The sequence below is a fragment of the Scyliorhinus torazame genome, unplaced genomic scaffold, assembly GCF_047496885.1.
Source record: "Scyliorhinus torazame isolate Kashiwa2021f unplaced genomic scaffold, sScyTor2.1 scaffold_51, whole genome shotgun sequence".
NCBI classification, from domain to species: Eukaryota; Metazoa; Chordata; class Chondrichthyes; order Carcharhiniformes; family Scyliorhinidae; genus Scyliorhinus; species Scyliorhinus torazame.
The window spans coordinates 3,826-292,183 of NW_027307778.1; the positions used below are offsets into that span (position 1 = coordinate 3,826).

The 288,358-nt window shown below is 46.5% G+C and overlaps 1 protein-coding gene and 1 long non-coding RNA gene across 3 annotated transcripts; one reads left to right on the forward strand and one right to left on the reverse strand.

Annotated features, from left to right (window-relative positions):
* The first annotated feature begins 1,054 nt into the window (after nucleotides 1-1,054).
* Nucleotides 1,055-121,696, forward strand: LOC140405555 (uncharacterized). Of its 2 annotated transcripts, none has more exons than XR_011938650.1 (3): nucleotides 1,055-1,314; nucleotides 111,705-111,790; nucleotides 121,467-121,696. It is a non-coding gene; the product is annotated as an uncharacterized lncRNA (long non-coding RNA). The 2 variants fall into 2 exon arrangements; XR_011938651.1 differs by lacking the exon at nucleotides 1,055-1,314 and adding an exon at nucleotides 1,387-2,236.
* On the reverse strand, nucleotides 96,933-229,681 carry LOC140405554 (ectonucleotide pyrophosphatase/phosphodiesterase family member 7-like). The gene is made up of 6 exons (XM_072494116.1): nucleotides 229,357-229,681; nucleotides 188,086-188,231; nucleotides 133,717-134,340; nucleotides 131,356-131,602; nucleotides 121,448-121,565; nucleotides 96,933-97,445 (listed from the first exon to the last, which is right to left on the reverse strand). Exons 1-6 carry the CDS (start codon nucleotides 229,598-229,600, stop codon nucleotides 97,382-97,384), a joined length of 1,443 nt encoding a protein of 480 aa, XP_072350217.1. The 5' UTR covers nucleotides 229,601-229,681; the 3' UTR covers nucleotides 96,933-97,381.
* Between the last annotated feature and the right edge of the window lie 58,677 nt (nucleotides 229,682-288,358).

The following is a 288,358-nucleotide window of genomic DNA, read 5'->3' on the forward strand; positions in this document are numbered from 1 at the left end:
CCCTCCCCACTCCCCCCCCCCTCCCCTCCCCTCTCTCACTCCCCCCCCCCTCCCCTCCCCTCCCTCCCTCACTCCCCCCCCCCTCCCCTCCCCTCTCTCACTCCCCCCCCCCCTCCCCTCCCCCTCCTCACTCCCCCCCCCTCCCCTCCCCTCTCTCACTCCCCCCCCCCTCCCCTCCCCTCTCTCACTCCCCCCCCCCTCCCCTCCCCTCTCTCACTCCCCCCCCCTCCCCTCCCCTCTCTCACTCCCCCCCCCCTCCCCTCCCCTCTCTCACTCCCCCCCCCCTCCCCTCCCCTCTCTCACTCCCCCCCCCTCCCCTCCCCTCTCTCACTCCCCCCCCCCTCCCCTCCCCTCTCTCACTCCCCCCCCCTCCCCTCCCCTCTCTCACTCCCCCCCCCCTCCCCTCCCCTCTCTCACTCCCCCCCCCCTCCCCTCTCTCACTCCTCCCCCCGTCCCTCTCTCACTCCTCCCCTCCCCCCCCTCCCCTCTCTCACTCCTCCCCTCCCCCCCCCCTCCCCTCCCCCCCCCCTCCCCTCTCTCACTCCTCCCCCCCCCTCCCCTCTCTCACTCCTCCCCCCCCCCTCCCCTCTCTCACTCCTCCCCCCCTCCCCTCTCTCACTCCTCCCCCCCCTCCCCTCTCTCACTCCTCCCCCCCCCTCCCCTCTCTCACTCCTCCCCCCCTCCCCTCTCTCACTCCTCCCCCCCTCCCCTCTCTCACTCCTCCCCCCCCTCCCCTCTCTCACTCCTCCCCCCCTCCCCTCTCTCACTCCTCCCCCCCCTCCCCCTCTCTCATCCTCCCCCCCCTCCCCTCTCTCACTCCTCCCCCCCTCCCCTCTCTCACTCCTCCCCTCCCCTCCCCTCTCTCACTCCTCCCCTCCCCTCCCTCTCTCACTCCTCCCCTCCCCTCCCCTCTCCTCACTCCTCCCCTCCCCTCCCCTCTCTCACTCCTCCCCTCCCCTCCCCTCTCTCACTCCTCCCCTCCCCTCCCCCCCCCCCCTCCCTCCCTCCCCTCCCCCCCCCCCCTCCCCTCCCCCCCCCCCTCTCTCACCGCCAGCGGCAGGCAGTCCATCCGCCTCATGGTGAAGAATGAGCGCTGGAAACTCAGCACAAAATCCTGCTCCTGCGGCCAAGCCCCCGAAACGCAGCTCATCCTGACCCCAACATCCGGGTCAGACCCCGCAAGGGTCACTTCCGGGTTAGGACCATTTCTTTGGAATTGTGGGTCACCCCTTCAAACAGGCTGAAATCCGGATGCGACTCAAACAGGGAGATTGCGATGGTAACAAATCCAGAGCGTACCGCAGGAGAGAGAAGGTGCTAACATTGAGCTTGGATGATTGTCCAGCTGGAGTTGGAGAGAATGGTATCACCATGGCAACCAATCCCGGCAAAAGGGAATGGCAGCAAGGTTGGGCCAGGAGGCCAGCGTGAACAAACAGTTCGAGTTGGTTTAAAAATCACCGGGACTGTCAGAATTCTCATTAAATTTGGGCAGGTTTAATTCAGTTGGCGAGGGCAACAGTGGGTTCAGTTCCCATACCAGCTGAGGTTTTTCATGAGCGGCATATTGGCACAGTGGTTACCACTATTGCCTCAAAGTGTCAGGGACCCAGGTGACTGGAGGTTGTACGTTCTTCCCATGTCTGCATTGCTTTCCTCCGGATTCCTTCCACAATCCAAATATATACAGGTCAGGTGGATTGGCCACTCTTTTGAGGTCCACCAACAAAATAGAAGAAAGGAAACAAACTTGGGGACAAAGCCAAAAAGGGCCGCTCCTGCCCAAACATAACAAAGATCAACGAAAACTTGAAAACATTAGATATGAGACGCCACCTGGGTGAGAAGGCACACCAGCACCTGGCCGCCCTCCATAAGCGGGAGACTCAGAACCTCCGCAGTGACCCAGTGCAGTCTCTTGTCCCAGAAGAACTCTACAAGCATTCTCTGGAGCTTTGTGACAAAGTAATGGGGAGGGGTCAAAGTGACCAGCCGTTACCACAACATGGAGGCTATCAGCTAGTTTATGATGAGAACTGGACCCCTGTAAGACAGCACTCGGAGCAGTCCTGTCCAGCGTCTCAAGCGAGTGGTGACCTTGGTCTCCAGCTCTTGCCAGTTAGCCGGCCATGATTCCTCAGACAAGCACTGATGGACTCCCAAATAGAGGAGGCTGGTCCTGCTCCAGGTGAAAGGCCTGAGCTCCTCTGGGACTCACCTGAGGGTGAAGGATCAGGTGAGGCTTAAAAAGGGCTGGGTTAGCCAGGTGTTTACACTCGGGTTTTGATAGTAGGGGCGTTCCTCGTGAATAAAAGAGAGGTTCCAAATGGAGAAAGTTGTGGCAGATCAGGGAGGTATGTAATAGTGGCAAGGGCATTGGAGGGTGTTGGTGGCGTTGGTAAGCATGTATGGTCCCAACTGGTATGGATGCAGGTGTGTGGTGCCATCCCCGACTTGGATTTACATTAATTGACAGTGGGTGGAGACTGGGACATGGTGCAGGAGCCAAAATTGGACAGTTCACGACCGCGATCACTTACCCAGATAGGGGGAGCGAAGGTGTTGACTGGGCTAATAGTGGAAATGGGAGGTGTGGACCCTTCGAGGTTCTTGCACCCGGGGGAGTGGGAGTATTTTTTCTTCTCTTCAGTTCATAAGGCCTATTTGCGGATAGATTTTTTTGTGGGGAAGTCACTGTTGGCTAGGATCAAGGTGTCAGAATATTCGGCAATTGAGATATCGGACCATGCACCACATTGGGTTGATATGGTGTTGGGGAAGGGAATATTCCAGAGGCGGGGGTGGAGATTGGATGTGGGGCTGTTGGGAGACCGAGGCTTTTGTAATAAGATTGGAAAAGTGATTGAGGAATATGTGCGGTTTAATTGTACGTGTGAGATCTCGTAGTATGGGAAGCTTTGAAGGCAGTGGTGAGGGGGGAGGTGATATCATTTAAGGCAAAAGTGGATAACGAGGAGAGGGTTGAGCGGCAAAGGTTAATAGATGAGATGTTGGAAGTAGAAGGGGATCAGGGGTTATGGGGAGAAGGCAGGAGAATAGAAGGGGATCAGGGGTTATGGGAGAAGGCAGGAGAATGGGGCTGAGAAAATATCAGCCATGGTTGACTGGCCGAACAGACTCGATAGCCCTGGTGGCCGAGTGGCCTAATTCTGCTTTTCATGGTCTTATGGACCGAAGATATGCAGAGGATGTGGATCCAACACTGTTGGAAAAGAGGAAGCAGTTGCCGATGAGTTTTGACCGGCTCGCCACAAGGAAGGTGGTGCGCAAATTGAGGCGGGCAAGGGGAGAGTATGGAGAGAAGGCATGCTGGGAGGCACCTTCGGAGGGATGCAGCGGGGAGGGAAATTGTTCAGGTTTGGGATGGGACAGGGAAAGTTGGTGGTGGCTCATGATGAGATTTAACAGTTTATGAGAGCTTGTATAGGTTGGAACCACCGGGGGAAGATCGGGGAATGCAGGAATTCCTGGATGGTTGGGAATATCCGAGGTTGGGGGAGGAGGATAGGACCACATTGGAGGGGGTGATAGGGGGGCAGGAGATAAAAGATGTGATTGGGAAGATGCAGCCGGGGAAGGTAGCAGGGTCGGGTAAGTTTCCGGTGCAGTACTATAAAGAATTTGGGGATAAGCTGGCGCCGCTGATGGTGGAGATGTTTGAGGAGGCGATAGGGACTTGGAGGCAGGCATCGATCTCCTTGTTGCTCAAGAAGGATAAGGATCTGACGGAATGTGGCTCGTATAGGCCCATATCACTCTTGAATGTAGATGCAAATGTGTTGGCGAATAGGTTGGAGGAGTGCCCCCCGCGGTGATACTGGTAGATTAGACGGGGTTTGCAAGAGGGAGACAGCTTTTTTCAAACATTCGGAGGATTCTGAATGTAGTTATGGCACCGACGGAGGGGAGGGAGACAGAGGTAGGAGTGGCGCTGGATGGCGGGAAGGCGTTTGACCGGATAGAGTAGAGGTATTTGATGGCGGTTTGGGATTGGGCTGCGATTTGTGGATTGGGTACAATTACTTTACAGGGAGCCGATGGCGAGTGTCTGCACGAATAATGTGAATTCTGAGTATTTTGCTGTACATCGAGGGGCCAGGCAGGGGTGTCCTATGTCCCCCTTATTGTTTGCACTTGCGATCGAGCCTTTGGCCATCGCGTTGAGAGTTTCGGGGGTGTGAAGGGGGATAGTGTGGCGGGAGGGTATCTTTGTACGCAAATGACTTGCTATTGTATGTGTCGGATCCAAGTACGTCGATGGGTGGTATATTGGAGCTGCTTCGAGTGTTTGGGTCTTTCTCGGGATATAAACTAAATTTGGACAAAGGTGAATATTTTGCGGTGTCCCAGTTGGGGGTGGGAGAGGCTGCCATTCCGTAGGGTGGTAACCCACTTTAGATACCTGGGGGTGCAGGTGGCACAAGATTGGGGGAAGCTCCGTAGATATAACATCACCAGTTTGGTGCGGAGGGTGAAAGCGGATTTGGCAAGATGGGATTGTCTTCCTCTATCGCTGGCAGGTTGGATGCAGGCAGTTAAGATGAATATATTGCCGCTGTTTTTGTTCATTTTTCAGTTTTATCAAAGACTTTTTTAGGGAAGCAGAAAAGATGATCTTTTTGCAGAGAGGACGGCAGTCTGGGTTGGGTCTCCCAAATTTATCGTATTATTCCTGGGCGACAAATGCTGAGAAGGTGCGGGGCTGGGTTAAAGGGGGGGGGGGGGGACTTCCAGTGGGTTAGAATGGAGGAGAGCCTATGCAAGGGGTCGGGGTTGAGAGCGTTAGCAACAGCACCGCTCCCGATGACCCCAGGGAAATACTCAGGGAGACCGTTGGAGTGGCGACCCTCAAGATCTGGAGGCAGCTGCGCCAGCACTTTAAGATGTGGGCGGGGCCAAGGGAAATGCCAATTCGAGGGGAGATGTTTAGGTATATGCAGGTATGAAATTGTGCCAGGAATGAGGTACAGAGCTTTCCATTTGCACCGGCCCCCACACTGTTGATACTGATGGCAGGAGGATTGGAGTGTTGACGATTTATGGGGTTATTCTGGGAGACGATAAGGTATCACTGAGGAAGTTGGAGGAGGGCATGGAGGAGAGGTTGTGGTGTGAGGTGCTAAGGAGGGTGAATGCATCAACCTCATGCGCGAGGTTGGGGCTGATACAGTTGAAGGTGGTTTGTCAGGCTTACCTCACAAGGACGAAGTTTAGCCGACTTTTTGAGGGCTGGAGGATGTTTGTGAACGCTGTGGGGAGGGGGAGTACCCGAAAATCACGTTTATATGTTTTGGTCCTACCCAAAACTGGAGGGTATTGGAGGGAGGTCTTTAGAGTAATCTCAAAGGTGGTGCACGTGAGACTCGAATCAGGTTCCCTAGAAGCCATATTCGGGGTGTCGGATCGGCCGCGGTTGGAGGCTGATGTCTTAGCCCTTGCCTCGCTGATTGCCCGAAGGTGGATTTTGTTGGGGTGGAGGTCGGCGTCTTGGCCCTGTGACTCTGCGTGGCGGGGGTACCTGCTGGAGTTCTTAACACTCGAGAAAGTAAAGTTGGAGTTGAGGGGGAGGGTGGAAGGGTTCTACAACTCATGGGCCTTGTTCATCATGCATTTTCATGAATTGGATGGCATCGAACATATGGGGGGGTTGGGGGATGGAATGTGTGAATTGATGATGATTCTTTTTCATTGGTGTTTTGTATTCAAAATGTTGGGAGCTGTTTGAGGGTGGGTGGGATGAGGGGATTGTTGGCTCGGGGATTGCCATTGTATTTGTTATTATTGTTAATTATTGTAAACATGTTGTTGTAAGCATGAATAATGTCAAAAAGGAAGAGAATAAAAATATATTTTTAAAAAATAATTCTATTAGCACTGGAACATGCCATTCGGCCCTCCAAGCCTGCGCCGATCACGTAGCCTATCTAGACCAACCGCCTGTATCCTATACCCCGTCTATTCAAGTATCTATCCAGATAAGTCTTAAAGGTCGCTAATGTATCTGCCTCAACCACTTCACTTGACAGTGCATTCCAGGCCACCACCACCCTCTGTGTAAAAAAAACTTCCCCCGCACATCTCCACTGAACCTACTCCCCCTCACCTTGAACTTGTCCCCCTTGGAATTGGCATTTCTGCCCTGGGGAAAAAACCTCCAACTGTTCACCCTTATACTTCTCATAATTTTATAAACTTCTATCAGGTCGCCCCTCCGCCTCCGTATTTCTAGGGAGAACAATCCCAATTTAATCAATCTCTCCTCATAGCTAATATCCTCAATACCAGGCAACATCCTGGTAAGCCTTTTCTGTACTCTCTCCAAAGCCTCCGCATCTTTCTGGTAGTGTGGTGACCAGAATTGGACACAGTATTCCAAATATCGCCTAACCAACGTTCTATCTAACTTTGACATAATTTGCGAGCTTTTATACACGATACCCCATCCGATGAAGGCAAGCATGCCATATGCTTTCTTTACCACCATTTCCACCAGTGCTGCCACTTTTAAGGACCTGCATGTCCAGATCTCTCTGTGTGTCATTGCTCCTGATGGTCCTGCTGTTTATTTTATAGCTCCCACCTGAATTGGATCTACCAAAATGCATCACCTCGCATTTGTTTGGGTTAAATTCCATCTGACATTTCCCCGTCCAATTTTGCAGCACATCTATATCCTGCTGTATTCTCTGGCTTAATCGGGAGATTGACTCCCTACTGATGGCCAGGTCTGAGGCGGCCTGCTGTGCTACTTTCTTTGGCATGTAATCTTCTACACGCTTGCTGATGAAGTCTGTGATGGTGGTGGCATATTCATTTAGGTTGGTCGCTGAGTTTTTAAATATGGATCAGTCTATGCATTCTAAGCAGTCACGGAGGAGCTCTTTATTGCCTTGGACCAACACTGCATGACCTTCTTAACTGGATTCTCCTGCTTAAGTTTCTGCTTGTATGCCGGGAGAAGGAGCACCGTCTTATGGTCTGATTTTTCCAAAGTGCGGTCGGGGGATGGATCTGTTGGCACCCATGATTTTTGTGTAGCAGTTGTCGCAGTGGTGTAGCACTGTTGAAAATTTAGCATGGCCAATCCACCTACCTTGCACATCTTTGGGTTGTGGAGGTGAGACCCATGCAGGCATGTGTAGAATTTGCAAACTCCATACTGACAGTGACCCGGAGCCGTGATCTAACCCGACTCCTCAGCATCATGAGGCAGCAGTGCTAAGCACTGTACTACCATGCCGTCCCCATCCTCTCTTCCTAACTTAAGTGTTCCATGTCAGGCAGCATCCTGGTGAATCACCTCAGCACCCCGTCCAGTGCAATCACATCCTTCCTATAATGAGGTGGTCAGAATTGCACACACTACGCCAGCTGTGGCCTCACCAAAGTTCTATACAACTCCAACATGAGCTCCCTGCTTTTGTAATCTATGCCTCGATTGATAAAGACATGTATCCCATATGTGTTTTCACCACTCTATTAACCTGCCCTGCTGTCCGAGATCTACAGACAAACATGCCAAGGTCACTTTGTCTCTTGGAACTTCCCAGTGTCATGCCAGTCATTGAACACTTCCTTGTCACATTACTCCTTCCAAAGTGTATCAACCTCACACTTTTCAGGATTAAATACCATCTGCCACTTTACTGCCCATTTGACCATCCCATCCATATCTATCTGTAACCCAAACTACTCAACCACACTGTAAACCACCCGGCCAATCTTTGTATCACCTATAAACTTACTGATCCTATGCCCCATATAGTCATCCATGTCATTTATATAAATGCCAAACATTAGGGGACCCAGTATAGATACCTGTGGTATGCCACTGGACACTGGCTTCCAGACACTAAGGCAGCCATTGGTCATCATCCTTTGTCCAAGATTGGCTGAGCCAATTTTGAATTCACCTTATCAAGTTACCCTGGATCCCATGTGCATTTGCCTTCTTTATAAGTCTCCCATGTGGGACATTGTCAAAGGTTTTGCGGAAATTCATGTAAACTTCATCAACTGCACAACCCTCCGCTACAGACCTGGTTACGTGCTCAAAAATTCAATCAAATGTTTTAGGCATGACCTCCCTCTATTCCTGATCAAACCTTGCCTCTAAATGGAGATAGATTCTCTCCTTCAGAATTTTCTCCAAGTTTCCCAACCACTGATGTGAGACTCACTGATAAGTACCCTAGCTTATCTCTACAACCTTTCTTAAATAGTGGAACCACATTAGTTGTTTTCCAGTCCTCTGGCACCTCCCCTGTGGCCAGAGAGGAATTAAATATTTGGGTCAGAGCCCCTGCAATCTCCTCCCACAGCAACTTGGGACACAATTCATCCGGACCTGGAGATTTGTCCATTTTTGAGCCTGCCAACACCTCCAATACATTATCACTCTCTATGACAATTTTCTCAAGAAGCTCACAATCTCTCCATGAGTTCCATACCTACCTCCTCATTCTCCTGGGAAAAGACAGATGTGAAGCATCCGTTCAACACCCTACTGGCTCCACCCACAGATTTCCCCGTAATGGGCCATACTTTTTACCTGGTGTGGCCATCTAAAATGGCCGCCCGCAAATGATAATGGGAATTGTGGTCAGATTGGGACACAGACGATACACAGCTCGTGTGTATTGTGCAAAGGAAACCAGACCGACAGAAATTTGACCTGCTAAAGGTCAATCACCGATCTCCCCAGGACAATGGGACTCAGATTGAAACATAACAATAGTAACAGACTCGGGGGCGCCTGTTCACCTTATTTGGATGTGCATACATGCCTTGGACAATAACAACCAGGACCCGCCCAGCTATCAAGGTACCGGTCCTAATTGGCCAGAATTGATTAGGGTGATCAAAACCCTATCGATTCATTGGATCCTGAGTTTGGACCACCCAAAAGAGCGCAAAAGATCAGAGGATAAAAGGAACTGCGTGACCAGCGCTCGCTCTCTTTTGGGACCGGCCTCTGCCCCACCAACTGCAGCATATCGACCAGCCAAGTTCAAGGACCCGGGATCGCTACCAGAAGGACGAACCTCAGCCCAGACGTACCTGACAACTTCCAGCCGCCAGATAAAGGCCTTATCTAACCTGCACAGAGCCGGTCACTTGAAAATTAAGTAAAGGTAATTTAAACTGTTAGGTATAATTTAATGCATAGTAGCGTGTAGATTATTAATTATAGAACCAATCCTATGTCTAATAAACAATAATTGAACTAATATACTGGTTGTGTGGTCATTTGTCCAATACACAAAACGTACTCAAGTCATCAGGTTATTAATAAAGATGGAGGTCCAACACTGGTTACCCTCTTCCCATTGATATACTTATAGAATAACTTGGGATTTTCCCTACTTTTACCAGCCAGAGCTTTCTCATATCCCCTCTTTGCTCTGCTAATTGCTTTCATAAACTCCATCCTGCACTACTTTACTCCACTATTGCCTCCGTTGATTTGCTCTGCTTGTACTTGCTAGAAGCCTCTCTTTTCCTTCTCATTGTAAATGTTTCTAGTCATCCATGATTCTCTGGGCTTGTTACTCCTTCCTATTATCCTAGTGGAAATATGTTGGGCTTATACCGTCCCCATTTATTTTTTTGAATGCCCCCCCCCCACGACTGCTCTTCTGTAGATTTCCTCACAAGTAACTCTTTCCAGCCTACCATGGCCAGATTCTGTCTTATTTTACTAAAATCCGCTCTCCCCCAATCCAAAGCCTTTTTAAAAAAACTTGTCTATTTGTTTGTCCATAACAAACTTAAATTGTACCACGTAGTGTTGAATTCTTTATTTCTATGTGAACCACAAGCTGTTTCTTATATTGACCAAATGCCCACACAACCAGTATATTAGTTCAAAGACAGTTTATTAACAAACACGACTTATTTCTATATGCAATGATTCACGCGGCTATGCACTAAACTCGACCTAATAACTAAGATGACTTTTACTTAACTTTGGGGTGACCGGTTCTGTGCGGGAGATAAGGCCTTTATCTGTGTCCACGTGGGTTGGTTGGAAGTCGTCAGGTTCGTCTCGGCTGGGCTCGTCCTTCAGGTAGCGATCGTGGGTCCTTGAACTTGGCCGGTTAGTCTGCTACTGTTGCAGTTCCTCGATTTGAGTTCTATTGTCCTGGGGGAAATGGTGATTGACTTTTAATGGGTGCAGGTTTTGGTCAGGTCTGGCTTCTTTGCACAATACACAGAGTCTGTGTCCAAGTTGACCACAATTCCCATGGTCCTTTGCAGGTGGCAGCTTTCCTCCAAGAAGACGCCCCCATTACTGAGAAACATTTTAGAATGCTGTTCTGCCAGCTCATGAGCCTGACAAATCATAACTGTTTATTCCAAAGACAGCTCCAATTCCCTTAGCAACGGTTCCCTCAGCTTATTTTAATTCACATCAAACACAATCTGGTCCCGAATCCTGTAAGATTCCACCGCAGAAAAATTACAGGGTTTAGCTTTTAAGTTTAAATCAATGATGAAATGATCTATGGACTACCCTGTCTTCTGTAAACGTGCTCTAAGCTCATAGCGTTCATAAAATTAATTCTTTCTGGGGGTGCTATGTGCATCAAATCTTCAAATTACTTTGTTAAAATGTTTTGCTATCTTCATTGTTTACCAATTTGAACGCATTAAATACAACAATTGCTTTAGGCCCTGCCACTGTTCGGAGCATCGCTACCTTGCATGAATCTGATTGATCTCCTAAAGTTACTGCAGTAAGAAACAGATTAAAGTTTAAACACACGTCAGTTGCTGTCCACATTACCATGAAATCTGAGACTCACTGGTGGCGTCAACGACTCCATGTAGTTAATTCTGGCAGTCTGCAAAATCTTCAAATCTCTGTGGATTTCATGGCAGTACTTTCTCAGTGTTTAATACCGTACAGCCATGGTACCATGTAATGTTCTTGTCGAATGGCCTGATTTATATTACAAGATCACTTGTAGCTAAAGCAAAAAACAATTTATTAACATTATCTGTGGGTTAACTATATACAAAACAACAGATGAATAACATAGTGACCATGACCACACAGTGACTGTTTCCCCAGAGTGACCATTACCACACAGTGGCTGTTTCCCCAGAGTGAACATTACCACACTGACCGTTTCCCCAGAGTGACCATTACCCCACAGTGACCATTACCACACAGTGACTGTTTCCCCAGAGTGACCATTACAACACAGTGACAGCTTCCCAGAGTGAACATTTTCCCAGAGCGACCATTACCATACAGTAACTGTTTCCCCAGAGTGACCATTACCACACAGTGGCTGTTTCCCCAGAGTGACTATTACCAATCAGTGGCTGTTTCCCCAGAGTGACCATTACCATACAGTAACTGTTTCCCCAGAGTGACCATTACCACACAGTGGCTGTTTCCCCAGAGTGACCATTACCACGCAGTGGCTGTTTCCCCAGAGTACCATTACCACACAGTGACTGTTTCCCTAGTGTGACCATTACCACGCAGTGACTGCTTCCCAGGGTGACCATTACCCCAGAGTGACCATTACAACACAGTGGCTGTTTCCCCAGAGTGATCATTACACACAGTGGTTGTTTCCCCAGAGTGACCATGACCACACAGTGGCTGTTTCCCCAGAGTGACCATTAACACACAGTGGCTGTTTCCCCAGAGTGAAAATTACCACACAGTGGCTGTTCCCCAGAGTGACCATTACCACACAGTGTCCATTTCCCCAGAGTGACCATTACCACACAGTGACCATTTCCCCAGAGTGACCATTACCACACAGTGACCATTTCCTCAGATTGACCATTACAACACAGTGGCTGTTTCCCAAGAGTGACTGTGCCCACACAGTGATTATTTCCCAAGAGTGACAATTACCACACAGTGACGATTTCCCCAAGTGACCATTACCACACAGTGACGATTTCCCCAAAGTAACCATTACCACACAGTGACTGCTTCCCAGAATGACCATTTCCCCAGTGTGACCATTACCACACAGCGGCTGTTTCCCCAGAGTGACCATTACCACACGGTGACTGTTTCCCCAGAGTGACCATTACCACACAGTGGCTGTTTCCCCAGAGTGACCATTTCCACACAGTGGCTGTTTCCCCAGAGTGACCATTACCACACAGTGGCTGTTTCCCCAGAGTACCATTACAACACAGTGACTGTTTCCGTAGAGTGACCATTACCACGCAGTGACTGCTTCCCAGAGTGAACATTTTCCCAGAGTGACCATTACACACAGTGGTTCTTTCACCAGAGTGGCCATTACCACACGGTGACAGTTTCCCCAGAGTGACCATTAACACACAGTGACTGCTTCCCAGAGTGAACATTTTCCCAGAGTGACCATTACCATACAGTAACTGTTTCCCCAGAGTGACCATTACCACACAGTGACCATTTCCCCAAGTGACCATTACCATAGAGTGACGAATTACCCAAAGTAACTATTACCACACAGTGACTGCTTCCCAGAGTGACCATTTTACCTGAGTGACCATTACCATACAGTAACTGTTTCCCCAGAGTGACCATTACCACATAGTGACTGTTTCCCCAGAGTGACCATTACCACACAGTGCCTGTTTCCCCAGAGTGACTATTACCACAAAGTGGCTGTTTCCCCAGAGTGACTATTACCACACAGTGGCTGTTTCCCCAGAGTGACCATTACAACACAGTGGTAGTTTCCCCAAAGTGACCATTACCACACGGTGACAGTTTCCCCAGAGTGACCATTAACACACAGTGACTGCTTCCCAGAGTGAACATTTTCCCAGAGTGACCATTACCATACAGTAACTGTTTCCCCAGAGTGACCATTACCACACAGTGACCATTTCCCCAAGTGACCATTACCATAGAGTGACGAATTACCCAAAGTAACTATTACCACACAGTGACTGCTTCCCAGAGTGACCATTTTACCTGAGTGACCATTACCATACAGTAACTGTTTCCCCAGAGTGACCATTACCACATAGTGATTGTTTCCCCAGAGTGACCATTACCACACAGTGCCTGTTTCCCCAGAGTGACTATTACCACAAAGTGGCTGTTTCCCCAGAGTGACTATTACCACACAGTGGTTGTTTCCCCAGAGTGACCATTACCACACAGTGGCTGTTTCCCCAGAGTGACCATTAACACACAGTGGCTGTTCCCCAGAGTGACCATTACCATACAGTGACCGTTACCCCCGAGTGACCATTACCACACAGTGACCATTTCCCCAAGTGACCATTACCACAGAGTGACTGCTTCCGAGGGTGACCATTTCCCCAGAGTACCATTACCACACAGTGACTGTTTCCCTAGTGTGACCATTACCACGCAGTGACTGCTTCCCAGAGTGACCATTACCCCAGAGTGACCATTACAACACAGTGGCTGTTTCCCCAGAGTGATCATTACACACAGTGGTTGTTTCCCCAGAGTGACCATTACCACACAGTGGCTGTTTCCCCAGAGTGACCATTAACACACAGTGGCTGTTTCCCCAGAGTGAAAATTACCACACAGTGGCTGTTCCCCAGAGTGACCATTACCACACAGTGTCCATTTCCCCAGAGTGACCATTACCACACAGTGACCATTACCACACAGTGACCATTTCCCCAGAGTGACCATTACCCTAGAGTGACCATTACCACACAGTGACCATTTCCTCAGATTGACCATTACAACACAGTGGCTGTTTCCCAAGAGTGACGGTGCCCACACAGTGATTATTTCCCAAGAGTGACAATTACCACACAGTGACGATTTCCCCAAGTGACCATTACCACACAGTGACGATTTCCCCAAAGTAACCATTACCACACAGTGACTGCTTCCCAGAATGACCATTTCCCCAGTGTGACCATTACCACACAGTGGCTGTTCCCCCAGAGTGACCATTACCACACGGTGACTGTTTTCCCAGAGTGACCATTACCACACAGTGGCTGTTTCCCCAGAGTGACCATTTCCACACAGTGGCTGTTTCCCCAGAGAGACCATTACCACACAGTGGCTGTTTCCCCAGAGTACCATTACAACACAGTGACTGTTTCCCTAGAGTGACCATTACCACGCAGTGACTGCTTCCCAGAGTGAACATTTTCCCAGAGTGACCATTGCACACAGTGGTTCTTTCACCAGAGTGGCCATTACTACACAGTGGCTGTTTCCCCAGAGTGGCCATTAACACACAGTGACTACTTCCCAGAATGACCATTTCCCCAGAGTGACCATTACCACAAAGTGACTGTTTCCCCAGAGTGACCATTACAACACAGTGGTAGTTTCCCCAAAGTGACCATTACCACACGGTGACAGTTTCCCCAGAGTGACCATTAACACACAGTGACTGCTTCCCAGAGTGAGCATTTTCCCAGAGTGACCATTACCATACAGTAACTGTTTCCCCAGAGTGACCATTACCACACAGTGACCATTTCCCCAAGTGACCATTACCACAGAGTGACGAATTACCCAAAGTAACTATTACCACACAGTGACTGCTTCCCAGAGTAACCATTTTACCTGAGTGACCATTACCATACAGTAACTGTTTCCCCAGAGTGACCATTACCACATAGTGACTGTTTCCCCAGAGTGACCATTACCACACAGTGCCTGTTTCCCCAGAGTGACTATTACCACAAAGTGGCTGTTTCCCCAGAGTGACTATAACCACACAGTGACTGTTTCATAGAACATAGAACATAGAACAATACAGCGCAGTACAGGCCCTTCGGCCCACGATGTTGCACCGAAACAAAAGCCATCCAACCTACACTATGCCATTATCATCCATATGTTTATCCAATAAACTTTTAAATGCCCTCAATGTTGGCGAGTTCACCACTGTAGCAGGTAGGGCATTCCACGGCCTCACTACTCTTTGCGTAAAGAACCTACCTCTGACCTCTGTCCTATATCTATTACCCCTCAGTTTAAAGTTATGTCCCCTCGTGCCAGCCATATCCATCCGCGGGAGAAGGCTCTCACTGTCCACCCTATCCAACCCCCTGATCATTTTGTATGCCTCTATTAAGTCTCCTCTTAACCTTCTTCTCTCCAACGAAAACAACCTCAAGTCCATCAGCCTTTCCTCATAAGATTTTCCCTCCATACCAGGCAACATCCTGGTAAATCTCCTCTGCACCCGCTCCAAAGCCTCCACGTCCTTCCTATAATGCGGTGACCAGAACTGTACGCAATACTCCAAATGCGGCCGTACCAGAGTTCTGTACAGCTGCAACATGACCTCCCGACTCCGGAACTCAATCCCTCTACCAATAAAGGCCAACACTCCATAGGCCTTCTTCACAACCCTATCAACCTGGGTGGCAACTTTCAGGGATCTATGTACATGGACACCTAGATCCCTCTGCTCATCCACACTTTCAAGAACTTTACCATTAGCCAAATATTCCGCATTCCTGTTATTCCTTCCAAAGTGAATCACCTCACACTTCTCTACATTAAACTCCATTTGCCACCTCTCGGCCCAGCTCTGCAGCTTATCTATATCCCTCTGTAATCTGCTACATCCTTCCACACTATCGACAACACCACCGACTTTAGTATCATCTGCAAATTTACTCACCCACCCTTCTGCACCTTCCTCTCGGTCATTAATAAAAATGACAAACAGCAACGGCCCCAGAACAGATCCTTGTGGTACTCCACTTGTGACTGTACTCCATTCTGAACATTTCCCATCACCAGAGAGACCATTTCTCCAGAGTGACCATTACAACACAGTGGCTGTTTCCACAGAGTGACCATTAACACACAGTGGCTGTTCCCCAGAGTAACCATTACCACACAGTGACCATTTCCCCAAGTGACCATTACCACACAGTTTCGATTCCCCAGAGTGACCATTAACACACAGTGACTGCTTCCCAGAGTGAACATTTTCCCAGAGTGACCATTACCATACAGTAACTGTTTCCCCAGAGTGACCATTACCACACAGTGGCTGTTTCACCAGAGTGACTATTACAACACAGTGGCTGTTTCCCCAGAGTGACTATTACCACACAGCGGCTGTTTCCCCAGAGTGACCATTACCACACGGTGACAGTTTCCCCAGAGTGACCATTAACACACAGTGACTGCTTGCCAGAGTGACCATTTCTCCAGAGTGACCATTACAACACAGTGGCTGTTTCCACAGAGTGACCATTAACACACAGTGGCTGCTCCCCAGAGTGACCATTACCATACAGTGACCATTTCCCCAAGTGACCATTACCACACTGCGGCTATTACCCAAGAGTGACTGTGCCCACACGGTGATTATTTCCCCAGAGTGACCATTACCACACAGTGACCATTTCCCCAAGTGACCATTACCACACAGTTTCGATTCCCCAGAGTGACCATTAACACACAGTGACTGCTTCCCAGAGTGAACATTTTCCCAGAGTGACCATTACCATACAGTAACTGTTTCCCCAGAGTGACCATTACCACACAGTGGCTGTTTCACCAGAGTGACTATTACCATACAGTGGTTGTTTCCCCAGAGTGACCATTACCTCACGGTGACAGTTTCCCCAGAGTGACCATTAACACACAGTGACTGCTTCACAGAGTGAACATTTTCCCAGAGTGACCATTGCACACAGTGATTGTTTCCCCAGAGTGACCATGACCACACAGTGGCTGTTTCCCCAGAGTGACCATTAACACACAGTGGCTGTTTCCCCAGAGTGACCATTACAGCACAGTGACTGCTTGCCAGAGTGACCAATTCTCCAGAGAGACCATTACCACACAGTGGCTGTTTCCACAGAGTGACCATTAACACACAGTGGCTGTTCCCCAGAGTGACCATTACCATACAGTGACCATTTCCCCAATTGACCATTACCACACTGCGGCTGTTTCCCAAGAGTGACTGTGCCCACACGGTGATTATTTCCCCAGAGTGACCATTACCCCAGAGTGACCATTACCACACAGTGACCATTTCCCCAGAGTGACCATTACCACACAGTGACCATTGCCACACAATGACTGTTTCCCCAGAGTGACCATTACCACACAGTGGCTGTTTCCCCAGAGTCACCATGACCACACAGTGACTTTCCCCAGAGTGACCAATACCACACAGTGACTTTCCCCAGAGTGACCATTACCACACAATGACCGTTTTCCCAGAGTGACCATTACCACACAGTGACCATTGCCACACAATGACTGTTTCCCCAGAGTGACCATTACCACACAGTGGCTGTTTCCCCAGAGTGACCATTACCACACAGTGGCTGTTTCCCCAGACTGACCATTACCACACAGTGGCTGTTTCCCCAGAGTACCATTACCACACAGTGACCATTTCCCCAGAGTGACCATTAACACACAGTGACTGCTTCCCAGAGTGAACATTTTCCCAGAGTGACCATTACCACACAGTGACCATTTCCCCAGAGTGACCATTACCCCAGTGTGACCATTACCACACAGTGACCATTTCCCCAGAGTGACCATTACAACACAGTGGCTGTTTGCCCAGAATGACCATGACCACACAGTGACTTTCCCCAGAGTGACCATTACCACACAGAGACTTTCCACAGAGTGACCATTACCACACAATGACCATTTCCCAGAGTGACCATTACCAAACAGTGACTATTGCCACACAGTGACTGTTTACCCAGAGTGACCATTACCGCACAGTGGCTGTTTCTGCAGAGTGACCATTATCACACAGTGGCTGTTTCCCCAGACTAACCATTACCACACAGTGGCTGTTTCCGCAGAGTACCATTACCACGCAGTGACTGCTTCACAGAGTGACCATTACCCTGGAGTGACCATTACAACACAGTGGCTGTTTCACCAGAGTGATCATTACACACAGTGGTTGTTTCCACAGAGTGACTATTACCACACAGTGGCTGTTTCCCCAGAGTGACCATTAACACACAGTGGCTGGTTCCCCAGAGTGACCATTACCACACAGTGGCTGTTCCCCAGAGTGACCATTACCATACAGTGACCATTTCCCCAGAGTGACCGTTACCACACAGTGTCCATTTCCCCAGAGTGACCATTACCACACAGTGACCATTTCCCCAGAGTGACCATTACCCCAGAGTGACCATTACCACACAGTGACCATTTCCCCAAAGTAACCATTACCACACAGTGACTGCTTCCCAGAATGACCATTTCCCCAGTGTGACCATTTCCACACAGTGGCTGTTCCCCCAGAGTGACCATTACCACATGGTGACTGTTTCCCCAGAGTGACCATTACCACACAGTGGCTGTTTCCCCAGAGTGACCATTTCCAACAGTGGCTGTTTCCCCAGAGTGACCATTAACTCACAGTGGCTGTTTCCCCAGAGTACCATTACAACACAGTGACTGTTTCCCTAGAGTGACCATTACCACGCAGTGACTGCTTCCCAGAGTGAACATTTTCCCAGAGTGACCATTACACACAGTGGTTCTTTCCCCAGAGTGGCCATTACTACACAGTGGCTGTTTCCCCAGAGTGACCATTAACACACAGTGGATGTTTCCCCAGAGTGACCATTACCACACAGTGACTGCTTGCCAGAGTGACCATTTCTCCAGAGTGACCATTATTACACAGTGGCTGTTCCCCAGAGTGACCATTACCATACAGTGGCCATTTCCCCAGAGTTACCATTACCACTCAGTGACCATTTCCCCAAGTGTCTCTTACCACAGAGTGACTGCTTCCCAGGGTGACCATTTCCCCAGAGTGACCATTACCACACTGCGGGTATTTCCCAAGAGTGACTGTGCCCACACAGTGACCATTTCCCCCAAGTGACCATTACCACAGAGTGACAATTTCACCAGAGTGACCATTAACACACAGTGACTGTTTCCCCAGAGTGACCACTACCACACAGTGGCTTTTTCCACAAAATGACCATTAACACACAGTGACTGCTTCCCCAGAGGGACCATTACCACACAGTGACTGTTTCCCCATTGTGGCCAGTACTACACCGTAACCATTTCCCCAGGGTGACCATTACCACACAGTGACTGTTTCCCCAGAGTGACCATTACCACACAGTGAGCATTTTCCCAGAGTGACCATTACCACACAGTGACCATTGCCCCAGAGTGACCATTACCACACAGTAACCATTTTCCCAGAGTGACCATTACCACACAGTGACTGTTTCACCAGAGTGACCTTTACCACACAGTGACTGTTTCCCCAGAGTGACCATTACCACACAGTGACTGTTTCCCCAGAGTGACCATTACCACACAGTGACTGTTTCCCCAGAGTGACCATTACCACACAGTGACCATTGCCCCAGAGTGACCATTACCACACAGTAACCATTTTCCCAGAGTGACCATTACCACACAGTGGCTGTTTCCCCAGAGTGACCATTAACACACAGTGGCTGTTCCCCAGAGTGACCATTACCATACACTGACCGTTTCCCTCGAGTGACCATTACCACACAGTGACCATTTCCCCAAGTGACCATTACCACAGAGTGACTGCTTCCGAGGGTGACCATTTCCCCAGAGTGACCATTACCAGACAGTGACCATTTCCCCAGAGTGACCATTACCCCAGAGTGACCATTACCACACTGACCATTTCCCCAGAGTGACCATTACAACACAGTGGCTGTTTCCCCAGAGTCACCATGACCACACAGTGACTTTCCCCAGAGTGACCATTACCACACAGTGACTTTCCCCAGAGTGACCATTACCACACAATGACCGTTTTCCCAGAGTGACCATTACCACACAGTGACCATTGCCACACAATGACTGTTTCCCCAGAGTGACCATTACCACACAGTGGCTGTTTCCCCAGAGTGACCATTACCACACAGTGGCTGTTTCCCCAGACTGACCATTACCACACAGTGGCTGTTTCCCCAGAGTACCATTACCACACAGTGACCATTTCCCCAGAGTGACCATTAACACACAGTGACTGCTTCCCAGAGTGAACATTTTCCCAGAGTGACCATTACCACACAGTGACCATTTCCCCAGAGTGACCATTACCCCCAGAGTGACCATTACCACACAGTGACCATTTCCCCAGAGTGACCATTACAACACAGTGGCTGTTTGCCCAGAATGACCATGACCACACAGTGACTTTCCCCAGAGTGACCATTACCACACTGACTTTCCACAGAGTGACCATTACCACACAATGACCATTTCCCCAAAGTAACCATTACCACACAGTGACTGCTTCCCAGAATGACCATTTCCCCAGTGTGACCATTACCACACAGTGGCTGTTCCCCCAGAGTGACCATTACCACATGGTGACTGTTTCCCCAGAGTGACCATTACCACACAGTGGCTGTTTCCCCAGAGTGAGCATTTCCACACAGTGGCTGTTTCCCCAGAGTGACCATTAACTCACAGTGGCTGTTTCCCCAGAGTACCATTACAACACAGTGACTGTTTCCCTAGAGTGACAATTACCACGCAGTGACTGCTTCCCAGAGTGAACATTTTCCCAGAGTGACCATTACACACAGTGGTTCTTTCCCCAGAGTGGCCATTACTACACAGTGGCTGTTTCCCCAGAGTGACCATTAACACACAGTGGATGTTTCCCCAGAGTGACCATTACCACACAGTGACTGCTTGCCAGAGTGACCATTTCTCCAGAGTGACCATTATTACACAGTGGCTGTTCCCCAGAGTGACCATTACCATAGAGTGGCCATTTCCCCAGAGTGACCATTACCACACAGTGACCATTTCCCCAAGTGTCTCTTACCACAGAGTGACTGCTTCCCAGGGTGACCATTTCCCCAGAGTGACCATTACCACACTGCGGGTATTTCCCAAGAGTGACTGTGCCCACACAGTGACCATTTCCCCCGAGTGACCATTACCATAGAGTGACGAATTACCCAAAGTAACTATTACCACACAGTGACTGCTTCCCAGAGTGACCATTTTACCTGAGTGACCATTACCATACAGTAACTGTTTCCCCAGAGTGACCATTACCACATAGTGATTGTTTCCCCAGAGTGACCATTACCACACAGTGCCTGTTTCCCCAGAGTGACTATTACCACAAAGTGGCTGTTTCCCCAGAGTGACTATTACCACACAGTGGTTGTTTCCCCAGAGTGACCATTACCACACAGTGGCTGTTTCCCCAGAGTGACCATTAACACACAGTGGCTGTTCCCCAGAGTGACCATTACCATACAGTGACCGTTACCCCCGAGTGACCATTACCACACAGTGACCATTTCCCCAAGTGACCATTACCACAGAGTGACTGCTTCCGAGGGTGACCATTTCCCCAGAGTACCATTACCACACAGTGACTGTTTCCCTAGTGTGACCATTACCACGCAGTGACTGCTTCCCAGAGTGACCATTACCCCAGAGTGACCATTACAACACAGTGGCTGTTTCCCCAGAGTGATCATTACACACAGTGGTTGTTTCCCCAGAGTGACCATTACCACACAGTGGCTGTTTCCCCAGAGTGACCATTAACACACAGTGGCTGTTTCCCCAGAGTGAAAATTACCACACAGTGGCTGTTCCCCAGAGTGACCATTACCACACAGTGTCCATTTCCCCAGAGTGACCATTACCACACAGTGACCATTACCACACAGTGACCATTTCCCCAGAGTGACCATTACCCTAGAGTGACCATTACCACACAGTGACCATTTCCTCAGATTGACCATTACAACACAGTGGCTGTTTCCCAAGAGTGACGGTGCCCACACAGTGATTATTTCCCAAGAGTGACAATTACCACACAGTGACGATTTCCCCAAGTGACCATTACCACACAGTGACGATTTCCCCAAAGTAACCATTACCACACAGTGACTGCTTCCCAGAATGACCATTTCCCCAGTGTGACCATTACCACACAGTGGCTGTTCCCCCAGAGTGACCATTACCACACGGTGACTGTTTTCCCAGAGTGACCATTACCACACAGTGGCTGTTTCCCCAGAGTGACCATTTCCACACAGTGGCTGTTTCCCCAGAGAGACCATTACCACACAGTGGCTGTTTCCCCAGAGTACCATTACAACACAGTGACTGTTTCCCTAGAGTGACCATTACCACGCAGTGACTGCTTCCCAGAGTGAACATTTTCCCAGAGTGACCATTGCACACAGTGGTTCTTTCACCAGAGTGGCCATTACTACACAGTGGCTGTTTCCCCAGAGTGGCCATTAACACACAGTGACTACTTCCCAGAATGACCATTTCCCCAGAGTGACCATTACCACAAAGTGACTGTTTCCCCAGAGTGACCATTACAACACAGTGGTAGTTTCCCCAAAGTGACCATTACCACACGGTGACAGTTTCCCCAGAGTGACCATTAACACACAGTGACTGCTTCCCAGAGTGAGCATTTTCCCAGAGTGACCATTACCATACAGTAACTGTTTCCCCAGAGTGACCATTACCACACAGTGACCATTTCCCCAAGTGACCATTACCACAGAGTGACGAATTACCCAAAGTAACTATTACCACACAGTGACTGCTTCCCAGAGTAACCATTTTACCTGAGTGACCATTACCATACAGTAACTGTTTCCCCAGAGTGACCATTACCACATAGTGACTGTTTCCCCAGAGTGACCATTACCACACAGTGCCTGTTTCCCCAGAGTGACTATTACCACAAAGTGGCTGTTTCCCCAGAGTGACTATAACCACACAGTGACTGTTTCATAGAACATAGAACATAGAACAATACAGCGCAGTACAGGCCCTTCGGCCCACGATGTTGCACCGAAACAAAAGCCATCCAACCTACACTATGCCATTATCATCCATATGTTTATCCAATAAACTTTTAAATGCCCTCAATGTTGGCGAGTTCACCACTGTAGCAGGTAGGGCATTCCACGGCCTCACTACTCTTTGCGTAAAGAACCTACCTCTGACCTCTGTCCTATATCTATTACCCCTCAGTTTAAAGTTATGTCCCCTCGTGCCAGCCATATCCATCCGCGGGAGAAGGCTCTCACTGTCCACCCTATCCAACCCCCTGATCATTTTGTATGCCTCTATTAAGTCTCCTCTTAACCTTCTTCTCTCCAACGAAAACAACCTCAAGTCCATCAGCCTTTCCTCATAAGATTTTCCCTCCATACCAGGCAACATCCTGGTAAATCTCCTCTGCACCCGCTCCAAAGCCTCCACGTCCTTCCTATAATGCGGTGACCAGAACTGTACGCAATACTCCAAATGCGGCCGTACCAGAGTTCTGTACAGCTGCAACATGACCTCCCGACTCCGGAACTCAATCCCTCTACCAATAAAGGCCAACACTCCATAGGCCTTCTTCACAACCCTATCAACCTGGGTGGCAACTTTCAGGGATCTATGTACATGGACACCTAGATCCCTCTGCTCATCCACACTTTCAAGAACTTTACCATTAGCCAAATATTCCGCATTCCTGTTATTCCTTCCAAAGTGAATCACCTCACACTTCTCTACATTAAACTCCATTTGCCACCTCTCGGCCCAGCTCTGCAGCTTATCTATATCCCTCTGTAATCTGCTACATCCTTCCACACTATCGACAACACCACCGACTTTAGTATCATCTGCAAATTTACTCACCCACCCTTCTGCACCTTCCTCTAGGTCATTAATAAAAATGACAAACAGCAACGGCCCCAGAACAGATCCTTGTGGTACTCCACTTGTGACTGTACTCCATTCTGAACATTTCCCATCACCAGAGTGACCATTTCTCCAGAGTGACCATTACAACACAGTGGCTGTTTCCACAGAGTGACCATTAACACACAGTGGCTGTTCCCCAGAGTAACCATTACCACACAGTGACCATTTCCCCAAGTGACCATTACCACACAGTTTCGATTCCCCAGAGTGACCATTAACACACAGTGACTGCTTCCCAGAGTGAACATTTTCCCAGAGTGACCATTACCATACAGTAACTGTTTCCCCAGAGTGACCATTACCACACAGTGGCTGTTTCACCAGAGTGACTATTACAACACAGTGGCTGTTTCCCCAGAGTGACTATTACCACACAGCGGCTGTTTCCCCAGAGTGACCATTACCACACGGTGACAGTTTCCCCAGAGTGACCATTAACACACAGTGACTGCTTGCCAGAGTGACCATTTCTCCAGAGTGACCATTACAACACAGTGGCTGTTTCCACAGAGTGACCATTAACACACAGTGGCTGCTCCCCAGAGTGACCATTACCATACAGTGACCATTTCCCCAAGTGACCATTACCACACTGCGGCTATTACCCAAGAGTGACTGTGCCCACACGGTGATTATTTCCCCAGAGTGACCATTACCACACAGTGACCATTTCCCCAAGTGACCATTACCACACAGTTTCGATTCCCCAGAGTGACCATTAACACACAGTGACTGCTTCCCAGAGTGAACATTTTCCCAGAGTGACCATTACCATACAGTAACTGTTTCCCCAGAGTGACCATTACCACACAGTGGCTGTTTCACCAGAGTGACTATTACCATACAGTGGTTGTTTCCCCAGAGTGACCATTACCTCACGGTGACAGTTTCCCCAGAGTGACCATTAACACACAGTGACTGCTTCACAGAGTGAACATTTTCCCAGAGTGACCATTGCACACAGTGATTGTTTCCCCAGAGTGACCATGACCACACAGTGGCTGTTTCCCCAGAGTGACCATTAACACACAGTGGCTGTTTCCCCAGAGTGACCATTACAGCACAGTGACTGCTTGCCAGAGTGACCAATTCTCCAGAGAGACCATTACCACACAGTGGCTGTTTCCACAGAGTGACCATTAACACACAGTGGCTGTTCCCCAGAGTGACCATTACCATACAGTGACCATTTCCCCAATTGACCATTACCACACTGCGGCTGTTTCCCAAGAGTGACTGTGCCCACACGGTGATTATTTCCCCAGAGTGACCATTACCCCAGAGTGACCATTACCACACAGTGACCATTTCCCCAGAGTGACCATTACCACACAGTGACCATTGCCACACAATGACTGTTTCCCCAGAGTGACCATTACCACACAGTGGCTGTTTCCCCAGAGTCACCATGACCACACAGTGACTTTCCCCAGAGTGACCAATACCACACAGTGACTTTCCCCAGAGTGACCATTACCACACAATGACCGTTTTCCCAGAGTGACCATTACCACACAGTGACCATTGCCACACAATGACTGTTTCCCCAGAGTGACCATTACCACACAGTGGCTGTTTCCCCAGAGTGACCATTACCACACAGTGGCTGTTTCCCCAGACTGACCATTACCACACAGTGGCTGTTTCCCCAGAGTACCATTACCACACAGTGACCATTTCCCCAGAGTGACCATTAACACACAGTGACTGCTTCCCAGAGTGAACATTTTCCCAGAGTGACCATTACCACACAGTGACCATTTCCCCAGAGTGACCATTACCCCAGTGTGACCATTACCACACAGTGACCATTTCCCCAGAGTGACCATTACAACACAGTGGCTGTTTGCCCAGAATGACCATGACCACACAGTGACTTTCCCCAGAGTGACCATTACCACACAGAGACTTTCCACAGAGTGACCATTACCACACAATGACCATTTCCCAGAGTGACCATTACCAAACAGTGACTATTGCCACACAGTGACTGTTTACCCAGAGTGACCATTACCGCACAGTGGCTGTTTCTGCAGAGTGACCATTATCACACAGTGGCTGTTTCCCCAGACTAACCATTACCACACAGTGGCTGTTTCCGCAGAGTACCATTACCACGCAGTGACTGCTTCACAGAGTGACCATTACCCTGGAGTGACCATTACAACACAGTGGCTGTTTCACCAGAGTGATCATTACACACAGTGGTTGTTTCCACAGAGTGACTATTACCACACAGTGGCTGTTTCCCCAGAGTGACCATTAACACACAGTGGCTGGTTCCCCAGAGTGACCATTACCACACAGTGGCTGTTCCCCAGAGTGACCATTACCATACAGTGACCATTTCCCCAGAGTGACCGTTACCACACAGTGTCCATTTCCCCAGAGTGACCATTACCACACAGTGACCATTTCCCCAGAGTGACCATTACCCCAGAGTGACCATTACCACACAGTGACCATTTCCCCAAAGTAACCATTACCACACAGTGACTGCTTCCCAGAATGACCATTTCCCCAGTGTGACCATTTCCACACAGTGGCTGTTCCCCCAGAGTGACCATTACCACATGGTGACTGTTTCCCCAGAGTGACCATTACCACACAGTGGCTGTTTCCCCAGAGTGACCATTTCCAACAGTGGCTGTTTCCCCAGAGTGACCATTAACTCACAGTGGCTGTTTCCCCAGAGTACCATTACAACACAGTGACTGTTTCCCTAGAGTGACCATTACCACGCAGTGACTGCTTCCCAGAGTGAACATTTTCCCAGAGTGACCATTACACACAGTGGTTCTTTCCCCAGAGTGGCCATTACTACACAGTGGCTGTTTCCCCAGAGTGACCATTAACACACAGTGGATGTTTCCCCAGAGTGACCATTACCACACAGTGACTGCTTGCCAGAGTGACCATTTCTCCAGAGTGACCATTATTACACAGTGGCTGTTCCCCAGAGTGACCATTACCATACAGTGGCCATTTCCCCAGAGTTACCATTACCACTCAGTGACCATTTCCCCAAGTGTCTCTTACCACAGAGTGACTGCTTCCCAGGGTGACCATTTCCCCAGAGTGACCATTACCACACTGCGGGTATTTCCCAAGAGTGACTGTGCCCACACAGTGACCATTTCCCCCAAGTGACCATTACCACAGAGTGACAATTTCACCAGAGTGACCATTAACACACAGTGACTGTTTCCCCAGAGTGACCACTACCACACAGTGGCTTTTTCCACAAAATGACCATTAACACACAGTGACTGCTTCCCCAGAGGGACCATTACCACACAGTGACTGTTTCCCCATTGTGGCCAGTACTACACCGTAACCATTTCCCCAGGGTGACCATTACCACACAGTGACTGTTTCCCCAGAGTGACCATTACCACACAGTGAGCATTTTCCCAGAGTGACCATTACCACACAGTGACCATTGCCCCAGAGTGACCATTACCACACAGTAACCATTTTCCCAGAGTGACCATTACCACACAGTGACTGTTTCACCAGAGTGACCTTTACCACACAGTGACTGTTTCCCCAGAGTGACCATTACCACACAGTGACTGTTTCCCCAGAGTGACCATTACCACACAGTGACTGTTTCCCCAGAGTGACCATTACCACACAGTGACCATTGCCCCAGAGTGACCATTACCACACAGTAACCATTTTCCCAGAGTGACCATTACCACACAGTGGCTGTTTCCCCAGAGTGACCATTAACACACAGTGGCTGTTCCCCAGAGTGACCATTACCATACACTGACCGTTTCCCTCGAGTGACCATTACCACACAGTGACCATTTCCCCAAGTGACCATTACCACAGAGTGACTGCTTCCGAGGGTGACCATTTCCCCAGAGTGACCATTACCAGACAGTGACCATTTCCCCAGAGTGACCATTACCCCAGAGTGACCATTACCACACTGACCATTTCCCCAGAGTGACCATTACAACACAGTGGCTGTTTCCCCAGAGTCACCATGACCACACAGTGACTTTCCCCAGAGTGACCATTACCACACAGTGACTTTCCCCAGAGTGACCATTACCACACAATGACCGTTTTCCCAGAGTGACCATTACCACACAGTGACCATTGCCACACAATGACTGTTTCCCCAGAGTGACCATTACCACACAGTGGCTGTTTCCCCAGAGTGACCATTACCACACAGTGGCTGTTTCCCCAGACTGACCATTACCACACAGTGGCTGTTTCCCCAGAGTACCATTACCACACAGTGACCATTTCCCCAGAGTGACCATTAACACACAGTGACTGCTTCCCAGAGTGAACATTTTCCCAGAGTGACCATTACCACACAGTGACCATTTCCCCAGAGTGACCATTACCCCCAGAGTGACCATTACCACACAGTGACCATTTCCCCAGAGTGACCATTACAACACAGTGGCTGTTTGCCCAGAATGACCATGACCACACAGTGACTTTCCCCAGAGTGACCATTACCACACTGACTTTCCACAGAGTGACCATTACCACACAATGACCATTTCCCCAAAGTAACCATTACCACACAGTGACTGCTTCCCAGAATGACCATTTCCCCAGTGTGACCATTACCACACAGTGGCTGTTCCCCCAGAGTGACCATTACCACATGGTGACTGTTTCCCCAGAGTGACCATTACCACACAGTGGCTGTTTCCCCAGAGTGAGCATTTCCACACAGTGGCTGTTTCCCCAGAGTGACCATTAACTCACAGTGGCTGTTTCCCCAGAGTACCATTACAACACAGTGACTGTTTCCCTAGAGTGACAATTACCACGCAGTGACTGCTTCCCAGAGTGAACATTTTCCCAGAGTGACCATTACACACAGTGGTTCTTTCCCCAGAGTGGCCATTACTACACAGTGGCTGTTTCCCCAGAGTGACCATTAACACACAGTGGATGTTTCCCCAGAGTGACCATTACCACACAGTGACTGCTTGCCAGAGTGACCATTTCTCCAGAGTGACCATTATTACACAGTGGCTGTTCCCCAGAGTGACCATTACCATAGAGTGGCCATTTCCCCAGAGTGACCATTACCACACAGTGACCATTTCCCCAAGTGTCTCTTACCACAGAGTGACTGCTTCCCAGGGTGACCATTTCCCCAGAGTGACCATTACCACACTGCGGGTATTTCCCAAGAGTGACTGTGCCCACACAGTGACCATTTCCCCCGAGTGACCATTACCACAGAGTGACAATTTCACCAGAGTGACCATTAACACACAGTGACTGTTTCCCCAGAGTGACCACTACCACACAGTGGCTTTTTCCACAAAATGACCATTAACACACAGTGACTGCTTCCCCAGAGGGACCATTACCACACAGTAACTGTTTCCCCATTGTGGCCAGTACTACACCGTAACCATTTCCCCAGGGTGACCATTACCACACAGTGACTGTTTCCCCAGGATGACCATTACCACACAGTGAGCATTTTCGCAGAGTGACCATTACCACACAGTGACTGTTTCACCAGAGTGACCATTACCACGCAGTGACTGTTTCCCCAGAGTGACCATTACCACACAGTGACTGTTTCCCCAGAGTGAACATTACCACACAGTGACTGTTTCCCCAGAGTGACCATTACCACACAGTGACTGTTTCCCCAGAGTGACCATTACCACGCAGTGACTGTTTCCCCAGAGTGACCATTACCACACAGTGACTGTTTCCCCAGAGTGACCATTGCCACACAGTGACTGTTTCCCCAGAGTGACCATTATCAGACAGTGACTGTTTCCCCAGAGTGACCAATAACATAGTGACTGTTTCCCCAGAGTGACCATTACCACACAGTGACAGTTTCCCCAGAGTGACCATTACCACGCAGTTGCTGTTTCCCCAGAGCGACCATTACCACACAATGGCTGTTTCCGAAAAGTGACCATTACCACACGGTGACTGTTTCTCCCGAGTGACCATTACCACACAGTGCCTGTTTCCCCAGAGCGACCATTACCACGCAATGGCTGTTTCCCAAAAGTGACCATTACCACACGGTGACTGTTTCTCCAGAGTGACCATTACTACACAGTGACTGTTTCTTCAGAGTGACCATTACCACAAAGTAACTGTTTCCCCAGAGTGACCATAACCACACAGTGACTGTTTCCCCAGAGTGTCCATTACCACACATTGACTTTATCCCCAGAGTGACCAATACCACACAGTGTCCATTTCCCCAGAGTGACCTTTACCACACAGTGGCTGTTTACCCAAAGTGACCATTACCACACAGCGGCTGTTTCCCCAGAGTGACCATTATCACACACTGACTGATTCCACAGAGTGACCATTTTCCCAGAGTGATCATTACCACGCAGTGGCTGTTACCTCAGAGTCAACATTACCACACACTGTTTGTTTCCCCAGAATGACCATTACCACACAGTGACTGCTTCCCAGAATGACCATTTTCCCCAGAGTGACCATTACCACACTGTGGCCGTATCCCCAGAGTGACCATTACCACAGAATTACAGCTTCCCAGAGTGACCATTATCACACAGTGCCTGTTTACCCAGAATGACAATTAGCACACAGTGGCTATTGCCCTAGAGTGACCATTACCACACAGTGGCTGTTTCCCCAGAGTGACCATTATCACACAGTGACTGCTTCCCCTAATGACCATTTTCCCAGAGTGACCGTTACCACACAGTGGCTGTTTCCCCAGAGTGACCATTACCACACAGTGGCTGTTTCCCCAGAGTGACCATTACCACACAGTGACAGTTTCCCCAGAGTGACCATTACCACACAGTGAGTGTTTCCCCAGAGTGACCATTACCACACAGTGGCTGTTTACTCAAAGTGATCATTACCACGCAGTTGCTGTTTCCCCAGAGCGACCATTACCACACAATGGCTGTTTCCTCAGAGTGACCATTACCACAAAGTAACTGTTTCCCCAGAGTGACCATAACCACACAGTGACTGTTTCCCCAGAGTGTCCATTACCACACATTGACTTCATCCCCAGAGTGACCAATACCACACAGTGTCCATTTCCCCAGAGTGACCTTTACCACACAGTGGCTGTTTACCCAAAGTGACCATTACCACACAGCGGCTGTTTCCCCAGAGTGACCATTATCACACACTGACTGATTCCACAGAGTGACCATTTTCCCAGAGTGATCATTACCACGCAGTGGCTGTTACCTCAGAGTCAACATTACCACACACTGTTTGTTTCCCCAGAATGACCATTACCACACAGTGACTGCTTCCCAGAATGACCATTTTCCCCAGAGTGACCATTACCACACTGTGGCCGTATCCCCAGAGTGACCATTACCACAGAATTACAGCTTCCCAGAGTGACCATTATCACACAGTGCCTGTTTACCCAGAATGACAATTAGCACACAGTGGCTATTGCCCTAGAGTGACCATTACCACACAGTGGCTGTTTCCCCAGAGTGACCATTATCACACAGTGACTGCTTCCCCTAATGACCATTTTCCCAGAGTGACCGTTACCACACAGTGGCTGTTTCCCCAGAGTGACCATTACCACACAGTGGCTGTTTCCCCAGAGTGACCATTACCACACAGTGACAGTATCCCCAGAGTGACCATTACCACACAGTGAGTGTTTCCCCAGAGTGACCATTACCACACAGTGGCTGTTTACTCAAAGTGATCATTACCACGCAGTTGCTGTTTCCCCAGAGCGACCATTACCACACAATGGCTGTTTCCGAAAAGTGACCATTATCACACGGTGACTGTTTCTCCCGAGTGACCATTACCACACAGTGCCTGCTTCCCCAGAGCGACCATTACCACGCAATGGCTGTTTCCCAAAAGTGACCATTACCACACGGTGAATGTTTCTCCAGAGTGACCATTACTACACAGTGACTGTTTCTTCAGAGTGACCATTACCACAAAGTAACTTTCCCCAGAGTGACCATAACCACACAGTGACTGTTTCCCCAGAGTGTCCATTACCACACATTGACTTTATCCCCAGAGTGACCAATACCACACAGTGTCCATTTCCCCAGAGTGACCTTTACCACACAGTGGCTGTTTACCCAAAGTGACCATTACCACACAGCGGCTGTTTCCCCAGAGTGACCATTATCACACACTGACTGATTCCACAGAGTGACCATTTTCCCAGAGTGATCATTACCACGCAGTGGCTGTTACCTCAGAGTCAACATTACCACACACTGTTTGTTTCCCCAGAATGACCATTACCACACAGTGACTGCTTCCCAGAATGACCATTTTCCCCAGAGTGACCATTACCACACTGTGGCCGTATCCCCAGAGTGACCATTACCACAGAATTACTGCTTCCCAGAGTGACCATTATCACACAGTGCCTGTTTACCCAGAATGACAATTAGCACACAGTGGCTATTGCCCTAGAGTGACCATTACCACACAGTGGCTGTTTCCCCAGAGTGACCATTATCACACAGTGACTGCTTCCCCTAATGACCATTTTCCCAAAGTGACCGTTACCACACAGTGGCTGTTTCCCCAGAGTGACCATTACCACACAGTGGCTGTTACCTCAGAGTGAACATTACCACACAGTGTTTGTTTCCCCGAATGACCATTACCACACAGTGACTGCTTCCCAGAATGACCATTTTCCCAGAGTGACCATTACCACAGAATAACTGCTTCCCAGAGTGACCATTACCACTCAGTGGCTGTTTCCCCAGAGTGACTGTGCCCACACAGTGACCATTTCCCCAGAGTGATCATTACCACACACTGACTGTTTCCGTAGAGTGACCATTACCACACAGTGACTGTTTCCCCAGAGTGACCATTACCACACAGTGACTGTTCCCCAGAGTGATCAATACCACACAGTATCCATTTCACCAGAGTGGCATTTACCACACAGTGGCTGTTTACCCAGAGTGACTATTACCACACAGTGTCCATTACCCCAGAGTGACCTTTACCACACAGTGGCTGTTTACCCAGAGTGACCATTACCACACTGTGGTGGTATCCCCAGAGTGACCATTACCACAGAATAACTGCTTCCCAGAGTGACCATTACCACTCAGTGGCTGTTTCCCCAGAGTAACTGTGCCCACACAGTGACCATTTCCCCAGAGTGATCATTACCACATAGTATCCATTTCACCAGAGTGACATTTACCACACAGTGGCTGTTTACCCAAAGTGATCATCACAACACAGTGATTGTTTCCACAGAGTGACCATTACCACAGTCACTATTTTCCCATAAGTGACCATTAACATACAGTGACCGTTTCCCCAGATGACCATTACCACACATTGACAGTTTCCCCTGAGTCCCATTACTCCACAGTGCCCGTTTCCCCAGAGTGACCATTACCACTCAGTGGCTGTTTCCCAAGAGTGACCATTACCGCACAGTGACAATTTCCCCAGATTGACCATTATCACACAGTGCCTGTTTACCCAGAATGACATTATCACACACTGACTGTTTGCCCAGAGTGACCATTACCACACAGTGACTGATTCCACAGAGTGACTATTTTCCAGAGTGACCATTACCACACAGTGGCTGTTTCCCCAGAGTGATCATTACCACACAGTGGCTGTTATCTCAGAGTGAACATTACCACACAGTGTTTGTTTCCCCAGAATGACCATTACCACACAGTGACTGCTTCCCAGAATGACCATTTTCCCAGAGTGACCATTACCGCACAGTGGCTGTCTCACCAGAGTGACCATTACAACTCAATGGCTGTTTCCCCAGAGTGACTGTGCCCACACAGTGGCTGTTTCCCCAGAGTGACCATTACCACACAGTGGCTGTTTCCCCAGAGTGATCAATACCACACAGTATCAATTTCACCAGAGTGACATTTACCACACAGTGCCTGTTTCCCCAGAGTGACCATTACCACACAGTGGCTGTTTCCCCAGAGTGACCTTTACCACACAGTGGCTGTTTAATCAAAGTGACCATTAACATACAGTGACTGTTTCCGCAGAGTGACCATTACCACACATTGACTTTATCCCCAGAGTGATCAATTCCACACAGTATCAATTTCACCAGAGTGACATTTACCACACAGTGGCTGTTTCCCCAGAGTGACCATTACCACACATTGACAGTTTCCGCTGAGTACCATTAGTACACAGTGCCTGTTTTCCCAGAGTGACCATTACCACACAGTGGCTGTTTCCCCAGAGTGACCATTACCACACTGACCGTTTCCCCAGAGTGACCATTACCCCACAGTGACCGTTACCACACAGTGACTGTTTCCCCAGAGTGACCATTACAACACAGTGACCATTTCCCCAAGTGACCAATACCACAGAGTGATGAATTACCCAAAGTAACAGTTACTGCTTCCCAGAGTGACCATTTTACCTGAGTGACCATTGCACACAGTGGTTGTTTCCCCAGAGTGACAGTTCCACACAGTGGCTGTTTCCCCAGAGTGACCATGAACACACACTGGCTGTTCCCCAGAGTGACCATTACAACATGGTGACAGTTTCCCCAGAGTGACCATTAACACACAGTGACTGCTTCCCAGAGTGAACATTTTCCCAGAGTGACCATAACCATACAGTAACTGTTTCCCCAGAATGACCATTACCACACAGTGGCTGTTTCCCCAGAGTGACTATTACCACACAGTGGCTGTTTCCCCAGAGTGACCATTACCACACGGTGACAGTTTCCCCAGTGTGACCATTAACACACAGTGACTGCTTCCCAGAGTGAACATTTTCCCAGAGTGACCATTGCACACAGTGGTTGTTTCCCCAGAGGGACCATTACCACACAGTCAGTGTTTCCCCAGAGTGACCATGACCACACAGTGGCTGTTTCCCCAGAGTGACCATTAACACACAGTGGCTGTTTCCCCAGAGTGACCATTACCACACAGTGACTGCTTGCCAGAGTGATCATTTCTCCAGAGTGACCATTACCACACAGTGGCTGTTTCCCCAGAGCGACCATTACCACGCAATGGCTGTTTCCCAAAAGTGACCATTACCACACGGTGACTGTTTCTCCAGAGTGACCATTACTACACAGTGACTGTTTCTTCAGAGTGACCATTACCACAAAGTAACTGTTTCCCCAGAGTGACCATAACCACACAGTGACTGTTTCCCCAGAGTGTCCATTACCACACATTGACTTTATCCCCAGAGTGACCAATACCACACAGTGTCCATTTCCCCAGAGTGACCTTTACCACACAGTGGCTGTTTACCCAAAGTGACCATTACCACACAGTGGCTGTTTCCCCAGAGTGACCATTATCACACAGTGACTGCTTCCCCTAATGACCATTTTCCCAAAGTGACCGTTACCACACAGTGGCTGTTTCCCCAGAGTGACCATTACCACACAGTGGCTGTTACCTCAGAGTGAACATTACCACACAGTGTTTGTTTCCCCGAATGACCATTACCACACAGTGACTGCTTCCCAGAATGACCATTTTCCCAGAGTGACCATTACCACAGAATAACTGCTTCCCAGAGTGACCATTACCACTCAGTGGCTGTTTCCCCAGAGTGACTGTGCCCACACAGTGACCATTTCCCCAGAGTGATCATTACCACACACTGACTGTTTCCGTAGAGTGACCATTACCACACAGTGACTGTTTCCCCAGAGTGACCATTACCACACAGTGACTGTTCCCCAGAGTGATCAATACCACACAGTATCCATTTCACCAGAGTGGCATTTACCACACAGTGGCTGTTTACCCAGAGTGACTATTACCACACAGTGTCCATTACCCCAGAGTGACCTTTACCACACAGTGGCTGTTTACCCAGAGTGACCATTACCACACTGTGGTGGTATCCCCAGAGTGACCATTACCACAGAATAACTGCTTCCCAGAGTGACCATTACCACTCAGTGGCTGTTTCCCCAGAGTAACTGTGCCCACACAGTGACCATTTCCCCAGAGTGATCATTACCACATAGTATCCATTTCACCAGAGTGACATTTACCACACAGTGGCTGTTTACCCAAAGTGATCATCACAACACAGTGATTGTTTCCACAGAGTGACCATTACCACAGTCACTATTTTCCCATAAGTGACCATTAACATACAGTGACCGTTTCCCCAGATGACCATTACCACACATTGACAGTTTCCCCTGAGTTCCATTACTACACAGTGCCCGTTTCCTCAGAGTGACCATTACCACTCAGTGGCTGTTTCCCAAGAGTGACCATTACCGCACAGTGACAATTTCCCCAGATTGACCATTATCACACAGTGCCTGTTTACCCAGAATGACATTATCACACACTGACTGTTTGCCCAGAGTGACCATTACCACACAGTGACTGATTCCACAGAGTGACTATTTTCCCAGAGTGACCATTACCACACAGTGGCTGTTTCCCCAGAGTGATCATTACCACACAGTGGCTGTTATCTCAGAGTGAACATTACCACACAGTGTTTGTTTCCCCAGAATGACCATTACCACACAGTGACTGCTTCCCAGAATGACCATTTTCCCAGAGTGACCATTACCGCACAGTGGCTGTCTCACCAGAGTGACCATTACAACTCAATGGCTGTTTCCCCAGAGTGACTGTGCCCACACAGTGGCTGTTTCCCCAGAGTGACCATTACCACACAGTGGCTGTTTCCCCAGAGTGATCAATACCACACAGTATCAATTTCACCAGAGTGACATTTACCACACAGTGCCTGTTTCCCCAGAGTGACCATTACCACACAGTGGCTGTTTCCCCAGAGTGACCTTTACCACACAGTGGCTGTTTAATCAAAGTGACCATTAACATAGAGTGACTGTTTCCGCAGAGTGACCATTACCACACATTGACTTCATCCCCAGAGTGATCAATACCACACAGTATCAATTTCACCAGAGTGACATTTACCACACAGTGGCTGTTTCCCCAGAGTGACCATTACCACACATTGACAGTTTCCGCTGAGTACCATTAGTACACAGTGCCTGTTTCCCCAGAGTGACCATTACCACACAGTGGCTGTTTCCCCAGAGTGACCATTACCACACTGACCATTTCCCCAGAGTGACCATTACCCCACAGTGACCGTTACCACACAGTGACTGTTTCCCCAGAGTGACCATTACAACACAGTGACCATTTCCCCAAGTGACCAATACCACAGAGTGATGAATTACCCAAAGTAACAGTTACTGCTTCCCAGAGTGACCATAACCATACAGTAACTGTTTCCCCAGAATGACCATTACCACACAGTGGCTGTTTCCCCAGAGTGACTATTACCACACAGTGGCTGTTTCCCCAGAGTGACCATTACCACACGGTGACAGTTTCCCCAGTGTGACCATTAACACACAGTGACTGCTTCCCAGAGTGAACATTTTCCCAGAGTGACCATTGCACACAGTGGTTGTTTCCCCAGAGGGACCATTACCACACAGTCAGTGTTTCCCCAGAGTGACCATGACCACACAGTGGCTGTTTCCCCAGAGTGACCATTAACACACAGTGGCTGTTTCCCCAGAGTGACCATTACCACACAGTGACTGCTTGCCAGAGTGATCATTTCTCCAGAGTGACCATTACCACACAGTGGCTGTTTCCACAGAGTGACCATTAACACACAGTGGCTGTTCCCCAGAGTGACCATTACCATACAGTGACCATTTCCCCAAGTGACCATTACCACACTGCGCCTGTTTCCCAAGAGTGACTGTGCCCACACGGTGATTATTTCCCCAGAGTGACCATTACCACACAGTTTTGATTTCCCCAGAGTGACCATTAACACACAGTGACTGCTTCCCAGAGTGAACATTTCCCCAGAGTGAACATTTCCCCAGAGTGACCATTATCACACAGTGACCATTTCCCCAGAGTGACCATTACCCCAGAGTGACCATTACCACACAGTGACTGTTTCCCCAGAGTGACCATGAACACACAGTGACTGCTTCCCAGAGTGAACATTTCCCCAGAGTGAACATTTCCCCAGAGTGACCATTACCACACAGTGACCATTTCCCCATAGTGACCATTACCCCAGAGTGACCATTAGCACACAGTGACTGTTTCCCCAGAGTGACCATTACAACACAGTGACTGCTTCCCAGAGTGACCATTTCCCCAGAGTGACCATTACAACACAGTGGCTATTGCCCCAGAGTGACCATGACCACACAGTGACTTTCCCCAGAGTGACCATTACCACACTGACCATTTCCCCAGAGTGACCATTACCCCACAGTGACCGTTACCACACAGTGACTGTTTCCCCAGAGTGACCATTACAACACAGTGACCATTTCCCCAAGTGACCAATACCACAGAGTGATGAATTACCCAAAGTAACAGTTACTGCTTCCCAGAGTGACCATTTTACCTGAGTGACCATTGCACACAGTGGTTGTTTCCCCAGAGTGACAGTTCCACACAGTGGCTGTTTCCCCAGAGTGACCATGAACACACACTGGCTGTTCCCCAGAGTGACCATTACAACACGGTGACAGTTTCCCCAGAGTGACCATTAACACACAGTGACTGCTTCCCAGAGTGAACATTTTCCCAGAGTGACCATAACCATACAGTAACTGTTTCCCCAGAATGACCATTACCACACAGTGGCTGTTTCCACAGAGTGACTATTACCACACAGTGGCTGTTTCCCCAGAGTGACCATTACCACACGGTGACAGTTTCCCCAGTGTGACCATTAACACACAGTGACTGCTTCCCAGAGTGAACATTTTCCCAGAGTGACCATTGCACACAGTGGTTGTTTCCCCAGAGGGACCATTACCACACAGTCAGTGTTTCCCCAGAGTGACCATGACCACACAGTGGCTGTTTCCCCAGAGTGACCATTAACACACAGTGGCTGTTTCCCCAGAGTGACCATTACCACACAGTGACTGCTTGCCAGAGTGATCATTTCTCCAGAGTGACCATTACCACACAGTGGCTGTTTCCACAGAGTGACCATTAACACACAGTGGCTGTTCCCCAGAGTGACCATTACCATACAGTGACCATTTCCCCAAGTGACCATTACCACACTGCGCCTGTTTCCCAAGAGTGACTGTGCCCACACGGTGATTATTTCCCCAGAGTGACCATTACCACACAGTTTTGATTTCCCCAGAGTGACCATTAACACACAGTGACTGCTTCCCAGAGTGAACATTTCCCCAGAGTGAACATTTCCCCAGAGTGACCATTACCACACAGTGACCATTTCCCCAGAGTGACCATTACCCCAGAGTGACCATTACCACACAGTGACTGTTTCCCCAGAGTGACCATGAACACACAGTGACTGCTTCCCAGAGTGAACATTTCCCCAGAGTGAACATTTCCCCAGAGTGACCATTACCACACAGTGACCATTTCCCCATAGTGACCATTACCCCAGAGTGACCATTAGCACACAGTGACTGTTTCCCCAGAGTGACCATTACAACACAGTGACTGCTTCCCAGAGTGACCATTTCCCCAGAGTGACCATTACAACACAGTGGCTATTGCCCCAGAGTGACCATGACCACACAGTGACTTTCCCCAGAGTGACCATTACCACACAGTGACTTTCCCCAGACTGACCATTACCACACAATGACAGTTTCCCCAGAGTGACCATTACCACACAGTGACCATTACCACACAGTGACTGTTTCCCCAGAGTGACCATTACCACACAGTGGCTGTTTCCCCAGAGTACCATTACCACACAGTGACTGTTTCCCTAGAGTGACCATTACAACACAGTGGCTGTTTCCCCAGAGTGACCATTACCCCAGACTGACCATTACAACACAGTGGCTGTTTCCCCAGAGTGATCATCACACACGGTGGTTGTTTCCCCAGAGTGACCATTACCACAGAGTGACTGCTTCCGAGGGTGACCATTTCCCCAGAGTGACCATTACCACACAGCGACCATTTCACCAAGTGACCATTACCACACAGTGACGATTTCCCCAAAGTACCCATTACCACACAGTGACTGCTTCCCAGAATGACCATTTCACCAGAGTGGCCATTACCACACAGTGACTGTTTCCTTAGAGTGACCATTACGACACAGTGGCTGTTTGCCCAGAGTGACCATGACCACACAGTGGCTGTTTCCCCAGAGTGACCATTACCACACGGTGACAGTTTCCCCAGAGTGACCATTATCACACAGTGACTGCTTCCCAGAGTGAACATTTTCCCGAGTGACCATTGCACACAGTGGTTGTTTCCCCAGAGTGACCATTACCACACAGTCAGTGTTTCCCCAGAGTGATCATGACCACACACAGTGGCTGTTTCCCCAGAGTGACCATTAACATACAGTGGCTGTTTCCCCTGAGTGACCATTACCACCCAGTGACTGCTTGCCAGAGTGACCATTACTCCAGAGTGACCATTACCACACAGTGGATGTTTCCACAGAGTGACCCTGACCACACAGTGACTTTCCCCAGAGTGACCATTACCACACAGTGACTGTTTCCCCAGAATGACCATTACAACACAGTGGCTGTTTGCCCAGTGTGACAATGACAGCACAGTGACTTTCCCCAGAGTGACCATTACCACACAGTGACTGTTTATCCAGAGTGACCATTACCACACAGTGACTGCTTCCCAGAGTGACTATTATCACACAGTGACTGTTTACCCAGAGTGACCATTACCACACAGTGAACATTTTCCCAAGTGACCATTACCACACAGTGACTTTCCCCAGAGTGACCATTACCACACAGTGACTATTTCCCCAGAGTAACCATTACCACACAGTGACCGTTTCCCCAGAGTGGCCATTACAACACAGTGACCGTTTCCCCAAGTGACCATTACCACAGAGTGATGAATTACCCAAAGTTACCATTACCGCACAGTTACTGCTTCCCAGTTGGAAAGGTGTCAATGTTATAAATATGTTTTGGTAATTGTGGATGTGTTCAGCAGATGGGTCGAGGCGTATCCGACTACCGATAATAAAGCTGCTACTGTGGTTAAAGTTTTGATGCGGGAAATCATTCCCCGATACGGTATACCAGCTCAGTTAAGTTCTGATAATGGGCCTCATTTTATTGGACAAATTAACAAGGAGTTTTGCTCCCAGTTGGGCATACGCCAGCAGTTACACTGTGCTTACAGACCGCAGGCGGCCGGGTTGGTTGAGAGACACAATCAGACCCTCAAAACTAAATTGGATAAATTAAGAGCAGACACGGGACTGACATGGCTTAAGTTGCTCCCCGTTGCCCTCTTCCAGCTGCGGGTTACACCTGCGGGACCGGCCCGGCTCTATCCTGCCGAGATTCTTTATGGCAGGCCTCTTAGAACTCCCTGGGGCCTGCATGCTTCCAGACTGGTTCAGTTTCACCATATGACTGAAGAGATGACCACCTATGTTCTAGCCCTCACGCAGGTGCTCAAGGAGCTCCATGGCCAGGTCCACGCGGCTCACCAGCCATCGCCCCCAGTACCTAGCTCATTTTCAGTCCAGCCCGGCAGTTATGTCATGGTCAAAAATTGGACTAGGAAGGGGTCGGAGCCGCGATGGGACGGGCCCTTCCAAGTTCTCCTTACCACCCCCACAGCAGTTAAAGTGGAGGGGCGAAGTGCTTGGGTCCACCTCCATCACTGTAAATTGGGTCCATCTCCACTACTGTCAAAGGTCGGTTACTAACCTGCCTCCCTTCTCTAGTGCCATTTTACAGGTGTGGAATATGATGTGGTGGCTACGCACCACCTGTGTGATCTACGGCCTCACCTCGCTTGGAGTGTTATGGGTGACGGACATGGAAAAGGGGAATATTATCTACATTTGTAACCCCAACCAATCTACAAGGACATTTCATTTATGCAAAGGTGATGTTCTTCGCTGCCCCCATATACGAGGACATGGTATCGACTCATGGAAGGTCGTCAAAGTTAAGGAGAATGCAGGACTCATGAAGCAATTCCACCGGTCCCGGCGTTGGGAAGGGAACATTATATGGACATTGCCATGTTTTTGGAGTACTTGTAAATTTGATTTTGGATGTGTTAAGATTGGTGCGATCAAGGTAACATCAGGCTGTCAGGAGAGCGTAGGAAGAGGCTGTGAGAGAGAGAGGGGGACTAGAGAGAGGACGGGGCGTGTGAGAAGGGAAGTAAAGCTAGAACGTAGGTGTAGCGCACAAAGACTCCGTGAGACGAATAGAGTGAAGTCAATGAGGCTTTATTAAGCGTGTCTGTTCCCCCGCAGCTCGATAGTAGAATGGCCTGCGGGGGAGGACTCCGGCTTCTTATACTCCGCCTTCAGGGCGGAGCTAGAGGTCAACGGCCAACCAGGACCCGGGATCTGTCAGCCAATGACATTAGGGCTTCCAGTCCCACATGACCCCCAATACATACTACCACATTCACCCCTTGTCAAAAATGAACCCGGCTTCGTATGGTGGTAAGGGTTTACAGGGCTGGTCCTGGGAGGAAAACATTCACATGGCAATACAGTATTGTACAATTTTGTCCTGTTTCAACTATTTACAGAAGGTATCGGGAGAAAAGCAAAATGTTCTTGTGAAAAGTCCATATATTGATTTAGATCGACGCCACGAGCCGGTCGGGCGGTCTGGTCGTCCGTGTCGATTGCCTCGACCCCGGTGGTGGTGGTGGTGCTTGTACCGGTGTTGTCGTCTCCGGGAGCCTTACGGTTTCAGCTTGGGCTTTATTCTTGGTCGGGCCTGAGGGGAGGGGAACCGATCCTCCTGGGAAGGGGGCGGTCGCGGGGTGCGGCGGTGGCAGGAAGGGGGCGGGTTGGGTGAATGGTGTCGGGGGGGTGTGTGTGTTGCCGGCGGGCGCCAGATCCCGCAGGGAGACCGTGTCCTGTCGGCCGTCGGGGTACTCCACGTAAGCGTACTGCGGGTTCGCGTGGAGGAGGTGAACCCTTTCGACCAACGGGTCCGCCTTATGTGCCCGCACATGCTTTCGGAGCAAGATGGGTCCTGGGGCCGCCAGCCAGGTCGGCAGCGACGTTCCAGAGGAGGACCTCCTAGGGAAAACAAGGAGACGCTCATGAGGCGTTTGATTAGTGCTCGTACATAATAGCGACCGGATGGAGTGGAGAGGAGGACCTCCTGCCACTGTGAAACTGGGAGGTCCCTGGACCGTAGGGCCAGTAGGACGGTCTTCCAGACCGTGCCGTTCTCCCTCTCTACTTGCCCGTTCCCCCGGGGGTTGTAGCTGGTCGTCCTGCTTGAGGCTATGCCCTTGCTGAGCAGGAACTGGCGCAGCTCGTCACTCATGAAAGTGGACCCCCTGTCGCTGTGGACGTATGCGGGGCAACCGAACAGTGTGAAGATGGTGTTCAGGGCTTTAATGACTGTGGCCGCGGTCATGTCAGAGCAGGGAATGGCGAATGGGAAGCGGGAGTATTCGTCCACCACATTAAGGAAGTATGTGTTGCGGTCGGTGGAGGGGAGGGGCCCTTTGAAATCGAGACTAAGGCGTTCAAAGGGGCGGGAAGCCTTAATCAGGTGCGCACCATCCGGCCTGAAAAAATGCGGTTTGCATTCCGCGCAGATGTGGCAGTCCCTTGTGACTGTACGGACCTCCTCTAAAGAGTATGGGAGATTGCGGGACTTGATAAAGTGGAAAAACCGAGTGACCCCCGGGTGGCAGAGGTCCTCGTGGAGGGTTTGGAGGCGGTTAATTTGTGCGTTGGCACATGTGCCGCTGGATAGGGCATCGGACGGCTCGTTCAGCTTTCCGGGACGATACAAAATCTCGTAGTTGAAGGTGGAGAGCTCGATCCTCCACCTTAAGATCTTGTATCGTCCCGGAAAGCTGAACGAGCCGTCCGATGCCCTCTCCCGCGGCACATGTGCCAACGCACAAATTAACCGCCTCCAAACCCTCCACGAGGACCTCTGCCATAAAGCCTCATCGACTTCACTCTATTCGTCTCACGGAGTCTTTGTGCGCTACAATTTATTAAGCGTGCCTAAAAAGGACTATGGAGCTCAGGATCATTCCAGAATTCCTGAGGATCAGCCCCCACGCAGTGAACGCGGCAGCAGCCTTCAAGCACTGGCAGACTTGTTTCGAGGCCTACCTCAGAACGGCCACCGGCCGGGTCACAGAAGACCAAAAACTACAGGTCCTGCACTCGAGGGTGAACACGGAGATTTTCTCCCTCATTGAAGACACGTAGGATTTCCAGACGGCGTTCGCAGCACTGAAAAGTCTCTATGTCCGCCCAGTTAACCAAATTTACGCTCGCTACCAGCTCGCGACGAGACGGCAAGGTCCCGGAGAATCGATGGACGAATTCTACTATCGAGCTGCGGGGGAACAGACACGCTTAATAAATTGTAGCGCACAAAGACTCCGTGAGACGAATAGAGTGAAGTCGATGAGGCTTTATTAAGCGTGTCTGTTCCCCCGCAGCTCGATAGTAGAATGGCCTGCGGGGGAGGACTCCGGCTTCTTATACTCCGCCTTCAGGGCGGAGCTAGAGGTCAACGGCCAACCAGGACCCGGGATCTGTCAGCCAATGACATTAGGGCTTCCAATCCCACATGACCCCCAATACATACTACCACAGTAGGTTATTAGGAGATACACTTAATTTAGTTAAAGGCCAAACTGAGGAAAACCCTGGTAGTATGAATCTCTTCTACCAGATTTACCACCGCTTGTATGGCCACAAGACGGGTTTTCTGCTACCCGAACCCTGCAGCGGTGTCTAGGTTATTTTCTGTTTCACCGCTTTGGGGAACTCCCCAAACGGTGGTTATTTGTCAGCGTTCCGAGCCACCGCCCGAGCAAGTCACTCTTCCTTACGATCCGGGTTCAGCACCACGGCTATTTGCCTTCCCCTTCCTCGGGATAATTCCCACTCACAGTATGATAGGCTGCAACGGTGGAGGGCGTATATACCTAGCCACTTCACTCGCAATATGCATTCCCGGTCGTACGAGAATTGTTTCAGCAGTGAAGGATACGGCTGTTTGCTGGTAGAGGTGGAAACGAATATAACATGTCTGTTCCCCACCTGTACGGACAGGAGGTGTCATATCACCCAGGCGTCTGGCCAATGCGTTTGTTACAACACCACTTGCGTTCCATTGAACGCCGGCCTCCAGCTCTTTTGTGGCTGGGCGAATGTCTCTCATACCACTGTTGGGACTAGGGCTTTCCGCATTGCTAGGCGGCCCGAATGGGCGTTTCAAAGCTGGATAAACTGGGCTACTGGGGGATCCTTACGCAACCGATATACTGATTGTGATGCTAGCCTGCACACGGAGCAAGGATACTACTTTTTATTTAATGGCACAGCGACCAATGTTTTGTCACCCCCATTTCCCCGCCAAATTGCTATTGGGACTCTAGTCCCTACCACAGTCCCCTGCCCTTCGGCGTGGATGCTGCATAATCAGTTAGCACACCGGGCAGTCTCAGCTGAATTTTGCGAGAACTGGAAAAAACCTCAGGTTCTCGCACCCAACCGGGGCCACTCAGCCAGGTGGAGGATTCTGAGCGTCTTGACACTGGGAGGTGTGGGGGGTTCCTTGGCTGTCAGCGATAGGAATTATTTTATTTATGGCCTTACCATCTTGGGAAATGAAACCTTGGGAGCCCTCGGGGCAATAACCAAGGAATTGTCTCAGCTGCGGTTGTTTGCAATGCAGAACCGGTATGCTCTTGACTATCTTCTGGCCCGTGAGGGTGGGGTATGCACCATAGTACAGGGCAAGTGTATCATGGGAGTTCAGGACTTGACCGCTAACATCACTAAATTTATACATACGGGATCACCTGGACGGAATGCAGGATCCTGGCTCTTGAGGTAACTGGGGATTTGGAGGTTGGAAGGACTGGTTGATAAATATGGCCATGTATTTAGTGGTGGCTATCGGCTGCATCTTTGTGGGCCTAGCCATCCTTAAATGTGTGATGGGTAGAATGCGGGGTGCACTGGAACAGATCAACGCCCCTAAAATCCTGGCTGTCAAAATCCATGAGGGTGCAGCAGATGAGGGGGGGCTACGCCAGGAATTGGAAATGCAGCGACGGATCCTTTTAGATGAGGGACCGTGGCTATGGATTGGATAGTTCGGTTATCATGGAATGATAAAAGGAGGGAATGACGAATGTGATATAAAATAGTTACTTTAGAGATATTAGTTACTGTAATGTAGAGATAGGCCAGTCTCATCCTGGTGAGTTCACAGACAAAGGATTTCAGACCGCATGGCAAAGCAAGGAACAGGTGTGTCCAGCTACGGAGGAGAAAAGGATGCTGGGTAATAGGGGCCAGAGGAAGGGATTGGAAGTGAGCCAAGTAGAGTGAATGGCTAGGTCAGGAGGGGTATAGGATGACCTATGGGAATCGTGTATGTGAAACTTGATGCCATTTGTGTTATTAGTAGAGATCTCTTTGTCCTACAGACTCACTTGATTCCAGAGGTGTACGAAGCAAGATGTGATTTGTACTTGCTGTGAATTGAGAAAGACTTGCAAGTCAAATAAAATAACTAATGCTGTACCTGCAAATCCATCTCGACTTTTATTGAGGCCAGACTGACGGGTAAAGAAATTTGGAATTTGTCATACTCATGGGGTTCCTCCCCTCCATTCCTTTTGGGAACCACATGATTCTTAAGTTTTGTCATTGCAACCTATTCTCCAGGCCGCCGACTTTTTGGTTTAGCCGCTTCTGGCTCCTAATCCAGCTTCGAGTGATATAATCCAGCCCCTTTGGTCCGTTGCGGCCTTCTTGAGGTCTCTTGCCGTTGTCTCTTTGGTCTCAAGCCACTGAACCATCTTGGCCATTGCGTCCCTCATGGAGGCCAGCGCTGCCTCCACTGCTGTCTCGACAACTGCCAGCAAGTTTCTCTTCAGCTCCTCCCTGTGTCTTCGGAGCTCAGAGGTGATGAAGCCCGTACGTTTGTCCATCAGTACCTCGGTCTGCGCTGAGATTCTGTGGAGTCGGCCCTTTCCGGTTCCGTGCTACCTTGTGCTACCTCGTGTGACTGCCGGCTATGAGGCAGAGGTTTCCCTCCCCTCGTCCTTGCTGGCCCTTTGACTAAGCGGCTGATTTTTACCCATTTTTATTCCCTCTGCGGTTTGCAGGAGTTTGGCTGGCGGGTGCCCGTCTGCTGGTGTTAAAAGGTGATAATCGCGAATTTTATGGGAGAGCCACCTTTCGTGCAACAGCTCAGCTCATGGCCACCATCCAAAGTCAATTTGCCAGCTTTCTGTCCATTCGCTCACTCAAACAATCCATATCCATCTGAAATCTCCTTATGTCCCCCTCACAACTTACTGTCCTACCTTTCTATATATAGTCTTCAAATTTAGCTACCATGCCGTTGCTCTCCACATCTAAATCGTTGAAATAAGTTGCAAAAAGATTTCCTTCCTCAAATGTGAAGACCAAACTGCACACAGTGCTCAGGATGACCATTACCACACAGTGACTGCTTCCCAGAATGACCATTTCCCCAGAGTGACCAATACCGCACAGTGGCTGTTTCACCAAAGTAACCATTAACATACAGTGACTGTTTCCCCAGAGTGACCATTCCCACACACTGACTGTTTCCCCAGAGTGACCATTACCACACACTGACTGTTTCCCCAGCGTGACCATTACCACAGTGGCTATTTCCCCAGAGTGACCATTGCCACACAATGGCTGTTGACTCAGAGTGACCATTTCCACACAGTGGCAGCTTCCCCAGAGTGACCATCACCACACAGTGGCTGTTTCCCCAGAGTGACCATTACCACAGAGTGACTGCTTCCCAGAGTGACCATTTCCTCAGAGTGACCATCACCACACAGTGGCTGTTTCCCCAGAGTGACCAATACCACACAGCGGCTCTTTCCCCAGAGTGACCATTACCACACAGCGTTTGTTTCCCCAGAGTGAACATTACCACACAGTGACTGCTTCCCAGAATGACCATTTCCCCAGAGTGACCATTACCTCACAGGGCCTTTGCCCACCGAGTGACCATTACCACATGCAGTGACTGCTTCCCAGAGTAACCATTACCACACAGTGACTGTTTCCCCAGAGTGACCATGACGACACAATGGCTGTTTCCCCAGAGTAACCATTACCACACAGTGACTGTTTCCCCAGAGTGACCATTACCACACAGTGACTGCTTCCCGGAGAGACCATTTCCCCAGAGTGACCATTACCACACAGTGACTGTTTCCCCACAGTGACCAATGCCACACAATGAACATTTCCCCACAGTGACCATTACCACACAGTGACCATTTCCCCAGAGTAACCATTACAACACAGTGACTGTTTCCCCAGAGTGACCATTACGACACAATGGCTGTTTCCCCAGAGTGACTATTACCACACAGTGACTGCTTCCCAGAGAGACCATTTCCCCAGAGTGACCATTACCACACAGTGACTGTTTCCCCACAGTGACCAATGCCACACAATGAACATTTCCCCACAGTGACCATTACCACACAGTGACCATTTCCCCAGAGTGACCATTACAACAGAGTGACCATTTCCCCAAAGCAACCATTAACGCACAGTGGGTGTTTCCCAGAGTCACCATTACCACACAGTGCCTGTTTCCCCAACATCACCATTACCACACAGTGGCTGTTTCTCCAGAGTGACCATTACCACACAATGACTGCTTCCCAGAGTGACCATTATCACACAGTGACTGCTTGCCAGAGTGACCATTACCGCACAGTGACTGTTTCCCCAGAGTGACCATTACCGCACAGTGACTGTATCCCCAGAGTGACCAGTACCACACAGTGTCCATTTCCCCAGAGTGACCTTTACCACACAGTGGCTGTTTACCCAAAGTGACCATTAACATATACTGACTGTTTCCCCAGAGTGACCATTATTACACATTGACTTTATCCCCAGAGTGACCATTATCACACAGTGCCTGTTTACCCAGCGTGACCATTACCACAGTGGCTATTTCCCCAGAGTGACCATTGCCACACAATGGCTGTTGACTCAGAGTGACCATTTCCACACAGTGGCAGCTTCCCCAGAGTGACCATCACCACACAGTGGCTGTTTCCCCAGAGTGACCATTACCACAGAGTGACTGCTTCCCAGAGTGACCATTTCCTCAGAGTGACTGCTTCCCAGAGTGACCATTTCCTCAGAGTGACCATCACCACACAGTGGCTGTTTCCCCAGAGTGACCAATACCACACAGTGGCTCTTTCCCCAGAGTGACCATTACCACACAGCGTTTGTTTCCCCAGAGTGACCATTACCACACAGTGACTGCTTCCCAGAATGACCATTTCCCCAGAGTGACCATTACCTCACAGGGCCTTTGCCCACCGAGTGACCATTACCACATGCAGTGACTGCTTCCCAGAGTAACCATTACCACACAGTGACTGTTTCCCCAGAGTGACCATGACGACACAATGGCTGTTTCCCCAGAGTAACCATTACCACACAGTGACTGTTTCCCCAGAGTGACCATTACCACACAGTGACTGCTTCCCGGAGAGACCATTTCCCCAGAGTGACCATTACCACACAGTGACTGTTTCCCCACAGTGACCAATGCCACACAATGAACATTTCCCCACAGTGACCATTACCACACAGTGACCATTTCCCCAGAGTAACCATTACAACACAGTGACTGTTTCCCCAGAGTGACCATTACGACACAATGGCTGTTTCCCCAGAGTGACTATTACCACACAGTGACTGCTTCCCAGAGAGACCATTTCCCCAGAGTGACCATTACCACACAGTGACTGTTTCCCCACAGTGACCAATGCCACACAATGAACATTTCACCACAGTGACCATTACCACACAGTGACCATTTCCCCAGAGTGACCATTACAACAGAGTGACCATTTCTCCAAAGCAACCATTACCACACAGTGGGTGTTTCCCCAGAGTCACCATTACCACACAGTGCCTGTTTCCCCAACGTCACCATTACCACACAGTGGCTGTTTCTCCAGAGTGACCATTACCACACAATGACTGCTTCCCAGAGTGACCATTATCACACAGTGACTGCTTGCCAGAGTGACCATTACCGCACAGTGACTGTTTCCCCAGAGTGACCATTACCGCACAGTGACTGTTTCCCCAGAGTGACCAGTACCACACAGTGTCCATTTCCCCAGAGTGACCTTTACCACACAGTGGCTGTTTACCCAAAGTGACCATTAACATATAGTGACTGTTTCCCCAGAGTGACCATTACTACACATTGACTTTATCCCCAGAGTGACCATTATCACACAGTGCCTGTTTACCCAGAATGACAATTACCATACAGTGGCTGTTGCCCTATAGTGACCATTACCACACAGTGGCTGTTTCCCCAGATTGACCATTACCACACAGTGACTGAGTCCACAGAGTGACCATATTCCCAGAGTGACCATTACCACACAGTGGCTGTTTCCCCAGAGTGACCATTACCACACAGTGACTGTTTCCCCAGAATGACCATTACCACACAGTGACTGTTTCCCCCGAGTGACCATTACCACACAGTGACTGATTCCACAGAGTGACCATATTCCCAGAGTGAACATTACCACACAGTGACTGCTTCCCAGAGTGACCATTTCCTCAGAGTGACCATCACCACACAGTGGCTGTTTCCCCAGAGTGACCAATACCACACAGTGGCTCTTACCCCAGGGTGACCATTACCACACAGCGTTTGTTTCCCCAGAGTGACCATTACCACACAGTGACTGCTTCCCAGAATGACCATTTCCCCAGAGTGACCATTACCTCACAGGGCCTTTGCCCACCGAGTGACCATTACCACACGCAGTGACTGCTTCCCAGAGTAACCATTACCACACAGTGACTGTTTCCCCAGAGTGACCATGACGACACAATGGCTGTTTCCCCAGAGTAACCATTACCACACAGTGACTGTTTCCCCAGAGTGACCATTACCACACAGTGACTGCTTCCCGGAGAGACCATTTCCCCAGAGTGACCATTACCACACAGTGACTGTTTCCCCACAGTGACCAATGCCACACAATGAACATTTCCCCACAGTGACCATTACCACACAGTGACCATTTCCCCAGAGTAACCATTACAACACAGTGACTGTTTCCCCAGAGTGACCATTACGACACAATGGCTGTTTCCCCAGAGTGACTATTACCACACAGTGACTGCTTCCCAGAGAGACCATTTCCCCAGAGTGACCATTACCACACAGTGACTGTTTCCCCACAGTGACCAATGCCACACAATGAACATTTCCCCACAGTGACCATTACCACACAGTGACCATTTCCCCAGAGTGACCATTACAACAGAGTGACCATTTCCCCAAAGCAACCATTACCACACAGCGGGTGTTTCCCCAGAGTCACCATTACCACACAGTGGCTGCTTCTCCAGAGTGACCATTACCACACAATGACTGCTTCCCAGAGTGACCATTATCACACAGTGACTGCTTGCCAGAGTGACCATTACCGCACAGTGACTGTTTCCCCAGAGTGACCATTACCGCACAGTGACTGTTTCCCCAGAGTGACCAGTACCACACAGTGTCCATTTCCCCAGAGTGACCTTTACCACACAGTGGCTGTTTACCCAAAGTGACCATTAACATATAGTGACTGTTTCCCCAGAGTGACCATTACTACACATTGACTTTATCCCCAGAGTGACCATTATCACACAGTGCCTGTTTACCCAGAATGACAATTACCATACAGTGGCTGTTGCCCTATAGTGACCATTACCACACAGTGGCTGTTTCCCCAGAGTGACCATTACCACACAGTGACTGATTCCACAGAGTGACCATATTCCCAGAGTGACCATTACCACACAGTGGCTGTTTCCCCAGAGTGACCATTACCACACAGTGACTGTTTCCCCAGAATGACCATTACCACACAGTGACTGTTTCCCCCGAGTGACCATTACCACACAGTGACTGATTCCACAGAGTGACCATATTCCCAGAGTGAACATTACCACACAGTGACTGCTTCCCAGAATGACCATTTTCCCAGAGTGACCATTACCTTAGAATAACTGCTTCCCAGAGTGACCATTTCCCCAGAGTGATCATTACCACACAGTGACAATTTCGCCAGTGTGACCATTAACACACAGTGACTGTTTCATCAGAGTGAACATTACCACACAGTTTTTGTTTCCCCAGAATGACCATTACCACACAGTGACTGCTTCCCAGAATGACCATTTTCCCAGAGTGACCATTACCGCACAGTGGCTGTATCCCCAGAGTGACCATTACCACAGAATAACTGCTTCCCAGAGTGACCATTACCACTCAGTGGCTGTTTCCCCAGAGTGACTGTGCCCACACAGTGACCATTTCCCCAGAGTGATCATTACCACACAGTGACAATTTTGCCAGTGTGACCATTAACACAGTGACTGTTTTCCCAGAGCGACCATTACCACTCAGTGGCTGTTTCCCCATAGTGACAATTAAAACACTGTGACTGATTCCACAGAGTGACCATTATCACACAGTGACTGTTTGCCCAGGGTGACCATTACCACACAGTGACTGATTCCACAGAGTGACCATTTTCCCAGAGTGACCATTACCACACAGTGACTGATTCCACAGAGTGACCATTTTCCCAGAGTGACCATTACCACACAGTGGCTGTTTCCCCAGAGTCACCATTACCACACAGTGGCTGTTCCCCCAGAGTGAACATTTCCACACAGTGACTGATTCCACAGAGTGACCATTTTCCCAGAGTGACCATTACCACACAATGACTGCTTCCCAGAGTGACCATTATCACACAGTGACTGCTTGCCAGAGTGACCATTACCGCACAGTGACTGTTTCCCCAGAGTGACCATTACCGCACAGTGACTGTATCCCCAGAGTGACCAGTACCACACAGTGTCCATTTCCCCAGAGTGACCTTTACCACACAGTGGCTGTTTACCCAAAGTGACCATTAACATATACTGACTGTTTCCCCAGAGTGACCATTATTACACATTGACTTTATCCCCAGAGTGACCATTATCACACAGTGCCTGTTTACCCAGCGTGACCATTACCACAGTGGCTATTTCCCCAGAGTGACCATTGCCACACAATGGCTGTTGACTCAGAGTGACCATTTCCACACAGTGGCAGCTTCCCCAGAGTGACCATCACCACACAGTGGCTGTTTCCCCAGAGTGACCATTACCACAGAGTGACTGCTTCCCAGAGTGACCATTTCCTCAGAGTGACTGCTTCCCAGAGTGACCATTTCCTCAGAGTGACCATCACCACACAGTGGCTGTTTCCCCAGAGTGACCAATACCACACAGTGGCTCTTTCCCCAGAGTGACCATTACCACACAGCATTTGTTTCCCCAGAGTGACCATTACCACACAGTGACTGCTTCCCAGAATGACCATTTCCCCAGAGTGACCATTACCTCACAGGGCCTTTGCCCACCGAGTGACCATTAACACATGCAGTGACTGCTTCCCAGAGTAACCATTACCACACAGTGACTGTTTCCCCAGAGTGACCATGACGACACAATGGCTGTTTCCCCAGAGTAACCATTACCACACAGTGACTGTTTCCCCAGAGTGACCATTACCACACAGTGACTGCTTCCCGGAGAGACCATTTCCCCAGAGTGACCATTACCACACAGTGACTGTTTCCCCACAGTGACCAATGCCACACAATGAACATTTCCCCACAGTGACCATTACCACACAGTGACCATTTCCCCAGAGTAACTATTACAACACAGTGACTGTTTCCCCAGAGTGACCATTACGACACAATGGCTGTTTCCCCAGAGTGACTATTACCACACAGTGACTGCTTCCCAGAGAGACCATTTCCCCAGAGTGACCATTACCACACAGTGACTGTTTCCCCACAGTGACCAATGCCACACAATGAACATTTCACCACAGTGACCATTACCACACAGTGACCATTTCCCCAGAGTGACCATTACAACAGAGTGACCATTTCCCCAAAGCAACCATTACCACACAGTGGGTGTTTCCCCAGAGTCACCATTACCACACAGTGCCTGTTTCCCCAACGTCACCATTACCACACAGTGGCTGTTTCTCCAGAGTGACCATTACCACACAATGACTGCTTCCCAGAGTGACCATTATCACACAGTGACTGCTTGCCAGAGTGACCATTACCGCACAGTGACTGTTTCCCCAGAGTGACCATTACCGCACAGTGACTGTTTCCCCAGAGTGACCAGTACCACACAGTGTCCATTTCCCCAGAGTGACCTTTACCACACAGTGGCTGTTTACCCAAAGTGACCATTAACATATAGTGACTGTTTCCCCAGAGTGACCATTACTACACATTGACTTTATCCCCAGAGTGACCATTATCACACAGTGCCTGTTTACCCAGAATGACAATTACCATACAGTGGCTGTTGCCCTATAGTGACCATTACCACACAGTGGCTGTTTCCCCAGAGTGACCATTACCACACAGTGACTGATTCCACAGAGTGACCATATTCCCAGAGTGACCATTACCACACAGTGGCTGTTTCCCCAGAGTGACCATTACCACACAGTGACTGTTTCCCCAGAATGACCATTACCACACAGTGACTGTTTCCCCCGAGTGACCATTACCACACAGTGACTGATTCCACAGAGTGACCATATTCCCAGAGTGAACATTACCACACAGTGACTGCTTCCCAGAATGACCATTTTCCCAGAGTGACCATTACCTTAGAATAACTGCTTCCCAGAGTGACCATTTCCCCAGAGTGATCATTACCACACAGTGACAATTTCGCCAGTGTGACCATTAACACACAGTGACTGTTTCATCAGAGTGAACATTACCACACAGTGTTTGTTTCCCCAGAATGACCATTACCACACAGTGACTGCTTCCCAGAATGACCATTTTCCCAGAGTGACCATTACCGCACAGTGGCTGTATCCCCAGAGTGACCATTACCACAGAATAACTGCTTCCCAGAGTGACCATTACCACTCAGTGGCTGTTTCCCCAGAGTGACTGTGCCCACACAGTGACCATTTCCCCAGAGTGATCATTACCACACAGTGACAATTTCCCAGTGTGACCATTAACACAGTGACTGTTTTCCCAGAGCGACCATTACCACTCAGTGGCTGTTTCCCCATAGTGACAATTAAAACACTGTGACTGATTCCACAGAGTGACCATTATCACACAGTGACTGTTTGCCCAGGGTGACCATTACCACACAGTGACTGATTCCACAGAGTGACCATTTTCCCAGAGTGACCATTACCACACAGTGACTGATTCCACAGAGTGACCATTTTCCCAGAGTGACCATTACCACACAGTGGCTGTTTCCCCAGAGTCACCATTACCACACAGTGTTTGTTTCCCCAGAATGACCATTACCACACAGTGACTGCTTCCCAGAATGACCATTTCCCCAGAGTGAACATTACCACTCAGTGGCTGTTTCCCCAGAGTGTCTGTGCCCACACAGTGACCATTTCCCCAGAGTGATCATCACCACACAGTGACAATTTCGCCAGTGTGACCATTAACACAGTGACTGTTTTCCCAGAGCGACCATTACCACTCAGTGGCTGTTTCCCCATAGTGACAATTAAAACACTGTGACTGATTCCACAGAGTGACCATTATCACACAGTGACTGTTTGCCCAGGGTGACCATTACCACACAGTGACTGATTCCACAGAGTGACCATTTTCCCAGAGTGACCATTACCACACAGTGACTGATTCCACAGAGTGACCATTTTCCCAGAGTGACCATTACCACACAGTGGCTGTTTCCCCAGAGTCACCATTACCACACAGTGGCTGTTCCCCCAGAGTGAACATTTCCACACAGTGGCTGATTCCCCAGAGTACTATTACCACACAGTGACTGTTTCCCCAGAGTGACCATTACCACACATTGACTGTTTACCCAGAGTGACCATTACCGCACAGTGACTGATTCCCCAGAGTGACCATTACCACACAGTGACTGTTTCCCCAGAGTGACCATTACCGCACAGTGACTGTTTCCCCAGAGTGACCAATACCACACAGTATCCATTTCACCAGAGTGACATTTACCACACAGTGGCTGTTTAACCCAAAGTGATCATTACAACACAGTGACTGTTTCCACAGAGTGACCATTACCACAGTTACTATTTTCCCAGCGTGACCACTATAACACATTGACAGTTTCCCCAGAGTGACCATTACCACACAGTGGCTGATTCCCCAGAGTACTATTACCACACAGTGACTCTTTCCCCAGAGTGACCATTACCACACATTGACTGTTTACCCAGAGTGACCATTACCGCACAGTGACTGATTCCCCAGAGTGACCATTACCACACAGTGACTGTTTCCCCAGAGTGACCATTACCGCACAGTGACTGTTTCCCCAGAGTGACCAATACCCCACAGTATCCATTTCACCAGAGTGACATTTACCACACAGTGGCTGTTTACCCAAAGTGATCATTACAACACAGTGACTGTTTCCACAGAGTGACCATTCCCACAGTCACTATTTTCCCAGCGTGACCACTATAACACAGTGGCGGTATCCCCAAAGTGACCATTAACATACAGTGACTGTTTCCCCAGAGTGACCATTACCACACATTGACAGTTTCCCCAGAGTGACCATTACCACACAGTGGCTGCTTCCCCAGAGTGACCATTACCACAGTGGCTATTTTCCCAGAGTCACCACTACCACACAGTGGCTGTTTCCCCTGAGTACCATTACCACAGAGCGCCTGTTTCCCCAGAGTGACCATTACCACTCAGTGACAATTTCCCCAGAGTTACATTACCACATAGTGGCTGTTTCCCCAGAGACCATTACCACACAATGGCTGTTTCTCCAGAGTGACCAATACCACACAATGGCTGTTTCTCCAGAGTGACCATTACCACACAGTGGCTGTTTCCCCAGAGACCATTTCCACACAATGGCTGTTTCTCCAGAGTGACCAATACCACACAATGGCTGTTTCTCCAGAGTGACCATTACCACACAGTGGCTGTTTCCCCAGAGTGACCATTACAACACAGTGACCATTTCCCCAACGCAACCATTACCGCACAGTGACTGTTTCCGCAGAGTGACCATTACCACACAGTGCCTGTTTCCCCACAGTGACCAATGCCACACAATGAACATTTCCCCACAGTGACCATTACCACACAGTGACCATTTCCCCAGAGTAACCGTTACCACACATTGACTGTTTTCCCAGAGCGACCATTAACACACAGTGCCTGTTTCCCCAGCGCCACCATTACCACACAGTGGCTGTTTCCTCAGAGTGACCATTACCACACAGTGGCTGTTTCCCCGAGTGACCATTACCACACGTTGACTTTCTCCACAGTGACCATTACTACACAGTGACTGTTTCCCAGACCATCCTTTTCCCCAAACTGACCATCACCACATATTGGCTCTTTGCCCACAGTGACTGTGCCCACACAGTGGCTGTTTCCCCAGATTGACCATTACCACACAGTGACTGTTTCCCCAGAATGACCATTACCACGTAGTGGCTGTTCCCCCGAGTGACCATGACCACACAGTGACAATTTCCCCTGAGTGACCATTACCATACAGTGACAATTTCGCTAGAGTGACCGTTAACACACGGTGGCCGTATCCCCAGAGTGACCATTAATGGTCACTCTGAGGATACGGCCACTGTGTGTTAATGGTAAGGTTCCCCACACTGAACCCTATGGAACACCACTTGAAACAATTTTTCAATTGCAAGGGCAGTCATCGACCAGTACCCTTTGTTTCCTGTCACAAAGCCAACATTTTATCCAGTTTGCCACATTGCCTTGTATCCCATGAGCTTTCACTTTCTTAACCAATCTGCTATGTGGGACGTTGTCAAACGTCTTGCTAACATCCATGTACACCACATCCACTGCACTACCTTCATCAACCCTTCTTGTCACTTCCTCCAAGAATTCAGTCAAATTTCTGTGAGGCAAGACCTTCCTTTAATAAATCCATGCTGAATACCCCTGACAGGTTCATGTCTTTCTATGTGACAGTTAACCCTATCTCTCAGGATTGATTGTACTAATTTGCCCACCACTGACATAAGACTAACTGGCCTATACTTGTTCAGCATTTCCTTTGATCCCTTTTTAAACAATGGTAACATGTTTGCATTTCTCTACTACTCCGGTACCTCCCCTGTGTCTAGTGAGGATTGGAAAATTATCCTCACAGCCTCTCCTCCTGACCTCCTTCAGTAGGCTCAGAGACAATCCATCTGGCACTGGCGACATATCAACTTTCAAGGATTTCAATCCTTCGAGTACTTCCTCTCTCTTTATGATTATCCCATCCAGTATCGAACATAGAACATTACAGCGCAGTACAGGCCCTTCAGCCCTCGATGTTGCGCCGACCTGTGAAACCACTCTAAAGACCATCTACACTATTCCCTTATCATCCATAGATTATCATAGAATTTACAGTGCAGAAGGAGGCCATTCAGCCCATCGAGTCTGCACCGGCTCTTGGAAAGAGCACCCTACCCAAGGTCAACACCTCCACCCCATCCCCATAACCCAGTAACCCCACCCAACACTAAGGGCAATTTTGGACACTAAGGGCAATTCATCATGGCCAATCTACCTAACCTGCACATCTTTGGACTGTGGGAGGAAACCGGAGCACCCGGAGGAAACCCACGCACACACGGGGAGGATGTGCAGACTCCGCACAGACAGTGACCCAAGCCGGAATCGAACCTGGGACCTGGAGCTGTGAAGCAATTGTGCTATCCACAATGCTACCCTGCTGCCCATATGTCTATCCAATGACCATTTGAATGCCCTTAGTGTTGGCGAGTCCGCTACTGTTGCAGGCAGGGCATTCCACGCCCTTACTACTCTCTGAGTAAAGAACCTACCTCTGACATCTGTCCTATATCTATCTCCCCTCAATTTAAAGCTACGTCCCCTCGTGCTAGACATCACCATCCGAGGAAAAAGGCTCTCACTATCCACCCTATCCAATCCTCTGATCACCTTGTATGCCTCAATTAAGTCACCTCTTAACCTTCTTCTCTCGAATGAAAACAGCCTCAAGTCCCTCAGCCTTGCCTCATAAGATCTTCCCTCCATACCAGGCAACATTCTGGTAAATCTCCTCTGCACCCTTTCCAATGCTTCCACATCCTTCCTATAATGTGGCGACCAGAATTGCACGCAATGCTCCAAATGCGGCCGCACCAGAGTTTTGTACAGCTGCAACATGACCTCATGGCTCCGAACTCAATCCCTCTGCCAATAATAGCTAACACACCATTCGCCTTCTTAACAACCCTCTCAACTTGGGTGGCAACTTTCAGGGATCTATGTACATGGACACCGAGATCTCTCTGCTCATCCATACTGCCAAGAATCTTACCATTAGCCCAGTACTCTGTCTTCCTGTTATTCCTTCCAAAATGAATCACCTCACACTTTTCTGCATTAAACTCAATTTGCCACCTCTCAGCCCAGCGCTGCAGCTCATCTATGTCCCTCTGTAACTTGTAACATCCTTCCACACTGTCCACAACTCCACCGACTTTAGTGTCATCTGCAAATTTACTCACCCATCCATCTACGCCCTCCTCCAGGTCATTTATAAAAATGACAACAAGCAGTGGCCCCAAAACAGATCCTTGTGGTACACCACCAGTAACTGGACTCCAGTCTGAACATTTCCCATCAACCACCACCCTTTGTCTTCTTCCAGCTAGCCAATTTCTGATCCAAGCTGCTAAATCACCCTGAATCACAGTGTTGTCCCTGGACTACTACATCTGCATCATAAGAACATAATAACTAGGAGCAGGAGTAGGCCATCTGGCCCCTCGAGTTTGCTCCGCCATTCAATGAGATCATGGCTGATCTTTTGTTGACTCAACTCCACTTTCCGGCCTGAACACCATAACCATTTATCCCTTGATTCTTTAAAAAACGATCTATCTTTATCTGAAAAACATTTAATGAAGGCACCTCAACTACTTCACTGGGCAAGGAATTCTATAGATTCACACCCCTTTGGGTGAAGAAGTTCCTCCTAAACTCAGTCCTAAATCTACTTCCACTTATTTTGAGGCTATGCCCCCTAGTTCTGTTTCACCCGCCAGTGGAAACAACCTGCCCGCATCTATCCTATCTATTCCCTTCATAATTTTATATGTTTCTATAAGATCCCCACCCATCCTTCTGAATTCCAATGAGTACAGTCCCAGTCTACTCAACCTCTCCTCGTAATCCAATCCCTTCAGCTCTGGAATTAACCTAGTGAATCTCCTCTGCACACCCTCCAGCCGCCAGTGCATCCATTCTCAGGTAAGGAGACCAAAACTGAACACAATACTCCAGGTGTGGCCTCACTAACACCTTATACAATTGCAGCATAACCTCCCTAGTCTTAAACTCCATACCTCTAGCAATGAAGGACAAAATTCCATTTGCCTTCTTAATCACCTGTTGCACCTGTAAACCAACTTTTTGCAACTCATGCACTAGCACACCCAGGTCTCTCTGCACAGCAGCACTTTTTAATATTTTATCATTTAAATAATAATCCCTTTTGCTGTTATTCCTACCCAAATGGATAACCTTACATTTGTCAACATTGTATTCAATCTGCCAGACCCTAGGCCATTCACTTAACCTATCCAAATCCCTCTGCAGACCTCCAATATCCTCTGCACTTTTTGCTTTCCCACTCATCTTGTTATTTGCAAACCTGGACACATTGCACTTGGTCCCCAACTCCAAATCATCGATGTAAATTGTGAACAATTGTGGGCCCAACACTGATCCCTGAGGGACACCACTAGCTACTGATTGCCAACCAGAGAAACACCCATTAACCCCCACTCTTTGCTTTCTATTCATTAACCAATCCTCTATCCATGCTACCACTTTACCCTTAATGCCATGCATCTTTATCTTATGCAGCAACCTTTTGTGTGACACCTTGTCAAAGGCTTTCTGGAAATCCAGATATACCACATCCGTTGGCTCCCCGTTATCTACCGCACTGGTAATGTTCTCAAAAATTTCCACTAAATTAGTTAGGCACAACCTGCCCTTTATGAACCCATGCTGCGTCTGCCCAATGGGACAATTTCCATCCAGATGCCTCGCTATTTCTGCCTTGATGATAGATTCCAGCATCTTCCCTACTACCAAAGTTAAGCTCACTGGCCTATAATTACCCGCTTTCTGCCTACCTCCTTTTTTAAACAGTGGTGTCACGTTTTCTAATTTCCAAACCACCGGGACCACCCCAGAGTCTAGTGAATTTTGGTAAATTATCACTAGTGCATTTGCAATTTCCCTAGCCATCTCTTTTAGCATTCTGGCATGCATTCCTTCAGGGCCAGGAGACTTGTCTACCTTTAGCCCCATAAGCTTGCCTATCACTACCTCCTTAGTGACAACAATCATCTCAAGGTCATCACCTGTCATAGCCTATTTCTATCAGTCACTGGCATGTTATTTGTGTCTTCCACTGCGAAGACCGACCCAAAAAACCTGTTCAGTTCCTCAGCCATTTCCTCGTCTCCCATTATTAAATCTCCCTTATCATCCTCTAAAGGACCAATATTTACCTTAGCCACTCTTTTTTGTTTCATATATTTGTAGAAACTTTTACTGTCTGATTTTAGATTCTGAGCAAGTTTACTCTCATAATCTATCTTACCATTACATACTGTTCTAGGAAACTATCGCGGATACATTCTATAAATTCCTCCTCAATGTAATTATGCTGTAATGTTCTGTGTTCAAGGCTGCCTTGACCGACTTGGTTAAACCAATCGACATATAAATTAAAATCCTCTATGATAACTGCTGTCCCATTTCTACATGCATCAGTTATTTCTTTGTTTATTGCCTGCCCCACCATAATGTTACTATTTGGTGGCCTATAGACTACTCCTGTCAGTGACTTTTTCACCTTACTATTCCTGATTTCCACCCAAATGGATTCAACCTTATCCTCCATAGCACCGATGTCATCCCTTACTATTGCCCGGATGTCATCCTTAAATAACAGAGCTACACCACCTCCCTTACCATCCACTCTGTCCTTCCGAATAGTTTGATACCCTCGGATATTTAACTCCCAGTCGTGACCATCCTTTAACCATGTTTCAGTAATGGCCACTAAATCATAGTCATTCACGATGATTTGCGCCATCAACTCATTTACCTTATTCCGAATACTACGAACATTCAGGTAAAGAACACTTATGCTGGCTTTTATACCTCCGTTTTGAATCTTAACACCTCGATCAGTAACCTTTCCTAAGTTATATTTCCTCTTAACTTTTCTCCTAATTTTCCTTGTCGTTGAACCCATATCTTCATGTAACAACCTGCCGCATCGCTTACCATTTATGTTTTTACTTCCCGTTTTATTCCTTTTAGTATTACTGGGCCTATTCACTGAGCTCCCCTCAGTCACTGTACCTTGTACTGTCGCCCTTTTTGATTTTTGACTATGGCTTCTCTGCCTTACACTTTCCCCCTTACTCCCTTTTGTTTCTGTCCCTGTTTTACTACCTTCCGACATCCTGCATCGGTTCCCATCCCCCTGCCACATTAATTTAAACCCTCCCCAACAGCTCTAGGAAACACCTGCCCAGGTGCAGACCGTCCGGTTTGTACTGGTCCCACCTCCCCCAGAACCGGCTCCAATGCCCCACGAATTTGAATCCCTCCCTCTTGCACCATCTCTCGAGCCACGCATTCATCCTATCTATCCTGAAATTCCTACTCTGACTAGCTCGTGGCACTGGTAGCAATCCAGAGATTACTGCCTTTGAGGTCCTACTTTTTAGTTTAACTCCTAACTCCCTGAATTCAGCTTGTAGGACCTCGTCCCATTTTTTACCTGTATCGTTGGCTCCTATGTGCACCATGACAGCTGGCTGTTCACCCCCCCCCCCCCCCCAGAATGTCCTGCAGCCGCTCCGAGATATCCTTGACCCTTGCACCAAGGAGGCAACATACCATCCTGGAGTCTCGATTGCGTCCGCAAAACCGCCTGTCTATTCACCTTACAATTGAGTCCCCTATCACTATAGCCCTGCCATTCTTCTTCCTGCCCTCCTGCGCAGCAGAGCCAGCCACAGTGCCATGAACCTGGCTGCTGCTGCCTTCCCCTGGTGAGCCATCTCCCTCAACAGTATCCAAAGCGATATATTTGTTTTGCAGGGAGATGACTGCAGGGGACACGTGCACTGCCTTCCTACTCTTGCTCTGTCTTTTGGTCTCCCATTTTCTATCTCCCTCAGTAACTTTCACCTGCGGTGTGACCAACTTGCTAAACGTGCTATCCACGACTTCCTCAGCATCGCGGATGCTCCAAAGTGAGTCCATCCGCAGCTCCAGAGTCGTGAGGTGGTCTAACAGGAGCTGCAACTGGACACACTTCTTGCACGTGATGGAGCCAGGGACAGTGGACGTGTCCCTGAGCTCCGACATCATCCTTTTCCTTTGTAAACATGGAGACAAAATATTCATTTAAAACCCTCCCCACTCTCTGCTCCATATTTCCCGTTTCGTCCCTAACTCCCCCGATCTCTCTCGCCGCCATCCTCTTCCGAAGTTGGTGGGCCAACTGCCGGCTCGCCTTTTCCCCATACTCATATTGTATCCCCTGTGCCTTCCTCCACTGTGCCTCTGCCTTTCCCGTGGTCAGCAGGTCAAACTCCGCCTGTAGTCTTCGTCTTTCTCTGTATAGCCCTTCGTCTGGGGCCTCCGCATATTTTTTATCCACCCTCAAAATGTCCCCCACTAATCTCTTTCTTTACCCTCATGTTTCTCCTTGTGGGCTCTGATGGAGATCAGCTCTCCTCTAACCACCGCCTTCAGCGCTTCCCATACTACCCTCACCTGGACCTCCCCATCGTCGTTGACCTCCAGGTATCACTCAATACACCCCCTCACCCTTCCGCAGACCCCCTCATCCGCCAGTAGTCCCATATCTAGTCGCCAGAGTGGGCGCTGCTCCCTATCCTCTCCTAGTTCCACATCCACCCAATGCGGGGCGTGGTCTGAAACGGCTATGGCCGAGTACTCCGTTCCTGCCACTTTCGGGATCAGTGCCCTTCCCAAAACGAAAAAGTCTATCCGGGAATATACCTTATGGACGTGGGAGAAGAAAGAGAACTCTTTAGCCATCGGCCTGGCGAATCTCCACGGATCCACTCCCCCCATTTGTTCCATAAATCCCTGAAGCACTTTGGCCGCTGCCAGCCTTCTCCCGGTCCTGGATCTGGACCGGTCTAGCCCTGGATCCAGCACTGTGTTAAAATCCCCCCCCCCCCCCCCATTACCAAATGTCCCACCTCCAGGTCCGGGATACGTCCCAGCATTCGCTTCATGAATCCCGCGTCATCCCAGTTCGGGGCATATACATTCACCAGCACAACCGCCTCACCCTGCAATCTGCCACTCACCATCACATATCTGCCCCCACTATCCACCACTATATTCTTAGCCTCGAATGATACACGTTTCCCCACCAATATTGCCACCCCTCTGTTTTTCGCGTCCAACCCTGAGTGGAATACCTGTCCCACCCATCCTTTTCTTAGTCTGACCTGATCCGCCACCTTCAGGTGTGTCTCCTGGAGCATGACTACGTCCGCCTTCAGTCTCTTTAAGTGTGCAAACACCCGTGCCCTCTTAATCGGCCCGTTTAAGCCTCTCACATTCCACGTGATCAGCCGGATTGGGGGGCCATTCACCCCCCCCCCCCTCGTCGACTAGCCATCCCCTTTTTTAGGCCATCTCCTCATCCAGGTCCCGCGCACCCGTCTGTCCCCCAGGCAGCGCCTTCCCGCCCCGATCACTTCATCTCTTACCAGCTCCCCCTTGCACTCAGCAGCAGCAACCCAGTTAATCCCCCCCCTCCCCGCTAGAGCCCCCTCTAGCTTGGTTACTCCCCCCATATTGCTTCCGGGAGTCAGCTAACTCTGGCTGACCTCGGCTTCCCCCGTTCACTCTTTGACCTCCCTGCGTGTGGGGCTCCCTTCCTTCCTGCGCCCGTTTTCACGCTATAATTTCCATAGCGCGGGAAAATACCCGCGCTTTCCTCTCGGCCCCGCCCCCTATGGCGCAGTTCCCTCATTCCCCTTCCCTGTCCCGTTTTCCACCGGCGCCCACATTTCTTCGTGTGTCCCCCATCGGGGGGAGAGAAATTCCCCGTCCAACATTGCTGTACAATAGCCCTCCCCTTTCCCCACTTTACATTCCTGAACCACCACCTCGCTGCTTCTCTCCAAACATCAAACTCTCAAATCTAGTCCAGTTTTTCTTCTTGGATGAATGTCCATGCCTCATCCGCCGTCTTGAAGTAGTGGTGCTTGCCCTGTGACCCACAATCACGCCGGCTGCAGCATCCCAAATTTTATTTTCTTCCTATGGAGCACCGCCTTGGCCCGGTTAAAGCTCGCCCTCCTTCTCTGCACGCCAGTCCTGATACACACGGATCACCGCATTCTCCCATTTGCTACTCCGTGCCTTCTTGGCCCAGCTCAGGACCATCTCTCTGTCCCTGTAGCGATGGAACTTCACCACTATTGCTCTTGGTGTTTCACCTGCCTTTGGTCTTCTCACGAGGACCCGGTACGCTCCCTCCACTTCCAGGGGGCCCGTTGGGGCCTCAGCTCCCATTAGCGTATGGAGCATCGTGCTCACATAAGCCCCAACATCAGCTCCTTCGGGGAGACCTAGAATCCGTAGGTTTTTCCTACTCGAGCTGTTCTCCAGGGCTTCCAGCCTTTCTATGCACCTCTTGTGTAGTGCCTCGTGTGTCTCCGTTTTTACCACCAGGCCCTGTATCTCATCTTCATTCTCAGCTGCCTTTGCCTTCACTCCACGGAGCTCCATCGCCTGGACCTTTTGTGTTTCCTTCAGTCCCTCGATTGCCAGTAGCATCGGCGCCAGCACCTCTTTCTTGAGCTCCTCCACACATCGTCGGAGAAATTCCTGCTGGTCCGGGCCCCATACCATCTGGGCTCCATCCGCCGCCATCTTGCTTCTCCCTTCTCTTCTCTGCCGCTGCTCCAAAGGATCCTTCGCAATCTGGCCACTACCGCTGCTCCTTTCCATATAGACCCGGGGGGACTCCTTCCTTCGTCACCCCACACTGGGTTAGGTCGGAAAAAAATTCCGTTGGGGCTCCCGATAAGAGCCCAAAAGTCCGTTAGAACGGGAGCTGCCGAAATGTGCGGCTTAGCAGTGCATCACCGCAACCGGAAGTCCATGCCCCCTGCTTCTTCTGAGACATGCTGGATCCTGGCACCAGGGAGGCAACATACCATCCAGGACTCTCTTTCACGTCTACAAAGTGCCTATCAGTGCCCCTGACTATAGTGTCCCCTGTAACTATTGCTCTTCTGTGCTTCGTCCCTCCCTGCTTAACTACAGAGCCAGATGTGGTGCCACTGCTCTGGCTGCTGCTGCTGTGTTCCCGTGATAGACCATCCCCTCCTCCCCCTCAGCAGTATCCAAAACGGTATACTTGTTAGAGAGGGGGACAGCCAAAGGAGATTCCTGCACTGACTGCCTGCCCTTTCTAGCAGTCACCCATCTATCTTCCTGCACCTTGGGTGTAACCATGTCTCTAAAACTCCCATCTATAATGCATTGCGCCACCTGCTGCGCCAATCGATCCATGCCGTCTGTGAGGAGCTGCAATTGGGCGTACTTCCTGCAGATGTAGTTATCTGGAATGCTTGGAAGTTTCACGAACCTCCCACATCTGTGAAGCATTTTACTTCTCCAACTTCCATTAATAAACTAGTTTAAAAATAAATACTTACTAAATTAAAATAGGTTAGAGTCAACTATATACTTCCTAGCACTAGGTTTCTACTATAAATAACTCACTTTATTCTTTAAGTCTGGTTCCCAACTGTTATCTGTTTCAGTTCTTTCAGTTACAGCCATTTATTCACAGTCCCTAATATCAGTTACTCACCAACCAATCAGCATCACGCTTTCCTGTGATTTCACTATTGATTTGTTTCCTAAATCCCAGTGTGGAGTTTGAACAGCTGAAGAGAGGGCAGGTCCCAGCTCTCTCCTCCCGAAGGTAAGAAGAGGATGATATTGAGAGGGAGGTGTCAGCGACACTCCAGCCGGTCGTAAGCCGAATGGAGGAGTCCCGGAGGCTACGGGCACAGGAGATGGCACTGGCAATGTGTGGCACCGAGGCCAGAGTGGCAACTGCAGTTGAGAGCCTGATGCACAACATCGGCACCATGAGAGGAGGTGTCCAAGGCATGGCCCAGTCGGTGACAGCCATGGCTGCGGCCTTGGTAGACTGTCCGACTTGCTGAAGTACCCAGTACCAAGTGGACCTTGATGAGATTCTGTGAGACTTGTCCCCGTCTCAGAAGGGAATGGCAGAGGCACTGTGGAATTTTCCCCAGCTGCAGATGGGCATTGCTGAGACACTGCAAAGCATGTCCCAATTACTGAGGAGCATCGCCGAGGGCATCAACACCATGGTGCAGACATTGGGGTGCTGGCAGGACCAGATGATTCAAGGGCAACCGGGGCTCAATCCAGCTGCACCTCCATCTCGAGGTGACCCCAGGACTCTGTGGGCACTGACCAGGAGCTGGGTGCCAACCCAGACCCGTCCTATGGAGTGGCGACGGTGGCCACCAGCTCCCCTAGGTTCCAGCCCGCTGATGATGCCGTGTCTTGCAGTTAGCTCCTGGATCAGGGTGGTACGGCTATGCATGACAGGCTTGACGGACCCTCTCCCCTGCTGCCTCTGGCTGGCCTTCTGGTTCCTCCCCGGGATCGTCCTCCATCCCCCGCTGGTCCGGCACCTCCTCATTGTCCTCGTCCTCCTCAGAGGTAGCCATATGTTCCTCCCTCCTCCACCTCCAGCACGTCAACCCACTGCTGTGCCAGGTTGTGTCGGACACAGCAGACCACCAGAAAGTGCACGATCCTCTGGGGGGGTGTACTGCAGGGCACCACTGGAGCGATTGGGTTATCAGAACCACATTCTGAGCAGACTGATGCACCGCTTAATGACAGACCAGGTGGCTGAATGGGCTTCATTGTACCGGGCCTCTGCATCGGTCACTGACCTCCATAATGCTGTCATTAGCCAGATCCTAAGCGGGTACCCCTTATCTCCCAAGAACAAACCAGCCATCCTGGGGTGGCCCTCGAAGAGGCTGGGGATGTCTGACAGCCCCAGGATGTAGCTGTCGTGCACACTCCATGGGAAACGCGCACACATGAGCATGACATGAAGGTGGTGGTCACACGCGAGCTGGATGTTGAGGGAGTGGATTGCCTTCTAGGTGACTTAGAGCACTTCCAGATGGCCAGGTGAATGCAAGGCAACATGGGTGCAGCCTATCAGCCCCCTGGACCTGGGGCATCCCATCGATAATGGAGAATCCTGCTGCTCGGGCATCCTGTTGGGATGCTCCATGTCAAAATTGATATAGTTCTCTGTCCGGGCAAAGAAGGCATCCGTCACCTGTCAGATGCATCTGTGGGCTGTGAGATGCCATACACGTCCCCGCTCAAGCCCTGGAATGATGATCTCGAGACGTAAACTTTCAGGGTTCTGGTGACCTTGCTGGATACCGAGAGCGGGTGTCCTCCTCCTGCATGTGGTGCCAAGTCCGTGAGGACACGGCACAGGTGCTGCACTGTCTGCTTGTTGAGGCGGAGGCTCCTGCGGGACGGTTCTCCGTCATTTTGAAAGACCAGCGATGCTTTACACCCTGGACCATCAAGGGCCTCCTCCTTTGGACCTCACCCTGGCCTAATGGGCAGCCGGGTCCTCAGGGTGTGAAGCGGGGCCCTTCACATGGGCCACCACCTCGGGTCTCTGTCGACGTTGCTGCTGCTGCCGATGTCTCTGGCGCCTGGCTGCCGGCCTGCAGGCAGCACCACTAGGGCAAGTTTCTCAGGGTCCAACATATTGTCCACATTGTTCAACATTTATAAAGAATGGGGACTTCCAGTAGCTCTCCTCCCAAACGAACCCAACAGAGGTAATTTAGCGAGAATTCCGGTTTAAAAACCCCACCAAAACCTACCCAAAGGCGAAAGAAGCATAAAAGGAACATGCCTGGAAATAATAAACTGAGGGGGCGGTTAGATATTAGGAGCAGAAGCGAAGAAAAAGGGCAGGAGCTGCGGGCGCGCAGACAGGAGGCCCCACGAGGCAAGACGGAGGTTCAGACGAACCATGAAGGGGAAAAGCTGGCGAACCGTCAAGCGGAGCAGGAACAGGAGGCGGCGACCTCCCCCCCCGCCCCCCCCCCGCACAGGGGGACGAATGGAGAAGCGTGTTGAAAAGGGAGCTAAACGCCATGAAGGAGGCGTTCAGGACAGAACTCTACAGTTCTGCCCTGAACTGGGCAGCACGGTAGCATCGTGGATAGCACAATTGCTTCACTGCTCCAGGGTCCCAGGTTCGATTCCGGCTTGGATCGCTGTCTGTGCGGAGTCTGCACATCCTCCCCGTGTCTGCGTGGGTTTCCTCCGGGTGCTCCGGTTTCCTCCCACAGTCCAAAGATGTGCAGGTTAGGTGGATTGGCCCTTAGTGTCCAAAATTGCCCTTAGTGTTGGGTGGGGTTACTGGGTTATGGGGTAAGGGTGGAGGTTCTGACCTTGGGTAGGGTGCTCTTTCCAAGAGCCGGTGCAGTCTCGATGGGCCGAATGGCCTCCTTCTGCACTGTAAATTCTATGATAATCTATGATGATGAAGGAGGTGATGTCAGAGGCAACGAACAAAATGCAGCAAACCATATAAGGCCGAGGAAGGATGGTGGAAGCGCAGGAGAAAACAATCCTGGAGTTGGAGACGGCCGCCTCGGACCAGAGCGACAGGATTGTAGCTCTGTAAACTGAGGTGAGAAGGTTGGTGACATCCCAGGGGAGCCTAAGAGGGAAAGTGGAGGACCAGGAAAACAGTTTCAGATGGCAGAACGTCAGAATAGTGGGTCTGCCAGAGGGGATGGAGGGCAGAGACCCAACATCACCCAAATGCTGGGCAAGCTAGTGGGGAGGGAGGGCTATTCAAACCCCCCAGAAATGGACAGGGCACACAGGTCGCTTCGACCCAGGCCAAAAGCCGGGGAGAAGTCCAGAGCGATTATCACAAAGCTGCACCGATTCCAGGACTGGAAGAAAATCTTAAGGTGGGCCCGTCAGACAAAATCGTGCTTGTGGGAAGTGAAGAAGATAAGGGGGTACCAAGACATTGGGTGGACCTGGCAAAAAACAGGGCCGAGTTCAACAGAGCAAAAGTGAGGTATGATTCGGGATGTTATTTCCAGCCAGACTCTGGGTAACATTCAAGGGAAAGGAGCTGTGTTTTAACACCCCAGCAGAGGCCGATGAGTTTGTTAAATCGAACAAATTGGGGGACGAACAATGGCAACAACAATGAAAGCTGCAGGGGCGGAAAAGAAAAGAATCGGAACAAAGAGTTTTCTGTTTTACGTGACTGTGCTGCCTCGTTTTCGGGCTCGTGTCTTCTCTCAATGTGATGAAGGGGAGCAGAGCAAGGGGAGCGAGAGTGAGAAAAGCAGGCAAAACAGAAACAAAGGGAAGGTTGAGGTAGAGAAACAGAATGGACACAGGCCTCAGCAGGCATGGAGAAGGGTGAGGAACCAGGATGGGTAAAGGGAGACCCTGGAGTGCAGGGACGCATCCACCTGGTGTACACATAGTAGGTGGCCATGTTGGGTGCCCCTGGACAAAGGGAAACCCCGGAGTGCTGGGGGCCGACCTCATGTTGAGAGCGGCGACCGTGGCCATTTTGGACGGCCCCCTAACAAAGGGAAACCCCGGAGTGCAGGAGCTCTTCCAGCAGGTAAGTATGGGTGATCCCGCAGGACCGGGGGGTTGAAAACCCCCCACCAGGTTTGTTACCTGGAATGTTAGGGGACTCAACAACCCAGTGAAAAGATCTAGAGTCTTCGCCCACCTAAAAAGCCGAAAAACAGACATAATCTCCCGACAAGAGACGCACCTGAGGGAGAAGGACTGACTGCTGGTAAGGAAGGGCTGGGTGGGACGGACGTACCAGCATGTTAAGGGGTGAGGGCAAGGGGCGTGGCAATACTGATCAACAAGAGGACGAGCTTTATGGAAACCAAAACAGTTACGGACCCAGGGGGACGGTACGTCATGGTCAGCGGTGTCCTGGAAGTGGCACCGGTTGTATTGGTAAACGTGCACGATCCCAACTGGGACGACACAGAATTCATAAAGAAGACCATGGTGGAAATCCCCAACATTGACACACACCGACTGATTATGGGGGGCGACTTTAACTGCGTGCAATACCCACTGACCGACCGATCAAACCCCAGAACAGGGAGAAAGACTGGCAGGGCTAGGGAACCGGGAGCTTTTATGGAGCAGATGGGTGCGGTGGACCCATGGAGGTTCCTGCACCTGGGAGAAAAGGAATTCTCATACTTTTCGCAAGTGCACAAGGTGCACACCCGTATCGACATCTTTGCAGTTGGGAAATCGGTGCTTCCAGGGATCACGGGAGCTGAATACTCCACAATCATTATCTCTGACCACGCTCCACACTACATGGATGGGAGGTTGTAGACAGGCCATGCCCAGCGCCCCACCTGGAGGCTGGACACGGATCGCCTGTCCGACAAGGCCTTCTGCCAAAAAACATCGCGGGCCATAGGCGACTACGTTAGGAACAACCAAAAGGGGGAGGTCTCACCCGCCACGTTTTGGGAGGCACTGAAGGCCGTGATTAGAGGAGAGATCATAGCCTACAAGGTAAACAGAGATAGGGAAGAGAGGGTGGCCAGGCAACATTCTGGAAGTCGACAGAAAATTCTCCGAGGCTCCGACCACAGAGCTGCTGGTGGAGAGGAAAAAGCTGCAAATGGACTTTAACCTGCTATCCACCAGAAAAGCAGTGTACCAACTCCGCCAGACACGGGGGAGCTTCTACGAACACGGAGACAAGGCTGGCGGCCTATTGGCTCACCAGCTGAGAAAGCAGGCAGCCACGAGGGAAATAGCGCAGGTAAAGGATAGCAGAGGCAGACTGGTGACAGAACTAAAGGAGGTCAATCGGGCATTTGAGACCTTCTACAACGGACTGTATGCCTCCGAGACCCCAATGGGGACGCAGGGATGAAACTGTTCCCAGATGGACTGGAACTACCAATTGTAGGGGAAGACAAAAGGGGAGAGCTGGAAGCACCAACAGATCTGGGAGAAATCAGTACTTGGAACTATGATGTTGTGGCCATTACAGAGACATGGATTTCATAGGGGCAGGAATGGTTGTTAGATGTTCCAGGGTTAAGATGTTTTAAGAAGACTAGGGAGGGAGGTAAAAGGAGGGGGCGTGGCACTGTTAATTAGGGAGTGCATCACAGCTGCAGAAAAGGAGGTAGTCAAGGAGGGTTTGTCTACTGAGTCAGTATGGATGGAAGTCAGAAACAAGAAAGGAGCAGTCACTTTATTGGGAGTTTTCTATAGACCCCCCAATAGCAGCAGAGAGATAGAGGAATAGATTGGGCCGCAGATCTTGGAAAGGTGCAGAAGTAGCAGAATTGTTGTGATGTAGTTTAGTCGGGCAGCATGGTCGGCACGGGCTTGGAGGGCCGAAGGGCCTGTTCCTGTGCTGTACATTTCTTTGTTCTTTGTTGTTTATGGGTGACTTCAACTTCCCGAATATTGACTGGAACCTCCTTAGTGCAAATGGTTTGGATGGAGCAGATTTTGTCAGGTGTGTAGAGGGAGGATTCCTGACTCAATATTAGATAGGCCGACTAGGGGGGAGGCCATATAGGATTTGGTGCTTGGCAACAAACCAGGCCAGGTGCCAGATGTCTCGGTGGGAGAGCATTTCAGTGACAGTGACCACAACTCCTTGACCTTTACCAGACTCATGGAGAGGGATAGGAACAGACAGTATGCAAAGGTATTTAATTGGGGGAGGGGAAATTATACTGCTATTAGACAGGAGCTGAGGAGCATAAAGTGGGAACAGTTGTTCTTGGGGAAATGCACAACAGTAATGTGGGGGTTGTTTAAGGAGCACTTGCTGCGAGTGCTGGATAATTTTGTCCCACTGAGACGAGGAAGGAATGGTAAGATGAAGGAGCCTTGGATGACAAGAGAAGTGGAGCTTCTAGTCAAGAGGAAGCTTACGTAAGGTTGAGGAAGCAAGGATCTGGCATGGCTCTAGAGGGTTACAAGATAGCCAGAAAGGAACTCAAAAATGGACTTAGGAGAGCTAGAAAGGGGCATGAAAAAGCCCTGGCGGGAAGGAAAACCCCAAGGCGTTCTGGCACATATGTGAGAAATAAGAGGATGATCAGAGTGAGAGTGGGGCCGATCAGGAATAGTGGATCAGAGATCAGGGATTGTGCCTAGAGTCTGAGAAGATAGGGGAGGCCCTAAATGAATATTTTGTTTCAGCATTCACTAGAGAGAGGGACCTTTTTGCTCAGGAGAACAGAGTGAACTAGATTAATAGACTCGAACAGGCTGATATTAGGAAGGAGGATGTGCTGGAAATTTTGGAATGCATCAGGATAGATCAGTCCCCTGGGCCTGATGGGATATACCCAAGGTTACTACGGGAAGCGAGGGAGGAGATTGCTGTGCCATTGGCGATGATCTTTGCGTCCTCACTCTCCATTGGAGTAGTACCTAGTACCGAATGATTGGAGGGAGGCGAATGTTATTCCCCTGTTCAAGAAAGGGAATAGGGAAATCCCTGGAAATTGCAGACCAGTCGGTCTTACATCTGTGGAGAGCAAAATACAGGAAAGGATTCTGAGAAATAGGATTTGTGATTATTTAGAAAAACTGTGTTCAGTCAGTCTTGTTATGGTCTAGGCATAGCATAAGCGGCTTCCTTGTGGTGCACTTGACAAAGGAAGGTTCAGACGTGGAGATAACTTCAACACGTTTATTAAACTATTTACACTTCTCCTACTCGGGTTCGCCACGACTGTTAATCCTTCTGTAGCTACTCAGACTGAATAACCAGTCTGCTACAATCCACGTGGTGGGTGTAATATTGAATCAACCCTGTGTCTCTACTCACTGACTGTCTCCACTGGAAAGAGGAAGATCATGTGTGTTGTGTCTTTTATATATGGGTTGGTGTAAAGCCCTCCTGTGGTCGTGTCATCTCTGTGTGTATCGTGAATGCCCATTGGTCGTGTCCTATCTAACTGTTCTATTGGTTGAGTGTCTGTGTGTCATGTCTCTGGTGCTCCCTCTAGTGTCTAGCTAGTCTACATGTATTTACATTAACCCCTTGTGTCTTTACAGTGATGCATATCACCACATCCCCCCTTTTTACATGTTACATAGTTTCTGTACACTTAAAGAAAATTGAACAAAAAACAGGTAGATAAGTTATGTTATGTACAAGTCATGAGAACAGTGATTAAACAATAAGTCCAAATCAAATGTGCGAGTCCAAAACCCTTCAATCATCATGGTCAAATGTCTCTCTTGGTGGGGTGGTGAGTTTGATGGTGGCATGTCCTTGTGAACGCCATCGGTGTCCCTGTGTATCAGGAACCAAGAAGTGGTCAAATCACTTCGCTGTCTGATTTGGAGTCTTTTTTTTTCGATGTTTGTGATGGTGATGTTGGATGGCATCTTGTAGCTGATAAGTCATTGAAGTTGAAGAGGTACCATCAACGGTATCATTCGAGGTCATGTATGTGCCATATGTGGAAGTTGGATAATACTGTGCATACTGGTTTTGGCCAAATGCTGTGTAGGAAGGGTAATCTTGATCAGAACTGTCAAATTGGAAACAAAATTGCAGCTCGCATAAATACCGGGTGATGGTGTGAAACTAGAACCTTGCATCTGATAGGAATATGCCATTTGGCCAGGCTGGGGTGCAGCAAATCCTGGGCTGTAACTAAGGCATCCAGTCTGCAGTGCAGATTGTGCTTGCGGTAATCCTCCTTCGGTCTTGATTCCATAAGTGGGCGATCCGTAGTGCTGGATTGTTTGAGAATATACTGCATAGACTGCTGGCTGCTGCATTCCTGAATACTGGGTTTGTCCAGCATAAGCTGTCATTGACTGCACTGCTGGTGTGGAAAGAATGTGTGAGTATGGCTTGGAAGGATATAGCTGTGGTGAATATTGGTGTATTCCTCTTGGACTGTAGCCACTACTTGTTATTACTGACCCAGTGTAATTGTCAAGTGATCCATCTGTCGTCGTCGTCACGCTGAGCGTGCCGTCACTGAGTTTGCGGCACTCCCAAAAGTCCGGCTTACGTGAATCAGAGTTGGCATTTGGTTGCTCTCCACCTGGAATCTGGTCTGTTTCACCTGAGTCAGTGTTGGTTTGTTGGTGCTCCCCGTCCGGAGTCTTAGCAGGTTCACTGGAGTCAGCTGAGATTTCTTGAAGCTCCACGTCTGGAGTTGGAACATGCATTGACTTGTGGAGAGGTTAGAGCGAATGAGGTTGGAATGTGGTGTCACCGGAGTCACCAGTGGTCTCACAGTTGGATTAAAGATAGTCAGCATGGATTTTTGAGGGGCAGGTCATGCCTCACAAGCCTCATTGAATTCTTTGAGGATGTGACGAGACATATTGATGAAGGTCGGGCAGTGGTTGTGGTGTATATGGATTTCAGTAAGGCTCCCCATGGTAGGCTCATTCGGAAAGTTAGGGGCCATGGGTTACAGGGAAATTGGCTGGATACAGAATTGGCTGGCCAAAAAAAGACAGTGAGTGGTAGTGGATGGAAAGTATTCCACCTGGAGGTCGGTGACCAGTGGTGTCTGCTCTTTGTGGTTTTTTTATACATGACTTGGATGAGGAAGTGGAAGGATGGATTAGAAAGTTTGCTGATGACACGAAGGTTGGTGGAGTTGTAGATCGTGTCGAGGGCTGTTGCAGATTACAACAGGACATTGACAGGATGCAGAGCTGGGCTGAGAAATGGCAGATGGCGTTCAACCTTGATAAATGTGAAGTGATTCATTTTGGAAGGTCGAATTTGAATGCTGAATACAGGGTTAAAGGCAGGATTCTTGGAAGTGTGGAGGAATAGAGGGATCTTGGGGTCGACGTACATAGATCCCTCAAAGTTGCCACCCAAGTTGATTGGGTGGTTAAGAAGGTGTGCTGGCTTTCATTAACAGGGAGATCGAGTTTAAGAGCTGCAAGGTTTTGCTGCAGCTTTATAATACCCTGGTTCGACCACACTTGGAATATTGTGTCCAGTTCTGGTCGCCTCATGATAGGAAGGATGTGGATGCTTTGGAGAGGGTGCAGAGGAGATTTACCAGGATGCTGCCTGGACTGGAGCGCATGTCTTATGAAGAAAGGTTGAGGGAGCTAGGGCTTTTCTCACTGGAGCGAAGAAGGAAGATAGGTGACTTGATAGAGGCGTACAAGGTGATGAGAGGCATGGATAGAGTGGATAGCCAGAGACTTTTCCCCAGGGCGGAAAGGGCTGTCACGAGGGGACATAGTTTTAAGGTGATTGGAGGAAGGTATAGGGGAGATGTCAGAGGTAGGTTCTTTACACAGAGAGTGGTGGGTGCAAGGAATGCACTGCCAGCGGAGGTGGTGGAGTCAGAGTCATTAGGGACATTTAAGCGACTCTTGGACAGGCACATGGACAGCAGTAAATTGAAGGGGTGTAGGTTAGGTTGATCTTCGATTCGGCTAAATGGTCGGCACAACATCGTGGGCTGAAGGGCCTGTACTGTTCTATGTTTGTAATTGATAACAAATTCTTGTTTTATATATGTTCGCTACATTCTTTTAATAAACCTTTTTAGATTAGGATAAATGGTCGGCACAACATCGTGGGCCAAAGGGCCTGTACTGTGCTGTACTGTTCTATGTTCTATGTTCTAAATCATGGCGAGCATCAGCTCCATGCAGATGGCGATGGCACAACGATGGGTTCCTGGCGGACTTCTACAAAAAATTTGCACCAGTCCTGGCCCCACACCTAAGGGACATGTTCACTGACTCTGTCCCCCATGCTAGTGCAGGCCACAATTTAACTGATACCCAAAAAAGATAAAGACCCAATGGAATGTGGATCATACAGACCCATTTCACTGTTGAACGTGGATGCGAAAATACTCACAAAGGTCCTGCCAAAAGGCTGTAGGGCTGCGTACCAGAGGTGGTCGCAGAGGACCAAACGGGCTTTGTCAAGGGTAGGCAGCTCACAGCGAACATCAGGCGACTGCTGAACGTGATAAGGAGCACCCCCCACCCCCCTCCCGCCCCCCGGGGAGGGAACATCAGAGGTGATCATCTTCCTGGACGCAGAAAAGGCCTTCGACAGAGTTGAATGGAATTACCTCCTCGAGGTACTGGAATGGTTTGGGCTAGGAGCAGGGTTCACTCCTGTACAACACTCCCAAAGTGAGCGTCTGAACTAACACCACCAGCTCTGAATACTTCCAGCTACAGAGAGGAACAAGACAGGGCTGCCCCCTGTTCGCACTAGCGATCGAACCCCTGGCGATAGCCCTGGGGGATGCGAAAAGCTGGAAGGGAATCCGGAGAGGAGTCAGTGAGCACAGAGTTTCACTCTATGCAGATGACCTGCTCCTCTATGTCTCAAAGCCACAGGAGGGACTGAAGGCAATACTGCAGATCCCGGGAGACTCTGGAACCTTCTCGGGCGACAAACGCAACCTGGGCAAAAGTGAGGCATTCCCAGTGAACCTAAATGGGGAGGGGCAGAGCTGGAGGGGCTCCCGTTTAAAACAGCCCAGAACAGATTCCGTTACCTGGGGATCCAGAGAGCCAGAGACTGGACATAGATCCACAAGTGGAACCTGACCAGCCTGGTGGAGGCAGTAAAAAAGGGCCTACAACGGCAGGGCTCACTCCCACTCTCCCTGGCGGAGAGAGTGCAGACGATCAAGGTAAACGTACTGCCGAGGTTCCTCTTCCAGTTTAGATCAATACCGATCTTCATCCCCAAGGCATTTTTCCAAAATGTAGATGTTCTAATCATGGCGTTTAATAATAATAATAATAATCACTTATTGTCACAAGTAGCCTTCAATGAAGTTACTGTGAAAAGCCCCTAGTCGCCACATTCCGGCGTCTGTCCGGGGGCGCCGGTACAGGAATTGAACCCGCGCTGCTGGCATTGTTCTGCATTACAAGTCAGCTGTTTAGCCCACTGTGCTAAACCAGCCACTTTGTGCACACAATATTCTAAATTAGGCCTAACTAAGGTCCTGTACAGGCAGGAGGCAGGCTGCATCCAGGGAAATTTTAACGGTATAAACGGAGAGGCGGGAGCTGCAAGGAGAGAACTGATTGGTAAGTAGTGGGCAAGTTTGCTAAGTCTTTACAAATTTATCACTTACAGTTTGGAAATATGTTTTGCAGTTTATAATCAGACTGAGGTAATAAGGAGAGATATTAAAAAGTTATTACAAAAATTACATTTAAAAACCAATTAAAAACGAATTAAATAAAATAGAGTTGGAGGGTCAAGTGAAGTGTTGTTCCTGCGTGATGTGGGAGGTGGTAGACCCCATTGTGATTCCCAATGACCACATCTGTAATAAGTTTTGGTTGTTTGAGGAACTCAGAGTTGATGAGCTGGATTCTGAGCTTCGGACGCTGTGACACATCAGGGAGGGTGAGAGGTTTCTGGACACTGCGTCTTAGAATAAGTAACTTAAATTCAGCCAATAGGATGGTGTGGCTGCGACTGAGGCAGGTAAAGGGATCCAGGAGGTAGGGTTGCAGGAGCCTCAGCCCTTATCCCTGATCAACAGGTTTGTGATTCTTGCTTCCTGTGTGGACTGGAAAGGGGACTGCGGGGATGCTGAGCAAAGTGGGGGGGGGGGGGGGGGGGGAGAGAGAGCAAAGAAATGTAGTCATAATTGGGGATCGTATAGTTAAGGGCATTGACTCTGTTCTCTGTGAGCAGGATCAATAATCCCGAAGGTTGTGTTTCCTGCCTAGTGCTTGGGTTCAAGATATCTCATCTGGACTGCAGTGGAACTTGGAGTGGGATGGTAAAGATCCAGTTGTCATGGTCCACATTGATACCAATGACATAGGTAGAACAAGGACAGAGTTTCTGCTAACAGCTAGGAGTTAAATTAAAAAGCAGAAACAAAAAGTTAATAATCTCTGGATTACTGCCTGTGCCATGAGCTAATTGGCACAGGGTCAATAAGATTAAGGAGGTAAATGCTTGGCTCAAAGATTGATGCGGGAGAAATGGGTTTGAATTCATGGTACATTGGCACCAATATGAGAGGATGAGTGGACATGTTCCGATGGGAACTGAATCATTCTGGGAGCAAAGTCCTGGTCAATCGCATTGCTAGGGCTGTAGATATGGCTTTAAACTAAATAGTGGGGGGGGGGGGGGGGGGGGGAGGGTTCAGTTTTCCGGATAATTAGAAAATCCAAGTTTGTGGAGAAGATAGAAGTACAGGTTAATGACGAGGACTTTAAACTACTTGAAAGGGCTGTGGGCTCAGGAGAGGTCAGTAAAGTTTCCAGAACATGTAATAGAACAGAGAGTATAGAAACCGGCAGGAATCTAACTTCAGACACAGCAAAAAAGGGGACAAATATGAGAACGGGGGTGGTCAATGCAGGGCTGAGGGTGTTTTACCTAAATGCGCGCAGCATACCAGATTGAAATTGGCTGGACGATATTGTGGGCATCACTGAGACGTGGCTGCAAGGGGATCAGGGCTGGGATCTAAATATACAAGGATATGTGTCCTATCGAAAGGACAAGCAGATGGGCAGAGGGTCGGGGTTGCATTGTTAGTAAGGAATGCACTTAGACTGATAGCAAGAAGCAATATAGGGTCGGAAGGTGTATAATCTGTGAAGTTGAGGAATCGCAAAGGAAAAAAGACTCTGATGGGAGTTATATACAGGCCCCCTAGCAGCAGTCAGGATGTTGGGCAGAAAATAAATCAGGAGATAGAAAGGCATTGAAGCAAGGCAATATCACAATAATCAGGGGGGACTTCAATATGCAGGTGGACTGAAATGAAATGAAAATCGCTTATTGTCACAAGTAGGCTTCAAATGAAGTTACTGTGAAAAGCCCCTAGTCGCCACATTCCGGCGCCTGTTCGGGGAGGCTGATACGGGAAAATCAGGTTGGTAGTGGATCCCAAGAAAAAGAATTTGTGGAATGTCGATGAGATTTTTTTTGAGCAGCATGCGGTAGAGCCCACTAGGGAACAGGCAATTCTGGATTTGGTGATGTGTAATGAGGCAGAGTTGATTCGGGACCTTAAGTGAAGGAACCCTTAGGGGGCAGTTACCACAGTATGATAGAATTTTTTTTTTTTTAATAAATATTTTATTGAAAATTTTTGGTCAACCAACACAGTACATTGTGCATCCTTTACACAACATTATAACAATACAGATAATAATGACCTTTTTTATATAAACAAAAAACAACAAATAAATAAATATTAAATAACAAAAATGAAAACTAGCCCTAATTGGCAACTGCCTTGTCACAGGCTATACCCCCCCCACCCACCCACCCCCCCATCCCTCCCCCCCCCCCCCCCCCAAGTCCTGGGCTGCTGCTGCTGCCTTCTTTTTTCCCCCATCTATCTTTCCGCAAGATATTCGACGAACGGTTGCCACCGCCTGGTGAACCCTTGAGCCGACCCCCTTAGGACGAACTTAATCCGCTCTAGCTTTATGAACCCCGCCATATCATTTATCCAGGTCTCCACCCCCGGGGGCTTGGCTTCTTTCCACATTAGCAATATCCTGCGCCGGGCTACTAGGGACGCAAAGGCCAAAACATCGGCCTCTCTCGCCTCCTGCACTCCCGGCTCTTGTGCAACCCCAAATATAGCCAACCCCCAGCTTGGTTCGACCCGGACTCCTACTACTTTTGAAAGCGCCTTTGTCACCCCCACCCAAAACCCCTGTAGTGCCGGGCATGACCAAAACATATGGGTATGATTCGCTGGGCTTCTCGAGCACCTCGCACACCTATCCTCCACCCCAAAAAATTTACTGAGCCGTGTTCCAGTCATATGTGCCCTGTGTAATACCTTAAACTGAATCAGGCTTAGCCTGGCGCACGAGGACGACGAGTTTACCCTGTTTAGGTCATCTGCCCACAGCCCCTCCTCGATCTCCTCCCCTAGCTCTTCTTCCCATTTCCCTTTTAGTTCGTCCACCATAGTCTCCCCTTCGTCCCTCATTTCCCTATATATATCCGACACCTTACCATCCCCCACCCATTTCTTTGAGATGACTCTGTCCTGCACCTCTTGTGTCGGGAGCTGCGGGAATTCCCTCACCTGTTGCCTCGCAAAAGCCCTCAATTGCATGTACCTGAATGCATTCCCTTGGGGCAACCCATATTTCTCGGTCAGCGCTCCCAGACTTGCGAACTTCCCGTCCACAAATAGATCTTTCAGTTGCGTTATTCCTGCTCTTTGCCACATTCCATATCCCCCATCCATTCCCCCCGCGGCAAACCTATGGTTGTTTCTTATCGGGGACCCCCCCAATGCTCCGGTCTTTCCCCTATGTCGTCTCCACTGTCCCCAAATCTTCAGTGTAGCTACCACCACCGGGCTCGTGGTGTAGTTCCTCGGTGAGAACGGCAATGGGGCTGTCACCATAGCCTGCAGGCTGGTCCCCCTACAGGACGCCCTCTCTAATCTCTTCCACGCCGCTCCCTCCTCCTCTCCCATCCACTTACTCACCATTGAAATATTAGCGGCCCAATAATACTCACTTAGGCTCGGTAATGCCAGCCCCCCCCTATCCCTACTACGCTGTAAGAATCCCTTCCTCACTCTCGGAGTCTTCCCGGCCCAAACAAATCCCATGATGCTCTTTTCTATCCTTTTAAAAAAAGCCTTCGTGATCACCACCGGGAGGCACTGAAACACAAAGAGGAATCTCGGGAGGACCACCATCTTAACCGCCTGCACCCTCCCTGCCATTGACAGTGCTACCATATCCCATCTCTTGAAATCTTCCTCCATCTGTTCCACCAACCGCGTTAAATTTAGCCTGTGCAATGTGCCCCAATTCTTAGCTATCTGGATCCCCAGGTAACAAAAGTCTCTTGTTACCTTCCTCAACGGTAGGTCTTCTATTTCTCTACTCTGCTCCCCTGGATGCACCACAAACAGCTCACTCTTCCCCATGTTCAATTTATACCCTGAAAAATCCCCAAACTCCCCAAGTATCCGCATTATTTCTGGCATCCCCTCCGCCGGATCCGCCACATATAGTAGCAGATCATCCGTATATAAAGATACCCGGTGTTCTTCTCCTCCCCTAAGTATTCCCCTCCATCTCTTGGAACCTCTCAGCGCTATCGCCAGGGGCTCAATCGCCAGTGCAAACAGTAATGGGGACAGAGGACATCCCTGCCTTGTCCCTCTATGGAGCCGAAAATATGCCGATCCCCGTCCATTCGTGACCACACTCGCCACTGGGGCCCTATACAACAGCTGCACCCATCTAACATACCCCTCTCCAAAACCAAATCTCCTCAACACCTCCCACAGATAATCCCATTCCACTCTATCAAATGCTTTCTCGGCATCCATCGCCACTACTATCTCCGTTTCACCCTCTGGTGGGGCCATCATCATTACCCCAAACAGCCTCCGTATATTCGTGTTCAGCTGTCTCCCCTTCACAAACCCAGTTTGGTCCTCGTGAACCACCCCCGGGACACATTCCTCTATTCTCATTGCCATTACCTTGGCCAGGACCTTGGCATCCACATTTAGGAGGGAAATTGGTCTGTAGGACCCGCATTGTAGCGGATCCTTTTCCTTCTTTAAGAGAAGCGATATCGTTGCTTCAGACATAGTCGGGGGCAGTTGTCCCCTTTCCTTTGCCTCGTTAAAGGTCCTCGTCAGTACCGGGGCGAGCAAGTCCAAATACTTTCTGTAAAATTCAACTGGGAATCCGTCCGGTCCCGGGGCCTTTCCCGTCTGCATGTTCCTAATTCCTTTCACCACTTCTTCTACCGTGATCTGTGCTCCCAGTCCCACCCTTTCCTGCTCTTCCACCTTGGGAATTTCCAGCCGATCCAAAAAATCCATCATTCTCTCCCTCCCATCCGGGGGTTGAGCTTCATACAATGTTTTATAAAATGTCTTGAACACTTCATTCACTCTCTCCGCCCCCCGCTCCATCTCTCCTTCCTCATCCCTCACTCCCCCTATTTCCCTCGCTGCTCCCCTTTTCCTCAATTGGTGTGCCAGCAATCTGCTCGCCTTCTCCCCATATTCATACTGTACACCCTGCGCCTTCCTCCATTGTGCCTCTGCAGTGCCTGTAGTCAGCAAGTCAAATTCCACATGCAGCCTTTGCCTTTCCCTGTACAGTCCCTCCTCCGGTGCTTCCGCATATTGTCTGTCCACCCTCAAAAGTTCTTGCAGCAACCGCTCCCGTTCCTTACTCTCCTGCTTCCCTTTATGTGCCCTTATTGATATCAGCTCCCCCCTAACCACCGCCTTCAACGCCTCCCAGACCACTCCCACCTGAACCTCCCCATTGTCATTGAGTTCCAAGTACTTTTCAATACATCCCCTCACCCTTAGGCACACCCCCTCATCCGCCATTAGTCCCATGTCCATTCTCCAGGGTGGGCGCCCTCCTGTTTCCTCCCCTATCTCCAAGTCTACCCAGTGTGGGGCATGATCCGAAATGGCTATAGCCGTATATTCCGTTCCCCTCACCTTCGGGATCAATGCCCTACCCAACACAAAAAAGTCTATGCGCGAATAGACTTTATGGACATAGGAGAAAAACGAGAACTCCTTACTCCTAGGTCTACTGAATCTCCACGGGTCCACACCTCCCATCTGCTCCATAAAATCCTTAAGCACCTTGGCTGCTGCCAGCCTCCTACCAGTCCTGGACTTCGACCTATCCAGCCTTGGTTCCAACACCGTGTTAAAGTCTCCCCCCATTATCAGCTTTCCCGTCTCTAGGTCCGGGATGCGTCCTAGCATTCGCCTCATAAAGTTGGCATCATCCCAGTTCGGGGCATACACGTTTACCAAAACCACCATCTCTCCCTGTAATTTGCCACTCACCATCACGTATCTGCCCCCGTTATCCACCACTATAGTCTTTGCCTCGAACATTACCCGCTTCCCCACTAATATAGCCACCCCCCTGTTTTTCGCATCCAGCCCCGAATGGAACACCTGCCCCACCCATCCTTTACGCAGCCTAACCTGGTCTATCAGTTTCAGGTGCGTTTCCTGTAACATAACCACATCTGCTTTAAGTTTCTTAAGGTGTGCGAGTACTCGTGCCCTCTTTATCGGCCCGTTGAGCCCTCTCATGTTCCACGTGATCAGCCGAGTTGGGGGGCTTCCCACCCCCCCCCCCCCTTGCCGGTTAGCCATCATCTTTTTCCAGCTTCTCACCCAGTTCCCACGCAGCTGTATCTCCCCCAGGCGGTGCCCCCCCGCCCATCCTCTCCCGTACCCACTCCCCCCTTTCCCCAGCAGCAGCAACCCAGTAATTCCCCCCTCCCACCCCCCACCCCCCCGCTAGACCCCCCGCTAGCGTAATTACTCCCCCCATGTTGCTCCCAGAGGTCAGCAAACTCTGGCTGACCTCGGCTTCCCCCCGTGACCACGGCTCGCACCGTGCGACGCCCCCTCCTTCCTGCTTCTCTATTCCCGCCATAATTATCATAGCGCGGGAACCAAGCCCGCGCCTCTCCCTCGGCCCCGCCTCCCATGGCCAACGCCCCATCTCCTCTCCCTCCCCACCTCCCCCCATCACCACCTGTGGGAGAAAGAAAAGTTACCATACCGCAGGATTAGAACATAAAACCCCTCTTCGCCCCCCCCATTCGCCCCACCACTTTGTCCAAACGTTCTTTTTCATAATCCACTCATTCCAGTTTTTCTTCTACAATAAAAGTCCACGCTTCATCCGCCGTCTCAAAGTAGTGGTGCCTCCCTTGATATGTGACCCACAGTCTTGCCGGTTGCAGCATTCCAAATTTTATCTTCCTTTTGTGAAGTACCGCCTTGGCCCGATTAAAGCTCGCCCTCCTTCTCGCCACCTCCGCACTCCAGTCTTGATAAACGCGGATCACCGCGTTCTCCCATTTACTGCACCGAGTTTTCTTCGCCCATCTAAGGACCATTTCTCTATCCTTAAAACGGAGGAATCTCACCACTATGGCTCTGGGAGTTTCTCCTGCTCTCGGTCCTCGCGCCATCACTCGGTATGCTCCCTCCACCTCCAACGGACCCGTCGGGGCCTCCGCTCCCATTAACGAATGCAGCATCGTGCTCACATATGCCCCGACGTCCGCCCCCTCCACACCTTCAGGAAGGCCAAGAATCCTCAGGTTGTTCCTCCTTGCGTTGTTTTCCAGTGCCTCCAACCTCTCCACACATCGTTTCTGGTGTGCCTCCTGTATCTCCGACTTCACCACCAGGCCCTGTATATCGTTCTCATTCTCGGCTGCTTTCGCCTTCACGACCCGAAGCTCCTGCTCCTGGGTCTTTTGTTCCTCCTTTAGCCCTACGATCGCCTGTAGTATCGGGGCCAACAACTCTTTCTTCATTTCCTTTTTTATCTCCTCCACGCAGCATTTCAAGAACTCTTGTTGTTCAGGGCCCCATATGAAACTGCCACCTTCCGACGCCATCTTGGTTTTTGCTTGCCTTCCTTGCCGTTGTTCCAAAGGATCCGCTGCAATCCGGCCACTTTCCTCTCCTTTTTCCATCCGTGTCCAGGGGGAACACCCTCCTGGTTTACCGCACGGTGTTTTTAGCCGTTAAAATTGCCGTTGGGGCTCCTATCAAGAGCCCAAAAGTCCGTTTCACAGGGAGCTGCCGAAACGTGCGACTCAGCTGGTCATCGCCGCACCCGGAAGTCCCAGTATGATAGAATTTAACCTGCAGTTTGAGAGGGAGAAGTATTACAATTGAATAAAGGTAACTACAAAAACATGAGGGAGGAGCTGGCCAGAGTTGATTGGAAAAAGGAGCCTAGCAGGGAAGACAGTGGAACAGTACATTAGGAATTTTGGGGTTTATTTGGGAGGCACAACAGAAATTCATCCCAAGGAGGAGGAAACATGCTAAGGGGTGGATGAGGCATCCTGACTGACGCGGGAAGTCAAGGACAGCATAAAAGCAAAAGAAAAAGCATACAAAGTGGCGAGTATTAGTGGGAAGCCTTTAAAAGCGAGCAGAGGACAACTAAAAAAGCAATCAGGGGCAGAAGATGAAATATGAGTGTAAGCTAGCTAGTAATATAAAAGAAGATCGCAAGAGATTTTTTTTAATACAGAAAAGGTAAATGATAGGCAAAAATAGTCATTGGACCACTGGAAAATAAGGCAGGGGAAGTAAAAAATAGGAAACAAAGAAATGGCAGAGGAAATGAATAGTTACTTTGCATCAGTCTTCACGGTGGAAGACACCAGTGGGATACCAGAACTTCAGGAGAATCAGGGGGCAGAGGTGAGTGTAGTGGCCAACACTAAGGAGAAAGTTCTGGGGAAACTGAAAGGTCTGAAGGTGGATAAATAATCTGGACCACATAGAACCCAGGGTTCTAAAAGAGATAGCTGAGGAGATTGGAGGCATTGGTGGTGATCCTTCAGGAATCACTGGAGGTAGGGACTGGAAAATGGCAAATGTAACACATCCCTGTTTAAGAAGGAGGGAGGCAGAAGATGAGAAATTATAGGCCGGTTAGCCTGACTTCGGTCATTGATCAGATTTTCGAATCCATTATTAAAGATGAGATCGTGGAGTACTTGGGAGTGCATGAAAAAATAGGACTGAGTCAGCATGGCTTCGTCAAAGGGAGGCCATGTCTGACAAATCTGTTAGAATTTTTTGAGGAGGTAACAAGGAAGTTGGACATAGGAGAACCAGTGATATATTTAGATTTCCAGAAGGCCTTTGAGGAGGCTGTTAAATAGGTTAAGAGCCCATGGTGTTCAGGGTAAGATCCTGGCATGGATAGAGGATTGGCTGACTGGCAGAAGGCAGAGAGTGGGGATAAAGGGGTCTTTTTCAGGATGGCATGCGGTGACTAGTGGTGCGCCTCAGGGGTCAGTGTTGGGACCACAACTTTTCACAATGTACATTAATGATCTGGACGAAGGAACTGAGGTCATTGTTGCTAAGTTTGCAATGATACAAAGCTATGTAGAGGGGCAGGTAGTATTGAGGAAGCAGGCGGGCTGCAGAAGGACTTGGACAGACTAGGAGATTGGGCAAAAAAGTGGCAGATGTGAAAAAGTGTGAGGTTATGCCCTTTGGAAGGGGAAATGGAGGCATAGTCTATTTTCTAAATGCGGAAATGCTTAGGAATTCAGAAGCACAAAGGGACTTGGGAGTCCTTGTTCAAGATTCTCTTAAGGTGGGGCAGCACAGTGGCGCAGTGGGTTAGCCCTGCTGCCTGACGACGTCGAGGTCCCAGGTTCGACTGTCCCAGGGTCACTGTCCGTATGGAGTTTGCACATTCTCCCCGTGTTTGCGTGGATTTCGCCCCCACAACCCAAAAAGATGTGCAGGGTAGGTGGATTGGCCACGCTAAATTGTCCCTTAATTGGAAAAAATGAATTGGGTACACTAAATAAAATTTAAAATTCTCTTAAAGTTAACGTGCAGGTTCAGTCTGCAGTTAGGAAGGCAAATGCAATGTTAGCATTCATGTCGAGATGTAATTCTGAGGCTATATAAGGCTCAGGAGAGACCCCATTTGGAGTATTGTGAGCAGTTTTGGGCCTCGTGTCTAAGGGAAGATGGGCTGGCCTTGGAAAGGGTCCAGAGGAGGTTTGCAAGAATGATCCCTAGAATGAAGAGCTTGTCATATGAGGAGCGGTTCAGGACCCTGGGTCTGTACCCGTTGGAGTTTAGAAGGGTGAGGGGGAGGGCAGCACGGTGGTACAGTGGTTAGCATTGCTGCATACGGCGCTGAGGACCCAGGTTCAAATCCCGGCCGTGGGTCACTGTCCGTGTGGAATTTGCACGTTCTCCCCGTGTCTGTGTGGGTTTCACACCCACAACACAAAGATGTGCAGGATAGGTGGATTGGCCATGCTAAATTGCCCCTTAATTGGAAAAAATAATTGGGTAGTCATAAAAAAAATGTTTTAAAGAAGGGTGAGGGGGATCTTATTGAAACTTACAGGATACTGAGAGGCCTAGATAGAGTGCACGTAGAGAGGATGTTTCCACTGGTAGGAAAAACTAGAACCTGAGGCCACAGCCTCAGACTGAAGGGACGATCCCTTAAAACAGATGAGGAGGAATCTCATCAGCCATAGGGTGGTGAATCTGTGGAACTCTTTGCCGCAGAAGGCTGTGGAGGACAAATCACTGGGTGCCTTTAAAACAGATAGATAGGTTCTTGATTAATAAGGGGATCAGGGGTTATGGGGAGAAGGCAGGAGAATGGGGATGAGAAAATATCAGCCATGATAGAATGGTGGAGCAGACTCGATGGGCTGAATTGTGAAGTAATGGGTTAAGAGACATTCCAATTAGTTGTCTCATTTATGTTAAGTATTCAATAATTGACACTGATATGTACAGAGGCTTCAGGTGACCTTTGTGTCAGATGATGTGAAGATAGAGTTTTGTGCAGAGGCTGTTAAAGTGAAATAAAGGTGTTTGTAAAAAGGAGCAGTACCTTTGACTCTTTATACAACAGCAGCTAAACATCTAACAAATGGTAGCAGAAGATGGTTGCTGTGCAAATGTAAAGGGTTGAAAGATACAACTTTTCCCGACCAAACCAAGAAGTGAGTGAGAAGAGAAAAAAAAAATATGGCTGAACCTAGGATAAAGATGGCCAGATATGACTACCCCCCCTTATTTTATTCATGACCAATGGAGAAGTGCAGTAGTTATGTGGACTAAGGTAACTGCCTTGGGAAAAATAAAACAAGGTATGGCATTGGCTCTTTCTCTACCTCATGACAGTAAAATCCGAAGCAAAGTGTTTTCTGAGCTGGAATTGGAAGAGTTAGACTCAGAAGAAGGTCTGGAGACTCTATTACGTTATGTGGATAAGATTTATAAAAAGGATGACTTGTTACATGCATATGTAGCCATCTGGAATGGCTACTTACAACAAGAAACATGGACATTCGCAAAGCCCAAAGGGAAATATGGCCAATGTAAGATTCAAGCAGGCACAGAGCCTGAATGTATAGAGCAGAGAATCCAGATAGCATCGAAAACACCAGCCGATTAGCATTTTAATGACCCATCTCCGTAAGACAAAGGACTGATACTCAGGTATCCGATACGATTCCAGACATTTCGGCGCCACTCCCCTTAGTAAGGAAGCATGAACAGCAAGGTCAATGCCCTCTTAGGACACGCCCAGCCATCAAGGCACCCACCCCTTTATTGGCTCAGATCGAAGGCAGTGATCGAGAACTGCCCAATTAATTGGGTCCAAACCTGAAGGACCGCCCAAAAGTGCGCAAAACCCCCCAAGGATAAAGAGAGACGCTGCCATGTGTTCGATCTCTTTTGGACCTGGCGCTCTGGCAAAGTCTATCTCCAACTGCAGCACCACGACCAGAAGCAAGTCCAAGTTCAACGCTCGCTACCAGAAGGATGAGTCTAGCTGAACCGCAGTTACTTCTCCAGACCCAGCAGATCCAGATTCGAACAAAGGCCACTGTTCCTCTGACCTAAGCCGGGTGCCTGAAGTTAAGTACATGTTGTCATAGTGTTAGGTGTAATTTAGCTCGTAGTGTTTATGTTGCATGTATAAGTTAATCTTGTGTGTAAATAAAGTATTATTGAACTTGAACTAACTAACTGGTTGTTGGGTCTTTGATCGATATCCGGTTGAACCTTGTGGTGGTATCATTTGATACCTGGCGACTCTGAAAGCAATACAATATCAATATCTAGACAAAAGAAGGGCGACCAAGAAGGACTGCCATATTTATGGAGTAAATATAGCAACATTATTGGCGACCTCTGATGGGACTCGACCCAGAAGTGATTTTGTCACTCTGAGAGAACCCACAAAACGTTTGAATTAGATCCCAATTGGAAAAGTGAAAGAAACCACAAGTGTAAAACCAGTATCAATCAAACCTCCAAGATTCGGAAGTGTGTAGTAATTTGCATGCGTACTAACAGGGATATAAGGTAAATTCGTTAGATTTTGTTGCGTAAAACTTTCGGGAGTTGTGTGAACCGGAAAATAGCTTAAGCCATACCCGCTGTTTGCATCATCGCTTTATTCCCCCCTGCCCCAAATTCACAGTAGAGATACAGAGATTACGGTAGAGATACAGAGATTACGGTAGGAAAAGACATAATCGTAGAAATGGCAATGAAGGCAATGGAACGCCATATGTACCCACAGCAACCCGAGGTCGCAGCAACCAATTGAGCAGAGCAGTGTCCCATATGGGAAGTGGAAATTAGGAAGTACCTAAAGGGGAAAGGATGGCCCCTATGGTCTGAGGTTTGTGCAAATGAAGAGACAGGTCCTGGTAGTATAGGACAAACTTGGTAGGATAAGCTGACCGAGATCCATAAAAAGAGTTTAGGTAAAGTTTGTAAGCCTATGGCAATCGTGTCCTGTTTGGCACAATTGCGAGGCACAGAGGAGGTCGTGAGGATGCTCCGCAGACAGCTTGTAGAGAAAGAGAAGAGTAGTGAGGGAAACGTTAGTGAATGCGAAAAAGTAAATGAGCAACTCTGAGAGCAGCTAGCAGCGAAGGACAAGGAGATGGCTGATGTCAAACGGGCACACCAATCTTGTCCAATGGGGCCTAACTAGTGCTTTATAAAGCTTCAGAAGTACATCCCTGCTTTTATATTCCAAGCCTCTTGAGATAAATTACAACATTGCATTTGCTTTCTTAATTACGGACTCAACCTGCAAGTTTACCTTCAGCGAATCCTGGACTAGAACTCCCAAGTCCCTTTGCACTTCAGCATTATGAATTTTGTCACCATTTAGAAAATAGTCCATGCCTCTATTCTTTTTTCCAAAGTGCAAGACCTCGCAATTGCCCACGTTGAATTTCATCAGCCATTTCTTGGACCACTCTCCTAAACTGTATAAATCTTTATGCAGCCTCCCCACCTCCTCAATACTACCTGCCCCTCCACCTATCTTTGTATCATCGGCAAACTTAGCCAGAATGCCCCCAGTCCTGTCATCTAGATCGTTAATATAGAAAGAGAACAGCTGTGGCCCCAACACTGAACCCTGCGGGACACCACTCGTCACCGGTTGCCATTCCGAAAAATAACCTTTTATCCCAACTCTCTGCCTTCTGCCTGACAGCCAATCATCAATCCATGTTAGTACCTTGCCTCGAATACCATGGGCCCTTATTTTACTCCGCAGTCTCCTGTGAGGCACCTTATCAAAGGCCTTTTGGAAGTCAAGATAGATAACATCCATTGGCTCTCCTTGGTCTAACCTATTTGTTTTCTCTTCAAAGAACTCTAACAGGTTTGTCAGGCATGACCTCCCCTTACTAAATCCATGCTGACTTATCCTAATCTGACCCTGCACTTCCAAGAATTTAGAAATCTCATCATTAACGATGGATTCTAGAATCTTGCCAACAACCGAGGTTAGGCTAATTGGCCTATAATTTTCCATCTTTTTTCTTGTTCCCTTCTTGAACAGGGGGGTTACAACAGCGATTTTCCAATCCTCTGGGACTTTCCCTGACTCCAGTGACTTTTGAAAGATCATAACTAACGCCTCCACTATTTCTTCAGCTATCTCCTTTAGAACTCTAGGATGTAGCCCATCTGGGCCCAGAGATTTATCAATTTTTAGACCTCTTAGTTTCTCTAGCACTTTCTCCTTTGTGTTGGCTACCATATTCAACTCTGCCCCCTGACTCTCCTGAATTGTTGGAATATTACTCATGTCTTCTACTGTGAAGACTGATGCAAAGTACTTATTTAGTTCCTCAGCTATTTCCTTGTCTCCCACCACGAGATTACCAGCGTCATTTTGGAACGGCCCAATGTCTACTTTTGTCTCCCGTTTGTTTTTAATGTATTTAAAGAAACTTTTACTATCATTCCTAATGTTACTGGCTCGCCTACCTTCATATTTGATCCTCTCTTTCCTTATTTCTCTCTTTGTTATCCTGTTTGTTTTTGTAGCCTTCCCAATCTTCTGACTTCCCACTACTCTTTGCCACATTATAGGCTTTCTCTTTTGCTTTGATGCATTCCCTGACTTCCTTTGTCAGCCATGGCTGCCTAATCCCCCTTCTGACAACCTTTCTTTTCTTTGGGATGAACCTCTGTACTGTGTCCTCAATTACTCCCAGAAACTCCTGCCATTGCTGTTCTACTGTCTTTCCCACTAGGCTCTGCTCCCAGTCGATTTTCGTCAGTTCCTCCCTCATGCCCCTGTAGGTACCTTTATTTAACTGCAACACCTTTACATCTGATTCTACCTTCTTTCTTTCAAATTGCAGACTGAATTCTACCATATTATGATCACTGCCTCCTAAGTGTTCCCTTACTTTAAGATCTTTTATCAAGTCTGGCTCATTACATAACACTAAGTCCAGAAAGGCCTGTTCCCTCGTGGGCTCCATCACAAGCTGTTCCAAAAAGCCCTCCTGTGAACATTCAATGAATTCCCTTTCTTTGGGTCCACTGGCAACATTATTTACCCAGTCCACCTGCATATTGAAGTCCCCATGATCACTGTGACCTTGCATTTCTGACATGCCCTTTCTATTTCATGGTGCATTTTGTGCCCCTGATCCTGACCCCTGTTAGGAGGCCTGTACCCATTATAGTTTTTTTGCCTTTGTGGTTCCTCAACTCTACCCACACAGACTCCACATCATCTGACCCTATGTCGTTTAGTGCTATTGATTTAATTTCATTCCTAATTAACAAGGCAACCCTGCCCCCTCTGCCCACCTCTCTGTCTTTTCGATAGGTTGTGAATCCCTGGATGTTTAAATGCCAGTCCTGAACCCCCTGCAACCACGTCTCTGTGATGCCTACCACATCATACCTGCCAGTCACAATCTGGGCCACAAGCTCATCTACCTTGTTCCGTACACTGCGCGCATTTAAATATAGCACCTTTAATTCTCTATTGACCGTCCCTTTTTGTTTACTTAGTGTGGTGGACCTTGGTTTACTGAGCCTTTCCATACACTGTGTCATATTTTGTGAGATGGGAACTCTCCTGAGCTCTGTCTTTTCGTGCTTTTTTGTATTCCTAAGCAGCTACGCTTCCCACTGATTACTTCACCTTTTGGTTCCCTGACTTTCCCTTCCCCCTCAATCTCTAGTTTAAAGTCCTATTGACCACCCTATTTACTCTTTTCGCCAGAACACTGGTCCCAGCTCGGTTCAGGTGGAGACCATCCCAAAGGTATCGGTCCCTCCTGTCTCAAAACTGATGCCAGTGTCCCATGAAAAGGAACCCCTCTTTCCCACACCAATCTTTCAGCCACGTGTTAACTTCCCTTATTCTTGCCTCCCTATGCCAATTTGCACGTGGCTCGGGCAGTAATCCAGAGATTATGACCCTTGAGGACCTGTTTTTTAATTTGAATCCTAGCTCTTTATAATCTCTAAACAGGTGCTCTTTCCTAGACTTGCCTATGTTGTTGGTACCGACATGGACCACAACAACTGGATCCTCCCCCTCCCTCTCCAGTATCCTTTCAAGCCGGTCAGAGATGCCCCGCTCCCTAGCACCGGGCAGGCAACATACCATGCGGGACTCTTTATCCTGCTCACAAAGGATACTATCTATCCCCCTGATAATAGAATCCTCTATAACTACAACTTGCCTATTTACTCCCTCCCCTTGAATGGCCTGCTGAACCATGGTGCCTTGGTCAGTTGACTCATCCTTCCTGCAGCCCTGTTCGCCATCCACACAGGGAGCAAGTGCCTCGTAGCTGTTGGACAGGGTCAAGGGCTGAGGCTCCTGAGTTCCTGACTGCTGGTTCCCTTTACCTGCCTGACTTGCAGTCACACCCTGCTGTCCCTGGCCACTGGCAGGACTACTTACTCTGACAGGTGTGACTGCCTCCTGAAACACAGTGTCCAGGTAAGTCTCCCCCTCCCGGATGTGCCTCAGTGTTTGAAGCTCAGACTCCAGCTCATCAACTCTGAGCCGGAGCTCTTCGAGCAGCCAACACTTGTGGTCGCTGCAGCTCGCAATGGGATCTGCCAGCTCCCACATCAAGCAGCTCAAGCACATCACCTGACCAGCCATCTCTAATTAATTAATTAGTTTAATTTAAATTTCCCCCGTGTCATTGACCTGAATACATTTCCTCAGCCGCTCACACACCCCTTCATCAGCCAAAAGTCCCACATCCAACCTCCAGTGCGGGCGCTGGTTACTGTCTTTACTAACCTGCAGGTCAACCCAGTGCGGAGCATGGTCTGAGATTGTAATCGCCGAGTACCCCGTGTCCACCACCCTAACCAACAAGGCCCTGCTCAAAATAAAGAAATCAATCCGGGAATACGCTTTATGCACGTGTGAGTAGAAGGAGAACTCCTTCACCCTCGGATGCCCAAATCTCCATGGATCCACCGCCCCCCCCCCCCACCCCCGCCCCCATCAGCTCCATGAACCCTCTTAGTTCCTTTGCCGTTACTGGCACCCTGCCCATTTTCGAGCTTGACCGGTCCAAGCCAGGGTCCATAACTGTGTTGAAGTCCCCTCCCATGACCAACCTGTGCAAGTCCAGGTCTGATATCTTCCCCAGCATCCTCTTTATAAACTCCACATCATCCCAATTTGGAGCATACACATTTACTAATACCACCTGCACTCCCTCTAGCTTCCCACTGATCATAATGTACCGACCTCCCACGTCCGAGACTATTCTACCCGCCTCAAACACCACACGCTTATTGATCAGGATCGCGACCCCTTTAGTCTTTGAATCTAGTCCCGAGTGAAAGACCTGACTGACCCAGCCTTTCCTCAGTCTAACCTGGTCCGTAACTCAAAGGTGCGTCTCCAGCAACATTACCACGTCCGCCTTCAATCTCCTAAGATGCGCGAACACACGTGCCCTTTTGACCGGCCCATTTAACCCTCAAACATTCCAGATGATCAGCCTAGTTGGGGGGCTCATTGCGCCCCCCCCACCCCCCGCTGATCAGCCTTCCCCTTTCTAAGGCCCGCCTCCAGCCCATGCTCCGTGCCTCCACCGGTCCATCCCCAGGCAGCCCCCAACCTCCTCTCTGTCCCTCAGCCCAAGTCCCTCCCTCGTCAGCAGAACTTTCACCCCCCTCCCCCCCTAGTAACAACACCCTGTAACCCAACCACTTTACTAAACCAAACATATGCACCCCCCGCCCCCCCCCCCCCACTGCACTTCTGAGAGCTAGCTCGCCCAGCTAGCTTGGTGGCCCCCATCCCCGGCGCCAGAGAGTCTCCCACCTATTGTTCCCTCCCCACCCTTCCCCCCGCTCAATCAAACTCCAACATCAAACAATCCCATACAATTGCCCAACAGAAAAAATCCAAGGTCAAAACAAGCACACCTCCATGCCCCAACAGTGCAAATGAAAACCTTAACTCACTCAGCTCTACCGCTGGTTCCACATCAATGCAAATGACTCACAAACAACTTCCATGAAACGCAAAACGAGAAGCCTTTTACTAAAACAGAAACAAAAGAAAAAACAAAAACATGAACGTTGCAGCCAAGTTCAAAAGCACATCACCTGCCTTTTCTTTTTCGCAAAATCCAACGCGTCCTCAGGCGACTCGAAGTAAAAGTGCTGATCCTCATATGTGACCCAGAGATGGGCTGGGTATAACAGACCAAACTTCACCTTTTCATAAAAAGGATCAACCTGATCTGGTTGAAGCCTGCTCTGCTCCTGGCCACCTCTACACTCAGGTCTGGTAAACCCGCAGGATGCTATTGTCCCATTTACAGCTCTGTGTCTGCTTGGCCCGCTGTAGAATGCGCTATTTATCCGAGAACCTGTGGAATCTCACCACCATTGCCCTCGGGGGGGTCTCCCATTCACGGCTTCCTCGCGAGTGCTCTGGGAGCCCTGTCCACCTCCAAGGGCCGGGAGAATGCCCCATCCCCCAGCAGCTTCACAAACATGTCTGCGATGTCTGCCCCAGCGTCCGTTCCTTCGGATCCCTCCGGGAGCCCGAAGATCCTTAGGTTCTGCCGGCGGGACCTATTTTCTAGGTCCTCCACCTTCTCCAGGAACTTCTTCTGCTGGTCCCTCAGCATCCCCACCACCAGCTCCACCACAGTCTGATGTTCCTCCTGCTCAGCCAGCGCCTTCTCCACCTTCTGGATCGCCTGATCCTGGGCGTCCAATCTGTGCTCCAACCGCTCAATTGACTCTTTTATTGGGTCCAAGCAGTCCCGTTTCTGCGTAGCAAAACCTTCCTGAATGACTTGCATCAGCTGCTCCATAGACTGCTGGGTCGACAAGCCAGAGGTACTAACCTCCGCCATGCTGTCTTCTGTTGCAGCTACAGCCCAAGCCTTCTCTATCTTTTTGTTTCTGCCCTTGCGAACACTTCTAGTCCTCCTCTCCATGCACCAAAGTGGGAATTCAAACGGAATGCATCCGTTTTACAATTCAAGTCCGGTAGAAAAACGGGGAAAAGGTCCAAAAGTCCGACCAGGGCGGGAGCCATCAAATGTGCGACTTACTCCTTCATAGCCGCCACCGGAAGTCCATTGAGTCACTCTGTTGACCCAGATATTCTACACTGCCGTCTTGTCTCAATGCATAAGACAGGCATTTGGAGTGTGTCGCTTGTTTCAGACAGGAGGGCACTATAATAGGCAAATTGGGATCCTGCGACGTGCATCGAACTTTAGGACCCAGATCACAATTTTGAAGTGCAAAGGAGTGAACCTCCTTCCCTTCCACACCCAACACCAGGCCTGTCACTCCAGATTCACATCAATGTGGTTGACTCTTAATTGCCCTCTGAATTTGCTGAGCAAGCCACTCAGCTCAAGGACAGTTAGGTTTGGGCAATTAATGCTGCGCTTGCCAGTGACTCCTGCATTCCAGGAAAGAATAAGGGAAAACACCTTGCCAATTTCACTTCCTTTATTTGTAAGTTTCTATCATTTCAAATAAGAAATCTTTGAGTCTTATATCCTCATAATTGTGCTCAGAATAATCAATTCTATTTCCTGTAACAAGCAACTACAGGTGTTATCTCAATCTCTGAATATCATTGATTGTTGTTCCAGCCTTAGGATAATAGCAGAATGAGGTTTTATCTTAGCATGCAGTTTGATCACATCAATTTATGCAAAGAAACATTTAATCAAATTGTCTCCTTTTTGAAAGCAAAAATTTTAGCACCATTCATTCTGGGGATGGACCCCTCTCAATGGGAACAATCAAACAAGAAAGATAAATTCCCCCAACTAACACAATGGCATTTCAAGATTGCTTTTACAAATGGATTTCAAACATTCTTTAAATATTTTTATAGCCGATAAATTAGCTGAAGTAATCTTTTCAGATGGACTTCAAAACGGTGTTGCTGAAGTTTCACATGCATTGGTGTGTCGGGCAGGATTTCCTTGTTTCGATCTGATAAATAAGAAACAAGTTAGATATTACGTTCCTCAAGCAAAAACATGCTTAGATCACATTAGTTCAGATAAAGTAAAAAACAACTTTTTAGTGGACAAAGTATAAGTTCCACTACATTATTTTCTCAATTCTGCATTGACTGTTTTTAATGAGTTTCAGTGGCTTTCTTGACATATTTTTGAAGTAGCTGCATCCCATTTTTAAAATAAAAGGCATAGTATCTAATTAACACTGACCATATATGGTGTGAGAAAAAACTGGAATGCACTGCCTGGAAGTGTGGTCGAGGCAGGTTCATTCGAGGCATTCAAGAGGGCATTGGATGATGATATGAATGTGCTAGGGTAGGGGGGAAAAGCAGAAGAATGACACTAAGGCAGAAAGCTCATTTGTACAGCCGGTGTAGACATAATGGGCCAAATGGCCTTCTTCTGCTCCATCACAATTGTGTGATTCTGTGACAACATTTATAGTTAACCGATAGTTAACTACTAAATATCTTGCAGATTATTAAGGACGTGATTCAGCAAACCGTGTGTGATGGGAATATTAGGTGAATGCACGCGAGCCCCAAATTGGGGGCTCCACCCAGCGCAATCTGGATCTTGCCCAGCTAAATAAGCCTAAAATATAATTTAAACACCTGGACGCTGAACTCATCCAGCTCCTGGGACTTAGTTTTAAGTCTGCTGAATCGCACCCTACTATTCGGTTTGAAAAAAAAGTATCAATACCTTTGGAATTCTCATCAGGCTAATCTTTTAATTATTTGATCTGTTGCTGATCAAAGCTGTTGCTTTGTCTCAGTTCTCAATTTTTGGCTTGTAACTATGACTTTATGAGTGCATTTTGAGTACACTTGACAATTTAGAACCTGAAAGTATAAACTGTTTCAACTTTGTGATTTCTAACTCATGAAGCCCAGATCTTCCACGGAGCGACAATCACCATGGGTTACCACTCTGTTTGAAAATAGATTCAATTCCACATTTATTGCTGGGTCCTCAAACCCCGGCGCCTCTAGACACATGGAGAATAATGTTTGCACTTTTAGAAAGGGAACACAACACTAGCATTTGCGGGGGAGGGGAGAGAGAAATAGGACATGTCTACTAACTGCCTTATGGTAAGCTCAAATTTCAGTGTGAATATATATATTTTTAAAATGTTTTTATTGGTTTTCACATTTTATGTTACGGTATGCTAAATTACAAGTTGTATAACCGCACATAATACATAGCAAAAACAACAAAGGAAAGATTAAAATTACAAAAGAGAAAAGCCAAAGAGAGAAAAAGAAAACAGAAACAAATAAAGATCATTATATACATTTACAAGTACTTCACTCCCCTCCCTCTGTGGCCGTGGTCCCCCTTTGGCCAATTTGCCTCTGTTGTACTCCCCTGTGTGACCCGAGCCTTTATTAACTGCCGTATTTTTGTTGTGCATTCTGTTTTTTTGTGTGCCCTTGGGCCGTCCCCTGCGGTTTAGTCACTTGTCCCTCACAATCTTTTTTGTGAGCCTTCGTGCCCCTTTCCCTTCTTTCTCCTCCCCCACCATTTCCTTTTCCTTATGTTCCGTGGCTTGTCCGTGTCTACCCCCTCCCTCCACGCTCTACTGGTTGCTGGTTACGAACAGGTCGTGGAACAAGTTGGTGACATCCTGTGGAAGCCCTCTTCTGATTCCCGGATGGAAAATTTTATCTTCTTCAGTTGGAGGAATTCTGACAGTTCGGATAGCCAATCTGCAGCTTTGGGTGGTGCTGCCGATGCCAGCTGAGCAGGATTCTTCAGCAGGCAATGTGGGATGCAAAGGTTAGGGCGTCGGCCTCCCTCCCCATTGAGAGTTCTGGCTGGTCTGAGACCCCGAAGAATGTCATATTTGGGCATAACTCCACCCTCCCCCAAAACATTGGTCATTGCCTCAAGGAAGGTTGTCCAGTACCCGACAAGTCTGGGGCATGCCCAGATCAAGTGGGTGTGGTTGGTGAGTCACCCTGGCACTGTTCACATTTGTCCTCCACCTCCGGGAAGAACCTGTTCATTTGGGTTCTGTGCACCACCTTTAGCTGCAATAGACTCAGCCTTGCGCATGTGGAGGTGAAGTTCACCCTGTGCAGTTCTTCGACCCAGAGTTCCCTCCCCTACTTCTATGCCTACTTCTTCCTCCCATTTTTCCCTTCTCTCATCCAGGGGGAGTGTACCTCCTCCAACAGTCGCTCGGCCATGTCCCCACAATCCCCCTTCCCTAGGTTACCTGCAACAGTTCCTCAACTAGCGAATGTCCTGGTATCTGGGGTATGTCACCATTTTCCTACGGAGGAAGTCTTTGGACCTGTATGTGTCTCAGTTTGTTCTTTGGGTGCTGGAACCTCTCCGTATGTTCCTCCAGCGTTGCTAGTCTGCAATCTGTGTACATGTCTCTAACCCTCATTGTCCCCTTGTCCTGTCTCCACCTTTTGAAGATGGCGTCCATTGTTGCGGGCGTCAACCTGTGGTTGTTACAGATGGTGGACATTTCAGTCAGGCCAAAGTGCTGCCTCATTTGAGACCACTTTCGGAGCGTGCCTCCTTTTGTACTTGGTCGGAGGGGATGGAAGTGCTGTCGTGACTAGGGCTCTGAGGGATGTCCCTATGTAGGAACTCACCTCCACCCTCACCCATTCTGCTCCCAGTTCCTTCACCGATCCCCTCATTTTCTGCTGTGGCTGCCCAGTGGTAGTAGGTTTGGGAAGGTCAGGCATCCATGTTTCTTCCCTTTGTAGGACCCTGTTTTGTTGGAATCTCGGGTTCTTCACCCCCTCCTCCTCCCCTCCTCACCCCCCCCCCCCCCACACGCACAAACACCATGGTTAGTTTGTCTACCGTGTTAGAACATAGAACATTGCAGCGCAGTACAGGCCCTTCGGCCCTCGATGTTGCGCCGACCTGTGAAACCACTCTAAAGCCCATCTACACTATTCCCTTATCGTCCATATGTCTATCCAATGACCATTTGAATGCCCTTAGTGTTGGCGAGTCCACTACTGTTGCAGGCAGGGCATTCCACGCCCTTACTGCTCTCTGAGTAAAGAACCTACCTCTGACATCTGTCTTACATCTATCTCCCCTCAATTTAAAGCTATGTCCCCTCGTTCGAGACATCACCATCCGAGGAAAAAGTCTCTTACTGTCCACCCTATCCAATCCTCTGATCATCTTGTATGCCTCAATTAAATCACCTCTTAACCTTCTTCTCTCTAACAAAAACAGCCTCAAGTCCCTCAGCCTTTCCTCATAAGATCTTCCCTCCATACCAGGCAACATTCTGGTAAATCTCCTCTGCACCCTTTCCAATGCTTCCATATCCTTCCGATAATGCGGTGAACAGAATTGCACGCAATACTCCAAATGCGGCCGCACCAGAGTTTTGTACAGCTGCAACATGACCTCATGGCTCCGAAACTCAATCCCTCTACCAATAAAAGCTAACACACCGTACACCTTCTTAACAACCCTCTCAACCTGGGTGGCAACTTTCAGGGATCCATGTACATGGACACCGAGATCTCTCTGCTCATCCACACTGCCAAGAATCTTACCATTAGCCCAGTACTCTGTCTTCCTGTTATTCCTTCCAAAATGAATCACCTCACACTTTTCTGCATTTAACTCCATTTGCTACCTCTCAGCCCAGCGCTGCAGCTTATCTATGTCCCTCTGTAACTTGTAACATCCTTCCGCACTGTCCACAACTCCACCGGCTTTAGTGTAATCTGCAAATTTACTCACCCATCCTTCTACTCCCTCCTCCAGGTCATTTATAAAAATGACAAAAAGCAGTGGCCCCAAAACAGATCCTTGTGGTACACCACTAGTAACTGGACTCCAGTCTGAACATTTCCCATGAACCACCACCCTTTGTCTTCTTCCAGCTAGCCAATTTCTGATCCAAACTGCTAAATCACCCTGAATCCCATGCCTCCGTATTTTCTGCAGTAGCCTACCGTGGGGAACCTTATCAAACGCTTTGCTGAAATCCATATACACCACATCAACTGCTTTACCCTCATCCACCTGTTTGGTCACCTTCTCAAAGAACTCAATAAGGTTTGTGAGGCACGACCTACCCTTCACAAAACCGTGTTGACTATCTCTAATCAAATTATTCCTTTCCAGATGATTATACCTCCTATCTCTTATAAACCTTTCCAAGATTTTGCCCACAACAGAAGTAAGGCTCACTGGTCTATAGTTACTGGGGTTGTTTCTACTCCCCTTCTTGAACAAGGGAACAACATTTGCTATCCTCCAGTCTTCTGGCACTATTCCTGTAGACAAAGATGACTTGAAGATCAAAGCCAAAGGCTTGGAGATGTAGATCGTGAGGGAACTGAGCAGGAAGAGGAACCTTAGCAGTATGTTCATTTTGCTCATCTGCACTCTCCCTGCCAGTGAGAGTGGGTGTGTGCCCCACCTCTGCAGATCCCTTTTGACTTCCTCCACCAGACTCGTCAGGTTCCATTTGTGGATCCGTTCCCAGTCATGGGCTGTTTGGATCCCCAGGTAGCGGAATTTGGTTTGGGCTTGTTTGAACGGTAGTCCCTCCAGTTCCGTCCCTTCTCCTTGTGGGTTCACCAGGAAGATTTCACTTTAGCTCAGGTTGGGTTTGCAGCTCAAGAAGCCTCTGAACTCCTTCAGGAGCTTCATGATCTCTTCCATGCTGGCTTTGGGGTTTGAGAGGTAGAGGATAAGGGGAGCATTTCGCGAACAGTGACCACAATTCAGTAAGTTTTAAAGTGCTGGTGGACAAGGATGAGAGTGGTCCTAGGGTGAATATGCTAAATTGGGGGAAGGCTAATTATAACAATATTGGGCAGGAACTGAAGAACCTATATATTGGGGACGGATGTTTGAAGGTAAATCAACATCTGATATGTGGGAGGCTTTCAAGTGTCAGTTGAAAGGAATTCAGGACCGACATGTTCCTGTGAGGAAGAAGGATAAATACGGCAAATTTCGGGAACCTTGGATAACGAGAGATATTGTAGGCCTCATCAAAAAGAAAAAGGAGGCATTTGTCAGGGCTAGAAGGCTGGGAAGAGACAAAGCCTGTGTGGAATATAAGGAAAGTAGGAAGGAACTTAAGCAAGGAGTCAAGAGAGCTAGAAGGGGTCACGAAAAGTCATTGGCAAATCGGGTTAAAGAAAGTCCCAAGGCTTTTTACACGTACATAAAAAGCAAGAGGGTAGCCAGGGAAAGGGTTGGCCCACTGAAGGGTAGGCAAGGGAATCTATGTGTAGAGCCAGAGGAAATGGGCGAGGTACTAAATGAATACTTTGCATCAGTATTCACCAAAGAGAAGGAATTGGTGGATATTGAGTCTGGAGAAGGGTGTGTAGATAGCCTGGGTCACATTGAGATCCAAAAAGACGAGGTGTTGGGCGTCTTGAAAAATATTAAAGTAGATAAGTCCCCAGGGCCTGATGGGATCTACCCCAGCATACTGAAGGAGGCTAGAGAGGAAATTGCTGAGGCCTTGACAGAAATCTTTGGATCCTCACTGTCTTCATGTGATGTCCCAGAGGACTGGTGAATAGCCAATGTTGTTCCTTTGTTTAAGAAGGTTAGCAAAGATAATCCGGTGAGCCTTATGTCAGTGGTAGGGAAATTACTGGAGAGAATTCTTCGAGACAGGATCTCCTCCCATTTGGAAGCAAATGGACGTATTAATGATAGGCAACATTGTTTTGTGAAGGGGAGATCGTGTCTCACTAACTTGATAGAGTTTTTCGAAGAGGTCACAAAGAAGATTGATGCAGGTAGGGCAGTGGATGTTGTCTGTATGGACTTCAGTAAGGCCTTTGACAAGGTCCCTCATGGTAGACTAATACAAAAGGTGAAGTCACATGGGATCAGGGGTGAGCTGGCAAGGTGGATACAGAACTGGCTAGGTCATAGAAGACAGAGAGTAGCAATGGAAAGGTGCTTTTCTAATTGGAGGGCTGTGACTAGTGGTGTTCTGCAGGGATCAGTGCTGGGACCTTTGCTGTTCGTAGTATATATAAATGATTTGGAGGAAAATGTAACTGGTCTGATTAGTAAGTTTGCAGACAACACAAACGTTGGTGGAATTGCGGATAGCGATTAGGACTGTCAGAGGATACAGCAGGATTTAGATCGTTTGGAGACTTGGGCGGAGAGAGGGCAGATGGAGTTTAATTCGGACAAATGTGAGGTAATGCATTTTGGAAGGTCTAATGCAGGTAGGGAATATACAGTAAATGGTAGAACCCTCAAGAGTATTGAAAGTCAGAGAGACGTAGGTGTACAGGTCCACAGGTCACTGAAAGGGGCAACACAGGTGGAGAAGGTAGTCAAGAAGGCATACGGCATGTTTGCCTTCATTGGCCGGGGCATTGAGTATAAGAATTGGCAAGTCATATTGCAGCTGTATAGAACCTTGGTTAGGCCACACTTGGAGTATAGTGTTCAATTCTGGTCGCCACACTACCAGAAGGATGTAGAGGCTTTAGAGAGGGTGCAGAAGAGATTTACCAGAATGTTGCCTGGTATGGAGGGCATTAGCTATGAGGAGCGGTTGAATAAACTCGGTTTGTTCTCACTGGAACGAAGGAGGTTGAGGGGCGACCTGATAGAGGTCTACAAAATTATGAGGGGCATAGACAGAGTGGATAGTCAGAGGCTTTTCCCCGGGGTAGAGGGGTCAATTACTAGGGGGCATAGGTTTAAGGTGAGAGGGGCAAGGTTTAGAGTAGATGTACGAGGCAAGTTTTTTACGCAGAGGGTTGTGGGTGCCTGGAGCTCGCTACCGGAGGAGGTGGTGGAAGCAGGGACGATAGTGACATTTAAGGGGCATCTTGACAAATACATAGGAATAGAGGGATACGGACCCAGGAAGTGTAGAAGATTGTAGTTTAGTCGGGCAGCATGGTCGGCACGGGCTTGGAGGGCCGAAGGGCCTGTTCCTGTGCTGTACATTTCTTTGTTCTTTGTTCTTTGTTAGCTGCCTTCCCTTGACAAAGTCCGTCTGGTCCTCCGTGACCACCTCTGGTACGCAGCTCTGGTACTCAGTCTAGCCAGGGTTTTGCCAGAATCTTTGCATCGACATTGAGTAGCGAGATGGGCTTGTAGGACCCGCACTGGGTTGGGTTTTTGTCCTTCTTGGGTATCAGCGATATTGAGGCTCGTGCTAGTGTTGGCAATAGGGAGCCCCTTACCTGTGAATCTGCGAGCATCTCCCGCAAGTGTGGGGTCAGTGCTGTCACAAATGTTTTGTAGACATCCCCCCAGATTCAATCTGGCTCTGATGTCTTCCCAGCCTGCAAGGAGTTAACTCTCCATGACCTCTTCCAATTCTAATGGTGGTGGTATGTATTAGGGGTCATGTGGGACTGTGAAGCCGTGATGCTATTGGCTGACAGATCCCGGGTTCTGGTTGGCTGCTGACTCCTGGCTCCGCCCTGAAGGCGGAGTATAAGAACCCGAGCTTCTCCCCGCCGCTTCATTCTGTTGCTGAACTGCAAGTCCCCACAAGTCTCGCTTAATAAAGCCTGAATCGACTTCATCACTTCTCGTCTCTCTCGTAAGTCATTGTGCGCTACAATTTATTAAGTGAGCTTAAAAGACTATGGAGCTCCGGATCGCCCCGGAATGCCTGCGGATCAGCCCCCACGCAGCGAACTCGGCAGCAGTATTTAAACACTGGCAAGCATGTTTTGAAGGCTACCTCCGAACGGCCCCCGGCCGGATCACAGAAGACCAGAAAATGCAGGTCCTGCATTCGAGGTTAGGCCCGGAAATTTACCCTCTCATAGAAGACGCAGAGGATTTCCCGACGGCGCTCGCATTACTGAAGGGCATCTACGTTCGGCCCGTAAACCAGGTCTGAACCAGCGCCACCAACTCGCAACGAGACGGCAAAGTCCCGGAGAATCGCTAGAAGAATTCTACGCCGCGCTGCTAATTTTGGGACGGGGCTGCAGCTGCCCGCCGGTGAACGCGATCGAACACACGGACATGCTAATTCGCGATGCTTTTGTGGCAGGTATGAACTCTCCCCAAATCCGCCAAAGACTTTTAGAAAGAGAGTCGCTAGGACTCTCAGAGGCACGGGCCCTTGCAGCTTCCCTAGATGTGGCCTCGCAAAACGCCCGCGCCTACGGCCCCGACCGCGCAGCAGCCCCTTGGGCTACGTGGACCCCCGTCGCGACAAACCCCCCCCTCGCAGGCTTGCGCGGTTAAAGCGCCAGACCATCCCAGGGGGACCCGCTGCTATTTCTGCGGGCAAGCGAAACACCCCCGGCAGCGCTGCCCGGCCCGCGCAGCTATTTGTAAAAGCTGCGGCAAGAAGGGCCATTACGCGGCAGTGTGCCGGTCCCGGGGGGTCGCCGCAATACCCGGAGAAGAACGAGCCCAGCATATCCCAAACGCTCCCCAGCGCCCCATGTGCGACCCGCGGGTGCCGCCATTTTGGGTCCCGGGCACCACGAGGGGAGGATGGGCGCCGCCATCTTGTGACCCCCCAGCCACGTGCGATTCATGGACGCCACCATCTTGGTTGACAACAAAGGACCCCAGCATCGACGGCTCCACGGGGTCCGCAGAAGACGCCGCGACACTACTACCACGACTGGCTTCGGTGACTCTGGATCAATCATGGCCCCGAACGCTCCAGACGACGACAACAACGGTGCTGATCAACGGACACGAGACAACATGCCTGATCGACTCCGGGAGCACTGAAAGTTTTATTCACCCAGACACGGTAAGACGCTGTTTTCTGACAATCCATCAAAGCACGCAAAAGATTTCACTAGCTGCAGGATCCCACTCCGTAGAGATCAAAGGGTTCTGCATCGCGAACCTAACAGTGCAAGGGAGGGAGTTTAAGAACTACAGGCTCTACGTCCTTCCCCAACTCTGCGCGCCCACATTACTGGGATTAGATTTCCAGTGTAACCTGCAGAGCCTAACATTTCAATTCGGCGGCCCAATACCCCCACTTACTATTTGCGGCCTCGCAACTCTCAAGGTTGAACCGCCGCCCTTGTTTGCAAACCTCACCCCGGATTGCAAACCCGTCGCCACTAGGAGCAGACGGTACAGCGCCCAGGACCGGATATTTATTCGGTCTGAAGTCCAGCGGTTGCTGAAGGAAGGCATAATCCAGGCCAGCAATAGTCCCTGGAGAGCCCAGGTGGTAGTAGTAAAGACCGGGGAGAAGCAAAGGATGGTCGTAGACTATAGTCAGACCATCAACAGGTACACGCAGCTAGATGCGTACCCTCTCCCCCGCATATCCGACATGGTAAATCGGATTGCCCAGTATAAGGTTTTCTCCACCGTGGACCTCAAGTCCGCCTACCACCAGCTCCCCATCCGCCCAGGTGACCGCAAGTACACAGCCTTCGAGGCAGACGGGCGTCTATACCACTTCCTAAGGGTCCCATTTGGTGTCACAAACGGGGTCTCGGTCTTCCAACGGGAGATGGACCGAATGGTTGACCAGCACGGGTTGCAGGCCACGTTCCCGTATCTCGACAACGTAACCATCAACGGCCATGATCAGCAGGACCACGACGCCAACCTCCAAAAATTGCTCCAGACCGCTAATGCCCTGAACCTCACATACAACGAGGAAAAGTGCGTTTTTAGCACAAACCGGTTGGCCATCCTGGGAAACGTAGTGTGCAATGGGATAATAGGCCCCGACCCCGAACGCATGCGCCCTCTTATGGAATTTCCCCTCCCCCACTGCTCCAAAGCCCTGAAACATTGCCTGGGTTTCTTTTCATATTACGCCCAGTGGGTCCCCCAGTATGCAGACAAGGCCCGCCCGCTAATACAGTCCACTACCTTCCCCCTGTCGACAGAGGCTCGCCAGGCCTTCAGCCGCATCAAAGCGGATATCGCAAAGGCCACGATGCGCGCCATCGACGAGTCCCTCCCCTTCCAGGTCGAGAGCGACGCATCCGACGTAGCTCTGGCGGCCACCCTTAACCAAGCAGGCAGACCCGTGGCCTTTTTCTCCCGGACCCTCCACGCCTCAGAAATCCGCCACTCCTCAGTGGAAAAGGAAGCCCAAGACATAGTGGAAGCTGTGCAACATTGGAGGCATTACCTGGCCGGCAGGAGATTCACTCTCCTCACCGACCAACGGTCGGTAGCCTTCATGTTTGATAATGCACAGCGGGGCAAAATTAAAAATGACAAGATCTTAAGGTGGAGGCTCGAGCTCTCCACCTTCAACTATGAGATCTTGTACCGTCCCGGAAAGCTGAACGAGCCGTCCGATGCCCTATCCCGCGGCACATGTGCCAACGCACAAATAGACCACCTCCAAGCCCTCCACGAGGACCTCTGCCATCTGGGGGTCACTCGATTCTACCATTTCGTTAAGTCCCGCAACCTCCCCTACTCTGTGGAGGAGGTCCGTACAGTCACCAGGAACTGCCACATCTGCGCAGAGTGCAAACCGCACTTTTTCAGGCCGGATAGAGCGCACCTGATCAAGGCTTCCCGCCCCTTTGAACGCCTCAGTTTGGATTTCAAAGGGCCCCTCCCCTCCACTGACCGCAACGCATACTTCCTGAACGTGGTGGACGAGTACTCTCGTTTCCCCTTCGCCATCCCCTGCCCCGATATGACAGCGGCCACAGTCATTAAAGCCCTTGGCACCATATTCACACTGTTCGGTTGCCCCGCGCAATGATATATACATCCATAGCGCCAGGGGGTCCTCCTTCATGAGTGACGAGCTGCGCCAGTTCCTGCTCAGCAAGGGCATAGCCTCGAGCAGGACGACCAGCTACAAACCCCGGGGGAACGGGCAAGTAGAGAGGGAGAACGGCACGGTCTGGAAGACTGTCCTGCTGGCCCTACGGTCCAGGGATCTCCCAGTTTCCCGGTGGCAGGAGGTACTCCCGGATGCTCTCCACTCCATCCGGTCGCTGCTGGTGACTAACCAAACGCCTCATGAGCGCCTCCTTGTCTTCCCCAGGAAGTCCTCCTCCGGAACGTCGCTGCCGACCTGGCTGGCGGCCCCAGGACCCATCTTGCTCCGGAAACATGTGCGGGCGCACAAATCGGACCCGTTGGTCGAGAGGGTTCACCTTCTCCACGCGAACCCGCAGTACGCCTACGTGGCGTACCCTGACGGCCGACAGGACACGGTCTCCCTGCGGGACCTGGCGCCCGCCGGCAACACACACACACACCCCCGACACCAACCATCCCCTCCCTGTCACCGGCGCACCCCGCGACCGCCCCCTTCCCGGGGGGATCGGTCCTCCTCCCGTGCCCGCCCGAGTGAAACAGGAACAAACACCGAAACACTCCTGGAGACGACAACGCCTGAACAAGCACCTGCACCACCACCGGGGCTGAGGCGATCGACGAGGAAGACCTGACCGCCCGCTCGACTCGTGGCATCCGCGTGACACCAAGAATGTTGTATTGTAACAAAAAAAAAATTTTTTTCTTGCTAATATTGTAAATAGTTTCACAAACTTGTACATAGGCCAGTGTAGGGCTAAAACTGTAGTAACATGTCCGAAATTCTCCTTCCAGAGCCAGCCTTGTAAACCCCTACCACCATGCGAACCACCACCCCGCCGGGTTCCTTTTTAACAAGGGGTGAATGTGGTGGTATGTATTAGGGGTCATGTGGGACTGTGAAGCCGTGATGCTATTGGCTGACAGATCCCGGGTCCTGGTTGGCTGCTGACTCCTGGCTCCGCCCTGAAGGCGGAGTATAAGAACCCGAACTTCTCCCCGCCGCTTCATTCTGTTGCTGAACTGCTGGGGACAAGTCTCACTTAATAAAGCCTGAATCGACTTCATCACTTCTCGTCTCTCTCGTAAGTCATTGTGCGCTACACAGGCCCCATCTCCTATCATGCCCCTGACTGGCATGTCCAGTTCATCGAGGAATTGCTTCATACCGAGACCCCCTTGGGGTCTCGGAGGTGTACAGTCCGTAGTAGAAGGTCTCAAGGGCCTCGTTGACCTTTTCTGGTGTGCGACTAGCCTGCCGCTGTTGTCCCTAACCAGCCCTATTTCCCTTGTGGCTGCCTGTTTTCTCAGCTAGTGAGCCAGCAGACGGCTGCCTTTATCTCCATGTTCATAAAAAGCCCCTGTGCCTGGTGGAGCTGGTGCATTGCTTTACTTGTGGAGAGCAGGTTAAAGTTAATTTGTAGTTTCTTCCTCTTGGCCAGTAACTCTATGGTCGTGGAGTACTACTGGTCCACCTGAGGACCTGAGGAAGGAGCAGCGCTCCGAAAGCTAGTGACATCGAAACAAACCTGTTGGACTTTAACCTGGTGCTGTAAGACTTCTTACTGTGCTCACCCCAGTCCAACGCCGGCATCTCCACATCATGTCCACCTAACAGTATGGAATCAACCAGTTGCTGCCTAGGTGGCCGATCTTCCCTATTTCTTGTATGGAATAATTTCTTGCCTTGGTTGCAATAATTCTTCCCCTTATCACTGCCTTCAGCACCTCCCAGAATGTGGAGGGTGACACCTCCCCTTTCTGGTTGTTGGCAACGTACCCATCTATGGCTTGTGATATCCGTTTGCAGAATGCCTTATCAGCCACGAGGGCCATGTCCAGCCACCATGGGGGGCATTGCACCCGGCCCATCTCCGGCCTCACATCCATGTGGTGTGGCACGTGGTCGGAGATTATGATTGTAGAGCACTCCGTTCCTACGACGCGTTGAAGCACCGCTTTTCCCACTATAAAATGCTGATGCTGGTGTAGACCCTGTGTACCTGAGAGAAGAAGGAGAACTCCTTCTTCCCTGGGCGTGTGAACCTCTGTGGGTTCACTGTCTTCATCTGTTCCATGAACACTCCCACTTCCTTTGCTTTGATCTTTTGTTGTTTGATTTTTTTCCCCCCGATTTGGGGTTTGACCTGTCTGTCCGTGGGTCCTATACACTGTCAAAGTTCGGCCACCCATGATGAGTCGGTGTGTGTCTATGTGGGAATTTCTGCCATGGGCTTTTTCATGAATTTCATATCGTCCCAGTATGCTTTGTTAAATTCTGCCCAGCGCTTGGTCAGGTCTGCACAATGTCCTAATACACCTGATGAGTCGGTGTGTGTCTATGTGGGAATTTCTGCCATGGGCTTTTTCATGAATTTCATATCGTCCCAGTACACTTTAACAAGGACCATTGGAGCCATTTCCAGGATGCCAGTCATCATGACGTACCGTTCCCCTTGGTCAGTAACCATCCTCGTCGCTGTAAATGCTGTCTTCTTATTGAGCAATATGGCCACCTTCCTTACCCTTGTCCAGTAGCATGAATGGTACCTCTGGCCCACCCAGCTGCTTCTTACCTGCAGTCGGTCCTTCTACCTCAGGTGGGTATCCTGGAGGAAGACGATGTACAGGACCTTAGTTAGGCCTCATTTGGAATATTGTGTACAATTCTGGTAGCCACACTACCAGAAGATTGTGAATGCTTTGGAGTGGGTTTACTTGCATGTTGACTAGCTGAGTGGTTTTCATGCTGTAAACCTCGAGAAATGATGGCAACAATAAAAGTGGCGCTGGTCACCCTGCCAACGGTACTGGGAAAGGCGACTAGAGACTCAGGAAGCAACGATCAGAGAGCTGGAGAAGGTCTCGACCAACCAGTGCGATCAGATTGCCATCCTGGAGTCAGAAATGGCAAGGTTGGTGGTGACGCAAGGGACACTAAAGGTGAAGGACGAGGATCAAGATAATCGGTTGCGCCGCCAGAACATCCGCATTGCGAGTCCGTCCACCCTTCCTCCTCCTGTGCCCTGCCGCTACCTTTCCCTCCTTTCTGAGACTTAACTCCAGAATTCTGCACTGTAAATTCTATGATAATCTATGATTCTATGATAATCTATGATAACTTATAAAGAGGTGGTTCAGTCCCACACAAATAGTCTCTCAGTGACTCGATACCCTGGGGTATCTTGTTCAATGCTGGTGGCGTTGTTGTCTTCCCAACCTGTGGTTGTGGAAGAACTCGTCTACATCTGCCAGTTCGATTAAATAATATTCCCTGCCATGGAACGTCACTCAGACCTTGGTGACAGCATTCTAAACCACATCTTGTTTTTATAAAGAGCTGCCTTGGCTTTGTTAAATTCTGCCCAGCGCTTGGTCAGGTCTGCACAATGTCCTAATACACCCGGATCGAGTGAGCCTCCCAGATGCAGGACCTTGTGCATCTCGCCCAATTTAATATCTTTTCCTGGTCTTGGTACAGGTGCAGCTTCGCAATGATGGCCGGTGGCTTTTCCCCAGGATTGGACTTTGGCTGGAGTGATCTGTCGGTTCTGTCTACTTCTGAAGGTATGGGGAAGCTTGCCCTTCCCACCGGTTTGCCTAGCATTTGGGTCACAGGGTTCTTGCCATTGTTCCCTCTAGTAGGCCCACAATGCGGAGGTTCTGGCGGCGCAATCAATTTTCTTGATCCTCATCCTTCACCTTTAGTGTCCATTGCGTCGCCACCAACCTTGCCATTTCTGACTCCAGGATGGCAATCTGATTGCACTGGTTGGTCGAGACCTTCTCCAGCGACTAGGGGCTTTTCACAGGAATTTCATTGCAGTGTTAATGTAAGCCTAACTTGTGACACTAATAAAGATTATTATTATCCAGCCTCCCCTCATAACTCAAACCATCAAGTCCCGGTAGCATCCTAGTAAATCTTTTCTGCACTCTTTCTAGTTTAATAATATCCTTTCTATAATAGGGTGACCAGAACTGTATTTAGTATTCCAAGTGTGGCCTGACTAATGTCTAGTACAACTTCAGCAACACGTCTAACTCCTGTATTCAATGTTCTGACCAATGAAACCAAGCATGCCGAATGCCTTCTTCATCATCCAGACCACCTGTGACTCCACTTTCAAGGAGCTATGAACCTGTACTCCTCGATCTCTGTTCTATAACTCCCCCCAACTCCCTACCATTAACTGAGTAGGTCCTGCCCCGATTCGATCGACCAAAATGCTCCACCTCACATTTGTCTCAATTAAACTCCATCCTCCATTTATCGGCCCACTTACCCAACTGATCAAGATCCCGTTGCAATCCTTGATAACTGTCTTCACTGTCCACTCTGTCAGGTCAGTCAGGGGGATAGTTAGGTGGTGGGGTGGTAGTCGGGTCGGCTGTTAATTGTTGGAGGGGTGTATCGAGGTTATTCATGAAGGCCCGTCTTGCATCTTTGACTTTGTCTATATATATCTTTCTGGAACATACCTCTTCATTCATCTGAGGAAGGAGCTGTGCTCCGAAAGCTAGTGTTTGAAAGAAACCTGTTGGACTTTAACCTGGTGTTGTAAGACGTCTTACTGTACTCTGCCACCAATCTTGTTGTCGCCTGCAAACTTACTAACCATGCCTCCTAAATTCTCATCCAAATCATTAATATAAATAACAAATAACAATGGACCAGCACAGATTCCTGAGGCACACAGCTGGTCACAGGCCTCCAGTTTGAAAAACAACCCTCAACAACCACCCTTTGTCTTCTGTCGTCAAGCCAATTTTGTATCCAATTCGCTGTCTCACCCTGGATACCATGAGATTTAACCTTATGCAACAACCTACCATGAGATACCTTGTCAACGGCCTTGTTGTCCATGTTGACAACTTCGACTGCACCGCCCTCTTGGTTGAAAACGCATGAGACATGGTCGGAGAATAGCCGGGGGGGGGTGGGGGGTGAACGGCGGACGCCGGATGCCGAATTCTCTGGCGCCGGTTTACAGGCGGGGATCGCGCCGCGCCAGTCGGGGTCCGTTGGCAGCGGCCCCCCCGGCAATTCTCCAGACCCTGATGAGCCGAGCGGCCACCCGTTTTCGGCCAGTCCCGCCGGCGTGAAATAGACATGCTCCACCACGGCGAGACATGGCTTGGAGGGCGGCTTGCGGAGTCCTCAGGGGGGTGCGGGGGGAATCCGGCCCCGGGGGGGGGGCCCCCATGGTGGCTTGGCCCGCGATCGGGGCCCACCGATCTGCAGGCGGGCCTGTGCCATGAGGGCATTCTTTGCCTCCGCGCCGGCCTCTGTAAGGCTCTGCCATAGCCGACGCGGAGAAGAAACCCCTGGCCATGCGCCAGAACACGCCGGCAGTCCTGCGCATGCGCCAACTCGCGCCGGCCCACTGCGGCTCTTCCTCTGGAGGATTCCGCAACTTCCGGGCCGCCCTTGGCGCCGGTACGGGCGTCCCCGCCAATTGAGGGAGAATCCCGCCCATGATTTTCCACTCACAAAGCCATTCTGAGTGTTCCTAATCAGTCCTTGCCTCTCTAAATGCCTGTAAGATCCTGTCTGTCAGAATACCTTCTGCAACTTACCCACCACAGACGTTAGGCATCTGTAGTTCTCAGGCTTTTCCCTGTGGCCCTTCTTAAAGCAATGCACAACATTTGCTACCCTCCAATGTGCAGGCACCTCACATGTGGTTGTCAATGATTCAAATATCTCTGCCAGGGGACTTGTAATTCCCTCCCTCGCCTCCCACAACGTCCTGGGATACATTTCATCAGATCCCGGAAATTTATCAACTTGATGCGCTTTAAGACTTCCAGCATCTCCTTCTCTGTAATATTTACACTCCTCAAGACATCACTATTTATTTCCCCAAGTTCCCTGACACCCATGCTTTTCTCAACAGTAAAATTTGATGAGAAATATTTATTTAAGATCTCACCCATCTCTTGTGGATCCACACATAGATGTCCTTGTAGATCCTTAGGAGGCCCTACTTTGATGGCATCCTTGAGCTCCTGGAGTTTCTGCATTAGGAACTCCCTCCATTCATTCATCCGCGGTATGAGCCCTGTGTGTGGTCATACGGTTCCTCCCAATCAGGTGTGACTGGGACTTGCCACCCCATGTGCTTTCCACCCCCTTGGTCCTTCTCGCAAGGCTCTTACTGCCTTTGCCATCTTTCTGGCCTGGAGTTGCTGCTGCTTGGCATGCCTTGTCTTGATGGTATTGGAGGAGGGTGAGGGGTCTTTCTCCCGGTTTCAGTGATCTATTTTGGGCTGAAAGCGCCTAAATCTCAGTTTCCAGGAGGAGAGCCACCTTTCATGCATCCGCTCAGAACATACCTGTCACCGGAAGTCCAGTGTGTATATTATGGGTAAGTGAATCACTGAGTGAATGGATCTGAGTAGGGTAGCAGGAGTAGGGTGGGTAATTGGATTCGGTCAGGTAGTCAGGTTGGGACATATTTAGGTCAGTCAGGGGGATAGTTAGGTGGTGGGGTGGTAGTCGGGTTGGCTGCTAATTGTTGGAGGGGTGTATCGAGGTTATTCATGAAGCCTGTCTTCTCAACCTTGCCCCTTGCCTGAGGTGTGGTAATCCTCAGGTTAGATCACCACCAGTAAAGGGAAAAACAACCGATGGTCATCTGGGACTATGATGACTTTACATAGAAAGGGGACTCAGGGAGTCAGTATGAGTGATTGGAGGAAGTCGATTCTGGAGTTAGACTCGGGTTTTTCTGTCTAACATTTCCTGGGTAAGTGTAAAAGCTGCGAGACTCAACGACTCGCCAGGTAAAAATTTACACATTTGCTTTTGAAGTTTCACTGTATACAAAAGAGCTCAAAGAATGCTCATTACTCCTTAAATCCCTGGGCATTGACTGGCCAGCGCTAAACTGCTATTTCAACTGCTCCGCAAGGTCTGCCCCATCTCCTTCCCCCTTCAAGTTATTTATTACCTTATTAATACACACAACTATTTACAATAATAGTCCATTAGAAAATGGTGGGGGGAACATAGTATAGTCACTCAAAATTTCAGTCTTTCAGGAGATTTCTAAACTCTCTGAGAACACCTCAGCTCTCTGGTTGGCTCTGCCTCAGTTGAGATAGCGATGCCTTGAGCAGCAGTTGGGTGGTTTGCAATTTCAGGAAGTGTGTTAGTGCAGACATCTGTTTCAGTTCCCATTGAGTCCTTTCTCTGGAGTAACCCCACTGAACTTGTCACTATTGGAGGGAATGCTCCTGAATTCCTGAATGATGTTCTAGATTACACACTGGAGTTCAGGTTTTTTTATGATCAAGCCAGGTGCATTCTGTTTGGTTCAGCACTTAATTTGGATACGGCCAAAACAGATAGAATCTCAGAATTTGCATCTTTCCAGAGGGTGATCTCCCCTCAACAATAGCATTTATCAAAATTTCTGGGTTGTTTACTCATTTTATTTTATTTTGTCTCCTGCTTTGCTCAGTGAGTTTCTGCTCTATCTGTTGTGCGCACTCAATTCTGCCCTCTCAATTTGTAAATCCTTGAGCAATACCTGATATACCTGGCCTACCTGCACTAACTCAAGTGCACCTTTTCCACACTCTCAATCGCATGAGTAATTTCCATGGCTTTCTCTTGGGGATAGCTCAGGGCATAAGATACTGCAAAAACTTGTGGTAAGCTTTTTTGGGAGACCTTTAAGGTTCAGGAAAATCTAAAATAAAAAAAGCTAAGATGAACTATGAACGGAAACAAGCAGAAAACATAAATACTCAAACCAAAAGCTTCTATCAGTATATAAAGAGGAAGAAAATAGCTAAAGTAAATGTTGGCCCTTTAGACGATGATACTGGTGAAGAAATAATGAGGTTATAGGGCTGGATTCGCCGATTTAGAGACAACGGGCGGGATTCTCCCCTACCCAGCGGGGCGGGGGGGTCCCGGCGTGATGGAGTGGCGGGAACCACTCTGGCGTCGGGCCGCCCCAAAAGGTGCGGACACCTTGAGGGGCTAGGCCCGCGCCGGAGTGGTTTCCGCTCCACCGGCTGGTGTGGAAGGACTTTGGCGCCACGCCAGACAGGGCCGAAAGGACTTCGCCGGCCTGCGTAAGTCCACGCATGCGCGAGAGCGTCAGCGGCTGCTGATGTCATCCCCGCGCATGCGCAGGGAAGGGGGTCCCTTCCGCCTCCGCCATGGTGAAGACCATGGCGAAGGCGGAAGAAATAGAGTGCCCCCACGGCACAGGCCCACCCGCGGGTCGGTGGGCCCCGATCGCAGGCCAGGCCACCCCCAGGACCCCGGAGCCCGCCCGCGCTGCCTGCTCCCGCCGGTAAGGTAGGTGGTTTAATCCACGCTGGCTGGAGAGGGTTGACAGCGGCGGGACTTCGGCCCATCGCGGGCCGGAGAATCGGCGGGGGGTGGGCCCGCCGACCGGCACGCGCGATTCCCGCCCCTGCCGAATCTCTGGTGGTGGAGAATTCAGGACACGGCGGGGGCGGGATTCACGCAAGCCCCCGGCGATTCTCCGACCCGGCGGGGGTCAGAGAATCCCGCCCAATGTCCTGACTCCGATGTGGGAATGGTAGCGTTTTACAACCAGAACATCAGCGCAAAACGGCCACCGTTCCTCCGTCTGGTGGGAGGCTAGCAGGCAGGCAGCGTAGAGCACCCGATTCTAGCTGCTGATACTACCAGAGAATTGGCAGATCCGTGGCCGCACATGCGCACGGCGGCGGCCTGCAGCAGCCGCGCTGTGCTATATGCGTCGGCGGGTGCGGACCTGGCCTGCCAAATAGTGCCCCCCCTTTGGCCAGGCTGTCCATCCCCGGACCACCCCGCACCAGTTCCCCCAGCCCCTGCCACAGCACCCCCTGCCCGCGGATCGGCTCTCCCCTGACTGTGGCGGCGCTGGACTCAGTCTGCAGCCGCCACGCTGAGTTCCCGAAAAAAAACATGAGAGACCCACGTCGTTGGGAACTCAGCCGGTTGGGGGCGGAACATCGGGGGGTGGGCCTCAGGCAACATCCTGAGGCCATCCATGCAGCATGCGGTGTTCTCCTAGAGTTCCCTGTTTTGGAGGGGGCGGAGCATCGCAAAAGCGGTGCTGCCCCCAATTTTGGCACCAACGTGGATTCTCCAGCTGATCGACGAACGCAATTTTGGTGTAGGAGACCGGAGAATCCCGCCCATGGTATTTCAAAACTTCCTGAATTCTGGAAAGGTCCCGGTGGATTGGACGCATGCTAATGTAATGCCGCTATTCACAAAGGGAGAGAGGCAAAGTGTAGGAAACTATAGACTGGTTAGCTTTACCTCTGTGGTGGGGAAGTTGCTGGAATCAATCATTAGAGATGACTGAACATTTGGAAAGTCAACGTTCAATCCATCTTTGTCAGCATGGTTTCATGAAGGGTAAGTCCTGATTGACAAACTTACTTGAGTTCTTTGAGGATGTAACCAGCAAGGTGACTAATGGACCCAGAAAGTGTTTGACAAGGTGCTGCACAAAAGACTGATCCAGAAGGTGAGATCGCAGGGGATTGGGGGTAGTGTATTAGATTGGATAGAAGATTGGCTGAGGGTTGGGATAAATGGGTCCTTGTCTGATGAACTGTAACCAGCGGGATGCCACAGGGGTCAGCCCTTGGACCTGAACTTTTTACAATCTATATAAATGATATACAAGCAGCAACAGGGTGTATCGTAGCAAAATTTGCGAATGATACTGAAATTGGTGGGAAAGCAGGCAGTGCAGAGGAGATAAAGAGTTTACAGAAAGATATAGATAGGCTAGGAGAACGGGCCAAAATTTGACAGGTGGAACTTAATGTGGATAAGTGAGGTTATCCATTTTAGCCAATAAAATAGAAAGGCAAATTATTATCTCAATCGAAAGCAAATTGAAATTTGTCTGGGTAGAGGGATCTGGGTGTCTTTGTTCATGAATCGTAGAAAGCCAGTATGTAGGTACAGCATGTAATTCAAAAGGCAAATGGAATTTTAGCATTTATTGCAAAAGGGGCTGCACGGTTGCACAGTGGTTATCACAGTTGCTTCACAATTCCAGGGTCTCAGGTTTGATTCCTGGCTTGGATCTGTGCGGAGTCCGCACGTTCTCCCCGTGTTTGCGTGCGTTTGCTCCGGGTCCTCCGGTTTCCTCCTACAGTCCAAAGATGTGCAGGTTAGGTGGATTGGCCATGCTAAATTGCCCTTAGTGCCCAAACAAAAAAGGTTAGGTTGGGTTATGGGGATAGGGTGGAGGTGTGGGGTCAGGGTGAAGGTATAGGCTTAGGTAGGGTGCTCTTTCCAAGGGCCGGTGCAGACTCGATAAGCCAAATGACCTCCTTTTGCACTGTAAATTCTATGATTCTATGACTGGAGTATAAAAGTAGAGAAGTGTTGCTGCAATTGTATATAGGGTGTTGGTGAGACCACATCTGGAGTGATGATTTCCTTATTTGAGGAAGGATGTGGTGGCATTGCAGGCAGTTCAAAGGAGGTTCACCATATTGATTTCGGGAATGAAAGGTTTGACATATGAGGAGAAATTGAACAGTTTGGGTTTATGCTCACTGGAGTTTAGAAGAATGAGAGTGGATCTGATCGAGGTGTATTAAATATTAAAAGGGATTGATGAAGTAAATGTAGACCAAACGTTCCCCCTTGTGGGGCAAAGTGGAGTTAGAAGTCACAGATATAGGCTGAGAGGTGGTAGATATAATGCTGAGATGAGGAGGAACTACTTCTTGCAGAGAGTGGTGAATTTGTGGAACATGCTGCCCCATAGTGCGGCAGAGTCTGAATCGTTAAATGGTTTCAAGGAGGAGATAGATATATTACTGATTTTTTTTAATGAGTCAAAGGGATGTGGGGAACAGGCAGGGAGGTGGATTTGAGATGAGGAAGAGATCACCCATGATCTGATTGAATGACAGAGCAGGCACGAAGGGCAGAATTTCCTATTGCTGTTCTGAAGTCCAATGTTCTTATGTCAAATCTTATTTTATGCTCAAAGCTTTTCCTGTACTTTAATGTTATTTACACCGCAAACGAATCTGTCTTGCAGCATGTCACTCAACAATGATCTAAATTTGAATAAATCTGCTGATTTTCTTAGTCCTTCCGTGCATGTCACAATCACCTCAACTGGAACTCTTACAGCAGTGTTAAACTTAAAACACTGCATGATGATAGATGGTCGGAGGTTGGAATAATCCTTTACCAATGTTACAAGGTCGTCAAAAAATTAGAATCAGGAATTTCTGGGAATGACAGGTTTCTAATGAGATTGTAGGATTGTGGTCCACATACTGTAAACAGAATGATGTTTGCTCATGCTCATTATCATTTCATTAGAGGTGAAGAAATAGCAAAGTCTTTCAATATACTGAATGATCATCAAAGAAAAGGACTTTGTGGAAGATGTTTCTTGGGTCGGGTGTGTGGATAGTTGACATCAAAAAGTGTTTTAAAAGATATTAAGGTAGATCAGTCTCCTGGGCCTGATGGGATTTACCCCGGAATACTGAGGGAAGCAAGGGAGGAAATTGCTGGGTCCTTGTATCCTCATTGGCTACAGGTGATGTCCCAGAATACTGGAGAATAGCTAATGTGGTACCGCTATTTAAGAAAGGTCACAGGGATAATCCAGGAAATTATAGGCCGGTGAGCCTCACATCGGTAGTAGTGACACATAGTGTTGAGGATTGTCAGAGGTTACAACAAGACATAGGTTGGAGACTTGGGCAGAGAAATGGCAAATGGAGTTTAGTCTGGACAAGTGTGAGATAATGCATTTTGGTAGGTCTAACATAAAGGGGAAATATACAGTAAATGGCAAAACTCTCAGGAATATAGAAAGTCAAAGAGATCTGGATGTACAGGAACACAGATCTTTGCAAGTGGCAACACAAGTGGACAAGGTAGTCAAGATAGCATACAAAATGCTTGCCTTCATTGGACGGGGCATTGAGTATAAAAACTGGCACGTCATGCTACAGTTGCATAGAACCTTGGTAGGGCCGCATTTGGAATATTGCGCACAATTCTGGTCGCCACACTAACAGAAGGATGTGGAGGCTTTGGAAAGGGTGCAGAGGAGGTTTACCAGGATGTTGCCTGATCTGGAGGGTGTTAGTTATGCAGAGAGGCTGAATAGACTTGGACTGTTTTCATTACAATGACGGAGGTTGAGGGGCGACCTGAAAGAGATCTACAAGATTATAAGGGGCATGGATAGAGTGGATGGGCAGACACTCTTTCCCAGGGTGGAGGGGTTAGTCCAGGGGGCATAGGTTTAAGGTTTGTGGGGGAAAGTTTAGAGGAGATGTGCATGGCAGGTTTTTTATGCAGAGTGCCTGGAATGCGTTGCCAGGGGAGGTTGTGGAAGCAGATACATTAACGGCGTTCAAAAGGAATCTCGACAAACACATGGATAGGATGGGTATAGAGGGTTACGGCACTAGGAAGTGCTGAGGGTTTTGGCCAAGGGTGGCATCATGATCGGTACAGGCTCGGAGGGCCGAAGGGACTGTTCTTTGAACCCAGTGTTTAGTCTCTGGGTCATTTTGAACTTTGAAGTCAGACCTTTCCCCCCTGATTCCAGGAGCTGATGACTGCAGTCCCGATTTACCTTGTTGCCAAATATTCCACAATACTTGGCAGGTGAAAGTTGACAAAATTTGTTTGTTTAGGTTTAATGACATGCAAATGAGGACAAACAATACCACCCTAATCCTTAACTCCCCGGGCGCGGACTGCAGGCTAAACGACTTCAATCACTGCTTCGCGAGTGTGGACGGGTGCTCTGCGAGTTAACCGATCAATTGTCACTCTGCAAGTTTGGACTCACGCTCTGCCGCTCCACGGGTTCTGCCGCGCCACCACGGTAACTGTGATTCAGGCAAGTCCCACAAAACTGTCTGAAGCTTCCGACTCTAGTTCAGAGTTGGAGATTTGAGGAGGGTCCGGCAGAGAAAGGCAAATGGTGGTCGGAAGTTCAAACTTCCCAGGTAATTCCCAAATCGGTGAGTGCACCTGGACATCTGTGGGACCCCAATGCATATCTTGGGTTATCTGGATCCTGATAATCTGGAGATTGAATGATCTGAGCCATAATTGTTTGCTGTCAGCGTTGGGGAGGGAACTATACCAGTCAATTGTTTTTCATTGCAGTGTTAATATAAGCCAATTTGTGACACTAATAAAGCTTATTATTATTATTATGAATGTTTTCTTACCTTTTATTTCTTTTAACAGCATAGTAAATCACAAGTATTATAGCTACTAAGACCAGGAATGTGAGGACGGCACTTAAAGCTATGACTGAAGAAGGATGATCTGATGTTCTGGGCTCCTCTGCAAGAAAATGATGCAAATGTAACTTGCTATTTCACATTCCTTTTTGTGTATTTACTGATAATAACAAACTTCAGCCACTTTAACTGAAATGTACGACTGCCATTAAAAAGCTACATCACTGTCCAATATATAGAGAGTAAATCAGTTCTTCAATTTGGACTTAGAACATAGAACATAGAACGATACAGCGCAGTACAGGCCCTTCGGCCCACGATGTTGCACCAAAACAAAAGCCATCTAACCTACACTTATCGCTCTCTCTCTCTCTGTGATATACACACAGATCTCTACTCACATTGTTCATGGCAAATTGAAACGTGATAGGCTCAACTTTCATTTTTGTGTCACAAAGAAGGAAACAGGAAATTTTCCAATGTCATATTCCCAGCCCCTACCCAGTAGAGCTGATCAGCGTGATTTTCACCTGAGTGGAGGAGCTTCTGATTGAAATCAGACGTGCTGACCCCCAGCTATCTTGGGAGTGCAAATGAGGTCGGCAAATGGAAGGTTCAGTGACCACATCTTGGGTTCTATAAAACATACCGCCCTTCTACATGACTGCTATATTGCATTTGCCTGCCTAACTGCCAAACGAACCTCCATGTCAATCTTAAGAGAACGTTTGTGCTTCTGATTTCCTATGCATTTCCCCATTTGGAAAACAGTTCTATGCTTCTATTCTTCCTGACAAAGTGCACAACATTCTCATCCAAACCATTGATATAGATAACAAACAGCAATGGGCCCAGCACTGACTCCTGAGGTATACCATTAGTCACAGGCCTCCAGGCTGGCAAGCATCCTTCCACCATTACCATCTGCTTCCTATCATCAAGCCAATTGTATATCCAATTTGCCAGCTGTCACTGGATTCCATGTGATCTAATCTTCCAGAGCAGCCAACCATGTGGAACTATACTGAAGTTCATATAGACTTTGGGTGGGATTCTCCGACCTCCCCGCCGGGCTGCAGAATCGCTGGGGGACGGCGTGAATCCCGCCCCCGCCAGCTGGCGAATTCTCCGGCGCCGGGGTTTTGGCGGGGGCAGGAATTGCGCCGGTCGCTGGTAGAGCACCACCCGACGCTTCTCCGGTCCGCGATGGGCCGAGCGGCTGCCCATTTTAGGCTGGTCCCGCCGGCGTAAATTAGACCTGGTACTTACCGGCGGGACCTGGCTCTGCAGGCGGCCTCTGGGGTCCTCGGGGGGATGCGGGGAGATCTGGCCCTCCGCCATGGCCGGAGCAGAGACGAACCCCCCGCTGCATGCGCTGGGATGACGCCAGCACACGCTGGTGCTCCCGCACATGCGTCAACACGCGCCGGCCAGCGGAGGCCCTTCGATGCCGGTTGGCGCGGCACCAAGCCCCTTCCACGTCGGTTGGCGCGGCGCCAACCCCGCCGGCACCGGCCTAGCCCCTGAAGGTGCGGAATCCTCACCTTCCGCACCTTCCGGGCGGCCCGACGCCGGAGTGGTTCACACCACCCCTCGGCGCCAGGACCGCCCGCCCCGCCGGGTAAGGGAGAATCCCGCCGTACATCTTCTACCTTGCCCACGTCAACCTTCCTGGTCACTTCATCAAAGAACTCGAACAAGTTTATAAGGCTTGATCTCCCATGCACAAAGAACAAAGAAATGTACAGCACAGGAACAGGCCCTTCGGCCCTCCAAGCCCGTGCCGACCATGCTGCCCGACTAAACTACAATCTTCTACACTTCCTGGGACGGTATCCCTCTATTCCCATCCTATTCATGTATTTGTCAAGATGCCCCTTAAATGTCACTATCGTCCCTGCTTCCACCACCTCCTCCGGTAGCGAGTTCCAGGCACCCACTACCCTCTGCGTAAAAAACTTGCCTCGTACATCTACTCTAAACCTTGCCCCTCTCACCTTAAACCTATGCCCCCTAGTAATTGACCCCTCTCATCAATCATCTTAGTGACCTCCTCGAAAAACTCTATCAAGTTAGTGAGACACAACCTCCCCTTCACAAAACCATGCTGCCTCTCACTAATACGTCCATTTGCTTCCAAATGGGAGTAGATCCTGTCTCGAAAAATTCTCTCCAGTAATTTCCCTACCACTGAAGTAAGGCTCACCGGCCTGTAGTTCCCTGGATTATCATTGCTACCCTTTTTAAACAGAGGAACAACATTGGCTATTCTCTAGTCCTCCGGGACATCACCTGAAGACAGTGAGGATCCAAAGATTTCTGTCAAGGCCTCAGCAATTTCCTCTCCAGCCTCCTTCAGTATTCTGGGGTAGATCCCATCAGGCCCTGGGGACTTATCTACCTTAATAATTTTTAAGTCACCCAACACCTCGTCTTTTGGGATCTCAATGTGACCCAGGCTATCTACACACCCTTCTCCAGACTCAACATGTACCAATTTCTTCTCTTTGGTGAATACTGATGCAAAGTATTCATTTAGTACCTCGCCCATTTCCTCTGGCTCCACACATAGTGCTGAGGGGAAAGGACTGAGGGGAAAGTGCTGAGGGGAGAGAGCTGAGGGGAGAGGGTTGAGGGGAAAGGGCTGAGAGTGCTGAGGGGAAGTCCTGAGGGGAGAGTGCTGAGGGGAGAGAGCTGAGGGGAAAGGGCTGAGGGGAGAGTGCTGAGGGGAGAGGGCTGAGGGGAGAGGGCTGAGGGGAGAGGGCTGAGGGGAGAGTGCTGAGGGGAGAGTGCTGAGGGGAGAGGGCTGAGGGGAGAGTGCTGAGGGGAGAGTGCTGAGGGGAAAGGGCTGAGGGAAGAGTGCTGAGGGGAGAGGGCTGAGGGGAGAGGGCTGAGGGGAAAGGGCTGTGGGGAGAGGGCTGAGGGGAGAGTGCTGAGGGGAAAGGGCTGAGGGGAGAGTGCTGAGGGGAAGTGCTAAGGGGAAAGGTCTGAGGGGAGAATGCTGAGGGGAAAGGGCTGAGGGGAGAGGGCTGAGGGGAAGGGAGCCAGGCAGGGGGGGATCTCACTTGGTGACACGCCCCCGAACCCGGCATTGGAAATCTCCCGGTCCTTGGGTGCACCAGCTATGCCCTGTGCCCTCTGCTCGTGCACGGTGAGGGGCCGGAAGTCAGGTTTGCCATCTCCTGTTTGGGCCCGCTCTCGTTGGTTCTGGGTGCTCTTCTCCTGGGGGGGAAGGGCACACAAGTAACAGCATTGTTAGGCGGTCCGATGCAGGCAGCGGCAGTTGGGTCTATGTTGGCATGGGTGCAAAGGGCAAACGGGCAACTGCATGGGTGGCTGCAGCCATGTGGGTCACAGCTGTGGTTGTACCATCCACAGGGGGAAGGGGTGGGGGGTAGAGGGGTTGGTGCCATGGGCACATTGCTGGGTACTCACCCTGGCTGCCCTGAGTAGGTCGTTCACCTTTTTGTGACACTGCTCGCCAGTCCTGGTTGTCACCGCGATGGCCGTGCCCACCTCCCTCCACAGACACCGGGCCACATTGGCTGGGACCCTCTGACCGGGTCCGGGGTACAGGCGCCCCTTCCTCTCCTCAAGGGCATCCAGGAGCGACTCCAAGTCGTGGTCCGTGAACCGGGGTGCTGCTCGTCGTGGCGCCATCTTGCTCCGTCAGCGGTCTGTGCGCTCACGTCGCCTTATGTGCGCCGCGGAACCGTGTCGATTGCGTGGCGCCGCGTCTCTGACGCTACTCTGAGGCCACATCCCCGCACTTCCTGCCGTGCCCGTACTAGCCCCCGTGTGGACCGGAGAATGGGGCCCCGAAATGACCGTTGATGCCGGCATGCAACACTCTCATTTTGAAGCCGGATGTCAACACTTCGCTGATGTATGGGAGAATCCCGCCCAGAGTTCCAATGAGACTATGGCCGGGATTCTCCAATCCCGCGACCAAGTTCTGACGCCGGCGTGAAAAGCGGCGTGAACCACTCCGGTGTCAACGATCCTCAATTGTCCAGTATGCTCCCCTTCCTAGGGGGCGAGGTCGGCGCCGGAGTGGTCCCCGCAACTCCAGCCAGCACGGCACGGCCGGTGCGACTTCGCGAACGAGTGGAATCATGACGGCCATAGCGCGCATACGATGGGTTCTCGTCTCCGCTCGGGCCCCCGGGCAATATGGCGGAGACCTACAGTGTCCCGGCGCGGAGGAACAAAGACCCCCACAGAACCAGCCCGCCCGCCAATCGGTAGGTCCCAATCGCGGGCCAGGCCACCGTGGAGGCCCCCCCTGGGATCGAAACCCCCGCCCCCCCCTCTCCAGGATGGCCCCCGCAGACACACCTTCCAGGTCCCGCTGTGTGGGACCTGAGTAACCCACGCCTACGGACTTATCGGAGAATCCTGCCCCCTTTGCAGCTTTGGCACCCTCGGTAGAAAACCATTTAAATCCAAAACCGCCTCTCAGCGTTCACCGATTCCGCTTACACACGTCCACTCAAACCCAAGATGAAACAAACAGCAACTTTTTGGAGTGTTTAAGGAAGCTGGCTGAGACTTGCAAGTTCGAGTCTACCCTGAGTGAATCCCATGACAACTGTTTTTTCTGCGGGAAAAGGGGCACCGCCACTCAGAGCGCAATTAAGATTGCTGTCTCCCGCGAGAGCACGGAGCTGGGAGCCCAAGAACATTGAGGGATGGTAATATTGAATCTGGGGCACTCTGGAAGATATCTCCAAGATCCAACCCGGGCGGAGGTTCGGGAGACCTGGCAGTGGGGGGCTGCCCAAAAGATGGCGACTGCTGGCACAGGGATGAATCCGCGGAGCAGGGGTACCCAGGGGTACCCAGAAAGATGCCTAGGCCCAAGGCCCAGTGGCCCGCGTGACAACCAGCCCACCTGCTGCCCCTCCAGATGGTTCTGCCCTCCTCGTGACAACCAGGACTGCTTTGAGGGCCCCTACAAACAGCGGCACTGTATTACAGCACACTTGGTCACCCCATTTCGAGTGTCCCTTGTGGTAAATAGTTACCCCATTGACATGGAGCTGGATACTGAAGTAGATGTGTCTGTGCTCAGCCACCGCATATTTGAGGGCATTCGCACCTGCCTCCACACATTGACGCCCTGAGACACCGAGGCCAGGTTGACCATCTACACCAGAGGCCCGTTGGCCATTGAGCCCAGGTATCCGTGACTGAAAGGCACCACTCCGCTAACCTACCATTGGTGATCGTCTGTGATGGGGGACTAAGTTTGCTGGGTTTGGACTGGCTGTGCTATTTTAAACTCGATTGGCAGAGGATATGCCGCAAGAACCCGCATGACCTTCCCTGAGGTGCTCACAGACGGCCTGGGAATGATTAAAGGGACTGTGGCCTGAATCATCATAGACCCGCAGGCAGAGCCTTGTTATTTCCGCACCTGCCCGGTCCCTTATGCATTGCACGTTATTGCTAAATTGGACCGGCTCAAACATTTAGGGATCATCTGACCCGTACAGTGATTGGGCCGCCCTGGTCATGCCCGTACTCAAACCAAATGGTTTTGAGCATCTCTGTGGGGATTATAAAATGACGGTGAACCGTGCTTCCGTTTGCACCGATACCTGGTCCCCCACATCGAGGAGCTCTATGCAAAGCTGAACACAGGTCAAATGTTCACAAAACTCGACATGAGTCATGCATGTCTACAGTTAATACTGGACCAGAACTCTTGCCGGTTCTTCATCGTGAACACCCACAGGGGTTTATACGAATATACCTGGTTGCCGTTTGGGGTCTCGTCCGCATACATTATTTTCCAGCATGTGATGGAAAATACCCAGGGTGGCTGGCTACTTTGACGATACCTCATTAGTGGGGCGTCTGACTAGGAACATTTGACAAACCTTACTGAGGTCCTCCGGCATTTTGAACAGGCAGGCGCCCACCTCCGGCGGGAAAAATGTGTTTTCATGCCCCAAGGTCACTTATTTGGGGCATCGAGTGGGGCAGAATGGGTTGCACCCAGTAGAGGACAAGGGGTGCGGGCGATAAAACAGGCCCCGCCCCTGGTGGCCAGACAGAACTATACTCTTTCCTCGGATTAGTGAGATATTACTGGAAATTCATCCTGAACTTGGTAACACTCCCCAGTCCCCTCCACCTCTTGCTGTGATACTGACACCGTGTCAACAGCAGGTATTTGACAGGTAAAAAGGCAGTTGTCATCCTGAAAACTACTAACAAGCTTCGACCCACCAAGCTGTTGACATGTGGCAATGTGTGGCACAGTGGCTAGCACTGCTGTCTCACAGCACCAAAGACACGGGTTCAATTCTGGCCCTGGGTCACTATCTGTATGGCGTTTGTACGTTCTCCTTGTGTAGGTGTGGGTTTCCTCTGGGTGCTCCGATTTCCTCCCACAGTCAAAATATGCATGGGGTGGGTGGATTGGCCGTGATAAATTGCTCTTTAGTGTCCAGGGATGTGCAGGTTAGATTTTGGGGTTGCAGGGATAGGGCAAGGTGACGGGGATGGACATGGATGGAGTGCTCATTTGAAGGGCTGGTGCAGACTGGATGGGCTGAATGGCCTCCTTCAGCATTTAGGGATTCTATGATCCACTTATGGGGTGGGTGCGGTCCTCGCCCACTGCAGGGCTGATGAATTAGAATGACTAATCACATTACATGGCTGGCTTACGCTCAATTATGCACAGATCGAAAAGGAGGGGTTGGTAGTCATCTTTGGAGTGCGCAAATTCCATCAATATGTTTACGGGCACACTTTCACGGTCTACACTGACCACAACTCACCATTGGGCCTATTCAAAGAAGACTGAGGAATATTCCGACCGCGTCCACCAGGATCCAGCGTTGAGCCCTATGCCTTGGGCCACACTGCCCTGGCGCGAAGATCATGCACGCATTATGCCACCTCCATATGGCCGGCGACGCCTCCCTCCGCGGAGGAGGTGGTGGCTGCGCTCCACTTTATGGACTCATTGCCAGAGACGGCAGCACGAAAAAAGGGTAGGACAGAGATGGACCCACAGTATTCCTGGGTCCGCCACATGGTGCTGTACGGAGCCCAGCACAAGCCGTTACCTAACGATTTTAAGGCCTACATCTTCAAAATTCCAGAGCTCAGTCGAGAGGATGGCCTTTAGAGGACCAGCATGGTACTCCCAGAACACAGGCAAGACACCTTCATGCAGGACTTCCATAACGGACACCCGGGGGTGTCCAAGAGGAAGATCCTCACCCACAGTTACGTCTGGTGGCCAGGCCTTGGCACTGATGTAGAGAAGCTGGCCCAACGCATATCAGGACCAGTAGAAAGCTCCACCAGTGAGACCGTTAGAAACATAGAAACATAGAAACTAGGATCAGCAGGAGGCCATTCGGCCCTTCGAGCCAGCTCTGCCATTCATTGTGTTCATGGGTGATCATCCAAGCCTAATCAGGCTTTCCCCCCATATTCTTTTCAGGGATTGATGTTCCTGATCATTATAGATGCACACCCAAAGTGACTCAATGTCCACAGGATTCAAGCAGTGAACTTCAGCACTCATGGTATTCCGAAGGTTCTGATCTCCGACAACAGTGCTGCGTTCACTAGTGCGGGGTTCGGGCATTCATGTGCCGCCCTGTATCACCCGGTCTCAAACGGGCTGGCAGAATGGGCAGTCCAAACATTTAAGAGGGGGGTGAAGAAACTAATCAATGGAATCCGTTTAGTTACAGGACCACACTGCATGCAACCATGTGATGCCGGCTGAGCTATTCGACGTCTCCGGGTGCGGTTAAGCTTGGTCATTCTGCACATCAGGAAGAAGGTCTAACAGGGTCAAGAGCAGTCTGAAGCTGATGCGGGATGTTGGAGACCGCTTAACAGTTTCACTCCTGGGGACATCATCTGCGTCCGGAACTTTGGCGATGAAGCCACGTAGATCACAGGGATTGTGCTACGCCAAATGGGGCTGGTGGTATCATACTCTGTCCGGGCATTGAGCTGGGAATCTAACCGCCATGTGGACCACATTCGCAGCCACCTCCTAGAGCTGCCAGCGCCTGCCATTGGTGCCTCGATTCCACAGATCTCCCAGCCACAACCTCCGCTCCAACCGTCGACAGCCTAACGCCGTTTTCTCGGAACCCGACTCGGACTCCGATATGGACGTCCAGCTGCAGGAAGATGCAGATCCACGGCCATCACCACCTACACTGACACCGTCCTCGCCTGACACCGGCTCCACCGGTCCAGCCTCGACGCTAGCCGATCAGTCACCGATCAGGTATCCGCTTCCTGGGGCAAACCCTTCAACGCCGGAACACTAACACCAGGCAAAACAGACAAAGGATCCCATGGATCGGCCAGAGTACATGGACTCCGGATTTGGGGGTGGGGGGGGGGGGTTATGACCCCCTGTGAAGTAAGGGAGTGTTCACCATCTTATTCCCATTAATTCATAACGAGTATGAACTCCCCTGGTGATGTGGAGCTTCCCCCTTAACCCCTTAACAGGGAAGACTCCTCAGTGGGTGCTGGGTGGGGAGAGTGACCCTTCAGGGCATGGGAATTAGTAGTGCACTCCACTTTATGGACTCATTGCCAGAGACGGCAGCCCGAAAAAGGGGTAGGACAGAGATGGACCCACAGTATTCCTGGGTCTTCGTTATATCCGATCATGTGCCTGATGAGTGTCTCTCGCCCGTCGGATTCGGACTTGTGTATGACCACATTTCACCTATTGGTTCACATGGACTGTGTACTTACTGAAAACATTAGAATATAAGATACATTTTGTAACTTTTGTTATCCTACAAATCTCTATATATCTGTTAAGGTATGGCCGAGATGAAGGAGTAGTGTATTATAATTAATCTTGTTTAATAAGTTTTATTATTTTGTTAAATTGGCAGTCCTGTGACTCCTGTTCATCCACGGATCTAAACAAAAACTAAAAGTCAGGATGCCTCAAGTGAGGTTCCATCCTAGGATCTGACTTGTCCAGAAGTAATTTTAATTGCGATTGTACCAAAAGATATTCGAAAGAGCTGTCAGGCAGAATGCATATTCATGAATTATGTATCTTTCATGGATGGAATAAACAATCAATCTAGTTGCAATATATATTAAAAATGAAAATTTACAATATGTGGTTAATTTCCACAATTGTTGTCAATGGCCTGAAAATGTATTTAAAATGATAGTGTCATGGGCATGTCCCTTTAAGACATGGTTCCAGTGATGTCATTGTGTGGGTGGAGCTGGGTTGTGGCTCTGGGAGTTGGTTTTACTTTCGCTTTGGTTTGGGGCTGCTTTGTGGCTCTGAGTTTTTGCTTTCATTTTCACATTTGGCTGCTGTACTCAGAAAGAGAAGTATCTTGTCCTGTCTCTCTATCTGCATTACAAAAGCTGTTTCCAGACTACGTGATAACTTAAAAGAGATAACTGTTTTCTGGAAGAAATTCAAACCTGCTGTTTTAGAAAGGAAACAAGAGTATCCATGCCAAGTTTTAAAGACAGTAAATGGGTTGGGCCATACCTTTGAAAAGGGTTTTTTGGTTTATGGGATCTTGTTATCAAATTGGAACAGTAAAGGGGGGAAATTCATTAAGGGTTACACATAGATTACTGTAGCTGCGTGTGTTTATAAAAATGTTAACTAAATTCATATAATAAAGCTTGTTTTTTGATTAAAAGCGCCTAAGATCTCTGTTGAATAACACCTGAAATAACACCTCATCGTAACCAAAATCAATAAACAGTTGTAGGTCAGGTGAACTCCATGATATACTTTGGAGTTTTCTAAACCCTGGCCCATAACAATAGTAAGTAACCAATCTTCCTCTTAATGTTAAGGATTGCATGTAAGAGTCAAAGAAGCATTCAGAAAAACTACTCAATACCTGGTTTCTCCAATTCATTTTCAAATGAATCTATCAACATCCCATCAGTATACATTAACGATCCATTGTTGGGTTCAGGTTTTACTCCAATTAACTTACACATCAACGGATATATATGAATGCTGTCAAAAGGTTCTGACAGATAAGCACTCTTAAAATCAGGGCCAAAACCTCGGAAAATCATCTTCATGTCCATTTCTTTATTGTCAAATCCATGGTCTCCTTTATTAATGTAAATTATGATTCTCTGAAATGATAAATGGTCGATTGATGAATATCTCAATGGCTCCCACAATACTCAGACAATGAAAATTTCTTATATGACTACCTCTAGTTTCCAAAAATTACCTGTGTGTTTCAAATTAACAAAATTGTATAATCTCTTCCCTGAACCTGAGGACTTTTTGTGCCAGAATTTACAGTAAAAATACTAATGAAATTAAAGGCAATTTATCCATATTAATGTGCAAATCAGATAGCAACTTGAATATGTGCAGTTAAATGTTAAAATTTGGAAGTTATAGCTGCCTGCTGGAAAATTTAACCTCAGAAAAATAGAAATGAAGATGTAACAACTTTTTTCAATATGAAATGAACCAACTTGTTAAGGCAGTTTTTAGAAATTCATTCATGGTATGTGTTCATTATGGGTAAGGCCAGCATTTGTTGCCCATGTCTAATTGTCTTAAACTGAGTGACCCACTTGGCCATTTCAGAGAGCAATTAAGAGTCAACCACGTTACTGTGCGTCTGGAGTCACATGTAGGTCAGACTAAGTAAGGACAACAGATTTCCTTTCCTAAAGGACATTAGTGAACCAGATGTGTTTTTACTACAAACAAGGATAGTTGCCATGGTCATCATTAGTGAGATTAGCTTTTTATTCAAGATTTAATAACTGAATTTAAACTTCACTAGCTGTTGTGGCGGGATTTGAACCCATGTCCTCAGACCATTAGCCTGGCCTTTGAATCACTACACTACCATGTATTCTATAGAATCCCTACAGTGTAGAAGTAGGCTATTTGGCTCATCGAATCTGCACCGACCCTATGAAAGACCACCCTATCTCTCCAGTCTGGTGGCAAAATATGTTGGAAACAGAAATGATCAACAATTTCTAAACAAATTGAATGGGTGTTTGAGGGAAATACATTTGCCTGGTTACCGGAATAGAGTGAGGGAATCAGACTGACTTAATTGCTCTCCAGAGAATTTGGACTCAATGAGACAAAATACTGTGCGCAATAACCTTTATGATTATGTTGCACATAAATTCCCTATCTCAGTCTGGTCTACCAGAGGAAAGATAAACCTGCAGAATGACTCTATTTTAAGTTGTCCAGAGGTGGCACGGTACCACAGAACTGCTGCCTCACAGTGCCAGGGTCCCGGATTCATTCCTGGCCTTGGGTAACTGTCTGTGTGGAATTTGCACTTTAGCCCGTGTCTGAGTGGTTTCCTTCGGGTGCTCCGGTTTCCTCCCACAGTACAAAAATGTGCAGGTTAAGTGGATTGGACATGCTAAATTGCTCCTAGTGTCCAAAAATGCGCAACATAGGTGGGGTTATGGGGAGAGGGCGGGAGTTGGACTCAGTAGGGTGCTGTTTCAGAGGGTCGGTGCAGACCCGTTGGGCTGACACTTGGAAAGAGCACCTTACCTAGACTCACACCCTCACGCCATCCCCATAACTCACTAACCCCACCTAATGCTTTGGACACTAAGGGGCAATTTAGCATGGACAGGGTGGATAGGGAGAAGCTGTTCCCCTTAGTTGAAGGATCGGTTACGAGGGGACACAAGTTCAAGGTGAGGGGTGGGGGGTTCAGGGCTATTTGAGGAAAATGTTTTTACTCGGAGGGTGGTGATGGTCTGGAACATGCTGCCTGGGAGGGTGGTAGAGGCCGGTTGCCTCACATCCTTTAAAAAGTACCTGCATGAGCAATTGGCATGTCTTAACATTCGAGGCTATGCGCCAAGTGCTGGCAAATGGGATTAGAATTGGCAGATCAGGTGCCTTTCATGCGGCGGTGCAGACTCGATGGGCCAAATAGCCTCTTCTGTACTGTATTATTCTGTGATTCTGATTCTGTGACTCTGATAACATCCACGGCTGGGCCAAGTGCTGGCAAATGGGATTAGGTAGGTAGGTCAGGTGTTTTCATGCGGCGGTGCAGACCCGATGGGCCAAATGGCCTCTTCTGTACTCTATTATTCTGTGATTCTGATTCTGTGATCAAATGTTCAGATCATTTATTATTTAATTTATATAGAAAATAGAGATTCACATGTTTTGAATGAATTACTCTTTTCATGACCCTTATATAGTTAAAACATAAATAAAAGTATTTGTTACTTACCCCATTTACATTATAGCCAAGGTCTCCATAAACAAGGATTGGCAAAACACGATCATTTTTACTATAATGAAATCTTTCAGGAAACTCCTCCTTTTTATAGACTTTTAAATGAGGATGGGCATTCTTCAATGCCTGGTAAACTTCTTCTGTCTTTCCTTCCTTTGGTGAAAGCATCCCAAAGCCACCATAGTCTAAAAGCTCAAGTTTAATATTTTTGAAATCGATGAATTTTGACAGCCTGATTTCATTTACTTCAGGGGCTTTCTTTACGGTTGTCATCCCATGGTCTGAAGTTATTATGACATTTAGTTTTTCCTTCAGGTTGTGTCTCTCAATGTTGTCTATTAGGTAACCAATGGTTCTATCAATCTGCCGAATTATATCACGTCTCTCCTGTGTCTCTGGTCCCATTTTATGTCCAATATGATCAGGCTCGCCATAGTATAAAGTTACAAAATCAAAGTCTTCCTTTTCAAACCACTCCATGACAATATCAATGTTTATCCTCCATTCTGTCTCATTAGCATCTGGGTGAATAAGTGATTCCCCGAGAGATCTGTACAGTGCTTGTCCGCCGTATGTCACATTTCCTCCTGGGTAGTGGAAGGATGCAACTTTTTTTCCCTGTGAGGAGAATTCCTATTCATGAAAATATCCTTTTCTAATGGTTCAAGGCAAAATAGTGTGGTAGACAGTTCAATACCAAATAGTGTGGTAGACAGCTAAACAGGTCAGCAATAAAATAATAGAATTCCTACAGTGTAGAAGGAGGCAATTTGTCCCATCTGGTCTGCACAGAGCCTCCGAAATAGCACAGACCTGTCTCCCATCCTATTCCCGTAACCCCACCTAACCTGCACACCTTCGGACACTCAGGAGAAGTGGAGGAAACCCATGGCAGACATAAGGAGAATGTACAAACTCCACACTGACAGTTGCTCAAGGTCAGAATTTGGCGGCACGGTGGCACAGTGGTTAGCAGTGATACCTCACAGCTCCAGGGACCCGGGTTCAATTCCAGCCTCGGGTGACTGTGTGGAGTTTGCACTTTCTCCCTGTGTCTGCGTGGGTTTCCTCCGGGGGCTCCAGATTCCTCCCAAAGATGTGCAGGTTGTGTGGATTGGCTGTGATAAATTGCCAATGTCCAAAGGTTAGTTGGGTTACGGGGATAGGGTGGTGGTGTGGGCTTAAGTAGGGTGCTCTGACTTCCGGTGACGTTGATGTGCTGAGCGAGCGCACATCAGGTGGCTCTCCTCCCAACCAGAACCAAAAAGTCACTTTCAGAAGCATTTGTAGAGGTGAAAAGGTTGGTGGCGGCCCAGGGGAGTTTGAAGGGAAAGGTCGAGGACCAGGAGAACAGGTCCCGGCGGCAGAATATATGAATTATGGGCCTGCCGGAAGGCATCGAGGGCAGAGACCCGACAGACTATATTGGCCAAATGCTGGGCAACCTAGTCGGGAGGGACAGTTTCCCCAATCCCCAGAATTCGACAGGGCTCACAGGTGGCCCAGACCGAAGCCCAAGGTGGGGGGAGCAGCCGAGAGCGATTACAGCGAAGCTTCACTGATACTAGGATCGGGAAAGAATCCTGCGGTGCGCTTGGAAATGAAGGTGGGAAGGACACAGAATCCGGGTCAATCAGGATATTGGGACAGACATGGGAAAGAAAACAGCCGGGTTGAACAAGGTTTAACAAGGCAAAGTTGGCGCTCTACAAGAGTGGGGTGTGATTTGGCATGTTATTCCCAGCCAGACTCTGGGTCGCGTACCAGAGCAAAGAACATTATTTTAATACCTCGATAGAAGCAAATTACTTTGTACGGACTAGCAGCCTGGACAGAGAACAAGCACGGCTGAAATGAAGGCGTATCGGAGGAGGATCGCTGAAAGTCAGAGAAAGAACCAGAGACTTATAGTCTTGGCTATGTGACTACGCGGGACTGTACTGCCTCATTCTGAACAGAAAGATAGGTTGCAGGAGAGAGCGAGGACAGGGAAAGCAGGTGAGTGGGCGGAGAGGAAAAAAAGGCAGTCGGAGAACACGGGCAAAGGGCTAGACCAGCCCAGGGAGGGGGGCCACCATACTAGCAGGGAGGGCTAGCACGGGAGGACAGGCAGCAGAGAGGGAGCGCCTGGCCGGGGGGGTGGGGGTGGGGGGGGAGGAGACACAGCAACAGGGAGGGGGAACGCAGGGGGGAGACCGGGAGGGTGAGACGTGGGAAGGGGACAGGGGGGAGCACAGTATTTTCAGGGCACAGAACGCCAAAGAGAGTTGGCAACTGGATTCGCTTGGGAAGGCAGGGAGCAGGCAGAGGGAACAAGATGACGCTCCAAGCAGCCACTTTGGAGGATCCCTAAACTAAGGGAAACTAGGGGCACAACAACGTGGTGTACACACTGTCGGCGGCCATGTTGGGTGCCCAGCTTAACGGTGAGAACGGTGACCGCGGCCACTTTGGGCGGCCCCCTAATAAAGGGAAACCCTGCAGTACAGGGGCGCATCCATCAGGTAAGTGTGGCTGATCCCGCAGGATCGGGGGGGGGGGGGTCAGAAACCCCCCATCAGGATAGTCACGTGGAATGTAAGGGGACTTAACGGTCCGGTGAAAAGATGCAGAATCATCACCCACTTAAGAAGCCTGAAGGCCGACATAATCCTGCAGGAGACAACCTGAGGGAGAAGAACCAACTTCTGGTAAGGAAGGGCTGGGTGGGACAGGCTACGGGACGAAGGCTAGGGTAATAGCCATACTGCTGAGCAAGAGGACAAGGTTTACGGAGACTAGGACGGTACGGACCAAGGGGGACACGGTACATCATAGTCAGCGGTGCCCTAGACGGGGCACCGGTCGTACTGGTAAATGTGTACGTACCCAACTGGGATGACACAGAATTTATAAAGAAGATCATGCCGGAAATCCCCGACCTCAACACACCGACTGATTAAGAGTGGCGAATTTTAACTGTGTACAGGACCCACTGACCGACCAAGAAACTCCAGAATGGGGAAAAAGACAGGCATCACTAAGGAACTGGGAACATTCATGGAACAGGTGGGGGCTGTGGACCCGTGGAGGATCCTGCACCCTGGCGAGAGGGAATTCTCATTCTTCTCACTGATCCACAGGCATATACACCCAGATCGATTTCTTTGCAGTAGGGAAATCGGTGCTTCCAGGAATAGTAGGAGCATAAAACTCTGTGATATTCATCTCCGACCACGCTCCACATTACATGGATGTGAGGTTGGAGCAGGCCATGCCCAATGCCCCACATGGAGGTTGGACATAGATCTCTTGGTCGACAAGGCCTTCTGCCAGAAAACATCACAGGGCAAAGGCGACTATGCACTAAAGCCCGTGGTCAGGGTAAATTATAGCCTACAAGGCTTACAGAGACAGGAAAAAGAAAGCAGCCAGGCAATAGCTGATTGACTCCGTCCTGGAGGTCGATAGAAAGTACTGCAAATCACTGACCGTAGAGCTTCTGGCGGAGAGGAAAGAGTTACAAATGGATTTTAACCTGCTATCCACTAGGAAAGCAGTACACCAACTCTGCCAGACATGGGGGATCTTCTACAAGCATGGAGAGAAGGCTGGCCGCCTACTGGCTCACCAGCTAAGGAAGCAGGCAGCCACTATGGAAATAGCACAGACAAAAGACAGCAGAGGCAGACTGGTAACAGAACCAAAAGAGATCAACCAGGCATTTGAGACCTTTTACCGAGGGCAGCACACATCCGTGTTTGAAACAGTTCCTCGATGGACTGGACATTGTGGGTGAGGACAGGTGGGGAAAACTGGGAGAAATCATAGAGAGCATCAGCTCCATGCAGGCAGGGAAGGCGACGGACTTCTATAAAAAATTTGCGACGGCCCTGGCCCCACATCTAAGGGACATGTTCGCAGACTGGCTGGCGAGGGGCACCCTGCCTCCTACACTAACAAAGGCCACAATATCGGTGATACCCAAAAAAGATAAAGACCTGACGGAATGCAGCTCATACAGACCCATTTCACTCCTGAATATAGACGCAAAGATATTCGCGAAGGTTCTGGCCAAGAGGCTGGAGAACTTCCTGCCAGAGGTGGTCGCAGAGGACCAGACGGGCTTTGTCAAAGGTAGGCAGCTTATTGCGAACATCAGGCGGCTGATGAATGTAATAATGATCCCCCAGGGAGAGAACACCAGAGGTGATCATCTCCCTGGATGCAGACAGAGTCAAGTGGAATTACCTCCTTGAGGTACTGGCACGGTTTGGGCTAGGAGCAGGGTTCACCTCCTGGGTGAAAATCCTTTACCATGCCCCCAAGGTGAGCATTTGGACCAACACTGCCAGCTCTGAATACGTCCAGCTGCACAGAAGCACACGGCAGGGATGCCCACTGTCTCTGCTGTTGTTGACTCTGGCAATTGAACCCTTCGCGATCGCTCTGCGAGACATGAAAAGCTAGAAGGGCAGGCAAAGGGGAGACAGAACATAGAGTCTCACTTTATGTGGATGACCACTCCTCTGTCTCAGAACCGCAGAAAGGCCTGAGAGCAATCATGCAGCTCCTGAAAGAGTTCGGAAACTTCTCGGGTTATGAACTTAACTTGGGCAAGAGAGAGGCATTCCCGGTGAACCCAAAAGGGGGGAGGGATGGAGCTGGAGGGACTCCCATTCAAATTAGCCCAAAACAAATTCCGCTACCTGGGGATCCAAATAGCCCGGGACTGGACACAGATCCATAAATGGACTCTGACTAGCCTGACGGAGGATGTCAAGAAGGACTTACAGAGATGGAACCTGCTCCCGCTCTCCGTGGTGGGGAGGGTGCACATGATCAAATGAATGTGCTGCCAAGGTTACTCTTCCTGTTCAGATCCATACCGATCTGCATCCCCAAAGACAAGGAGTGACAAAATGATCATGCCGTTTGTGTGTGTGTGTGTGTGTGTGTGTGTGTGTGGGGGGGGGGGGTAAGAATCCAAGAATCCCTAAATCAACGTTGCAGAGGAGAAAAGACATGGGCAGCCTGGCACTACCAAACTTATAATGTTACCACTGGGCAGGTATTGTGGAGACAGTGAGGGGATCGACATGTGAACCCATCATGGAATGGTTGAGCCCAAAGAGAAAATGCTGGAAAATCTCAGCAGGTCTGGCAGCATCTGTAGAGATGCTACAAAGGACCCAAAGGGTCATCTGGACTCGAACCGTTAGCTCTTTTCTCTCCCTACAGATGCTGCCAGACCTGCTGAGATTTTCCAGCATTTTCTCGTTGGTTTCAGATTCCAGCATCCGAAGTAATTTGCTTTTATGTGGAATGGGTGAGGATGGAGGAGGCTTCCTGCAAGGGACCGACCCTCCTGGCTCTCGCCACGGCAGCGTTCCCATCCCCCCCCAACAAAACACACATCCTGCCCAGTGGCGGTAGCCACAGTAAGGATATGAAACCAGATGTGGCAACATTTCAGTCTGACCGAGGTGTCCCCCAAGGTTACTCTTCCTGTTCAGATCCACTTGCGGAAACCACAAGTTCCCACCAGCCATGGTCGACACCACTTTTAAAAAATGGAAACAGGATAGGGGGAGGCTAACAGTCAGGAACTTTTACATGGGGGACAGACTAACGATACTGAGCGAACTGGCGGACGACCTGGAACTACCGACAGGCAGGAACCTCAACACCTCCAGGTAAAGCACTTTCTCCGCAAGGATACTCCAGGGCCCCAGGAACCACATTATTAGAGGACCTGATAAACACGGACAGTAAGGAAGGGGGAAACTGCGGGAAAATCTATGGACAGCTACTGGACAAGGCGAGACTGCTACTGGACGAAGCCATACAAAAATGCGGAGACGACCTGGGGACAGAAGTGGGCTGGGGACTCTGGACCAGGGTCAACTCCCCCTTTCCTCCTCAAGGCTCAGCCTCATGCAGTTCAAGATGGTGCACAGAGCACACCTAACCAGAACCCGAATTAACAGGTTCTTCCCGGAGGGTGAAGATAAATGTGAAAGGTACTAGAGAGGCCTGGCCAACCACACCCACATGATGTGTGCTTATCATAGAATCATAGAATTTACAGTGCAGAAGGAGGCCATTCAGCCCAGCGAGTCTGCACCGGCCCTGGGAAAGAGCACCCCATTTAAGCCCCACGCTTCCACCCTATCCCCCTTTATCTCCATAACCCAGTAACCCCACCCAACCCATCCTTTTTGGAACTATGGGCAATCCAGAATGACCACTCCACCTAACCTGCACATCTTTGGACTGTAGGAGGAAACCGGAGCACCCGGAGGAAACCCACGCACACACGGGGAATACGTGCAGACTCCACACAAACAGTGACTCAAGCCAGGAATCGAACCTGGGACCCTGGAACTGTGAAGCAACTGTGCTAACCACTATGCTACCGTGCTGCCCACTTGTTATCCCAAACTTGTCGGGTTCTGGACAGCCTTCTTCGAGGCGATGTCCAAGATTGTGGGGGTGAGGGTGAAGCCATGCCTGCGAGTGGCAATCAGAACAGCCAGAGCTACACATGGGAAGTGGGCCAACTCTTTCAGGGGAGAGGTGGGGGGGGGGGGGGGCAGGGGAGACTAGAAGCTAGGGGACAGAACACCCTGAACGAAAGAGGGGGATGCCAAGGGGTGGAGGAGGAAATACCAAGAACAATTGTATGTAGATAAGAACCGCACGTGCTGTAAATATTGAACATAAAGTTTTACTGTGTATAATTGAAAATGCCAATAACAATATTCCCAAAAAAAGTAGGGTGCTCTTTCAAAGGCCGGTGTAGACTCGAGGGTCGAATGGCCTCCTTCTGCACTGTAAATTCTATAATTCTATGATTCTAATTGAACCCGGGTCCCTGACGCTGTGAGACAGCAGTGCTAACCATTGTGCCACCATGCTGCCCAATGTATGCATCCAAAAAAATATTGAAATGAAACAGATCCCAAATTATACAACTACTGTTTAAATGGAGGGCTGGTACAACAAAACTGTAAATTGGTGCAAGGCATGTTTACATAACTCTTTTTATGATTTTTGCAAAATATAATTCAGTCTGAGCAAAAACAGTGACTAATTTCAATGCTAATGACACAAGGCGATGAAAGCATTTAATTGAAATCTGAAACGGCTTGGGAAACCAGCTTGACTTCCAGCGAAACTGAGCAAATATGTGAATTAACTGAGGACATCAAAGAAAATGAGGCCTGATCATCTTACAAATGCAAAATACAGTAGGTACTGGGCAATCTGACATAAGAACAGAAAATGTTGGAAAACAAAACTCATATCTATCGGCATCTGTGGAGAGAGAAACAGAGTTAATACGTTGTCATTTGATATTACATAGAATCCTAGAATCCCAAGTAAAAAGGAGGCCATTCAGCCCATCTGGTCATCACCAAGAACCCTATCTAGGCCACTCTCCCATCCTATCCCCATAACCCCACTGTCATGTGAGAGTACCTTTAAGAAATGGGTGTTTTTATAGAATAACTGTAGTGGGTGTACCTTTAAGAAATGGGTGTTTATTACTGCAGTGATGTCAGAGTGTGGGTGGAGCTGGGCTGTCTGCCAGTTTCACTTTGAGAAAAGCTTGGGTGTGTCTGTGGGGGTTTTTTTGGTTTCGTTTTAGTGTTGGAGCTGAAGCCAGACAAAGCAGGTTTACGGTTGTCTCTCTGCCATGAAAAGACTATCTCTTGATCATTTGATGAATTCAGAATTATAAATGTTCTCAATAGTGAATTTAAACCTTGTCTTTGTGTTAAAAGGGTCTTTTGTCTCCTGAATGTTGTTTGGGAATTTATTAAGGATTACTTAGTGTTGTATTCTTTGGGGGTTGTATTTAAATTAATGGTTGCTAAGATGTTCACTGTATGTTTTAAAAAGGTTAACTTGAGTTCATAGAATAAACATTGTTTTGCTTTAAAAAATGCTTTTCCATTTCTGCTGTACCACACCTGTAGAGTGGGCCGTATGCTCCCCATACCACAGTCTATTAAAAGTTGTGGGTCCGATGAACTCCATGATACACTTTACAACAAAGAACAAAGAAATGTACAGCACAGGAACAGGCCCTTCGGCCCTCCAAGCCCGTGCCGACCATGCTGCCCGACTAAACTACAATCTTCTACACTTCCTGGGTCCGTATCCCTCTATTCCCATCCTATTCATGTATTTGTCAAGATGCCCCTTAAATGTCCCTATCGTCCCTGCTTCCACCACCTCCTCCGGTAGCGAGTTCCAGGCACCCACTACCCTCTGTGTAAAAAACTTGCCTCGTACATCTACTCTAAACCTTGCCCCTCTCACCTTAAACCTATGCCTCCTATGCTACCCTGGGGAAAGGCCTCTGACTATCCACTGTGTCTATGCCCCTCATAATTTTGTAGACCTCTATCAGGTTGCCCCTCAACCTCCTTTGTCCCAGTGAGAATAAACTGAGTTTATCCAACCGCTTCTCCATAGCTAATGCCCTCCATACCAGGCAACATTCTGGTAAATCTCTTCTGCACCCTCTCTAAAGCCTCCACATCCTTCCGGTAGTGTGGCGACCAGAATTGAACACTATACTCCAAGTGTGGCCTAACTGAGGTTCTATACAGCTGCAACATGACTTGCCAATTCTTATACTCAATGCCCCGGCCAATGAAGGCAAGCATGCCGTATGCCTTCTTGACTACCTTCTCCACCTGTGTTGCCCCTTTCAGTGACCTGTGGACCTGTACTCCTAGATCTCTGACTTTCAATACTCTTGAGGGTTCTACCATTCACTGTATATTCCCTACCTGCATTAGACCTTCCAAAATGCATTACCTCACATTTGTCCGGATTAAACTCCATCTGCCATCTCTCCGCCCAAGTCTCCAAACAATCTAAATCCTGCTGTATCCTCTGACAGCCCTCATCGCTATCCGCAATTCAACCAACCTTTGTGTCATCTGCAAACTTACTAATCAGACCAGTTACATTTTCCTCCAAATCATTTATATATACTACAAACAGCAAAGGTCCCGGCACTGATCCCTGTGGAACACCACTGGTCACAGCCCTCCAATTAGAAAAGCATCCTTCCATTGCTACTCTCTGCCTTCTATGACCTAGCCAGTTCTGTATCCACCTTGCCAGCTCACCCCTGATCCCGTGTGACTTCACCTTTTGTACTAGTCTACCATGAGGGACCTTGTCAAAGGCATTACTGAAGTCCATATAGACAACATCCACTGCCCTACCTGCATCAATCATCTTTGTGACCTCCTAGAAAAACTCTATCAAGTTAGTGAGACACAACCTCCCCTTCACAAAACCATGCTGCCTCTCACTAATACGTCCATTTGCTTCCAAATGGGAGTAGATCCTGTCTCGAAGAATTCTCTCCAGTAATTTCCCTACCACTGAAGTAAGGCTCACCGGCCTGTAGTTCCCTGGATTATCCTTGCTTTAGGGTTCTCTAAACCCTGGCCCATAGCAAATTGGGGGCTCGAGAGGGATAAAAGTCCATCTATTGGATTGGCTTAGTGAACCTAAAGACAGTGAGGGGTGAGCATATTGTGGTTGCTTCTCAGGTGTGGTATTCTAGTTTAAGTGGGGAGTGTGTTGTGGACAATGGCTCTTTCAGAGACTCTGAAGCTTTTGTGGGTTTAGACAGTCACACGCAGTACCTTACGGACAGAGACGAAAAGCGGACTGTTAGATTTGGCAAAAGCATTGCAGTTAACATTACCTGACAAAGTATGAAAAGATGACATAATTATGGCAGTGGCTCAGCATTTAAAGTTGCCTGAGATACAGTTTGACTCATTGGAAATGGCAAAAATTAAATTACAAATTAAACAAATGGAACATGAGAAAGAATTAAAGCAGTTTGAATATGAAAGAGAGAGAGGAGAAAAAGAGAGAGAGGAAAAAGAGAGAGGGTGTTGGAACTTAGGAAAATGGCCATGAAACATGACAGTCAGTTAAATTTAGCGGATTTAAAGGGAAATGTACAGTTGGATGATAGTGATGAGGATAGAGATAAAGAGCGTCAAAGTCGAAGGCTTGGTGGGAATCTATTTAAATATGTCCAAGCATTGCCAAGGTTTGACAAAAAGGAGGTAGAAGCCTTTTTCGTTTCATTTGCGAAGGTGGCTAAACAAATGAAATGGCCACAGGACATGTGGGTATTACTGATTCAAACAAAGCTGGTAGGTCAGGCTAGTGAAGTGTTTGCATCACTACCGGAGGAGGTATCTGGGACGTATGAGGAGGTGAAAAAAATCCATCTTAGGTGCCTATGAACTGGTGCCTGAAGCCGACAGACAAAGGTGTGGAAATTTAAGGAAAGAATTTGGTCAAACATACATACATGGAGTTTGAAAGGCTCAAATAGAGTAATTTTGATCGGTGCATAAGGGCTTTGAAAATTGACCAAACGTATGAAGCTCTCAGAGAAATTATACTTTTGGAGGAGTTTAAAAATTCAATTCCTGATGTCGTGAGAACTCATATGGAAGAGCAGAGGGTTAAAACTGCGAGATTAGCAGCAGAAATGGCAGATGATTATGTATTAGTTCATAAATCAAAGCATGGTTTCCGACATCAGTTTCAGCCTGTGAGGGATAGAAACTGGGGACATGAGAAATACTCAAATGGTAAAGGTAAAGGTGATCTGATGGGAGATAATAAGGAGAGTGTACCTCAAACTAAAAAAGAAATCCAGGAGGGTGGAAGAGACGTGAAAAGTTTCAAATGTTTTCACTGTAATAAACTAGGCCATGTAAAGTCACAGTGTTGGTAGTTGAAGAACAGCACTGGGAAGGCTGATGTGGTAAAACAGGATAAGACAGTGGGGTTTGTTAAAATGGTTAAAAAAAAGCCCAAATGAAGCAAAGGAGGTGCAAAAGATTGTACAGCCTGATCAAGAGGTGATTGATAAGAAGGTGCCAGATCTCTTTCAAGAATTTACTTGTGTGGGCAAAGTTTACTCAAGTGTATCAGGAGGAGAAGGTAAATAAGTCACAATTTTAAGAGATCCGGGAGCGAGTCAACCTTTAATGGTAAGAGATGAGGAGTTATGTAGTTTGGGAAGAATATTGCCAGAAAAGGTGGTAATATGTGGAATTCAGGGTGAGAGGAGTAGTGTTCCATTCTATAAGGTAAGGTTGGAAAGTCCAGTAAAGAGTGATGAACTGGTAGTAGGAGTAATAGAGAAACTATCTTGTCCAGGAATACAGTTTATCTTGGCTAATGATATAGCTGGATCACAGGTGAGAGTGATGCCTACTGTGGTGGATAAGCCAGTGGAAAATCAGACAACTGAAGTGTTGAAGGACGAGTATCCTGGGATTTTTCCGGATTGTGGTTGCAAAGGTTGCAAAGTCACAGGTTTAAGACAAGAGGAGAAATCAAAGAGTGACGATGAAGTTGAAGTGCAATTATCAGAAACGATTTTGATCAGATGGTTGAAAAAAGAACAAGAACAGGTGGAGGATTAGGCGGATGTTTTAGTTCAGGAAAATTGGTGGAGTTACAACAGAAAGGTATCGAAATAAACCGGATGTATGAGAAAGCATACATGGAAGAAGAATCTGAGTGTATACCAGAGTGTTATTACCATAAAAGTGATGTCTTGATGAGAAAATGGAGACCTATACATATGCAGGCAGATGAAAAGTGGGCAGATGTTCATCAAGTAATATTGCCGGTAGGGTATAGAAAGGAGGTGTTGCGAGTTGCACATGAGGTACTATTTGGGAGTAAGGAAAACTCAAGCTAAAATACAAAAACTTTTTTATTGGCCTGTACTACATAAAGATGCAGTTAAATTTTGTCAATCACATCACACATGTCAAGTGATACAGAAACCTCAAGCAATGATAAAACCAGCGACCTTAATACCCATTCCAGCATTGAGGAATCTTTTACAAGGGTCCTAATTGATTGCGTAGGACCGCTTCCTAAAACGAAAAGTGGGAATCAATATCTTTTGACTGTAATGGATGTGTTTACCAAGTTTCCAGAGGCCTTTCCAGAGGATGTGTCTACTAGGTTTCCAGAGGCCATTCTCCCCTGTGGTTGTCCCCCTCTCAAACAGGTCTACCGCTTTGGATACTGTTGGGGGGAATAGCCTAGCAGGGGAAAACAGCAGCAGCCAGAGCAGTGGCATCACGGCTGGCTCTGATGTTCAGCAGGGAGGGTCAAAGCGCAGAAGAGCAATAGTCATAGGGGACTCTAGTGAGGGGCACAGATAGGCGCTTCTGTGGATGTGAACGAGACTCCAGGATGGTATGTCTCTGAACGGGTAGCGGGCATCCTGAAGGGGGAGGGAAAACAGGCAGAGGTACATATCGGTACTAACGACATAGGCATGGGGTCCTGCAGCAGGAGTTCAGGGAGCTAGGCAGAAAGTTAAAAGAAAGGACCTCTAGGGTTGTAATCTCGGGATTACTCCCTGTGCCACGATCCAGTGAGGCTAGAAATAGGAAGATAGAGCAGCTAAACATGTGGCTACACAGCTGGTGTAGGAGGGAGGGTTTCCGTTATCTGGACCACTGGGAGCTCTTTCGGGGCAGGTATGACCTGTATAAGAAGGACGGGTTGCATCTAAACTGGAGAGGCATAAATATCCTGGCCGCGAGGTTTGCTAGTGTCACACGGGAGGGTTTAAGCTAGTATGGCAGGGGGGTAGGTACCGGAGCAAGAGGTCAGAAGGTGAAAAGATTGAGGGAGAACTGGGGAATAGGGCCAGTAAGGCTCTGAGGAAGAGCAGACAGGGAGATGTTGCTGAAAACAGCGGGACTGGTGGCCTGAAGTGCATATATTTTATTGCAAGACGTATAATAGGTAAGGCAGATGAACTTAGAGCTTGGATTGGTACTTGGAACTATGATGTTTTGCCATTACAGAGACCTGGTTGAGGGAAGGACAGGATTGGCAGCTAAACGTTCCAGGATTTAGATGTTTCAGGCGGGATAGAGGGGGATGTAAAAGGGGTGGAGGAGTTGCGCTGGTTAGGGAGAATATCACAGCTGTACTGCGGGAGGACACCTCAGAGGGCAGCGAGGCTATATGGGTAGAGATCAGGAATAAGAAGGGTGCAGTCACAATGTTGGGGGTTTACTACAGCCCACCCAACAGCCAGCGGGAGATAGAGGAGCAGATAGGTAGACAGATTTTGGAAAGGAGTAAAAGCAACAGGGTTATTGTGATGGGAGACTTTAACTTCCCCAATATTGACTGGGACCCACTTAGTGCTAGGGGCTTGGACGGGGCAGAGTTTGTAAGGATCATCCAGGAGGGCTTCTTAAAATAATGTGTTGAAAGTCCAACTAGGGAAGGGGCTATACTGGACCTGGTATTGGCGAATGAGCCCGGCAGGTGGTAGAAGTTTCAGTAGAGGAGCATTTCGGGAACAGTGACCACAATTCAGTAAGTTTTAAAGTGCTGGTGGACAAGGATATGAGTGGTCCTAGGGTGAATGTGCTAAATTGGGGGAAGGCTAATTATAACAATATTAGGCAGGAACTGAAGAACCTAGATTGGTGGGCGGATGTTTGAGGGTAAATCAACATCTGACATGTGGGAGGCTTTCAAATGTCAGTTGAAAGGAATTCAGGACCGGCATGTTCCTGTGTGGAAACAGGATAAATCCGGCAAATTTCGGGAACCTTGGATAATGAGACATATTGTAGGCCTCATCAAAAAGAAAAAGGAGGCATTTGTCAGGACTAGAAGGCTGAGAACAGACAAAGCCTGTGTGGAATATAAGGAAAGTAGGAAGGAACTTAAGCAAGGAGTCAGGAGGGTTAAAAGGGGTCCCGAAAAGTCATTGGCAAATAGGGTGAAGGAAAATCCCAAGGCTTTTTACACGTACATAAAAAACAAGAGGGTAGCCAGGGAAAGGGTTGGCCACTGAAGGACAGGCGAGGGAATCTATGTGTGAAGCCAGAGGAAATGGGCGAGGTACTAAATGAATACTTTGCATCAGTATTCACCAAAGAGAAGGAATTGGTGGATGTTGAGTCTAGAGAAGAGTGTGTAGATAGCCTGGGTCACATTGAGATCCAAAAGACGAGGTGTTGGGCGTCTTGAAAAATATTAAGCTAGATAAGTCCCAAGGCCTGATGGGAACTATCCCAGAATACTGAAGGAGGCTAGAGAGGAAATTGCTGAGGCCTTGACAGAAATCTTTGGATCCTCACTGTCTTCAGGTGATGTCCCAGAGGACTGGAGAATAGTCAATGTTGTTCCTTTGTTTAAGAAGGGTAGCAAGGATAATCCAGGGAACTACAGGCCAGTGAGCCTTACGTCAGTGGTAGGCAAATTACTGGAGAGAATTCTTCGAGACAGGATCTACTCCCATTTGGAAGCAAATGGACATATTAGTGAGGGGCAGCAAGGTACTGTGAAGGGGAGGTCGTGTCTCACTAACTTGACAAGAGTTTTTCGAGGAAGTCACAAAGATGATTGGTGAAGGTAGGGCAGCGGATGATGTATATATGGACTTCAGTAAGGCCTTTGACAAGGTCTCTCATGGCAGACTGGTACAAAAGGTGAAGTCACACGGGATCAGGGGTGAGCTGGCAAGATGGATACACAACTGGCTAGGTTATAGAAGGCAGAGAGTAGCAATGGAAGGATGCTTTTCTGATTGGAGGGCTGTGACGAGTGGTGTTCCACAGGGACCAGTGCTGGGACCTTTGCTGTTCGTAGTATGTATAAATGATTTGGAGGAAAATGTAACTGGTCTGATTCGTAAGTTTGCAGACGACACAAAGGTTGGTGGAATTGCGAATAGCGATGAGGACTGTCAGAGGATACAGCAGGACTTAGATCGTTTGGAGACTTGGGCGGAGAGATGGCAGCTGGTGTTTAATCTGGACAAATGTGAGGTAATGCATTTTGGAAGGTCTAATGCAGGTAGGGAATATACAATGAATGGTAGAACCCTCAAGAATATTGACAGTCAGAGAGATCTAGGTGTACTGGTCCACAGGTCACTGAAAGGGGCAACACAGGTGGAGAAGGTAGTCAAGAAGGTAGTTAAGAAGGCATGTGACGCATACTGGGATATTGACATTTAAGGGACATCTTGACAAATACATGAATAGGATGGGAATAGAGGGATACGGACCCCAGAAGTGCAGAAGAATTTAGTTTAGACGGGCAGCATGGTCGGCACAGGCTTGGAGGGCTGAAGGGCCTGTTTCTGTGCTGTACCTTTCTTTGTTCTTTGTTCTTTGTTCTATTCCAGTACGTAATATTACAGCTAAAAAGATTGTGGAGGAGTTACTTAAATTCTTTACTTGATATGGACTACCCACAGAAATACAATCAGATCAAGGATCAAATTTTACATCAAGGTTATTCAAAGAAGCTATGGGTAGCTTAGGAATAAAACAATTTAAATCAACTGCGTACCATCCAGAATTGCAGGGAGCATTGGATAGATGGCATCAGACATTAAAGACAATGTTGAGGGCTTATTGTCATGATTATCCAGAGGATTGGGATAAAGGAATTCCATTCGCACTGTTTGCAATTAGGGATGCACCTAATGAGTCAACCAAATTCGGTCCTTTTGAACTAAGTTTTGGTCATGAGGTAAGAGGATCACTTAAATTGATTGAGGAAAAATTGGTGAGTGAGAAATTGGAAATTACATGATTGGATCAAGTGTCAAATTTTAGGGAACGATTAAATAGAGCAGATGAATTGGCTAGACAACATTTAAAAGTTGCACAAAATGTGATGAAACGGGTCGCGGACAAGAAATCCAAAGTTTGTAGTTTTGCCAGTATTGTTACCAGTGTAGGTGAACCTTTAAAAGCAAGGTTTTGTGGACCTTATCAGATTGAAAGGAAATTAAGTGAGGTGAATTATGTGGTAAAAACGCCAGATAGAAGGTCTCACCGAGTGTGAATATGCTTAAAAGGTACTTTCAAAGGGAAGGAGAGAAAAAGGAGGAGGTTTTAATGATTCTAACTCAAAGTGACAAACCAAATCCAGATGACTGTGAATTTGACATACCTCAAATTAAATTGGAAAATGAGGATGTTCTTACAAATTGTGGTAACTTGTTGAGTTACCTTCCAGAGGAATAATGAACTGACCTGCAAGAGTTATTGATATCACGTGGGCAAGTGTGTAGAGATAAATTGGGAAGTACTAAAATGGCTATACATGATGCAGATGTGGGAAACGCTGTTCCAATCAAACAACATCCATACAGACTTAACCCTTTAAAATTGGCACAGGTTAACAAAGAGATTGAGAGTCTGCTTTAAAATGGCAGAATTGCAGCCAATGGAGCTCACCCATAGTGATGGTACCAAAACCAGACGGTACCCAACGGTTGTGTGTGGACTATGGAAAGGTTAATGCAGTTACAAGAACGGACTCTTATCCTATCCCACGTTTGGAGAATTACATTGAGAAAGTGTGACAATCCGCTTTTATTTCTAAACTGGATTTACTTAAAGGTTACTGGTAGGTACCTTTATCCAAAAGGGTGAAGGAGATTTCAGCTTTTGTGACTCCAGATAGTATATACCAATTTAAAGTTATGCCATTTGGCATGGAAAACGCCCCAGCCACATTTCAACGGTTAACTAACAAAGTCGTTTCAGGATTACCCAATTGTGCGGTATACATCGACGATCTGGTAATTTTCGGCCAGACATGGAAAGAACATTTAAAACATCTGATGGAGTTATCCGATCGACTGAAGGAGGCGGGTTTGGTGATAAACCTAGCCAAAAGTGAATTTGGAAAAGCCCAAGTCACTTTCCTTTGCCATACGATCGGACAGGGTCGAATGATCACACGGGATGTGAAATCAACAATTATTGAGGAGTTTTCAATACCCTCGACACGAAGGGAAATAATGTGATTTCTTGGCATGAGTGGATTTGATCGAACATTTGTGAAAAGGTTTTGTAGCGTGATTGCTCCACTGATGGACTTGATGAAGAAATGTTGAAAATTTCAGTGGACAGCGGAGTTTCAACAGGCATTTGACTGCCTGAAAGCTGTGATAACCAACGCTCCTGTGTTGGAAACTTACACGGGACTCTGTGATCAGATTGAACTAAAGTATCTGACTTTAAAGAGAAATACCGAGGCGTAGAGAAATGGATGGATCGTGCAAAGACCTTCTTGTTCAAAGAGATGCCAATCGAGAAGGATTTCAGTTGGAGGAAGAAGAAAAAAAATGGACTATTATTATACCTGTTTGCGTGTGGGGGTTTTTAAAACCATAAAGTATATTTACTGTGTGCATTTCTTAAAGGATAGTGAAAAGGTGAAAAATGAAACCATCTTGAAGTTGATGGTTTATTTTTTTTTCTTGGGGGAAGATGTCATGTGAGAGTACCTTTAAGAAATGGGTGTTTTTATAGAATAACTGTAGTGGGTGTACCTTTAAGAAATGGGTGTTTATTACTGCAGTGATGTCAGAGTGTGGGTTGAGCTGGGCTGTCTGTCAGCTTTTAGTTTCACTTTAAGAAAAGCTTGGGTGCTTCTGTGTTTTTTCGGTTTCGTTTCAGTGTTGGAGCTGAAGCCAGACAAAGCAGGTGTACTGTTGTCTCTCTGCCATGAAAAGACTATCTCTTGATCATTTGATGAATTCAGAATTATAAATGTTCTCAATAGTGAATTTAAACCTTGTCTTTGTGTTAAAAGGGTCTTTTGTCTTCTGAATGTTGTTTGGGAATTTATTAAGGATTACTTAGTGTTGTATTCTTGGGGGGTTGTATTTGAATTAATGGTTGCTAAGATGTTCACTGAATGTTTTAAAAAGGTTAACTTGAGTTCATAGAATAAACATTGTTTTGCTTTAAAAAATGCTTTTCCATTTCTGCTGTACCACACCTGTAGAGTGGGCCGTATGCTCCCCATACCACAATCTATTAAAAGTTGTGGGTCCGATGAACTCCATGATACACTTTGGGGTTCTCTAAACCCTGGCCCATAACACCACCTAACCTGCACATCTTCGGACACTAAAGGGCATTATTTTTAGCATGGCCAATCCACCCAACCTGCGCATCTTTGGACAGGTTGGAATCCGGAGCTCCAGGAGGAAACCCATTCAGACACAGGGAGAAAGTGTAAACTCCACACAGACAGTTCAGGAGGAAACCCATTCAGACACAGGGAGACAGTGCAAACTCCACACAGACAAAGCCAAAATTGAACCTGGGTTCCTGGCGCTGTGAGGCAGCAGTGCCAACTACTGTGCCACTGTGCCAGAACTTGAGTGTTGCTGAAAATCGAGACATGCTGTTACCAACAGTCATGGGATCAATCATTTATACTGTATCTCTCATGCAATGGTAGTGCAACAACGCAATCTATCCCTCAATGCCAGCAAAACTAAAGAGCTGGTCATTGACTTCAGGAAGCAAAGTATCGTACAGACCCCTGTCTGTATCAACTGGGCCGAGGTAGAATTGGTTGACAGCTTCAAATTCCTAGGTACGCACATCACCAAAAATCTGTTCTGGTCCACCCACGTCGAAGCTACCACCAAGAAAGCACAACAGCACCTATACTTCCTCAGGAAACTAAGGAAATTCGATATGTTCACACTGACTCTTACCAACTTTTACAGATGCGTCATAGAAAGCATCCTATCTGACTGCATCGCAACTGACAACTGCTCGACCCAAGACCGCAACAAACTTCAGGGAGTCATGAACACAGCCGAGTCCATCACACAAACCTGCTTCCCATCCACTGACTCCATCTGCACCTCCCACTGCCTGGGGAAAGCCTCCCACCCGGCTTACTTACTCTTCCAACTTCTTCCATCGGGCAAAAGATACAAAAGTCTGAGAACAAGCACGAACAGATTCAAAAACAGCTCCTTCCCCACTGTTACCAGACTCCTAAATGACTCTCTTATAGACTGACCTGATTATTACTACAATCCCGTATGCTTCACCCGATGCCGGTGTTTATATATTTACATTGTGTGCCTTGTGTTGCCCTATGATGTATTTTCTTTTCTTTTCTTTTCATGTACTTAATGGTCTGTTTGAGCTGCACGCAGAAAAATACTTTTCACTGTACCTCAGTACACATGAAATTAAACAAATCCAATCCAATCCAATTTAATTGTTCTTTTCACCATTGCTATTCCATGAATATTTGATGAATGCAAAGTGAAAAACTTTGATAGTATGTCTCTTTTGTCAGCAATACCAAATTTCCCTTCGGCATTAAAAACCAAAGTTGAGATCATTTTTGAGTCCTGACCCTGGGCGCAATTCTCCCATTGGGAGACTAGGTCACGACGCCGTAGTGAAAACCGGACTGTTTCACTCCGGCGTTGGAGGCTGTTTCCAGCCCCCTATTCTCCCGCCCCCCCCCGGGGGCTAGGAGCGGCGCCACGTCATTTACACACGCCGTCCTCCCCGTGGCCGCCATTCAGGAAGATGGAGGATCGATCTTGCGGGGCAGCGGAGGAAAGGAGGTCCTCCTTCAGAGAGGCCGGCCCGCCGATTGGTGGGCACTGATCGCGGGCGAGACCCCCTTTGAGACCCCCCCCCCGGTGCAGGAACCCCCCTCGCCTCCCCACAGGCTGCCCCCCACCCAGCGTTCCCGCGCTGTTCCCGCCGGCAGCGACCAGGTGTGGATGGCGCCGGCGGGAACCTGTCATGTTGGGCAGGCCGCTCGGCCGGAGAATCGCCACTCGCCCATTACCAATGGCAAGTGGCGATTCTCCCAGCAGCCAGCCGTGATTCGTGCCGTGCCTGTTTGGGGGTGGGGGGGGGGAGAATCGCGTGCGGGCGTCAGGGCGGTGTGGCAGAACTCGCACGGCGCCCGGGCGATTCTCCCCCCCCCCCCCCCGGCGTGGGGAGGGGGGGAGAGAATTCCGCCCCCTGTTTGTGTCCTCAACCTTGGTGACCTGATAGGAAGCAGCCAATTTAGATGCCACCAATTATGAATGGAACAGTGATACTAAAGGCCCAATCAGAAGGCTCACATTGCTGCATGGCTGGCAACTGCAATGATGAGGCAGAAAGAGCAGGGCCTCAAAATGGAGTAACTCTTGGGAGCTTGCAGAAAATTAAAAAATTTAAGACCAACAGCTGTGGAGAGGGAACCCTGTCACAGAATTGGTTGTATATATATCTATGACCTTTTCCTCTTTGTAGTTGCTTCAGTGGTACATTGAGACAAAGCTCTGATGGATTCTCAGTCTGCTGCCAGGAGGCTGCCTCCAAGTAATTGCTTAGCACGCAAAAAGCAGTACAATTCCAGGAAAATATTTAAGGGGCCTTTTTTGACCTAATTGGTTGTAGGTTGCTGATTGATGTGGTAGCCCAAGTCTGCAAACTACTGCCAGGAGGCAGCACAAGGAACCACCCTGATGCAACTACTTCAATTTCCCTGCATCTGCTCTCCCCAGTCTCATGAGGGTGGTTCCAGGTGAGAAATTTCAGTTATACAGTGATAGAATACAGAGGGTAGCAGTGGAAGGGTGTTTTTCTGATTGGAGGGCTGTGATTAGTGGTTTTCCACAGGGTTCAGTGCTGGGACCTTTGCTGTTCATACAATATATAAATGATTTGAGGGAAAATGTAACTGGTCTGATTAGAAAGTTTGTGGACGACACAAAGGTTGGTGGAATTGCGGATAGCGATGAGGACTTTCAGAGGATACAGCAGGATATAAATCCGTTGGAGGCTTGGGCGGAGAGATGGCAGATGGAGTTTAATCCAGACAAATATGAGGTAATGCATTTTGGGAGGTCAAATACAGATGGGAAATATACAGTAAATGGCAGAACCCTTAAGAATATTGACAGGCAGAGGAATCTGGGTGTATAGGGCCACAGGTCACATAAAGTGTCAATGCAAGTGGAGAAGGTAGTCAAGAAGGCCTACGGCATGCTGGCCTTCATCGTCCAGGGCATTGGGTATAGAAATTGACAAGTCATGCTGCAGCTGTGTAGTACCTTAGTTAAGCCGCACTTGGAATATATGGCACAATCCACCGGCCACATTGTGCTCTCGCTTGAGTGCGGTATGTCTGGTGAATGCCGGGAGAGCCCTCTCGCGGATTTCCCGACAGTCTTCGCACCCCGCGAGATTCACCCAAGTCCAGCAGGGCGTTCGAATCTGAAACATGTCCACAAGGTGTGTGACCAAACGGCGCGCGCCGAAGCTGGTTTTAAACCGGCTTAGGCAAACCTAAACTGGCAATGCGGGATGCACAGGCCTCCCAGGGAGGCCACAGCCAGGCACCATTCAGCACTGGTCCACTCAAATGTGGACCAGGTGGAATGGCACCTGGGACTTCTCCCGTCCCATCAGAGGCCTCTGGATGGTCAGTGTAAGTGCAAGGTGACTCCCTGTTCCTCCCCCTGGAATGTGGGCATCTTGGCACTGCCTTGGTACACCTTGGTACTGCCAACCTTGCACTGCCTAGGTGCCCAGATGGCACTGTTAAGTCGACAGGTGACTGCCTGGGTGCCAGGGTTGCAGTGCAAGGGTGCCTGAGTCAGGGGGTGAGGGGTCCATGCCCATGAAAGGAGGATGGAGGGAGGATGTGCATGGCAGGTAACTATGGGCCTCCGAGAGGTTGGGGGGGGGGTGATGTGTGGGGGTTGTGGACTGTAAGTGGACTTGGGGGAAGCCTGAAGAGGGGGGCCCCCAGGGACCCCATAGCGGGGTGTCCTCACCTGGTTAGTGTGGGGTAGTGCCCATATGTGTGGCGGGTGACATTACCCATGGGTGGGGACCCACAAGCTCCCTTAGAGATTGGGGCATCCTTTCAAAATGGCGGCCGATTTAGCACCAGTGCTAAAAAAATTCTGGCCGCGATTCTCCAGAAATACCTCCAAGTGTGTGAGCAAGCGGGAATTGTCGCGGGTTTCCCAGCGCCGGACCAGTGAGGCCGGCAACGCTATTCAACGTCCAATTAACGAGGCCTCACAGGCTTCTCGCCTCGAATGCTGGCTTGCCAGCTGATTCGCCGGGACCGCACACGTCAGCTAACAACGTCGGGCAGCACTTAAACTGTATTTGCTCAGCCAATCCCAGCCGCCTCACAATAATGACGTCGAGGAGACCGGCCCCAAGATTCGGGGATGCTGACCTGGGGAGGCTCCAGGACACGGTGGAGATCAGGTGGGGATGTCACCCAGTGACAGGCTGACCTTGATGATGTTCTGTGGGACATGTCCCGCTCTCAGTTGGGCATGGCTGAGACACTGCGGAGTATGGTCCGGTGACTGGGAGATGTTTCCCAGTCACTGAGGAGCATCTTTATGGGCGTTGGCACAATGGTGCGGACCATGGGGAACTGCCAGGGCTCGCAGAGCCAGAGGATGCAGGGGCAGCCGGGGTTCAAACCAGCTGCCCCCCCCATCCATGGGTGTGCACCCTGGACCCATCCCACTGAGTGGAGATAGTGGCCACCAGTTCTCCCGGGTTCCAGCCCTCTGTTGAGGCCGTGTCTCGGGTTCGGCACATGGGACAGGGCACCATAGGTCCCTCCATCCTCAGAACCCCCAGAGGATGCCCACCAGGGGCATCGAAGGCCACGGGATGAGGTAAGCAGCTGGCTGCCTCCACCTCACATGTGTATCCTGGGGAGACACCTAGACGTAGCAGTAGAGTTAGGAGGGCAAAGCACATTGAGGATCACTGAGGGCACTAGGGGAGGGAGGACAGGGTAGGTAGTGGGTGAGGGGGTGGGGGGTTGGGGGTGTGGGGGCTCCACCATCAGGAGAGTGGGGACCGATATTGAACAATAAACACCCTTGTGCACAACCAGTAGCATGCCTGTCACTTACTTCCGCAATGCATCACTGCGTGCAGGTGATGGGTGTGAGCGAGCGCTTAGCAGACTGGCAGGGGTCAGATTGAGGAGCACTAGCTCTATGTGAGTTATCATCATCCCCCTGCTTTCGACAGAGACCCGTGGACAGAGCCGACACAGTCCCAGCACTGGAGTGATGTGACACATATCCTGGGAGGGAAGGAAATAGGGCTGGTGGGTGGGTAAGGTAGCGATGATGGACCAGGCTGCATCCTAGATGAATCAGGGAAGCATGACGGCCTCCCTGGCCCTCTGGACTTGCCGGACCCTCATCGCTGCCGCCTGTCAGCAGCTTTCGGCTGGCCTCAGGTTCCTCCCCGACCTCGTGATCCAGCCCCTAATCATCCTCATCGCCATCCTCCTCCTCCTCCACCTCTCCCTCCTCCTCCTCGGAGGTGGCCAGATGTTCCTCATCACCAATCTCTAGCTCATCGCCTCTCTGCTGTGCCAGGTTGTGGAGGACACAGCAGACCACCACAAAGCGGGCGACCCTCCAGGCGGTGGACTGGAGTCCACTTCCGGAGCAGTCGAGGCATCGGAACCACATCTTGAGGAGTCCGATGCACCGCTTCATGACAGCCCAGGTATCTGCAGGGGCCTTGTTGAAGCGGGTCTCTACTTCGGTCTCCAGCCTCCTGGTGTCATTAGCCAGGTCCTCAGCGGATATCCCTTATCCCCCAAGAGCCAACCGGCCATTCTGGGATGCTCCTGAAGAAGGATACAGCTGTCGTGCACATTTCCCAGGAAGTGGGCACACATGTGCATTATCTTCATCTGGTGGTCGCAGATGAGTTGTATGGTGAGGGGGTGGTTAACATAGGGCACCCCCAGACGGCCCAGTGAGTACAGGGCAACATGAGTGGCATCTATGACTCCCTGGAACTGGGGCATCCCAATATTGGCTGAGAAACCTGCTGCCTGGGCGTCCTGTTCGGCCTGGTCCATGTCAAAGTGGATGTAGTCTTCCGCCTGGGCATACTGGGCATTCATGATCTGCCAAATGCACTTGTGAGATAACACACAGGTTCCCACTCGAGCCCTGGAATGATCCCGTGGTATAAACGTTCAGGGCTGTGGTGACCTTGACGGGCACCGGGAGAGGATGTCCCCTTCCTCCACGGTGCCAAGTCTGCAAGGATATGACACAGGTGTCACTCCGTCTCCTTGTTGAGGCGGAGCCTCCTGCGGCACACACTACCCATCATCTGTTCGAATGACCAGCAATGCCTGTACACCCTGGATTATCTCAGGACTGCCCCTCTGGGTCCCTCCTTAGCCTGATGGGTGGCCGAGTCTGGGGCGGGGTCCAGCACATGGGATGCTGCCTCGAGCATGTGCAGACATTGCTGTTGCCGCCCTCTCCGGCGTTTGCCTGCATTGCGTAGCACCAGCACCACTAGGGCAAACTAGCGTTCCATATCTGAAAGGCATTGGTTAGATCGACAAACAGTGGTGGCTCTCAAGCCGGACTATCCATTCCCCCACTGACCCCCCCTATCCTTCACTCTGGAACGCCTTGCCCATGCGCACGTGGCAGCAGCGAGTCCCCCTCACTGGGCCCCAGACGCTGTACCCCGGACCCCGCTCACAACATCAACTAGGTCATGCTCTGGCCTCTCCCCATGGCACTCATCCATCCTCCGGCCGTGGGCATGTCCCCCAGAGCTGTGTCCCATCCCCTCGGTGTTCAGATGTTGGCTGCTGCCTGTGTCGTGTTGCCTCCCACAGTGTTCTGGCACACTGTCCAGGCATCGTGGTCTGATTCAGATGCTGAGCAATGACTTCCATATGCTACATGACTCATCCACCCAGGGGAATCCACTTGGGTTGTGCGCAGTGCTAACCTAACCACGATTACCAATTCCCTATCAGCAGTCGCCTTCAGCTGCGCAGCCAAAGGCCTCGGCAGTTGGTGGGGGTTATGGGTGGTCCAGGGGCAGACGGTCAGGGACAAGGGTTGCCCTCTAATGCGTACACACGATCCAGGGGCTGGCATGGTGGTGCAGCGAGTGGTTTCCCCCTGGTTTCCACGCACACATCCCGTCCCTCCTATGGCGGCCCACCCCTGCGAAGGGTCTCCCCACCCCGAGCCGAGGGTCCCCATCCCCACCGAGCACTGGTGCAGCAAGCCCAGTACCCCCGGGCACTTTGCCTGTGAGCAAAGGTGGCTACTCCCCTCCTCGGCTCCCCATAGAAGCCCTTCCACCAGGTTCATGTGTTTAAAAAGGAGTATTAATCGGTGCCAGCCTGAGCACTTGCTGGGGAGGCGGCTGAATGACGGAGGCCGTTGGATAACGGGTACCTCTTGTTAATTTTATTGAATTGGGGCTTAAGTGATAATTGGTTTCTCACCACGCTACGGCAAGATTCTGATTTCGCCTAGGGGAGCAGGATAGTTGCTTCGCAAACTGGCGCCTGGCGCGGTTCCTGTTTTTGGTCGCTCCCGCTATTCACCAGCCTCATATCGCTTGGCACGAGAGTAACGAGGCCAGACGATCGCACCCACAAAGTGTGGGCTAAACTGGTGTAAAACTCCCCAGGATCCAAAAAAGTGATTGTCACTGAGTAGCCAGATTTCCGGTGGCGGCCATGGAGGAGTCGCACATTTGATAGCTCCCGCCTGTGATGGACTTTTATACCTTTATCTCCTGTTTTTTTATGGATTTTACTGGATGAATCGGTGGAGATTGAGACGGTGAGGAGTAATCCCCCTCCAGTGCATGGAGAATTGGACCAGAAGTGGCCGTGTGAAAAGACAAAGTTTTAAAAGAAAGACGTGAGCAGAGCCGGCAACGTGGGAAGACATGGCGAAGAAGCAGAGCTGTGGGGAGATGGCACAGTGGTTCATGGGGCAGCACGGTAGCATTGTGGATAGCACAATTGCTTCACAGCTCCAGGGTCCCAGGTTCGATTCCGGCTTGGGTCACTGTCTCTGCGGAGTCTGCACATCCTCCCCGTGTGTGCGTGGGTTTCCTCTGGGTGCTCCGGTTTCCTCCCACAGTCCAAAGATGTGCAGGTTAGGTGGATTGGCCACGATAAATTTCCCTTAGTGTCCAAAATTGCCCTTAGTGTTGGGTTGGGTTACTGGGTTATGGAGATAGGGTGGCGGTGTTGACCTTGGGTAGGGTGCTCTTTCCAACAGCAGACTCGATGGGCCGAATGGCCTCCTTCTGCACTGTAAATTCTATGATTCTATGATAATCTATGATAAAGCTGGTGAAGTTTTTTGAAGAAACCAAGCTTAAGAAGGACACGCTTGACCCAATCAAGGCTTCGATTGATCAGGTGGTGCAGAATCAAGAAATCCACAGACGTGCGATCCAGGAGGTGAAGCAAAAAGGTGTCCGAGCACGAGGAATATATAACCGTGTTGGAGATCAAGGTGGAGATGATGAATGACCGCCAGAAAAGAATGCAGGAGAAGCTGGAGGACTTGGAGAACAAGTCCAGGAGGCAGAACCTGAGAATCATTGGCCTCCCTGAGGGCAGTGAGGGATCGGATGCGAGGGCCTATGTGATGAACATGTTGGAGAAGTTGATGGGGGCTGAGGCGTTCCCTCGGCCCCTGGAAGTGGATAGAGCGCTTAACATAGATTAACATAGAATTTACAGTGCAGAAGGAGGCCACCCGGCCCATCGAGACCGCACCTGGCTCTTGGAAAGAGCACCCTACCCAAGGTCAACACCCCCACCCAATCCCCACAACCCAGCAACCCCACCCAACACTAAGGGCAATTTTGGACACTAAGGGCAATTTTTTTTATCATGGCCAATCCACCTGACCTGCACATCTTTGGACTGTGGGAGGAAACCGGAGCACCCGGAGGAAACCCACGCACACACGGGGAGGATGTGCTTAGAGTCCTTGCAAAGAAGCTCCGAGCGAACGAGCCACCCAGGGTGATGGTGGTACGTATGCACCGGTTCCTGGACACGGAACACATTCTGCGGTGGGCCAAGAAAGAGCGGAGCAGCAGGTGAGAATTGTGAGCTGCGCATTTATCAAGACCTGGGCGCAGAGTTGGTCAAGAGGCGAGCCGGGTTTAATCGGGAAAAACCGGCCCTCTTTAAGAAGGGGGTGAAGTTTGGGATGCTGTACCCAGCACGTCTGTGGGTCACATATGAACACCGGGAATTCTACTTTGAAACACCGGATGATGCATTGACTTTCATCAAGGAAACAAGACTGGATGTGAACTAAAGACACTGGAGACTTGGGGAGAATATTGTAATGGTGATTTGTTGATAATCACTTTTGTGCTGGTTTGAATAAGTAGTGTTATGTGTAATATGGGGCTGTTTTGAGGTCTGACGTTAACTTTGTTTTACTGGGAACTGGATGGGGGGGGGGGGGGTGGGGGGCGGTTCTGTGGTTGTTTTTCCACTGTTTTGTGTACTGTTTATTGACTGGGGAATGTGATTCTTTGAATATGTATGTCCAAGTGGGGGGGGAAGGGGAGAGAACAATGGGGAGACAGTCAGTTTAGTGCCATGGGCGGGAGCTATCAGGTCAGCCAGGTCAGCTGGCTCACGGCAGTACAGTGGGGGGTGAACTGGTGATGAGCTGGTGCTTGATATGGGGGGTTGAGTTTCTGGTGCTGTTACCAGGGGGGAGGGAGAGGGAGAGCTGCTTCGCTGACAGGGGAGGAACTGCTATCAGAGGACAAATGGGAGGTCGGGGACGGCGGATGCCTGAGGTCGGGCTCGAGGAGGCCAGGGATACGAGCTGGAGGCTGGCCTAAAAAGGGTGATGGCTGGTCACACTGAGGGGGGGAGCGTCAAGTCCCCCGACCAGGCTGATTACATGGAACGTTAGAGGGCTGAATGGGCCGGTCAAGAGGGCTCGCGTGTTCGCGCATCTGAGGGGGATGAAGGCGGACGTGGCAATGTCCAAAGACGTACAGGTTAGATGGATTGGACATGATAAATTGCCCTTAGTGACCAAAAATGTTAGGAGGGGTTATTGAGGTACGGGGACAGGGTGGAAGTGAGGGTTTAAGTGGGTGGGTGCAGACCCGATGGACCAAATGGCCTCCTTCTGCACTGTATGTTCTATGTTCTACGTTACGAGAGACACACCTAAAGGTTACAGACCAGACTAGATTGAGGAAGGGGGGGATTGACCAAGTGTTCCATTCAGGACTGGACTCAAAGACCAGGGGAGGTAGCAATTCTGATTAATAAACGGGTGGCATTTGAGGCAGGGAGAAATGTGTCGAACACGGGGGGGGGGGGGGGGGGGGGGGGGGGGGGGGGGGGCAGGTGCATAATGGTAGTGGGAAGCTGGAGGGGGTGTGGGTGGTAATCGTGAACGTATATGCTCCGAACTGAGACAATGTGGAATTTATGAGGCAGGTGTTGGGTAAGATCCCAGACTTAGAATCACATAACTTGATCATGGGGGAGATTTTAACACAGCCATTGATCCGGAATTGGACAGGTCAAAATCCAGGACAGGGAGGGTGCCAGCCGCTGCAAAGGAATTGAAGGGGTTTATGGAACAGATGGGGGGAGTAGACCCATGGAGGTTTGGACGGCGAGGGAATTTTCTTTTTTCTCCCATGTCCACAAGGTATACTCTCGCATCGACTTTTTTGGTCTGAGCAGGGCTCTCCGACAAGGGGTGGCGGATACTGAGTACTCGGCAATCGCAGTATCGGATCATGCCCCACATTGGGTGGATCTACGGGTTAGTTTGGAGAGAGGACAACGCCTGCCACGGAGGCTGGATGTGGGGTAGTTAGCAAACAAAACGGTCTTAGGGCGGATGAACAAGTCCATCCAGAACTACCTGGAAACAAATGATACAGGGGAGGTCTCTGCAGCAACGGTCTGGGAAGCTTTGAAGGCAGTGGTCAGAGGGGAATTAATCTTGATATGGGCCCACAGAGCAAAGGTGGAATGAGCTGAGAGGGATAGGCTAGTTGGGGAGATGCTCCAGGTGGTCTAGGAGATACTCAGAATTCCCGGATGCGGGGTTACTGAAGGAGCGGCGGAGGTTGCAGGTGGAATTTGGGCGATTGACTACAGGGAAGACGGTGGAACAGCTGAGGAAGGCAAGGAGGGCGATCTAGGAGTATGGAGTATGGGGAGCGCAGCAGCTCAGAAAAAGGGAGGTGGCCAGGGAGGTAGGGAGAGTAGAGGTGGGATCACGGTCCTGGACCCAGTGGGGGTGAATGAGGTGTTCAAGGATTTTTACAGCAAATTATATGAGTCAGAACCCCCAGCTGGTGTGGAGGGGATATGGCAGTTCTTGGGTCAGTTGAGGTTACCAAGGGTGAATGAGGATCTGGTGGAAGGGCTGGGAACCCCAATTGAAATTGAAGAAATAATGGAGGGGTTGGAGGGCATGCAATCTGGCAAGGCCCTGGGGCTGGACAGCTACCCGGTGAAATTCTATAAGACGTTTTCGGAGATATTGAACCAAATGCTGGTGACAGAATTTAATGAAGCAAGAGAGAAGGGAGTCCTCCCCGCAACAATGTCGCAGGCCTTGATTTCATTGATCCTGAAACAGGAGAAGGATCCGGAGCAATGCGGGTCATACAGGCCAATTTCTCTACTGAATGTGGATGCCAAACTGCTGACTAAGATATTGACCACAAGGATAGAGGATTGTGTCCCAGGGGTGATAGGGGGAGACCAGACGGGGTTTGTAAAGGGCAGGCAACTCACGGCCAATGTTCAAAGGCTCCTAAATGTTATTATGATACCCTCAGAATGAGGGGAGATGGAGGTGGTGGTCGTGATGGATGCGGAGACCTTAGCTGTTCAAGTGAAGACAAGCATCCAGCAGAGGGCAGTAGAGCAGAGCTGCTGATTGGCCGTTGCAGGGGAAATTTGCATACGTCCGTGTGCTCACCCTAACTTGGAGGTGGTTTGTGGAGGAGCTCTTGTCAAGTGACACTTATACCCGAAACACTTCTTCAGTGTTTCCCTCCCTACCCCCTCCTCTAACCAAAAAAAAAACAACCGCTGTAAGGATCAAGAGGAAGGCTCGAGGGCAGGTAGAAGTGGAAAGTTGAACCGTGACATCACAGCCTGCAGGTAAGGGATTGGCTGGTGACTGGTAAGCAGTTTTTATTTATTTTCCCTCAGGTGTTATCGTGCGGGGCGCAGAGGTTGCTGAGTGAGTGCTTGCTGAGAAGGGGAGTGAATAACAGGTAAGCTCTTTCTTTTTTTATCTAGAGGGGATGACAGGGAACGTAGTGCAATGTTCCTCCTGCAGAATGTTTTAGGTGAGGGAAGCCGTCAGTGTCCCTGCTGATTTCATCTGTGGGAAGTGCACCCATCTCCAGCTCCTCCAAAACCGCGTTAGGGAACTGGAGCTGGAGTTGGATGGACTTCGGATCATTCGGGAGGCAGAGTTGGTCATAGATAGAAGCTTCAGGGATGTAGTTACTCCGAAGAATAAAGATAGATGGGTGACGGTGAGAGGGGCTGGGAGGAAGCAGTCAGTACAGGGATCCCCTGTGGCCGTTCCCCTTAGTAACAAGTATACCGCTTTGGATACTGTTGTGGGGGGGGGGGGGGACTTACCAGGGTTAAGCCATGGGGTACAGGTCTCTGGCACAGAGTCTGTCCCTGTTGCTCAGAAGGGAAGGGGGAAGAGGAGTAGAGCATTAGTCATTGGAGACTCCATAGTTAGGGGGATAGATAGGAGATTCTGTGGGAACGAGAGAGATTCACGGTTGGCGTGTTGCCTCCCAGGTGCCAGGGTGCGTGATGTCTCGGATCGTGTTTTCGGGATCCTTAAGGGGGAGGGGGAGCAGCCCCAAGTCGTGGTCCACATAGGTACCAACGACATAGGTAGGAAAAGGGAAGGGGATGTAAGGCAGGAATTCAGGGAGCTAGGGTGGAAACTTAGATCTAGGACAGAGTTATTATCTCTGGGTTGTTACCCGTGCCACGTGATAGCGAGACGAGGAATAGGGAGAGAGAGGAGTTGAACACGTGGCCAGAGGGATGGTGCAGGAGGGAGGGTTTCAGATTTCTGGATAATTGGGGCTCATTCTGGGGTCGGTGGGACCTCTACAAATGGGATGGTCTGCACCTGGACCAGAGGGGTACCAATATTCTGGGGGGGAAATTTGCTGATGCTCTTCGGGAGTGTTTAAATTAGTTCAGCAGGGGCTTGGGAACCTGAATTGTAGCTCCAGTATACAGGAGGTTGAGAGTAGTGAGGTCATGAGTAGGGTTTCAAAGTTGCAGGAGTGTACCGGCAGGCAGGAAGGTGGTTTAAAGTGTGTCTTCTTCAATGCCAGGAGCATCCGGAATAAGTTGGTGAACTTGCGACATGGGTTGGTACCTGGGACTTCGATGTTGTGGCCATTTCGGAGACATGGATAGAGCAGGGACAGGAATGGTTGTTGCAGGTGCCGGGATTTAGATATTTCAGTAAGCTCAGGGAAGGTGGTAAAAGAGGGGGGGGGGGATCATTGTTAGTCAAAGACAGTATTACGGTGGCAGAAAGGACATTTGATGAGGACTCGTCTACTGAGGTAGTATGGGCTGAGGTTAGAAACAGGAAAGGAGAGGTCACCCTGTTAGGGGTTTTCTATAGGCCTCCGAAAAGTTCCAGAGATGTAGAGGAGAGGATTGCAAAGATGATTCTGGATAGGAGCGAAAGCAACAGGGTAGTTGTTAAGGGGGACTTTAACTTTCCAAATATTGACTGGAAATGCTATAGTTCGAGTACATTAGATGGGTCCGTTTTTGTCCAATGTGTGCAGGAGGGTTGCCTGACACAGTATGTAGATAGGCCAACGAGAGGCGAAGCCATATTGGATTTGGTACTGGGTAATGAACCAGGACAGGTGTTAGATTTGGAGGTAGGTGAGCACTTTGTTGATAGTGACCACAATTTGATTACGTTTAGTTTAGTGATGGAAAGTGATAGGTATATACCGCAGGGCAAGAGTTATATCAAGGGGAAAGGCAATTATGATGCGATGAGGCAAGACTTAGGATACATCGGATGGAGAGGAAAACTGCAGGGGATGGGCACAATGGAAATGTGGAGCTTGTTCAAGGAACAGCTACTGCGTGTCCTTGATAAGTATGTACCTGTCAGGCAGGGAGGAAGTGGTTGAGTGAGGGAACCGTGGTTTACTAAAACAGTCTAAACACTTGTCAAGAGGAAGAGAAGGGGCAGCACGGTAGCATTGTGGATAGCACAATTGATTCACAGCTCCAGGGTCCCAGGTTCGATTCCGGCTTGGGTCACTGTCTGTGCGGAGTCTGCACATCCTCCCCGTGTCTGCGTGGGTTTCCTCCGGGTGCTCCGGTTTCCTCCCACAGTCCAAAGATGTGCAGGTTAGGTGGATTGGCCATGATAAATTGCCCTTAGTGTCCAAAATTGCCCTTAGTGTCCAAAGTTGCCCTTGGTGTAGGGTGGGGTTGCTGGGTTGTGGGGATAGGGTGAGGGTGTTGACCTTGGGTGGGGTGCTCTTTCTAAGAGCCGGTGCAGACTCGATGGGCCAAATGGCCTCCTTCTGCACTGTAAATTCTATGATCTATGATCTAAGAAGGAGACTTATGTAAAGATGAGACATGAAGGTTCAGTTAGGGTGCTTGAGCGTTACAAGTTAGCTAGGAAGGACCTAAAGAGGGAGCTAAGAAGAGCCAGGAGGGGGCATGAGAAGTCTTTGGCAGGTAGGATCAAGGATAACCCTAAAGCTTTCTATAGATATGTCAGGAATAAAAGAATGACTAGGGTAAGAGTAGGGCCAGTCAAGGACAGTAGTAGGAAGTTGTGCTTGGAGTCTGAGGAGATAGGAGAGGTGCTAAATGAATATTTTTCATCAGTATTCACACAGGAAAAAGACAATGTTGTCGAGGACAATACTGAGATTCAGGCTACTAGACTAGAAGGGCTTGAGGTTCATAAGGAGGAGGTGTTAGCAATTCTGGAAAGTGTGAAAATAGATAAGTCCCCTGGGCTGGATGGGATTTATCCTAGGATTCTCTGGGAAGCTAGGGAGGAGATTGCTGAGCCTTTGGCCTTGATCTTTAAGTCATCTTTGTCTACAGGAATAGTGCCAGAAGACTGGAGGATAGCAAATGTTGTCCCCTTGTTCAAGAAGGGGAGTAGAGACAACCCCAGTAACTATAGACCAGTGAGCCTTACTTCTGTTGTGGGCAAAATCTTGGAAAGGTTTGTAAGAGATAGGATGTATAATCATCTGGAAAGGAATAATTTGATTAGAGATAGTCAACACGGTTTTGTGCCTCACAAACCTTATTGAGTTCTTTGAGAAGGTGACCAAACAGTTGAATGAGGGTAAAGCAGTTGATGTGGTGTATATGGATTTCAGTAAATCGTTTGATGAGGTTCCCCATGCACTGCAGAAAATACGGAGGCATGGGATTCAAGGTGATTTAGCCTTTTGGATCAGAAATTGGCTAGCTGGAAGAAGACAAAGAGTGGTGGTTGATGGGAAATGTTCAGACTGGAGTCCAGTTACTAGTGGTGTACCACAAGGATCTGTTTTGGGGCCACTGCTGTTTGTCATTTTTATAAATGACCTGGAGGAGGGCGTAGAAGGATGGGTGAGTAAATTTGCAGATGACACTAAAGTCGGTGGAGTTGTGGACAGTGCGGAAGGATGTTACAAGTTACAGAGGGACATAGATAAGCTGCAGCGCTGGGCTAAGAGGTGGCAAATGGAGTTTAATGCAGAAAAGTGTGAGGTGATTCATTTTGGAAGAAATAACAGGAAGACTGAGTACAGGGCTAATGGTAAGATTCTTGGCAATGTGGATGAGCAGAGAGATCTCGGTGTCCCTGTACATAGATCCCTGAAAATTGCCACCCAGGTTGAGAGGGTTGTTAAGAAGGCGTTAGCTTTTATTGTAAGAAGTCTTACAACACCAGGTTAAAGTCCAACAGGTTTGTTTCGATGTCACTAGCTTTCCGAGCGCTGCTCCTTCCTCAGGTGAATGAAGAGGTATGCTCCAGAAACATATATATAGACAGATTCAAAGATGCCAGACAATGCTTGGAATGCGAGCATTAGCAGGTGATTAAACCTTTACAGATCCAGAGATGGGGTAACCCCAGGTTAAAGAGGTGTGAATTGTGTCAAGCCAGGACAGTTGGTAGGATTTCGCAGGCCAGATGCTGGGGGATGAATGTAATGCGACATGAATCCCAGGTCCTGGTTGAGGTCATGTGTGCAGAACTTGGCTATAAGCTTCTGCTTGGCGATTCTACGTTGTTGCGCGACCTGAAGGCCGCCTTGGAGAACGCTTACCCGGAGATCAGAGGCTGAATGCCCTTGACTGCTGAAGTGTTCCCCGCCTGGAAGGGAACATTCCTGCCTGGTGATTGTCGCGCAATGTCCGTTCATTCGTTGTTGCAGCGTCTGCATGGTCTGCATGTACCACGCTTCGGGACATCCTTTCCTGCAGCGTATGAGGTAGACAACGTTGGCCGAGTCGCACGAGTATGTACCGGATACTTGGTGGGTGGTGTTCTCACGTGTAATGGTGGTATCCATGTCGATGATCTGGCACGTCTTGCAGAGATTGCCATGGCAGGGTTAATCACCTGCTAATGCTCGCATTCCAAGCATTGTCTGGCATCTTTGAATCTGTCTATATATATGTTTCTGGAGCATACCTCTTCATTCACCTGAGGAAGGCGCAGCGCTCCGAAAGCTAGTGACATCGAAACAAACCTGTTGGACTTTAACCTGGTGTTGTAAGACTTCTTACTGTGCTCACCCCAGTCCAACGCCAGCAGCTCCACATCATTAGCTTTTATTGGTAGAGGGATTGAGTTTAGGAGCCATGAGGTCATGTTGCAGCTATACAACACTCTGGTGTGGCCGCATTTGGAGTATTGCATGCAATTCTGGTCGCCGCATTATAGAAAGGATGTGGAAGCATTGGAAAGGGTGCAGAGGAGATTTACCAGAATGTTGCCTGGTATGGAGGGAAGATCTTATGAGTAAAGGCTGAGGGTCTTGAGGCTGTTTTTGTTAGAGAGAAGAAGGTTAAGAGGTGACTTAATTGAGGCAGATCATATGATCAGAGGATTGGATAGGGTGGACAGTGAGAGCCTTTTTCCTCGGATGGTGATGTCTAGCACGAGGGGACATACCTTTAAATTGAGGGGAGATAGATATAAGACAGATGTCAGAGGTAAGTTCTTTTTTTAAAAATATATTTTATTGAAAATTTTTTCGATCAAAAGTTTTTCCCTTTACAAATCAAACATAACAGTAAAGAAAATTTAACAATAAACAAATGGCTAATCAACATGGTAATCTAATCGTTTAACATAAACTAAAACTTCCACCCCCCCCCCCTCCCCCCTGGGTTGCTGCTGCTGGTCATCTGTCTTCCCTCTAACATTCCCCTAGGTAGTCGAGGAATGGTTGCCACCGCCTGGTGAACCCTTGAGCCGATCCTCTCAGCGCAAACTTTATCTGCTCCAGTTTTATGAACCCCGCCATATCGTTTACCCAGGCCTCCAGTCCGGGGGGGTTTCGCCTCCTTCCACATGAGTAGAATCCTATGCCGGGCTACTAGGGACGCAAAGGCCACAACGTCGGCCTCTTTCGCCTCCTGCACTCCCGGCTCATCCGCAACTCCAAATAAAGCTAGCCCCCAGCCTGGTTTGACCAGGGCCTTCACCACCTTGGAAATCACTCCCGTCACTCCCTTCCAATACCCCTCCAGTGCCGGGCACGACCAAAACATATGTGCGTGGTTTGCCGGGCTTCCGCCGCACCTCCCACACTTGTCCTCCACTCCGAAGAACCTGCTCAGTCTTTCTCCCGTCATGTGTGCTCTATGTAGCACCTTGAATTGAATCAGGCTAAGCCTGGTGCACGAGGAAGAGGAATTTACCCTGCTTAGGGCATCAGCCCACATACCCTCCTCTATCTCCTCCCCTAGCTCTTCTTCCCACTTTCCTTTCAATTCGCCCACCAACTCCTCCCCCTCCTCCCTCATCTCTCGGTATATCTCTGACACCTTGCCCTCTCCGACCCACACCCCCGAAAGCACTCTGTCCTGAATCCCCTGTGCCGGGAGCAGCGGAAATTCCCTCACCTGTTGTCTTGTGAACGCCCTCACCTGCATATATCTAAGGAAGTTTCCCCGGGGCAACTTGTACTTTTCCTCCAATGCTCCCAAGCTCGCAAACGTCCCATCTATAAATGAATCTCCCACCCTCCTAATTCCCAACTGGTGCCAGCTCTGAAATCCTCCATCCATTCTTCCTGAGGCAAACCTGTGGTTGTTCCTGATTGGGGACCCCACCAGGGCTCCTCGCACACCTATCTGTCGCCTCCATTGTCCCCAGATATTCAATGTTGCCGCCACCACCGGGTTCGTGGTAAACTTCTTTGGTGAGTGCGGTAGCGGCGCCGTCACCAGCGCCTCTAAGCTCGTCCCTTTACAGGACTTTCTCTCCAGTCTTTTCCACGCCGCTCCCTCTCCCTCCATCATCCATTTACGAATCATCGCAACATTGGCGGCCCAATTGTAGTCGTCCAAATTTGGTAGCGCCAATCCTCCTCTGTCCCTGCTACGTTGTAGGAACCCCCTCCTTACCCTCGGGACTTTCCCTGCCCACACGAAGCTCGTGATGCTCCTGTCTATTTTTTAAAAAAAGGTCTTAGTGATTCGTATAGGGAGACATTGAAATACAAATAAGAACCTCGGGAGGACCATCATCTTAATTGCCTGCACTCTGCCCGCCAACGACAGAGGCTGCATGTCCCACCTCTTGAAGTCCTCCTCCATTTGTTCTACCAATCGTGTCAGATTAAGTCTGTGTAAGGTTCCCCAGCTCCTAGCGATCTGAATCCCCAGATATCGGAAGTTTCTTTCCACTTTCCTTAGAGGCAGGCCTTCTATCTCTCTACTCTGGTCCCCTGGGTGTATCACGAATAGTTCACTCTTCCCCATGTTAAGCCTATATCCCGAGAAATCTCCGAACTCCCTCAACATCTGCATGACCTCTATCATCCCCCCCGCTGGGTCCGACACATACAACAGTAGGTCATCCACGTATAGCGAGACTCGGTGTTCTTCTCCCCCTCTAATCACCCCTCTCCATTTCCTGGAGTCTCTCAACTCCATGGCCAGAGGTTCAATTGCCAACGCGAACAACAGTGGAGATAGCGGGCATCCCTGTCTTGTTCCCCTATATAATCGGAAATACTCTGATCTTTGCCGACCCGTGACTACACTTGCCGTTGGGGCCCCATAAAGAAGTTTGACCCAGCTAATAAACCCGTTCCCGAACCCAAACCTCCTTAACACCTCCCATAAGTACTCCCACTCCACCCTATCAAATGCCTTCTCTGCATCCATTGCCACCACTATCTCTGCCTCCCCCTCCACTGGGGGCATCATTATCACCCCTAATAGTCGTCGCACGTTGACATTCAGTTGTCTCCCCTTTACGAACCCTGTCTGGTCTTCGTGCACCACCCCCGGGATACAGTCCTCTATCCTCGATGCCAGTACCTTTGCCAGCAATTTGGCGTCCACATTCAATAATGAAATAGGTCTATAGGACCCGCACTGCAACGGATCTTTATCCCTCTTCAGAATTAGCGATATCGTCGCCTCCGACATTGTCGGGGGTAAAGTCCCTCCTTCCCTGGCCTCATTGAACGTCCTCACCAACAACGGGGCCAACAAGTCCACGTATTTTCTATAAAATTCCACCGGGAACCCGTCTGGTCCCGGAGCCTTCCCTGCTTGCATGTTCCCCAGCCCCTTAATAACCTCGTCCACCCCAATCGGTGCCCCTAGGCCTTCCACCTCCTGCTCCTCCACCCTCGGGAACCTCAATTGATCCAGGAACTGCCGCATCCCCTCCTCTCCCTCTGGGGGTTGGGACCTATACAGTCCCTCATAAAAGGTCTTGAACACCTCGTTTATCTTCCCTGCTCTTCGCACCGTGGCTCCCTTTTCGTCTCTAATTCCCCCTATCTCCCTCGCCGCTGTCCTCTTTCGCAACTGATGAGCCAGCAGGCAACTAGCCTTTTCCCCATATTCATACCTCCTCCCCTGTGCCTTCCTCCACAGCACCTCCGCCTTTCTGGTGGTCAGGAGGTCAAACTCCGTCTGGAGTCGTCTCCTCTCCCTGTACAGTCCCTCCTCCGGGGTCTCTGCAAATTCCCTGTCCACCCTTAAAATCTCCCCCAGTAATCTTTCCCTTTCCTTGGCCTCTGTTTTCCCTTTGTGGGCCCCAATGGAGATCAGCTCTCCTCTGACCACCGCTTTTAGTGCTTCCCATACCACTCCCACACGGACCTCCCCGTCGTCATTGGCCTCCAGGTACCTCTCAATACACCCCCGCACTCTTCCACACACTCCCTCGTCCGCCATCAATCCCACATCTAATCGCCAGAGTGCTCTCTGCTCCCTTTCCTCTCCTAGTTCCAGGTCCACCCAGTGTGGGGCATGGTCCGAAACCGCTATGGCTGAATACTCAGCTTCTTCCACCCTTGAGATCAACGACCTTCCCAGAACAAAAAAAGCTATCCGGGAGTACACTTTATGGACATGGGAGAAGAAGGAGAACTCCCTGGCCCTCGGTCTAAGAAATCGCCATGGATCCACTCCCCCCATTTGGTCCATAAACCCCTTGAGCACCTTGGCCGCTGCCGGCCTTCTTCCGGTCTTTGATCTGGATCTATCTAACCCTGGGTCCAGCACGGTATTGAAGTCCCCTCCCAATATCAAGTTTCCTACCTCCAGGTCCGGTATACGACCCAACGTCCGTCTCATAAATCCTGCATCGTCCCAATTCGGGGCATATACATTAACCAACACGACCTCCATTCCCTCCAGCCTGCCACTCACCATTACATATCTACCTCCGCTATCTGCTCCGATGTTCTTTGCTTCAAATGCTACCCGTTTCCCCACCAATATGGCCACCCCTCTATTCTTTGCATCTAGTCCTGAGTGGAACACCTGTCCCACCCATCCTTTCCTTAACCTAACTTTGTCCGCCACCTTCAGGTGCGTCTCTTGGAGCATAGCCACGTCTGCCCTTAGTCCTTTCAAGTGCGCGAGCACTCGGGCCCTTTTGATCGGTCCATTCAGGCCTCTCACGTTCCACGTGATCAGCCTCACTAGGGGGCTACCTGCCCCCCTCCCGTGTCGACTAGCCATCACCTTCTCTAGGCCAGTCCCATATCCCGCCTCCGCGCTCCCACTCGCTCCCCAGGCGTCGCATTCCATCCCCGTCCACCCACTCTTTAGCCATTTCCTTTTTGATTTCCGCAGCAGCAACCCAGTTGTCCCCCCCCCCACTAGATCCCTTTCTAGCGTGATTGCTCCCCCCATATTACTTCCGCAAGTCAGCTGACATCAACTGACCCCGGCTACTCCTGCTCACTCCTTGACCCCCCCCCGTGTGGGGAACTCCCATCCGCCTTGCGCCTGTCTTCCCGCCATAATCTTTCTGGCGCGGGAACATCCCTTTATCTGACCCGCCTCTTGTGGCGCAGCTCCCTTTCCTCTCCCCCTCCCATTCCTCATTCTCCGCCTATGTCCCTTCTTTCCCCCCTCACCGGCGCCCACATTTCCTAGTGTCTCCCCCCATCCCAATTTACTTCTCTATTTTCATCAACCATAACAATAACAATAACATTCCCTACAGTATCAGTCCCTCAGTTCCGATCCAATTCCTCCTCTTTAATAACGGTCCATGCTTCTTCCGCCGTATCGAAATAATGGTGTCTCTCCTGGTACGTAACCCATAGTCGTGCCGGCTGCAGCATCCCGAACTTCACCTTCTTTTTGTGTAACACCTCCTTGGCTCGGTTAAAACTCACCCTCCTTCTCGCCACCTCCGCACTCCAATCCTGGTACACCCGTACCACTGCATTCTCCCATCTGCTACTCCGCACCTTTTTAGCCCATCTCAGGACCTCTTCTCTATCTTTAAGGCGGTGAAATCGCACAATTGTCACCCTGGGTGGTTCTCCCGCTTTTGGTCTTCTCGCCGGGATCCGATGTGCCCACTTCACCTCCAAGGGGCCCGTAGGGGCCTCAGCTCCCATCAATGAGCTTAGCATCGTACTTACATAAGCTCCACAGTCCGCTCCTTCCACTCCCCCCAGGGAGACCCAGTATCCGAAGGTTCTTCCTTCGCGCTCTGTTTTCTAGGGCCTCAATCCTTTCAATGCACTTTTTATGGAGTGCCTCGTGCGTCTGTGTTTTGACCGCCAGGCCCAGGATCTCGTCCTCATTATCCGTCACCTTCTGCTCCACCACGCGGAGCTCTGTCTCCTGGGTCCTTTGTGCCTCCTTGAGCCCCTCAATTGCCTGTAGCATCGGGGTCAGCACCTCCCTCTTTAGTAGCTCCACACACCGTCTCAGGAATTCGTCTTGCTCGGGCCCCCATGTCGCCTGGGCTTTCTCCGCCGCCATCTTGTGTCTTCTCCCTTTCTGTCCCTTTCGTTGAAGATTCCTCGCGCTGCAGCCGCCGCCGCCGATATTTTCCTCTTTCGTTGGGGGGGGGGGACTCCCTATTCACTCACCCCACACCGGGTTTCGTCGCCCAAAAATTTCCCGTTGGGGCTCTTAAAAGAGTCCGAAGGTCCGTTGGAGCTGGAGCCGCCGAAACGTGCGGCTTAGCTGGGCATCGCCGCAACCGGAAGTCTCGTCAGAGGTAGGTTCTTTACTCAGAGAGTAGTAAGGGCGTGGAATGCCCTGCCTGCAACAGTAGTGGACTCGCCAACACTAAGGACATTCAAATGGTCATTGGATAGACATATGGACAATAAGGGAATAGTGTAGATGGGCTTTAGAGTGGTTTCACAGGTCGGCGCAACATCGAGGGCTGAAGGGCCTGTACTGCGCTGTAATGTTCTATGTTCTATGTTTTGATCGGGTGGAGTGGGATTACCTGTGGGAGGTGCTGTGAAGGTTTGGGTTTGGTGAGGGTTTCATTGACGGTGCGGTTGCGGTTGCTCTATCAGGCACCAGTAGCTAGTGTGCGTACGAACCGGTTGAGGTTGGGTTATTTTAAACTACACCGAGGGACGAGGCAAGGGTGTCCCCTCTCCCTGCTGCTGTTTGCGCTGACCATAGAGCCACTGGCCATGGCGTTAAGAGCCTCTAGGTACTGGAAAGGGCTGGTTCGGGGGGATAGGGGGTGTGGAGCACCGGGTTTCGCTTTACGCAGATGACTTGCTCTTGTATATCTCAGAACCGTTGGAGGGATGGAGGAAGTTATGCAGATCTTAGGGGAAATTGGTAATTTTTCGGGGTATAAATTGAACATGGGGAAAAGCGATATGTTCGTGATCCAGGCGCGGGGAGAAGAGACTGGGAGAGCTGCCGCTTAGAATGGTAGGAAGGAGCTTTCGATATTTGGGAATCCAGGTGGCTCGGGAATGGGAGGCACTGCACAAGTTAAACCTGTCCCGGCTCGAAGAACAAATGAATGAAATGAAATGAAAATTGCTTGTTGTCACAAGGAGGCTTCAAATGAAGTTACTGTGAAAAGCCCCTAGTCGCCACATTCCGGCACCTGTTCGGGGCGGCTGGCACAGGAATTGAACCGTGCTGCTGGCCTGCCTTGGTCTGCTTTAAAAGCCAGCTATTTAGCCCAGTGTGCTAAACCAGCCCCTAAGAGGACTTTAAGAGATGGGACATGCTCCCGCTATCACTGACGGGGAGGGTACAGACCGTGAAAATGAAAATGGGTTTAGGTATCTGCAGGTACGAGACTTTTTGAGAGGGCAAGTTCCGGCCTTCCCACTGCTGCCGCCACGGGTGATACAGGACAGAGTAGTCTCCAGTACATGGGTGGGAGAGGGAACGTATCGGATATCTGCCAAGAACTTATGGAATCGGAGAAAACTCCAGTGGAGGAGCTAAAGGACAAGTGGGAAGGCGAGCTGGGGGGAGAGATAGAGGCGGGTCTGTGTGTGGATGCCCTAAGCAGGATTAACACATCCTCATCATGTGCCAGGCATAGCCTGATACAATTCAAGGTAGTCCACTGGGCACACATGATGCTGGCCCGGATGAGCAAGTTTTTCGGGGTAGAGGACAGGTGTGCGAGATGCGCGGGAAGTCCAGCAAATCATGTTTTGGGCATGCCTGGAGCTCAGAGGGTTTTGGCAGGGTTTTGCGAAGGCGATGTCCACGGTACTCAAAACACGGGTGGTGCCGAGTCCGGAGGTGGCGATCTTTGGAGTATCGGAAGAACCGGGAGTTCAGGGGGTGAAAGAGGCTGACGTTTTGGCCTTTGCCTCCCTGGTAGCCCGGAGACGAATTTTATCAATGTGGAGGGACTCGAAACCCCCGAGTGTGGAGACCTGGGTTATTAACATGGCTGGGTTTCTTAGTCTCGAGAAAGTAAAGTTCATCTTAGGAGGGTGAATGCTGGGATTCACCCGGAGGTGGCAGCCGTTCGCCGACTTTCCCGGGGAAAAAAGTGGGGGGGAGGACCAGACTGTTGTTTTATTGTTGGGTGGTGTGAATTTTGTGATGGGAGTGGAAATGTTTATTGTGCCATGTTTACATTGCTGTTATTGTTATTATTAATTGCTAATACTCCAATAAAAATATATATTTTTAAAAGTGTAATTGAGTAGTGGTGGGGAACTCGCCGGCAAATTAACTTCGAAATTGTTTGGGAGAATCACGCTCATAGTGTTCAATTCTGGTTGCCACTCTACCAGAAAGATGTGGAGGCTTTGGAGAGGGTACAGAAGAGGTTTAGCAGAATGTTGCCTGGTATGAAGGGCATTAGTTATGAGGAGAGGGCAGCACGGTAGCACAATGGTTAGCACTGTTGCTTCACAGCTCCAGGGTCCCAGGTTCGATTTCCGGCTTGGGTCACTGTGTGTGAGTAGTCTGCACGTTCTCCCCGTGTCTGCGTGGGTTTCCTCCGGGAGCTCTGGTTTCCTCCCACAGTTCAAAGATATGCAGGTTAAATCGCCCTTAGGTTCAGTTACTGGGTTACCGGGATAGGGTGGAGATGTGGGCTTGGGTGGGGTGCTCTTTCCAAGGGCAAGGGCAGACTCGATGGGCCGAATGGCCTTCTTCTGCACTGTAAATTCCGGTTTAGCTCAGTGAGCTAGCCAGCTGGTTTGTAATGCAGAACAAGGCCAGCAGCACGGGTTGAATTCCCGTACTGGCTTACCCGAATAGGCGCCGGAAAGTGGCGACAATGGCTTTTCACAGGAACTTCATACTTGTGACAATAAAAGATTATTATTATTATGTTCTGTGATAATCTATGAGAGGTTGGATAAACTCAGTTAGTTATCACTGGAACAATGGATGTTGAGGGGCAACCTGATAGAAGTCTACAAGATTCTGAAGGACATGGACAAAATGGATAGTCAGAAGCTTTTTCCGAGGGTGGAAGACTCAATTACAAAGAACAAAGAACAAACAAAGAACAAAGAAAAGTACAGCACAGGAACAGGCCCTTCGGCCCTCCAAGCCCGTGAAGACCATGCTGCCCGACTAAACTACAATCTTCTACACTTCCTGGGTACGTATCCCTCTATTCCCATCCTATTCAAGTATTTGTCAAGGTGCCCCTTAAATGTCACTATCGTCCCTGCTTCAACCACCTCCTCCAGCAGCGAGTTCCAGGCACCCACTACCCTCTGCGTAAAAAAACTTGCCTCGTACATCTACTCTAAACCTTGCCCCTCGCACCTTAAACCTATGCCCCCTAGTAATTGACCCCTCTATCCTGGGGAAAAGCCTCTGACTATCCACTCTGTCTATGCCCCTCATAATTTTGTAGACCTCTATCAGGTCACCCCTCAACCTCCGTCGTTCCAGTGAGAACAAACCGAGTTTATTCAACCACTCCTCATAGCTAATGCTCTCCATACCAGGCAACATCTTGGTAAATCTCTTCTGCACCCTCTCTAAAGCCTCCACATCCTTCTGGCGACCAGAATTGAACATTATACTCCAAGTGTGGCCTAACTAAGGTGCTATACAGCTGCAACATGACTTGCCAATTCTTATACTCAAAGTCCCGGCCAATGAAGGCAGGCATGCCATATGCCTTCTTGACTACCTTCTCCACCTGTGTTGCCCCTTTCAGTGACCTGTGGACCTGTACACCTAGATCTCTCTGACTTTCAATACTCTTGAGGGTTCTACCATTCACTGTATATTTCCGACCTGCATTAGACCTTCCAAAGTGCATGACCTCACATTTGTCCGGATTAAACTCCACCTGCCATCTCTCCACCTAAGTCTCCAAACGATCTAAATCCTCTGGCAGTCCGCATCGCTATCCGCAATTCCACCAACCTTTGTGTCGTCTGCAAACTTACTAATCAGACCAGTTACATTTTCCTTGAAATCATTTATATATACTACAAACAGCAAAGGTCCCAGCACTGATCCCTGTGGAACACCACTAGTCACAGCCCTCCAATTAGAAAAGCACCCTTCCATTGCTACTCTCTGCCTTCTGTGACCTAGCCAGTTCTGTATCCACCTTGCCAGCTCACCCCTGATCCCGTGTGACTTCACCATTTGTACCAGTCTACCATGAGGGACCTTGTCAAAGGCCTTACTGAAGTCCATATAGACAACATCCACTGCCCTACCTGCATCAATCATCTTAGTGACCTCCTCGAAAAACTCTATCAAGTTAGTGAGACACGACCTCCCCTTCAAAAAGCCATGTTGCCTATCACTAATTTGCTTCCAAATGGGAGTAGATCCTGTCTCGAAGAATTCTCTCCAGTAATTTGCCTACCACTGATGTAAGGCTCACCGGCTGTAGTTCCCTGGATTATCCTTGCTACCCTTCTTAAACAAAGGAACAACATTGGCTATTCTCCAGCCCTCCGCGACATCACCTGAAGACAGTGAGGATCCAAAGATTTCTGTCAAGGCCTCAGCAATTTCCTCTCTGGCCTCCTTCAGGCCCTGGGGCCTTATCTACCTTAATATTTTTCAAGACGCCCAACACCTCGTCTTTTTAGATCTCAATGTGACCCAGGCTATCTACACACCCTTCTCCAGACTCAACATCCACCAATTCCTTGTCTTTGATGAATACTGATGCAAAGTATTACTGGGGGACATAGGTTTAAGATTCGAGGGACAATGTTTAGAGGCGATGTACGAGGCAAGTTTTTTTACACAGAGGGTAGTGGGTGCCTGGAACTTGCTGCCAGAGGAGGTGGTGGAGGCATGTACGATAGTGACGTTTAAGGGGAGTCTTGGCAAATACATGAATAGGATGGGAATAGAGGGATATGGATCCATCTATGTATGGCAGGGAGTGGGAACCAGAGCATTAGCTTAGAAGGGAAAACGGAGAACCAAAATAAGAGAAAACATAGAACATAGAACAGTACAGCACAGAACAGGCCCTTCGGCCATAGATGTTGTGTCCGAAACCAAACATTGTCCGAAACCAAGATCAAGCTTTACCACTCCCCGTCACCCTGGTGTACTACATGTGCCCATCCAATAACCGCTTGAAAGTTCCTGAAGTGTCCGACTCCACTATCAGAGCAGGCAGTCCATTCCACCCCCCAACCACCCCCCGAGTAAAGAACCTACCTCGGACATCCCTCCCACATCTCCCACCCTGAACCCCATAGTCATGCCCCCTGTAACAGCCACATCCACCTGAGGAAATAGTCTCTGAATGTCCGCTCTATCTATCCCCCTCATCATCTCATAAACCTCTATTAAGTTGCCTCTCATCCTCCTCCGCTCCAAAGAGAAAAGCCAAGCTCCCTGAACCTTTCCTCAGAAGGCCTATCCTGCAAACCAGGCAGCATCCTGGTAAATCTCCTTTGCAGGTTGTGGCCTGTTTCCCCAATCCCTCTTTGTGTAATCCAATTTAATAACCATTTGCAGCAAACCCGCATTATGAATAACTCAGTTAAGTTTATTCACATTCAAACCTGGGAGGAAAAAGAGTTTTCAACCACCGAGACACCCATAATATACATATATATATCTAAACACACATTTATTTATATATGGGGGAGGGAAGGTGACACAGTGGTTAGCACTGCTGCCTCACAGCACCAGGCACCCGGATTAGAGTCCGGCCTTGGATGATTGTCTGTGTGAATAGTGCACATTCTCCCTGTGTCTTCATGGGTTTCCTCCAGGTGCTCCGGTTTTCTCCCACAGACCAAAGATGTGGTTAGGTGGATTGGCTATGCTAAATTGCCCCTAGGTGGTGTTACGGGGATAGGATGGGGAATTGGGCCAGCTGGGATGCTCTTTCAGAATATCAGTGCAGACCCGATGGGCCGAATAGACTGTAGGGATTCTATGATACGACATATACAGTTACGGAGGTAGAGGAAGTGAAAGATATAAAACTATGGGCAACAACAATAAAAGAACCACAGAAATTAATATTAGTTCACATAATTTCCAAAGTCCGAGAAGTCAAAGTCCAGAGGGGATTTCTTGAAAAAAATCCTTGAATTGAAGGTCACTGCAACATTTTGGGTTTTTTGGGTTTAGGCTTGGAAGGCATCGATCAAAGACTTTTAAAAGAGTTGAGAGATGGTGGCTGGCTGCCTGGTCAGCCAAGGCTGCTGGTATTTAAATAGCAGTCTAAGGGTTTCTCTGTTTTCAAAGGAATATAGAGACTTCAAGATGGCCATTCGGGTCATGTGGCCTGCTTCCTGCACAATTATGTCAAAAGGGATGTTTATCTATTGTCTGGAACTAGTTGGTTTCAAGACTGATAATGTCCCAGCCATTAGCTTTTGAAAGAGTTACCATCCCCACTGAGTCTCTTATGTCAGGAAGCCTTCATCTTGGCAGACCTCTGGCTCCGCTAGAGGGATAAGCTTATCAAGATGCAATCCTTGTCCCCTCAATGGTCCACTTTTGAAATGAATCTGAACATTCCAAGATGTGAGATGGGTCTGTTAACAACTCTGCTGGAATAACATGTTTCGATCTGAGTCGCCTGGTTCTGTGATTATAATGTCCTTATAACAGTGTGTGGGATTACACAGTGGCGAGGAGAATTATTTTGTTCTTGTAACTCATGTCGGTAGCTTCCAGAACAAAGTTTCAATCCTGTGGCCATGTACACATTACCTTCAGGCAGAGCAAAAAGATGACAAGTGTGAGAAGGGAGGTGGTCAATGCAGGACTGAGGGTGTTGTACCTAAATGCGCACAGTATACGGAACAAGGTAAATGAGCTAGAGTACTTTGGCTGACTAAGGATATTGATGATTAAATAGAAATAATAAAGCCAGAATAATAATAGCAATAGAAATCAGGAAGAGTATCTCAAGCGCAGGAGAGAGGCTAAGGCTGGAATAAGGAAGGCTAAGAGAAAGCAAGCTGTGCGAAAACAAATAGCAAAATGTTCTTCAAGCATATTAATGGTAAAAGATTAGGGAAGGACAGAGTGGGGTCCATAAGGGACAAGCAGGGTAAACCGCTCAATGAAGCGGAGGGTATGGCAGTGGTACTAAATGAGCACTTTGCTCTATCTTTACCAAATTTGAAGATGGTGACAATGGCCCAGTTGAAAATGTGACTGTTGAACAGCTGAGCAGTAAAGTGATAGATAAAGAAGAGGTGTTAAAAAGGCTGGTAGCACTCCAGGTAGAAAAGTCGCCAGGCCCGGATGGGGTGCATCCTAGATTGCTAAGAGACGTAGGGGAGCATATTAAGAGAATGACATCCCCCTCAGTCAGAACAAAAAAGGTGATGAGTGTGAGAAGGGGCTCAATTCAGGACTGAGGGTTTTGTCCCTAAATGCAGTATACGGAACAAGGTAAATGAGCTTGTTGCGCACGTTGAAATTGGTTGCTACGATGTTGTGGGCATCACAGAGAAGTAGCTGCAAGGGGATCAGGGCTGAGATCTAAATATACAAGGATATGTGTCCTATCAAAAGGACAGGCAGATGGGCAAAGGGGGTGGGGTTGCATTGTTAGTAAGGAATGAAGTTAAATCGACAGCAATGGAGTGATATAGGATCAGAAGACATAGAATCTCTGTGGGTAAAGTTGAGGAATCGCAAAGGTAAAAAGACACTGATGGGAGTTATGTACAGGCCCCTAGCAGTAGTCATGATGTGGGGTGGCAAATAAACCAGGAGATAGAAAAGGCATGTAAAAAAGGCAATATTACAATAATCATGGGGGACTTCAATATGCAGGTGAACTGGGAAAATCAGGTTGATAGTGGATCCCAAGAAAAGGAATTTGAATATCCAAGAGATGGTTTTTGGAGCAGCTTGTGACAGAGCCTACTGGGAAACAGGCAATTCTGTAATTGGTGATGTGTATTGAGGCAGACTTGATTAGGGAATTTAAGGTGAAGGAACCCTTAGGGAGCAGTGACCACAATATGATAGAATTTACCCTGCAGTGTGAGAAGGAGAAGCTGGAACCAGATGTAATGATATTACAATTAAATAAGGGTAACTACAAAGACATGAGGGAGGAGCTGGCCAGAGTTGATTGGAAATAGAGGCTAGCAGGGAAAACAGTGGAACAGCAATGGCGGGGTTTTTTGGAGGTTATCCAGGATGCACAACAGAAATTCTTCTGAGGCTGTATAAGGCTCTGGTCAGACCCCATTTGGAGTATTGTGAGCAGTTTTGGGTCCCCTATCTAAGGAAGGATGTGCTGGCCTTGGAAAGGATCTAAAGGAGGTTCACAAGAATGATCCATGGAATGAAGAACTTGTCATATGAGGAACAGTTGAGGACTCTGGGACTGTACTCGTTGGAGTTTAGAAGGATGAGGGGCATCTTATTGAAACTTACAGGATAGTGCAAAGCTGGAGTGGACATGGACAGGATATTTCCACTTGTAGGACAAAATAGCACCAGAGGACACCATCTCAGACTAAACGGACGATCCTCAAAATAGAGATGAGGAGGAATTTCTTCAGCCATTCAGGTGGTGAATCTGTGGAACTCTTCACCGCAGAGGGCTGTGGAGACCAAATCATTGAGTGTCTTTAAGACAGAGATAGATCGGTTCTTGATTAATAAGAGGATCAGGGGTTATGAGGAGAAGGCAGGAGAATGTAATGGGGATGAGTAAAATATCAGCCATGATTGAATAGCGGAGCGGACTCGATGGGCCGAGTGGGTAATTCTGCTCCTATGTCTTATGGTCTTATACCGGAACTGTAAAAGGTTTTCAGCTTGACGGGTACCATGGCCAGCGCAGTCTTGAAGGGTCGAAGGGCCTGTTACTGTGCTGTATTTTTCTTTGCTTTTTGTTATTTTTATGTCAATAGATTGGAGAATTTGGGACTCTTTTCTTTGGAGAAAAGGAGGTTGAGAGGAGATTCGATTGAGGTGTTCAAAATCATGTGGAGTCTGGACAGACTAGACAGGGAGAAACTGTTTCACTGGTGGAAGAATCAGGAATTAGCGGGCCCAGATTTCAGGTAATTGGCAAAAGAAGCAATGGAGACATGAGAAAAGACCACTAGTGAGTGGTTAGGATTTGAAATGCAATGCATTTGGGGCAGCACGGTAGCCTTGTGGATAGCACAATTGCTTCACAGCTCCAGGGTCCCAGGTTCGATTCCGGCTTGGGTCACTGTCTGTGCGGAGTCTGCACGTCCTCCCCGTGTGTGCGTAGGTTTCCTCCGGGTGCTCCGGTTTCCTCCCACAGTCCAAAGATGTGCAGGTTAGGTGGATTGGCCATGATAAATTGCCCTTAGTGTCCAAAATTGCCCTTAGTGTTGGGTGGGGTTACTGGGTTATGGGGATAGGGTGGAGGTGTTGACTTTGGGTAGGGTGCTCTTTCCAAGAGCTGGTGCAGACTCGATGGGCCGAATGGCCTCCTTCTGCACTGTAAATTCTATGATAATCTATGATTGCCTGAAAGTGTGGAGGAGGCAGTTTCAATAGAGTAGTGTAGTGATCTTACATCTGTACATACATCTGCACATACACCAGGGCCTACAGGCAGATGTAACGGCCACAGCATTACTAGAGGGCAGCATCAGAGATGGGTATAAAGGGTCCAGCCCAAGGGAGGATCCGCGTCTTTCAGAAGCACAGGGCTAGTGAGCAGCAGCAGACAGAGACAGCTCAGCATAGGCAGTTTACCTTAGCTTCACTGGCCATACCTCTTGACTGTATTCTATCTCGTTAAGCTCTGGAAACAGAACAAACCCATTGAATAAAGTATTTGTGTTAACTGGAAGTCTACAATCTTTATTCAGACTTCGAGAATAACATATGATACCAGGTGTGATTTCAGAAAGCTAGCTAGACACCAGCAAGAGGGGAAAAACTTAAACTGGATATTCGATTGTGGAAGACTTCGCAGCAAATGGATCTTCGACGACTAACTGATTCGATGGAACTTGTTGGAACTCCATGGCAGCTGGAAACAACCGGTAATTTAAGTTATAACTGGAAAATGTTTGAACAGCTGTTCCAAATATTTATCACAGCTAATGATTTAAGCACTGCCTCTGACATGATGAAAAATAGCCCTACTACTCTCAACAGGAGGGTATGAAGCTGGAGAAAACTATAATTGCTTTAATTACTTAGAAGGTGAGGACAACACCAAAGTAGATGTTATACTCAAAAAATTTGCTGAACGCTGTAACAGTCAGTCCGGTGAGATGCTGGAAAGATTTAACTCTTGTCAGAGGGCCCATCTCTGATTTTATTACAAATCTCAAGTTAATACCACAAGGCTGTGATTATGCTCATTTCAGAGACACTGTGATAATGCATCAATTAATTTCTGGACTATCTGATAAAAATTTGAGGGAAGAACTTTCACAAAATAAGTATCTAACTCTAGAAATCGTGATACAAAAATGCCTTGCTTATGAACAAAAACAAAATCAGTACTTTGAGTCTCTACAAACACAGAATAATCATTTAGAAAACAAATCGGTAAAAATGGCGTGAACACTCACCACAAGGCGGAGGCAGGGTTGAATCGGAGTAAACGGAGGTTCTGAGCGGCAGCCATCTTGAGAAAGGAGCTGCACATGCTCAGTTACGAAAAGAGGGCACAGTACAGGAAACTCGGTGTGTGCATGGGCAATCGAGTCATACGCATGACGTCACGAGCATCATGATGTCAGAGGACCAGGACCATGCCCACTTAAAAGGGAAATGCACGAAAATGAACAAAAAGAAATTCAAAGTTGCAAAACCCAATTTTCTTGCCTCAAAAGACAGAACAATGCCCGAACTTACACCAGCAGTTGAAAATAACTTTCACAACGCCCTGGAACAAGCAGTTAGCACCACCCTAGAAGGTGATATGGTCCTTGTAGACTACGACTCAGATGAAGATTTCATCTTGGGAGATGACTACCCCAGTACCAAATCCGAACCACAACTAGAGGTGTTGTACCGTGAAGACCCGGCTTGGGTCACTGTCTGTGCGGAGTCTGCACTTCCTCCCCGTGTGTGCGTGGGTTTCCTCCGGGTGCTCCGGTTTCCTCCCACAGTCCAAAGATGTGCAGGTTAGGTGGATTGGCCATGCTAAATTGCCCTTAGTGTCCAAAATTGCCCTTAGTGTTGGGTGGGGTTACTGGGTTATGGGGATGGGGTGGAGATGTTGACCTTAGGTAAGGTGCTCTTTCCAAGAGCCGGTGCAGACTCGATGGGCCGAATGGCCTCCTTCTGCACTGTAAATTCTATGAAATTCTATGAAATCTATGAAGACCCCGACGATGAGTTCTTCAGAATGGGGAATCTGCAGCCCAGCAAATATGACATCCTGACTCATGAGTGCAGGATTTTGCTGCGGCCTGACGCCAAGAAACAGAGAGTGGTCCATGCACCACGAAGGGTCCCAGCCTCCACACAAGATGATTCCTTCATTGAACATGAAGAGAACGATCACAACTCCGAAACAAAAAGCGATGATTTGCCCAACAAACAATACACACCATACTGCTCAGACATACAAAGAACAAAGAACAAAGAAATGTACAGCACAGGAACAGGCCCTTCGGCCCTCCAAGCCCGTGCCGACCATGCTGCCCGACTAAACTACAATCTTCTACACTTCCTGGGTCCGTATCCCTCTATTCCCATCCTATTCATGTATTTGTCAAGATGCCCCTTAAATGTCACTATCGTCCTTGCTTCCACCACCTCCTCCGGTAGCGAGTTCCAGGCACCCACTACCCTCTGCGTAAAAAACTTGCCTCGTACATCTACTCTAAACCTTGCCACTCTTACCTTAAACCTATGCCCCCTAGTAATTGACCCCTCTGCCCCGGGGAAAAGCCTCGGACTATCCACTCTGTCTATGCCCCTCATAATTTTGTAGACCTCTATCAGGTCGCCCCTCAACCTCCTTCGTTCCAGTGAGAACAAACCGAGTTTATTCAACCGCTCCTCATAGCTAATGCCCTCCATACCAGGCAACATTCTGGTAAATCTCTTCTGCACCCTCTCTAAAGCCTCCACATCCTTCTGGTAGTGTGGCGACCAGAATTGAACACTGTACTCCAAGTGTGGCCTAACTAAGGTTCTATACAGCTGCAACATGACTTGCCAATTCTTATACTCAATGCCCCGGCAAATGAAGGCAAGCATGCCATATGCCTTCTTGACTACCTTCGCCACCTGTGTTGCCCCTTTCAGTGACCTGTGGACCTGTACTCCTAGATCTCTTTGACTTTCAATACTCTTGAGGGTTCTACCATTCACTGTATATTCCCTACCTGCATTAGACCTTCCAAAATGCATTACCTCACATTTGTCCGGATTAAACTCCATCTGCCATCTCTCCGCCCAAGTCTCCAAACAATCTAAATCCTGCTGTATCCTCTGACAGTCCTCATCGTTATCCGCAATTCCACCAACCTTTGTGTCGTCTGCAGACTTACTAATCAGACCAGTTACATTTTCCTCCAAATCATTTATATATACTACAAACAGCAAAGGTCCCAGCACTGATCCCTGTGGAACACCACTGGTCACAGCCCTCCAATTTGAAAAGCATCCTTCCATTGCTACTCTCTGCCTTCTATGACCTAGCCAGTTCTGTATCCACCTTGCCAGCTCACCCCTGATCCCGTGTGACTTCACCTTTTGTACTAGTCTACCATGAGCATCAGCAACACGGTTGAAAAGCTCAATACGACTCTTCTCCTGGTAGATGAATCCATAACCATGGTGCCATGGCAGATCGTCGGTACATTGGATGACAGCAATACCGAAGACGACCCACACAGAGAGCACGGAATGACTCCGTTGAGAGAACACAGATCGACTCTACAGCGAGAACACTGCGCGACTCCACAAAGAGAGCATGACAGACTCCACAGAGAGAGCGATGACAGACTCCACAGACAGCTCGGTGACAGACTCAAAAATGGAAGCAAGCAAATACTCCATAGCGAAAGCCATGTATGTACAAGACCATGAAGATCTATCAAGCTTATTTGAGCCACCAGACACTGAATGTCTACCCACTGTATGTGAGACAAGTGACGAAGAAATCACAATTCCCATACAGGATGTGCAGGATCACAGCGAGACTGACATATCTCAGCTCGTCTGCACAGAAGCACTCAATAATCAGAGGACGGCCACCCATGAGTCCAGAGAGACCACATCAATTGAAATCTTGAAGATTTTGACTCCAGAAAAGGAGCACTACAACAAAATGAAATTGTGAAGATTTTGACTCCAGAAAAGGAGCACAAAGAGATCACAGATGATTCAAATGAACCTGAAATGACTCCAAAAGAGGAGCACCAAGAACTCAATGATAATTCAAGTGAACCTGAAATGACTCCAAAAGAGGAGCACCTAGAAATCAATGATGATTCAAGTGAACCAGAAATGACTCGAGAAGAGGAGTACCAAGTAAGCAAAGAAGAGGAATCGAATCCACCACAAATGACTGATGTCACCAACATCAATGCAACATCAGATCATTCTCACAATTCTCAAGAAGAAACGCTCAATGTAGCAGATACCACAAAGACCACTGCCAACAATAACTGTGACAATGATTCAAATCATCCACATGGCACACTCATTGAGCGCAACAAGAACAACATAAACCACAAGAAACACAGCAGAAACAAGAACAGCAACAGCAGCAACAAAAACAACATTCAGTGCAACAAGAATGACAAAAGCAACAAGAAGCATCCCAGAAACAACAAGCACGACAAGAAAAAGAATAAGAATAAAATCAAAAACAACGAAAACAGAATCAACAAGCGCGACAAAAAGAACAACAAGAACGACAAAAACAAGAATGCCAACAAAAACAACCAAGACAGAACAACAACAATGAAACAACGACCTGTGCAACATGGTACAACGCAACACGTGAAGGACAATGCCACAGCACACTGCGAAACAATGACAAGACTACAAACATGCCATGGCATGATAAAGAATCTCACAAATTCACATCTGCTCCAGAACAAACAAGCAAAACAGCTTTCATGAATGATGACATACAGAACCAATACCACAAACACAGGAAAAAGTTGAGGTCAGACAATGGTGCGACACAGATTTAAAGTTAACCATGAGACACCAATAAAATAAGGCAGACAGGAAAATCTGGGTATTGCTAAATCATGCTAAACAGACCTGATCTTGAGCTGTAATCCAGAGAGGAAGTATACCATTATCCCACCATTTTGACTTGCTTAAAGTGATTTTGTGTGGTAGTTTAAGTAGGGTTGTAGTGTTGAAATACATATTGTGGACCACTCCGTGATCCTGAATCCATCGTCCTATGAAAAAGGAAGAATGTAGCTTGAAACTGCTGAGCCAAGAATAACAAACACCAACATGATACAAGTTTAATCAGCTAAATACCTTATAGTGGATCGTTAACCACTCAAAAACCATATTTGCAAACTGAGTAGCCCATGTCATGTTTAAATTTGTAGATTTTATCCTTTGCTTCTCGATGTCCTATATATTAAAGAAATGTGTTCAGAGAGCGCAGGTCGGATGGGAAGCAGAGTGAGAGACCAACAGGCAGAAGATGTTCAGGGAATCAGAGGACGTCAATCACTATGTTCTCCGCATTTCACTGAAGCCAGGAAAGAATGCACAGAGCTTAGAGTCTCACAGCAGAGAAGCAAAGTAGAAAAAGAATTACAAGTAATGTTACTACTGGACAAGTCAGATTCCCAAAGTAAAACCTGGCTCGATTGATCCTAAGTCAGTGAACAGATTCACAGAGGTCTGCTGAGGAACCTTTAACGCAAAGAATATGACATATCTTAAACTAGAAAAATAAACAACATTATACCAGACAAAACATTTGGAAAAATTTCAATACAAAGACAAGAAAATGTTGCAAATATTCACTATTCTTTCACCCCAGCTATATTTTTACAGACACATATTACTTCGGAAAGATACAATTTATCATATTTAGGTTAGCACTGCTGCCTCACAGTGCAGGGAATCGAGTACAATTCTGACCTGTCTGTGTGGAGTTTGTGCACTCAGAGAATTGTAGAATCCCTCCAGTGCAGAAATTGAAATGAAAATGAAATGAAAGGAGGCCATTTGGCCCATCAAGTCTGCACCGACCATCTGTAGGAGCACCCCACCTTGGCCTATTCGCTCGCCCTATCCCCATAATGCCACCTAATCTTTTGGACACTAAGGGCAATTTAGCATGGCCAATCCACCTAACCTGCACATCATTGTATTCGGAGCACCCGAGGAAACCCATGCAGACACGGGGAGAAAGCGGTTAGCACATTCTCCCCATGTCTGCGTGGGTTTCCTCCGGGTGTTCCTGTTTCTTCCCACAGTCCAAAGATGTGCAGGTTAGGTGGGTTATGGGGTAGGGAGGGCGAATGGGCCTAGGTATAGTTCACTTTTGGCGGGTCGGTGCAGATTCGATTGGCCGAATGGACTCTTACACTTTAGGGATTCTATCTTATCTAATATTTAGGGAAGGTATGTCGTACTTGTGAACCAACTGGCAAACTGTAGTCAGACACAACACAGTCCAAAGTAAATGACAGATTTGTAGAATTCCATGACAGCAAAACTGGCGGCACACCTGGACTGATTCAGTGACTGTTAAGGGGCTAGCACCGGGGCCACATGGAACACAACCGATTCCAATAAGAACTAGTGCCGAATTAGTAGGTTTTGCTGACAAGCTGCAGCCGCATATGCACATTACAATCCCCACACACACTCATCCCTGCCAGTAAGAAAGCACATAACCTGCTGATGGGTCAGCTGGGGCCAGAGGGCACCTAGGGGAGTGCTCTCGGGGGACATCCATAGGTGTGTGGCCCTATGTTCATAGTGGGCAGTCAGCGACATGCGCAGCATATCGCTGCAGTGGTGTTCCATGCCCATCCACTCTGACCCCACAGTCCACCTCCTGACCACCCCCGCTATTCCCCCTCAGCCCTAGAAGAAGCCCACTCCCGGCCTGCGGCACAATTGTCAGCAGACAAAGGCAATGTTGGACACTTTCTGTACCCCCTGTCTCTCCCTCATCAGCCACCATGCCTATTTCATGAGTTTTAAAAGCACAAGCGAACCGCACTGTCAGGATGTCGGTCCATCGGGGGCAGAGAATCGCGGAGGACACAGAGAATACCAGATCAGACTCACGAATGATATGCAAACAGTGCTTACTGTACGTGCATTCCAGAATGCACTGGCGCCGCTGTCGAGGCGGCGGAGAATTGCATTTTGGTGTCAAATCGGCACCCGTCGCAATTTTGGTGCCCAATCGCGTTTACCGATTTTGCCGTCGGCCAATGGAAATCCCACCGACAATGTTTTGGCCTCAACTCTTCCTGTAGTAATGAGTTCCCCAAGCCGACCGCAATCTGGGTGGAGACGTTCTCCTCATCTCAATCCTAAATGGCCTATCCTCAGACTGTGACTCCTGGTTCTAGACACCCCACCATCGGGAACATCTATGAGATCCCCTCTCATTCATCTGAACTCTAGCGATTCAAACTCTCCTCATATGTCAGTCCTGCCAACCTAGGAATCAATCTGGTAAACCTTTTCTGCACTCCCTCTAGAGCAAGATAAGGAGACCAAAACTGCACACAATATCCCAGGTGTGGCCTCACCAAGGCCCTGTATAATTGCAGCAAGACATCCCTACTGCTGTACTCAAATTCTCTGTAATCAAGGCCAGCATACCATTTGCCTTCTTTACCGCCTGCTGTACCTGTATACTTACCTGCAGCGACTGGTGTATGAGGACACCCAGGTCTCATTTCATATTCCCCCCTCCTAATTTATGGCCATTCAGATAATAGTCTGCCTTCTCGTTTTTGCTAATGGCATATGCATTAACATTATATTATACACTACAATATGAATTTAGTTTCTGAATACAAAGGGTTAACAAAAGACCAACTTGAGTTTGATGACCAGTTAGTCTACAGTAACTAACCAAAATTTTCAAATTTACATTTGATTCGTTCAAATTGAAAAGGACGTATGCAGAAAAATACAGCTATTGCAACTTTTATTGCAAATTAAACCTTACTACAGGCATGTTCACTTGATACTTTTGAAGTATTTTCAAATTTTAGTTCCTTTCAGCAGGTCAAGTCTGAGTGAGATACTAAATAATTAAAGGCGAAGGTGGAGAATGAAATGAAAGTCTCCATAGTCCCCAGGCTGCTTTCCCCTTTGAGAGAGAGTTGACTGATGGTGATTTAACCTGAGGATTGTCACAATATGTGAATATTGAAAAGAACATAAATGGTTAATGTAATAGAGCATAGAATATAGAATAGTCCAGCACAGTACAGACCCTTCCGCCCACGATGTTGTGCCAACCATTCATCCTCATCTAAGATCAATCTAACCTACACCCCTTCAATTTACTGCTGTACATGTGCCTGTCCAAGAGTCGCTTAAATGTCCTTAATGAGTGTGACTCCACTACCTCCACTGGCAGTGCATTCCACGCACCCACCACTCTCTGTGTAAAGAACCAACCTCTAACATCTTCCCTTTGCCTTCCTCCAATCATCTTAAAATTATGTCCCCTCATGACAGCCATTTCCGCCCTGGGGAAAAGTCTCAGGATATCCACTCTATCACCTTGTACACCTCTATCAAGTCACCTCTCTTCCTTCTTCGCTCCAGTGAGAAAAGCCCGAGCTGCCTCAATCTTTCTTCATAAGGCATGCCCTCCAGTCGAGGTAGCATCCTGGTAAATCGCCTCTGCACCCTCTCCAAAGCACCCACATCCTTCCTACAATGAGGTGACCAGAACTGGACACAATATTCCAAGTGTGGTCTAACCAGGGTTTTATAAAGCTGCAGCAAAACCTCGCTACTTTCCCCTGATTCTAGACTACTTGGTTATTCTTCTGCTTGTTCGTTGGCCACAAATAGGTCCCGGAAAAGTTCGGTGAATGGCTCCCACGTTCTGTGGAAGCCGTCCTCCGACTCTCGAATCGCGAATTTGATTTTCCCCATTTGGAGAGATTCTGTGAGGTCGGACAGCCAGTCTGCAGCTTTGGTTGGTGCTGCTGACCGCCAGCCGAACAGGAGTCTATAGCGGGCTATCAGGGAGGCAAAGGCAAGGGCATCCGCCCTCCTCCCCTGGAATGGATCTGGCTGGTCTGATACCCTGAAGACTGCCATTTTCGGGCATGGCTCCACCCTCAACTCCACCACTTTGGACATTGCCTCAAAGAAAGCTGTCCAGTACTGCACAGGTCTGGGGCAGGACCAGAACATGTGGGCATGGTTGGCTGAGCCTCCTTGGCACCGCTCACATCTGTCCTCCACCTCCAGGAGGAACCTATTCATTCGAGTTCTTGTTAAGTGGGCTCTATGTACCACTTTTAGTTGCATCAGGCTGAGCCTTGCTCATGTAGAGGTTGACCCTTTGCAGTGCTTCGCTCTAGAGTCCCCACCCTATTTCAATCCCCAGGTCTTCCTCCCATTTCTTCCTTGTTGCGTCCAGTACGGTGTCGGCCCTTTCTACCAGTCATTCATACATGTCGCTACAGTATCCTTTCTCTAGGCTGTTTGCGTCCAGTAACTCTTCCAGTAATGTCTGTTGTGGCAGTTGTGGGTATGTTCTTGTCTTCTTTCGTAGGAAATTTTTGAGTTGCTCGTTCCCCCTGGCTAGCTGGAATTTCTCTATCAGTTCGTCCAGTGTTGCGATCCAGCCATCCGTGTATAGGTCCCTGACTGTCAGTGCCCCCCCGTCCTGTCCCCACTTTTTAAAGGTGGTGGCAGCCAGTGCTGGTGTGAACCTATGGTTGTTGCAGATGGGCACTTTGTCTGACATTTTGGTCAGGCCAAATTGCTGCCATAGTTAGTTCCAGGACTGGAGGGTGGCTATCACCACTGGGCTGCTGGAGTGTTTTTTGGGTTGGGATGGGAGTGCCACCGTGGCGAGGGCCCGGAGGGAGGTCCCCTTGCAGGAGGTCTCCTCCACACGCACCCACTCGGTTTCTGGCTCCTTGATCCATACCCTTATTCGCTCGGCTGCAGTGGTAGAATTGTATGTTTGGGAGGACTAGCCCCCTGGATTTTGTTTTTTGTAGGACCTTCTTTCCCCCCCCACCCCCCCCCCCCCCCACCCCCATAAGAACGCGATGATTAGTTTGTCTAGTACTTTGTAAAAGGCCTTGGGGATGTAGATCGGGATAGATTTAAGTAGGCAGAGATCGTCTGGACTCTGGAAGAGTGGGAGTGTGTTCCATCTTTGCAGGTCCTTTTTGACTTCCCCTGTGTGGTAGTATGTATTAGGGGTCATGTGGGACTGGAAGCCCTAATGTCATTGGCTGACAGATCCCGGGTCCTGATTGGCCGTTGACCTCTAGCTCCGCCCTGAAGGCGGAGTATAAGAAGCCGGAGTCCTCCCCCGCAGGCCAGTCTACTACCGAGCTGTGGGGGAACAGACACGCTTAATAAAGCCTCATCGACTTCACTCTATTCGTCTCTCGGAGTCTTTGTGCGCTACAATTTATTAAGCGTGCCTAAAAAGGACTATGGAGCTCAGGATCATCCCAGAATGCCTGAGGATCAGCCCCCACGCAGTGAACGTGGCAGCAGCCTTCAAGCACTGGCAGACTTGTTTCGAGGCCTACCTCAGAACGGCCACCGGCCGGGTCACAGACGACCAGAAACTACAGGTCCTGCACTCGAGGTTAAGCATGGAGATTTTCTCCCTCATCGAAGACGCGGAGGATTTTCCAGACGGCGTTCGCAGCACTGAAAAGTCTCTATGTCCGCCCAGTTAACCAAATCTACGCTCGCTACCAGCTCGCGACGAGACGGCAAAGTCCCGGAGAATCGATTGACGAATTCTATGCCGCGCTGCTGATTTTGGGACGAGCCTGCAGCTGCCCGTCGGTGAACGCAAACGAACAAACGGACATGTTAATGCGCGATGCTTTTGTGGCAGGTATGCACTCCTCCCAAATTCGCCAAAGGCGTCTAGAAAAAGAGTCGCTAGGACTCTCAGAGGCACGGGTCCTAGCAGCCTCCCTGGACGTGGCTGCACGAAACGCCCGCGCCTACGGCCCCGACCGCGCGGCAGCCCATTGGGATCCGTACGCACCCGTCGCGACAAACCCCCTCCCCCCCCCCCGGACACCCCACAGGCTTGTGCGGTCCAAACGCCGAGTCGCACCGGGGGAGCCCGCTGCGATTTCTGCGGCCAGGCGAAACACCCCCGGCAGCGCTGCCCGGCCTGCGCAGCGACCTGTAAGAGCTGTGGGAAAAAGGGCCATTTCGCGGTTGTGTGCCGGTCCCGGGAGGTCGCCGCTGTCCCGGCAGAACAGAGAGCCCTGCACGCCGTTTATGCTCCCCAACCCCCCCAGCGCACCATGTACGACCCGCAGGCGCAGCCACTCTGGGTCCCGGCCACCGCTGTCCAGGCAGAACAGGGAGCTCTGCACGCCGCTTACGCTCCCCAACCTCCCCAGCGCCCCGTGTACGACCCGCAGGCGCAGCCACTCTGGGTCCCGACCACCGCTGTCCCGGGAGAACAGGGAGCCCTGCACGCCGCTTACGCTCCCCAACCCCCCCCTCCGGACCCCACGTATGACCCGCCGGCACTACCAATGTGGGTCCCGACCACCACTGTCCCCAAAGAAGAGGGAGCCCCGCGCGTTCCTGACGCTCCCCAACCCCAGCGCCCCATGTGCGATCCGCAGACGCCGCCATTTTGGGTCCCGGCCACCACGAGGGGAGGAGGGGCGCCGCCATCTTGGACCGCCCCAGACCTGTATGACGCATGGGGGTGGCCATTTTGTCCACTCCCGCCGCCATCTTGTGACCCCCCAGCCATGTGCGATGCACGGGAGTGGCCATCTTGTTCACCCCCGACGCCATCTTGGACGGCAACAACGGACCCCAGTATCGACGGCCCCACGGGGTTCGAGGCAGACGATCAACTACTACAACCACGTCTCGCCTCTATGTCGCTGGACCAAGCTCGGCCTCGGACACTCCAGACGACGACGACAACTGTGCTAATAAACGGCTACGAAACACCATGCCTAGTCGACTCCGGGAGCACGGAGAGTTTTATCCACCCCGACACGGTAAGACGCTGTTCTTTGACCATCCGTCCCAGCGCACAAAAGATTTCCCTAGCTGCAGGATCCCACTCCGTACAGATCAAGGGATTCTGCATAGTCACCCTAATGGTGCAAGGTAGGGAGTTCCAAAACTATAGGCTCTACGTCCTTCCCCAACTCTGCGCCCCCACATTACTGGGATTAGATTTCCAATGCAACCTACAGAGCCTAACCTTCAAATTCGGCGGCCCAATACCCCCACTCACTATATGCGGCCTCGCAACCCTCAAGGTGCAACCCCCGTCCTTGTTTGCAAACCTCACCCCGGATTGCAAACCCGTCGCCACTAGGAGCAGACGGTACAGCGCCCAGGACCGGACCTTCATTCGGTCCGAAGTCCAGCGGCTGCTAAAGGAAGGCATAATCCAGGCCAGCAATAGTCCCTGGAGAGCGCAGGTGGTGGTAGTAAAGACAGGGGAGAAGCAAAGGATGGTCATAGACTATAGCCAGACCATCAACAGGTACACACAACTAGACACGTACCCTCTCCCCCACATATCCGACATGGTCAATCGGATTGCCCAGTATAAGGTCTTCTCCACCGTGGACCTCAAGTCCGCCTACCATCAGCTCCTCATCCGCCCAAGTGACCGCAAGTACACAGCCTTCGAGGCAGACGGGCGATTATACCATTTCCTAAGGGTCCCATTTGGCGTCACAAACGGGGTCTCGGTCTTCCAAAGAGAGATGGACCGAATGGTTGATCAACACGGGTTGCGGGCCACGTTCCCGTATCTCGACAATGTAACCATCTGCGGCCACGATCAGCAGGACCACGACGCAACCTCCAAAAATTCCTCCAGACCGCTAGAGCATTGAACCTCACGTACAACGAGGACAAGTGTGTTTTTAGCACCAACCGGCTAGCCATCCTGGGCTACGTAGTGCGCAATGGGATAATAGGCCCCGACCCCGAACGTATGCGCGCCCTCATGGAATTTCCCCTCCCGCACTGCTCAAAAGCCCTAAAACGCTGCCTGGGGTTCTTTTCATACTACGCCCAGTGGGTCCCCCAGTACGCAGACAAGGCCCGCCCCCTAATACAGACCACGACCTTCCCTCTGTCGACAGAGGCTTGCCAGGCCTTCAGCCGCATCAAAGCGGATATCGCAAAGGCCACGATGCGCGCCATCGACGAGTCCCTCCCCTTCCAGGTCGAGAGCGACGCCTCCGACGTAGCTCTAGTGGCCACCCTTAACCAAGCGGGCAGACCCATGGCCTTTTTCTCCCGAACCCTCCACGCTTCAGAAATCCGCCACTCCTCAGTGGAAAAGGAGGCCCAAGCCATAGTGGAAGCTGTGCGACATTGGAGGCATTACCTGGCCGGCAGGAGATTCACTCTCCTCACCGACCAACGGTCGGTAGCTTTCATGTTCGATAATGCACAGCGGGGCAAAATCAAGAACGACAAGATCCTAAGGTGGAGGATCGAACTCTCCACCTTCAACTACGAGATCTTGTATCGTCCCGGAAAGCTGAACGAGCCGTCCGATGCCCTATCCCGCGGCACATGTGCCAACGCACAAATTAACCGCCTCCAAACCCTCCACGAGGACCTCTGCCACCCCGGGGTCACTCGGTTTTACCATTTCATCAAGTCCCTCAACCTCCCATACTCTTTAGAGGAGGTCCGTACAGTCACAAGGAACTGCCACATCTGCGCAGAATGCAAACCGCATATTTTCAGGCCAGATGGTGCGCACCTGATTAAGCCTTCCCGCCCCTTTGAACGCCTTAGTCTGGATTTCAAAGGGCCCCTCCCCTCCACCGACCGCAACACATACTTCCTTAATGTGGTGGACGAGTACTCTCGCTTCCCATTCGCCATCCCCTGCTCTGACATGACCGCGGCCACAGTCATTAAAGCCCTGAACACCATCTTCACACTGTTCGGTTGCCCCGCATACGTCCACAGCGACAGGGGGTCCTCTTTCATGAGTGACGAGCTGCGCCAGTTCCTGCTCAGCAAGGGCATAGCCTCAAGCAGGACGACCAGCTACAACCCCCGGGGGAACGGGCAAGTAGAGAGGGAGAACGGCACGGTCTGTAAGACCGTCCTACTGGCCCTACGGTCCAGGGACCTCCCAGTTTCACAGTGGCAGGAGGTCCTCCCGGACGCTCTCCACTCCATCCGGTCGCTATTGTGTACGAGCACTAATCAAACGCCTCATGAGCGTCTCCTTGTCTTCCCTAGGAAGTCCTCCTCTGGAACGTTGCTGCCGACCTGGCTGGCGGCCCCAGGACCCATCTTGCTCCGAAAGCATGTGCGGGCACACAAGGCGGACCCGTTGGTCGAAAGGGTTCACCTCCTCCACGCGAACCCGCAGTACGCTTACGTGGAGTACCCCGACGGCCGACAGGACATGGTCTCCCTGCGAGATGTGGCGCCCGCCGGCAACACACACACCCCCCCGACACCATTCACCCAACCCCTCCCCCTTCCTGCTACCGCCGCACCCCGCGACCGCCCCCTTCCCAGGAGGATCGGTCCCCCTCCCCCCAGGCCCGACCAAGAATAAAGCCCAAGCTGAAACCGTAAGGCTCCCGGAGACGGCAACACCGGAACAAACACCACCACCACCGGGGCCGAGGCGATCGACACGGACGACCAGACCGCCCGACCGACTCGTGGCGTCGATCCAAATCAATATATGGACTTTTCACAAGAACATTTTGCTTTTTCTCCCGATACCTTCTGTAAATAATTGAAACAGGACAAAATTGTACATACTGTATAGCCATATGAATGTTTTCCTCCCAGGACCAGCCCTGTAAACCCTTACCACCATGCGAAGCATCACCCCGCCGGGTTCATTTTTGACAAGGGGTGAATGTGGTAGTATGTATTAGGGGTCATGTGGGACTGGAAGCCCTAATGTCATTGGCTGACAGATCCCGGGTCCTGGTTGGCCGTTGACCTCTAGCTCCGCCCTGAAGGCGGAGTATAAGAAGCCGGAGTCCTCCCCCGCAGGCCAGTCTACTACCGAGCTGCGGGGGAACAGACACGCTTAATAAAGCCTCATCGACTTCACTCTATTCGTCTCTCAGAGTCTTTGTGCGCTACACTCTGTCAGACTGGTGAGGTTCCATCTGTGGATCCCTTTCCAGTCATGGGCTATTTGGATCCCCAGGTAGCGGAATTTGTGTCGGGCTTGTTTAAACGGCAGTCCCATTAGTGCTGCCCCCCCTCCTTGTGGGTGTACTGGGAAGATCTCGCTTTTGCTCATGTTGAGTTTGTAGCCAGAGAAGGCGCCAAACTCTTTCAGGAGCGCGATGATTCCGACCATGCTGCTCTGTGGGTCCAAAATGTAGAGGAGCAGGTCATCTGCATAGAGTGAGACTCTGTGCCCTCTGCTTCCCCTTCGGATCCCCCTCCAGTTTTTTGCTGTTCTGAGAGCGATTGCTAATGTTTCGATCGCTAGAGCGAACAGCAGCGGGGACAGTGGGCATCCTTGTCTGGTGCCCCTGTGCAGCTGGAAGTATCGGGAGTTGGTGCTGTTTATCCATACGCTCACCATGGGAGCGTTGTATAGGAGCTTTACCCAGGAGGTGAACCCTGTTCCAAGCACGAACCGCTCCAGTACGTCTACGAGGTATTTCCATTCGACTCTGTCGAAGGCCTTTTCTGCATCTAGGGAGACAATCACCTCTGGTGTTCTCTCCTCGGGTGGCAGAGTTCAGCAGGCACCTGATGTTCGAGGTTAGCTTTCTACCTTTGACAAAGCCCATCTGGTCCTCTGCGACCACCTCTGGTACGCAGTCTTCTGGTCTTTTGGCTCGGATTTTGGCCAGTATTTTGGCATCTGCATTTAGCAGTGATATGGGTCTGTATGACCCACATTCCGTTGGGTCTTTATCTTTCTTAGGTATCAGCGAGATTGAGGCCGGTACTAGTGCAGGTGGCAGTGTAACCCTAGCCAGCGAGTCTGTGTACATCTCCCGCAGGTGCGGGGCCAGTGCTGTGGCAAATTTTTTGTAGAAGTCCGCCGGGAACCCGTCCAGCGCCTTCCCCACCTGAATGGAGCTAATGCTGTCCATGATCTCTCCCAGTGCTAGTGGTGCTTCCAGGCCCCGTTTTCTGCCCTGCCCCTCAACTGGCATGTCCAGTCCATCAAGGAACCGTTTCATCCCAGACTCCCCTGTTGGGGGCTCTGCGGTGTACAGCCCTTGGTAGAAGGCCTCGAAGGTTTTGTTGATCTTTTCTAGTTCTGTTTCTGATGTGCCTCTGGTATCACTGATTTGTGCAATTTCTCTGGTGGCTGTCTGCTTTCTCAACAGGCGGCTAGCTTTGGCTCCGTGTTCGTTTAGGGTTCCCCCATGCCTGGTGGAGTTGGTGCATTGCTTTCCTGGTGGAGAGCAGATCAAAGTTCCTTTGTAGCTCTTTCCTCTCCACCAGGAGCTCTATGGTCGGGGCCTCAGAGTATTTATGGTCTACCTCCAGCATGGAGTCGAGCAGTTGCTGCCTAGTCGCCCTTTCCTCCCTATCTCTTCGTGCTTTGAAAGTGATAATTTCCCCTCTTATTACGGCCTTTAGCGCTTCCCAGAACGTGGAGGGTGAGACCTTCCCATTTTGGTTGTTCTCCGTGTACTCTGCTATGGCCTGCGATATCTTTTTGTTGAAGACCTTGTCTGCTTGTAGGGCAGTGTCCAACCTCCACGTTGGGCATTGGGCCCTGCCCGTATCCAACCTCACGCCCATGTAACGTGGAGCATAGTCGGATATCATAATTGCGGAGTATTCCGCTTTGACCAGCCCCAGAAGCACCGTTTTCCCCACACAAAGAAGTCAATTCTGGTGTATACGTTGTGTACTGGGGAGAAGAACAAGAACTCCTTCTCCCTTGGGTGGGTGAATCTCCAGGGGTCCACCATCTACTCCATAAAGCTACTGAGTTCCTTTGCCATGTTTGAGGTTTTGCCTGTTTTTGGAGTTTGATCTGTCAGTCATTGGGTCTTGTGCACAGTTGAAGTCCCCCCTCATGATTAGTCGGTGTGTCGCTATGTCAGTGATTTCTGCCATGCTCTTTTTGATTAAGTTTGTGTCGTCCCAGTTGGGCACGTAAACATTAACTAGTACATTGGCAGGGGTTCACGGATGTCATGTCCAGGGTATTGAAGACAAGGATGGAAATGAGTCCAGGGGTAGCGATCTTTTGAGGACCTGGGTGTTCAGGAGGAGGGAGAGGCAGATGTTCTGGCCTTTTCCTTCTTGATAGCCCGGCGACAGATATTACTGGCTTGGAGGGAGTCTAGGCCTCCGAAGTCAGAGGCCTGGTTAACCAACATGATGAGCTTTTGCGGCCTGGAAAAGATCAAGCTCGCCTTCTTCGCGGGGAATTAATCGCCAGCGGGAGCGGGGGGAGGGGGGGGGGGATAGGGTAGTATAGAGGTGGGGGTTAAATAGGCGGGCCTTGGAGGGACGGATGTTGGCGGCTGTTTTTTTTGATTACTGTCCTTTGTACTCTATTGTTTTTTGTATTGTGGTTGTTTGTTATGCCAAAAATACCTCATTAAAAATTGTTTGGTAAGAAAAAAAACATTAACTAGTACTACCGTTGCCCCGTCCAGAGCCCCTCTGACCATGACATACCGTCTCCCTAGGTCCGTAACCGTCTTTGTTGCACTAAACATCGCCTTCTTGTTGATCAGTATTGCCACCCCCTGGCTCTCATCCCGTAGCAGGAATGGTAGGTCTGCCCCATCCAGCCCTTTCTTATCCGCAGTCGGTCCTGTTCTCTCAGGTGTGTCTCTTGGAGGAAGACTATGTCGGCTTTCATGTGAGAAGTCTGGATCTTTTCACTGGGCTGTTGAGTCCCCTTACGTTCCAGGTGACTATCCTGGTGGGGGGCTTCTGTCCCCCCGTTCCTGTGGGATTAACCATATTTACTTTTGTATGCGCCCTTGCACTCCGGGGTTTCCCTTTATTAGGGGGATGTCCAAGTTGGCTGCTGTCACTGCTCTTCCCATGCGGTTGGGTCCCTGCTCTCCGGAGTTCCCCCTGTCCAGGGGGCATCAAACATGGCTTGCAACATTGCATCCGCCACGTGGATCCGCCCCTGCACTCTGGGGTCTCCCTTTGTCCAGGGAGCACCCAACATGGCTGCCCACTGTGCGTCTGCTACGTGGGTAGTCCCCTGCACTCTGGGGTCTCCCTTCGCCCAGAGACCGTACTGGGTTATTTGCAGAGATTCCTTGTTCCGTGCCCTCGGTTGTGGCACTTTGTAGCCTTATTGCTGTTCTCTTTCTCTCCTTCACTGTGACCCAGATCTCTCCCTTTCCCCCTGTTATCCCTCCCATCCTCCCCGTTATCCCCCTCTCCCGTTTACCCCTCTTTTGTCCCTATTTCCCCCGTTCCAATCCCCGTTTGCTCTCCTGCCTCTGTTGAGTGGTTCTCTCCCCCCCCCCCCCGCCCCCTTTGCCTAGCGCTGCCCTGTTTGGGGGTGCGCCGCGGCCCTGCTTTGTTGCATGCCCGCCCTCCCGGGAGTTACTGTCTCGTTTCTCCCTCACCCGAGCTCTACGGTTTTCTGCCCGCTCTTCCCCCATCCTACTCTGCGCTCCACTCGCTTGCTCTCCCTTGTCCGCTACTCTCGTTCCCTTGTGCTGGGCCTGAAGCGATCCCTCAGGTAGTGGTTTGCTTTTTGTTCAGGGTGCGCTCTCTGTGGAGGGGGGGGAGCAGGGAGGCCAGGTGTTGCCTCACCCCTCCCACTCCCCCCATCGGCGTGCCATTGCTCCTTGCCAGGGGCCCCTTATTTATACCCTTGCTGTCGGTTGTCCAGCCTGCATTCCTCGACAAACTTGTTTGCTTTGGCGGGGGCTGTGAATAAGTACTCTTTGTTCTGGTATGTGACCCAGAGTTTCGCTGGGTACAGCATACCAAAACGTACGTCGTTCTTGTGAAGGGCTGCTTTCGCTCTATTAAATTTGGCCCTTCTCCTGGCTAGGTCTGCCCCAATGTCTTCGTAAACCTTAATGTTGTGTCCTTCCCTTTGGCAGTTTCTGTTTTGTCTGGCCCAGCGCAGGATTGTTTCCTTGTCTTGGTACCGGTGCAGTTTAGCTATAACTGCCCTTAGTCGATCCCCGGCCTTGGGTTTCGGGCGCAGCAACCGGTGTGCTCTGTCCATTTCTGGTGGGTTGGGGAACGTTTTCCTCCCCACTAAGTTGCCCAGCATCTCGGCCACGTAGGCCATGAGGTCTCTGCCCTTGATCCCTCTGGTAGGCCCACAATCCTTACATTTTGCCTTCCCGAGCGGTTCGCCTGATTGTCCACTCTGCCCTTCAGGCTCCACTGTGTTGTGACCAGCTTCACTACCTCCTTCTCCAGTGCTGTGATGCAATCACTCTTGTTGGTCGCAGCCTTTTCCAGCTCCTTAATGGTTGCCTCTTGGGCTTCCAGTTTCTTCTCTGCTCTGCCCAGGGCTAGCTGTATCGCCGCCAGGGCCTTAGCCACTGCTGCCTTCACTGCGACCTCCATGTCTGCTCTAACCTCCGCCTTGATTTCCTGCTGGTGTTCCCTCAAAGGACGCCTTCCAGTTACCCCCTGCACGGGGGAAATTGCTCCTGTTCGTCCTGTTCTCCTTGTTGCGCCGAAACGTATGCCCCGCCGCCCTGTGCGTCGGTTGGTTTGTCTGACTGGGTTCGCCCCTGGCCCCTTCTGCCCCTGGTGCTCTGGTGCTCTTTCCGCCTCTACTTTGGTTCCCTTCTGGCATTCCCACCCCCCCCCCGCTTTTCTCTCCTTTAAAAAAAATTATAACGTTTTTTTCAATTTTTCTTTCCCAAAGAAAAGATCGAAAGATTCTTTTCTCCAGGTCAGGGGGGTCGAGCCGAGAGTCCTTTGTGTGGCTGCTCGCCTCGTGGTTGCCACCGGCAGGGCCCTCTCAGCAGGTTTTCACCAGATGCCTTCTTAACAACCTTATCAACCTGGCTGACAACTTTAAGGGATCTATGTATATGGACCCGAATTTCCCTCTGTTCCTCCACACTTCCAAGAATCCTGCCTTTAACCCTGCATTCAGCATTCAAATTCGAGCTTCCAAAATGAATCACTTCACATTTATCTAGGTTGAACTTCATCTGCCACTTCTCAGCCCAGCTCTGCATCCTGTCAATGCCCTGTTGTAACCTGCAACAGCCCTCAACACTCCCCCAACCTTTGTGTCATCGGCAAACTTACTAACCCCCCTTCCACTTCCTCATCCGAGTCATTTATAAAAACCACAAGAGCAGAGGTCCCAGAACAGATCCCTGCGGGACACCACTGGTCACCGACCTCCAGGCGAAATACTTTCCATCCACTATCACTTGTTGTCTTCTTTCGGCCAGCCAATTCTGTATCCAGTCAGCCAAATTTCCCTGTATCCCATGTCCCCTAACTTTCTGAATGTGCCTACAATGGGGAGCCTTATCAAATGCCTTACTGAAATCCATATACACTACATCCACTGCCCGACCTTCATCAATGTGTCTCGTCGCATCCTCAAAGAATTCAATGAGGCTTGTGAGGCATGACCTGCCCCTCACAAAGCCATGCTGACTATCTTTAATCAAACTATGTTTTTCTAAATAATCATAAATCCTATCCCTCAGAATCCTTTCCAGTATTTTGCTCACCACAGACGTAAGACTGACTGGTCTGTAATTCCCAGGGATTTCCCTATTCCCTTTCCTGAACAGGGGAACAACTTTCACCTCCCTCCAAACATCCGGTACTACTCCAATGGAGAGTGAGGACGCAAAGATCATCGCCAATGGCGCAGCAATCTCCTCCCTCACTTCCCGTAGTCGCCTTGGGTATATCCCAGAAATGTTGGAGAATGAAAGGTTTAGTGACAGGGAAGAACTGAGGAAGATCAACATTAGTAGAGAAATGGTGCTGGGAAAATTGATGGGATTGAAGGCGGATAAACCCCCAGGGCCTGAGAATCTGCATCCCAGAGTGCTTAAGCAGGTGGCTCTGGAAATAGTGGATGCATTGGTGGTCATCTAGAGACTCTGGAACTGGGTATCTCATGTCACTCCGATATTCAAAAAGGGAGGTAGAGAGAAAGCAGGGAATTATAGACCAGTAAGCCTAACATCGGTAGTGGGAAAAATGCTTGAATCCATTATCAAGGACTTTATTGCGGAACATTTAGAAAGCAGTGGCAGGATCAGTCAGAGTCAACATGGATTTATGAAGGGAAAATCATGTTTGACAAATCTGTTGGAATTCTTTGAAGAGGTAACCAGTACAGTTGACAAGGGGAAGCCAGTCGATGTGGTATATTTGGACTTTCAGAAGGCGTTTGACAAAGACCCGCATAAGAGATTATTGTGCAAAATTAAAGTGCATGGGATTGGGGGAAATGTATTGAGGTGGATAGAAAACTGGTTGGCAGAGAGGAAACAAAGAGCAGGGATTAATGGGTCCTTTTCAAATTGGCAGGCAGTAACTAGTGGGATACCACAGGGATCGGTGCTGGGACCCCAGCTATTCACAATATATATAAATGATTTGGATGAGGGAACAAAATGTAACATCGCAAAGTTTGCAGATGATAGCAAATTAGGTGGGAGGGTGAATTGTGACGAGGATGCAGGGGTCCTACAGCAAGATCAGGACAGGTTGGGTGAGGGGACAAACCAATGGCAGATGCAGTATAATTTGGATATGTATGAGGTTATTCACTTTGGAAGCAAAAATAGGAAGGCAGATTACTACCTGAATGGTTGTGAATTGGGAGAGGGGAGTGTGCAGCGGGATCTGGGTGTCCTTGTGCACCACTCGCTGATGGTAAGCATGCAGGTGCAGCAGGCGGTAAAGAAGGTAAAGAAGGTATGTTGGCCTTCATTGTGAGAGGTTTTGAGTATGGAAGCAAGAATGTGTTGCTGCAATTGTACAGGGCCTTGGTGAGGCCACACTTGGAGTATAGTGTGCAGTTTTGGTCTCCTTCTCTGAGGAAGGATGTTCTTGCTCTCGAGGGAGTGCATGAAGGTTTACCAGACTGATTAGCGGGACTGTCATATGAGGAGAGATTGACTAGATTGGGATTGTTTTTGCTGGAGTTCAGAAGAATCAGGGAGGATGTCATAGAGACAAATAAAATTCTAACAGGACTAGACAGGGTAGATGCAGGGAAGATGTTACCAATGATGGGTGTGTCCAGAACCAGGGATCACAGTCTGAGGACAGAGATAAGGAGACATTTCTTCACACAAAGAGTGGTGAACCTGTGGAATTCATTACCACAGGAAGTAGTTGATGCTAAAACTTTGAATATATTCAAGATGTGGCTGGATATAGCATTTGGGGAGAATGGGATCACAGGCAAGGGGAGAAAGCAGGATTAGGCTATTGAGTTGGATGATCAGCCATAATCATGATGAATGGCGGAGCAGGCTCAAAGGCCTCCTCCTGCTCCTATCTTCTATGTATGTATCCCATCTGGCCCAGGGGACTTATCTATCCTGATGCTTTTCAAAATTTCCAGCACATCCCCCTTCTTAATATTAACCTGTTTGAGCCCATTAACCTGGTTCATGCTGTTCTCACGAGCAACAAGGTCCCTCGCTCTAGTGAATACTGAAACAAAATATTCATTTAGGCCCTCCCCTACCTCCTCAGACTCTAGGCACAAGTTCCCTCTGTTATATTACCTTGTGTAATATAGTATATTACTCTTTGAACCAGCTGAGTTGATGAAATGAACAATAGTCTTCTTGTAAAGATTAACTAATTTATTGAGTCATATAAATAATATTTGTGAGCCCTTTGCACTTAATACTCAACTAGTAAAATAAATAAAACACAGTAAAGATAACTAACTAACTATACAATGTAATAATGAAATAACTTATAATTTCTCTCTCTCTAGCTATTCTATGTCTTGTCTGTTCACTATCCTGAAGCACACTCTCTCAGAAAGAGCAGGAAAGTCTTTCTTATACCATCTGATAGTGAGACACCTTCTGTGTTATGTAATCCTGACTCGCATCTGTGGATATCTTTGTCTCCCGGTTCGGATCGAAGAATGCCAGATCTGGTGCAGTGGTGAGCTTGGCTTTCAGCTCCAGCCACTCTGTCTGGTGTGCCGTCTTCCACTCAAAGGCAGTTGACTTTTTCACCAGGTTGCATAGGGCTGTGGTGTGTGTGGCCATGTTTGGAATGAACTTGCCCAGAAAATTGACCATACCCAAGAAGCGCAGCACCGCCTTTTTGTCCTCAGGGACCTTCATCGCCTCGATGACCTTGATTTTGTCTGTGTCCGGGCGCACACCATTCTGTGAGATCTGATCGCCTAGGAACTTGAGCACCGATGTGCCAAAACAACATTTGGACCTGTTTAACTTTAGGCCGTTGGCATGTACACGGCGAAATATCTTCTGGGGACGGGACACATGTTCTTCAGGGGTCGTGGACCATATGATGAGACTTCATGATGAGACCCCTTCAATGCCTTCCATCATCTGCTCCATGATGCGATGGAATATCTTCAATGCCGAGATTATGCCAAATGCCATGCGATTGTAGCAGTATCTGCCAAAAGGTGTGTTGAAGGTGCAAAGCCTTCTGCTGGACTCTTCCAGTTGGATTTGCCAAAATCCCTGTGATGCACCCAATTTGGTGAAGAAGCGTGCGTGTGCTATCTCACTCGTGAGTTCCTCCTGCTTCAGGATGGGGTAGTGTTCACCTATGATATTCTTATTGAGATCCTTGGGATCAATGCAGATGCGCAGGTCCCCCGAAGGCTTCTTTATGCACACCATCGAGCTGACCCAGTCAGTCGGTTCAGTGACCTTGGATATGATGCCTTTTTGCTGAAGATCCTTGAGCTGTGCCTTCAGGCGCTCTCTCAGTGGAGCAGGGACACGTCATGGTGCATGGACCACTGGCTTGGCATCAGGCGCTCTCTCAGTGGAGCAGGGACACGTCATGGTGCATGGACCACTGGCTTGGCATCAGGTCACAGCAGAATCTTCTATCGATACGGCAGCGTGCCCATCCCACTGAACACATCAGGATACTGGGCGTGGATGTTGTTGATGGATGGGGCAGTGGTTGACCTTCATCACTGCTCGCCATTCATCCTCAGAATCCACAGCTAGGATTTACTGGACTTGTGATGAGTCTGGTGTGGCATATTCACACGTTGTGATAATGCCCACATGGTAGGCGTTGTCCAGGCATTCATCATCTGGATCGGTTGCACTGCCAGGATCAGAATCCTGTATGCATTGTTGCACACTCCGGATACGCCGTCGTCGGAATTGGGAGCGCTGGCTCCTGACTGGTGGTGCAGATATGCACAGGGCTGCATAGTGACCTGGCTTCCCGCAGTTTAAACAGCGTCTGCCTCTTGCAGGGCTGTGTTTCTTTAAATGGGCGGTGCCGCAGTTTGAACACGTCATGACGTCGGCGTCCTGACGCTCCGTGCGTCGTTGCACATGCGCAGTGCGGTTCTCAGGCATCTGCATCTGCGCAGTGCGGGTTTCGGCCGCTTCGTTATCCTGTTCACATTGCGCATACGTCGGGCCCCGGGAAGAGCGCGCAAAATGGCCGGTTTCGTCAATGTTGAGGCGCTGTATCCGGGAGATGGCCTGCACACTCTCCGCCTCGTGGGAGGCTAGTTTATCATTTTCTACCATTTTGTACTGGGAATAGCGATTTATAACGTGCTCATGCACTGTGCATGTTTCAGTCGCGGCTGGCAGGGTCATATGCTTGATCTTCAGTAACTACTCTCTCAGAGGATCAGAGTGAACTCCAAAAACAATTTGGTCTCTGATCATGGAGTCAGTGATACCACCGAAGTTGCAGGATTGCGCTAGCAGTCTAAGGTTAATTAAATATGAGTTGAAGGATTCATCATTACCTTGCAAATTGCTGCTTGAATATGTAGCGCAAGAAGATTTTGTTGGTGTCTGCCTCATAGTGGCTGTCAACTTGTCCAGGATGGTCTGAAACTTTGTCTTGTCCTGGTCTTCGGTGAAGTGATAGGAGTTGAATATTTCCAAGGCACGATCACCCGCTGTGGTGAGGAAAAGAGCTATCTTCCGTACATCAGACGCACCATTGAGGTCTGATGCTTCAACGTAAAGCTGAAATTTCTGCTTGAATGTCCACCAGTTGGTACTGAGATTGCCGGAGGTCCTGAGCTGGTGAGGAGCCAGAACCTTTTCCATTGTGCCGGTATACATTCACTGGTCATCACGGATCTTGCTGAGTTGAACTAACTAGATTGAACAGGCTCCTGGTATCATGTTGTGTTATGTAATTTGGAATAACACAAGCTGCCACTTGATGCAGTTTTGAGTAAAAGATGCTCCAGACTTTGAAGTGAGTTCAAAGTGAGTTATTGAACTATTAGCACAGTTCTCAATGAGTTTGACTCTCTGCTAATCTAAATGTAGTAACTCAGTCTAACTGAACTAACCTTGCTCTAAGCCATGTGCTAGGGTGTGATGCTGAGGATACTGCCTGTCTCACTCTGTAGATGTTAGTCTGTGGAAAGAGGCGGGGTGTGAGTGCCTCATCCCTTTTATAGTGAGATACCACCCCTGAGTGCCCTGACTGCTCATTGGTCATGTCCTATTCTATGTGTTCATTAGCTGCATGTTTGCATATCATGACAATACCTAAGTGTTGAATTGACTGTACTAGTTTTGCATACATTGATCATGTATATTGATACACATAGATCACTACACCCTCCACTATCCATGATCGGCCCTACTCTCACTTTCATCATCTTCTTATTTCTCACATAAGTGTAGAATGCCTTGCGGTTTTCCCTCATCCTTCCCGCCAGGCCTTTTTCATGCCCCCTTCTAGCTCTCCTCAGTCCAGTTTTGAGTTCCTTCCTGGCTACCTTGTAACCCTCTAGAGCCATGCCAGATCCTTGCTTCCTTAACCTTACGTAAGCTTCCTTCTTCCCCTTGACGAGGAGCTCCACTTCTCTTGTCATCCAAAGCTCCTTCACCTTACCATTCCTTCCTTGTCTCAGTGGGACAAAACTATCCAGCACTCACAACCCCCACATTACTGTTGTGCAATTCCCTGAGAGCATCTGTTCCTAGTTTATGCTCCTCTAGTCACTAGATGGTGCTGTAGGGCAATCATATAAATATCACATGCCTTCCTTGACTTCTGGGAGATAGATAGAGACAAATGAGGGTAAGAGAAGTAGAGACAGAGTAGTTGTGAGATAGTTGAACTAATAGTATAGTTAATAGTGTAGATGTGTACTGTAATCTTTACTTAACTAATTCCTTAGCAATATGTTCAAATCAGTGTAGCGTAATAAATTAACTCTGCGTATTAAACACTGCCTGCTGTTCTTTGTTAACACTGCAACCTTCACTGTCCTGAAAGAACTAAAACAAAGAACACAGCAAGGGTCACCACACCTCAGCTGAGGGGCAATGTTGAGAAGGCCTCATGAATAACCTCAACCAGTATGGGAATTGAACCCACGCTATTAGCATCGCTCCGCATTGTAAACCAGCTGTCTAGCAAGCTGAGCTAACCGACCCCAGGGTGCTAATTAAAAATCAGAAGAATGCTAAAAATCTCCAGCCAGGCTCATCCACTCTGAAGGAGGCGGGGTGGTGAGGGTGGTGGTGGTGAAACAATTTTCACAGTTTCATGACAGGACCAGGCAGACTAAAAGTCCACTATTTGCATTCGGGGAGTCAACTCCTCATTGGACCTGGTGCCTCTCTGGACTGGGTATCCAGAAAAGGGCCGCCCAAACAGAGTTGATTACCCTACATTGAAGATAGCAATTATGAACAACAGTCTTTCTCCACTGCTGATTGCATTTCTGCCATCTGAGATTACATAATTGACTGGGGACAGACCACATCAACTTCTGTTGACCTGTAAATCACTCTTTTGTCGAGGGTATTGTGTCCCAGCAGTTATTTGGAATCTACATGGAAGATATATTCCAGACTGAGTCAATTATCCTTCTAGTGCCTGGCGACAATGGAGTGTAAAAGGCCTAGTCTGGACAATATCCTTTGTATAAATTGTAAATAACTGCTGGAGCACTATGGTGACACTTGACATTTCTCCAGTCCAGACCCCCTTAAAATTTCTGATAAATCTCTTGGCATTCATTTTGAGATTCACAAGTCAACATTTAAGTAGAACAAAGGAATTTTGCACCAAAACGATTTAGAAAGTTGCTGTCACTTTTATTTGTGACTCACTTAATTTAGTTTTCTGTAAATACTGCTCAGAGAGTCAGTGCTGGGGGTAAAACTGCCCATGTCTTCCTCAGCCACTGCTCGATGAACTGGGAGGTTTGTCCCTGGTTGCAGTATCTTGCATTCCAGGAATGTCCAGTAACCCAAGTATTGAAGCAACTGTTGTGGCTGGAGAGGGTGGGCAAATGTTGCTTCTCAGGTCTGCCAGCATCTGTGGACATTTGGAGTCCAATATAACTAGTATTTAAGTTCTGAAATGGACTTGAAATATTAACTTTATTTCTCACCCCACAGATTCTGCCAGACCTGAGTTTTTCAAGCACTTTGATTTTATTTCAGATCTCCAGTATTTGGGGTTATTTTGCTTTCATTATCCTGTTGTTTGTCCCTGTCTCACTCACTGTGGAGCCACATTTGAAATGCAGCCTTTATTAACTGAGGTAGTGCTGCAGGATCCTTTAATTAACTTTCATAAATTCAACAAAATCTGCCAGAACATGCAGCTTTGAGAATAACTTCCTGCATTTTCAGAGCTGGAAATTGGAGTGAGTGAAGGATGCTGCTGTGTATAGCTTCAGTGTCCAGGCCAAAAGCAAATACAACAGGCCTGTGGTATATTATCATTTGCTCACATTTGTCAGCATTATTCATTTGGATTGGGTTGAATTTGTTTATTGTCACGTGTACCGAGGTGCAGTATAAAAGTATTTTTCTGCAAGCAGCTCAACAGATCATTAAGTATATGAAAAGAAAAGGAAATGAAATGAAAATCGCCTATTGGCACAAGTAGACTTCAAATGAAGTTACTGTGAAAAGCCCCTAGTCGCCACATTCCGACACCTGTTCGGGGAAGGCTAATACGGGAATTGAACCGTGCTGCTGGCCTGCCTTGCTCTGCTTTCAAAGCCTGCGATTTAGCCCTTTTATAGAAATAAAAGAAAATACATAAGAGGGCAACACAAGGTACACAATGTAACTAGATAAGCACCGGCATCAGATGAAGCATACAGGAATGTAGTGTTAATAAGGTCAGTCCATAAGAGGGTCATTTAGGAGTCTGGTAACAGCGGGGAAGAAGCTGTTTTTGAGTCTGTTCGTGCGTGTTCTCAGAATTCTGTACCTCCTGCCCGATGGAATAAGTTGGAAGAGTGAGTAAGACGGGTGGGAGGGGTCTTTGATTATGCTGCCCGTTTTCCACATTTTTTTCCAAACGTGAAGTAAAACTTTTAATTGTTGCATTTCCCCATGAAAACCCTGCCTCCGAGAGCTGCCTGGTAATCAAAGACTGGCAGTTCTCTGTAACTAGTAGTGCCATGGTACTTGCTGGTGATGGTGACATTCATCAATGAATTCCTGGAGTAAAGTCAGTCAGGATGGAATAGTGGTCATGGGTGTAGTGTAACGGGTTAAATTATGAGATTTTTTTGTTGATAATGATGTACCGTTGACATGTTTTAGGCTCAAGAGAAAGATTGGGTACAGCTAAGGAGCAATGTGTCTGGTTGTAACCTCTTTAGAGGTAGTACTAATAAACAAGTATTAAAACAATACCAGAGTTTGTGTAGAGTGTGTCTCACAACCAAATCTTATACCTAGAGTCCAAGAAAGAAGAACCCAATCTCAGAGCAGTGAGGAGGGGTTTGTCAGCAAGGAAGGGATCAGAGGAAAGGGGTGGCATGGTGGCACAGTGGCTAGTACTGCTGCCTCACAACTCCAGGGACCCGGGTTCAATTCTGGCCCAGGGTGGCTGTCTGTGTGGAGTTTGCACTTTCTCCCCGTGTCTGCCTGGGTTTCCTCTGGGTGCTTTGTTTTCCTCCCACAGTCCAAAGAAGTGCAGGTTAGGTGGATTGGCCATGATAAATTACCCTTCGTGCCCAAAAAGGTTAGGTGGGGTTGCTGGATTACTTGGATAGGGTGGGGGTGTGGGCTTAAGGAGGGTGCTCTTTCCAAAAGCCGGAGCAGACTTGATGGGCCGAGTGGCCTCCTTCTGCACTTTAAACTCTATGATCCTATGCGTGTAACTCTCAGTTGATACCCCCCCCCCCCTCCGTCGGGCATTGAGTCCCTTTGAATGTGGGACCACTCCTCGAAAAACACAAACAAACCTACCAGGATTCGCTTGTTGGTCTCCCTGCATGGCAGACCCCCCCCCCCCCCCCCCCCAGCTGCTGCTGGTTGAACACCAACGGTGGGATAAAATCCTTAAGCAGACATTTATTGCTCAGTAGCTTTAAAAAAATAACACAGTGGGGCTTTCGGCATCTGAATACAGAAAAGGCAACTAGGTACAGAACTTCTCTCAAAACCCGATACGAGATGGAATGAATTAATTGGACTGAACAACTAAAGATAGTGGAGGAGTGCAATGGGGAAAATCGGGTGTTCTGTGATGAAGTTTCCTTTAACTTGATGATTTTGCTCATTTGTGTTTCTGGTTAGTGTGAAAGGTAAGTGCTGACAGGCCACTCTTGCTATACAAGAAGATAAGATGATAAAATATGCCCTTCAATCCCAATTTACTGCCTGGAGATGAAAGATTACCAACATGATATCTATTCATATAACTTAAATTATAAGAGAAGTCATTGGTTATTTTCTTGGGCAAGTAATGAAAATCAACCTGCAATCATTTCCTCTCCACCATCAGCACATGACTGCAGTGTGCACTAGCTTCAGAATGCACTGCAGCAACTGATCTAGGCTACTTCAACAGTGCATCATAAACTAAACCCCTTTACAGCCATGAAGGACAAGGTCAGCAGGGGCACCATTACCTTCAATATCTCTCTATCCTAACTTAGATCATATAGCATTGTCAGACTTAGCTCAGTGGGCAAGACAACTGGTTTGTGATGCAGAACAAGGCCAGCAGTGCGGGTTCAATTTCCGTACCAGCTTACCCGAACAGTCGCCGGAATGTGTCGACAAGGGGCTTTTCACAGTAACTTCATACTTGTGACAATAAAAGGTTATTATTATTAAAATCTTGTAACTCCTTACCTAATAGCAGGAAGAGACCGAAAACCTTCACCTGCAGCAGACCAAGAGAAAGACTACCATCACCTTCTCAAAGCTAAGACAAAGTGGCTAATAAATGTGGGACTTGCTACTGATGTGCACGTTATGAGAATTAACTAAAAAATACCTCCAACATGGCTCACTTATCCTGACTGAAATGTTGCGAGTTAATACAGGATTACATTTTCTGCCAATCCAATATTGCACTAGAATGTAGATATTTTCTTTTGCTTACAACTTTTTTATGACCCTGGCAGGAGAACCATAAACCAATATCATCAAATTTATCAAATGACCCTAAGTGAAAAATTGTCAGAAAAATGGTGTATTTTGTAACTTTTACTTTAACACGAATCAGAACTGACATAAATTGCACATGAATTAACAGAGACAAATGACACGTAGAATTAAAAAGATAAATTTTACATTCAGTAGTCAACACAGCAATCACAAGAACCCACACCACACCCCATGGGAATGTTGCACTATGTGTAGTTCCAAGTTCTCTAACTCGGCCTCTGATACAGTGATTCTCCGGCCTCGTGCTCTCGCTCGAGCGAAATGAGCGAGAGAGCCCAGAAATGTGGACTAAACAATTTGCCATGCAACCAGCCCGCTTCCATAGGTGAAATTATCACCATTTAAGCCCTATTTCCATGCAATTAACAGGACAACAGCAATTAATTTATCCAACAGCCTCCCGTCATTCATCGGCCACCCCAGTTGATTTGATTTGATTTATTGTCACATGTACCGAAGTACAGTGAAAAGTATTTTTCTGCGGTCGAGGGAACGCACACAGTACGTACATAGTAGACAAAAAACAAATCAACAGAGAACATTGACAAATGGTATATCGACAAACAGTGATTGGTTACAGTGCGGAACAAGGGGCCAAACAAAGCAAATACATGAGTAAGAGCAGCATAGGGCATCATGAATAGTGTTCTGACAGGGAACAGATCAGTTCGAGGGGGAGTCTAGTAGCTGTGGGGAAGAAGCTGTTCCTATGTCTAGATGTGCTGGTCTTCAGACTTCTGTACCTTCTGCCTGATGGAAGGGTCTGGAAGAAGACAATGCCTGGGTGGGAGGGGTCTCTGATAATGCTGTCTACCTTCCTGAGGCAGTGGAAGGTGTACACAGAATCAATGTAGGGGTGGGAACTTGTGTGTTGCGCTGCGCTGAATGCACCACACTCTGCAGTTTCTTACGATCTTGGACCGAGCAGTTGCCATATCAGGCTGTGATGCAGCCGGATAGGATGCTCTCGATCGCACACCTGTAGAAGTTTGTGAGAGTAGACAAATAAGTGGTCACGCTTAATCCCGATTAGAACTCCTTTTTGAAAACGTGAATCTGCCAGAAGAACGTTTGTGGGGAGCCAAGGAGGTGAGGAGCCAAGCATCTTTTCTCACATGCAATGAGCTCAGGGGCACTGGGCTTGCCACCCCAGTGCTCTGCTGGGGGTGGGAACCCTCCTCAGTTGTGGGCTGCATTGGGGGTGAGGGGCTGGGGTAGCAACCAGGGGGGGCATCCGTGAGTGGCACCACCAAGCCAACCCCTGGATCGTGTGTATCCATTCCAGGGGCAACCTTGTACCTGCCCCACTGCCCCCATCGACTGCCGAGGCCTCTGGCCGTGCAGCTGAAGGCTATTGCTAATAGGGAATTGGCAATCATGGTGAAATGAGAACTTTGCACAACCCAAGTGGATTCCCGTGGGTGGGCGGGCCATGTAGCATGTGGGAGTCATTGCCGAGCAACCCTCCTCCGATGGGCTGAATTCGCGATGGCGCGGTTCACTTGTGCTTTTAAAAATCGTGAAACTGGAGTGCTGACAGGAGAGAGAGAAGAGAGGTGCAATAATGGGCCGTCGGTCCTGACACTGGCCGTGCTGGCTGGAATGGGGGGGCCCTGCCAGGGCCCAGGGTAGGGGTTTGTAGGGTGACGTGGCAACAGGCCGTATGGCTGGGATGGCTCCCCCACAATACTCGGGTGGTGTCCAAGCATGGACCGCCAGTGCCATGGTTAGCAATGCAGCCTTCTTGCTGAGCATTCCACTGACAACCTTGGTGCCTGGTTCTGCAGAGTGACACTGCCGTATGGGTGCCCCCACCCCTCCAACCCTACACCCCCACCACTCAATTGGCTGCCAGCGGGGCAACAGGCTACCCATTCAGGGCAATGCCTACTGTAGCCCTTACAGGGGGTGCAGGGAGGTGCTGCAGAGCATACCACTGGCAAGGGCAGCGCCAACCAACGGTACCCCTGGCAGCAGGGACAGGAGATGAGGGGGGCATGCGAGGCAAAGCCCGCAGGGCCAACAGGGACAACTATGTAGCCTGGTGTACCTGGTTGGGCTCGGGGGTACGCACCATGCTAACATGTTGGCCATTCACCCCCTGCAGACAATGGAAGACCACCAACATTGGTGGCCTTCCTGCTAGTTGCCACAGCCCTGGAGGATGCCCTGCAGCTGAACGAGTGGGCGCTGCTCGAGGAGGAGGAAGCTGCAGCAGCTGGTTCTTGCCCCAGAGGAACAGGACACAGCCACCCAGCTAGCTGCCCAACAGGTGGAGGTGCAAAGGAGGTGCTGCAAGAGGCCTCATGTGCACCGGCAGCGGCTGTCATTTGAACATCTGCCGGACCGGGCACTCCGACTGAGCAGGGAGACAGTGTGACATATCTGCCAGATCATGGAGCACCTGGCACTGTGTGGGAATGAGGGAGGACACCAGCTCCCGGTGCCCGTCACGGTGACAGTCGCCCTGACCTTTCTTGCCACCGTTTCCTTCCAGGCTCTGAGTGGAGACCTGTCGAGGATCTCACAGACCATGATGCACAGGTGCATCCATGCCATCACGGAGGCCCTAAATGGCCAGTCAGCACAATACATGCATTTCAATGTGGTCCGAGCCATCCAGGATGTTGGGCAGCAGGGTCTGCGGCCATCGACGGGATGCCCTGCTCTCGTTGTGATCGACAGGATGCATGTCACCCTACAAGCACCTGCAGATGACAGGCCGCTCTACTCAAACTGAAAGGGGCACCACTTGATGAATGTGCAGCTGATGTGTGACCATCAGATGCGCATCATGAACGTCTGCGCCTGATACCCATGCAGTGTGCAAAATGCCTTCATCCTGGCACACTCGGTGATTCCCGGCCTCTTTAATGCGCCCACCCAGCTGGGGGGTTGGCTCCTAGGCGACAGGGGTCGTGGCTCCTGACGCCTACGGAGGCCACAGACCGACACGGAGACCCGCTACAATGACGCCCATGCAGCGACCAGGGGCGTGATCAACTGAATGCTTTGGCCTCCTGAAGATGTGGTTCAGGTGCCTAGACCGCTCTGGAGGGGCCCTCCAGTATGATGCGAAGAGGCTAACTCACATCGTGCGGCTGCTGCGTCCTCCACAGATGCGCAGCAGAGAGGCGACGTGTTGGAGAAAGAGGATGAACACCAGTCCTCGGCCAATGAGGAAGATGTGGGGGAGGGGGAGGATGGACAGGAGGCAGACACAGGCGGCCACACGCGTGTGCACCAGAGCCGATGTGCATGGGACGCTCTGATCACCTCCAGGTTTACAGAGTGGAGGGGGGGATCTGATCAGAGGCACAGTCACCACATCACACCCTCACACTCCCCCACCCCTCCCCCTTCCCCCAGGGGTACTCACCCCCCCTGTCTTCTGGGGCAACCGGGCCTTGATGGGTCCATCTGCTGCTCAGGTGTCCCAGATATCGTGGTGTCGACCTGTTCTGCCTGCTGCCCACCATATGCGCCAGGGACAGGAAGGGGGTAGCCTGAGGTTCTACGGTGTTCCGGCACATCACCTGCAGCAGTCACCACCCTCATCATCTTCTCCTCCCTCAGGGTGCCCGATTGCCCATGGACTACTCCGTGGGATGGGGGTGTGAGCTGAGCTAACCCTTGAGGTTCGCCCGCCACCTGCTGCTGCCAGTCCTGGAAGCCTGCAGCCATGGAGCACAGGGAGTGGACCCATCACCACCTGATATTTGCACCACATCATGCTGCTACTGTGCTACCACCTTCTGGGTCTGTGTCGCATCAGCCAGTGGCTGCGCCATCTCCCTTTGGACTGGGTCACCTCCACTCTGTGTCTGTGCCATGTCGGTCAGCGCCTGGGCAATGCCGCTGCAATTCCCAACCATGGCCTGCTGTGACTGGGCCATGCTCAAAAGCGCCACTGCAATTTCCAGGTGGCTCTGGCACATGGCTGCCTGTCCTGGGCATCAGCCAGAGCCTGCACAGAATGCCCGAGGTCTTGCACATTCTGATCCATAGCCAAAATCCACGCCCCCAGTGCCTCCACCATGGGCGCCACCCATGCGGTGTTGGCCGGGATGACACACATGGTTGGACTGCAATACCTGCAGGCACTGGATGTTCACCAAACAACCCCTCATGTAATCCCTGGCTCTGTGACTGCATCTTCGCTATTGATGGTTAAATCTCATGGGATCCAAGGTGCGGTAGCCAATTGGATACAAAATTGGCTTGACAATAGAAGACAAAGGTTGGTTGTGGAGGGTTATTTTTCAAATGGAGGCCCCAGTGGTGTGCCTCAGAGATCCATTCTGGGTCCTCTGTTATTTGTTATTTATATTCATGATTTGGATGAGAATTTAGGAGGCCGATTAAGTTTGCCGATGACACCAAGATTGGTGACACGGTTGGCAGTGAAGGAAGTTGCAACGGGATCTTGATCAATTGGGCCAGTGCGTCGATGAATAGCAGATGAAGTTTAATTTAGATAATGCATTTTGGTAGATCAAATCGGGGCAGGACCTACTCAGTGAATGGTAGAGTTTTGGGGAGAGTTATAGAACAAAGAGATCATAGAAACATAGAATCATAGAATGTACAGTGCAGAAGGAGGCCATTCGGCCCATCGAGTCTGCACCGGCCCTTTGGAAAGAGCATCCCACTTAAGCCCACACTTCCAACCTATCCCTGTAACCCAGCAACCCCACCTAACCTTTTTGGACACTGAGGGCAATTTAGCATGGCCAATCCACCTAGCCTGCACATCTTTGGACTGTGGGAGGAAGCCGGAGCACCTGGAGGAAACCCACGCAGACATGCGGAGAACGTGCAGACTCCGCACAGACAGTGACCCAAGCCAGGAATCAAACCTGGGACCTTGGAGCTGTGAAGCAACTGTGCTAACCAGTGTGCTGCCTGGGTTTCCTCCGAGTGCTCCGGTTTCCCCCCACAGTCCAAAGATGTGCAGGTTAGGTGGATTGGCATTGGTAAATTGCCCCCCCCAAAAAAATGGTTGGGTGGGGTTGCAGGGTTGTGGGGGTGAGGGTCTCTTTCTAAGGGCCGGTGCAGACTCGATGGACCGAATGGCCTCCTTCTGCACTGCAAATTCTATGACTCTATGAGAACATTGAATACAGGAGTTGGGAAGCCTTAGAACATAGAACATAGAAAAATACAGCACAGAACAGGCTCTTCGGCCCACGATATTGTGCCGAACCTTTGTCCTAGATTAATCATAGATTATCATTGAATTTACAGTGCAGAAGGAGGCCATTCGGCTCATTTGAGTCTGCACTGGCTCTTGGAAAGAGCACCCTACCCAAAGTCAACACCTCCACCCAACACTAAGCGCAATTTTGGACACTAAGGGCAATTTATCATGGCCAATCCACCTAACCTGCACATCTTTGGACTGTGGGAGGAAACCGGAGCACCCGGAGGAAACCCACGCAGACACGGGGAGGATGTGCAGACTCCGCACAGACAGTGACCCAAGCCGGAATCGAACCTGGGACCCTGGAGCTGTGAAGCAATTGTGCTATCCACAATGCTACTGTGCTGCCCTTAAGAACAAATAAATCTACACTATATAATTTTACCGTAATCCATGTACCTATCCAAAAGCTGCTTGCAGGTCCCTAATGTTTCCGACTCAACTACTTCCACATGCAGTGCATTCCATGCCCCCACTACTCTCTGGGTAAAGAAACTACCTCTGACATCCCCCCTATATCTTCCACCATTCACCTTAAATTTATGTCCCCTTGTAATGGTTTGTTCCACCCGGGGAAAAAGTCTCTGTCTACTCTATCTATTCCCCTGATCATCTTATAAACCTCTATCAAGTCGCCCCTCATCCTTCTCCGTTCTAATGAGAAAAGGGCCTAGCACCCTCAACCTTTCCTCATAAGACCTACTCTCCATTCCAGGCAACATCCTGGTAAATCTCCTTTGCACCTTTTCCAAAGCTTCCACATCCTTCCTAAAATGAGGCGACCAGAACTGTACACAGTACTCCAAATGTGGCCTTACCAAAGTTTTGTACAGCTGCATCATCACCTCACGGCTCTTAAATTCAATCCCTCTGTTAATGAACGCTGGCACACCATAGGCCTTCTTCACAGCTCTATCCACTTGAGTGGCAACTTTTAAAGATGTATGAACATAGACCCCAAGATTTCTCTGCTCCTCCACATTGCCAAGAACTCTACCGTTAACCCTGTATTCCGCATTCATATTTGTCCTTCAAAATGGACAACCTCACACTTTTCAGGGTTAAACTCCATCTGCCACTTCTCAGCCCAGCTCTGCATCCTATCTATGTCTTTTTGCAGTCGACAACAGCCCTCCTCACTATCCACAACTCCACCAATCTTCGTATCGTCTGCAAATTTACTGACCCATCCTTCAACTCTCTCATCCAAGTCATTAATGAAAATCACAAACAGCAGAGGACCCAGAACTGATCCCTGCGGTACTCCACTGGTAACTGGGATCCAGGCTGAATATTTGCCATCCACCACCACTCTCTGACTTCTATCGGTTAGCCAGTTCGTTATCCAACTGGCCAAATTTCCCACTATCCCATACCTCCTTACTTTCTGCAGAAGCCTACTATGGGGAACCGAATCAAATGCCTTACTAAAATCCATGTACACTACATCCACTGCTTTACCTTCATCCACATGCTTGGTCACCTCCTCAAAGAATTCAATAAGACTTGTAAGGCAAGACCTACACCTCACAAATCCGTGCTGACTATCCCTAATCAAGCAGTGTCTTTCCAGATGCCCAGAAATCCTATCCTTCAGTACTCTGTCCATGACTTTCACTACCACCGAAGTAATACTAACTGGCCTGTAATTCCCAGGGTTATCCCTAGTCCCTTTTTTGAACAGGGGCACGACATTCGCCACTCTCCAATCCCCTGGTTGACAGTGAGGACGAAAAGATCATTGTCAACGGCTCTGCAATTTTATCTTTTGCTTCCCATAGAATCCTTGGATATATCCCGTCAGGCCTGGGGGACTTGTCTATCCTCAAGTTTTTCAAAATGCCCAACACATCTTCCTTCCTAACAAGTATTTCCTCGAGCTTGCCAGTCTGTTTCACACTGTCCTCTCCAACAATATGGCCCCTCTCACTTGTAAATACAGAAGAAAAGTACTTGTTCAAGACCTCTCCTATCTCTTCAGACTCAATACACAATCTCCCGCTACTGTCGTTGGTTGGACCTACCCTCGCTCTAGTCATTCTCATATTTCTCACATATGTGTAAAAGGCCTTGGGGTTTTCCTTGATCCTACCCGCCAAAGATTGTTCATGCCCTCTCTTAACTCTCCTAATTCATTTCTTCAGTTCCCTCCTGGCTATCTTGTATCCCTCCAACGCCCTGTCTGAACCTTGTTTCCTCAGCCTTACATAAGTCTCCTTTTTCCTCTTAACAAGCCATTCAACCTCTCTTGTCAACCATGGTTCCCTCACTCGACCATCTCTTCCCTGCCTGACAGGGACAGACATATCAAGGACACGTAGTACCTGTTCCTTGAACAAGTTCCACATTTCACTTGTGTCCTTCCCTGACAGCCTATGTTCCCAACTTATGCACTTCAATTCTTGTCTGACAACATCGTATTTACCCTTCCCCCAATTTTAAACCTTGCCCTGTTGCACGCACCTATCCCTCTCCATTATTAAAGTGAAAGTCACAGAATTGTGGTCACTATCTCCAAAATGCTCCCCCACTAACAAATCTATCACTTGCCCTGGTTCATTACCAAGTACTAAATCCAATATTGCCCCTCCTCTGGTCGGACAATCTACATACTGTGTTAGAAAAGCTTCCTGGACACACTGCACAAACACCACCCCATCCAAACTATTTGATCTAAAGAGTTTCCACTCAATGTTTGGGAAGTTAAAGTCACCCATGACTACTACCCTGTGACTTCTGCACCTTTCCAAAATCTGTTTCCCAATCTGTTCTTCCACATCTCTGCTACTATTGGGGGGCCTATAGAAAACTCCTAACAAGGTGACTGCTCCTTTCCTATTTCTGACTTCAACCCATACTACCTCAGTAGGCTGATACTCCTTGAACTGCCTTTCTGCAGCTGTTATACTATCTCTAATTAACAATGCCACCCCCCCCCCACCTTTTTTACCACCCTCCCTAATCTTATTGAAACATCTGTAACCAGGGACCACCAACAACCATTTCTGCCCCTCTTCTATCCAAATTTCCGTGATGGCCACCACATCGTAGTCCCAAGTACCGATCCATGCCTTAAGTTCACCCACCTTATTCCTGATGCTTCTTGCGTTGAAGTATACACACTTCAACCCATCTCCGTGCCAGCAAGTACTCTCCTTTGTCAGTGTTCCCTTCCCCACTGCCTCATTACACGCTTTGGCGTCCTGAATATCGGCTACCTTAGTTGCTGGACTACAAATCCGGTTCCCATTCCCCTGTCAAATTAGTTTAAACCCTCCTGAAGAGTAATAGAAAACCTCCCTCCCAGGATATTGGTGCCCCTCTGGTTCAGATGCAACCCGTCCTGCTTGTACAGGTCTCACCTTCCCCAGAATGCGCCCCAATTATCCAAATACCTGAAGCCCTCCCTCCTACACCATTCCTGCAGCCACGTGTTCAGCTGCACTCTCTCCCTATTCCTAGCCTCGCTATCACGTCGCACCGGCAACAAACCAGAGATGACAACTCTGTCTGTCCTGGCTTTTAACTTTCCAGCCTAACTCCCTAAACTCGTTTATTACCTCCACACCCCTTTTCCTACCTGCGTCGTTGGTACCAATGTGCACCACGACTTCTGGCTGCTCCCCCTCCCCCTTAAGGATCCTGTTGAAATTGTACAAGACATTAGTAAGGCCACACTTGGAATACTGTGTACAGTTGTGGTCGGGCAACTGGGACTAGCTTAGTGGTGAAGACTGGGCGGCATGGACAGGTTGGGCCAAAGGGCCTGTTTCCATGCTGTAAACCTCTATGACTCTAAGCCCGAAACCCATCTGGATGGAACCTAATTCCTGGGGCCGGCCTGCCCTCTGACCGCCCACCCCCTCGGGAGTTCCTACCTCCACCTGATATACTGGATTGTGTGCCCCAGATAGTGTCCCAGGAGCTTCTTCACCAAAGTTCCCAACTGAGGTGAGTGTCTCTGGGATGGTGGAGGGTGTTGGAGACAGCTGTGACGGGAAATCAGCGTCATCGTTGGACTCGTGCCCACAGGAATATTACTCCCGTCCTTGCTGCTCATCTTATCGCTGCTTGGCACACAGGGGGCTCCAGCTGTAACACTGGTTGGGGGCGGGACCACACCAGATGGACCCGGCCATCACCAGCAGGTCCTGCAAGACACAAGACAAGATGCAGGATTAGCCCAGGGAGAAGTGGGGGTGGTGAGGGTGGTGTGGGGTTGAGGGTGGGGGTAAGGGTGAGGATGGTGTGGAGGTAAGAGTGGGGGTGATCATGAGGGTGAGGGTGAGTGTTGTGTGGGGGTCATGGTACTGTGGGGGTGGTGTGGGGGGGCAATTGATGCACGTGTCATTGGGAACTGCAACTCAGTTCCTTGCCTGCGGCTGATCTCCATCCCGGTGACCTCCCTTTCATCTAGGTCACTGATCATATCCATGGCCCTCTGCTCAGCCATGGTGAGAGGCCGCAGGTCTGGCGGTCCCCCTCCAGTTTTTTCCTCCTCCCGGCGATTATGGATGGCCTTATCCTGGCGGTGGAAGGGGTGCAGAAACAGAAACCAACAGTGTGACACAGTCCAACGCATGCAGCCCAGGGGGTTGGTAGCTGGTGGCCTCAGTGGCCAGGGCATCCGGCCATGATGGAAGGTATGGTTCTTCGACATGTGGTGCAGGGAGGTGATTTGGGGGGATAGGATTACAGGTGTGTGGGACTGGGGTTAGTGCCAGGGGCACAGTTGCCTACTCACCCTGCCCGACCTGAGGAGATTGTGCAGTTTTCTCTGGCATTACTGGTCTTTCCGGATGGTGCTGATGGTGGTGCTGGCTGCATCTGTCACCTGCGGCCAGACACGGTGAATGGCAGGTGTGGCAGCCTGGTTCCCAGGCCTGAAATGCAGGGTGGCCCGCCCCTCCTCCACCATGTCCAGCAGGGCCTCCAGCTCGGCATCCGTAAATTGTGTGGCCACGCGTCTTGCTACCATCTTGTTGGCAGGGATGGGGTGTGTGAGGAGTGTAGTGTGTATATGTGGCTGCAGCTTGTCAGCCTCCTGACTGTGAATCTTGGACCCAACAAATTTGTCACTGTTTCTCATTGGAATCGATTGTGTTCCAAGTAACGCTAGTGCCAGCCCCTTAACAGTCCTGAATTGGTCCAGGTGTGTCACTGGTATTGCTGTCATGGAAGGCAACGAATCCTGCATTTAGTCTCAGGAATGGAGAATTGCACCCGTACAGTTCAGGTGCATTGACTATGCTAAATTGCCCCATAGTGTCCAAAAGTTTAGGTGGGTTTGCTGGTTATGGGGATAGAGTCGGGCACGGGCGTTGGTAGGGCGCTCTGTCCAAAGGTCGGTGCAGACTCGACTGGCCAAATGGCCTCTTTCGGCACTATACAAATTCTATTGAACATGGCAGAAAAGGTTGAGAGAGTACTTAATAAGGCATACATCATCATTAGCTTTATTAATAGGGGCACAGGGTATAAAATCAATGAAACCTGTTTAAAACACTGGTTCAGCCTCCACTTGACGACTGTGTCCCATTCTGAAAGAACAAAGAACAGTACAGCCCAGGAACATGAAACTAGAACCTTCTGCAATTCCTGGGCCCATACCCTTCTATTTCCATCCTATTCATGGATTTGTCAAGATCAAGATGCCTCTTAAACTTCACTACCGCACATGCTTCCAAGACCTTCCCCGACTGCGCGTTACAGGCCCTCATCACCCTCGAATAACCTTAAAGTTATGTCCCCTAGTAATTGATTTTCCACCCCGGGAAAAAGCGTCTGACTATCCACTCTGTCCATGACGCTCATAATTTTGTAAACGTCCAATAGGTCGCCCCTCAACCTCTGTCATTCCAGTGAAAGAAATCTGAGCTTATCCAACTTTTCCTCATAGCTAACAAACTCCAGACCAGGCAATATCCTGCTAACCTCTCCTCTTCCCTCTCCAAAACCTCCACATCCTTCTGGTAGTATGGAAACCAGAATTGTATGCAATATCTCAAATGTGGCCCAACCAATGTTCTGTACAGCAGCAGCATGACTTGCAAATTTTTATACTGAATGCCCCAAGTGAGGAAGGCAAATATGTCGTCTGCCTTTTTGACTACCTTATAAACCTGCATTGCAATTTTCAGTGATCCATGGACCTGTTAGGCCACATCTCTCTTCCTGTCAATACTCATAAGGGTTCTGCCCTTTACTGTATAAATCCCACCTTGATTAAACCTTCCAAAATGAATTATTTCACATTTGTCTGGAGTAAACTCCATCCGCCATCTCTCTGTGAATTCTGCAACAATCTATATCCTATCACAACTCTAGCAATCTGTGTCATTCGCAAACTTGTTAATCAGGCCAGCTACATTTTCTTCGAAAGAATTTATATACACTACAAGCAACATATGTCCCAGCACTGATCTCTGAGGAACACCACTCGTCACAGCCTCCATCAAGCCAATTCTATATCCATCTTCCCCTCCCACTACATCTACATCTGTCACAGTTTACCCTCTGATGTTAGTTTCTCTGCTGTTTGGCCTTTCACACCTTTTGTTCTCTCAGGAGACTGCCATTAGCACTTTTCCCCATGGTTTCTGGGGCTTTGAATCATCTTTCATTCTCACTCCACTGTATAAATATTTCCCACATTCTCTGTCTTATAGCTTTGACTAAGGGTCATCTGGACTAGAAACGTTAGCTCTTTTCTCTCCCTACAGATGCTGCCAGACCTGCTGAGATTTTCCAGCATTTTCTCTTGTTCTATATCCACCTTGTCAGTTCATCTCTGATCCTGTGTGACTTTGTCTTTTGTACCAGTCTGCCATGAAGGACCTTGTCAAAGGCTTTACTGAGGTCCATGTAGACAACATGCACTGCCATTTCTTCATCAGTCATCTGAGTCACTTCTTCAGAAAAAGTGATCAGATTAGTGAGACATGGCCTCCTCTTCACAAAACCATGCTGCCTCCCGCTAATAAGTCAATTTGTTTCCAAATGTGAGTAAAACCTGTCTCGAAGAATCTTCTCCAATAATTTCCTACCACTGATGTAAGGCTCACCAGCCTGTAGTTTCCTGGATTAGCCCTGCTACCTTTCTTAAACAAAGGAACAACACTGGTTCCTACTTAGTCCTTGGGACCTCACCTGTAGCCGATGAAGATACAAAGGTTTTTGTCAAGACTCCAGCAATTTTCTCCCTTGCCTCCCTCAGTATTCTAGAGTAGATTCCATCAGGTCTTAGCTACCTTAATTCTTTTTGAGACACCCAACACCTCCTCCTTTTTGATATTGACATGACCCAGAATATCTACACACCCTTCCCCAGACTCATCATCCACCAAATCCTTCTCACTCACATACTGTGCAAAGTACTCATTAAGTACCTCATCCATTTACTCTGGCCTCACTCATAGACTCCCCCCAACTTTGTGCTTGAGTGGGCCAACCCTTCCCCTGGCTATGGCGGCACGGTAGCACAGCGGCTAGCACTGTTGCTTCACAGCGCCAGGGTCCCAGATTCGATTCCCGCTTTGGTCAATGTCATTGCAGAGTCTGCACGTTCTTCCCGCATCTGTGTGGGCTTCCTCCCATAAGTCCCGAAAGATGTGTTTATTAGGTGAATTGGACATTCTGAATTCTCCCTCTGTATACCCGAACAGGAGCCGGAGGATGCACCATAGTAAGCATCCTAACTGGCTGCATCACAGCCTGGTATGGCAACTAGGGGATTTTCACAGTAACTTCGTTGTGGTGTTAATGTAAGCCTACTTGTGACAATAATAAAGATTATTATTATTACCTTCTTGCTCATTATACATGTACAAAATTACTTGGTATTCCCCTTAAATCTGTTTGCCAAGGACCTTTCATGACCCCTCTTAGCCCTCCTGCTTAAGATCCTTCCTACTTTTTTAACATTCTTCAAGGACTTTGTCTGTTTTCAGTCTTCTAGACCTTAGAATTGCTTTCTTTTTCTTTTTTGACTAAACTCACAACATCCTTCGTTATCCAAGATTCCCGCAACTTGCCATACTTATCCTTCATCCTCACAGGAAAATGCCAGTCCTGAATTCTAATCAACTGATGTTTGAAAGACTACCACATGTCAGATGTTGATTTACGCTCAAACATCTGCCCTGAATCCAGATTCTTCAGGTTCTGCATCTGAGGACTCCTCTTATCTTTATCCAACAGTACCGTAAAACTTGCTGAATTATGGTCACTGTTGCCGAAATGGTCTCCTGCAGAAACTTCGACCACGTGTCGGAACTCATTCACCAATGCCAGGTCCAGTACGGCTCCATTCCTCGTTGGACTATTTACATATTGTTTCAAGAAACCCTCCTGAATGCTCCTTACAAATTCTGCCCCATCCACTAAGTGAGTCCCTGTGAATATATATCACCCACCACAACAAACCTGTTCCTTTTACATCTTTTCAAAATCTGCCGACATATCTGCTCCTCTATCTTCTGCTGGCTGTTGGGAGGCTTGCAGTAAACTCCCTTCCTATTCCTCAGCTCTATCCTATTGCCTCGCTGCATGATCCCTCTGAGGTGTCCACCCTCAACCCAGCTGTGATATTCTCCATAACCAGTAATGCAACTCCCCCACCCCTTTTAAATCCCTCTCTATTTCGCCTGAAACATTTAAACCCTGAAACGTTTAGCTGCCAATCCTGTCCCTCCCTCAACCAAGTCTCTGTAATAGCAACAACATCATTGTTCCAAGCTCTAAGGGCAACATAGTGGTTCGCACTGCTGCCTCATGGCCCAGGTTCGATCCTGGCCCTGGGACACTGTCCATGTGGAGTTTGCACAGTCTCCCCATGTTTACGTGGGTTTCACCCCCACCACCCAAAAATATGCAGGGCCACGCTAAATTGCCCCTTAATTGGAAAAAATGAATTGGGTACTCTAAATTTATTTTTAAACAAAATTGTTCCAAGCTCTGAAAATAGAATCCCTACAGGGCCCATCGAATCCACACAGGCACCTGCAAAGAGCCCCCCACTTAAGCCCATGCCATATCCCAGTCACCCCACTTAATCTTTTGGGCATGAAGGAGCAATTTAGCAGGCCAATCCACTGAACCTGCACACCTTTGGACTGTAGGAGGAAACCGGAGCACCCGGAGGAAACCCACGCAGACACGGGGAGAAAGTGCAAACTCCACACAGTCACCTGAGGTTGGAATTGAACCCAGGACCCCGGACCTGTGAGGCACACTTCAGAAAACAATCTGAGAAGGTGCACAAAAGATTCATAAGAGTGGTCCCAGGGATGAGAAATTTCAGTGACCAACTTTTACAGGTGCACCATAGTAAGCATCCTAACTGGCTGCATCACAGCCTGGTATGGCAACTGCTCAGCCCAAGTCTGCAAGAATCTTCAGAGAGTGGTGAACACAACCCAGTCCAACACACAAACCCGCCTCCCATCCATTAAATCTGTCTACACCTCCCACTGCCTGGGGAAAGTGGGCAGCATAATCAAAGACCCCTCCCACCCGGCTCACTCATTCTTCCAACTTCTTCCATCGGGCAGGAGATACAAAGGTCTCAGAACATGCACGAACAGATTCAAAAACAGCTTCTTTCCTGCTGTTGCCAAACTCCTAAACGACCCTCTTATGAACAGACCTGATAACACTAAATCCCTGTGTGCTTCACCCGATGCCGGTGTCTATGTGTTTATATTGTGTACCTTGTGTTGCTCTGTTATGTATTTTCTTTTATTTTCATGTATTAAATGATCTGTTCGAGCTTCTCGCAGAAAAATACTTTTCACTGTACCTCGGTACATGGGACAATAAACAAATCCAGTTACACAAAAAGGTTGGAGAAGTTAATTTGTTTTCTTGAAGAAGGGAAGGTTGAGCAGAGAATTGATAGAGGTGTTCAAAATCATGAGTGGTCTGGACAGAGTAGATTGGGAGAAACTGTTCCCATTGGTGGAAGGATCGAGAATAGAGGGCAGAAATTTACGACAATTGGCAAAAGAAGCAATGGTGACATGAGGAAAATTTCATTCATGCAACTACTGCTAGGATCTGAAGTGCACTGCCCAGGAATGTGGTGTGGATGATCCTCCTACCACTTTCATGGGTCCTTTTATTTGTCTGTAAGAAGATTATAACCTGTTTTAGGATTCAATTACTGTTGGCTTTTTGGGGCAGCACGGTGGTGCAGTGGTTAGCACTGCTGACTCACAGTGCCGAAGTCCCAGGTTCAATCCCGGCTCTGGGTCACTGTCCGTGTGGACTTTGCACATTCTCCCCATGTTTGCGTGGATTTCGTCCCCACAATACAAAGATGTGCAGAGTAGGTGGATTTGCAACGCTAAATTGCCCCTAAATTGGAAAAAAAATCAATTGGGTACTCTAAATTTATTTTTTAAAATCTTTGCCTTTTTGAAATAACTTTTCAATTACCTTCTGTTCCTTTCCGCAATCATCCAGTAAAAAAAATGTTTCAACACATTATCGGTCTCTATTGATTCACATATATAACACCAATTAAACACGCAAGTCATATAGTCCAATATTTTCATGTAGAAAATGTACTTTGTTTTGATGCCTCACCTGTGATAGTTGTGAAATGGGAAGGCGATGTCATTGTTACAAAAGGTGGGTTAATGTACTTTGCTTTCACTCCCTTTCTTGTTAAATAGTCCAAATGTGGCGTTTCCACATCCTGATCATAATCCCAACGAAATCCATCAAAAGAAATCAACAGGAGTTTATTCATTTTCTGACGTTTCTCATTCAGCTGGATTGGCAGACATGTCACTACAATTAGCGATGAAATAAAAGTTAAATACTTCATAGTAGTTCTATTGATAGCATTGAACAGGTACAAGTGAGTCCAGAAATGTTGTGCAGGTTGTTCAACAACTGGAAGAGAAGGAATGATGGCAGAGAGAACCTTTCGTCAGAGCTGTTCAGAATTTGATTGCTTAAGTACATCTTTTATCTTGATGTTAAAGAACAAAGGTCAAGTATGGCATCACTCGCTGAGTCAACATCTTTGATAATTGAACTGATAAATTATATTCTGCTAAAACAAGCAGTTAGTTTCATATTTAGACATGTATACATACAAAATGCGCATTTTCCTCCAAAAGTGATTATTTTTCAATGTTTTTTGCGAAAAATGCATTTTGCGCGGTTTTATTCTTCAATGTTCCTGTGCAAAATATTCATTTTACACCAAAAGTGATTTCAAAGCAATTTCTTTTGCAAAGTTATTGCACAAAAAATGTTCAGTAGAATTTCCTTTTCTGAGATGTTGTGGACTTCTACGACAGCAAAACCTGGACGTGGTTGGCGGGCCCAAGGAAAAGGGGGAGATCAGCCTCGGGCGAGCTGAATTGCAGTTCCAATGACATCCCCACCAACACCACCCTCACACCGCCTTCAACCACACATCACCTTCACACTACCCTGATCCCCACACTACCCCCACACCCACACCACCCCTTCACCCCACTCCACCAACCTCACCACCCCCGGCTCATGATCTAATCATGTGTCTGTGTCACATCAGCCAGTGGCTGGACAATGTCGCCGATGATATCAGACATGGCCCGCTGTAACTGGGCCACATTCAGGAGTGCTGTTGCAATGACATATGGCTCTGGTATATGACTGTTGTGAGAGGGCAACCCTGTCCTGGGCCTTAGCCACTGCCTGCACAGATTTCCCCTTGGAAATGCTAATCTATCACCGAAACCCTCGCCCCCAGGGCCTCCACCGCGGACTTTACCTATGCAGTGTTGGCCTGGATGGAAGGTATGGCCGGCACCACCTCCTGCTCCTGCATATGGTACAACTCCTCTACCCATAGACATGGCTTTATTGTCTGTAAGACCACAAAGGTAGACACCAGTTAAGTTGGCTCGGGTGCAGGGCGCAGCTTCGTGATAGGGGCTAGGGTACGTATCTGTATATATGTTTCCACATTAAACACCTATGCACAATGATGCAACTTGCCTTGGAGCTCTGTCAGTGGGTGTGAGGGGTGGGCTGGTTAGGGCTGGTTGCAGACGGGATGGGGTGGAGGCCCGGGGGGGGGGTTGGCCTTGGCCCAGGAAGCACAGTTCAGCCAGCGCTCACCGCTCCAGTGTCCCACCCCATTCCCCCATCCAGCCATCCTCACTTCCGCCACCCCAGGGATTCAATGGGACCGTGTGACAGAAAGGCCAGCTCGTATCCAGACAAATCATTCCATACATGAAAAAAAACATAGGGGATACATAAATACACAATGTAAATACATAGACAAAGGCATTGGGTGAAGCATACAGGAGTGCAGTACTACTCGGTAGAGAAGATGTATGAAGAGATCAGATCAGTCCACAAGGGGTCATTTAGGAGTCTGGTAACAGCGGGGAAGAAGCCGGGTGGGATTCTTCGATGCCAAAATCAGGGGCGGGATTCTCGACCCTCCGCCAGGTCAGAGAATCGCCAGGCGGTGGCGTGAATCCCGCCCCCACCGGCTGCCGAATTCTCCGGTGCCGGGGATTTGGTGGGGGCGGGAATCGCGCCGGTCGGTGGCCGTTGTCAATTCTCCGGCCTGCGATGGGCTGAGCAGCCGCCCGTTTTACGCTGGTTCCACCAGCATAAATTACACCAGGTACTCACCAGCTGGACCTGGCTGCATGGGAGGCCCCCGGGGTCCTCGGGGGGACGCGGGGGGGATCTGGCATCGGAAAGTGCCCCCACAGTGGCCTGGCCCGCGATTGGGGCCCCACCGATCTGTGGGCGGGCCTGTGCCATGAGGGCACTCTATTCCTCTGTGTCAGCTGCTGTGGACCTCCACAATGGCTGCCGCAGAGATGAACCCCCCTGCGCATGGGATGGGATGACGTCAGCACACGCTGGTGCTCCCGCGCATGCGCCAACTCGCGCCGGCCGGCGGAAGACCTTCGGCGTCGATTGACATGGCGCCAAACATCTTCCGCGCCAGCCAGCATGGCGCAATCCACTTCAGCACTGGTCTAGCCCCTGAAGGTGCGGAGGACTGCCCTCTGACCATCCACTCCCGCGGTGTTCCTACGCCCACTGATCAGCTGTGTGGTGCGCACCAGATAGTGTCCCAGGAGCCTCTTCACTAATCAAGGTGAGTGTCTCTGGGATGGTGGAGGGTGTTGGAGATAGCTGTGATGGGATGGAAAGTGAACCCTCAGATAGCGATGGTCCAAATGGGGTCCCTGGTCATGCACTCAGATCCTACGCGGACCAGCTGGCAGATGTGTTCGCAGACATCTTCAAACTCTTCCTAATCTGTTATGAGGTCCCCACCTGCTTCAAGAAGACCAGCATCATACCAGTGCCAAAGAAGAACCAGGCACTGTACCTCAATAACTATCGTCCCGTGACCTTGACATTGATCGTAATGAAGTGCTTCACCAGGTTGATCATGAGGCATATCAACTCTCTGGCAAAAAATAGGAAATCATGATGAAAGCCTCTTTGAAAACAAAGGACAAATTACTCAAGACATTTAACTGGACGAGAAAATCACCATGGTTCCAAAATGAATGTTTCGCAAAAAGTTGTAAATTACCATGAAAGCCTCTCTGAAAACCATCTCCAAATCACACAAAAAGCTTAACTCGACTAGAAAAACACTTTGCTTCCAAAATGAATGTTTGGCAAAAAGCAGGAACTTTTGATGAAAGCCTATTTGAAAACAGACGGCAAAATGCTTAACTCGATGGGAAAATCACTTTGGTTCCACAATGATGTTGGCAAAATGTTGTAAATTATGATGAAAGCCTGTCTGAAAATAGATGGCAAATCACTAAAAATGCTGAACTCGATGAGAAAATCAGTTTGGTTCCACAATGAATGTTTGGAAAATGTAGTAAATTTTAATGAAAGGCTCTCTGGATCAAACAGCAAATCAGACTAAATGCTTAAATCGATGAGAAATTCCATTGGTTCCAAAATGAATGTTTGACAATAAGTAGGAAATTTTGATGAAAGATTCTCTAAAAGCAATGGCAAATCAGTCAAGGCGCTTAAATCGAAGAGAAAATCACTTTACTTCCACAAGAATGTTGGCAAAAAGTAGTAAATTATGATGAACGCCCTCTGAAATAGACGGCAAATCACGCAAAATGCTTAACTCGACGAGGCAAATACCATGGTTCCAAAATGAATGTTTGGCAAAAAGTAGTGAATTTTGATGAAATGCTCTCTGAAAACAAATGGCAAATCACTAAAAATGCAAAACTCGATGAGAAAATAGTAATGGTTCCAAAATTAATGATTGGCAAAAAGTCTGAAATTTTGATGAAAGCCTCTTTGAAAACAAACGGCAAATCAGTCAAAAAGCTTAACTGGCCAAGAAAATCACTTTGTTGCAAAACAATATTTGGCAAAATGTAGGAAATTTTGAAGAAAACCTCTCTGAAAACAAATGGTAAACCACTCAAAAAGCTGAACTCGACGAGAAAATCACTTTTGGTTATAAAATTATGTTTGGCAAAAAGTAATAAAAAGTGATGAAAACTTGTCTGAAAACAATGTCTGAAAGCTTGTCGCTTAACTCGACTGGAAAATCATTTGGGTCCAAAATGAATGTTTGGCAAAAAGTGGTGAAGTAAGAAATTTTGATGCAAGCCTCTCTGAAAGGAAACAGCAAATCACTCAAAATGCTTAACTCAACGAGAAAATAACTTTGGATCCAAAATGAATATTTCGCATAAAGTAAGACATTTTGATGAAAGCCTCTCTGAAAGGAAATGGCAAATCACTCAAAATGTTTAACACGATGAGAAAATCAGTTTGGTTCCACAATGAATGTTTGGAAAACATAGTAAAAATTGATGAAAGCCTCTCTGAAAAAAAAAACAGCAAATCAGTCAAAATGCTTAAATGAGATGAGAAATTCACTTTGGTTCCAAAATAAATGTTTGACATAAAGTAGTGAATTTTGATGAAAAGCTCTCTGAAAACAAACGGCAAATCACTAAAAATGCTAAACTCGACGATAAAATCACTTTGTTCCAAAATGAATGTTTGGCAACACATTCTACTTTTTGCAAAAAGTAGTAAATCATGATGAAAGCCTCTTTGACAACAGACGTCAAATCACTCAAAATGCTTAACTCCATGACAAAATCACTTTGGTTCTACAATGAATGTTGGCAAAAAGTAGTAAATTATGATGAAAGCCTCTGAAAATAGATGGCAAATCACTAAAATGCTGAACTCGATGAGAAAATCTGTTTGGTTCCACAATGAATGTTTGGAAAATAAAATACATTTTAATGAAAGCTGGAAACAAACAGCAAATCAGACAAAATGCTTAAATCGATGAGAAATTCACTTTGGTTCCAAAATGAATGTTTGGCAACATGAAAGCCTCTCTGAAAATAGACGGCAAATCACTAAAATGCTGAACTCAATGTGAAAATCTGTTTGGTTCCACAATGAATGTTTGGAAAATATAATAAATTTTAATGAAATCTGGAAACAAACAGCAAATCAGACAAAATGATTAAATCGACAAGAAATTCACTTTGGTGCCAAAATAAATGCTTGGCAAAATGTAAGGAACATTTGATTAAAGACACTCTGAAAACAAACGGCAAATCACTCAAAACGGTAAACTCGATGATAAAATTACTTTGGTTAGATAATGACGGACAAAAGTAGTACATTTGGATGAAAGCCTCTTTGAAAACAAACGGCAAATCACTCAAAATGCTTAACTCGACGATAAAATCACTTTTGTTCCACAATGAATGTTTGTCAAAAAGTAGGAAACTTTGATGAAAGCCTCTCTGAAAAGCAACGGGAAATTATACAAAATTCTTAACTCGCCCACTTTTTTCCCAAAATGAACGTTTGGCAAAAAATAGTTAATTTTGATGCCAGGTACTCTGAGAAGCAATGGCAAATCACTTTGGATCCAAATTTCAATGAAAGCCTCTGAAAACAAAATAACTCAAAATGCTTCGCTCAACGAGAAAATCACTTTGCCTCCAAAATGAATGTTTGGCAAAATGTGGTGAATTTTGATGAAAGACTTTGAAAACAAACTGCAAATCACTCAAAATGCTTGACTCATCGACAAAACCCCTTTGGTTGCAAAATTAATGTTTGGCAAAAAGTGGTAAAGCTTCTCTGAAAACCAATGCCAAATGACTCAAAACGCTTAACCCGACGAGAAAACTACTTTGGTTCGGAATTGAATCTTTTGGCAAAGTGGTGAATTGGGATAAAAGTCTCGCTGAAAACAAACCGCCAATCAACCAAAATGCTAAACTCGATGTGAAAATCACTTTGCATCCAAAAGGAATGTTTGGCAAAATGTGATGAATTTTCATAAAATCCTCTGAAAACAAACGGCAAATCACTCAAAATGCTTAACTCGACGAGAAAACCACTTTCGCAAAAAAATGGTGAATTTTGATGAAAGCTTCTCTGAGAACCAATGGCAAATCAAGCAAAATGCTTAACTCGATGAGAAAATCAGCGTGGTTCCCAAAGGATTGTTTGGCAATAAGTGCAAATTTGGATGAGAGCCTGGCTGAAAACAAACGACAAATGATTCAAAATACATATCTCGACGAGAAAATCACTTTAGTTCCAAAATGAATGTTCGGCAAAAATTACAAATTTTGACGAAAGCCTCGCTGAAAACGAACGGCAAATCACTCAAAATGTTCAGTTCGTCGAGAAAATCACTTTGGTTGTAAGGCTCGCTGAAAACCAAATAACTCAAAATGCTTACCTGGACGAGAAAATCCACTTTGGTTCCAAAATTAATGTTCAGCAAAAATTACAAATTTTGACGAAAGCCTCGCTGAAAACAAAAGGTAAATCATTCAAAATGTCCAGCACGTCGAGAAAATCACTTTGGTTGCAAAATAAATGATTGGCAAAAAGTACAAATTTTGATGAAAACCTCTCTGAAAATAAACAGTAAACTTCCCAAAATGCATAACTCGTCGAGAAAATCACTGGTTCCAAAATGAATGTTTGGCAAAAAGTACAAATTTTGATGAAAACCTCTCTGAAAACAAAAGGCAAATCGCCCAAAATGCAGAACTCGACGAGAAAATTACATTCGTTCCAAAATGCATGTTCGAGAAAAAGTACAAATTTTGATGCAAGCCTCTCTGAAATCAAACCGCAAATCACTCCAAATGCTTCGCTCGACGAGAAAATCGCATTGGTAGCAAAATGAATGTTTGGCAAAAGTGGTGAATTTTGATGAAAGACTCTGAACACAAACGGCAAATAATTTAAATTCCTTAAATCGACGAGAAAATCGCCATGGTTCCAAAATGAATCTTTGGCAAAAAGTATAACTTTTGATGAAAGCCTCTCTGAAAACCAAAGGGAAATGATTCAAAACGCTTAACCCGTCGAGAAAACTACTTTGGTTCGGAATTGAATCTTTGGCATAAAGTGATAAATTTTGATAAAAGCCTCTCCGAAAACAAACGACAAATGACTCAAAATGCTTATCTCGACGAGGAAATCACTTTGGTTCCAAAATGAATGTTCCGCAAAAAGTACAAATTTTGATTAAAGTCTCTCTGAAAACAAACGGTAAAAATCTCAAAATTTTGATGAACGCCACTCTGAAAACAAACCGAAAATCACTCAAAATGCTTAACTGAAAGAGAAAATCACTTTGTTTCCAAATTGAATGTTTAGTTAAATGTCGTAAATTTTGATGAACGCCACTCTGAAAACAAACCGAAAATCACTCAAAATGCTTAACTTGACGAGAAAATCACTTTGGTTCCAAAATGAATGTTTAGTTAAATGTCGTAAATTTTGATGAAAACCTCTCTGAAAACAAACGGCAAATCATCCAAAATGCATAACTCGACTACGAAATCACTTCCGTTCCAAAATGAATGTTCGGCAAAAAGTGGTAAATTTTGATAAAAGCCTCTCTGAAAACAAACCGCAAAACACTCAAAGTGATTTGAGAAATCACTTTGGTTCCAAAATGAATGTTTGGCAAAAATGGTTAATTGTGGCGAAAGCCTCTCTGAAAACAAACGGTAAATCACTCAAAATGCTTAACTGGAAGAGAAAATCACTTTGTTTCCAAATTGAATGTTTGTCAAACAGAAGTAATTTTTTCTGAAAGCCTCTCTGAATACAAACGGCAAATGAGTCAAAATGCTTGGTTCCGCGACAAACCACTTTAGTTCCAAAATGAATGTTTGGCAAAAAGTGCTCAATATTGATGAAAGCCTCTCTGAATACAAATGGGAAAATCACTCACATGCTTAACTCGACGAGAAAATCACTTTTGTTCCAAAATGAATGTTCGTCACAAAGTGGTACATTTTGATGAAAGCCTCTCTGAAACAAACCGCAAATCACTCCGAATGTTTAGCTTGTCGAGAAAATCACTCTGGCTCCAAAATAAATGTTTGGCAAAAAATACAACTTTTGATGAAAACCTCTCTGAAAACAAACGGCAAATCGCCCAAAATGCTTAACTCGATGAGAAAATCACTTTTGTTCCAGAATGAATGTTTGGCAAATTTTGAAGAATGCCTCCCTGAAAATAAACGGCAAATCATTCAAAATGTTTAACCCGACCAGAAAATCACTTTGGTTCGTACATGAATGTTTGGCAAAAAGTAGTAAATTTAGATGAAAGCCTCTTTGAAAACAAACGAACTCAAAATGCTTAACTTGACGGGAAAATCAATTTGGTTCCAACAGGAATGTTTGGCAAAAAGTGGTGAATTTTCATAAATGCCTCTCTGAAAACAAACTGGAAATCACTCAAAATGCTTAACACGACGAGAAAATCACTTTTGTTCCAGAATGAATGTCTGGCAAAAAAATAGTTTATATTGATGCAAGTGGTTCTAAAAATCATCAACAAATTACTCAAAATACTTAACTCACAGAGAAAATCGCTTTTTTTCCAGAATGGATGTTTCGCAAAAAAATTTGATTTTGATGCAATCCGCTCTGAAAACAAATGGCATATTACTCAAAATGCTTAACACGCCGAAAAAATCACTTTTTTCCCAGAATGAATGTTTGGCAAAAAATAGTAAATTTCAATGCAAGCCGTTCTGAAGCCAATCGGCAAATTACTCAAAATGCTTAACTCGCCGAGAACAACACTTTGTATCCGAAATGAATGTTTGGCAAAAAACAGTAAATTTTTATGCAAGCCGTTCTGAAAACAATCGACAAATTACTCAAAATGTTTAACTCGCCGAGAAAATCACTTTTTTTCCAGAATGAATGCCTGGCAAAAAAATAGTTTATATTGATGCAAGCCGCTCTAAAAACAATCAACAAATTACTCAAAATGCTTAACTCGCCGAGAAAATCACTTTTTTTCCAGAATGAATGTTTGGCAAAAAATCGTTTATTTTGATGCAAGCCGTTCTGAAACCAATCCGCAAATAACTCAAAATGCTTAACTCGTCGAGAAAATCACTTTTTTCCCAGAATGAATGTCTGGCAAAAAATAGTTAATTTTAATGCAAGATGTTCTGAAATCAATCAGCAAATAACTCAAAATGCTTAACTCGCCGAGAAAATAACTTTTTGCGCACAATGAATGTCTGGCAAAAATTAGTTAATGTTGATGCTAGCCGTTCTGAAACCAATCGGCAAATTACTCAAAATGCTTAACTCGCCGAGAAAATCACTTTTTTCCTACAATGAATGTCTGGCAAAAAATAGTTAATTTTAATGCAAGATGTTCTGAAACCAATCGGCAAATTATTCAAAAGGCTTAACTCGCCGAGAAAATCACTTTTTTCCCACAATGAATGTCTGGCAAAAAATAGTTAATTTTGATGTAAGCCGTTCTGAAGCCAATCGACAAATTACTCCAAATGCTTAACTCGCAGAGAAAATCACTTTTTTCCCACAATGAATGTCTGACAAACAAGTGTAAATTTCAATGCAAGCCGTTCTGAAACCAATCGGCAAATTACTCAAAATGCTTAACTCGCAGAGAAAATCAGTTTTTTCCCACAATGAATGTCTGGCAAAAAACATGAATGTCTGGCAAAATATAGTTAATTTTGATGTAAGCCGTTCTGAAAACAATCGGCAAATTCCTCCAAATGCTTAATTCGCCGAGAAAATCACTTTTTTCCCACAATGAATGTCTGACAAACAAGAGTAAATTTCAATGCAAGCCGTTCTGAAGCCAATCGGCAAATTACTCAAAATGCTTAAGTCGCCGAGAAAATCACTTTTTTTCCACAATGAATGTCTGGCAAAAAATAGATTATTTTGATGCTAGCCGTTCTGAAACCAATCGGCAAATTACTCAAAATGCTTAACTTGCCGAGAAAATCACTTTTTTCCGACAATGAATGTCTGGCAAAAAATAGTTAATTTAATGCAAGACGTTCTGAAACCAATCGGCAAATTACTCAAAATGCTTAACTCGCCGAGAAAATCACTTTTTTTCCACAATGAATGTCTGGCAAAAGATAGTTAAGTTTGATGCAAGCCGTTCTGAAACCAATCGGCAAATTACTCAAAATGCTTAACTCGCCGAGAAAATCACTTTTTTCCGACAATGAATGTCTGGCAAAAAATAGTTAATTTAATGCAAGACGTTCTGAAACCAATCGGCAAATTACTCAAAATGCTTAACTCGCCGAGAAAATCACTTTTTTTCCACAATGAATGTCTGGCAAAAGATAGTTAAGTTTGATGCAAGCCGTTCTGAAACCAATCGGCAAATTACTCAAAATGAAACTCGCCGAGAAAATCAGTTTTTTTCCATAATGAATGTCTGGCAAAAAATAGTTAATTTCGACGCAAGCCGTTGTGAAATCAATCGGCAAATAACTGAAAATGCTTAACGCGCCGAGAAAATCACTTTTTTCCCACAATGAATGCCTGGGAAAAATAGTTAATTTTGATGCAAGCCGCTCTGAAACCAATCGGCAAATTACTCAAAATGCTTAAGTCGCCGAGAAAATCACTTGTTTCCCACAATGAATGTCTGGGAAAAAATATTTAATTTTAATGCAAGATGTTCTGAAATCAATCGGCAAATTACTCAAAATGCTTTACTCGATGAGAAAATCACTTTTTTCTCAAAATGAATGCCTGGCAAAAATCACTTTTTTCCCCACAATGAATGTCTGACAAACAAGAGTAAATTTAAATGCAAGCCGTTCTGAAAACAATCGGCAAATTACTCCAAATGCTTAACTCGCCGAGAAAATCACTTTTTTCCCCACAATGAATGTCTGACAAACAAGAGTAAATTTAAATGCAAGCCGTTCTGAAACCAATCGGCAAATTACTCAAAATGCTTAACTCGCTGAGAAAATCACTTTTTTCCCACAATGAATGTCTGGCAAAAAATAGTTAATTTTGATGCAAGCCGTTCTGAAACCAATCGGCAAATTACTCCAAATGCTTAACCCGCCGAGAAACTCACTTTTTACCCACAACGAATGTATGGCAAAAAATAGTAAATTTCAATGCAAGCCGTTCTGAAACCAATCGGCAAATTACTCAAAATGCTTAACTCGCAGAGAAAATCACTTTTTTTCCACAATGAATGTCTGGCAAAAAATAGTTAATTTTGATGCAAGCCGTTCTGAAACCAATCCGCAAATAACTCAAAATGCTTAACTCGTCGAGAAAATCACTTTTTTCCTACAATGAATGTCTGGCAAAAAATAGTTAATTTCAATGCAAGCCGTTCTGAAGCCAATCGGCAAATTACTCAAAATGCTTAACTCGCCGAGAACAACACTTTGTATCCGAAATGAATGTTTGGCAAAAAACAGTAAATTTTTATGCAAGCCGTTCTGAAAACAATCGACAAATAACTCAAAATGCTTAACTCGTCGAGAAAATCACTTTTTTCCTACAATGAATGTCTGGCAAAAAATAGTTAATTTTAATGCAAGATGTTCTGAAACCAATCGGCAAATTACTCAAAATGCTTAACTCGCCGAGAACAACACTTTGTATCCGAAATGAATGTTTGGCAAAAAACAGTAAATTTTTATGCAAGCCGTTCTGAAAACAATCGACAAATTACTCAAAATGTTTAACTCGCCGAGAAAATCACTTTTTTTCCAGAATGAATGCCTGGCAAAAAAATAGTTTATATTGATGCAAGCCGCTCTAAAAACAATCAACAAATTACTCAAAATGCTTAACTCGCCGAGAAAATCACTTTTTTTCCAGAATGAATGTTTGGCAAAAAATCGTTTATTTTGATGCAAGCCGTTCTGAAACCAATCCGCAAATAACTCAAAATGCTTAACTCGTCGAGAAAATCACTTTTTTCCCAGAATGAATGTCTGGCAAAAAATAGTTAATTTTAATGCAAGATGTTCTGAAATCAATCAGCAAATAACTCAAAATGCTTAACTCGCCGAGAAAATAACTTTTTGCGCACAATGAATGTCTGGCAAAAATTAGTTAATGTTGATGCTAGCCGTTCTGAAACCAATCGGCAAATTACTCAAAATGCTTAACTCGCCGAGAAAATCACTTTTTTCCCACAATGAATGTCTGGCAAAAAATAGTTAATTTTGATGTAAGCCGTTCTGAAGCCAATCGGCAAATTACTCCAAATGCTTAACTCGCAGAGAAAATCACTTTTTTCCCACAATGAATGTCTGACAAACAAGTGTAAATTTCAATGCAAGCCGTTCTGAAACCAATCGGCAAATTACTCAAAATGCTTAACTCGCAGAGAAAATCAGTTTTTTCCCACAATGAATGTCTGGCAAAAAACATGAATGTCTGGCAAAATATAGTTAATTTTGATGTAAGCCGTTCTGAAAACAATCGGCAAATTCCTCCAAATGCTTAATTCGCCGAGAAAATCACTTTTTTCCCACAATGAATGTCTGACAAACAAGAGTAAATTTCAATGCAAGCCGTTCTGAAGCCAATCGGCAAATTACTCAAAATGCTTAAGTCGCCGAGAAAATCACTTTTTTTCCACAATGAATGTCTGGCAAAAAATAGATTATTTTGATGCTAGCCGTTCTGAAACCAATCGGCAAATTACTCAAAATGCTTAACTTGCCGAGAAAATCACTTTTTTCCGACAATGAATGTCTGGCAAAAAATAGTTAATTTAATGCAAGACGTTCTGAAACCAATCGGCAAATTACTCAAAATGCTTAACTCGCCGAGAAAATCACTTTTTTTCCACAATGAATGTCTGGCAAAAGATAGTTAAGTTTGATGCAAGCCGTTCTGAAACCAATCGGCAAATTACTCAAAATGCTTAACTCGCCGAGAAAATCACTTTTTTCCGACAATGAATGTCTGGCAAAAAATAGTTAATTTAATGCAAGACGTTCTGAAACCAATCGGCAAATTACTCAAAATGAAACTCGCCGAGAAAATCAGTTTTTTTCCACAATGAATGTCTGGCAAAAAATAGTTAATTTCGACGCAAGCCGTTGTGAAATCAATCGGCAAATAACTGAAAATGCTTAACGCGCCGAGAAAATCACTTTTTTCCCACAATGAATGCCTGGGAAAAATAGTTAATTTTGATGCAAGCCGTTCTGAAACCAATCGGCAAGTTACTCAAAATGCTTAAGTCGCCGAGAAAATCACTTGTTTCCCACAATGAATGTCTGGGAAAAAATATTTAATTTTAATGCAAGATGTTCTGAAATCAATCGGCAAATTACTCAAAATGCTTTACTCGATGAGAAAATCACTTTTTTCTCAAAATGAATGCCTGGCAAAAATCACTTTTTTCCCCACAATGAATGTCTGACAAACAAGAGTAAATTTAAATGCAAGCCGTTCTGAAAACAATCGGCAAATTACTCCAAATGCTTAACTCGCCGAGAAAATCACTTTTTTCCCACAATGAATGTCTGACAAACAAGAGTAAATTTAAATGCAAGCCGTTCTGAAACCAATCGGCAAATTACTCAAAATGCTTAACTCGCTGAGAAAATCACTTTTTTCCCACAATGAATGTCTGGCAAAAAATAGTTAATTTTGATGCAAGCCGTTCTGAAACCAATCGGCAAATTACTCCAAATGCTTAACCCGCCGAGAAACTCACTTTTTACCCACAACGAATGTATGGCAAAAAATAGTAAATTTCAATGCAAGCCGTTCTGAAACCAATCGGCAAATTACTCAAAATGCTTAACTCGCAGAGAAAATCACTTTTTTTCCACAATGAATGTCTGGCAAAAAATAGTTAATTTTGATGCAAGCCGTTCTGAAACCAATCCGCAAATAACTCAAAATGCTTAACTCGTCGAGAAAATCACTTTTTTCCTACAATGAATGTCTGGCAAAAAATAGTTAATTTTAATGCAAGATGTTCTGAAACCAATCGGCAAATTACTCAAAATGCTTAACTCGCAGAGAAAATCACTTTTTTCCCACAATGAATGTCTGACAAACAAGTGTAAATTTCAATGCAAGCCGTTCTGAAAGCAACCGGCAAATTACTCAAAATGCTTAACTCGCAGTGAAAATCACTTTTTTCCGACAATGAATGTCAGGCAAAAAATAGTTAATTTTAATGCAAGATGTTCTGAAATCAATCAGCAAATAACTCAAAATGCTTAACTCGCCGAGAAAATCACTTTTTCCGACAATGAATGTCAGGCAAAAAATAGTTAATTTTAATGCAAGATGTTCTGAAACCATTCGGCAAATTACTCAAAATGCTTAACTCGCCGAGAAAATCACTTTTTTCTTACAATGAATGTCTGGCAAAAAATAGTTAATTTTAATGCAAGATGTTCTGAAACCAATCGGCAAATTACTCAAAATGCTTAACTGGCAGAGAAAATCACTTTTTTCCCACAATGAATGTCTGACAAACAAGTGTAAATTTCAATGCAAGCCGTTCTGAAACCAATCGGCAAATTACTCAAAATGCTTAACTCTCAGAGAAAATCACTTTTTTCCCACAATGAATGTCTGGCAAAAAATAGATTATTTTGATGCTAGCCGTTCTGAAACCAATCGGCAAATTACTCAAAATGCTGAACTCGCCGAGAAAATCACTTTTTTCCGACAATGAATGTCTGGCAAAAAAGAGTTAATTTTAATGCAAGACTTTCTGAAACCAATCGGCAAATTACTCAAAATGCTTAACTCACCGAGAAAATCACTATTTCCCCACAATGAATGTCTGGCAAAAAATAGTAAATTTTGATGCAAGCCGTTCTGAAACCAATCGGCAAATAACTCAAAATGCTTAATTCGCTGAGAAAATCACTTTTTCCCCACAATGAATGTCTGGCAAAAAATAGTTAATTTTGATGCAAGCCGTTCTGAAACCAATCGGCAAATTACTCAAAATGCTTAACTCGCCGAGAAAATCACTTTTTTTCCACAATGAATGTCTGGCAAAAAATAGATTATTTTGATGCTAGCCGTTCTGAAACCAATCGGCAAATTACTCAAAATGCTTAACTCGCCGAGAAAATCACTTTTTTCCGACAATGAATGTTTGGCAAAATATAGTTAATTTTAATGCAAGACGTTCTGAAACCAATCGGCAAATTACTCAAAATGCTTAAGTCGCAGAGAAAATCACTTTTTTCCCACAATGAATGTCTGACAAACAAGTGTAAATTTCAATGCAAGCCGTTCTGAAACCAATCGGCAAATTACTCAAAATGCTTAAGTCGCCGAGAAAATCACGTTTTTTCCACAATGAATGTCTGGCAAAAAATAGATTATTTTGATGCTAGCCGTTCTGAAACCAATCGGCAAATTACTCAAAATGCTTAACTCGCCGAGAAAATCACTTTTTTCCGACAATGAATGTCTGGCAAAAAATAGTTAATTTTAATGCAAGACGTTCTGAAAGCAATCGGCAAATTACTCAAAATGTTTAACTCGCCGAGAAAATCACTATTTTTCCACAATGAATGTCTGGCAAAAAATAGTTAATTTCAATGCAAGCCGTTCTGAAACCAATCGGCAAATTACTCAAAATGCTTAACTCGCAGAGAAAATCACTTTTTTCCCACAATGAATGTCTGGCAAAAAATAGATTATTTTGATGCAAGACGTTCTGAAACCAATCGGCAAATTACTCAAAATGTTTAACTCGCCGAGAAAATCACTTTTTTTCCACAATGAATGTCTGGCAAAAAATAGTTAATTTTGCTGCAAGCCGTTCTGAAACCAATCCGCAAATAACTTAAAATGCTTAACTCGTCGAGAAAATCACTTTTTTCCCAGAATGAATGTCTGGCAAAAAATAGTTAATTTTGATGCAAGCCGTTCTGAAACCAATCGGCAAATTACTCAAAATGCTTAACTCGCCGAGAAAACCACTTTTTTCCGACAATGAATGTCTGGCAAAAAATAGTTAATTTTAATGCAAGCCGTTCTGAAACCAATCGGCAAATTACTCAAAATGCTTTACTCGATGAGAAAATCACTTTGTTCTCAAAATGAATGTCTGGCAAAAAATAGTTAATTTTAATGCAAGACGTTCTGAAACCAATCGGCAAATTACTCAAAATGTTTAACTCGACGAGAAAATCACTTTTTTTCCACAATGAATGTCTGGCAAAAAATAGTTAATTTTGATGCAAGCCGTTCTGAAACCAATCCGCAAATAACTTAAAATGTTTAACTCGTCGAGAAAATCACTTTTTTCCCAGAATGAATGTCTGGCAAAAAATAGTTAATTTTGATGCAAGCCGTTCTGAAACCATTCGGCAAATTACTCAAAATGCTTAACTCGCCGAGAAAATCACTTTTTTCCTACAATGAATGTCTGGCAAAAAATAGTTAATTTTAATGCAAGATGTCCTGAAACCAATCGGCAAATTACTCAAAATGCTTAACTCGCCGAGAAAATCACTTTTTTTCCACAATGAATGTCGGGCAAAAAATAGTAAATTTCAATGCAAGCCGTTCTGAAACCAATCGACAAATTACTCAAAATGCTTAACTCGCCGAGAAAATCACTTTTTTCCCACAATGAATGTCTGGCAAAAAATAGTTAATTTTGATGCAAGCCGTTCTGAAACCAATCAGCAAATTACTCCAAATGCTTAACTCGCCGAGAAAATCACTTTTTTTCCACAATGAATGTCTGGCAAAAAATAGTTAATTTTGATGCAAGCCGTTCTGAAACCAATGCGCAAATAACTTAAAATGCTTAACTCGTCGAGAAAATCACTTTTTTCCCAGAATGAATGTCTGGCAAAAAATAGTTAATTTTGATGCAAGCCGTTCTGAAACCAGTCGGCAAATTACTCAAAATGCTTAACTCGCCGAGAAAATCAATTTTTTCCGACAATGAATGTCTGGCAAAAAATAGTTAATTTTAATGCAAGCCGTTCTGAAACCAGTCGGCAAATTACTCAAAATGCTGAACTCGCCGAGAAAATCAATTTTTTCCGACAATGAATGTCTGGCAAAAAATAGTTAATTTTAATGCAAGCCGTTCTGAAACCAATCGGCAAATTACTCAAAATGCTTTACTCGATGAGAAAATCACTTTGTTCTCAAAATGAATGTCTGGCAAAAAATAGTTAATTTTAATGCAAGACGTTCTGAAACCAATCGGCAAATTACTCAAAATGTTTAACTCGCCGAGAAAATCACTTTTTTTCCACAATGAATGTCTGGCAAAAAATAGTTAATTTTGATGCAAGCCGTTCTGAAACCAATCCGCAAATAACTTAAAATGCTTAACTCGTCGAGAAAATCACTTTTTTCCCAGAATGAATGTCTGGCAAAAAATAGTTAATTTTGATGCAAGCCGTTCTGAAACCATTCGGCAAATTACTCAAAATGCTTAACTCGCCGAGAAAATCAATTTTTTCCGACAATGAATGTCTGGCAAAAAATAGTTAATTTTAATGCAAGCCGTTCTGAAACCAGTCGGCAAATTACTCAAAATGCTTAACTCGCCGAGAAAATCACTTTTTTTCCACAATGAATGTCTGGCAAAAAATAGTTAATTTTGATGCAAGCCGTTCTGAAACCAATGCGCAAATAACTTAAAATGCTTAACTCGTCGAGAAAATCACTTTTTTCCCAGAATGAATGTCTGGCAAAAAATAGTTAATTTTGATGCAAGCCGTTCTGAAACCAGTCGGCAAATTACTCAAAATGCTTAACTCGCCGAGAAAATCAATTTTTTTCCGACAATGAATGTCTGGCAAAAAATAGTTAATTTTAATGCAAGCCGTTCTGAAACCAGTCGGCAAATTACTCAAAATGCTGAACTCGCCGAGAAAATCAATTTTTTCCGACAATGAATGTCTGGCAAAAAATAGTTAATTTTAATGCAAGCCGTTCTGAAACCAATCGGCAAATTACTCAAAATGCTTTACTCGATGAGAAAATCACTTTGTTCTCAAAATGAATGTCTGGCAAAAAATAGTTAATTTTAATGCAAGACGTTCTGAAACCAATCGGCAAATTACTCAAAATGTTTAACTCGCCGAGAAAATCACTTTTTTTCCACAATGAATGTCTGGCAAAAAATAGTTAATTTTGATGCAAGCCGTTCTGAAACCAATCCGCAAATAACTTAAAATGCTTAACTCGTCGAGAAAATCACTTTTTTCCCAGAATGAATGTCTGGCAAAAAATAGTTAATTTTGATGCAAGCCGTTCTGAAACCATTCGGCAAATTACTCAAAATGCTTAACTCGCCGAGAAAATCAATTTTTTCCGACAATGAATGTCTGGCAAAAAATAGTTAATTTTAATGCAAGACGTTCTGAAACCAATCGGCAAATTACTCAAAATGTTTAACTCGCCGAGAAAATCACTATTTTTCCACAATGAATGTCTGGCAAAAAATAGTTAATTTCAATGCAAGCCGTTCTGAAACCAATCGGCAAATTACTCAAAATGCTTAACTCGCAGAGAAAATCACTTTTTTCCCACAATGAATGTCTGGCAAAAAATAGATTATTTTGATGCAAGACGTTCTGAAACCAATCGGCAAATTACTCAAAATGTTTAACTCGCCGAGAAAATCACTTTTTTTCCACAATGAATGTCTGGCAAAAAATAGTTAATTTTGCTGCAAGCCGTTCTGAAACCAATCCGCAAATAACTTAAAATGCTTAACTCGTCGAGAAAATCACTTTTTTCCCAGAATGAATGTCTGGCAAAAAATAGTTAATTTTGATGCAAGCCGTTCTGAAACCAATCGGCAAATTACTCAAAATGCTTAACTCGCCGAGAAAACCACTTTTTTCCGACAATGAATGTCTGGCAAAAAATAGTTAATTTTAATGCAAGCCGTTCTGAAACCAATCGGCAAATTACTCAAAATGCTTTACTCGATGAGAAAATCACTTTGTTCTCAAAATGAATGTCTGGCAAAAAATAGTTAATTTTAATGCAAGACGTTCTGAAACCAATCGGCAAATTACTCAAAATGTTTAACTCGACGAGAAAATCACTTTTTTTCCACAATGAATGTCTGGCAAAAAATAGTTAATTTTGATGCAAGCCGTTCTGAAACCAATCCGCAAATAACTTAAACTGTTTAACTCGTCGAGAAAATCACTTTTTTCCCAGAATGAATGTCTGGCAAAAAATAGTTATTTTTGATGCAAGCCGTTCTGAAACCAGTCGGCAAATTACTCAAAATGCTTAACTCGCCGAGAAAATCACTTTTTTCCTACAATGAATGTCTGGCAAAAAATAGTTAATTTTAATGCAAGATGTCCTGAAACCAATCGGCAAATTACTCAAAATGCTTAACTCGCCGAGAAAATCACTTTTTTTCCACAATGAATGTCGGGCAAAAAATAGTTAATTTTGATGCAAGCCGTTCTGAAACCAATCAGCAAATTACTCCAAATGCTTAACTCGCCGAGAAAATCACTTTTTTTCCACAATGAATGTCGGGCAAAAAATAGTAAATTTCAATGCAAGCCGTTCTGAAACCAATCGACAAATTACTCAAAATGCTTAACTCGCCGAGAAAATCACTTTTTTCCCACAATGAATGTCTGGCAAAAAATAGTTAATTTTGATGCAAGCCGTTCTGAAACCAATCAGCAAATTACTCCAAATGCTTAACTCGCCGAGAAAATCACTTTTTTTCCACAATGAATGTCTGGCAAAAAATAGTTAATTTTGATGCAAGCCGTTCTGAAACCAATGCGCAAATAACTTAAAATGCTTAACTCGTCGAGAAAATCACTTTTTTCCCAGAATGAATGTCTGGCAAAAAATAGTTAATTTTGATGCAAGCCGTTCTGAAACCAGTCGGCAAATTACTCAAAATGCTTAACTCGCCGAGAAAATCAATTTTTTCCGACAATGAATGTCTGGCAAAAAATAGTTAATTTTAATGCAAGCCGTTCTGAAACCAGTCGGCAAATTACTCAAAATGCTGAACTCGCCGAGAAAATCAATTTTTTCCGACAATGAATGTCTGGCAAAAAATAGTTAATTTTAATGCAAGCCGTTCTGAAACCAATCGGCAAATTACTCAAAATGCTTTACTCGATGAGAAAATCACTTTGTTCTCAAAATGAATGTCTGGCAAAAAATAGTTAATTTTAATGCAAGACGTTCTGAAACCAATCGGCAAATTACTCAAAATGTTTAACTCGCCGAGAAAATCACTTTTTTTCCACAATGAATGTCTGGCAAAAAATAGTTAATTTTGATGCAAGCCGTTCTGAAACCAATCCGCAAATAACTTAAAATGCTTAACTCGTCGAGAAAATCACTTTTTTCCCAGAATGAATGTCTGGCAAAAAATAGTTAATTTTGATGCAAGCCGTTCTGAAACCATTCGGCAAATTACTCAAAATGCTTAACTCGCCGAGAAAATCAATTTTTTCCGACAATGAATGTCTGGCAAAAAATAGTTAATTTTAATGCAAGCCGTTCTGAAACCAGTCGGCAAATTACTCAAAATGCTTAACTCGCCGAGAAAATCACTTTTTTTCCACAATGAATGTCTGGCAAAAAATAGTTAATTTTGATGCAAGCCGTTCTGAAACCAATGCGCAAATAACTTAAAATGCTTAACTCGTCGAGAAAATCACTTTTTTCCCAGAATGAATGTCTGGCAAAAAATAGTTAATTTTGATGCAAGCCGTTCTGAAACCAGTCGGCAAATTACTCAAAATGCTTAACTCGCCGAGAAAATCAATTTTTTTCCGACAATGAATGTCTGGCAAAAAATAGTTAATTTTAATGCAAGCCGTTCTGAAACCAGTCGGCAAATTACTCAAAATGCTGAACTCGCCGAGAAAATCAATTTTTTCCGACAATGAATGTCTGGCAAAAAATAGTTAATTTTAATGCAAGCCGTTCTGAAACCAATCGGCAAATTACTCAAAATGCTTTACTCGATGAGAAAATCACTTTGTTCTCAAAATGAATGTCTGGCAAAAAATAGTTAATTTTAATGCAAGACGTTCTGAAACCAATCGGCAAATTACTCAAAATGTTTAACTCGACGAGAAAATCACTTTTTTTCCACAATGAATGTCTGGCAAAAAATAGTTAATTTTGATGCAAGCCGTTCTGAAACCAATCCGCAAATAACTTAAAATGTTTAACTCGTCGAGAAAATCACTTTTTTCCCAGAATGAATGTCTGGCAAAAAATAGTTATTTTTGATGCAAGCCGTTCTGAAACCAGTCGGCAAATTACTCAAAATGCTTAACTCGCCGAGAAAATCACTTTTTTCCTACAATGAATGTCTGGCAAAAAATAGTTAATTTTAATGCAAGATGTCCTGAAACCAATCGGCAAATTACTCAAAATGCTTAACTCGCCGAGAAAATCACTTTTTTTCCACAATGAATGTCGGGCAAAAAATAGTAAATTTCAATGCAAGCCGTTCTGAAACCAATCGACAAATTACTCAAAATGCTTAACTCGCCGAGAAAATCACTTTTTTCCCACAATGAATGTCTGGCAAAAAATAGTTAATTTTGATGCAAGCCGTTCTGAAACCAATCAGCAAATTACTCCAAATGCTTAACTCGCCGAGAAAATCACTTTTTTTCCACAATGAATGTCTGGCAAAAAATAGTTAATTTTGATGCAAGCCGTTCTGAAACCAATGCGCAAATAACTTAAAATGCTTAACTCGTCGAGAAAATCACTTTTTTCCCAGAATGAATGTCTGGCAAAAAATAGTTAATTTTGATGCAAGCCGTTCTGAAACCAGTCGGCAAATTACTCAAAATGCTTAACTCGCCGAGAAAATCAATTTTTTCCGACAATGAATGTCTGGCAAAAAATAGTTAATTTTAATGCAAGCCGTTCTGAAACCAGTCGGCAAATTACTCAAAATGCTGAACTCGCCGAGAAAATCAATTTTTTCCGACAATGAATGTCTGGCAAAAAATAGTTAATTTTAATGCAAGCCGTTCTGAAACCAATCGGCAAATTACTCAAAATGCTTTACTCGATGAGAAAATCACTTTGTTCTCAAAATGAATGTCTGGCAAAAAATAGTTAATTTTAATGCAAGACGTTCTGAAACCAATCGGCAAATTACTCAAAATGTTTAACTCGCCGAGAAAATCACTTTTTTTCCACAATGAATGTCTGGCAAAAAATAGTTAATTTTGATGCAAGCCGTTCTGAAACCAATCCGCAAATAACTTAAAATGCTTAACTCGTCGAGAAAATCACTTTTTTCCCAGAATGAATGTCTGGCAAAAAATAGTTAATTTTGATGCAAGCCGTTCTGAAACCATTCGGCAAATTACTCAAAATGCTTAACTCGCCGAGAAAATCAATTTTTTCCGACAATGAATGTCTGGCAAAAAATAGTTAATTTTAATGCAAGCCGTTCTGAAACCAGTCGGCAAATTACTCAAAATGCTTAACTCGCCGAGAAAATCACTTTTTTTCCACAATGAATGTCTGGCAAAAAATAGTTAATTTTGATGCAAGCCGTTCTGAAACCAATGCGCAAATAACTTAAAATGCTTAACTCGTCGAGAAAATCACTTTTTTCCCAGAATGAATGTCTGGCAAAAAATAGTTAATTTTGATGCAAGCCGTTCTGAAACCAGTCGGCAAATTACTCAAAATGCTTAACTCGCCGAGAAAATCAATTTTTTTCCGACAATGAATGTCTGGCAAAAAATAGTTAATTTTAATGCAAGCCGTTCTGAAACCAGTCGGCAAATTACTCAAAATGCTGAACTCGCCGAGAAAATCAATTTTTTCCGACAATGAATGTCTGGCAAAAAATAGTTAATTTTAATGCAAGCCGTTCTGAAACCAATCGGCAAATTACTCAAAATGCTTTACTCGATGAGAAAATCACTTTGTTCTCAAAATGAATGTCTGGCAAAAAATAGTTAATTTTAATGCAAGACGTTCTGAAACCAATCGGCAAATTACTCAAAATGTTTAACTCGACGAGAAAATCACTTTTTTTCCACAATGAATGTCTGGCAAAAAATAGTTAATTTTGATGCAAGCCGTTCTGAAACCAATCCGCAAATAACTTAAACTGTTTAACTCGTCGAGAAAATCACTTTTTTCCCAGAATGAATGTCTGGCAAAAAATAGTTATTTTTGATGCAAGCCGTTCTGAAACCAGTCGGCAAATTACTCAAAATGCTTAACTCGCCGAGAAAATCACTTTTTTCCTACAATGAATGTCTGGCAAAAAATAGTTAATTTTAATGCAAGATGTCCTGAAACCAATCGGCAAATTACTCAAAATGCTTAACTCGCCGAGAAAATCACTTTTTTTCCACAATGAATGTCGGGCAAAAAATAGTTAATTTTGATGCAAGCCGTTCTGAAACCAATCAGCAAATTACTCCAAATGCTTAACTCGCCGAGAAAATCACTTTTTTTCCACAATGAATGTCGGGCAAAAAATAGTAAATTTCAATGCAAGCCGTTCTGAAACCAATCGACAAATTACTCAAAATGCTTAACTCGCCGAGAAAATCACTTTTTTCCCACAATGAATGTCTGGCAAAAAATAGTTAATTTTGATGCAAGCCGTTCTGAAACCAATCAGCAAATTACTCCAAATGCTTAACTCGCCGAGAAAATCACTTTTTTTCCACAATGAATGTCTGGCAAAAAATAGTTAATTTTGATGCAAGCCGTTCTGAAACCAATGCGCAAATAACTTAAAATGCTTAACTCGTCGAGAAAATCACTTTTTTCCCAGAATGAATGTCTGGCAAAAAATAGTTAATTTTGATGCAAGCCGTTCTGAAACCAGTCGGCAAATTACTCAAAATGCTTAACTCGCCGAGAAAATCAATTTTTTCCGACAATGAATGTCTGGCAAAAAATAGTTAATTTTAATGCAAGCCGTTCTGAAACCAGTCGGCAAATTACTCAAAATGCTGAACTCGCCGAGAAAATCAATTTTTTCCGACAATGAATGTCTGGCAAAAAATAGTTAATTTTAATGCAAGCCGTTCTGAAACCAATCGGCAAATTACTCAAAATGCTTTACTCGATGAGAAAATCACTTTGTTCTCAAAATGAATGTCTGGCAAAAAATAGTTAATTTTAATGCAAGACTTTCTGAAACCAATCGGCAAATTACTCAAAATGTTTAACTCGCCGAGAAAATCACTTTTTTTCCACAATGAATGTCTGGCAAAAAATAGTTAATTTTGATGCAAGCCGTTCTGAAACCAATCCGCAAATAACTTAAAATGCTTAACTCGTCGAGAAAATCACTTTTTTCCCAGAATGAATGTCTGGCAAAAAATAGTTAATTTTGATGCAAGCCGTTCTGAAACCATTCGGCAAATTACTCAAAATGCTTAACTCGCCGAGAAAATCAATTTTTTCCGACAATGAATGTCTGGCAAAAAATAGTTAATTTTAATGCAAGCCGTTCTGAAACCAGTCGGCAAATTACTCAAAATGCTTAACTCGCCGAGAAAATCACTTTTTTTCCACAATGAATGTCTGGCAAAAAATAGTTAATTTTGATGCAAGCCGTTCTGAAACCAATGCGCAAATAACTTAAAATGCTTAACTCGTCGAGAAAATCACTTTTTTCCCAGAATGAATGTCTGGCAAAAAATAGTTAATTTTGATGCAAGCCGTTCTGAAACCAGTCGGCAAATTACTCAAAATGCTTAACTCGCCGAGAAAATCAATTTTTTTCCGACAATGAATGTCTGGCAAAAAATAGTTAATTTTAATGCAAGCCGTTCTGAAACCAGTCGGCAAATTACTCAAAATGCTGAACTCGCCGAGAAAATCAATTTTTTCCGACAATGAATGTCTGGCAAAAAATAGTTAATTTTAATGCAAGCCGTTCTGAAACCAATCGGCAAATTACTCAAAATGCTTTACTCGATGAGAAAATCACTTTGTTCTCAAAATGAATGTCTGGCAAAAAATAGTTAATTTTAATGCAAGACGTTCTGAAACCAATCGGCAAATTACTCAAAATGTTTAACTCGACGAGAAAATCACTTTTTTTCCACAATGAATGTCTGGCAAAAAATAGTTAATTTTGATGCAAGCCGTTCTGAAACCAATCCGCAAATAACTTAAAATGTTTAACTCGTCGAGAAAATCACTTTTTTCCCAGAATGAATGTCTGGCAAAAAATAGTTATTTTTGATGCAAGCCGTTCTGAAACCAGTCGGCAAATTACTCAAAATGCTTAACTCGCCGAGAAAATCACTTTTTTCCTACAATGAATGTCTGGCAAAAAATAGTTAATTTTAATGCAAGATGTCCTGAAACCAATCGGCAAATTACTCAAAATGCTTAACTCGCCGAGAAAATCACTTTTTTTCCACAATGAATGTCGGGCAAAAAATAGTAAATTTCAATGCAAGCCGTTCTGAAACCAATCGACAAATTACTCAAAATGCTTAACTCGCCGAGAAAATCACTTTTTTCCCACAATGAATGTCTGGCAAAAAATAGTTAATTTTGATGCAAGCCGTTCTGAAACCAATCAGCAAATTACTCCAAATGCTTAACTCGCCGAGAAAATCACTTTTTTTCCACAATGAATGTCTGGCAAAAAATAGTTAATTTTGATGCAAGCCGTTCTGAAACCAATGCGCAAATAACTTAAAATGCTTAACTCGTCGAGAAAATCACTTTTTTCCCAGAATGAATGTCTGGCAAAAAATAGTTAATTTTGATGCAAGCCGTTCTGAAACCAGTCGGCAAATTACTCAAAATGCTTAACTCGCCGAGAAAATCAATTTTTTCCGACAATGAATGTCTGGCAAAAAATAGTTAATTTTAATGCAAGCCGTTCTGAAACCAGTCGGCAAATTACTCAAAATGCTGAACTCGCCGAGAAAATCAATTTTTTCCGACAATGAATGTCTGGCAAAAAATAGTTAATTTTAATGCAAGCCGTTCTGAAACCAATCGGCAAATTACTCAAAATGCTTTACTCGATGAGAAAATCACTTTGTTCTCAAAATGAATGTCTGGCAAAAAATAGTTAATTTTAATGCAAGACGTTCTGAAACCAATCGGCAAATTACTCAAAATGTTTAACTCGCCGAGAAAATCACTTTTTTTCCACAATGAATGTCTGGCAAAAAATAGTTAATTTTGATGCAAGCCGTTCTGAAACCAATCCGCAAATAACTTAAAATGCTTAACTCGTCGAGAAAATCACTTTTTTCCCAGAATGAATGTCTGGCAAAAAATAGTTAATTTTGATGCAAGCCGTTCTGAAACCATTCGGCAAATTACTCAAAATGCTTAACTCGCCGAGAAAATCAATTTTTTCCGACAATGAATGTCTGGCAAAAAATAGTTAATTTTAATGCAAGCCGTTCTGAAACCAGTCGGCAAATTACTCAAAATGCTTAACTCGCCGAGAAAATCACTTTTTTTCCACAATGAATGTCTGGCAAAAAATAGTTAATTTTGATGCAAGCCGTTCTGAAACCAATGCGCAAATAACTTAAAATGCTTAACTCGTCGAGAAAATCACTTTTTTCCCAGAATGAATGTCTGGCAAAAAATAGTTAATTTTGATGCAAGCCGTTCTGAAACCAGTCGGCAAATTACTCAAAATGCTTAACTCGCCGAGAAAATCAATTTTTTTCCGACAATGAATGTCTGGCAAAAAATAGTTAATTTTAATGCAAGCCGTTCTGAAACCAGTCGGCAAATTACTCAAAATGCTGAACTCGCCGAGAAAATCAATTTTTTCCGACAATGAATGTCTGGCAAAAAATAGTTAATTTTAATGCAAGCCGTTCTGAAACCAATCGGCAAATTACTCAAAATGCTTTACTCGATGAGAAAATCACTTTGTTCTCAAAATGAATGTCTGGCAAAAAATAGTTAATTTTAATGCAAGACGTTCTGAAACCAATCGGCAAATTACTCAAAATGTTTAACTCGCCGAGAAAATCACTTTTTTTCCACAATGAATGTCTGGCAAAAAATAGTTAATTTTGATGCAAGCCGTTCTGAAACCAATCCGCAAATAACTTAAAATGCTTAACTCGTCGAGAAAATCACTTTTTTCCCAGAATGAATGTCTGGCAAAAAATAGTTAATTTTGATGCAAGCCGTTCTGAAACCATTCGGCAAATTACTCAAAATGCTTAACTCGCCGAGAAAATCAATTTTTTCCGACAATGAATGTCTGGCAAAAAATAGTTAATTTTAATGCAAGCCGTTCTGAAACCAGTCGGCAAATTACTCAAAATGCTGAAGTCGCCGAGAAAATCAATTTTTTCCGACAATGAATGTCTGGCAAAAAATAGTTAATTTCAATGCAAGCCGTTCTGAAACCAATCGGCAAATTACTCAAAATGCTTTACTCGATGAGAAAATCACTTTGTTCTCAAAATGAATGTCTGGCAAAAAATAGTTAATTTTAATGCAAGACGTTCTGAAACCAATCGGCAAATTACTCAAAATGTTTAACTCGTCGAGAAAATCACTTTTTTCCCAGAATGAATGTCTGGCAAAAAATAGTTAATTTTGATGCAAGCCGTTCTGAAACCATTCGGCAAATTACTCAAAATGCTTAACTCGCCGAGAAAATCACTTTTTTCCTACAATGAATGTCTGGCAAAAAATAGTTAATTTTAATGCAAGATGTTCTGAAACCAATCGGCAAATTACTCAAAATGCTTAACTCGCCGAGAAAATCACTTTTTTTCCACAATGAATGTCGGGCAAAAAATAGTAAATTTCAATGCAAGCCGTTCTGAAACCAATCGACAAATTACTCAAAATGCTTAACTCGCCGAGAAAATCACTTTTTTCCCACAATGAATGTCTGGCAAAAAATAGTTAATTTTGATGCAAGCCGTTCTGAAACCAATCGGCAAATTACTCCAAATGCTTTACTCGATGAGAAAATCACTTTTTTTCCCACAATGAATGTCTGACAAACAAGAGTAAATTTAAATGCAAGCCGTTCTGAAACCAATCCGCAAATTAATCAAAATGTTTAACTCGCCGAGAAAATCACTTTTTTTCCACAATGAATGTCTGGCAAAAAATAGTTAATTTTGATGCAAGCCGTTCTGAAACCAATCCGCAAATAACTTAAAATGCTTAACTCGTCGAGAAAATCACTTTTTTCCCAGAATGAATGTCTGGCAAAAAATAGTTAATTTTGATGCAAGCCGTTCTGAAACCAGTCGGCAAATTACTCAAAATGCTTAACTCGCCGAGAAAATCAATTTTTTCCGACAATGAATGTCTGGCAAAAAATAGTTAATTTTAATGCAAGACGTTCTGAAACCATTCGGCAAATTACTCAAAATGCTTAACTGGCCAAGAAAATCACTTTTTTCCTACAATGAATGTCTGGCAAAAAATAGTTAATTTTAATGCAAGCCGTTCTGAAAGCAATCGGCAAATTACTCAAAATGCTTAACTCGCCGAGAAAATCAATTTTTTCCGACAATGAATGTCTGGCAAAAAATAGTTAATTTTAATGCAAGCCGTTCTGAAACCAATCGGCAAATTACTCAAAATGCTTTACTCGATGAGAAAATCACTTTGTTCTCAAAATGAATGTCTGGCAAAAAATAGTTAATTTTAATGCAAGACGTTCTGAAACCAATCGGCAAATTACTCAAAATGTTTAACTCGACGAGAAAATCACTTTTTTTCCACAATGAATGTCTGGCAAAAAATAGTTAATTTTGATGCAAGCCGTTCTGAAACCAATCCGCAAATAACTTAAAATGTTTAACTCGTCGAGAAAATCACTTTTTTCCCAGAATGAATGTCTGGCAAAAAATAGTTATTTTTGATGCAAGCCGTTCTGAAACCAGTCGGCAAATTACTCAAAATGCTTAACTCGCCGAGAAAATCACTTTTTTCCTACAATGAATGTCTGGCAAAAAATAGTTAATTTTAATGCAAGATGTCCTGAAACCAATCGGCAAATTACTCAAAATGCTTAACTCGCCGAGAAAATCACTTTTTTTCCACAATGAATGTCGGGCAAAAAATAGTAAATTTCAATGCAAGCCGTTCTGAAACCAATCGACAAATTACTCAAAATGCTTAACTCGCCGAGAAAATCACTTTTTTCCCACAATGAATGTCTGGCAAAAAATAGTTAATTTTGATGCAAGCCGTTCTGAAACCAATCAGCAAATTACTCCAAATGCTTAACTCGCCGAGAAAATCACTTTTTTTCCACAATGAATGTCTGGCAAAAAATAGTTAATTTTGATGCAAGCCGTTCTGAAACCAATGCGCAAATAACTTAAAATGCTTAACTCGTCGAGAAAATCACTTTTTTCCCAGAATGAATGTCTGGCAAAAAATAGTTAATTTTGATGCAAGCCGTTCTGAAACCAGTCGGCAAATTACTCAAAATGCTTAACTCGCCGAGAAAATCAATTTTTTCCGACAATGAATGTCTGGCAAAAAATAGTTAATTTTAATGCAAGCCGTTCTGAAACCAGTCGGCAAATTACTCAAAATGCTGAACTCGCCGAGAAAATCAATTTTTTCCGACAATGAATGTCTGGCAAAAAATAGTTAATTTTAATGCAAGCCGTTCTGAAACCAATCGGCAAATTACTCAAAATGCTTTACTCGATGAGAAAATCACTTTGTTCTCAAAATGAATGTCTGGCAAAAAATAGTTAATTTTAATGCAAGACGTTCTGAAACCAATCGGCAAATTACTCAAAATGTTTAACTCGCCGAGAAAATCACTTTTTTTCCACAATGAATGTCTGGCAAAAAATAGTTAATTTTGATGCAAGCCGTTCTGAAACCAATCCGCAAATAACTTAAAATGCTTAACTCGTCGAGAAAATCACTTTTTTCCCAGAATGAATGTCTGGCAAAAAATAGTTAATTTTGATGCAAGCCGTTCTGAAACCATTCGGCAAATTACTCAAAATGCTTAACTCGCCGAGAAAATCAATTTTTTCCGACAATGAATGTCTGGCAAAAAATAGTTAATTTTAATGCAAGCCGTTCTGAAACCAGTCGGCAAATTACTCAAAATGCTTAACTCGCCGAGAAAATCACTTTTTTTCCACAATGAATGTCTGGCAAAAAATAGTTAATTTTGATGCAAGCCGTTCTGAAACCAATGCGCAAATAACTTAAAATGCTTAACTCGTCGAGAAAATCACTTTTTTCCCAGAATGAATGTCTGGCAAAAAATAGTTAATTTTGATGCAAGCCGTTCTGAAACCAGTCGGCAAATTACTCAAAATGCTTAACTCGCCGAGAAAATCAATTTTTTTCCGACAATGAATGTCTGGCAAAAAATAGTTAATTTTAATGCAAGCCGTTCTGAAACCAGTCGGCAAATTACTCAAAATGCTGAACTCGCCGAGAAAATCAATTTTTTCCGACAATGAATGTCTGGCAAAAAATAGTTAATTTTAATGCAAGCCGTTCTGAAACCAATCGGCAAATTACTCAAAATGCTTTACTCGATGAGAAAATCACTTTGTTCTCAAAATGAATGTCTGGCAAAAAATAGTTAATTTTAATGCAAGACGTTCTGAAACCAATCGGCAAATTACTCAAAATGTTTAACTCGCCGAGAAAATCACTTTTTTTCCACAATGAATGTCTGGCAAAAAATAGTTAATTTTGATGCAAGCCGTTCTGAAACCAATCCGCAAATAACTTAAAATGCTTAACTCGTCGAGAAAATCACTTTTTTCCCAGAATGAATGTCTGGCAAAAAATAGTTAATTTTGATGCAAGCCGTTCTGAAACCATTCGGCAAATTACTCAAAATGCTTAACTCGCCGAGAAAATCAATTTTTTCCGACAATGAATGTCTGGCAAAAAATAGTTAATTTTAATGCAAGCCGTTCTGAAACCAGTCGGCAAATTACTCAAAATGCTGAAGTCGCCGAGAAAATCAATTTTTTCCGACAATGAATGTCTGGCAAAAAATAGTTAATTTCAATGCAAGCCGTTCTGAAACCAATCGGCAAATTACTCAAAATGCTTTACTCGATGAGAAAATCACTTTGTTCTCAAAATGAATGTCTGGCAAAAAATAGTTAATTTTAATGCAAGACGTTCTGAAACCAATCGGCAAATTACTCAAAATGTTTAACTCGTCGAGAAAATCACTTTTTTCCCAGAATGAATGTCTGGCAAAAAATAGTTAATTTTGATGCAAGCCGTTCTGAAACCATTCGGCAAATTACTCAAAATGCTTAACTCGCCGAGAAAATCACTTTTTTCCTACAATGAATGTCTGGCAAAAAATAGTTAATTTTAATGCAAGATGTTCTGAAACCAATCGGCAAATTACTCAAAATGCTTAACTCGCCGAGAAAATCACTTTTTTTCCACAATGAATGTCGGGCAAAAAATAGTAAATTTCAATGCAAGCCGTTCTGAAACCAATCGACAAATTACTCAAAATGCTTAACTCGCCGAGAAAATCACTTTTTTCCCACAATGAATGTCTGGCAAAAAATAGTTAATTTTGATGCAAGCCGTTCTGAAACCAATCGGCAAATTACTCCAAATGCTTTACTCGATGAGAAAATCACTTTTTTTCCCACAATGAATGTCTGACAAACAAGAGTAAATTTAAATGCAAGCCGTTCTGAAACCAATCCGCAAATTACTCAAAATGTTTAACTCGCCGAGAAAATCACTTTTTTCCCACAATGAATGTCTGGCAAAAAATAGTTAATTTTGATGCAAGCCGTTCTGAAACCAATCCGCAAATAACTTAAAATGCTTAACTCGTCGAGAAAATCACTTTTTTCCCAGAATGAATGTCTGGCAAAAAATAGTTAATTTTGATGCAAGCCGTTCTGAAACCAGTCGGCAAATTACTCAAAATGCTTAACTCGCCGAGAAAATCAATTTTTTCCGACAATGAATGTCTGGCAAAAAATAGTTAATTTTAATGCAAGACGTTCTGAAACCATTCGGCAAATTACTCAAAATGCTTAACTGGCCAAGAAAATCACTTTTTTCCTACAATGAATGTCTGGCAAAAAATAGTTAATTTTAATGCAAGATGTTCTGAAAGCAATCGGCAAATTACTCAAAATGCTTAACTCGCCGAGAAAATCACTTTTTTCCCACAATGAATGTCTGGCAAAAAATTGTTAATTTTGATGCAAGCCGTTCTGAAACCAATCGGCAAATTACTCCAAATGCTTAACTCGCCGAAAAAATCACTTTTTTCCCACAATGAATGTCTGACAAACAAGTGTAAAGTTCAATGCAAGCTGTTCTGAAACCAATCGGCAAATTACTCAAAATACTTAACTCACCGAGAAAATCACTTTTTCCCCACAATGAATGTCTGGCAAAAAATAGTAAATTTTGATGCAAGCCGTTCTGAAACCAATCGGTAAATAACTCAAAATGCTTAATTCGCTGAGAAAATCACCTTTTCCCCACAATGAATGTCTGACAAAAAATAGTTAATTTTGATGCAAACCGTTCTGAAACCAATCGGCAAATTACTCAAAATGCTTAACTCGCCGAGAAAATCCCTTTTTCCCACAATAAATGTCTGGCAGAAAATAGTTAATTTTAATGCAAGCCGTTCTGAAACCAATCGGCAAATTACTCAAAATGCTTTACTCGATGAGAAAATCACTTTGTTCTCAAAATGAATGTCTGGCAAAAAATAGTTAATTTTAATGCAAGACGTTCTGAAACCAATCGGCAAATTACTCAAAATGTTTAACTCGCCGAGAAAATCACTTTTTTTCCACAATGAATGTCTGGCAAAAAATAGTTAATTTTGATGCAAGCCGTTCTGAAACCAATCCGCAAATAACTTAAAATGCTTAACTCGTCGAGAAAATCACTTTTTTCCCAGAATGAATGTCTGGCAAAAAATAGTTAATTTTGATGCAAGCCGTTCTGAAACCATTCGGCAAATTACTCAAAATGCTTAACTCGCCGAGAAAATCAATTTTTTCCGACAATGAATGTCTGGCAAAAAATAGTTAATTTTAATGCAAGCCGTTCTGAAACCAGTCGGCAAATTACTCAAAATGCTTAACTCGCCGAGAAAATCACTTTTTTTCCACAATGAATGTCTGGCAAAAAATAGTTAATTTTGATGCAAGCCGTTCTGAAACCAATGCGCAAATAACTTAAAATGCTTAACTCGTCGAGAAAATCACTTTTTTCCCAGAATGAATGTCTGGCAAAAAATAGTTAATTTTGATGCAAGCCGTTCTGAAACCAGTCGGCAAATTACTCAAAATGCTTAACTCGCCGAGAAAATCAATTTTTTTCCGACAATGAATGTCTGGCAAAAAATAGTTAATTTTAATGCAAGCCGTTCTGAAACCAGTCGGCAAATTACTCAAAATGCTGAACTCGCCGAGAAAATCAATTTTTTCCGACAATGAATGTCTGGCAAAAAATAGTTAATTTTAATGCAAGCCGTTCTGAAACCAATCGGCAAATTACTCAAAATGCTTTACTCGATGAGAAAATCACTTTGTTCTCAAAATGAATGTCTGGCAAAAAATAGTTAATTTTAATGCAAGACGTTCTGAAACCAATCGGCAAATTACTCAAAATGTTTAACTCGCCGAGAAAATCACTTTTTTTCCACAATGAATGTCTGGCAAAAAATAGTTAATTTTGATGCAAGCCGTTCTGAAACCAATCCGCAAATAACTTAAAATGCTTAACTCGTCGAGAAAATCACTTTTTTCCCAGAATGAATGTCTGGCAAAAAATAGTTAATTTTGATGCAAGCCGTTCTGAAACCATTCGGCAAATTACTCAAAATGCTTAACTCGCCGAGAAAATCAATTTTTTCCGACAATGAATGTCTGGCAAAAAATAGTTAATTTTAATGCAAGCCGTTCTGAAACCAGTCGGCAAATTACTCAAAATGCTGAAGTCGCCGAGAAAATCAATTTTTTCCGACAATGAATGTCTGGCAAAAAATAGTTAATTTCAATGCAAGCCGTTCTGAAACCAATCGGCAAATTACTCAAAATGCTTTACTCGATGAGAAAATCACTTTGTTCTCAAAATGAATGTCTGGCAAAAAATAGTTAATTTTAATGCAAGACGTTCTGAAACCAATCGGCAAATTACTCAAAATGTTTAACTCGTCGAGAAAATCACTTTTTTCCCAGAATGAATGTCTGGCAAAAAATAGTTAATTTTGATGCAAGCCGTTCTGAAACCATTCGGCAAATTACTCAAAATGCTTAACTCGCCGAGAAAATCACTTTTTTCCTACAATGAATGTCTGGCAAAAAATAGTTAATTTTAATGCAAGATGTTCTGAAACCAATCGGCAAATTACTCAAAATGCTTAACTCGCCGAGAAAATCACTTTTTTTCCACAATGAATGTCGGGCAAAAAATAGTAAATTTCAATGCAAGCCGTTCTGAAACCAATCGACAAATTACTCAAAATGCTTAACTCGCCGAGAAAATCACTTTTTTCCCACAATGAATGTCTGGCAAAAAATAGTTAATTTTGATGCAAGCCGTTCTGAAACCAATCGGCAAATTACTCCAAATGCTTTACTCGATGAGAAAATCACTTTTTTTCCCACAATGAATGTCTGACAAACAAGAGTAAATTTAAATGCAAGCCGTTCTGAAACCAATCCGCAAATTACTCAAAATGTTTAACTCGCCGAGAAAATCACTTTTTTTCCACAATGAATGTCTGGCAAAAAATAGTTAATTTTGATGCAAGCCGTTCTGAAACCAATCCGCAAATAACTTAAAATGCTTAACTCGTCGAGAAAATCACTTTTTTCCCAGAATGAATGTCTGGCAAAAAATAGTTAATTTTGATGCAAGCCGTTCTGAAACCAGTCGGCAAATTACTCAAAATGCTTAACTCGCCGAGAAAATCACTTTTTTTCCACAATGAATGTCTGGCAAAAAATAGTTAATTTTGATGCAAGCCGTTCTGAAACCAATCCGCAAATAACTTAAAATGCTTAACTCGTCGAGAAAATCACTTTTTTCCCAGAATGAATGTCTGGCAAAAAATAGTTAATTTTGATGCAAGCCGTTCTGAAACCAGTCGGCAAATTACTCAAAATGCTTAACTCGCCGAGAAAATCAATTTTTTCCGACAATGAATGTCTGGCAAAAAATAGTTAATTTTAATGCAAGACGTTCTGAAACCATTCGGCAAATTACTCAAAATGCTTAACTGGCCAAGAAAATCACTTTTTTCCTACAATGAATGTCTGGCAAAAAATAGTTAATTTTAATGCAAGATGTTCTGAAAGCAATCGGCAAATTACTCAAAATGCTTAACTCGCCGAGAAAATCACTTTTTTCCCACAATGAATGTCTGGCAAAAAATTGTTAATTTTGATGCAAGCCGTTCTGAAACCAATCGGCAAATTACTCCAAATGCTTAACTCGCCGAAAAAATCACTTTTTTCCCACAATGAATGTCTGACAAACAAGTGTAAAGTTCAATGCAAGCTGTTCTGAAACCAATCGGCAAATTACTCAAAATACTTAACTCACCGAGAAAATCACTTTTTCCCCACAATGAATGTCTGGCAAAAAATAGTAAATTTTGATGCAAGCCGTTCTGAAACCAATCGGTAAATAACTCAAAATGCTTAATTCGCTGAGAAAATCACCTTTTCCCCACAATGAATGTCTGACAAAAAATAGTTAATTTTGATGCAAACCGTTCTGAAACCAATCGGCAAATTACTCAAAATGCTTAACTCGCCGAGAAAATCCCTTTTTCCCACAATAAATGTCTGGCAGAAAATAGTTAATTTTGATGCAAGCCGTTCTGAAACCAATCGGTAAATTACTCAAAATGCTTAACTCGCCGAGAAAATCACTTTTTTTCCAGAATGAATGTCAGGCAAAAAATAGTAAATGTTGGTGCAAGCCGTTCTGAAACCAATCGGCAAATTACTCAAAATGCTTAACTCGCCGAGAAAATCACTTTTGTCCCACAATGAATGCCTGCGAAAAATAGTCAATTTTGATGCAAGCCATTCTGAAACCAATCGGCAAATTACTCAAAATGCTTAAGTCGCCGAGAAAATCACTTGTTTCCCAAAATGAATGTCTGGGAAAAAATATTTAATTTTAATGCTAGATGTTCTGAAATCAATCGGCAAATAACTCAAAATGCTTAACGCGCCGAGAAAATCACTTTTTTCCCACAATGAATGCCTGGAAAAAATAATTAAATTTGATGCAAGCCGTTCTGAAACCAATCGGCAAATTCCTCAAAATGCTTTACTCGATGAGAAAATCGCTTTTTTCTCAAAATGAATGTCCGGCAAAAAAGAGTTAATTTTGATGCAAGCCGTTCTGAAACCAATCGGCAAATTACTCCAAATGCTTAACTCGCCGAGAAAATCACTTTTTTCCCACAATGAATGTCTGACAAACAAGAGTAAATTTAAATGCAAGCCGTTCTGAAATCAATCGGCAAATTACTCAAAATGCTTAACTCGCCGAGAAAATCACTTTTTTCCCACAATGAATGCCTGGCAAAAAATATTTAATTTTGATGCAAGCCGTTCTGAAGCCAATCGGCAAATTACTCCAAATGCTTAACTCGCAGAGAAAATCCCTTTTTTCCCACAATGAATGTCTGACAAACAAGAGTAAATATCAATGCAAGCCGTTCTGAAACCAATCCGCAAATTACTCAAAATGTTTAACTCGCCGAGAAAATCACTTTTTTTCCACAATGAATGTCTGGCAAAAAATAGTTAATTTTGATGCAAGCCGTTCTGAAACCAATCCGCAAATAACTTAAAATGCTTAACTCGTCGAGAAAATCACTTTTTTCCCAGAATGAATGTCTGGCAAAAAATAGTTAATTTTGATGCAAGCCGTTCTGAAACCAATCGGCAAATTACTCAAAATGCTTAACTCGCCGAGAAAATCACTTTTTTCCGACAATGAATGTCTGGCAAAAAATAGTTAATTTTAATGCAAGATGTTCTGAAAGCAATCGGCAAATTACTCAAAATGCTTAACTCGCCGAGAAAATCACTTTTTTCCCACAATGAATGTCTGGCAAAAAATAGTTAATTTTGATGCAAGCCGTTCTGAAACCAATCGGCAAATTACTCCAAATGCTTAACTCGCCGAAAAAATCACTTTTTTCCCACAATGAATGTCTGACAAACAAGTGTAAATTTCGATGCAAGCCGTTCTGAAACCAATCGGCAAATTACTCAAAATTCTTAACTCACCGAGAAAATCACGTTTTCCCCACAATGAATGTCTGGCAAAAAATAGTAAATTTTGATGCAAGCCGTTCTGAAACCAATCGGTAAATAACTCAAAATGCCTAATCCGCTGAGAAAATCACTTTTTCCCCACAATGAATGTCTGGCAAAAAATAGTTAATTTTGATGCAAACCGTTCTGAAACCAATCGGCAAATTACTCAAAATGCTTAACTCGCCGAGAAAATCCCTTTTTCCCACAATGAATGTCTGGCAGAAAATAGTTAATTTTGATGCAAGCCGTTCTGAAACCAATCGGCAAATTTCTCAAAATGCTTAACTCGCCGAGAAAATCACTTTTTTTCCACAATGAATGTCTGGCAAAAAATAGTAAATGTTGGTGCAAGCCGTTCTGAAACCAATCGGCAAATTACTCAAAATGCTTAACTCGCCGAGAAAATCAGTTTTTCCCCACAATGAATGTCTGGCAAAAAATAATTAATTTCGACGCAAGCCGTTCGGAAACTATTCGGCAAATTACTCAAAATGCTTAACTCGCCGAGAAAATCACTTTTTTCCCACAATGAATGCCTGCAAAAAATAGTCAATTTTGATGCAAGCCATTCTGAAACCAATCGGCAAATTACTCAAAATGCTTAAGTCGTCGAGAAAATCACTTGTTTCCCACAATGAATGTCTGGGAAAAAATATTTAATTTTAATGCTAGATGGTCTGAAATCAATCGGCAAATAACTCAAAATGCTTAACGCGCCGAGAAAATCACTTTTTTCCCACAATGAATGCCTGGAAAAAATAGTTAATTTTGATGCAAGCCGTTCTGAAACCAATCGGCAAATTCCTCAAAATGCTTAACTCGCCGAGAAAATCACTTTTTTCCCACAATGAATGTCTGACAAACAAGAGTAAATTTAAATGCAAGCCGTTCTGAAATCAATCGGCAAATTACTCAAAATGTTTAACTCGCCGAGAAAATCACTTTTTTTCCACAATGAATGTCTGGCAAAAAATAGTTAATTTTGATGCAAGCCGTTCTGAAACCAATCGGCAAATTACTCAAAATGCTTAACTCGCCGAGAAAATCCCTTTTTCCCACAATGAATGTCTGGCAGAAAATAGTTAATTTTGATGCAAGCCGTTCTGAAACCAATCGGCAAATTACTCAAAATGCTTAACTCGCCGAGAAAATCACTTTTTTTCCACAATGAATGTCTGGCAAAAAATAGTAAATGTTGGTGCAAGCCGTTCTGAAACCAATCGGCAAATTACTCAAAATGCTTAACTCGCCGAGAAAATCACTTTTTTCCCACAATGAATGCCTGCGAAAAATAGTCAATTTTGATGCAAGCCATTCTGAAACCAATCGGCAAATTACTCAAAATGCTTAAGTCGCCGAGAAAATCACTTGTTTCCCAAAATGAATGTCTGGGAAAAAATATTTAATTTTAATGCTAGATGTTCTGAAATCAATCGGCAAATAACTCAAAATGCTTAACGCGCCGAGAAAATCACTTTTTTCCCACAATGAATGCCTGGATAAAATAGTTAATTTTGATGCAAGCCGTTCTGAAACCAATCTGCAAATTCCTCAAAATGCTTTACTCGATGAGAAAATCACTTTTTTCTCAAAATGAATGTCTGGCAAAAAAGAGTTAATTTTGATGCAAGCCGTTCTGAAACCACTCGGCAAATTACTCCAAATGCTTAACTCGCCGAGAAAATCACTTTTTTCCCACAATGAATGTCTGACAAACAAGAGTAAATTTAAATGCAAGCCGTTCTGAAATCAATCGGCAAATTACTCAAAATGTTTAACTCGCCGAGAAAATGCCTTTTTTTCCACAATGAATGTCTGGCAAAAAATAGTTAATTTTGATGCAAGCCGTTCTGAAACCAATCGGCAAATTACTCAAAATGCTTAACTCGCAGAGAAAATCACTTTTTTCCGACAATGAATGTCTGGCATAAAATAGTTAAATTTTAATGCAAGATGTTCTGAAACCAATCGGCAAATTACTCAAAATGCTTAACTCGCCGAGAAAATCACTTTTTTCCCACAATGAATGTCTGGCAAAAAATATTTAATTTTGATGCAAGCCGTTCTGAAGCCAATCGGCAAATTACTCCAAATGCTTAACTCGCAGAGAAAATCACTTTTTTCCCACAATGAATGTCTGACAAACAAGAGTAAATATCAATGCAAGCCGTTCTGAAACCAATCCGCAAATTACTCAAAATGTTTAACTCGCCGAGAAAATCACTTTTTTTCCACAATGAATGTCTGGCAAAAAATAGTTAATTTTGATGCAAGCCGTTCTGAAACCAATCCGCAAATAACTTAAAATGCTTAACTCGTCGAGAAAATCACTTTTTTCCCAGAATGAATGTCTGGCAAAAAATAGTTAATTTTGATGCAAGCCGTTCTGAAACCAATCGGCAAATTACTCAAAATGCTTAACTCGCCGAGAAAATCACTTTTTTCCGACAATGAATGTCTGGCAAAAAATAGTTAATTTTAATGCAAGATGTTCTGAAAGCAATCGGCAAATTACTCAAAATGCTTAACTCGCCGAGAAAATCACTTTTTTCCCACAATGAATGTCTGGCAAAAAATAGTTAATTTTGATGCAAGCCGTTCTGAAACCAATCGGCAAATTACTCCAAATGCTTAACTCGCTGAAAAAATCACTTTTTTCCCACAATGAATGTCTGACAAACAAGTGTAAATTTCGATGCAAGCCGTTCTGAAACCAATCGGCAAATTACTCAAAATTCTTAACTCACCGAGAAAATCACGTTTTCCCCACAATGAATGTCTGGCAAAAAATAGTAAATTTTGATGCAAGCCGCTCTGAAACCAATCGGTAAATAACGCAAAATGCTTAATCCGCTGAGAAAATCACTTTTTCCCCACAATGAATGTCTGGCAAAAAATAGTTAATTTTGATGCAAACCGTTCTGAAACCAATCGGCAAATTACTCAAAATGCTTAACTCGCCGAGAAAATCCCTTTTTCCCACAATGAATGTCTGGCAGAAAATAGTTAATTTTGATGCAAGCCGTTCTGAAACCAATCGGCAAATTACTCAAAATGCTTAACTCGCCTGAGAAAATCACCTTTTTTCCACAATGAATGTCTGGCAAAAAATAGTAAATGTTGGTGCAAGCCGTTCTGAAACCAATCGGCAAATTACTCAAAATGCTTAACTCGCCGAGAAAATCAGTTTTTCCCCACAATGAATGTCTGGCAAAAAATAATTAATTTCGACGCAAGCCGTTCGGAAACTATTCGGCAAATTACTCAAAATGCTTAACTCGCCGAGAAAATCACTTTTTCCCCACAATGAATGTCTGGCAAAAAATAGTTAATTTTGATGCAAGCCGTTCTGAAACCAATCGGCAAATTACTCAAAATGCTTAACTCGCCGAGAAAATCACTTTTTTCCCACAATGAATGACTGCGAAAAATAGTCAATTTTGATGCAAGCCATTCTGAAACCAATCGGCAAATTACTCAAAATGCTTAAGTCGCCGAGAAAATCACTTGTTTCCCACAATGAATGTCTGGGAAAAAATATTTAATTTTAATGCTAGATGTTCTGAAATCAATCGGCAAATAACTCAAAATGCTTAACGCGCCGAGAAAATCACTTTTTTCCCACAATGAATGCCTGGAAAAAATAGTTAATTTTGATGCAAGCCGTTCTGAAACCAATCGGCAAATTACTCAAAATGCTTTACTCGATGAGAAAATCACTTTTTTCTCAAAATGAATATCTGGCAAAAAAGAGTTAATTTTGATGCAAGCCGTTCTGAAACCAATCGGCAAATTACTCCAAATGCTTAACTCGTCGAGAAAATCACTTTTTTCCCACAATGAATGTCTGACAAACAAGAGTAAATTTAAATGCAAGTCGTTCTGAAATCAATCGGCAAATTACTCAAAATGTTTAACTCGCCGAGAAAATCACTTTTTTTCCACAATGAATGTCTGGCAAAAAATAGTTAATTTTGATGCAAGCCGTTCTGAAACCAATCGGCAAATTACTCAAAATGCTTAACTCGCAGAGAAAATCACTTTTTTCCGACAATGAATGTCTGGCAAAAAATAGTTAATTTTAATGCAAGACGTTCTGAACCCATTCGGCAAAATGCTTAACTGGCCAGGAAAATCACTTTTTTCCTACAATGAATGTCTGGCAAAAAATAGTTAATTTTAATGCAAGACGTTCTGAAACCATTCGGCAAATTACTCAAAATGCTTAACTGGTCAAGAAAATCACTTTTTTCCTACAATGAATGTCTGGCAAAAAATAGTTAATTTTAATGCAAGATGTTCTGAAACCAATCGGCAAATTACTCAAAATGCTTAACTCGCCGAGAAAATCACTTTTTTCCCACAATGAATGTCTGGCAAAAAATAGTTAATTTTGATGCAAGCCGTTCTGAAGCCAATCGGCAAATTACTCCAAATGCTTAACTCGCAGAGAAAATCACTTTTTTCCCACAGTGAATGTCTGGCAAACAAGTGTAAATTTCAATGCAAGCCGTTCTGAAACCAATCGGCAAATTACTCAAAATGCTTAACTCGCAGAGAAAATCACTTTTTTCCCACAATGAATGTCTGGCAAAAAACATGAATGTCTGGCAAAATATAGTTAATTTTGATGTAAACTTTTCTGAAAACAATCGGCAAATTACTCCAAATACTTAACTCGTCGAGAAAATCACTTTTTTCCCACAATGAATGTCTGACAAACAAGAGTAAATATCAATGCAAGCCGTTCTGAAACCAATCGGCAAATTACTCAAAATGCTTAACTCGCCGAGAAAATCCCTTTTTCCCACAATGAATGTCTGGCAGAAAATAGTTAATTTTGATGCAAGCCGTTCTGAAACCAATCGGCAAATTACTCAAAATGCTCAACTCGCCGAGAAAATCACTTTTTTTCCACAATGAATGTCTGGCAAAAAATAGTAAATGTTGGTGCAAGCCGTTCTGAAACCAATCGGCAAATTACTCAAAATGCTTAACTCGCCGAGAAAATCAGTTTTTTTCCACAATGAATGTCTGGCAAAAAATAATTAATTTCGACGCAAGCCGTTCGGAAACTATTCGGCAAATTACTCAAAATGCTTAACTCGCCGAGAAAATCACTTTTTCCCCACAATGAATGTCTGGCAAAAAATAGTTAATTTTGATGCAAGCCGTTCTGAAACCAATCGGCAAATTACTCAAAATGCTTAACTCGCCGAGAAAATCACTTTTTTCCCACAATGAATGCCTGCGAAAAATAGTCAATTTTGATGCAAGCCGTTCTGAAACCAATCGGCAAATTACTCAAAATGCTTAAGTCGCCGAAAAAATCACTTGTTTCCCACAATGAATGTCTGGGAAAAAATATTTAATTTTAATGCTAGATGTTCTGAAATCAATCGGCAAATAACTCAAAATGCTTAACGCGCCGAGAAAATCACTTTTTTCCCACAATGAATGCCTGGAAAAAATACTTAATTTTGATGCAAGCCGTTCTGAAACCAATCGGCAAATTACTCAAAATGCTTTACTCGATGAGAAAATCACTTTTTTCTCAAAATGAATGTCTGACAAACAAGAGTAAATTTAAATGCAAGCCGTTCTGAAATCAATCGGCAAATTACGCAAAATGTTTAACTCGCCGAGAAAATCACTTTTTTTCCACAATGAATGTCTGGCAAAAAATAGTTAATTTTGATGCAAGCCGTTCTGAAACCAATCGGCAAATTACTCAAAATGCTTAACTCGCAGAGAAAATCACTTTTTTCCGACAATGAATGTCTGGCAAAAAATAGTTAATTTTAATGCAAGACGTTCTGAAACCATTCGGCAAATTACTCAAAATGCTTAACTGGCCAAGAAAATCACTTTTTTCCTACAATGAATGTCTGGCAAAAAATAGTTAATTTTAATGCAAGCCGTTCTGAAACCAATCGGCAAATTACTCAAAATGCTTAACTCGCAGAGAAAATCACTTTTTTCCGACAATGAATGTCTGGCAAAAAATAGTTAATTTTAATGCAAGACGTTCTGAAACCATTCGGCAAATTACTCAAAATGCTTAACTGGCCAAGAAAATCACTTTTTTCCTACAATGAATGTCTGGCAAAAAATAGTTAATTTTAATGCAAGCCGTTGTGAAATCAATCGGCAAATTACTCAAAATGCTTAACTCGCCGAGAAAATCACTTTTTTCCCACAATGAATGTCTGGCAAAAAATATTTAATTTTGATGCAAGCCGTTCTGAAGCCAATCGGCAAATTACTCCAAATGCTTAACTCGCAGAGAAAATCACTTTTTTCCCACAATGAATGTCTGACAAACAAGAGTAAATATCAATGCAAGCCGTTCTGAAACAATCGGCAAATTACTCAAAATGCTTAAGTCACCGAGAAAATCACTTTTTTTCCACAATGAATGTCTGGCAAAAAATAGATTATTTTGATGCTAGCCGTTCTGAAACCAATCGGCAAATTAGTCAAAATGCTTAACTCACCGAGAAAATCACTTTTTACCCACAATGAATGTCTGGCAAAAAATAGTAAATTTTGATGCAAGCCGTTCTGAAACCAATCGGTAAATAACTCAAAATGCTTAATTCGCTGAGAAAATCACTTTTTCCCCACAATGAATGTCTGGCAAAAAATAGATTATTTTGATGCTAGCCGTTCTGAAACCAATCGGCAAATTAGTCAAAATGCTTAACTCACCGAGAAAATCACTTTTTCCCCACAATGAATGTCTGGCAAAAAATAGTAAATTTTGATGCAAGCCGTTCTGAAACCAATCGGTAAATAACTCAAAATGCTTAATTCGCTGAGAAAATCACTTTTTCCCCACAATGAATGTCTGGCAAAAAACAGTAAATTTTGATGCAAGCCGTTCTGAAACCAATCGGTAAATAACTCAAAATGCTTAATTCGCTGAGAAAATCACTTTTTCCCCACAATGAATGTCTGGCAAAAAATAGATTATTTTGATGCTAGCCGTTCTGAAACCAATCGGCAAATTAGTCAAAATGCTTAACTCACCGAGAAAATCACTTTTTCCCCACAATGAATGTCTGGCAAAAAATAGTAAATTTTGATGCAAGCCGTTCTGAAACCAATCGGTAAATAACTCAAAATGCTTAATTCGCTGAGAAAATCACTTTTTCCCCACAATGAATGTCTGGCAAAAAATAGTTAATTTTGATGCAAGCCGTTCTGAAACCAATCGGCAAATTACTCAAAATGCTTAACTCGCCGAGAAAATCCCTTTTTCCCACAATGAATGTCTGGCAGAAAATAGTTAATTTTGATGCAAGCCGTTCTGAAACCAATCGGCAAATTACTCAAAATGCTCAACTCGCCGAGAAAATCACTTTTTTTCCACAATGAATGTCTGGCAAAAAATAGTAAATGTTGGTGCAAGCCGTTCTGAAACCAATCGGCAAATTACTCAAAATGCTTAACTCGCCGAGAAAATCAGTTTTTTTCCACAATGAATGTCTGGCAAAAAATAATTAATTTCGACGCAAGCCGTTCGGAAACTATTCGGCAAATTACTCAAAATGCTTAACTCGCCGAGAAAATCACTTTTTCCCCACAATGAATGTCTGGCAAAAAATAGTTAATTTTGATGCAAGCCGTTCTGAAACCAATCGGCAAATTACTCAAAATGCTTAACTCGCCGAGAAAATCACTTTTTTCCCACAATGAATGCCTGCGAAAAATAGTCAATTTTGATGCAAGCCGTTCTGAAACCAATCGGCAAATTACTCAAAATGCTTAAGTCGCCGAAAAAATCACTTGTTTCCCACAATGAATGTCTGGGAAAAAATATTTAATTTTAATGCTAGATGTTCTGAAATCAATCGGCAAATAACTCAAAATGCTTAACGCGCCGAGAAAATCACTTTTTTCCCACAATGAATGCCTGGAAAAAATAGTTAATTTTGATGCAAGCCGTTCTGAAACCAATCGGCAAATTACTCAAAATGCTTTACTCGATGAGAAAATCACTTTTTTCTCAAAATGAATGTCTGACAAACAAGAGTAAATTTAAATGCAAGCCGTTCTGAAATCAATCGGCAAATTAGGCAAAATGTTTAACTCGCCGAGAAAATCACTTTTTTTCCACAATGAATGTCTGGCAAAAAATAGTTAATTTTGATGCAAGCCGTTCTGAAACCAATCGGCAAATTACTCAAAATGCTTAACTCGCAGAGAAAATCACTTTTTTCCGACAATGAATGTCTGGCAAAAAATAGTTAATTTTAATGCAAGACGTTCTGAAACCATTCGGCAAATTACTCAAAATGCTTAACTGGCCAAGAAAATCACTTTTTTCCTACAATGAATGTCTGGCAAAAAATAGTTAATTTTAATGCAAGCCGTTCTGAAACCAATCGGCAAATTACTCAAAATGCTTAACTCGCAGAGAAAATCACTTTTTTCCGACAATGAATGTCTGGCAAAAAATAGTTAATTTTAATGCAAGACGTTCTGAAACCATTCGGCAAATTACTCAAAATGCTTAACTGGCCAAGAAAATCACTTTTTTCCTACAATGAATGTCTGGCAAAAAATAGTTAATTTTAATGCAAGCCGTTGTGAAATCAATCGGCAAATTACTCAAAATGCTTAACTCGCCGAGAAAATCACTTTTTTCCCACAATGAATGTCTGGCAAAAAATAGTTAATTTTGATGCAAGCCGTTCTGAAGCCAATCGGCAAATTACTCCAAATGCTCAACTCGCAGAGAAAATCACTTTTTTCCCACAATGAATGTCTGACAAACAAGTGTAAATTTCAATGCAAGCCGTTCTGAAACCAATCGGCAAATTACTCAAAATGCTTAACTCGCAGAGAAAATCCCTTTTTTCCCACAATGAATGTCTGGCAAAAAACATGAATGTCTGGCAAAATATAGTTAATTTTGATGTTAGCCGTTCTGAAAACAATCGGCAAATTACTCCAAATGCTAAATTCGTCGAGAAAATCACTTTTTTCCCACAATGAATGTCTGACAAACAAGAGTAAATATCAATGCAAGCCGTTCTGAAACCAATCGGCAAATTACTCAAAATGCTTAAGTCGCCGAGAAAATCACTTTTTTTCCACAATGAATGTCTGGCAAAAAATAGATTATTTTGATGCTAGCCGTTCTGAAACCAATCGGCAAATTACTCAAAACGTTTAACTCGCCGAGAAAATCACTTTTTTTCCACAATGAATGTCTGGCAGAAAATAGTTAATTTTAATGATAGATGTTCTGAAACCAATCGGCAAATTACTCAAAATTCTTTACTCGCCGAGAAAATCACTTTTTTCTCAAAATGAATATCTGGCAAAAAAGAGTTAATTTTGATGCAAGCCGTTCTGAAACCAATCGGCAAATTACTCCAAATGCTTAACTCGTCGAGAAAATCACTTTTTTCCCACAATGAATGTCTGACAAACAAGAGTAAATTTAAATGCAAGTCGTTCTGAAATCAATCGGCAAATTACTCAAAATGTTTAACTCGCCGAGAAAATCACTTTTTTTCCACAATGAATGTCTGGCAAAAAATAGTTAATTTTGATGCAAGCCGTTCTGAAACCAATCGGCAAATTACTCAAAATGCTTAACTCGCAGAGAAAATCACTTTTTTCCGACAATGAATGTCTGGCAAAAAATAGTTAATTTTAATGCAAGACGTTCTGAACCCATTCGGCAAAATGCTTAACTGGCCAGGAAAATCACTTTTTTCCTACAATGAATGTCTGGCAAAAAATAGTTAATTTTAATGCAAGACGTTCTGAAACCATTCGGCAAATTACTCAAAATGCTTAACTGGTCAAGAAAATCACTTTTTTCCTACAATGAATGTCTGGCAAAAAATAGTTAATTTTAATGCAAGATGTTCTGAAACCAATCGGCAAATTACTCAAAATGCTTAACTCGCCGAGAAAATCACTTTTTTCCCACAATGAATGTCTGGCAAAAAATAGTTAATTTTGATGCAAGCCGTTCTGAAACCAATCGGCAAATTACTCAAAATGCTTTACTCGATGAGAAAATCACTTTTTTCTCAAAATGAATGTCTGACAAACAAGAGTAAATTTAAATGCAAGCCGTTGTGAAATCAATCGGCAAATTACGCAAAATGTTTAACTCGCCGAGAAAATCACTTTTTTTCCACAATGAATGTCTGGCAAAAAATAGTTAATTTTGATGCAAGCCGTTCTGAAACCAATCGGCAAATTACTCAAAATGCTTAACTCGCAGAGAAAATCACTTTTTTCCGACAATGAATGTCTGGCAAAAAATAGTTAATTTTAATGCAAGACGTTCTGAAACCATTCGGCAAATTACTCAAAATGCTTAACTGGCCAAGAAAATCACTTTTTTCCTACAATGAATGTCTGGCAAAAAATAGTTAATTTTAATGCAAGCCGTTCTGAAACCAATCGGCAAATTACTCAAAATGCTTAACTCGCAGAGAAAATCACTTTTTTCCGACAATGAATGTCTGGCAAAAAATAGTTAATTTTAATGCAAGACGTTCTGAAACCATTCGGCAAATTACTCAAAATGCTTAACTGGCCAAGAAAATCACTTTTTTCCTACAATGAATGTCTGGCAAAAAATAGTTAATTTTAATGCAAGCCGTTGTGAAATCAATCGGCAAATTACTCAAAATGCTTAACTCGCCGAGAAAATCACTTTTTTCCCACAATGAATGTCTGGCAAAAAATATTTAATTTTGATGCAAGCCGTTCTGAAGCCAATCGGCAAATTACTCCAAATGCTTAACTCGCAGAGAAAATCACTTTTTTCCCACAATGAATGTCTGACAAACAAGAGTAAATATCAATGCAAGCCGTTCTGAAACAATCGGCAAATTACTCAAAATGCTTAAGTCACCGAGAAAATCACTTTTTTTCCACAATGAATGTCTGGCAAAAAATAGATTATTTTGATGCTAGCCGTTCTGAAACCAATCGGCAAATTAGTCAAAATGCTTAACTCACCGAGAAAATCACTTTTTCCCCACAATGAATGTCTGGCAAAAAATAGTAAATTTTGATGCAAGCCGTTCTGAAACCAATCGGTAAATAACTCAAAATGCTTAATTCGCTGAGAAAATCACTTTTTCCCCACAATGAATGTCTGGCAAAAAATAGTTAATTTTGATGCAAGCCGTTCTGAAACCAATCGGCAAATTACTCAAAATGCTTAACTCGCCGAGAAAATCCCTTTTTCCCACAATGAATGTCTGGCAGAAAATAGTTAATTTTGATGCAAGCCGTTCTGAAACCAATCGGCAAATTACTCAAAATGCTCAACTCGCCGAGAAAATCACTTTTTTTCCACAATGAATGTCTGGCAAAAAATAGTTAATTTTAATGCAAGACGTTCTGAACCCATTCGGCAAAATGCTTAACTGGCCAGGAAAATCACTTTTTTCCTACAATGAATGTCTGGCAAAAAATAGTTAATTTTAATGCAAGACGTTCTGAAACCATTCGGCAAATTACTCAAAATGCTTAACTGGTCAAGAAAATCACTTTTTTCCTACAATGAATGTCTGGCAAAAAATAGTTAATTTTAATGCAAGATGTTCTGAAACCAATCGGCAAATTACTCAAAATGCTTAACTCGCCGAGAAAATCACTTTTTTCCCACAATGAATGTCTGGCAAAAAATAGTTAATTTTGATGCAAGCCGTTCTGAAACCAATCGGCAAATTACTCAAAATGCTTTACTCGATGAGAAAATCACTTTTTTCTCAAAATGAATGTCTGACAAACAAGAGTAAATTTAAATGCAAGCCGTTGTGAAATCAATCGGCAAATTACGCAAAATGTTTAACTCGCCGAGAAAATCACTTTTTTTCCACAATGAATGTCTGGCAAAAAATAGTTAATTTTGATGCAAGCCGTTCTGAAACCAATCGGCAAATTACTCAAAATGCTTAACTCGCAGAGAAAATCACTTTTTTCCGACAATGAATGTCTGGCAAAAAATAGTTAATTTTAATGCAAGACGTTCTGAAACCATTCGGCAAATTACTCAAAATGCTTAACTGGCCAAGAAAATCACTTTTTTCCTACAATGAATGTCTGGCAAAAAATAGTTAATTTTAATGCAAGCCGTTCTGAAACCAATCGGCAAATTACTCAAAATGCTTAACTCGCAGAGAAAATCACTTTTTTCCGACAATGAATGTCTGGCAAAAAATAGTTAATTTTAATGCAAGACGTTCTGAAACCATTCGGCAAATTACTCAAAATGCTTAACTGGCCAAGAAAATCACTTTTTTCCTACAATGAATGTCTGGCAAAAAATAGTTAATTTTAATGCAAGCCGTTGTGAAATCAATCGGCAAATTACTCAAAATGCTTAACTCGCCGAGAAAATCACTTTTTTCCCACAATGAATGTCTGGCAAAAAATATTTAATTTTGATGCAAGCCGTTCTGAAGCCAATCGGCAAATTACTCCAAATGCTTAACTCGCAGAGAAAATCACTTTTTTCCCACAATGAATGTCTGACAAACAAGAGTAAATATCAATGCAAGCCGTTCTGAAACAATCGGCAAATTACTCAAAATGCTTAAGTCACCGAGAAAATCACTTTTTTTCCACAATGAATGTCTGGCAAAAAATAGATTATTTTGATGCTAGCCGTTCTGAAACCAATCGGCAAATTAGTCAAAATGCTTAACTCACCGAGAAAATCACTTTTTCCCCACAATGAATGTCTGGCAAAAAATAGTAAATTTTGATGCAAGCCGTTCTGAAACCAATCGGTAAATAACTCAAAATGCTTAATTCGCTGAGAAAATCACTTTTTCCCCACAATGAATGTCTGGCAAAAAATAGTTAATTTTGATGCAAGCCGTTCTGAAACCAATCGGCAAATTACTCAAAATGCTTAACTCGCCGAGAAAATCCCTTTTTCCCACAATGAATGTCTGGCAGAAAATAGTTAATTTTGATGCAAGCCGTTCTGAAACCAATCGGCAAATTACTCAAAATGCTCAACTCGCCGAGAAAATCACTTTTTTTCCACAATGAATGTCTGGCAAAAAATAGTAAATGTTGGTGCAAGCCGTTCTGAAACCAATCGGCAAATTACTCAAAATGCTTAACTCGCCGAGAAAATCAGTTTTTTTCCACAATGAATGTCTGGCAAAAAATAATTAATTTCGACGCAAGCCGTTCGGAAACTATTCGGCAAATTACTCAAAATGCTTCAGTCGCCGAAAAAATCACTTGTTTCCCACAATGAATGTCTGGGAAAAAATATTTAATTTTAATGCTAGATGTTCTGAAATCAATCGGCAAATAACTCAAAATGCTTAACGCGCCGAGAAAATCACTTTTTTCCCACAATGAATGCCTGGAAAAAATAGTTAATTTTGATGCAAGCCGTTCTGAAACCAATCGGCAAATTACTCAAAATGCTTTACTCGATGAGAAAATCACTTTTTTCTCAAAATGAATGTCTGACAAACAAGAGTAAATTTAAATGCAAGCCGTTCTGAAATCAATCGGCAAATTACGCAAAATGTTTAACTCGCCGAGAAAATCACTTTTTTTCCACAATGAATGTCTGGCAAAAAATAGTTAATTTTGATGCAAGCCGTTCTGAAACCAATCGGCAAATTACTCAAAATGCTTAACTCGCAGAGAAAATCACTTTTTTCCGACAATGAATGTCTGGCAAAAAATAGTTAATTTTAATGCAAGACGTTCTGAAACCATTCGGCAAATTACTCAAAATGCTTAACTGGCCAAGAAAATCACTTTTTTCCTACAATGAATGTCTGGCAAAAAATAGTTAATTTTAATGCAAGCCGTTCTGAAACCAATCGGCAAATTACTCAAAATGCTTAACTCGCAGAGAAAATCACTTTTTTCCGACAATGAATGTCTGGCAAAAAATAGTTAATTTTAATGCAAGACGTTCTGAAACCATTCGGCAAATTACTCAAAATGCTTAACTGGCCAAGAAAATCACTTTTTTCCTACAATGAATGTCTGGCAAAAAATAGTTAATTTTAATGCAAGCCGTTGTGAAATCAATCGGCAAATTACTCAAAATGCTTAACTCGCCGAGAAAATCACTTTTTTCCCACAATGAATGTCTGGCAAAAAATAGTTAATTTTGATGCAAGCCGTTCTGAAGCCAATCGGCAAATTACTCCAAATGCTCAACTCGCAGAGAAAATCACTTTTTTCCCACAATGAATGTCTGACAAACAAGTGTAAATTTCAATGCAAGCCGTTCTGAAACCAATCGGCAAATTACTCAAAATGCTTAACTCGCAGAGAAAATCCCTTTTTTCCCACAATGAATGTCTGGCAAAAAACATGAATGTCTGGCAAAATATAGTTAATTTTGATGTAAGCCGTTCTGAAAACAATCGGCAAATTACTCCAAATGCTAAATTCGTCGAAAAAATCACTTTTTTCCCACAATGAATGTCTGACAAACAAGAGTAAATATCAATGCAAGCCGTTCTGAAACCAATCGGCAAATTACTCAAAATGCTTAAGTCGCCGAGAAAATCACTTTTTTTCCACAATGAATGTCTGGCAAAAAATAGATTATTTTGATGCTAGCCGTTCTGAAACCAATCGGCAAATTACTCAAAACGTTTAACTCGCCGAGAAAATCACTTTTTTTCCACAATGAATGTCTGGCAGAAAATAGTTAATTTTAATGATAGATGTTCTGAAACCAATCGGCAAATTACTCAAAATTCTTTACTCGCCGAGAAAATCACTTTTTTCTCAAAATGAATGTCTGGCAAAAAAGAGTTAATTTTGATGCAAGCCGTTCTGAAACCAATCGGCAAATTACTCAAAATGCTTTACTCGATGAGAAAATCACTTTTTTCTCAAAATGAATATCTGGCAAAAAAGAGTTAATTTTGATGCAAGCCGTTCTGAAACCAATCGGCAAATTACTCCAAATGCTTAACTCGTCGAGAAAATCACTTTTTTCCCACAATGAATGTCTGACAAACAAGAGTAAATTTAAATGCAAGTCGTTCTGAAATCAATCGGCAAATTACTCAAAATGTTTAACTCGCCGAGAAAATCACTTTTTTTCCACAATGAATGTCTGGCAAAAAATAGTTAATTTTGATGCAAGCCGTTCTGAAACCAATCGGCAAATTACTCAAAATGCTTAACTCGCAGAGAAAATCACTTTTTTCCGACAATGAATGTCTGGCAAAAAATAGTTAATTTTAATGCAAGACGTTCTGAACCCATTCGGCAAAATGCTTAACTGGCCAGGAAAATCACTTTTTTCCTACAATGAATGTCTGGCAAAAAATAGTTAATTTTAATGCAAGACGTTCTGAAACCATTCGGCAAATTACTCAAAATGCTTAACTGGTCAAGAAAATCACTTTTTTCCTACAATGAATGTCTGGCAAAAAATAGTTAATTTTAATGCAAGATGTTCTGAAACCAATCGGCAAATTACTCAAAATGCTTAACTCGCCGAGAAAATCACTTTTTTCCCACAATGAATGTCTGGCAAAAAATAGTTAATTTTGATGCAAGCCGTTCTGAAGCCAATCGGCAAATTACTCCAAATGCTTAACTCGCAGAGAAAATCACTTTTTTCCCACAGTGAATGTCTGACAAACAAGTGTAAATTTCAATGCAAGCCGTTCTGAAACCAATCGGCAAATTACTCAAAATGCTTAACTCGCAGAGAAAATCACTTTTTTCCCACAATGAATGTCTGGCAAAAAACATGAATGTCTGGCAAAATATAGTTAATTTTGATGTAAACTTTTCTGAAAACAATCGGCAAATTACTCCAAATACTTAATTCGTCGAGAAAATCACTTTTTCCCACAATGAATGTCTGACAAACAAGAGTAAATATCAATGCAAGCCGTTCTGAAACCAATCGGCAAATTACTCAAAATGCTTAACTCGCCGAGAAAATCCCTTTTTCCCACAATGAATGTCTGGCAGAAAATAGTTAATTTTGATGCAAGCCGTTCTGAAACCAATCGGCAAATTACTCAAAATGCTCAACTCGCCGAGAAAATCACTTTTTTTCCACAATGAATGTCTGGCAAAAAATAGTAAATGTTGGTGCAAGCCGTTCTGAAACCAATCGGCAAATTACTCAAAATGCTTAACTCGCCGAGAAAATCAGTTTTTTTCCACAATGAATGTCTGGCAAAAAATAATTAATTTCGACGCAAGCCGTTCGGAAACTATTCGGCAAATTACTCAAAATGCTTAACTCGCCGAGAAAATCACTTTTTCCCCACAATGAATGTCTGGCAAAAAATAGTTAATTTTGATGCAAGCCGTTCTGAAACCAATCGGCAAATTACTCAAAATGCTTAACTCGCCGAGAAAATCACTTTTTTCCCACAATGAATGCCTGCGAAAAATAGTCAATTTTGATGCAAGCCGTTCTGAAACCAATCGGCAAATTACTCAAAATGCTTAAGTCGCCGAAAAAATCACTTGTTTCCCACAATGAATGTCTGGGAAAAAATATTTAATTTTAATGCTAGATGTTCTGAAATCAATCGGCAAATAACTCAAAATGCTTAACGCGCCGAGAAAATCACTTTTTTCCCACAATGAATGCCTGGAAAAAATAGTTAATTTTGATGCAAGCCGTTCTGAAACCAATCGGCAAATTACTCAAAATGCTTTACTCGATGAGAAAATCACTTTTTTCTCAAAATGAATGTCTGACAAACAAGAGTAAATTTAAATGCAAGCCGTTCTGAAATCAATCGGCAAATTACGCAAAATGTTTAACTCGCCGAGAAAATCACTTTTTTTCCACAATGAATGTCTGGCAAAAAATAGTTAATTTTGATGCAAGCCGTTCTGAAACCAATCGGCAAATTACTCAAAATGCTTAACTCGCAGAGAAAATCACTTTTTTCCGACAATGAATGTCTGGCAAAAAATAGTTAATTTTAATGCAAGACGTTCTGAAACCATTCGGCAAATTACTCAAAATGCTTAACTGGCCAAGAAAATCACTTTTTTCCTACAATGAATGTCTGGCAAAAAATAGTTAATTTTAATGCAAGCCGTTCTGAAACCAATCGGCAAATTACTCAAAATGCTTAACTCGCAGAGAAAATCACTTTTTTCCGACAATGAATGTCTGGCAAAAAATAGTTAATTTTAATGCAAGACGTTCTGAAACCATTCGGCAAATTACTCAAAATGCTTAACTGGCCAAGAAAATCACTTTTTTCCTACAATGAATGTCTGGCAAAAAATAGTTAATTTTAATGCAAGCCGTTGTGAAATCAATCGGCAAATTACTCAAAATGCTTAACTCGCCGAGAAAATCACTTTTTTCCCACAATGAATGTCTGGCAAAAAATATTTAATTTTGATGCAAGCCGTTCTGAAGCCAATCGGCAAATTACTCCAAATGCTTAACTCGCAGAGAAAATCACTTTTTTCCCACAATGAATGTCTGACAAACAAGAGTAAATATCAATGCAAGCCGTTCTGAAACAATCGGCAAATTACTCAAAATGCTTAAGGCACCGAGAAAATCACTTTTTTTCCACAATGAATGTCTGGCAAAAAATAGATTATTTTGATGCTAGCCGTTCTGAAACCAATCGGCAAATTAGTCAAAATGCTTAACTCACCGAGAAAATCACTTTTTCCCCACAATGAATGTCTGGCAAAAAATAGTAAATTTTGATGCAAGCCGTTCTGAAACCAATCGGTAAATAACTCAAAATGCTTAATTCGCTGAGAAAATCACTTTTTCCCCACAATGAATGTCTGGCAAAAAATAGTTAATTTTGATGCAAGCCGTTCTGAAACCAATCGGCAAATTACTCAAAATGCTTAACTCGCCGAGAAAATCCCTTTTTCCCACAATGAATGTCTGGCAGAAAATAGTTAATTTTGATGCAAGCCGTTCTGAAACCAATCGGCAAATTACTCAAAATGCTCAACTCGCCGAGAAAATCACTTTTTTTCCACAATGAATGTCTGGCAAAAAATAGTAAATGTTGGTGCAAGCCGTTCTGAAACCAATCGGCAAATTACTCAAAATGCTTAACTCGCCGAGAAAATCAGTTTTTTTCCACAATGAATGTCTGGCAAAAAATAATTAATTTCGACGCAAGCCGTTCGGAAACTATTCGGCAAATTACTCAAAATGCTTAACTCGCCGAGAAAATCACTTTTTCCCCACAATGAATGTCTGGCAAAAAATAGTTAATTTTGATGCAAGCCGTTCTGAAACCAATCGGCAAATTACTCAAAATGCTTAACTCGCCGAGAAAATCACTTTTTTCCCACAATGAATGCCTGCGAAAAATAGTCAATTTTGATGCAAGCCGTTCTGAAACCAATCGGCAAATTACTCAAAATGCTTAAGTCGCCGAAAAAATCACTTGTTTCCCACAATGAATGTCTGGGAAAAAATATTTAATTTTAATGCTAGATGTTCTGAAATCAATCGGCAAATAACTCAAAATGCTTAACGCGCCGAGAAAATCACTTTTTTCCCACAATGAATGCCTGGAAAAAATAGTTAATTTTGATGCAAGCCGTTCTGAAACCAATCGGCAAATTACTCAAAATGCTTTACTCGATGAGAAAATCACTTTTTTCTCAAAATGAATGTCTGACAAACAAGAGTAAATTTAAATGCAAGCCGTTCTGAAATCAATCGGCAAATTACGCAAAATGTTTAACTCGCCGAGAAAATCACTTTTTTTCCACAATGAATGTCTGGCAAAAAATAGTTAATTTTGATGCAAGCCGTTCTGAAACCAATCGGCAAATTACTCAAAATGCTTAACTCGCAGAGAAAATCACTTTTTTCCGACAATGAATGTCTGGCAAAAAATAGTTAATTTTAATGCAAGACGTTCTGAAACCATTCGGCAAATTACTCAAAATGCTTAACTGGCCAAGAAAATCACTTTTTTCCTATAATGAATGTCTGGCAAAAAATAGTTAATTTTAATGCAAGCCGTTCTGAAACCAATCGGCAAATTACTCAAAATGCTTAACTCGCAGAGAAAATCACTTTTTTCCGACAATGAATGTCTGGCAAAAAATAGTTAATTTTAATGCAAGACGTTCTGAAACCATTCGGCAAATTACTCAAAATGCTTAACTGGCCAAGAAAATCACTTTTTTCCTACAATGAATGTCTGGCAAAAAATAGTTAATTTTAATGCAAGCCGTTGTGAAATCAATCGGCAAATTACTCAAAATGCTTAACTCGCCGAGAAAATCACTTTTTTCCCACAATGAATGTCTGGCAAAAAATAGTTAATTTTGATGCAAGCCGTTCTGAAGCCAATCGGCAAATTACTCCAAATGCTCAACTCGCAGAGAAAATCACTTTTTTCCCACAATGAATGTCTGACAAACAAGTGTAAATTTCAATGCAAGCCGTTCTGAAACCAATCGGCAAATTACTCAAAATGCTTAACTCGCAGAGAAAATCCCTTTTTTCCCACAATGAATGTCTGGCAAAAAACATGAATGTCTGGCAAAATATAGTTAATTTTGATGTAAGCCGTTCTGAAAACAATCGGCAAATTACTCCAAATGCTAAATTCGTCGAGAAAATCACTTTTTTCCCACAATGAATGTCTGACAAACAAGAGTAAATATCAATGCAAGCCGTTCTGAAACCAATCGGCAAATTACTCAAAATGCTTAAGTCGCCGAGAAAATCACTTTTTTTCCACAATGAATGTCTGGCAAAAAATAGATTATTTTGATGCTAGCCGTTCTGAAACCAATCGGCAAATTACTCAAAACGTTTAACTCGCCGAGAAAATCACTTTTTTTCCACAATGAATGTCTGGCAGAAAATAGTTAATTTTAATGATAGATGTTCTGAAACCAATCGGCAAATTACTCAAAATTCTTTACTCGCCGAGAAAATCACTTTTTTCTCAAAATGAATGTCTGGCAAAAAAGAGTTAATTTTGATGCAAGCCGTTCTGAAACCAATCGGCAAATTACTCCAAATGCTTAACTCGCCGAGAAAATCCCTTTTTCCCACAATGAATGTCTAGCAGAAAATAGTTAATTTTGATGCAAGCCGTTCTGAAATCAATCGGCAAATTACTCAAAATGCTTAACTCGCCGAGAAAATCACTTTTTTTCCACAATGAATGTCTGGCAAAAAATAGTAAATGTTGGTGCAAGCCGTTCTGAAACCAATCGGCAAATTACTCAAAATGCTTAACTCGCCGAGAAAATCACTTTTTTCCCACAATGAATGCCTGCGAAAAATAGTCAATTTTGATGCAAGCCATTCTGAAACCAATCGGCAAATTACTCAAAATGCTTAAGTCGCCGAGAAAATCACTTGTTTCCCAAAATGAATGTCTGGGAAAAAATATTTAATTTTAATGCTAGATGTTCTGAAATCAATCGGCAAATAACTCAAAATGCTTAACGCGCCGAGAAAATCACTTTTTTCCCACAATGAATGCCTGGATAAAATAGTTAATTTTGATGCAAGCCGTTCTGAAACCAATCGGCAAATTCCTCAAAATGCTTTACTCGATGAGAAAATCACTTTTTTCTCAAAATGAATGTCTGGCAAAAAAGAGTTAATTTTGATGCATGCCGTTCTGAAACCAATCGGCAAATTACTCCAAATGCTTAACTCGCCGAGAAAATCACTTTTTTCCCACAATGAATGTCTGACAAACAAGAGTAAATTTAAATGCAAGCCGTTCTGAAATCAATCGGCAAATTACTCAAAATGTTTAACTCGCCGAGAAAATGCCTTTTTTTCCACAATGAATGTCTGGCAAAAAATAGTTAATTTTGATGCAAGCCGTTCTGAAACCAATCGGCAAATTACTCAAAATGCTTAACTCGCAGAGAAAATCACTTTTTTCCGACAATGAATGTCTGGCATAAAATAGTTAAATTTTAATGCAAGATGTTCTGAAACCAATCGGCAAATTACTCAAAATGCTTAACTCGCCGAGAAAATCACTTTTTTCCCACAATGAATGTCTGGCAAAAAATATTTAATTTTGATGCAAGCCGTTCTGAAGCCAATCGGCAAATTACTCCAAATGCTTAACTCGCAGAGAAAATCACTTTTTTCCCACAATGAATGTCTGACAAACAAGAGTAAATATCAATGCAAGCCGTTCTGAAACCAATCCGCAAATTACTCAAAATGTTTAACTCGCCGAGAAAATCACTTTTTTTCCACAATGAATGTCTGGCAAAAAATAGTTAATTTTGATGCGAGCCGTTCTGAAACCAATCCGCAAATAACTTAAAATGCTTAACTCGTCGAGAAAATCACTTTTTTCCCAGAATGAATGTCTGGCAAAAAATAGTTAATTTTGATGCAAGCCGTTCTGAAACCAATCGGCAAATTACTCAAAATGCTTAACTCGCCGAGAAAATCACTTTTTTCCGACAATGAATGTCTGGCAAAAAATAGTTAATTTTAATGCAAGATGTTCTGAAAGCAATCGGCAAATTACTCAAAATGCTTAACTCGCCGAGAAAATCACTTTTTTCCCACAATGAATGTCTGGCAAAAAATAGTTAATTTTGATGCAAGCCGTTCTGAAACCAATCGGCAAATTACTCCAAATGCTTAACTCGCCGAAAAAATCACTTTTTTCCCACAATGAATGTCTGACAAACAAGTGTAAATTTCGATGCAAGCCGTTCTGAAACCAATCGGCAAATTACTCAAAATTCTTAACTCACCGAGAAAATCACGTTTTCCCCACAATGAATGTATGGCAAAAAATAGTAAATTTTGATGCAAGCCGTTCTGAAACCAATCGGTAAATAACGCAAAATGCTTAATCCGCTGAGAAAATCACTTTTTCCCCACAATGAATGTCTGGCAAAAAATAGTTAATTTTGATGCAAACCGTTCTGAAACCAATCGGCAAATTACTCAAAATGCTTAACTCGCCGAGAAAATCCCTTTTTCCCACAATGAATGTCTGGCA

Coding starts and splice junctions, on each gene's coding strand:
- LOC140405554 (XM_072494116.1), bottom strand. CDS start 229,600: ATGAAGTATTTAACTTTTATTTCATCGCTAATTGTAGTGACATGTCTG. Junction 188,232..229,356: donor CCATTTCACAACTATCACAG/GTGAGGCATCAA, acceptor CCTTTTTCATAG/GACGATGGATTCAGGATCAC. Junction 131,603..133,716: donor TTGGCTATAATGTAAATGGG/GTAAGTAACAAA, acceptor TTATCATTTCAG/AGAATCATAATTTACATTAA.